Here is a 288358-nt window from a genome sequence, read left to right on the forward strand (position 1 = left end):
ACCATGATGTATCCCCTATGACCCTTTCACTTGATTACCCTTCCTGGGGTGCCAAAGTTGACTTTCACGAAACTGTGTTTGGACCCTCTAGCACTCCATCAGGAACCCTCCTCTATCATTTGAGCTGCTTTTAAAACCAGTTGCTCCGATTCACATTTTTACCTATTTCCCAACCATGATGTATCCCCTATGATCCTTTCACGGGATTACCCTTTCTCGGGTGCCAAAGTTGACTTTCACGAAACTGTGTTTTGACCCTCTAGCACTCCATCAGGAACCCTCCTCTATCATTTGAGGTGGTTTACAGAACTGTAGCTCCGATTCACATTTTTACCTATTTCCAAACCATGATGTATCCCCTTTGACTCTTTCAATTGATTACCCTTCCTCGGGTGCCAAAGTTGACTTTCACGAAACTATCTTTTGACCCTCTAGCACTCCATCAGGTACCCTCCTCTATCATTTGAGCTGGTTTTAAAACCTGTAGTTCCGATTCACATTTTCACCTATTTCCAAACCATGATGTATCCCCTATGACCCTTTCACGGGATTACCCTTCCTGGGGTGCCAAAGTTGACTTTCACGAAACTGTGTATTGACCCTCTAGCACTCCATCAGGAACCCTCATCTATCATTTGAGCTGGTATTTAGAACTGTAGCTCCGACTCACATTTTTACCTATTTCCCAACCATGATGTATCCCCTATGACCCTTTCACGGGATTACCCTTCCTCGGTGCCAAAGTTGACTTTCACGAAACTGTGTTTGGACCCTCTAGCACTCCATCAGGAACCCTCCTCTATCATTTGAGCTGGTTTTAATCGCTCTATCTCCGATTCACATTTTCACCTATTTCCAAACCATGATGTATCCACTTTTACCCTTTCACTTGATTACCCCTCTTCGGGTGCCGAAGTTGACCTTCAGAAACTTGTGTTTGTACCCTCTAGCACTCCATCAGGTACCCTCCTCTATTATTTGAGCTGGTTTCAAAACCTGTAGTTCCGAATCGCATTTTCACCTATTTCCAAACCATGATGTATCCCCTATGACCCTTTCACGGGACTACCCTTCCTGGGTTGCAAAAGTTGACTTTCACGAAACTGTGTTTGGACCCTCTAGCACTCCATCAGGAACCATCCTCTATTATTTGAGGTGGTTTTCAGAACTGTAGCTCCGATTCACCTTTTTACCTATTTCCAAACCATGATGTATCCCCTATAAACCTTTCACGGGATTACCCTTTCTCGGGTGCCAAAGTTGACTTTAACAAAAATGTGTGTTGACCCTCTAGCACTCCATCAGGAACCCCAAATCAATCATTTGAGGTGGTTTTAAGAGCTGTACCTCCGATTCACATTTTTACCTATTTCCAAACCATGATGTATCCGCTATGACCCTTTCACGGGATTACCCTTCCTGGGTTGCCAAAGTTGATTTTCACAAAACTGTGTTTGGACAATCCACCACTCCGTCATTAACCCTCATCTATCATTTGAGCTGCTTTCAAGGGCTCTATCTCCGATTCACATTTTTACCTTTTTCCAAACCATGATGTATCCACTTTTCCCCTTTAACGTGATTACCCTTCCTGGGGTGCCAAAGTTGACTTTCACGAAACTGTGTTTGGACCCTCTAGCACTCCATCAGGAACCCTCCTCTATCATTTGAGCTGGTTTAAAACCTGTAGCTCCGATTCACATTTTTGCCTATTTCCAAACCATGATGTATCCCCTATGACCCTTTCACGGGACTACCCTTCCTCGGGTGCCAAAGTTGACTTTCACGAAACTATGTTTTGACCCTCTAGCACTCCATCAGGAACCCTCCTCTATCATTTGAGCTTCTTTTAAAACCTGTAGCTCCGATTCACATTTTTGCCTATTTCCCAACCATGATGTATCCCCTATGACCCTTTCACGGGATTACCCTTCCTCGGGTGCCAAAGTTGACTTTCACGAAACTGTGTTTGGACCCTCTAGCACTCCATCAGGAACCATCCTCTGTTATTTGAGCTGTTTTTTAGAACTGTAGCTCCGACTCACATTTTTACCTATTTCCAAACCATGATGTATCCCATATAAACCTTTCACTTGATTACCCTTCCTGGGGTGCCAAAGTTGACTTTGACAAAAATGTGTGTTGACCCTCTAGCACTCCACACCACTAACCCTAATCGATCATTTGAGGTGGTTTTAAGAGCTGTAACTCCGATTCACATTTTTACCTATTTCCAAACCATGATGTATCCGCTATTATACTTTCACGGGATTACCCTTCCTGGGTTGCCAAAGTTGACTTTCACAAAACTGTGTTTGGACAATCCACCACTCAGTCAGGAACCCTCATCTATCATTTGAGCTGCTTTTAAGGGCTCTATCTCCGACTCACATTTCTAGCTATTTCCAAACCATGATGTATCCACTTTTCCCCTTTAACGTGATTACCCTTCCTCGGGTGCCAAAGTTGACTTTCACGAAACTGTGTATTGACCCTCTAGCACTCCATCAGGAACCCTCCTCTATCATTTGAGCTTCTTATAAAACCTGTAGCTCCGATTCACATTTTTACCTATTTCCAAACCATGATGTATCCCCTATGATCCTTTCACGGGATTACCCTTTCTCGGGTGCCAAAGTTGACTTTCACGAAACTGTGTTTTGACCCTCTAGCACTCCATCAGGAACCCTCCTCTATCATTTGAGGTGGTTTTCAGAACTGTAGCTCCGATTCACATTTTTACCTATTTCCAAACCATGATGTATCCCCTTTGACCCTTTCACTTGATTACCCTTCCTCGGGTGCCAAAGTTGACTTTCACGAAACTATCTTTTGACCCTCTAGCACTCCATCAGGTACCCTCCTCTATCATTTGAGCTGGTTTTAAAACCTGTAGTTCCGATTCACATTTTCACCTATTTCCAAACAATGATGTATCCCCTATGACCCTTTCACTTGATTACCCTTCATGGGGTGCCAAAGTTGACTTTCACGAAACTGTGTTTCGACCCTCTAGCACTCCATCAGGAACCCTCCTCTATCATTTGAGCTGGTTTTAAGGGCTCTATCTCCGATTCACATTTTCACCTATTTCCAAACCATGATGTATCCACTATTATACTTTCACGTGATTACCCTTCGTGGGGTGCCAAAGTTGACTTTCACGAAACTGTGTTTGGACCCTCTAGCACTCCATCAGGAACCCTCCTCTATCATTTGAGCTGGTTTTGAGGGCTGTAGTTCCGATTCACATTTTTACCTATTTCCAAACCATGATGTATCCACTTTTCCCCTTTAACGTGATTACCCTTCCTCGGGTGCCAAAGTTCACTTTCACGAAACTGTGTTTGGACCCTCTTGCACTCCATCAGGAACCCTCCTCTATCACTTGAGCTTCTTATAAAACCAGTTGCTCCGATTCACATTTTTACCTATTTCCCAAACCATGATGTATCCCCTATGATCCTTTCACGGGATTACCCTTTCTCGGGTGCCAAAGTTGACTTTCACGAAACTGTGTTTTGACCCTCTAGCACTCCATCAGGAACCCTCCTCTATCATTTGAGGTGGTTTTTAGAACTGTAGCTCCGATTCACATTTTTACCTATTTCCCAACCATGATGTATCCCCTTTGACCCTTTCAATTGATTACCCTTCCTCGGGTGCCAAAGTTGACTTTCACGAAACTATCTTTTGACCCTCTAGCACTCCATCAGGTACCCTCCTCTATCATTTGAGCTGGTTTTAAAACCTGTAGTTCCGATTCACATTTTCACCTATAACCAAACCATGATGTATCCCCTATGACCCTTTCACGGGATTACCCTTCCTGGGGTGCCAAAGTTGACTTTCACGAAACTGTGTATTGACCCTCTAGCACTCCATCAGGAACCCTCATCTATCATTTGAGCTGGTATTTAGAACTGTAGCTCCGATTCACATTTTTACCTATTTCCCAACCATGATGTATCCCCTATGACCCTTTCACGGGATTACCCTTCCTCGGGTGCCAAAGTTGACTTTCACGAAACTGTGTTTGGACCCTCTAGCACTCCATCAGAAACCCTCCTCTATCATTTGAGCTGGTTTTAATCGCTCTATCTCCGATTCACATTTTCACCTATTTCCAAACCATGATGTATCCACTTTCAAACTTTCACTTGATTACCCCTCTTCGGGTGCCGAAGTTGACCTTCAGAAAACCGTGTTTGTACCCTCTAGCACTCCATCAGGTACCCTCCTCTATCATTTGAGCTGGTTTTAAAACCTGTAGTTCCGAATCGCATTTTCACCTATTTCCAAACCATGATGTATCCACTATTAACCTTTCACTTGATTACCCTTCCTGGGTTTGCCAAACTTGACCTTCAGAAACTTGTGTTTGTACCCTCTAGCACTCCATCAGGTACCCTCCTCTATCATTTGAGCTGGTTTTAAAACCTGTAGTTCCGAATCGCATTTTCACCTATTTCCAAACCATGATGTATCCCCTATGACCCTTTCACGGGATTACCCTTCCTGGGTTGCCAAAGTTGACTTTCACGAAACTGTGTTTCGACCCTCTAGCACTCCATCAGGAACCATCCTCTATTATTTGAGGTGGTTTTCAGAACTGTAGCTCCGATTCACCTTTTTACCTATTTCCAAACCATGATGTATCCCCTATAAACCTTTCACGGGATTACCCTTTCTCGGGTGCCAAAGTTAACTTTAACAAAAATGTGTGTTGACCCTCTAGCACTCCATCAGGAACCCTCATCAATCATTTGAGGTGGTTTTAAGAGCTGTACCTCCGATTCACATTTTTACCTATTTCCAAACCATGATGTATCCGCTATGACCCTTTCACGGGATTACCCTTCCTGGGGTGCCAAAGTTGACTTTCACGAAACTGTGTTTGGACCCTCTAGCACTCCATCAGGAACCCTCCTCTATCATTTGAGCTGGTTTAAAACCTGTAGCTCCGATTCACATTTTTGCCTATTTCCAAACCATGATGTATCCCCTATGACCCTTTCACGGGATTACCCTTCCTCGGGTGCCAAAGTTGACTTTCACGAAACTATGTTTTGACCCTCTAGCACTCCATCAGGAACCCTCCTCTATCATTTGAGCTTCTTTTAAAACCTGTAGCTCCGATTCACATTTTTACCTATTTCCCAACCATGATGTATCCCCTATGACCCTTTCACGGGATTACCCTTCCTCGGGTGCCAAAGTTGACTTTCACGAAACTGTGTTTGGACCCTCTAGCACTCCATCAGGTACCCTCCTCTATCATTTGAGCTGGTTTTAAAACCTGTAGTTCCGATTCACATTTTCACCTATTTCCAAACAATGATGTATCCCCTATGACCCTTTCACTTGATTACCCTTCATGGGGTGCCAAAGTTGACTTTCACGAAACTGTGTTTCGACCCTCTAGCACTCCATCAGGAACCCTCCTCTATCATTTGAGCTGGTTTTAAGGGCTCTATCTCCGATTCACATTTTCACCTATTTCCAAACCATGATGTATCCACTATTATACTTTCACGTGATTACCCTTCGTGGGGTGCCAAAGTTGACTTTCACGAAACTGTGTTTGGACCCTCTAGCACTCCATCAGGAACCCTCCTCTATCATTTGAGCTGGTTTTGAGGGCTGTAGTTCCGATTCACATTTTTACCTATTTCCAAACCATGATGTATCCACTTTTCCCCTTTAACGTGATTACCCTTCCTCGGGTGCCAAAGTTCACTTTCACGAAACTGTGTTTGGACCCTCTAGCACTCCATCAGGAACCCTCCTCTATCATTTGAGCTTCTTATAAAACCAGTTGCTCCGATTCACATTTTTACCTATTTCCCAAACCATGATGTATCCCCTATGATCCTTTCACGGGATTACCCTTTCTCGGGTGCCAAAGTTGACTTTCACGAAACTGTGTTTTGACCCTCTAGCACTCCATCAGGAACCCTCCTCTATCATTTGAGGTGGTTTTTAGAACTGTAGCTCCGATTCACATTTTTACCTATTTCCCAACCATGATGTATCCCCTTTGACCCTTTCAATTGATTACCCTTCCTCGGGTGCCAAAGTTGACTTTCACGAAACTATCTTTTGACCCTCTAGCACTCCATCAGGTACCCTCCTCTATCATTTGAGCTGGTTTTAAAACCTGTAGTTCCGATTCACATTTTCACCTATTTCCAAACCATGATGTATCCCCTATGACCCTTTCACGGGATTACCCTTCCTGGGGTGCCAAAGTTGACTTTCACGAAACTGTGTATTGACCCTCTAGCACTCCATCAGGAACCCTCATCTATCATTTGAGCTGGTATTTAGAACTGTAGCTCCGATTCACATTTTTACCTATTTCCCAACCATGATGTATCCCCTATGACCCTTTCACGGGATTACCCTTCCTCGGGTGCCAAAGTTGACTTTCACGAAACTGTGTTTGGACCCTCTAGCACTCCATCAGAAACCCTCCTCTATCATTTGAGCTGGTTTTAATCGCTCTATCTCCGATTCACATTTTCACCTATTTCCAAACCATGATGTATCCACTTTCAAACTTTCACTTGATTACCCCTCTTCGGGTGCCGAAGTTGACCTTCAGAAAACCGTGTTTGTACCCTCTAGCACTCCATCAGGTACCCTCCTCTATCATTTGAGCTGGTTTTAAAACCTGTAGTTCCGAATCGCATTTTCACCTATTTCCAAACCATGATGTATCCACTATTAACCTTTCACTTGATTACCCTTCCTGGGTTTGCCAAACTTGACCTTCAGAAACTTGTGTTTGTACCCTCTAGCACTCCATCAGGTACCCTCCTCTATCATTTGAGCTGGTTTTAAAACCTGTAGTTCCGAATCGCATTTTCACCTATTTCCAAACCATGATGTATCCCCTATGACCCTTTCACGGGATTACCCTTCCTGGGTTGCCAAAGTTGACTTTCACGAAACTGTGTTTCGACCCTCTAGCACTCCATCAGGAACCATCCTCTATTATTTGAGGTGGTTTTCAGAACTGTAGCTCCGATTCACCTTTTTACCTATTTCCAAACCATGATGTATCCCCTATAAACCTTTCACGGGATTACCCTTTCTCGGGTGCCAAAGTTAACTTTAACAAAAATGTGTGTTGACCCTCTAGCACTCCATCAGGAACCCTCATCAATCATTTGAGGTGGTTTTAAGAGCTGTACCTCCGATTCACATTTTTACCTATTTCCAAACCATGATGTATCCGCTATGACCCTTTCACGGGATTACCCTTCCTGGGTTGCCAAAGTTGATTTTCACAAAACTGTGCTTGGACAATCCACCACTCCGTCAGGAACCCTCATCTATCATTTGAGCTGCTTTTAAGGGCTCTATCTCCGATTCACATTTTTACCTATTTCCAAACCATGATGTATCCACTTTTCCCCTTTAACGTGATTACCCTTCCTGGGGTGCCAAAGTTGACTTTCACGAAACTGTGTTTGGACCCTCTAGCACTCCATCAGGAACCCTCCTCTATCATTTGAGCTGGTTTAAAACCTGTAGCTCCGATTCACATTTTTGCCTATTTCCAAACCATGATGTATCCCCTATGACCCTTTCACGGGATTACCCTTCCTCGGGTGCCAAAGTTGACTTTCACGAAACTATGTTTTGACCCTCTAGCACTCCATCAGGAACCCTCCTCTATCATTTGAGCTTCTTTTAAAACCTGTAGCTCCGATTCACATTTTTACCTATTTCCCAACCATGATGTATCCCCTATGACCCTTTCACGGGATTACCCTTCCTCGGGTGCCAAAGTTGACTTTCACGAAACTGTGTTTGGACCCTCTAGCACTCCATCAGGAACCCTCCTCTATCATTTGAGCTGGTTTTAAGGGCTCTATCTCCGATTCACATTTTTACCTATTTCCCAACCATGATGTATCCCCTTTGACCCTTTCACTTGATTACCCTTCCTCGGGTGCCAAAGTTGACTTTCACGAAACTATCTTTTGACCCTCTAGCACTCCATCAGGTACCCTCCTCTATCATTTGAGCTGGTTTTAAAACCTGTAGTTCCGATTCACATTTTCACCTATTTCCAAAGAATAATGTATCCCCTATGACACTTTGACGGGACTACCCTTCCTGGGGTGCCAAAGTTGACTTTCACGAAACTGTGTATTGACCCTCTAGCACTCCATCAGGAACCCTCATCTATCATTTGAGCTGGTTTTAATCGTTCTATCTCCGATTCACATTTTCAACTATTTCCAAACCATGATGTATCCACTTTTACCCTTTCACTTGACTACCCTTCTTGGGGTGCCGAAGTTGACCTTCAGAAAACCGTGTTTGTACCCTCTAGCACTCCTTTAGGTACCCTCCTCTATCATTTGAGGTGGTTTTCAGAACTGTAGCTCCAATTCACATTTTTACCTATTTCCCAACCATGATGTATCCCCTATGACCCTTTCACTTGATTACCCTTCCTCGGGTGCCAAAGTTGACTTTCACGAAACTATCTTTGGACCCTCTAGCACTCCATCAGGAACCCTCCTCTATCATTTAAACTGGTTTTAAGGGCTCCATCTCCGATTCACATTTTCACCTATTTCCAAACCATGATGTATCCCCTATGACCCTTTCACTTGATTACCCTTCCTGGGGTGCCAAAGTTGACTTTCACGAAACTGTGTTTCGACCCTCTAGCACTCCATCAGGAACCCTCCTCTATCATTTGAGCTGGTTTTAAGGGTTCTATCTCCGATTCACATTTTCACCTATTTCCCAACCATGATGTATCCACTATTATACTTTCACATGATTACCCTTCGTCGGGTGCCAAAGTTGACTTTCACGAAACTGTGTTTGGACCCTCTAGCACTCCATCAGGAACCCTCCTCTATCATTTGAGCTGGTTTTGAGGGCTGTAGTTCCGATTCACATTTTTACCTATTTCCAAACCATGATGTATCCCCTATGACCCTTTCACGGGATCACCCTTCCTGGGGTGCCAAAGTTGACTTTCACGAAACTGTGTTTTGACCCTCTAGCACTCCATCAGGAACCCTCCTTTATCATTTGAGCTGCTTTTAAAACCAGTTGCTCCGATTCACATTTTCACCTATTTCCCAACCATGATGTATCCCCTATGATCCTTTCACGGGATTACCCTTTCTCGGGTGCCAAAGTTGACTTTCACGAAACTGTGTTTTGACCCTCTAGCACTCCATCAGGAACCCTCCTCTATCATTTGAGGTGGTTTTCAGAACTGTAGCTCCGATTCACATTTTTAAATATTTCCAAACCATGATGTATCCCCTTTGACCCTTTCAATTGATTACCCTTCCTGGGGTGCCAAAGTTGACTTTCACGAAACTATCTTTTGACCCTCTAGCATTCCATCAGGTACCCTCCTCTATCATTTGAGCTGGTTTTAAAACCTGTAGTTCCGATTCACATTTTCACCTATTTCCAAACCATGATGTATCCCCTATGTCCCTTTCACGGGATTACCCTTCCTGGGGTGCCAAAGTTGACTTTCACGAAACTGTGTATTGACCCTCTAGCACTCCATCAGGAACCCTCATCTATCATTTGAGCTGGTATTTAGAACTGTAGCTCCGATTCACATTTTTACCTATTTCCCAACCATGATGTATCCCCTATGACCCTTTCACGGGATTACCCTTCCTGGGGTGCCAAAGTTGACTTTCACGAAACTGTGTTTGGACCCTCTAGCACTCCATCAGAAACCCTCCTCTATCATTTGAGCTGGTTTTAATCGCTCTATCTCCGATTCACATTTTCACCTATTTCCAAACCATGATGTATCCACTTTTACCCTTTCACTTGATTACCCCTCTTCGGGTGCCAAAGTTGACCTTCAGAAAACCGTGTTTGTACCCTCTAGCACTCCATCAGGTACCCTCCTCTATCATTTGAGCTGGTTTTAAAACCTGTAGTTCCGAATCGCATTTTCACCTATTTCCAAACCATGATGTATCCACTATTAACCTTTCACTTGATTACCCTTCCTGGGTTTGCCAAACTTGACCTTCAGAAACTTGTGTTTGTACCCTCTAGCACTCCATCAGGTACCCTCCTCTATCATTTGAGCTGGTTTTAAAACCTGTAGTTCCGAATCGCATTTTCACCTATTTCCAAACCATGATGTATCCCCTATAAACCTTTCACGGGATTACCCTTTCTCGGGTGCCAAAGTTGACTTTCACGAAACTGTGTTTGGACCCTCTAGCACTCCATCAGGAACCCTCCTCTATCATTTGAGCTGGTTTTGAGGGCTGTAGTTCCGATTCACATTTTTACCTATTTCCAAACCATGATGTATCCACTTTTCCCCTTTAACGTGATTACCCTTCCTCGGGTGCCAAAGTTCACTTTCACGAAACTGTGTTTGGACCCTCTAGCACTCCATCAGGAACCCTCCTCTATCATTTGAGCTTCTTATAAAACCAGTTGCTCCGATTCACATTTTTACCTATTTCCCAAACCATGATGTATCCCCTATGATCCTTTCACGGGATTACCCTTTCTCGGGTGCCAAAGTTGACTTTCACGAAACTGTGTTTTGACCCTCTAGCACTCCATCAGGAACCCTCCTCTATCATTTGAGGTGGTTTTTAGAACTGTAGCTCCGATTCACATTTTTACCTATTTCCCAACCATGATGTATCCCCTTTGACCCTTTCAATTGATTACCCTTCCTCGGGTGCCAAAGTTGACTTTCACGAAACTATCTTTTGACCCTCTAGCACTCCATCAGGTACCCTCCTCTATCATTTGAGCTGGTTTTAAAACCTGTAGTTCCGATTCACATTTTCACCTATTTCCAAACCATGATGTATCCCCTATGACCCTTTCACGGGATTACCCTTCCTGGGGTGCCAAAGTTGACTTTCACGAAACTGTGTATTGACCCTCTAGCACTCCATCAGGAACCCTCATCTATCATTTGAGCTGGTATTTAGAACTGTAGCTCCGATTCACATTTTTACCTATTTCCCAACCATGATGTATCCCCTATGACCCTTTCACGGGATTACCCTTCCTCGGGTGCCAAAGTTGACTTTCACGAAACTGTGTTTGGACCCTCTAGCACTCCATCAGAAACCCTCCTCTATCATTTGAGCTGGTTTTAATCGCTCTATCTCCGATTCACATTTTCACCTATTTCCAAACCATGATGTATCCACTTTCAAACTTTCACTTGATTACCCCTCTTCGGGTGCCGAAGTTGACCTTCAGAAAACCGTGTTTGTACCCTCTAGCACTCCATCAGGTACCCTCCTCTATCATTTGAGCTGGTTTTAAAACCTGTAGTTCCGAATCGCATTTTCACCTATTTCCAAACCATGATGTATCCACTATTAACCTTTCACTTGATTACCCTTCCTGGGTTTGCCAAACTTGACCTTCAGAAACTTGTGTTTGTACCCTCTAGCACTCCATCAGGTACCCTCCTCTATCATTTGAGCTGGTTTTAAAACCTGTAGTTCCGAATCGCATTTTCACCTATTTCCAAACCATGATGTATCCCCTATGACCCTTTCACGGGATTACCCTTCCTGGGTTGCCAAAGTTGACTTTCACGAAACTGTGTTTCGACCCTCTAGCACTCCATCAGGAACCATCCTCTATTATTTGAGGTGGTTTTCAGAACTGTAGCTCCGATTCACCTTTTTACCTATTTCCAAACCATGATGTATCCCCTATAAACCTTTCACGGGATTACCCTTTCTCGGGTGCCAAAGTTAACTTTAACAAAAATGTGTGTTGACCCTCTAGCACTCCATCAGGAACCCTCATCAATCATTTGAGGTGGTTTTAAGAGCTGTACCTCCGATTCACATTTTTACCTATTTCCAAACCATGATGTATCCGCTATGACCCTTTCACGGGATTACCCTTCCTGGGTTGCCAAAGTTGATTTTCACAAAACTGTGCTTGGACAATCCACCACTCCGTCAGGAACCCTCATCTATCATTTGAGCTGCTTTTAAGGGCTCTATCTCCGATTCACATTTTTACCTATTTCCAAACCATGATGTATCCACTTTTCCCCTTTAACGTGATTACCCTTCCTGGGGTGCCAAAGTTGACTTTCACGAAACTGTGTTTGGACCCTCTAGCACTCCATCAGGAACCCTCCTCTATCATTTGAGCTGGTTTAAAACCTGTAGCTCCGATTCACATTTTTGCCTATTTCCAAACCATGATGTATCCCCTATGACCCTTTCACGGGATTACCCTTCCTCGGGTGCCAAAGTTGACTTTCACGAAACTATGTTTTGACCCTCTAGCACTCCATCAGGAACCCTCCTCTATCATTTGAGCTTCTTTTAAAACCTGTAGCTCCGATTCACATTTTTACCTATTTCCCAACCATGATGTATCCCCTATGACCCTTTCACGGGATTACCCTTCCTCGGGTGCCAAAGTTGACTTTCACGAAACTGTGTTTGGACCCTCTAGCACTCCATCAGGAACCCTCCTCTATCATTTGAGCTGGTTTTAAGGGCTCTATCTCCGATTCACATTTTTACCTATTTCCCAACCATGATGTATCCCCTTTGACCCTTTCACTTGATTACCCTTCCTCGGGTGCCAAAGTTGACTTTCACGAAACTATCTTTTGACCCTCTAGCACTCCATCAGGTACCCTCCTCTATCATTTGAGCTGGTTTTAAAACCTGTAGTTCCGATTCACATTTTCACCTATTTCCAAAGAATAATGTATCCCCTATGACACTTTGACGGGACTACCCTTCCTGGGGTGCCAAAGTTGACTTTCACGAAACTGTGTATTGACCCTCTAGCACTCCATCAGGAACCCTCATCTATCATTTGAGCTGGTTTTAATCGTTCTATCTCCGATTCACATTTTCAACTATTTCCAAACCATGATGTATCCACTTTTACCCTTTCACTTGACTACCCTTCTTGGGGTGCCGAAGTTGACCTTCAGAAAACCGTGTTTGTACCCTCTAGCACTCCTTTAGGTACCCTCCTCTATCATTTGAGGTGGTTTTCAGAACTGTAGCTCCAATTCACATTTTTACCTATTTCCCAACCATGATGTATCCCCTATGACCCTTTCACTTGATTACCCTTCCTCGGGTGCCAAAGTTGACTTTCACGAAACTATCTTTGGACCCTCTAGCACTCCATCAGGAACCCTCCTCTATCATTTAAACTGGTTTTAAGGGCTCCATCTCCGATTCACATTTTCACCTATTTCCAAACCATGATGTATCCCCTATGACCCTTTCACTTGATTACCCTTCCTGGGGTGCCAAAGTTGACTTTCACGAAACTGTGTTTCGACCCTCTAGCACTCCATCAGGAACCCTCCTCTATCATTTGAGCTGGTTTTAAGGGTTCTATCTCCGATTCACATTTTCACCTATTTCCCAACCATGATGTATCCACTATTATACTTTCACATGATTACCCTTCGTCGGGTGCCAAAGTTGACTTTCACGAAACTGTGTTTGGACCCTCTAGCACTCCATCAGGAACCCTCCTCTATCATTTGAGCTGGTTTTGAGGGCTGTAGTTCCGATTCACATTTTTACCTATTTCCAAACCATGATGTATCCCCTATGACCCTTTCACGGGATCACCCTTCCTGGGGTGCCAAAGTTGACTTTCACGAAACTGTGTTTTGACCCTCTAGCACTCCATCAGGAACCCTCCTTTATCATTTGAGCTGCTTTTAAAACCAGTTGCTCCGATTCACATTTTCACCTATTTCCCAACCATGATGTATCCCCTATGATCCTTTCACGGGATTACCCTTTCTCGGGTGCCAAAGTTGACTTTCACGAAACTGTGTTTTGACCCTCTAGCACTCCATCAGGAACCCTCCTCTATCATTTGAGGTGGTTTTCAGAACTGTAGCTCCGATTCACATTTTTAAATATTTCCAAACCATGATGTATCCCCTTTGACCCTTTCAATTGATTACCCTTCCTGGGGTGCCAAAGTTGACTTTCACGAAACTATCTTTTGACCCTCTAGCATTCCATCAGGTACCCTCCTCTATCATTTGAGCTGGTTTTAAAACCTGTAGTTCCGATTCACATTTTCACCTATTTCCAAACCATGATGTATCCCCTATGTCCCTTTCACGGGATTACCCTTCCTGGGGTGCCAAAGTTGACTTTCACGAAACTGTGTATTGACCCTCTAGCACTCCATCAGGAACCCTCATCTATCATTTGAGCTGGTATTTAGAACTGTAGCTCCGATTCACATTTTTACCTATTTCCCAACCATGATGTATCCCCTATGACCCTTTCACGGGATTACCCTTCCTGGGGTGCCAAAGTTGACTTTCACGAAACTGTGTTTGGACCCTCTAGCACTCCATCAGAAACCCTCCTCTATCATTTGAGCTGGTTTTAATCGCTCTATCTCCGATTCACATTTTCACCTATTTCCAAACCATGATGTATCCACTTTTACCCTTTCACTTGATTACCCCTCTTCGGGTGCCAAAGTTGACCTTCAGAAAACCGTGTTTGTACCCTCTAGCACTCCATCAGGTACCCTCCTCTATCATTTGAGCTGGTTTTAAAACCTGTAGTTCCGAATCGCATTTTCACCTATTTCCAAACCATGATGTATCCACTATTAACCTTTCACTTGATTACCCTTCCTGGGTTTGCCAAACTTGACCTTCAGAAACTTGTGTTTGTACCCTCTAGCACTCCATCAGGTACCCTCCTCTATCATTTGAGCTGGTTTTAAAACCTGTAGTTCCGAATCGCATTTTCACCTATTTCCAAACCATGATGTATCCCCTATAAACCTTTCACGGGATTACCCTTTCTCGGGTGCCAAAGTTGACTTTCACGAAACTGTGTTTGGACCCTCTAGCACTCCATCAGGAACCCTCCTCTATCATTTGAGCTGGTTTTGAGGGCTGTAGTTCCGATTCACATTTTTACCTATTTCCAAACCATGATGTATCCACTTTTCCCCTTTAACGTGATTACCCTTCCTCGGGTGCCAAAGTTCACTTTCACGAAACTGTGTTTGGACCCTCTAGCACTCCATCAGGAACCCTCCTCTATCATTTGAGCTTCTTATAAAACCAGTTGCTCCGATTCACATTTTTACCTATTTCCCAAACCATGATGTATCCCCTATGATCCTTTCACGGGATTACCCTTTCTCGGGTGCCAAAGTTGACTTTCACGAAACTGTGTTTTGACCCTCTAGCACTCCATCAGGAACCCTCCTCTATCATTTGAGGTGGTTTTTAGAACTGTAGCTCCGATTCACATTTTTACCTATTTCCCAACCATGATGTATCCCCTTTGACCCTTTCAATTGATTACCCTTCCTCGGGTGCCAAAGTTGACTTTCACGAAACTATCTTTTGACCCTCTAGCACTCCATCAGGTACCCTCCTCTATCATTTGAGCTGGTTTTAAAACCTGTAGTTCCGATTCACATTTTCACCTATTTCCAAACCATGATGTATCCCCTATGACCCTTTCACGGGATTACCCTTCCTGGGGTGCCAAAGTTGACTTTCACGAAACTGTGTATTGACCCTCTAGCACTCCATCAGGAACCCTCATCTATCATTTGAGCTGGTATTTAGAACTGTAGCTCCGATTCACATTTTTACCTATTTCCCAACCATGATGTATCCCCTATGACCCTTTCACGGGATTACCCTTCCTCGGGTGCCAAAGTTGACTTTCACGAAACTGTGTTTGGACCCTCTAGCACTCCATCAGAAACCCTCCTCTATCATTTGAGCTGGTTTTAATCGCTCTATCTCCGATTCACATTTTCACCTATTTCCAAACCATGATGTATCCACTTTCAAACTTTCACTTGATTACCCCTCTTCGGGTGCCGAAGTTGACCTTCAGAAAACCGTGTTTGTACCCTCTAGCACTCCATCAGGTACCCTCCTCTATCATTTGAGCTGGTTTTAAAACCTGTAGTTCCGAATCGCATTTTCACCTATTTCCAAACCATGATGTATCCACTATTAACCTTTCACTTGATTACCCTTCCTGGGTTTGCCAAACTTGACCTTCAGAAACTTGTGTTTGTACCCTCTAGCACTCCATCAGGTACCCTCCTCTATCATTTGAGCTGGTTTTAAAACCTGTAGTTCCGAATCGCATTTTCACCTATTTCCAAACCATGATGTATCCCCTATGACCCTTTCACGGGATTACCCTTCCTGGGTTGCCAAAGTTGACTTTCACGAAACTGTGTTTCGACCCTCTAGCACTCCATCAGGAACCATCCTCTATTATTTGAGGTGGTTTTCAGAACTGTAGCTCCGATTCACCTTTTTACCTATTTCCAAACCATGATGTATCCCCTATAAACCTTTCACGGGATTACCCTTTCTCGGGTGCCAAAGTTAACTTTAACAAAAATGTGTGTTGACCCTCTAGCACTCCATCAGGAACCCTCATCAATCATTTGAGGTGGTTTTAAGAGCTGTACCTCCGATTCACATTTTTACCTATTTCCAAACCATGATGTATCCGCTATGACCCTTTCACGGGATTACCCTTCCTGGGTTGCCAAAGTTGATTTTCACAAAACTGTGCTTGGACAATCCACCACTCCGTCAGGAACCCTCATCTATCATTTGAGCTGCTTTTAAGGGCTCTATCTCCGATTCACATTTTTACCTATTTCCAAACCATGATGTATCCACTTTTCCCCTTTAACGTGATTACCCTTCCTGGGGTGCCAAAGTTGACTTTCACGAAACTGTGTTTGGACCCTCTAGCACTCCATCAGGAACCCTCCTCTATCATTTGAGCTGGTTTAAAACCTGTAGCTCCGATTCACATTTTTGCCTATTTCCAAACCATGATGTATCCCCTATGACCCTTTCACGGGATTACCCTTCCTCGGGTGCCAAAGTTGACTTTCACGAAACTATGTTTTGACCCTCTAGCACTCCATCAGGAACCCTCCTCTATCATTTGAGCTTCTTTTAAAACCTGTAGCTCCGATTCACATTTTTACCTATTTCCCAACCATGATGTATCCCCTATGACCCTTTCACGGGATTACCCTTCCTCGGGTGCCAAAGTTGACTTTCACGAAACTGTGTTTGGACCCTCTAGCACTCCATCAGGAACCCTCCTCTATCATTTGAGCTGGTTTTAAGGGCTCTATCTCCGATTCACATTTTTACCTATTTCCCAACCATGATGTATCCCCTTTGACCCTTTCACTTGATTACCCTTCCTCGGGTGCCAAAGTTGACTTTCACGAAACTATCTTTTGACCCTCTAGCACTCCATCAGGTACCCTCCTCTATCATTTGAGCTGGTTTTAAAACCTGTAGTTCCGATTCACATTTTCACCTATTTCCAAAGAATAATGTATCCCCTATGACACTTTGACGGGACTACCCTTCCTGGGGTGCCAAAGTTGACTTTCACGAAACTGTGTATTGACCCTCTAGCACTCCATCAGGAACCCTCATCTATCATTTGAGCTGGTTTTAATCGTTCTATCTCCGATTCACATTTTCAACTATTTCCAAACCATGATGTATCCACTTTTACCCTTTCACTTGACTACCCTTCTTGGGGTGCCGAAGTTGACCTTCAGAAAACCGTGTTTGTACCCTCTAGCACTCCTTTAGGTACCCTCCTCTATCATTTGAGGTGGTTTTCAGAACTGTAGCTCCAATTCACATTTTTACCTATTTCCCAACCATGATGTATCCCCTATGACCCTTTCACTTGATTACCCTTCCTCGGGTGCCAAAGTTGACTTTCACGAAACTATCTTTGGACCCTCTAGCACTCCATCAGGAACCCTCCTCTATCATTTAAACTGGTTTTAAGGGCTCCATCTCCGATTCACATTTTCACCTATTTCCAAACCATGATGTATCCCCTATGACCCTTTCACTTGATTACCCTTCCTGGGGTGCCAAAGTTGACTTTCACGAAACTGTGTTTCGACCCTCTAGCACTCCATCAGGAACCCTCCTCTATCATTTGAGCTGGTTTTAAGGGTTCTATCTCCGATTCACATTTTCACCTATTTCCCAACCATGATGTATCCACTATTATACTTTCACATGATTACCCTTCGTCGGGTGCCAAAGTTGACTTTCACGAAACTGTGTTTGGACCCTCTAGCACTCCATCAGGAACCCTCCTCTATCATTTGAGCTGGTTTTGAGGGCTGTAGTTCCGATTCACATTTTTACCTATTTCCAAACCATGATGTATCCCCTATGACCCTTTCACGGGATCACCCTTCCTGGGGTGCCAAAGTTGACTTTCACGAAACTGTGTTTTGACCCTCTAGCACTCCATCAGGAACCCTCCTTTATCATTTGAGCTGCTTTTAAAACCAGTTGCTCCGATTCACATTTTCACCTATTTCCCAACCATGATGTATCCCCTATGATCCTTTCACGGGATTACCCTTTCTCGGGTGCCAAAGTTGACTTTCACGAAACTGTGTTTTGACCCTCTAGCACTCCATCAGGAACCCTCCTCTATCATTTGAGGTGGTTTTCAGAACTGTAGCTCCGATTCACATTTTTAAATATTTCCAAACCATGATGTATCCCCTTTGACCCTTTCAATTGATTACCCTTCCTGGGGTGCCAAAGTTGACTTTCACGAAACTATCTTTTGACCCTCTAGCATTCCATCAGGTACCCTCCTCTATCATTTGAGCTGGTTTTAAAACCTGTAGTTCCGATTCACATTTTCACCTATTTCCAAACCATGATGTATCCCCTATGTCCCTTTCACGGGATTACCCTTCCTGGGGTGCCAAAGTTGACTTTCACGAAACTGTGTATTGACCCTCTAGCACTCCATCAGGAACCCTCATCTATCATTTGAGCTGGTATTTAGAACTGTAGCTCCGATTCACATTTTTACCTATTTCCCAACCATGATGTATCCCCTATGACCCTTTCACGGGATTACCCTTCCTGGGGTGCCAAAGTTGACTTTCACGAAACTGTGTTTGGACCCTCTAGCACTCCATCAGAAACCCTCCTCTATCATTTGAGCTGGTTTTAATCGCTCTATCTCCGATTCACATTTTCACCTATTTCCAAACCATGATGTATCCACTTTTACCCTTTCACTTGATTACCCCTCTTCGGGTGCCAAAGTTGACCTTCAGAAAACCGTGTTTGTACCCTCTAGCACTCCATCAGGTACCCTCCTCTATCATTTGAGCTGGTTTTAAAACCTGTAGTTCCGAATCGCATTTTCACCTATTTCCAAACCATGATGTATCCACTATTAACCTTTCACTTGATTACCCTTCCTGGGTTTGCCAAACTTGACCTTCAGAAACTTGTGTTTGTACCCTCTAGCACTCCATCAGGTACCCTCCTCTATCATTTGAGCTGGTTTTAAAACCTGTAGTTCCGAATCGCATTTTCACCTATTTCCAAACCATGATGTATCCCCTATAAACCTTTCACGGGATTACCCTTTCTCGGGTGCCAAAGTTGACTTTCACGAAACTGTGTTTGGACCCTCTAGCACTCCATCAGGAACCATCCTCTATTATTTGAGGTGGTTTTCAGAACTGTAGCTCCGATTCACCTTTTTACCTATTTCCAAACCATCATGTATCCCCTATAAACCTTTCACGGGATTACCCTTTCTCGGGTGCCAAAGTTAACTTTAACAAAAATGTGTGTTGACCCTCTAGCACTCCATCAGGAACCCCAATCAATCATTTGAGGTGGTTTTAAGAGCTGTACCTCCGATTCACATTTTTACCTATTTCCAAACCATGATGTATCCGCTATGACCCTTTCACGGGATTACCCTTCCTGGGTTGCCAAAGTTGATTTTCACGAAACTGTGTTTGGACCCTCTAGCACTCCATCAGGAACCATCCTCTATTATTTGAGGTGGTTTTCAGAACTGTAGCTCCGATTCACCTTTTTACCTATTTCCAAACCATGATGTATCCCCTATAAACCTTTCACGGGATTACCCTTTCTCGGGTGCCAAAGTTGACTTTAACAAAAATGTGTGTTGACCCTCTAGCACTCCATCAGGAACCCTAATCAATCATTTGAGGTGGTTTTAAGAGCTGTACCTCCGATTCACATTTTTACCTATTTCCAAACCATGATGTATCCGCTATGACCCTTTCACGGGATTACCCTTCCTGGGTTGCCAAAGTTGATTTTCACAAAACTGTGTTTGGACAATCCACCACTCCGTCAGGAACCCTCATCTATCATTTGAGCTGCTTTTAAGGGCTCTATCTCCGATTCACATTTTTACCTATTTCCAAACCATGATGTATCCACTTTTCCCCTTTAACGTGATTACCCTTCCTGGGGTGCCAAAGTTGACTTTCACGAAACTGTGTTTGGACCCTCTAGCACTCCATCAGGAACCCTCCTCTATCATTTGAGCTGGTTTAAAACCTGTAGCTCCGATTCACATTTTTGCCTATTTCCAAACCATGATGTATCCCCTATGACCCTTTCACGGGATTACCCTTCCTCGGGTGCCAAAGTTGACTTTCACGAAACTATGTTTTGACCCTCTAGCACTCCATCAGGAACCCTCCTCTATCATTTGAGTTTCTTTTAAAACCTGTAGCTCCGATTCACATTTTTACCTATTTCCCAACCATGATGTATCCCCTATGACCCTTTCACGGGATTACCCTTCCTCGGGTGCCAAAGTTGACTTTCACGAAACTGTGTTTGGACCCTCTAGCACTCCATCAGGTACCCTCCTCTATCATTTGAGCTGGTTTTTAGAACTGTAGCTCCAATTCACCTTTTTACCTATTTCCCAACCATGATGTATCCCCTATGGCCCTTTGACGGGATTACCCTTCCTGGGGTGCCAATTTGACCTTCACGAAACTGTGTTTGGACCCTCTAGCACTCCATCAGAAACCCTCCTCTATCATTTGAGCTGGTTTTAAGAGCTGTAACTCCGATTCACATTTTTACATATTTCCAAACCATGATGTATCCACTATTACCCTTTCACGGGATTAACCTTCCTGGGGTGCCAAAGTGGACTCTCACGAAACTGTGTATTGACCCTCTAGCACTCCATCAGGAACCCTCCTCTATCATTTGAGCTTCTTTTAAAACCTGTAGCTCCGATTCACATTTCTACCTATTTCCCAACCATGATGTATCCCCTATGACCCTTTAACGTAACTACCCTTCCTCGGGTGCCAAAGTTGACTTTCACGAAACTGTGTATTGACCCTCTAGCACTCCACCAGGAACCCTCCTCTATCATTTGAGCTGGTTTTGAGAGCTGTAGTTCCGATTCACATTTTCACCTATTTCCAAACCATGATGTATCCACTATTACCCTTTCACGGGATTACCCTTCCTGGGGTGCCAAAGTTGACTTTCACGAATCTATGTTTTGACCCTCTAGCACTCCATCAGGAACCCTCCTCTATCATTTGAGCTTCTTTTAAAACCTGTAGCTCCGATTCACATTTTTACATATTTCCAAACCATGATGTATCCATTATTACCCTTTCACGGGATTAACCTTCCTGGGTTGCCAAAGTGGACTCTCACGAAACTGTGTATTCACCCTCTAGCACTCCATCAGGAACCCTCCTCTATCATTTGAGCTTCTTTTAAAACCTGTAGCTCCGATTCACATTTCTACCTATTTCCCAACCATGATGTATGCCCTATGACCCTTTAACGTGATTACCCTTCCTGGGGTGCCAAAGTTGACTTTCACGAAACTCTGTATTGACCCTCTAGCACTCCATCAGGAACCCTCCTCTATCATTTGAGCTTCTTTTAAAACCTGTAGCTCCGATTCACATTTTTACATATTTCCAAACCATGATGTATCCACTATTACCCTTTCACGGGATTACCCTTCCTGGGGTGCCAAAGTGGACTCTCACGAAACTGTGTCTGGACCCTCTAGCACTCCATCAGGAACCCTCCTCTATCATTTGAGCTTCTTTTAAAACCTGTAGCTCCAAATCACATTTTCACCTATTTCCAAACCATGATGTATCCACTACTACCCTTTCACTTGATTACCCTTCCTGGGGTGCCAAACCTGACCTTCAGAAAATCTTGTTTGTACCCTCTTGCACTCTATCAGGAACCCTCCTCTATTATTTGAGCTGGTTTTTAGAACTGCAGCTCTAATTCACCTTTTTACCTATTTCCAAACAATGATGTATCCCCTATGACCCTTTCACGGGATAACCCTTCCTGGGGTGCCAAAGTTGACTTTTACGAAACTTTGTTTTGACCCTCTAGCACTCCATCAGGAACCCTCCTCTATCATTTGAGGTTTTTTTCAGAACTGTAGCTCCGATTCACATTTTTACCTATTTCCAAACCATGATGTATCCCCTATGACCCTTTGATGGGATTACCCTTCCTGGGGTGCCAAAGTTGACTTTCAAGAAACTATGTTTTGACCCTCTAGCACTCCATCAGGAACCCTCCTCTATCATTTGAGCTTCTTTTAAAACCTGTAGCTCCGATTCACATTTTTACATATTTCCAAACCATGATGTATCCACTATTACCCTTTCACGGGATGAACCTTCCTGGGGTGCCAAAGTGGACTCTCACGAAACTGTGTATTGACCCTCTAGCACTCCATCAGGAACCCTCCTCTATCATTTGAGCTTCTTTTAAAACCTGTAGCTCCGATTCACATTTCTACCTATTTCCCAACCATGATGTATCCCCTATGACCCTTTAACGTGATTACCCTTCCTGGGGTGCCAAAGTTGACTTTCACGAAACTGTGTATTGACCCTCTAGCACTCCATCAGGAACCCTCCTATATCATTTGAGCTTCTTTTAAAACCTGTAGCTCCGATTCACATTTTTACCTATTTCCAAACCATGATGTATCCACTATTACCCTTTCACGGGATTAACCTTCCTGGGGTGCCAAAGTGGACTCTCACGAAACTGTGTCTGGACCCTCTGGCACTCCATCAGGAACCCTCCTCTATCATTTGAGCTTCTTTTAAAACCTGTAGCTCCAAATCACATTTTCACCTATTTCCAAACCATGATGTATCCACTATTACCCTTTCACTTGATTACCCTTCCTGGGGTCCCAAACCTGACCTTCAGAAAATCTTGTTTGTACCCTCTTGCACTCTACCAGGAACCCTCCTCTATTATTTGAGCTGGTTTTTAGAACTGCAGCTCTAATTCACCTTTTTACCTATTTCCAAACAATGATGTATCCCCTATGACCCTTTCACGGGATAACCCTTCCTGGGGTGCCAAAGTTGACTTTTACGAAACTTTGTTTTGACCCTCTAGCACTCCATCAGGAACCCTCATCTATCATTTGAGCTGGTATTTAGAACTGTAGCTCCGATTCACATTTTTACCTATTTCCAAACCATGATGTATCCCCTATGACCCTTTGATGGGATTACCCTTCCTGGGGTGCCAAAGTTGACTTTCAAGAAACTATGTTTTGACCCTCTAGCACTCCATCAGGAACCCTCCTCTATCATTTGAGCTTCTTTTAAAACCTGTAGCTCCGATTCACATTTTTACATATTTCCAAACCATGATGTATCCACTATTACCCTTTCACGGGATGAACCTTCCTGGGGTGCCAAAGTGGACTCTCACGAAACTGTGTATTGACCCTCTAGCACTCCATCAGGAACCCTCCTCTATCATTTGAGCTTCTTTTAAAACCTGTAGCTCCGATTCACATTTCTACCTATTTCCCAACCATGATGTATCCCCTATGACCCTTTAACGTGATTACCCTTCCTGGGGTGCCAAAGTTGACTTTCACGAAACTGTGTATTGACCCTCTAGCACTCCATCAGGAACCCTCCTATATCATTTGAGCTTCTTTTAAAACCTGTAGCTCCGATTCACATTTTTACCTATTTCCAAACCATGATGTATCCACTATTACCCTTTCACGGGATTAACCTTCCTGGGGTGCCAAAGTGGACTCTCACGAAACTGTGTCTGGACCCTCTGGCACTCCATCAGGAACCCTCCTCTATCATTTGAGCTTCTTTTAAAACCTGTAGCTCCAAATCACATTTTCACCTATTTCCAAACCATGATGTATCCACTATTACCCTTTCACTTGATTACCCTTCCTGGGGTCCCAAACCTGACCTTCAGAAAATCTTGTTTGTACCCTCTTGCACTTTACCAGGAACCCTCCTCTATTATTTGAGCTGGTTTTTAGAACTGCAGCTCCAATTCACCTTTTTACCTATTTCCAAACCATGATGTATCCCCTATGACCCTTTCACGGGATTACCCTTCCTGGGGTGCCAAAGTTGACTTTTACGAAACTTTGTTTTGACCCTCTAGCACTCCATCAGGAACTCTCCTCTATCATTTGAGGTTTTTTTCAGAACTGTAGCTCCGATTCACATTTTTACCTATTTCCAAACCATGATGTATCCCCTATGACCCTTTGATGGGATTACCCTTCCTCGGGTGCCTAAGTTGACTTTCACGAAACTGTGTATTGACCCTCTAGCACTCCATCAGGAACCCTCCTCTATCATTTGAGCTTCTTTTAAAACCTGTAGCTCCGATTCACATTTTACATATTTCCAAACCATGATGTATCCACTATTATACTTTCACGTGATTACCCTTCCTGGGGTGCCAAAGTTGACTTTCACGAAACTGTGTTTGGACCCTCTAGCACTCCATCAGGAACCCTCCTATATCATTTGAGCTGGTTTTGAGAGCTGTAGTTCCGATTCACATTTTTACCTATTTCCAAACCATGATGTATCCACTATTACCCTTTCAGGGGATTACCCTTCCTGGGGTGCCAAAGTTGACTTTCACGAAACTATCTTTTGACCCTCTAGCACTCCATCAGGAACCCTCCTCTATCATTTGAGCTTCTTTTAAAACCTGTAGCTCCGATTCACATTTTTACATATTTCCAAACCATGATGTATCCCCTATAAACCTTTCACGGGATTACCCTTCCTGGGGTGCCAAAGTTGACTTTAACAAAAATGTGTGTTGACCCTCTAGCACTCCATCAGGAACCCTCCTATATCATTTGAGCTTCTTGTAAAACCTGTAGTTCCGAATCGCATTTTCACCTATTTCCAAACCATGATGTATCCCCTATGACCCACTAACGTGATTACCCTTCCTGGGGTGCCAAAGTTGACTTTCACGAAACTGTGTATTGACCCTCTAGCACTCCATCAGGAACCCTCCTATATCATTTGAGCTTCTTGTAAAACCTGTAGTTCCGATTCACATTTTTACATATTTCCAAACCATGATGTATCCACTATTACCTTTTCAAGGGATTAACCTTCCTGGGGTGCCAAAGTGGACTCTCACGAAACTGTGTCTGGACCCTCTAGCACTCCATCAGGAACCCTCCTCTATCATTTGAGCTTCTTTTAAAACCTGTAGCTCCAAATCACATTTTCACCTATTTCCAAACCATGATGTATCCACTATTACCCTTTCACTTGATTACCCTTCCTGGGGTGCCAAACCTGACCTTCAGAAAATCTTGTTTGTACCCTCTTGCACTCTATCAGGAACCCTCCTCTATTATTTGAGCTGGTTTTTAGAACTGCAGCTCTAATTCACCTTTTTACCTATTTCCAAACCATGATGTATCCCCTATGACCCTTTGATGGGATTACCCTTCCTCGGGTGCCAAAGTTGACTTTCACGAAACTGTGTATTGACCCTCTAGCACTCCATCAGGAACCCTCCTCTATCATTTGAGCTTCTTTTAAAACCTGTAGCTCCGATTCACATTTTACATATTTCCAAACCATGATGTATCCACTATTATACTTTCACGTGATTACCCTTCCTGGGGTGCCAAAGTTGACTTTCACGAAACTGTGTTTTGACCCTCTAGCACTCCATCAGGAACCCTCCTCTATCATTTGAGCTGGTTTAAAACCTGTAGCTCCGATTCACATTTTTGCCTATTTCCAAACCATGATGTATCCCTATGACCCTTTCACGGGATTACCCTTCCTCGGGTGCCAAAGTTGACTTTCACGAAACTATGTTTTGACCCTCTAGCACTCCATCAGGAACCCTCCTCTATCATTTGAGCTTCTTTTAAAACCTGTAGCTCCGATTCACATTTTACATATTTCCAAACCATGATGTATCCACTATTATACTTTCACGTGATTACCCTTCCTGGGGTGCCAAAGTTGACTTTCACGAAACTGTGTATTGACCCTCTAGCACTCCATCAGGAACCCTCCTCTATCATTTGAGCTTCTTTTAAAACCTGTAGCTCCGATTCACATTTTACATATTTCCAAACCATGATGTATCCACTTTTCCCCTTTAACGTGATTACCCTTCCTGGGGTGCCAAAGTTGACTTTCACGAAACTGTGTTTGGACCCTCTAGCACTCCATCAGGAATCCTCCTCTATCATTTGAGCTGGTTTAAAACCTGTAGCTCCGATTCACATTTTTACCTATTTCCCAACCATGATGTATCCCCTATGACCCTTTCACGGGATTACCCTTCCTCGGGTGCCAAAGTTGACTTTCACGAAACTGTGTTTGGACCCTTTAGCACTCCATCAGGAACCCTCCTCTATCATTTGAGCTGGTTTTAAGGGCTCTATCTCCGATTCACATTTTCACCTATTTCCAAACCATGATGTATCCACTTTTACCCTTTCACTTGATTACCCTTCTTGGGGTGCCGAAGTTGACCTTCAGAAAACCGTGTTTGTACCCTCTAGCACTCCATCAGGTACCCTCCTCTATCATTTGAGCTGGTTTTAAAACCTGTAGTTCCGAATCGCATTTTCACCTATTTCCAAACCATGATGTATCCCCTATGACCCTTTGACGGGATTACCCTTCCTTGGGTGCCAAAGTTGACTTTCACGAAACTGTGTTTGGACCCTCTAGCACTCCATCAGGAACCCTCCTCTATCATTTGAGCTGGTTTTTAGAACTGTAGCTCCAATTCACCTTTTTACCTATTTCCCAACCATGATGTATCCCCTATGGCCCTTTGACGGGATTACCCTTCCTGGGGTGCCAATTTGACCTTCACGAAACTGTGTTTGGACCCTCTAGCACTCCATCAGAAACCCTCCTCTATCATTTGAGCTGGTTTTAAGAGCTGTAACTCCGATTCACATTTTTACATATTTCCAAACCATGATGTATCCACTATTACCCTTTCACGGGATTAACCTTCCTGGGGTGCCAAAGTGGACTCTCACGAAACTGTGTATTGACCCTCTAGCACTCCATCAGGAACCCTCCTCTATCATTTGAGCTTCTTTTAAAACCTGTAGCTCCGATTCACATTTCTACCTATTTCCCAACCATGATGTATCCCCTATGACCCTTTAACGTAACTACCCTTCCTGGGGTGCCAAAGTTGACTTTCACGAAACTGTGTATTGACCCTCTAGCACTCCACCAGGAACCCTCCTCTATCATTTGAGCTGGTTTTGAGAGCTGTAGTTCCGATTCACATTTTCACCTATTTCCAAACCATGATGTATCCACTATTACCCTTTCACGGGATTACCCTTCCTGGGGTGCCAAAGTTGACTTTCACGAATCTATGTTTTGACCCTCTAGCACTCCATCAGGAACCCTCCTCTATCATTTGAGCTTCTTTTAAAACCTGTAGCTCCGATTCACATTTTTACATATTTCCAAACCATGATGTATCCATTATTACCCTTTCACGGGATTACCCTTCCTGGGTTGCCAAAGTGGACTCTCACGAAACTGTGTATTCACCCTCTAGCACTCCATCAGGAACCCTCCTCTATCATTTGAGCTTCTTTTAAAACCTGTAGCTCCGATTCACATTTCTACCTATTTCCCAACCATGATCTATGCCCTATGACCCTTTAACGTGATTACCCTTCCTGGGGTGCCAAAGTTGACTTTCACGAAACTCTGTATTGACCCTCTAGCACTCCATCAGGAACCCTCCTATATCATTTGAGCTTCTTTTAAAACCTGTAGCTCCGATTCACATTTTTACATATTTCCAAACCATGATGTATCCACTATTACCCTTTCACGGGATTACCCTTCCTGGGGTGCCAAAGTGGACTCTCACGAAACTGTGTCTGGACCCTCTAGCACTCCATCAGGAACCCTCCTCTATCATTTGAGCTTCTTTTAAAACCTGTAGCTCCAAATCACATTTTCACCTGTTTCCAAACCATGATGTATCCACTATTACCCTTTCACTTGATTACCCTTCCTGGGGTGCCAAACCTGACCTTCAGAAAATCTTGTTTGTACCCTCTTGCACTCTATCAGGAACCCTCCTCTATTATTTGAGCTGGTTTTTAGAACTGCAGCTCTAATTCACCTTTTTACCTATTTCCAAACCATGATGTATCCCCTATGACCCTTTCACGGGATAACCCTTCCTGGGGTGCCAAAGTTGACTTTTACGAAACTTTGTTTTGACCCTCTAGCACTCCATCAGGAACCCTCCTCTATCATTTGAGGTTTTTATCAGAACTGTAGCTCCGATTCACATTTTTACCTATTTCCAAACCATGATGTATCCCCTATGACCCTTTGATGGGATTACCCTTCCTGGGGTGCCAAAGTTGACTTTCACGAAACTATGTTTTGACCCTCTAGCACTCCATCAGGAACCCTCCTCTATCATTTGAGCTTCTTTTAAAACCTGTAGCTCCGATTCACATTTTTACATATTTCCAAACCATGATGTATCCACTATTACCCTTTCACGGGATGAACCTTCCTGGGGTGCCAAAGTGGACTCTCACGAAACTGTGTATTGACCCTCTAGCACTTCATCAGGAACCCTCCTCTATCATTTGAGCTTCTTTTAAAACCTGTAGCTCCGATTCACATTTCTACCTATTTCCCAACCATGATGTATCCCCTATGACCCTTTAACGTGATTACCCTTCCTGGGGTGCCAAAGTTGACTTTCACGAAACTGTGTATTGACCCTCTAGCACTCCATCAGGAACCCTCCTATATCATTTGAGCTTCTTTTAAAACCTGTACCTCCGATTCACATTTTTACATATTTCCAAACCATGATGTATCCACTATTACCCTTTCACGGGATTAACCTTCCTGGGGTGCCAAAGTGGACTCTCACGAAACTGTGTCTGGACCCTCTGGCACTCCATCAGGAACCCTCCTCTATCATTTGAGCTTCTTTTAAAACCTGTAGCTCCAAATCACATTTTCACCTATTTCCAAACCATGATGTATCCACTATTACCCTTTCACTTGATTACCCTTCCTGGGGTCCCAAACCTGACCTTCAGAAAATCTTGTTTGTACCCTCTTGCACTCTATCAGGAACCCTCCTCTATTATTTGAGCTGGTTTTTAGAACTGCAGCTCCAATTCACCTTTTTACCTATTTCCAAACCATGATGTATCCCCTATGACCCTTTCACGGGATTACCCTTCCTGGGGTGCCAAAGTTGACTTTTACGAAACTTTGTTTTGACCCTCTAGCACTCCATCAGGAACTCTCCTCTATCATTTGAGGTTTTTTTCAGAACTGTAGCTCCGATTCACATTTTTACCTATTTCCAAACCATGATGTATCCCCTATGACCCTTTCACGGGATTACCCTTCCTCGGGTGCCAAAGTTGACTTTCACGAAACTGTGTATTGACCCTCTAGCACTCCATCAGGAACCCTCCTCTATCATTTGAGCTTCTTTTAAAACCTGTAGCTCCGATTCACATTTTACATATTTCCAAACCATGATGTATCCACTATTATACTTTCACGTGATTACCCTTCCTGGGGTGCCAAAGTTGACTTTCACGAAACTGTGTTTGGACCCTCTAGCACTCCATCAGGAACCCTCCTATATCATTTGAGCTGGTTTTGAGAGCTGTAGTTCCGATTCACATTTTTACCTATTTCCAAACCATGATGTATCCACTATTACCCTTTCAGGGGATTACCCTTCCTGGGGTGCCAAAGTTGACTTTCACGAAACTATGTTTTAAGACCCTCTAGCACTCCATCAGGAACCCTCCTCTATCATTTGAGCTTCTTTTAAAACCTGTTGCTCCGATTCACATTTTTACATATTTCCAAACCATGATGTATCCACTATTACAATTTCACGGGATTAACCTTCCTGGGGTGCCAAAGTGGACTCTCACGAAACTGTGTCTGGACCCTCTAGCACTCCATCAGGAACCCTCCTCTATCATTTGAGCTTCCTTTTAAAACCTGTAGCTCCAAATCACATTTTCACCTATTTCCAAACCATGATGTATCCACTATTACCCTTTCACTTGATTACCCTTCCTGGGGTGAAAAAGTTGACCTTCAGAAAATCTTGTTTGTACCCTCTTGCACTCCATCAGGAACCCTCCTCTATTATTTGAGCTGGTTTTTAGAACTGTAGCTCCAATTCACCTTTTTACCTATTTCCAAACCATGATGTATCCCCTATGACCCTTTCACGGGATTACCCTTCCTGGGGTGCCAAAGTTGACTTTTACGAAACTTTGTTTTGACCCTCTAGCACTCCATCAGGAACTCTCCTCTATCATTTGAGGTTTTTTTCAGAACTGTAGCTCCGATTCACATTTTTACCTATTTCCAAACCATGATGTATCCCCTATGACCCTTTCACGGGATTACCCTTCCTCGGGTGCCAAAGTTGACTTTCACGAAACTGTGTATTGACCCTCTAGCACTCCATCAGGAACCCTCCTCTATCATTTGAGCTTCTTTTAAAACCTGTAGCTCCGATTCACATTTTACATATTTCCAAACCATAATGTATCCACTATTATACTTTCACGTGATTACCCTTCCTGGGGTGCCAAAGTTGACTTTCACGAAACTGTGTTTGGACCCTCTAGCACTCCATCAGGAACCCTCCTATATCATTTGAGCTGGTTTTGAGAGCTGTAGTTCCGATTCACATTTTTACCTATTTCCAAACCATGATGTATCCACTACTACCCTTTCAGGGGATTACCCTTCCTGGGGTGCCAAAGTTGACTTTCACGAAACTATGTTTTGACCCTCTAGCACACCATCAGGAACCCTCCTCTATCATTTGAGCTTCCTTTTAAAACCTGTAGCTCCAAATCACATTTTCACCTATTTCCAAACCATGATGTATCCACTATTACCCTTTCACTTGATTACCCTTCCTGGGGTGAAAAAGTTGACCTTCAGAAAATCTTGTTTGTACCCTCTTGCACTCCATCAGGAACCCTCCTCTATTATTTGAGCTGGTTTTTAGAACTGTAGCTCCAATTCACCTTTTTACCTATTTCCAAACCATGATGTATCCCCTATGACCCTTTCACGGGATTACCCTTCCTGGGGTGCCAAAGTTGACTTTTACGAAACATTGTTTTGACCCTCTAGCACTCCATCAGGAACCCTCCTCTATCATTTGAGGTTTTTTTCAGAACTGTAGCTCCGATTCACATTTTTACCTATTTCCAAACCATGATGTATCCCCTATAAACCTTTCACGGGATTACCCTTCCTGGGGTGCCAAAGTTGACTTTAACAAAAATGTGTGTTGACCCTCTAGCACTCCATCAGGAACCCTAATCAATCATTTGAGGTGGTTTTAAGAGCTGTACCTCCGATTCACATTTTTACCTATTTCCAAACCATGATGTATCCGCTATGACCCTTTCACGGGATTACCCTTCCTGGGTTGCCAAAGTTGATTTTCACAAAACTGTGTTTGGACAATCCACCACTCCGTCAGGAACCCTCATCTATCATTTGAGCTGCTTTTAAGGGCTCTATCTCCGATTCACATTTTTACCTATTTCCAAACCATGATGTATCCACTTTTCCCCTTTAACGTGATTACCCTTCCTGGGGTGCCAAAGTTGACTTTCACGAAACTGTGTATTGACCCTCTAGCACTCCATCAGGAACCCTCCTATATCATTTGAGCTTCTTCTAAAACCTGTAGTTCCGAATCGCATTTTCACCTATTTCCAAACCATGATGTATCCCCTATGACCCACTAACGTGATTACCCTTCCTGGGGTGCCAAAGTTGACTTTCACGAAACTGTGTATTGACCCACTAGCGCTCCATCAGGAACCCTCCTATATCATTTGAACTTCTTTTAAAACCTGTAGCTCCGATTCACATTTTTACATATTTCCAAACCATGATGTATCCACTATTACCCTTTCAAGGGATTAACCTTCCTGGGGTGCCAAAGTGGACTCTCACGAAACTGTGTCTCGACCCTCTAGCACTCCATCAGGAACCCTCCTCTATCATTTGAGCTTCTTTTAAAACCTGTAGCTCCAAATCACATTTTCACCTATTTCCAAACCATGATGTATCCACTATTACCCTTTCACTTGATTACCCTTCCTGGGGTGCCAAACCTGACCTTCAGAAAATCTTGTTTGTACCCTCTTGCACTCTATCAGGAACCCTCCTCTATTATTTGAGCTGGTTTTTAGAACTGCAGCTCTAATTCACCTTTTTACCTATTTCCAAACCATGATGTATCCCCTATGACCCTTTCACGGGATAACCCTTCCTGGGGTGCCAAAGTTGACTTTTACGAAACTTTGTTTTGAAGCTCTAGCACTCCATCAGGAACCCTCCTCTATCATTTGAGGTTTTTTTCAGAACTGTAGCTCCGATTCACATTTTTACCTATTTCCAAACCATGATGTATCCCCTATGACCCTTTGATGGGATTACCCTTCCTCGGGTGCCAAAGTTGACTTTCACGAAACTGTGTATTGACCCTCTAGCACTCCATCAGGAACCCTCCTCTATCATTTGAGCTTCTTTTAAAACCTGTAGCTCCGATTCACATTTTACATATTTCCAAACCATGATGTATCCACTATTACCCTTTCACGTGATTACCCTTCCTGGGGTGCCAAAGTTGACTTTCACGAAACTGTGTTTTGACCCTCTAGCACTCCATCAGGAACCCTCCTCTATCATTTGAGCTGGTTTTGAGAGCTGTAGTTCCGATTCACATTTTTACCTATTTCCAAACCATGATGTATCCACTATGACCCTTTCACGGGATTACCCTTCCTGGGGTGCCAAAGTTGACTTTCACGAAACTATGTTTTGACCCTCTAGCACTCCATCAGGAACCCTCCTCTATCATTTGAGCTTCTTTTAAAACCTGTAGCTCCGATTCACATTTTTACATATTTCCAAACCATGATGTATCCACTATTACAATTTCACGGGATTAACCTTCCTGGGGTGCCAAAGTGGACTCTCACGAAACTGTGTCTCGACCCTCTAGCACTCCATCAGGAACCCTCCTCTATCATTTGAGCTTCTTTTAAAACCTGTAGCTCCAAATCACATTTTCACCTATTTCCAAACCATGATGTATCCACTATTACCCTTTCACTTGATTACCCTTCCTGGGGTGCCAAAGTTGACCTTCAGAAAATCTTGTTTGTACCCTCTTGCACTCCATCAGGAACCCTCCTCTATTATTTGAGCTGGTTTTTAGAACTGTAGCTCCAATTCACCTTTTGACCTATTTCCAAACCATGATGTATCAACTATGACCCTTTCACGGGATCACCCTTCCTGGGGTGCCAAAGTTGACTTTTACGAAACATTGTTTTGACCCTCTAGCACTCCATCAGGAACCCTCCTCTATCATTTGAGGTTTTTTTCAGAACTGTAGCTCCGATTCACATTTTTACCTATTTCCAAACCATGATGTATCCCCTATAAACCTTTCACGGGATTACCCTTCCTGGGGTGCCAAAGTTGACTTTAACAAAAATGTGTGTTGACCCTCTAGCACTCCATCAGGAACCCTAATCAATCATTTGAGGTGGTTTTAAGAGCTGTACCTCCGATTCACATTTTTACCTATTTCGAAACCATGATGTATCCGCTATGACCCTTTCACGGGATTACCCTTCCTCGGTTGCCAAAGTTGATTTTCACAAAACTCTGTTTGGACAATCCACCACTCCGTCAGGAACCCTCATCTATTATTTGAGCTGCTTTTAAGGGCTCTATCTCCGATTCACATTTTTACCTATTTCCAAACCATGATGTATCCACTTTTCCCCTTTAACGTGATTACCCTTCCTGGGGTGCCAAAGTTGACTTTCACGAAACTGTGTATTGACCCTCTAGCACTCCATCAGGAACCCTCCTATATCATTTGAGGTGGTTTTAAAACCTGTAGTTCCGAATCGCATTTTCACCTATTTCCAAACCATGATGTATCCCCTATGACCCTTTGACGGGATTACCCTTCCTCGGGTGCCAAAGTTGACTTTCACGAAACTGTGTTTGGACCCTCTAGCACTCCATCAGGAACCATCCTCTATTATTTGAGGTGGTTTTCAGAACTGTAGCTCCGATTCACCTTTTTACCTATTTCCAAACCATGATGTATCCGCTATAAACCTTTCACGTGATTACCCTTCCTGGGGTGCCAAAGTTGACTTTCACGAAACTATGTTTTGACCCTCTAGCACTCCATCAGGAACCCTCCTCTATCATTTGAGCTTCTTTTAAAACCTGTAGCTCCGATTCACATTTTTACCTATTTCCCAAGCATGATGTATCCCCTATGATCCTTTCACGGGATTACCCTTCCTGGGTTGCCAAAGTTGATTTTCACAAAACTGTGTTTGGACAATCCACCACTCCGTCAGGAACCCTCATCTATCATTTGAGCTGCTTTTAAGGGCTCTATCTCCGATTCACATTTTTACCTATTTCCAAACCATGATGTATCCACTTTTCCCCTTTAACGTGATTACCCTTCCTGGGGTGCCAAAGTTGACTTTCACGAAACTGTGTATTGACCCTCTAGCACTCCATCAGGAACCCTCCTATATCATTTGAGCTTCTTCTAAAACCTGTAGTTCCGAATCGCATTTTCACCTATTTCCAAACCATGATGTATCCCCTATGACCCACTAACGTGATTACCCTTCCTGGGGTGCCAAAGTTGACTTTCACGAAACTGTGTATTGACCCACTAGCGCTCCATCAGGAACCCTCCTATATCATTTGAACTTCTTTTAAAACCTGTAGCTCCGATTCACATTTTTACATATTTCCAAACCATGATGTATCCACTATTACCCTTTCAAGGGATTAACCTTCCTGGGGTGCCAAAGTGGACTCTCACGAAACTGTGTCTCGACCCTCTAGCACTCCATCAGGAACCCTCCTCTATCATTTGAGCTTCTTTTAAAACCTGTAGCTCCAAATCACATTTTCACCTATTTCCAAACCATGATGTATCCACTATTACCCTTTCACTTGATTACCCTTCCTGGGGTGCCAAACCTGACCTTCAGAAAATCTTGTTTGTACCCTCTTGCACTCTATCAGGAACCCTCCTCTATTATTTGAGCTGGTTTTTAGAACTGCAGCTCTAATTCACCTTTTTACCTATTTCCAAACCATGATGTATCCCCTATGACCCTTTCACGGGATAACCCTTCCTGGGGTGCCAAAGTTGACTTTTACGAAACTTTGTTTTGAAGCTCTAGCACTCCATCAGGAACCCTCCTCTATCATTTGAGGTTTTTTTCAGAACTGTAGCTCCGATTCACATTTTTACCTATTTCCAAACCATGATGTATCCCCTATGACCCTTTGATGGGATTACCCTTCCTCGGGTGCCAAAGTTGACTTTCACGAAACTGTGTATTGACCCTCTAGCACTCCATCAGGAACCCTCCTCTATCATTTGAGCTTCTTTTAAAACCTGTAGCTCCGATTCACATTTTACATATTTCCAAACCATGATGTATCCACTATTACCCTTTCACGTGATTACCCTTCCTGGGGTGCCAAAGTTGACTTTCACGAAACTGTGTTTTGACCCTCTAGCACTCCATCAGGAACCCTCCTCTATCATTTGAGCTGGTTTTGAGAGCTGTAGTTCCGATTCACATTTTTACCTATTTCCAAACCATGATGTATCCACTATTACCCTTTCACGGGATTACCCTTCCTGGGGTGCCAAAGTTGACTTTCACGAAACTATGTTTTGACCCTCTAGCACTCCATCAGGAACCCTCCTCTATCATTTGAGCTTCTTTTAAAACCTGTAGCTCCGATTCACATTTTTACATATTTCCAAACCATGATGTATCCACTATTACAATTTCACGGGATTAACCTTCCTGGGGTGCCAAAGTGGACTCTCACGAAACTGTGTCTCGACCCTCTAGCACTCCATCAGGAACCCTCCTCTATCATTTGAGCTTCTTTTAAAACCTGTAGCTCCAAATCACATTTTCACCTATTTCCAAACCATGATGTATCCACTATTACCCTTTCACTTGATTACCCTTCCTGGGGTGCCAAAGTTGACCTTCAGAAAATCTTGTTTGTACCCTCTTGCACTCCATCAGGAACCCTCCTCTATTATTTGAGCTGGTTTTTAGAACTGTAGCTCCAATTCACCTTTTGACCTATTTCCAAACCATGATGTATCAACTATGACCCTTTCACGGGATCACCCTTCCTGGGGTGCCAAAGTTGACTTTTACGAAACATTGTTTTGACCCTCTAGCACTCCATCAGGAACCCTCCTCTATCATTTGAGGTTTTTTTCAGAACTGTAGCTCCGATTCACATTTTTACCTATTTCCAAACCATGATGTATCCCCTATAAACCTTTCACGGGATTACCCTTCCTGGGGTGCCAAAGTTGACTTTAACAAAAATGTGTGTTGACCCTCTAGCACTCCATCAGGAACCCTAATCAATCATTTGAGGTGGTTTTAAGAGCTGTACCTCCGATTCACATTTTTACCTATTTCGAAACCATGATGTATCCGCTATGACCCTTTCACGGGATTACCCTTCCTCGGTTGCCAAAGTTGATTTTCACAAAACTCTGTTTGGACAATCCACCACTCCGTCAGGAACCCTCATCTATTATTTGAGCTGCTTTTAAGGGCTCTATCTCCGATTCACATTTTTACCTATTTCCAAACCATGATGTATCCACTTTTCCCCTTTAACGTGATTACCCTTCCTGGGGTGCCAAAGTTGACTTTCACGAAACTGTGTATTGACCCTCTAGCACTCCATCAGGAACCCTCCTATATCATTTGAGGTGGTTTTAAAACCTGTAGTTCCGAATCGCATTTTCACCTATTTCCAAACCATGATGTATCCCCTATGACCCTTTGACGGGATTACCCTTCCTCGGGTGCCAAAGTTGACTTTCACGAAACTGTGTTTGGACCCTCTAGCACTCCATCAGGAACCATCCTCTATTATTTGAGGTGGTTTTCAGAACTGTAGCTCCGATTCACCTTTTTACCTATTTCCAAACCATGATGTATCCGCTATAAACCTTTCACGTGATTACCCTTCCTGGGGTGCCAAAGTTGACTTTCACGAAACTATGTTTTGACCCTCTAGCACTCCATCAGGAACCCTCCTCTATCATTTGAGCTTCTTTTAAAACCTGTAGCTCCGATTCACATTTTTACCTATTTCCCAAGCATGATGTATCCCCTATGATCCTTTCACGGGATTACCCTTCCTCGGGTGCCAAAGTTGACTTTCACGAAACTGTGTTTTGACCCTCTAGCACTCCATCAGGAACCCTCCTCTATCATTTGAGCTGGTTTTTAGAACTGTAGCTCCGATTCACATTTTTACCTATTTCCCAAGCATGATGTATCCCCTATGACCCTTTCACGGGATTACCCTTCCTCGGGTGCCAAAGTTGACTTTCACGAAACTGTGTTTGGACCCTCTAGCACTCCATCAGGAACCCTCCTCTATCATTTGAGCTGGTTTTAAGGGCTCTATCTCCGATTCACATTTTCACCTATTTCCAAACCATGATGTATCCACTTTTACCCTTTAACTTGATTACCCTTCTTGGGGTGCCGAAGTTGACCTTCAGAAAACCGTGTTTGTACCCTCTAGCACTCCATCAGGTACCCTCCTATATCATTTGAGCTTCTTTTAAAACCTGTAGTTCCGAATCGCATTTTCACCTATTTCCAAACCATGATGTATCCCCTATGACCCTTTGACGGGATTACCCTTCCTCGGGTGCCAAAGTTGACTTTCACGAAACTGTGTTTGGACCCTCTAGCACTCCATCAGGAACCATCCTCTATTATTTGAGGTGGTTTTCAGAACTGTAGCTCCGATTCACCTTTTTACCTATTTCCAAACCATGATGTATCCGCTATAAACCTTTCACGTGATTACCCTTCCTGGGGTGCCAAAGTTGACTTTCACGAAACTATGTTTTGACCCTCTAGCACTCCATCAGGAACCCTCCTCTATCATTTGAGCTTCTTTTAAAACCTGTAGCTCCGATTCACATTTTTACCTATTTCCCAAGCATGATGTATCCCCTATGATCCTTTCACGGGATTACCCTTCCTGGGTTGCCAAAGTTGATTTTCACAAAACTGTGTTTGGACAATCCACCACTCCGTCAGGAACCCTCATCTATCATTTGAGCTGCTTTTAAGGGCTCTATCTCCGATTCACATTTTTACCTATTTCCAAACCATGATGTATCCACTTTTCCCCTTTAACGTGATTACCCTTCCTGGGGTGCCAAAGTTGACTTTCACGAAACTGTGTATTGACCCTCTAGCACTCCATCAGGAACCCTCCTATATCATTTGAGCTTCTTCTAAAACCTGTAGTTCCGAATCGCATTTTCACCTATTTCCAAACCATGATGTATCCCCTATGACCCACTAACGTGATTACCCTTCCTGGGGTGCCAAAGTTGACTTTCACGAAACTGTGTATTGACCCACTAGCGCTCCATCAGGAACCCTCCTATATCATTTGAACTTCTTTTAAAACCTGTAGCTCCGATTCACATTTTTACATATTTCCAAACCATGATGTATCCACTATTACCCTTTCAAGGGATTAACCTTCCTGGGGTGCCAAAGTGGACTCTCACGAAACTGTGTCTCGACCCTCTAGCACTCCATCAGGAACCCTCCTCTATCATTTGAGCTTCTTTTAAAACCTGTAGCTCCAAATCACATTTTCACCTATTTCCAAACCATGATGTATCCACTATTACCCTTTCACTTGATTACCCTTCCTGGGGTGCCAAACCTGACCTTCAGAAAATCTTGTTTGTACCCTCTTGCACTCTATCAGGAACCCTCCTCTATTATTTGAGCTGGTTTTTAGAACTGCAGCTCTAATTCACCTTTTTACCTATTTCCAAACCATGATGTATCCCCTATGACCCTTTCACGGGATAACCCTTCCTGGGGTGCCAAAGTTGACTTTTACGAAACTTTGTTTTGAAGCTCTAGCACTCCATCAGGAACCCTCCTCTATCATTTGAGGTTTTTTTCAGAACTGTAGCTCCGATTCACATTTTTACCTATTTCCAAACCATGATGTATCCCCTATGACCCTTTGATGGGATTACCCTTCCTCGGGTGCCAAAGTTGACTTTCACGAAACTGTGTATTGACCCTCTAGCACTCCATCAGGAACCCTCCTCTATCATTTGAGCTTCTTTTAAAACCTGTAGCTCCGATTCACATTTTACATATTTCCAAACCATGATGTATCCACTATTACCCTTTCACGTGATTACCCTTCCTGGGGTGCCAAAGTTGACTTTCACGAAACTGTGTTTTGACCCTCTAGCACTCCATCAGGAACCCTCCTCTATCATTTGAGCTGGTTTTGAGAGCTGTAGTTCCGATTCACATTTTTACCTATTTCCAAACCATGATGTATCCACTATTACCCTTTCACGGGATTACCCTTCCTGGGGTGCCAAAGTTGACTTTCACGAAACTATGTTTTGACCCTCTAGCACTCCATCAGGAACCCTCCTCTATCATTTGAGCTTCTTTTAAAACCTGTAGCTCCGATTCACATTTTTACATATTTCCAAACCATGATGTATCCACTATTACAATTTCACGGGATTAACCTTCCTGGGGTGCCAAAGTGGACTCTCACGAAACTGTGTCTCGACCCTCTAGCACTCCATCAGGAACCCTCCTCTATCATTTGAGCTTCTTTTAAAACCTGTAGCTCCAAATCACATTTTCACCTATTTCCAAACCATGATGTATCCACTATTACCCTTTCACTTGATTACCCTTCCTGGGGTGCCAAAGTTGACCTTCAGAAAATCTTGTTTGTACCCTCTTGCACTCCATCAGGAACCCTCCTCTATTATTTGAGCTGGTTTTTAGAACTGTAGCTCCAATTCACCTTTTGACCTATTTCCAAACCATGATGTATCAACTATGACCCTTTCACGGGATCACCCTTCCTGGGGTGCCAAAGTTGACTTTTACGAAACATTGTTTTGACCCTCTAGCACTCCATCAGGAACCCTCCTCTATCATTTGAGGTTTTTTTCAGAACTGTAGCTCCGATTCACATTTTTACCTATTTCCAAACCATGATGTATCCCCTATAAACCTTTCACGGGATTACCCTTCCTGGGGTGCCAAAGTTGACTTTAACAAAAATGTGTGTTGACCCTCTAGCACTCCATCAGGAACCCTAATCAATCATTTGAGGTGGTTTTAAGAGCTGTACCTCCGATTCACATTTTTACCTATTTCGAAACCATGATGTATCCGCTATGACCCTTTCACGGGATTACCCTTCCTCGGTTGCCAAAGTTGATTTTCACAAAACTCTGTTTGGACAATCCACCACTCCGTCAGGAACCCTCATCTATTATTTGAGCTGCTTTTAAGGGCTCTATCTCCGATTCACATTTTTACCTATTTCCAAACCATGATGTATCCACTTTTCCCCTTTAACGTGATTACCCTTCCTGGGGTGCCAAAGTTGACTTTCACGAAACTGTGTATTGACCCTCTAGCACTCCATCAGGAACCCTCCTATATCATTTGAGGTGGTTTTAAAACCTGTAGTTCCGAATCGCATTTTCACCTATTTCCAAACCATGATGTATCCCCTATGACCCTTTGACGGGATTACCCTTCCTCGGGTGCCAAAGTTGACTTTCACGAAACTGTGTTTGGACCCTCTAGCACTCCATCAGGAACCATCCTCTATTATTTGAGGTGGTTTTCAGAACTGTAGCTCCGATTCACCTTTTTACCTATTTCCAAACCATGATGTATCCGCTATAAACCTTTCACGTGATTACCCTTCCTGGGGTGCCAAAGTTGACTTTCACGAAACTATGTTTTGACCCTCTAGCACTCCATCAGGAACCCTCCTCTATCATTTGAGCTTCTTTTAAAACCTGTAGCTCCGATTCACATTTTTACCTATTTCCCAAGCATGATGTATCCCCTATGATCCTTTCACGGGATTACCCTTCCTCGGGTGCCAAAGTTGACTTTCACGAAACTGTGTTTTGACCCTCTAGCACTCCATCAGGAACCCTCCTCTATCATTTGAGCTGGTTTTTAGAACTGTAGCTCCGATTCACATTTTTACCTATTTCCCAAGCATGATGTATCCCCTATGACCCTTTCACGGGATTACCCTTCCTCGGGTGCCAAAGTTGACTTTCACGAAACTGTGTTTGGACCCTCTAGCACTCCATCAGGAACCCTCCTCTATCATTTGAGCTGGTTTTAAGGGCTCTATCTCCGATTCACATTTTCACCTATTTCCAAACCATGATGTATCCACTTTTACCCTTTAACTTGATTACCCTTCTTGGGGTGCCGAAGTTGACCTTCAGAAAACCGTGTTTGTACCCTCTAGCACTCCATCAGGTACCCTCCTATATCATTTGAGCTTCTTTTAAAACCTGTAGTTCCGAATCGCATTTTCACCTATTTCCAAACCATGATGTATCCCCTATGACCCTTTGACGGGATTACCCTTCCTGGGGTGCCAAAGTTGACTTTCACGAAACTGTGTTTGGACCCTCTAGCACTCCATCAGGAACCCTCCTCTATCATTTGAGCTGGTTTTGAGAGCTGTAGTTCCGATTCACATTTTTACCTATTTCCAAACCATGATGTATCCACTATTACCCTTTCACGGGATTACCCTTCCTGGGGTGCCAAAGTTGACTTTCACGAAACTATGTTTTGACCCTCTAGCACTCCATCAGGAACCCTCCTCTATCATTTGAGCTTCTTTTAAAACCTGTAGCTCCGATTCACATTTTTACATATTTCCAAACCATGATGTATCCACTATTACAGTTTCAAGGGATTAACCTTCCTGGGGTGCCAAAGTGGACTCTCACGAAACTGTGTCTGGACCCTCTAGCACTCCATCAGGAACCCTCCTCTATCATTTGAGCTTCTTTTAAAACCTGTAGCTCCAAATCACATTTTCACCTATTTCCAAACCATGATGTATCCACTATTACCCTTTCACTTGATTACCCTTCCTGGGGTGCCAAAGTTGACCTTCAGAAAATCTTGTTTGTACCCTCTTGCACTCCATCAGGAACCCTCCTCTATTATTTGAGCTGGTTTTTAGAACTGTAGCTCCAATTCACCTTTTTACCTATTTCCAAACCATGATGTATCCCCTATGACCCTTTCACGGGATTACCCTTCCTGGGGTGCCAAAGTTGACTTTTACGAAACATTGTTTTGACCCTCTAGCACTCCATCAGGAACCCTCCTCTATCATTTGAGGTTTTTTTCAGAACTGTAGCTCCGATTCACATTTTTACCTATTTCCAAACCATGATGTATCCCCTATAAACCTTTCACGGGATTACCCTTCCTGGGATGCCAAAGTTGACTTTAACAAAAATGTGTGTTGACCCTCTAGCACTCCATCAGGAACCCTAATCAATCATTTGAGGTGGTTTTAAGAGCTGTACCTCCGATTCACATTTTTACCTATTTCCAAACCATGATGTATCCGCTATGACCCTTTCACGGGATTACCCTTCCTGGGTTGCCAAAGTTGATTTTCACAAAACTGTGTTTGGACAATCCAGCACTCCGTCAGGAACCCTCATCTATTATTTGAGCTGCTTTTAAGGGCTCTATCTCCGATTCACATTTTTACCTATTTCCAAACCATGATGTATCCACTTTTCCCCTTTAACGTGATTACCCTTCCTGGGGTGCCAAAGTTGACTTTCACGAAACTGTGTATTGACCCTCTAGCACTCCACCAGGAACCCTCCTATATCATTTGAGGTGGTTTTAAAACCTGTAGCTCCGATTCACATTTTTGCCTATTTCCAAACCATGATGTATCCCCTATGACCCTTTCACCGGATTACCCTTCCTGGGGTGCCAAAGTTGACTTTCACGAAACTATGTTTTGACCCTCTAGCACTCCATCAGGAACCCTCCTCTATCATTTGAGCTTCTTTTAAAACCTGTAGCTCCGATTCACATTTTTACCTATTTCCCAAGCATGATGTATCCCCTATGATCATTTCACGGGATTACCCTTCCTCGGGTGCCAAAGTTGACTTTCACGAAACTGTGTTTTGACCCTCTAGCACTCCATCAGGAACCCTCCTCTATCATTTGAGCTGGTTTTTAGAACTGTAGCTCCGATTCACATTTTTACCTATTTCCCAACCATGATGTATCCCCTATGACCCTTTCACGGGATTACCCTTCCTCGGGTGCCAAAGTTGACTTTCACGAAACTGTGTTTGGACCCTCTAGCACTCCATCAGGAACCCTCCTCTATCATTTGAGCTGGTTTTAAGGGCTCTATCTCCGACTCACATTTTCACCTATTTCCAAACCATGATGTATCCACTTTTACCCTTTCACTTGATTACCCTTCTTGGGGTGCCGAAGTTGACCTTCAGAAAACCGTGTTTGTACCCTCTAGCACTCCATCAGGTACCCTCCTATATCATTTGAGCTGGTTTTAAAACCTGTAGTTCCGAATCGCATTTTCACCTATTTCCAAACCATGATGTATCCCCTATGACCCTTTGACGGGATTACCCTTCCTGGGGTGCCAAAGTTGACTTTCACGAAACTGTGTTTGGACCCTCTAGCACTCCATCAGGAACCCTCCTCTATCATTTGAGCTGGTTTTGAGAGCTGTAGTTCCGATTCACATTTTTACCTATTTCCAAACCATGATGTATCCACTATTACCCTTTCACGGGATTACCCTTCCTGGGGTGCCAAAGTTGACTTTCACGAAACTATGTTTTGACCCTCTAGCACTCCATCAGGAACCCTCCTCTATCATTTGAGCTTCTTTTAAAACCTGTAGCTCCGATTCACATTTTTACATATTTCCAAACCATGATGTATCCACTATTACAATTTCAAGGGATTAACCTTCCTGGGGTGCCAAAGTGGACTCTCACGAAACTGTGTCTGGACCCTCTAGCACTCCATCAGGAACCCTCCTCTATCATTTGAGCTTCTTTTAAAACCTGTAGCTCCAAATCACATTTTCACCTATTTCCAAACCATGATGTATCCACTATTACCCTTTCACTTGATTACCCTTCCTGGGGTGCCAAAGTTGACCTTCAGAAAATCTTGTTTGTACCCTCTTGCACTCTATCAGGAACCCTCCTCTATTATTTGAGCTGGTTTTTAGAACTGTAGCTCCAATTCACCTTTTTACCTATTTCCAAACCATGATGTATCCCCTATGACCCTTTCACGGGATTACCCTTCCTGGGGTGCCAAAGTTGACTTTTACGAAACATTGTTTTGACCCTCTAGCACTCCATCAGGAACCCTCCTCTATCATTTGAGGTTTTTTTCAGAACTGTAGCTCCGATTCACATTTCTACCTATTTCCAAACCATGATGTATCCCCTATAAACCTTTCACGGGATTACCCTTCCTGGGGTGCCAAAGTTGACTTTAACAAAAATGTGTGTTGACCCTCTAGCACTCCATCAGGAACCCTAATCAATCATTTGAGCTGGTTTTAAGAGCTGTACCTCCGATTCACATTTTTACCTATTTCCAAACCATGATGTATCCGCTATGACCCTTTCACGGGATTACCCTTCCTGGGTTGCCAAAGTTGATTTTCACAAAACTGTGTTTGGACAATCCAGCACTCCGTCAGGAACCCTCATCTATTATTTGAGCTGCTTTTAAGGGCTCTATCTCCGATTCACATTTTTACCTATTTCCAAACCATGATGTATCCACTTTTCCCCTTTAACGTGATTACCCTTCCTGGGGTGCCAAAGTTGACTTTCACGAAACTGTGTATTGACCCTCTAGCACTCCATCAGGAACCCTCCTATATCATTTGAGGTGGTTTTAAAACCTGTAGTTGCGAATCGCATTTTCACCTATTTCCAAACCATGATGTATCCCCTATGACCCTTTCACCGGATTACCCTTCCTCGGGTGCCAAAGTTAACTTTCACGAAACTGTGTTTGGACCCTCTAGCACTCCATCAGGAACCATCCTCTATTATTTGAGGTGGTTTTCAGAACTGTAGCTCCGATTCACCTTTTTACCTATTTCCAAATCATGATGTATCCCCTTTAAACCTTTCACGTGATTACCCTTCCTTGGGTGCCAAAGTTGACTTTAACAAAAATGTGTGTTGACCCTCTAGCACTCCATCAGGAACCCTAATCAATCATTTGAGGTGGTTTTAAGAGCTGTTCCTCCGATTCACATTTTTACCTATTTCCAAACCATGATGTATTCGCTATGACCCTTTCACGGGATTACCCTTCCTGGGTTGCCAAAGTTGATTTTCACAAAACTGTGTTTGGACAATCCAGCACTCCGTCAGGAACCCTCATCTATTATTTGAGCTGCTTTTAAGGGCTCTATCTCCGATTCACATTTTTACCTATTTCCAAACCATGATGTATCCACTTTTCCCCTTTAACGTGATTACCCTTCCTGGGGTGCCAAAGTTGACTTTCACGAAACTGTGTATTGACCCTCTAGCACTCCACCAGGAACCCTCCTCTATCTTTTGAGGTGGTTTTAAAACCTGTAGCTCCGATTCACATTTTTGCCTATTTCCAAACCATGATGTATCCCCTATGACCCTTTCACCGGATTACCCTTCCTGGCGTGCCAAAGTTGACTTTCACGAAACTATGTTTTGACCCTCTACCACTCCATCAGGAACCCTCCTCTATCATTTGAGCTTCTTTTAAAACCTGTAGCTCCGATTCACATTTTTACCTATTTCCCAAGCATGATGTATCCCCTATGATCCTTTCACGGGATTACCCTTCCTCGGGTGCCAAAGTTGACTTTCACGAAACTGTGTTTTGACCCTCTAGCACTCCATCAGGAACCCTCCTCTATCATTTGAGCTGGTTTTTAGAACTGTAGCTCCGATTCACATTTTTACCTATTTCCCAACCATGATGTATCCCCTATGACCCTTTCACGGGATTACCCTTCCTCGGGTGCCAAAGTTGACTTTCACGAAACTGTGTTTGGACCCTCTAGCACTCCATCAGGAACCCTCCTCTATCATTTGAGCTGGTTTTAAGGGCTCTATCTCCGATTCACATTTTCACCTATTTCCAAACCATGATGTATCCACTTTTACCCTTTCACTTGATTACCCTTCTTGGGGTGCCGAAGTTGACCTTCAGAAAACCGTGTTTGTACCCTCTAGCACTCCATCAGGTACCCTCCTCTATCATTTGAGCTGGTTTTAAAACCTGTAGTTCCGAATCGCATTTTCACCTATTTCCAAACCATGATGTATCCCCTATGACCCTTTGACGGGATTACCCTTCCTGGGGTGCCAAAGTTGACTTTCACGAAACTGTGTTTGGACCCTCTAGCACTCCATCAGGAACCCTCCTCTATCATTTGAGCTGGTTTTGAGAGCTGTAGTTCCGATTCACATTTTTACCTATTTCCAAACCATGATGTATCCACTATTACCCTTTCACGGGATTACCCTTCCTGGGGTGCCAAAGTTGACTTTCACAAAACTATGTTTTGACCCTCTAGCACTCCATCAGGAACCCTCCTCTATCATTTGAGCTTCTTTTAAAACCTGTAGCTCCGATTCACATTTTTACCTATTTCCAAACCATGATGTATCCACTATTACAATTTCAAGGGATTAACCTTCCTGGGGTGCCAAAGTGGACTCTCACGAAACTGTGTCTGGACCCTCTAGCACTCCATCAGGAACCCTCCTCTATCATTTGAGCTTCTTTTAAAACCTGTAGCTCCAAATCACATTTTCACCTATTTCCAAACCATGATGTATCCACTATTACCCTTTCACTTGATTACCCTTCCTGGGGTGCCAAAGTTGACCTTCAGAAAATCTTGTTTGTACCCTCTTGCACTCTATCAGGAACCCTCCTCTATTATTTGAGCTGGTTTTTAGAACTGTAGCTCCAATTCACCTTTTTACCTATTTCCAAACCATGATGTATCCCCTATGACCCTTTCACGGGATTACCCTTCCTGGGGTGCCAAAGTTGACTTTTACGAAACATTGTTTTGACCCTCTAGCACTCCATCAGGAACCCTCCTCTATCATTTGAGGTTTTTTTCAGAACTGTAGCTCCGATTCACATTTCTACCTATTTCCAAACCATGATGTATCCCCTATAAACCTTTCACGGGATTACCCTTCCTGGGGTGCCAAAGTTGACTTTAACAAAAATGTGTGTTGACCCTCTAGCACTCCATCAGGAACCCTAATCAATCATTTGAGCTGGTTTTAAGAGCTGTAGCTCCGATTCACATTTTTACCTATTTCCAAACCATGATGTATCCGCTATGACCCTTTCACGGGATTACCCTTCCTGGGTTGCCAAAGTTGATTTTCACAAAACTGTGTTTGGACAATCCAGCACTCCGTCAGGAACCCTCATCTATTATTTGAGCTGCTTTTAAGGGCTCTATCTCCGATTCACATTTTTACCTATTTCCAAACCATGATGTATCCACTTTTCCCCTTTAACGTGATTACCCTTCCTGGGGTGCCAAAGTTGACTTTCACGAAACTGTGTATTGACCCTCTAGCACTCCATCAGGAACCCTCCTATATCATTTGAGGTGGTTTTAAAACCTGTAGTTCCGAATCGCATTTTCACCTATTTCCAAACCATGATGTATCCCCTATGACCCTTTCACCGGATTACCCTTCCTCGGGTGCCAAAGTTAACTTTCACGAAACTGTGTTTGGACCCTCTAGCACTCCATCAGGAACCATCCTCTATTATTTGAGGTGGTTTTCAGAACTGTAGCTCCGATTCACCTTTTTACCTATTTCCAAATCATGATGTATCCCCTTTAAACCTTTCACGTGATTACCCTTCCTTGGGTGCCAAAGTTGACTTTAACAAAAATGTGTGTTGACCCTCTAGCACTCCATCAGGAACCCTAATCAATCATTTGAGGTGGTTTTAAGAGCTGTTCCTCCGATTCACATTTTTACCTATTTCCAAACCATGATGTATTCGCTATGACCCTTTCACGGGATTACCCTTCCTGGGTTGCCAAAGTTGATTTTCACAAAACTGTGTTTGGACAACCCAGCACTCCGTCAGGAACCCTCATCTATTATTTGAGCTGCTTTTAAGGGCTCTATCTCCGATTCACATTTTTACCTATTTCCAAACCATGATGTATCCACTTTTCCCCTTTAACGTGATTACCCTTCCTGGGGTGCCAAAGTTGACTTTCACGAAACTGTGTATTGACCCTCTAGCACTCCACCAGGAACCCTCCTCTATCTTTTGAGGTGGTTTTAAAACCTGTAGCTCCGATTCACACTTTTGCCTATTTCCAAACCATGATGTATCCCCTATGACCCTTTCACCGGATTACCCTTCCTGGGGTGCCAAAGTTGACTTTCACGAAACTATGTTTTGACCCTCTACCACTCCATCAGGAACCCTCCTCTATCATTTGAGCTTCTTTTAAAACCTGTAGCTCCGATTCACATTTTTACCTATTTCCCAAGCATGATGTATCCCCTATGATCCTTTCACGGGATTACCCTTCCTCGGGTGCCAAAGTTGACTTTCACGAAACTGTGTTTTGACCCTCTAGCACTCCATCAGGAACCCTCCTCTATCATTTGAGCTGGTTTTTAGAACTGTAGCTCCGATTCACATTTTTACCTATTTCCCAACCATGATGTATCCCCTATGACCCTTTCACGGGATTACCCTTCCTCGGGTGCCAAAGTTGACTTTCACGAAACTGTGTTTGGACCCTCTAGCACTCCATCAGGAACCCTCCTCTATCATTTGAGCTGGTTTTAAGGGCTCTATCTCCGATTCACATTTTCACCTATTTCAAAACCATGATGTATCCACTTTTACCCTTTCACTTGATTACCCTTCTTGGGGTGCCGAAGTTGACCTTCAGAAAACCGTGTTTGTACCCTCTAGCACTCCATCAGGTACCCTCCTCTATCATTTGAGCTGGTTTTAAAACCTGTAGTTCCGAATCGCATTTTCACCTATTTCCAAACCATGATGTATCCCCTATGACCCTTTGACGGGATTACCCTTCCTGGGGTGCCAAAGTTGACTTTCACGAAACTGTGTTTGGACCCTTTAGCACTCCATCAGGAACCCTCCTCTATCATTTGAGCTGGTTTTGAGAGCTGTAGTTCCGATTCACATTTTTACCTATTTCCAAACCATGATGTATCCACTATTACCCTTTCACGGGATTACCCTTCCTGGGGTGCCAAAGTTGACTTTCACAAAACTATGTTTTGACCCTCTAGCACTCCATCAGGAACCCTCCTCTATCATTTGAGCTTCTTTTAAAACCTGTAGCTCCGATTCACATTTTTACCTATTTCCAAACCATGATGTATCCACTATTACAATTTCAAGGGATTAACCTTCCTGGGGTGCCAAAGTGGACTCTCACGAAACTGTGTCTGGACCCTCTAGCACTCCATCAGGAACCCTCCTCTATCATTTGAGCTTCTTTTAAAACCTGTAGCTCCAAATCACATTTTCACCTATTTCCAAACTATGATGTATCCACTATTACCCTTTCACTTGATTACCCTTCCTGGGGTGCCAAAGTTGACCTTCAGAAAATCTTGTTTGTACCCTCTTGCACTCTATCAGGAACCCTCCTCTATTATTTGAGCTGGTTTTTAGAACTGTAGCTCCAATTCACCTTTTTACCTATTTCCAAACCATGATGTATCCCCTATGACCCTTTCACGGGATTACCCTTCCTGGGGTGCCAAAGTTGACTTTTACGAAACATTGTTTTGACCCTCTAGCACTCCATCAGGAACCCTCCTCTATCATTTGAGGTTTTTTTCAGAACTGTAGCTCCGATTCACATTTCTACCTATTTCCAAACCATGATGTATCCCCTATAAACCTTTCACGGGATTACCCTTCCTGGGGTGGCAAAGTTGACTTTAACAAAAGTGTGTGTTGACCCTCTAGCACTCCATCAGGAACCCTAATCAATCATTTGAGCTGGTTTTAAGAGCTGTACCTCCGATTCACATTTTTACCTATTTCCAAACCATGATGTATCCGCTATGACCCTTTCACGGGATTACCCTTCCTGGGTTGCCAAAGTTGATTTTCACAAAACTGTGTTTGGACAATCCACCACTCCGTCAGGAACCCTCATCTATTATTTGAGCTGCTTTTAAGGGCTCTATCTCCGATTCACATTTTTACCTATTTCCAAACCATGATGTATCCACTTTTCCCCTTTAACGTGATTACCCTTCCTGGGGTGCCAAAGTTGACTTTCACGAAACTGTGTATTGACCCTCTAGCACTCCATCAGGAACCCTCCTATATCATTTGAGGTGGTTTTAAAACCTGTAGTTCCGAATCGCATTTTCACCTATTTCCAAACCATGATGTATCCCCTATGACCCTTTGACGGGATTACCCTTCCTCGGGTGCCAAAGTTGACTTTCACGAAACTGTGTTTGGACCCTCTAGCACTCCATCAGGAACCATCCTCTATTATTTGAGGTGGTTTTCAGAACTGTAGCTCCGATTCATCTTTTTACCTATTTCCAAACCATGATGTATCCCCTATAAACCTTTCACGTGATTACCCTTCCTGGGGTGCCAAAGTTGACTTTAACAAAAATGTGTGTTGACCCTCTAGCACTCCATCAGGAACCCTAATCAATCATTTGAGGTGGTTTTAAGAGCTGTTCCTCCGATTCACATTTTTACCTATTTCCAAACCATGATGTATCCGCTATGACCCTTTCACGGGATTACCCTTCCTGGGTTGCCAAAGTTGATTTTCACAAAACTGTGTTTGGACAATCCACTACTCCGTCAGGAACCCTCATCCATCATTTGAGCTGCTTTTAAGGGCTCCATCTCCGATTCACATTTTTACCTATTTCCAAACCATGATGTATCCACTTTTCCCCTTTAACGTGATTACCCTTCCTGGGGTGCCAAAGTTGACTTTCACGAAACTGTGTATTGACCCTCTAGCACTCCACCAGGAACCCTCCTATATCATTTGAGGTGGTTTTAAAACCTGTAGCTCCGATTCACATTTTTACCTATTTCCAAACCATGATGTATCCCCTATGACCCTTTCACGGGATTACCCTTCCTGGGGTGCCAAAGTTGACTTTCACGAAACTATGTTTTGACCCTCTAGCACTCCATCAGGAACCCTCCTCTATCATTTGAGCTTCTTTTAAAACCTGTAGCTCCGATTCACATTTTTACCTATTTCCCAAGCATGATGTATCCCCTATGATCCTTTCACGGGATTACCCTTCCTCGGGTGCCAAAGTTGACTTTCACGAAACTGTGTTTTGACCCTCTAGCACTCCATCAGGAACCCTCCTCTATCATTTGAGCTGGTTTTAAGGGCTCTATCTCCGATTCACATTTTCACCTATTTCCAAACCATGATGTATCCACTTTTACCCTTTCACTTGATTACCCTTCTTGGGGTGCCGAAGTTGACCTTCAGAAAACCGTGTTTGTACCCTCTAGCACTCCATCAGGTACCCTCCTCTATCATTTGAGCTGGTTTTAAAACCTGTAGTTCCGAATCGCATTTTCACCTATTTCCAAACCATGATGTATCCCCTATGACCCTTTGACGGGATTACCCTTCCTGGGGTGCCAAAGTTGACTTTCACGAAACTGTGTTTGGACCCTCTAGCACTCCATCAGGAACCCTCCTCTATCATTTGAGCTGGTTTTGAGAGCTGTAGTTCCGATTCACATTTTTACCTATTTCCAAACCATGATGTATCCACTATTACCCTTTCACGGGATTACCCTTCCTGGGGTGCCAAAGTTGACTTTCACAAAACTATGTTTTGACCCTCTAGCACTCCATCAGGAACCCTCCTCTATCATTTGAGCTTCTTTTAAAACCTGTAGCTCCGATTCACATTTTTACCTATTTCCAAACCATGATGTATCCACTATTACAATTTCAAGGGATTAACCTTCCTGGGGTGCCAAAGTGGACTCTCACGAAACTGTGTCTGGACCCTCTAGCACTCCATCAGGAACCCTCCTCTATCATTTGAGCTTCTTTTAAAACCTGTAGCTCCAAATCACATTTTCACCTATTTCCAAACCATGATGTATCCACTATTACCCTTTCACTTGATTACCCTTCCTGGGGTGCCAAAGTTGACCTTCAGAAAATCTTGTTTGTACCCTCTTGCACTCTATCAGGAACCCTCCTCTATTATTTGAGCTGGTTTTTAGAACTGTAGCTCCAATTCACCTTTTTACCTATTTCCAAACCATGATGTATCCCCTATGACCCTTTCACGGGATTACCCTTCCTGGGGTGCCAAAGTTGACTTTTACGAAACATTGTTTTGACCCTCTAGCACTCCATCAGGAACCCTCCTCTATCATTTGAGGTTTTTTTCAGAACTGTAGCTCCGATTCACATTTCTACCTATTTCCAAACCATGATGTATCCCCTATAAACCTTTCACGGGATTACCCTTCCTGGGGTGCCAAAGTTGACTTTAACAAAAATGTGTGTTGACCCTCTAGCACTCCATCAGGAACCCTAATCAATCATTTGAGCTGGTTTTAAGAGCTGTAGCTCCGATTCACATTTTTACCTATTTCCAAACCATGATGTATCCGCTATGACCCTTTCACGGGATTACCCTTCCTGGGTTGCCAAAGTTGATTTTCACAAAACTGTGTTTGGACAATCCAGCACTCCGTCAGGAACCCTCATCTATTATTTGAGCTGCTTTTAAGGGCTCTATCTCCGATTCACATTTTTACCTATTTCCAAACCATGATGTATCCACTTTTCCCCTTTAACGTGATTACCCTTCCTGGGGTGCCAAAGTTGACTTTCACGAAACTGTGTATTGACCCTCTAGCACTCCATCAGGAACCCTCCTATATCATTTGAGGTGGTTTTAAAACCTGTAGTTCCGAATCGCATTTTCACCTATTTCCAAACCATGATGTATCCCCTATGACCCTTTCACCGGATTACCCTTCCTCGGGTGCCAAAGTTAACTTTCACGAAACTGTGTTTGGACCCTCTAGCACTCCATCAGGAACCATCCTCTATTATTTGAGGTGGTTTTCAGAACTGTAGCTCCGATTCACCTTTTTACCTATTTCCAAATCATGATGTATCCCCTTTAAACCTTTCACGTGATTACCCTTCCTTGGGTGCCAAAGTTGACTTTAACAAAAATGTGTGTTGACCCTCTAGCACTCCATCAGGAACCCTAATCAATCATTTGAGGTGGTTTTAAGAGCTGTTCCTCCGATTCACATTTTTACCTATTTCCAAACCATGATGTATTCGCTATGACCCTTTCACGGGATTACCCTTCCTGGGTTGCCAAAGTTGATTTTCACAAAACTGTGTTTGGACAACCCAGCACTCCGTCAGGAACCCTCATCTATTATTTGAGCTGCTTTTAAGGGCTCTATCTCCGATTCACATTTTTACCTATTTCCAAACCATGATGTATCCACTTTTCCCCTTTAACGTGATTACCCTTCCTGGGGTGCCAAAGTTGACTTTCACGAAACTGTGTATTGACCCTCTAGCACTCCACCAGGAACCCTCCTCTATCTTTTGAGGTGGTTTTAAAACCTGTAGCTCCGATTCACACTTTTGCCTATTTCCAAACCATGATGTATCCCCTATGACCCTTTCACCGGATTACCCTTCCTGGGGTGCCAAAGTTGACTTTCACGAAACTATGTTTTGACCCTCTACCACTCCATCAGGAACCCTCCTCTATCATTTGAGCTTCTTTTAAAACCTGTAGCTCCGATTCACATTTTTACCTATTTCCCAAGCATGATGTATCCCCTATGATCCTTTCACGGGATTACCCTTCCTCGGGTGCCAAAGTTGACTTTCACGAAACTGTGTTTTGACCCTCTAGCACTCCATCAGGAACCCTCCTCTATCATTTGAGCTGGTTTTTAGAACTGTAGCTCCGATTCACATTTTTACCTATTTCCCAACCATGATGTATCCCCTATGACCCTTTCACGGGATTACCCTTCCTCGGGTGCCAAAGTTGACTTTCACGAAACTGTGTTTGGACCCTCTAGCACTCCATCAGGAACCCTCCTCTATCATTTGAGCTGGTTTTAAGGGCTCTATCTCCGATTCACATTTTCACCTATTTCAAAACCATGATGTATCCACTTTTACCCTTTCACTTGATTACCCTTCTTGGGGTGCCGAAGTTGACCTTCAGAAAACCGTGTTTGTACCCTCTAGCACTCCATCAGGTACCCTCCTCTATCATTTGAGCTGGTTTTAAAACCTGTAGTTCCGAATCGCATTTTCACCTATTTCCAAACCATGATGTATCCCCTATGACCCTTTGACGGGATTACCCTTCCTGGGGTGCCAAAGTTGACTTTCACGAAACTGTGTTTGGACCCTTTAGCACTCCATCAGGAACCCTCCTCTATCATTTGAGCTGGTTTTGAGAGCTGTAGTTCCGATTCACATTTTTACCTATTTCCAAACCATGATGTATCCACTATTACCCTTTCACGGGATTACCCTTCCTGGGGTGCCAAAGTTGACTTTCACAAAACTATGTTTTGACCCTCTAGCACTCCATCAGGAACCCTCCTCTATCATTTGAGCTTCTTTTAAAACCTGTAGCTCCGATTCACATTTTTACCTATTTCCAAACCATGATGTATCCACTATTACAATTTCAAGGGATTAACCTTCCTGGGGTGCCAAAGTGGACTCTCACGAAACTGTGTCTGGACCCTCTAGCACTCCATCAGGAACCCTCCTCTATCATTTGAGCTTCTTTTAAAACCTGTAGCTCCAAATCACATTTTCACCTATTTCCAAACTATGATGTATCCACTATTACCCTTTCACTTGATTACCCTTCCTGGGGTGCCAAAGTTGACCTTCAGAAAATCTTGTTTGTACCCTCTTGCACTCTATCAGGAACCCTCCTCTATTATTTGAGCTGGTTTTTAGAACTGTAGCTCCAATTCACCTTTTTACCTATTTCCAAACCATGATGTATCCCCTATGACCCTTTCACGGGATTACCCTTCCTGGGGTGCCAAAGTTGACTTTTACGAAACATTGTTTTGACCCTCTAGCACTCCATCAGGAACCCTCCTCTATCATTTGAGGTTTTTTTCAGAACTGTAGCTCCGATTCACATTTCTACCTATTTCCAAACCATGATGTATCCCCTATAAACCTTTCACGGGATTACCCTTCCTGGGGTGGCAAAGTTGACTTTAACAAAAGTGTGTGTTGACCCTCTAGCACTCCATCAGGAACCCTAATCAATCATTTGAGCTGGTTTTAAGAGCTGTACCTCCGATTCACATTTTTACCTATTTCCAAACCATGATGTATCCGCTATGACCCTTTCACGGGATTACCCTTCCTGGGTTGCCAAAGTTGATTTTCACAAAACTGTGTTTGGACAATCCACCACTCCGTCAGGAACCCTCATCTATTATTTGAGCTGCTTTTAAGGGCTCTATCTCCGATTCACATTTTTACCTATTTCCAAACCATGATGTATCCACTTTTCCCCTTTAACGTGATTACCCTTCCTGGGGTGCCAAAGTTGACTTTCACGAAACTGTGTATTGACCCTCTAGCACTCCATCAGGAACCCTCCTATATCATTTGAGGTGGTTTTAAAACCTGTAGTTCCGAATCGCATTTTCACCTATTTCCAAACCATGATGTATCCCCTATGACCCTTTGACGGGATTACCCTTCCTCGGGTGCCAAAGTTGACTTTCACGAAACTGTGTTTGGACCCTCTAGCACTCCATCAGGAACCATCCTCTATTATTTGAGGTGGTTTTCAGAACTGTAGCTCCGATTCATCTTTTTACCTATTTCCAAACCATGATGTATCCCCTATAAACCTTTCACGTGATTACCCTTCCTGGGGTGCCAAAGTTGACTTTAACAAAAATGTGTGTTGACCCTCTAGCACTCCATCAGGAACCCTAATCAATCATTTGAGGTGGTTTTAAGAGCTGTTCCTCCGATTCACATTTTTACCTATTTCCAAACCATGATGTATCCGCTATGACCCTTTCACGGGATTACCCTTCCTGGGTTGCCAAAGTTGATTTTCACAAAACTGTGTTTGGACAATCCACTACTCCGTCAGGAACCCTCATCCATCATTTGAGCTGCTTTTAAGGGCTCCATCTCCGATTCACATTTTTACCTATTTCCAAACCATGATGTATCCACTTTTCCCCTTTAACGTGATTACCCTTCCTGGGGTGCCAAAGTTGACTTTCACGAAACTGTGTATTGACCCTCTAGCACTCCACCAGGAACCCTCCTATATCATTTGAGGTGGTTTTAAAACCTGTAGCTCCGATTCACATTTTTACCTATTTCCAAACCATGATGTATCCCCTATGACCCTTTCACGGGATTACCCTTCCTGGGGTGCCAAAGTTGACTTTCACGAAACTATGTTTTGACCCTCTAGCACTCCATCAGGAACCCTCCTCTATCATTTGAGCTTCTTTTAAAACCTGTAGCTCCGATTCACATTTTTACCTATTTCCCAAGCATGATGTATCCCCTATGATCCTTTCACGGGATTACCCTTCCTCGGGTGCCAAAGTTGACTTTCACGAAACTGTGTTTTGACCCTCTAGCACTCCATCAGGAACCCTCATCTATCATTTGAGCTGGTTATTAGAACTGTAGCTCCGATTCACATTTTTACCTATTTCCCAACCATGATGTATCCCCTATGACCCTTTCACGGGATTACCCTTCCTCGGGTGCCAAAGTTGACGTTCACGAAACTGTGTTTGGACCCTCTAGCACTCCATCAGGAACCCTCCTCTATCATTTGAGCTGGTTTTAAGGGCTCTATCTCCGATTCACATTTTCACCTATTTCCAAACCATGATGTATCCACTTTTCCCCTTTCACTTGATTACCCTTCTTGGGTTGCCGAAGTTGAAATTCAGAAAACCGTGTTTGTACCCTCTAGCACTCCATCAGGTACCCTCCTATATCATTTGAGCTGGTTTTAAAACCTGTAGTTCCGAATCGCATTTTCACCTATTTCCAAACCATGATGTATCCCCTATGACCCTTTGACGGGATTACCCTTCCTGGGGTGCCAAAGTTGACTTTCACGAAACTGTGTTTGGACCCTCTAGCACTCCATCAGGAACCCTCCTCTATCATTTGAGCTGGTTTTTAGAACTGTAGCTCCGATTCACCATTTTACCTATTTCCAAACCATGATGTATCCCCTATGACCCTTTGACGGGATTACCCTTCCTGGGGTGCCAAAGTTGACTTTCACGAAACTGTGTTTGGACCCTCTAGCACTCCGTCAGGAACCCTCATCTATTATTTGAGCTGCTTTTAAGGGCTCTATCTCCGATTCACATTTTTACCTATTTCCAAACCATGATGTATCCACTTTTCCCCTTTAACGTGATTACCCTTCCTGGGGTGCCAAAGTTGACTTTCACGAAACTGTGTATTGACCCTCTAGCACTCCACCAGGAACCCTCCTCTATCTTTTGAGGTGGTTTTAAAACCTGTAGCTCCGATTCACACTTTTGCCTATTTCCAAACCATGATGTATCCCCTATGACCCTTTCACCGGATTACCCTTCCTGGGGTGCCAAAGTTGACTTTCACGAAACTATGTTTTGACCCTCTACCACTCCATCAGGAACCCTCCTCTATCATTTGAGCTTCTTTTAAAACCTGTAGCTCCGATTCACATTTTTACCTATTTCCCAAGCATGATGTATCCCCTATGATCCTTTCACGGGATTACCCTTCCTCGGGTGCCAAAGTTGACTTTCACGAAACTGTGTTTTGACCCTCTAGCACTCCATCAGGAACCCTCCTCTATCATTTGAGCTGGTTTTTAGAACTGTAGCTCCGATTCACATTTTTACCTATTTCCCAACCATGATGTATCCCCTATGACCCTTTCACGGGATTACCCTTCCTCGGGTGCCAAAGTTGACTTTCACGAAACTGTGTTTGGACCCTCTAGCACTCCATCAGGAACCCTCCTCTATCATTTGAGCTGGTTTTAAGGGCTCTATCTCCGATTCACATTTTCACCTATTTCAAAACCATGATGTATCCACTTTTACCCTTTCACTTGATTACCCTTCTTGGGGTGCCGAAGTTGACCTTCAGAAAACCGTGTTTGTACCCTCTAGCACTCCATCAGGTACCCTCCTCTATCATTTGAGCTGGTTTTAAAACCTGTAGTTCCGAATCGCATTTTCACCTATTTCCAAACCATGATGTATCCCCTATGACCCTTTGACGGGATTACCCTTCCTGGGGTGCCAAAGTTGACTTTCACGAAACTGTGTTTGGACCCTTTAGCACTCCATCAGGAACCCTCCTCTATCATTTGAGCTGGTTTTGAGAGCTGTAGTTCCGATTCACATTTTTACCTATTTCCAAACCATGATGTATCCACTATTACCCTTTCACGGGATTACCCTTCCTGGGGTGCCAAAGTTGACTTTCACAAAACTATGTTTTGACCCTCTAGCACTCCATCAGGAACCCTCCTCTATCATTTGAGCTTCTTTTAAAACCTGTAGCTCCGATTCACATTTTTACCTATTTCCAAACCATGATGTATCCACTATTACAATTTCAAGGGATTAACCTTCCTGGGGTGCCAAAGTGGACTCTCACGAAACTGTGTCTGGACCCTCTAGCACTCCATCAGGAACCCTCCTCTATCATTTGAGCTTCTTTTAAAACCTGTAGCTCCAAATCACATTTTCACCTATTTCCAAACTATGATGTATCCACTATTACCCTTTCACTTGATTACCCTTCCTGGGGTGCCAAAGTTGACCTTCAGAAAATCTTGTTTGTACCCTCTTGCACTCTATCAGGAACCCTCCTCTATTATTTGAGCTGGTTTTTAGAACTGTAGCTCCAATTCACCTTTTTACCTATTTCCAAACCATGATGTATCCCCTATGACCCTTTCACGGGATTACCCTTCCTGGGGTGCCAAAGTTGACTTTTACGAAACATTGTTTTGACCCTCTAGCACTCCATCAGGAACCCTCCTCTATCATTTGAGGTTTTTTTCAGAACTGTAGCTCCGATTCACATTTCTACCTATTTCCAAACCATGATGTATCCCCTATAAACCTTTCACGGGATTACCCTTCCTGGGGTGGCAAAGTTGACTTTAACAAAAGTGTGTGTTGACCCTCTAGCACTCCATCAGGAACCCTAATCAATCATTTGAGCTGGTTTTAAGAGCTGTACCTCCGATTCACATTTTTACCTATTTCCAAACCATGATGTATCCGCTATGACCCTTTCACGGGATTACCCTTCCTGGGTTGCCAAAGTTGATTTTCACAAAACTGTGTTTGGACAATCCACCACTCCGTCAGGAACCCTCATCTATTATTTGAGCTGCTTTTAAGGGCTCTATCTCCGATTCACATTTTTACCTATTTCCAAACCATGATGTATCCACTTTTCCCCTTTAACGTGATTACCCTTCCTGGGGTGCCAAAGTTGACTTTCACGAAACTGTGTATTGACCCTCTAGCACTCCATCAGGAACCCTCCTATATCATTTGAGGTGGTTTTAAAACCTGTAGTTCCGAATCGCATTTTCACCTATTTCCAAACCATGATGTATCCCCTATGACCCTTTGACGGGATTACCCTTCCTCGGGTGCCAAAGTTGACTTTCACGAAACTGTGTTTGGACCCTCTAGCACTCCATCAGGAACCATCCTCTATTATTTGAGGTGGTTTTCAGAACTGTAGCTCCGATTCATCTTTTTACCTATTTCCAAACCATGATGTATCCCCTATAAACCTTTCACGTGATTACCCTTCCTGGGGTGCCAAAGTTGACTTTAACAAAAATGTGTGTTGACCCTCTAGCACTCCATCAGGAACCCTAATCAATCATTTGAGGTGGTTTTAAGAGCTGTTCCTCCGATTCACATTTTTACCTATTTCCAAACCATGATGTATCCGCTATGACCCTTTCACGGGATTACCCTTCCTGGGTTGCCAAAGTTGATTTTCACAAAACTGTGTTTGGACAATCCACTACTCCGTCAGGAACCCTCATCCATCATTTGAGCTGCTTTTAAGGGCTCCATCTCCGATTCACATTTTTACCTATTTCCAAACCATGATGTATCCACTTTTCCCCTTTAACGTGATTACCCTTCCTGGGGTGCCAAAGTTGACTTTCACGAAACTGTGTATTGACCCTCTAGCACTCCACCAGGAACCCTCCTATATCATTTGAGGTGGTTTTAAAACCTGTAGCTCCGATTCACATTTTTACCTATTTCCAAACCATGATGTATCCCCTATGACCCTTTCACGGGATTACCCTTCCTGGGGTGCCAAAGTTGACTTTCACGAAACTATGTTTTGACCCTCTAGCACTCCATCAGGAACCCTCCTCTATCATTTGAGCTTCTTTTAAAACCTGTAGCTCCGATTCACATTTTTACCTATTTCCCAAGCATGATGTATCCCCTATGATCCTTTCACGGGATTACCCTTCCTCGGGTGCCAAAGTTGACTTTCACGAAACTGTGTTTTGACCCTCTAGCACTCCATCAGGAACCCTCATCTATCATTTGAGCTGGTTATTAGAACTGTAGCTCCGATTCACATTTTTACCTATTTCCCAACCATGATGTATCCCCTATGACCCTTTCACGGGATTACCCTTCCTCGGGTGCCAAAGTTGACGTTCACGAAACTGTGTTTGGACCCTCTAGCACTCCATCAGGAACCCTCCTCTATCATTTGAGCTGGTTTTAAGGGCTCTATCTCCGATTCACATTTTCACCTATTTCCAAACCATGATGTATCCACTTTTCCCCTTTCACTTGATTACCCTTCTTGGGTTGCCGAAGTTGAAATTCAGAAAACCGTGTTTGTACCCTCTAGCACTCCATCAGGTACCCTCCTATATCATTTGAGCTGGTTTTAAAACCTGTAGTTCCGAATCGCATTTTCACCTATTTCCAAACCATGATGTATCCCCTATGACCCTTTGACGGGATTACCCTTCCTGGGGTGCCAAAGTTGACTTTCACGAAACTGTGTTTGGACCCTCTAGCACTCCATCAGGAACCCTCCTCTATCATTTGAGCTGGTTTTTAGAACTGTAGCTCCGATTCACCATTTTACCTATTTCCCAACCATGATGTATCCCCTATGGCCCTTTGACGGGATTACCCTTCCTGGCATGCCAAAGTTGACCTTCACGAAACTGTGTTTGGACCCTCTAGCACTCCATCAGGAACCCTCCTCTATCATTTGAGCTGGTTTTAAGAGCTGTAACTCCGATTCACATTTTTACATATTTCCAAACCATGATGTATCCACTATTACCCTTTCACGAGATTAACTTTCCTGGGGTGCCAAAGTGGACTCTCACGAAACTGTGTATTGACCCTCTAGCACTCCATCAGGAACCCTCCTCTATCATTTGAGCTTCTTTTAAAACCTGTAGCTCCGATTCACATTTCTACCTATTTCCCAACCATGATGTATCCCCTATGACCCTTTAACGTAATTACCCTTCCTTGGGTGCCAAAGTTGACTTTCACGAAACTGTGTATTGACCCTCTAGCACTCCATCAGGAACCCTCCTATATCATTTGAGGTGGTTTTAAAACCTGTAGCTCGGATTCACATTTTTACCTATTTCCAAACCATGATGTATCCCCTATGACCCTTTCACGGGATTACCCTTCCTCGGGTGCCAAAGTTGACTTTCACGAAACTGTGTTTGGACCCTTTAGCACTCCATCAGGAACCCTCCTCTATCATTTGAGCTGGTTTTGAGAGCTGTAGTTCCGATTCACATTTTTACCTATTTCCAAACCATGATGTATCCACTATTACCCTTTCACGGGATTACCTTTCCTGGGGTGCCAAAGTTGACTTTCACGAAACTATGTTTTGACCCTGTAGCACTCCATCAGGAACCCTCCTCTATCATTTGAGCTTCTTTTAAAACCTGTAGCTCCGATTCACATTTTTACCTATTTCCAAACCATGATGTATCCACTATTACCCTTTCACGGGATTACCTTTCCTGGGGTGCCAAAGTTGACTTTCACGAAACTGTGTCTGGACCCTCTAGCACTCCATCAGGAACCCTCCTCTATCATTTGAGCTTCTTTTAAAACCTGTAGCTCCAAATCACATTTTCACCTATTTCCAAACCATGATGTATCCACTATTACCCTTTCACTTGATTACCCTTCCTGGGGTGCCAAACCTGACCTTCAGAAAATCTTGTTTGTACCCTCTTGCACTCCATCAGGAACCCTCCTCTATTATTTGAGCTGGTTTTTAGAACTGCAGCTCTAATTCACCTTTTTACCTATTTCCAAGCCATGATGTATCCCCTATGACCCTTTCACGGGATTACCCTTCCTGGGGTGCCAAAGCTGACTTTTACGAAACTTTGTTTTGACCCTCTAGCACTCCATCAGGAACCCTCCCCTATCATTTGATCTTCTTTTAAAACCTGTAGCTCCGATTCACATTTTACATTTTTCCAAACCATGATGTATCCACTATTATACTTTCACGTGATTAACCTTCCTGGGGTGCCAAAGTTGACTTTCACGAAACTGTGTTTGGACCCTCTAGCACTCCATCAGGAACCCTTATCTATCATTTGAGCTGGTTTTGAGACCTGTAGTTCCGATTCACATTTTCACCTATTTCCAAACCATGATGTATCCCCTTTGACCCTTTCACTGGGTTACCCTTCCTGGGGTGCCCAAGTTGACTTTCACGAAACTGTGTTTGGACCCTCTAGCACTCCGTCAGGAACCCTCCTCTATCATTTGAGGTTTTTTTCAGAACTGTAACTCCGATTCACATTTTTACCTATTTCCAAACCATGATGTATCCACTATTACCCTTTCACTTGATTACCCTTCCTGGGGTGCCAAACTTGACCTTCAGAAAATTGTGTTTGTACACTCTTGCACTCCATCACGAACCCTCATCTATCATTTGAGCTGGTTTTTAGAACTGTAGCTCCGATTCACATTTTTACCTATTTCCCAACCATGATGTATCCCCTATGACCCTTTCACGGGATTACCCTTCCTCGGGTGCCAAAGTTGACTTTCACGAAGCTGTGTTTGGACCCTCTAGCACTCCATCAGGAACCCTCCTCTATCATTTGAGGTGGTTGTCAGAGCTGTAGCTCCGATTCACAATTTTACCTATTTCCAAACCATGATGTATCCCCTTTGACCCTTACACGGGATTACCCTTTCTGGGGTGCCAAAGTTGACCTGCACAAAACTGTGTTTGTACACTCTAGCACTAAATCAGGAACCCTCCTCTCTTATTAGAGGTTTGTTTTAGAACTGAATTCCGATTCACATTTTTACCTATTTCCAAACCATGATGTATCCACTATGACCCTTTCACTTCATTACCCTTCCTCGGGTGCCAAAGTTGACTTTCACGAAACTATGATTTGACCCTCTAGCACTCCATCAGGAACCCTCCTCTATCATTTGAGCTTCTTTTAAAACCTGTAGCTCCGATTCACATTTTACATATCTCCAAACCATGATGTATCCACTATGATACTTTCACTTGATTACCCTTCGTGGGGTGCCAAAGTTGACTTTCACGAAACTGTGTTTTGACCCTCTAGCACTCCATCAGGAACCCTCCTCTATCATTTGAGCTTCTTTTAAAACCTGTAGCTCCGATTCACATTTTTACATATTTCCAAACCATGATGTATCCACTATTACAATTTCACGGGATTAACCTTCCTGGGGTGCCAAAGTGGACTCTCACGAAACTGTGTCTGGACCCTCTAGCACTCCATCAGGAACCCTCCTCTATCATTTGAGCTTCTTTTAAAACCTGTAGCTCCAAATCACATTTTCACCTATTTCCAAACCATGATGTATCCACTATTACCCTTTCACTTGATTACCCTTAATGGGGTGCCAAAGTTGACCTTCAGAAAATCTTGTTTGTACCCTCTTGCACTCTATCAGGAACCCTCCTCTATCATTTGAGGTTTTTTTCAGAACTGTAGCTCCGATTCACATTTTTACCTATTTCCAAACCATGATCTATCCCCTATGACCCTTTGACGGGATTACCCTTCCTCGGGTGCCAAAGTTGACTTTCACGAAACTGTGTATTGACCCTCTAGCATCCCATCAGGAACCCTCCTCTATCATTTGAGCTGGTTTTTAGAACTGTAGCTCCGATTCACCTTTTTACCTATTTCCCAACCATGATGTATCCCCTATGACCCTTTCACGGGATTACCCTTTCTCGGGTGCCAAACTTGACTTTCACGAAACTGTGTTTGGACCCTCTAGCACTCCATCAGGAACCCTCCTCTATCATTTGAGCTGGTTTTGAGAGCTGTAGTTCCGATTCACATTTTTACCTATTTCCAAACCATGATGGATCCACTATTACCATTTCACGGGATTACCCTTCCTGGGGTGCCAAAGTTGACTTTCACGAAACTATGTTTTGACCCTCTAACACTCCATCAGGAACCCTCCTCCATCATTTGAGCTGCTTTTAAAACCTGTAGCTCCGATTCACATTTTTACATATTTCCAAACCATGATGTATCCACTATTATACTTTCACGGGATTACCCTTCCTGGATTGCCAAAGTTGACTTTCACAAAACTGTGTTTGGACAATCCACCACTCCGTCAGGAACCCTCCTGTATCATTTGAGCTGCTTTTAAGTTCTCTATCTCCGATTCACATTTTTACCTATTTCCAAACCATGATGTATACACTTTTCCCCTTTAACGTGATTACCCTTCATGGGGTGCCAAAGTTGACTTTCACGAAACTGTGTATTGACCCTCTAACACTCCATCAGGAACCCTCCTCTATCATTTCAGGTGGTTTTAAAACCTGTAGCTCGGATTCACATTTTCACCTATTTCCAAACCATGATGTATCCACTATTACCCTTTCACTTGATTACCCTTCCTGGGGTGCCAAAGTTGACCTTCAGAAAATCTTGTTTGTACCCTCTTGCACTCTATCAGGAACCCTCCTCTATTATTTGAGCTGGTTTTTAGAACTGCAGCTCCAATTCACCTTTTTACCTATTTCCAAACCATGATGTATCCCCTATGACCCTCTCACGGGATTACCCTTCCTGGGGTGCCAAAGTTGACTTTCACGAAACTGTGTTTGGACCCTCTAGCACTCCATCAGGAACCCTCCTCTATCATTTGAGCTGGTTTTGAGAGCTGTAGTTCCGATTCACATTTTTACCTATTTCCAAACCATGATGGATCCACTATTACCCTTTCACGGGATTACCCTTCCTGGTGTGCCAAAGTTGACTTTCACGAAACTATGTTTTGACCCTCTAGCACTCCATCAGGAACCCTCCTCTATCATTTGAGCTGCTTTTAAAACCTGTAGCTCCGATTCACATTTTTACATATTTCCAAACCATGATGGATCCACTATTACCATTTCACGGGATTACCCTTCCTGGGGTGCCAAAGTTGACTTTCACGAAACTATGTTTTGACCCTCTAACACTCCATCAGGAACCCTCCTCCATCATTTGAGCTGCTTTTAAAACCTGTAGCTCCGATTCACATTTTTACATATTTCCAAACCATGATGTTTCCACTATTATACTTTCACGGGATTACCCTTCCTGGATTGCCAAAGTTGACTTTCACAAAACTGTGTTTGGACAATCCACCACTCCGTCAGGAACCCTACTGTATCATTTGAGCTGCTTTTAAGTTCTCTATCTCCGATTCACATTTTTACCTATTTCCAAACCATGATGTATACACTTTTCCCCTTTAACGTGATTACCCTTCATGGGGTGCCAAAGTTGACTTTCACGAAACTATGTATTGACCCTCTAACACTCCATCAGGAACCCTCCTCTATCATTTGAGGTGGTTTTAAAACCTGTAGCTCCGATTCACATTTCTACCTATTTCCCAACCATGATGTATCCCCTATGACCCTTTAACGTGATTACCCTTCCTGGGGTGCCAAATTTGACTTTCACGAAACTGTGTATTGATCCTCTAGCACTCCATCAGGAACCCTCCTATATCATTTGAGGTGGTTTTAAAACCTGTAGCTCGGATTCACATTTTTACCTATTTCCAAACCATGATGTATCCCTTATGACCCTTTCACGGGATTACCCTTCCTCGGGTGCCAAAGTTGACTTTCACGAAACTATGTTTTGACCCTCTAGCACTCCATCAGGAACCCACCTCTATCATTTGAGCTTCTTTTAAAACCTGTAGCTCCGATTCACATTTTACATACTTCCAAACCATGATGTATCCACTATGATACTTTCACGTGATTACCCTTCCTGGGGTGCCAAAGTTGACTTTTACGAAACTTTGTTTTGACCCTCTAGCACTCCATCAGGAACCCTCCTCTATTATTTGAGGTTCTTTTCAAAACTGTAGCTCCGATTCACATTTTTACCTATTTCCAAACCATGATGTATCCCCTATGACCCTTTGATGGGATTACCCTTCTTCGGGTGCCAAAGTTGACTTTCACGAAACTGTGTTTTGACCCTCTACCACTCCATCAGGAACCCTCCTCTATCATTTGAGCTGGTTTTTAGAACTGTAGCTCCGATTCACCTTTTTACCTATTTCCCAACCATGATGTATCCCCTATGACCCTTTCACGGGATTACCCTTTCTCGGGTGCCAAAGTTGACCTTCACGAAACTTGTTTGGACCCTCCAGCACTCCATCAGGAACCCTCCTCCATCATTTGAGCTGGTTTTGAGAGCTGTAGTTCCGATTCACATTTTTACCTATTTCCAAACCATGATGTATCCCCTATGACCCTTTGATGGGATTACCCCTCCTCGGGTGCCAAAGTTGACTTTCACGAAACTGTGTATTGATCCTCTAGCACTCCATCAGGAACCCTCCTCTATCATTTGAGCTTCTTTTAAAACCTGTAGCTCCGATTCACATTTTACATATTTCCAAACCATGATGTATCCACTATTATACTTTCACGTGATTATCTCTTCTTGGGTGCCAAAGTTGACTTTCACGAAACTGTGTTTGGACCCTCTAGCACTCCATCAGGAACCCTCCTCTATCATTTGAGCTGGTTTTGAGAGCTGTAGTTCCGATTCACATTTTTACCTATTTCCAAACCATGATGTATCCACTATTACAATTTCACGGGATTACCCTTCCTGGGGTGCCGAAGTTGACTTTCACGAAACTATGTTTTGACCCTCTAGCACTCCATCAGGAACCCTCCTCTATCATTTGAGCTTCTTTTAAAACCTGTAGCTCCGATTCACATTTTTACATATTTCCAAACCATGATGTATCCACTATTACAATTTCACGGGATTAACCTTCCTGGGGTGCCAAAGTGGACTCTCACGAAACTGTGTCTGGACCCTCTAGCACAACATCAGGAACCCTCCTCTATCATTTGAGCTTCTTTTACAACCTGTAGCTCCAAATCACATTTTCACCTATTTCCAAACCATGATGTATCCACTATTACCCTTTCACTTGATTACCCTTCCTGGGGTGCCAAAGTTGACCTTCAGAAAATCTTGTTTGTACCCTCTTGCACTCTATCAGGAACCCTCCTCTATTATTTGAGCTGGTTTTTAGAACTGCAGCTCCAATTCACCTTTTTACCTATTTCCAAACCATGATGTATCCCCTATGACCCTTTCACGGGATTACCCTTCCTGGCGTGCCAAAGTTGACTTTTACGAAACTTTGTTTTGACCCTCTAGCACTCCATCAGGAACCCTCCTCTATCATTTGAGCTGGTTTTTAGAACTGTAGCTCCGATTCACCTTTTTACCTATTTCCCAACCATGATGTATCCCCTATGACCCTTTCACGGGATTACCCTTTCTCGGGTGCCAAAGTTGACTTTCACGAAACTGTGTTTGGACCCTCTAGCACTCCATCAGGAACCCTCCTCTATCATTTGAGCTGGTTTTGAGAGCTGTAGTTCCGATTTACATTTTTACCTATTTCCAAACCATGATGGATCCACTATTACCCTTTCACGGGATTACCCTTCCTGGGGTGCCAAAGTTGACTTTCACGAAACTATGTTTTGACCCTCTAGCACTCCATCAGGAACCCTCCTCTATCATTTGAGCTGCTTTTAAAACCTGTAGCTCCGATTCACATTTTTACATATTTCCAAACCATGATGTATCCACTATTACCCTTTCACGGGATTAACCTTCCTGGGGTGCCAAAGTGGACTCTCACGAAACTGTGTCTGGACCCTCTAGCACTGCATCAGGAACCCTCCTCTATCACTTGAGCTTCTTTTAAAACCTGTAGCTCCAAATCACATTTTCACCTATTTCCAAACCATGATGTATCCACTATTACCCTTTCACTTGATTACCCTTCCTGGGGTGCCAAACCTGACCTTCAGAAAATCTTGTTTGTACCCTCTTGCACTCTATCAGGAACCCTCCTCTATTATTTGAGCTGGTTTTTAGAACTGTAGCTCCAATTCACCTTTTTACCTATTTCCAAACCATGATGTATCCCCTATGACCCTTTAACGGGATTACCTTTCCTGGGGTGCCAAAGTTGACTTTTACGAAACTTTGTTTTCACCCTCTAGCACTCCATCAGGAACCCTCCTCTATTATTTGAGGTTTTTTTCAAAACTGTAGCTCCGATTCACATTTTTACCTATTTCCAAACCATGATGTATCCCCTATGACCCTTTGATGGGATTACCCTTCTTCGGGTGCCAAAGTTGACTTTCACGAAACTGTGTATTGACCCTCTAGCACTCCATCAGGAACCCTCCTCTATCATTTGAGCTGGTTTTTACAACTGTAGCTCCGATTCACCTTTTTACCTATTTCCCAACCATGATGTATCCCCTATGACCCTTTCACGGGATTATCCTTTCTCGGGTGCCAAAGTTGACTTTCACGAAACTTGTTTGGACCCTCTAGCACTCCATCAGGAACCCTCCTCTATCATTTGAGCTGGTTTTGAGAGCTGTAGTTCCGATTCACATTTTTACCTATTTCCAAACCATGATGTATCCCCTATGACCCTTTGATGGGATTACCCTTCCTCGGGTGCCAAAGTTGACTTTCACGAAACTGTGTGTTGATCCTCTAGCACTCCACCAGGAACCCTCCTCTATCATTTGAGCTTCTTTTAAAACCTGTAGCTCCGATTCACATTTTACATATTTCCAAACCATGATGTATCCACTATTATACTTTCACGTGATTATCTCTTCCTGGGGTGCCAAAGTTGACTTTCACTAAACTGTGTTTGGAACCTCTAGCACTCCATCAGGAACCCTCCTCTATCATTTGAGCTGGTTTTGAGAGCTGTAGTTCCGATTCACATTTCTACCTATTTCCAAACCATGATGTATCCACTATTACCCTTTCACGGGATTACCCTTCCTGGGGTGCCAAAGTTGACTTTCACGAAACTGTGTATTGATCCTCTAGCACTCCACCAGGAACCCTCCTATATCATTTGAGGTGGTTTTAAAACCTGTAGCTCGGATTCACATTTTTACCTATTTCCAAACCATGATGTATCCCTTATGACCCTTTCACGGGATTACCCTTCCTCGGGTGCCAAAGTTGACTTTCACGAAACTGTGTATTGACCCTCTAGCACTCCATCAGGAACCCTCCTCTATCATTTGAGCTTGTTTTAGAACCTGTAGCTCCGATTCACATTTTACATATTTCCAAACCATGATGTATCCACTATTATACTTTCACGTGATTATCTCTTCTTGAGTGCCAAAGTTGACTTTCACGAAACTGTGTTTGGACCCTCTAGCACTCCATCAGGAACCCTCCTCTATCATTTGAGCTGGTTTTGAGAGCTGTAGTTCCGATTCACATTTTTACCTATTTCCAAACCATGATGTATCCACTATTACAATTTCACGGGATTATCCTTCCTGGGGTGCCAAAGTTGACTTTCACGAAACTATGTTTTGACCCTCTAGCACTCCATCAGGAACCCTCCTCTATCATTTGAGCTTCTTTTAAAACCTGTAGCTCCGATTCACATTTTTACATATTTCCAAACCATGATGTATCCACTATTACAATTTCACGGGATTAACCTTCCTGGGGTGCCAAAGTGGACTCTCACGAAACTGTGTCTGGACCCTCTAGCACAACATCAGGAACCCTCCTCTATCATTTGAGCTTCTTTTACAACCTGTTGCTCCAAATCACATTTTCACCTATTTCCAAACCATGATGTATCCACTATTACCCTTTCACTTGATTACCCTTCCTGGGGTGTCAAAGTTGACCTTCAGAAAATCTTGTTTGTACCCTCTTGCACTCTATCAGGAACCCTCCTCTATTATTTGAGCTGGTTTTTAGAACTGCAGCTCCAATTCACCTTTTTACCTATTTCCAAACCATGATGTATCCCCTATGACCCTTTCACGGGATTACCCTTCCTGGGGTGCCAAAGTTGACTTTTACGAAACTTTGTTTTGACCCTCTAGCACTCCACCAGGAACCCTCCTATATCATTTGAGGTGGTTTTAAAACCTGTAGCTCGGATTCACATTTTTACCTATTTCCAAACCATGATGTATCCCTTATGACCCTTTCACGGGATTACCCTTCCTCGGGTGCCAAAGTTGACTTTCACGAAACTGTGTATTGACCCTCTAGCACTCCATCAGGAACCCTCCTCTATCATTTGAGCTTGTTTTAGAACCTGTAGCTCCGATTCACATTTTACATATTTCCAAACCATGATGTATCCACTATTATACTTTCACGTGATTATCTCTTCTTGAGTGCCAAAGTTGACTTTCACGAAACTGTGTTTGGACCCTCTAGCACTCCATCAGGAACCCTCCTCTATCATTTGAGCTGGTTTTGAGAGCTGTAGTTCCGATTCACATTTTTACCTATTTCCAAACCATGATGTATCCACTATTACAATTTCACGGGATTATCCTTCCTGGGGTGCCAAAGTTGACTTTCACGAAACTATGTTTTGACCCTCTAGCACTCCATCAGGAACCCTCCTCTATCATTTGAGCTTCTTTTAAAACCTGTAGCTCCGATTCACATTTTTACATATTTCCAAACCATGATGTATCCACTATTACAATTTCACGGGATTAACCTTCCTGGGGTGCCAAAGTGGACTCTCACGAAACTGTGTCTGGACCCTCTAGCACAACATCAGGAACCCTCCTCTATCATTTGAGCTTCTTTTACAACCTGTTGCTCCAAATCACATTTTCACCTATTTCCAAACCATGATGTATCCACTATTACCCTTTCACTTGATTACCCTTCCTGGGGTGTCAAAGTTGACCTTCAGAAAATCTTGTTTGTACCCTCTTGCACTCTATCAGGAACCCTCCTCTATTATTTGAGCTGGTTTTTAGAACTGCAGCTCCAATTCACCTTTTTACCTATTTCCAAACCATGATGTATCCCCTATGACCCTTTCACGGGATTACCCTTCCTGGGGTGCCAAAGTTGACTTTTACGAAACTTTGTTTTGACCCTCTAGCACTCCATCAGGAACCCTCCTCTATCATTTGAGGGTTTTTTCAGAACTGTAGCTCCGATTCACCTTTTCACCTATTTCCAAACCATGATGTATCCCCTATGACCCTTTGACGGGATTACCCTTCCTCGGGTGCCAAAGTTGACTTTCACGAAACTGTGTATTGACCCTCTTGCACTCCATCAGGAACCCTCCTCTATCATTTGAGCTGGTTTTTAGAACTGTAGCTCCGATTCACCTTTTTACCTATTTCCCAACCATGATGTATCCCCTATGACCCTTTCACGGGATTACCCTTTCTCGGGTGCCAAAGTTGACTTTCACGAAACTGTGTTTGGACCCTCTAGCACTCCATCAGGAACCCTCCTCTATCATTTGAGCTGGTTTTGAGAGCTGTAGTTCCGATTCACATTTTCACCTATTTCCAAACCATGATGGATCCACTATTACCCTTTCACGGGATTACCCTTCCTCGGGTGCCAAAGTTGACTTTCACGAAACTATGTTTTGACCCTCTAGCACTCCATCAGGAACCCTCCTCTATCATTTGAGCTGCTTTTAAAACCTGTAGCTCCGATTCACATTTTTACATATTTCCAAACCATGATGTATCCACTATTATACTTTCACGGGATTACCCTTCCTGGGTTGCCAAAGTTGACTTTCACAAAACTGTGTTTGGACAATCCACCACTCCGTCCGGAACCCTCCTGTATCATTTGAGCTGCTTTTAAGTTCTCTATCTCCGATTCACATTTTTACCTATTTCCAAACCATGATGTATCCACATTTCCCCTTTAACGTGATTACCCTTCATGTTGTGCCAAAGTTGACTTTCACGAAACTGTGTATTGACCCTCTAGCACTCCATCAGGAACCCTCCTCTATCATTTGAGGTGGTTTTAAAACCTGTAGCTCCGATTCACATTTCTACCTATTTCCCAACCATGATGTATCCCCTATGACCCTTTCACGGGATTACCCTTCCTCGGGTGCCAAAGTTGACTTTCACGAAACTATGTTTTGACCCTCTAGCACTCCATCAGGAACCCTCCTCTATCATTTGAGCTGCTTTTAAAACCTGTAGCTCCGATTCACATTTTTACATATTTCCAAACCATGATGTATCCACTATTATACTTTCACGGGATTACCCTTCCTGGGTTGCCAAAGTTGACTTTCACAAAACTGTGTTTGGACAATCCACCACTCCGTCCGGAACCCTCCTGTATCATTTGAGCTGCTTTTAAGTTCTCTATCTCCGATTCACATTTTTACCTATTTCCAAACCATGATGTATCCACATTTCCCCTTTAACGTGATTACCCTTCATGTTGTGCCAAAGTTGACTTTCACGAAACTGTGTATTGACCCTCTAGCACTCCATCAGGAACCCTCCTCTATCATTTGAGGTGGTTTTAAAACCTGTAGCTCCGATTCACATTTTTACCTATTTCCAAACCATGATGTATCCCCTATGACCCTTTCACGGGATTACCCTTCCTCGGGTGCCAAAGTTGACTTTCACGAAACTGTGTATTGACCCTCTAGCACTCCATCAGGAACCCTCCTCTATCATTTGAGCTGGTTTTTAGAACTGTAGCTCCGATTCACCTTTTTACCTATTTCCAAACCATGATGTATCCCCTATGACCCTTTCACAGGATTACTCTTTCTCGGGTGCCAAAGTTGACTTTCACGAAACTGTGTTTTGACCCTCTAGCACTCCATCAGGAACCATCCTCTATCATTTGAGGTGGTTTTCAGAACTGTAGCTCCGATTCACATTTTTACCTATTTCCAAACCATGATGTATACACTATGACCCTTTCACGGGATTACCCTTCCTGGGGTGCCAAAGTTGACTTTCACGAAACTGTGTTTTGACCCTCTAGCACTCCATCAGGAACCCTCCTCTATCATTTGAGCTGTTTTTTAGAACTGTAGCTCCGATTCACCTTTTTACCTATTTCCCAACCATGATGTATCCCCCTATGACCCTTTCACGGGACCACCCTTTCTCGGGTGCCAAAGTTCACTTTCACGAAACTGTGTTTTGACCCTCTAGCACTCCATCAGGAACCCTCCTCTATTATTTGAACTGGTTTTTAGAACTGTAGCTCCGATTCACCTTTTTACCTATTTCCAAACCATCATGTATCCCCTATGACCCTTTCACGGGATTACCCTTTGTGCGGTGACAAACTTGACCTTCAGAAAAATGTGTTTGGACCCTCTTGCACTCCATCAGGAACCCTCATCTATTATTTGAGCTGTTTTTCAGAACTGTAGCTCCGATTCACATTTTTACCTATTTCCCAACCATGATGTATCCCCCTATGACCCTTTCACGGGACTACCCTTCCTGGGGTGCCAGAGTTGACTTTCACGAAACTGTGTTTGGACCCTCTAGCACTCCGTCAGGAACCCTCCTCTATCATTTGAGCTGGTTTCAAGGGCTCTATCTACGATTCACATTTTCACCTATTTCCAAACCATGACGTATCCACTTTTACCCTTTCACGGGATTACCATTTTTGGCGTGCCGAAGTTGACCTTCAGCAAACCGTGTTTGTACCCTCTAGCACTCTATCATGTACCCTCCTCTATCATTTGATATGGTTTTAAAACCTGTAGTTCCGAATCGCATTGCCACCTATTTCCAAACCATGATGTATCCCCTATGACCCTTTGACGGGATAACCCTTCCTGGGGTGCCAAAGTTGACTTTCACGAAACTGTGTTTTGACCCTCTAGCACTCCATCAGGAACCCTCCTCTATCATTTGAGCTGGTTTTTAGAACTGTAGCCCCGATTCACCTTTTTACCTATTTCCCAAAAATGATGTATCCACTATTATACTTTCATGGGATTACCCTTCCTGGGGTGCCAAAGTTGACTTTCACGAAACTGTGTATTGACCCTCTAGCACTCCATCAGGAACCCTCCTCAATCATTTCAGGTGGTTTGAAAACCTGTAGCTCCGATTCACATTTTTACCTATTTCCAAACCATGATGTATCCTCTATGACCCTTTCACGGGACTACCCTTTCTCGGGTGCCAAATTTCACTTTCACGAAACTGTGTTTTGACCATCTTGCACTCCATCAGGAACCCTCCTCTATTATTTGAGCTGGTTTTTAGAACTGTAGCTCCGATTCACCTTTTTACCTATTTCCAAACCATGATGTATCTTGTATAACCATTTCACAGGATTACCCTTCCTCGGGTGCCAAAGTTGACTTTCACGAAACTTTGTTTTGACCCTCTAGCACTCCATCAGGAACCCTCCTCTATGATTTGAGGTCTTTTTCAGAAGTGTAGCTCCGATTCACATTTTTACCAATTTCCAAACCATGACGTATCCCCTATCACCCTTTCACGGGATTACCCTTCCTCGGGTGCCAAAGTTGACTTTCACGAAACTTTGTTTTGACCCTCTAGCACTCCATCAGGAACCCTCCTCTATCATTTCAGCTGGTTTTAAGAACTGTAGCTCCGATTCACCTTTTTACCTGTTTCCCAACCATGATGTATCCCCTATGACCCTTTCACGGGATTACCCTTCCTCGGGTACCAAAGTTGACTTTCACGAAACTGTGTTTTGACCCTCTAGCACTCAGGAACCCTCCTCTATCATCTGAGCTGGTTTTTAGAACTGTAGCTCCGATTCACATTTTTACCTATTTCCAAACCATAATGTATACACTATGACCCTTTCACATGATTACCCTTCCTGCGGTGCCAAAGTTGACCTTCACAAAACTGTGTTTGTACACTCTAGCACTCCATCAGGAACCCTCCTCTATTATTGGAGCTGGTTTTTAGAACTGTAGCTCCGATTCACATTTTTACCTATTTCCATACCATGATGTATCCCCTTTGACCCTTTCACGGGATTACCCTTCCTGGGGTGCCCAAGTTGACTTTCACGAAACTGTGTTTGAACCCACTAGCACTCCATCAGGAACCCTCCTCTATCATTTGAGCTGGTTTTAAGAGCTGTAACTCCGATTCACATTTTTACCTATTTCCAAACATGATGTATCCACTATTACAATTTCACGTGATTACCCGTTCTGGGGTGCCAAAGTTAACCTTCACAAAACTGTGTTTGTACACTCTAGCACTCCATCAGGAACCCTCCTCTATTATTTGAGCTGGTTTTTAGAACTGTAGCTCCGATTCACATTTTTACCTATTTCCAAACCATGATGTATCCTGTGTTACCCTTTCATGGGATTACCCTTCCTGGGGTGCCAAAGTTGACTTTCACGAAACTTTGTTTTGACCCTCTAGATATCCATCAGGAACCCTCCTCTATCATTTCAGCTGGTTTTAAGAACTGTAGCTCCGATTCACCTTTTTACCTGTTTCCCAACCATGATGTATCCCCTATGACCCTTTCACGGGATTACCCTTCCTCGGGTGCCAAAGTTGACTTTCACGAAACTGTGTTTGGACCCTCTAGCACTCCATCAGGAACCCTCCTCTATCATTTGAGCTGGTTTTAAGAGCGGCAACTCCGATTCACCTTTTTACCTATTTCCAAACATGATGTATCCACTATTACAATTTCACGTAAATAGCCGTTCTGGGGTGCCAAACTTGACCTTCACAAAACTGTGTTTGTACACTCTAGCACTCCATCACGAACCCTCCTCTATCATTTGAGCTGGTTTTTAGAACTGTAGCTCCGATTCACATTTTTACCTATTTCCAAACCATGATGTATCCCCTTTGACCCTTTCACGGGATTACCCTTCCTGGGGTGCCCAAGTTGACTTTCACGAAACTGTGTTTGGACCCTCTAGCACTCCATCAGGAACCCTCCTCTATCATTTGAGCTGGTTTTAAGAGCTGTAACTCCGATTCACATTTTTACCTATTTCCAAACCATGATGTATCCACTATTACAATTTCACGAGATCACCCGTTCTGGGGTGCCAAAGTTAACCTTCACAAAACTGTGTTTGTACACTCTAGCACTCCATCAGGAACCCTCATCTATTATTTGAGCTGATTTTTAGAACTGTAGCTCCGATTCACATTTTTACCTATTTCCAAACCATGATGTATCCTGTGTAACCCTTTCATGGGACTACCCTTCCTGGGGTGCCAAAGTTGACTTTCACGAAACTTTGTTTTGACCCTCTGGCACTCCATCAGGAACCCTCCTCTATGATTTGAGGTCTTTTTCAGAGCTGTAGCTCCGATTCACATTTTCACATATTTCCAAACCATGATGTATCCCCTATGACCCTTTCACTTGATTACCCTTCCTCGGGTGCCAAAGTTGACTTTCACGAAACTGTGTTTTGACCCTCTAGCACTCCATCAGGAACCCTCCTCTATCATTTCAGCTGGTTTTAAGAAATGTAGCTCCGATTCACCTTTGTACCTATTTCCCAACCATGATGTATCCACTATTACCCTTTCACTTGATTACCCTTCCTGGGGTGCCAAACTTGACCTTCAGAAAATTGTGTTTGTACACTCTAGCACTAAATCAGGAACCCTCCTCTATTATTTGAGCTGTTTTTTAGAACTGTAGCTCCGATTCACCTTTTTACCTATTTCCAAACCATCATGTATTCCCTATGACCCTTTCACGGGATTACCCTTCCTTGGGTGCCAAAGTTGACTTTCACGAAACTGTGTTTCGACCCTCTAGCACCCCATCAGGGACCCTCCTCTATCATTTGAGGTTTTTTTCAGAACTGTAGCTCCGATTCACATTTTTTTCTATTTACAAACCATGATGTACCACTTTTACCCTTTCACTTGATTACCCTTTTTGGGGTGCCGATTTTGACCTTCAGAAAACCGTGTTTGTACCCTCTAGCACTCCATCAGGTACGCTCCTCTATCATTTGAGCTGGTTTTAAAACCTGTAGTTCCTAAATTGCATTTCCAACTATTTCCAAACCATGATGTATTCCCTATGACAATTTGACGGGATTACCCTTCCTGGGGTGCCAAAGTTGACTTTCACGAAACTGTGTATTGACCCTCTACCACTCCATCAGGAACCCTCCTCTATCATTTGAGGTGGTTTTCAGAACTGTAGCTCCGATTCACCTTTTTGCCTATTTCCCAACTATGATGTATCCCCTTTGACCCCTTCACGGGATTACCCTTCCTCGGGTGCCAAAGTTGACTTTCACGAAACTGTGTTTTGACCCTCTAACACTCCATCAGGAACCCTCCTCTATCATTTGAGCTGGTTTTCAGAACTGTAGCTCCTATTCGCATTTTTACCTATTTCCAAACCATGATGTTTACACTATGACCCTTTCACGGGATTACCCTTCCTGGGGTGACAAAGTTGACCTTCAGAAAACTTTGTTTGTACCCTCTAGCACTCCATCAGGAACCCTCCTCTATTATTTGAGCTGTTTTTTAGAACTGTAGCTCCGATTCACATTTTTACCTATTTCCAAACCATGATGTGTCCCCTTTGACCCTTTCACGGGATTACCCTTCCTGGGGTGTCAAACCTGACCTTCAGAAAATTGTGTTTGTACCCTCTTGCACTCCATCAGGAACCCTCCTCTATTATTTGAGCTGGTTTTAAGAACTGTAGCTCCGATTCACCTTTTTACCTATTTCCAAACCATGATGTATACTCTATGACCCTTTCACGGGATTACCCTTCCTGGGGTGCCAGAGTTGACTTTCACGAAACTGTGTTTGGACCCTCTAGCACTCCGTCAGGAACCCTCCTCTATCATTTGAGCTGGTTTCAAGGGCTCTATCTACGATTCACATTTTCACCTATTTCCAAACCATGACGTATCCACTTTTACCCTTTCACGGGATTACCATTTTTGGCGTGCCGAAGTTGACCTTCAGCAAACCGTGTTTGTACCCTCTAGCACTCTATCATGTACCCTCCTCTATCATTTGATATGGTTTTAAAACCTGTAGTTCCGAATCGCATTGCCACCTATTTCCAAACCATGATGTATCCCCTATGACCCTTTGACGGGATAACCCTTCCTGGGGTGCCAAAGTTGACTTTCACGAAACTGTGTTTTGACCCTCTAGCACTCCATCAGGAACCCTCCTCTATCATTTGAGCTGGTTTTTAGAACTGTAGCCCCGATTCACCTTTTTACCTATTTCCCAAAAATGATGTATCCACTATTATACTTTCATGGGATTACCTTTCCTGGGGTGCCAAAGTTGACTTTCACGAAACTGTGTATTGACCCTCTAGCACTCCATCAGGAACCCTCCTCAATCATTTGAGGTGGTTTGAAAACCTGTAGCTCCGATTCACATTTTTACCTATTTCCAAACCATGATCTATCCCCTATGACCCTTTCACGGGACTACCCTTTCTCGGGTGCCAAATTTCACTTTCACGAAACTGTGTTTTGACCATCTTGCACTCCATCAGGAACCCTCCTCTATTATTTGAGCTGGTTTTTAGAACTGTAGCTCCGATTCACCTTTTTACCTATTTCCAAACCATGATGTATCTTGTATAACCATTTCACAGGATTACCCTTCCTCGGGTGCCAAAGTTGACTTTCACGAAACTTTGTTTTGACCCTCTAGCACTCCATCAGGAAGACTCCTATATCATTTGAGGTCTTTTTCAGAAGTGTACCTCCGATTCACATTTTTACCAATTTCCAAACCATGACGTATCCCCTATGACCCTTTCACGGGATTACCCTTCCTCGGGTGCCAAAGTTGACTTTCACGAAACTGTGTTTTGACCCTCTAGCACTCAGGAACCCTCCTCTATCATTTGAGCTGGTTTTTAGAACTGTAGCTCCGATTCACATTTTTACCTATTTCCAAACCATAATGTATACACTATGACCCTTTCACATGATTACCCTTCCTGGGGTGCCAAAGTTGACCTTCACAAAACTGTGTTTGTACACTCTAGCACTCCATCAGGAACCCTCCTCTATTATTGGAGCTGGTTTTTAGAACTGTAGCTCCGATTCACATTTTTACCTATTTCCATACCATGATGTATCCCCTTTGACCCTTTCACGGGATTACCCTTCCTGGGGTGCCCAAGTTGACTTTCACGAAACTGTGTTTGAACCCACTAGCACTCCATCAGGAACCCTCCTCTATCATTTGAGCTGGTTTTAAGAGCTGTAACTCCGATTCACATTTTTACCTATTTCCAAACATGATGTATCCACTATTACAATTTCACGTGATTACCCGTTCTGGGGTGCCAAAGTTAACCTTCACAAAACTGTGTTTGTACACTCTAGCACTCCATTAGGAACCCTCCTCTATTATTTGAGCTGGTTTTTAGAACTGTAGCTCCGATTCACCTTTTTACCTATTTCCAAACCATGATGTATCCTGTGTTACCCTTTCATGGGATTACCCTTCCTGGGGTGCCAAAGTTGAATTTCACGAAACTTTGTTTTGACCCTCTAGATCTCCATCAGGAACCCTCCTCTATCATTTCAGCTGGTTTTAAGAACTGTAGCTCCGATTCACCTTTTTACCTGTTTCCCAACCATGATGTATCCCCTATGACCCTTTCACGGGATTACCCTTCCTCGGGTGCCAAAGTTGACTTTCACGAAACTGTGTTTGGACCCTCTAGCACTCCATCAGGAACCCTCCTCTATCATTTGAGCTGGTTTTAAGAGCGGCAACTCCGATTCACCTTTTTACCTATTTCCAAACATGATTACAATTTCACGTAAATAGCCGTTCTGGGGTGCCAAACTTGACCTTCACAAAACTGTGTTTGTACACTCTAGCACTCCATCACGAACCCTCATCTATTATTTGAGCTGATTTTTAGAACTGTAGCTCCGATTCACATTTTTACCTATTTCCAAACCATGATGTATCCTGTGTAACCCTTTCATGGGACTACCCTTCCTGGGGTGCCAAAGTTGACTTTCACGAAACTTTGTTTTGACCCTCTGGCACTCCATCAGGAACCCTCCTCTATCATTTGAGGTCTTTTTCAGAGCTGTAGCTCCGATTCACATTTTCACATATTTCCAAACCATGATGTATCCCCTATGACCCTTTCACTTGATTACCCTTCCTCGGGTGCCCAAGTTGACTTTCACGAAACTTTGTTTTGACCCTCTAGCGCACCATCAGGAACCCTCCTCTATCATTTGAGCTGGTTTTAAGAAATGTAGCTCCGATTCACCTTTGTACCTATTTCCCAACCATGATGTATCCACTATTACCCTTTCACTTGATTACCCTTCCTGGGGTGCCAAACTTGACCTTCAGAAAATTGTGTTTGTACACTCTAGCACTAAATCAGGAACCCTCCTCTATTATTTGAGCTGTTTTTTAGAACTGTAGCTCCGATTCACCTTTCTACCTATTTCCAAACCATCATGTATTCCCTATGACCCTTTCACGGGATTACCCTTCCTTGGGTGCCAAAGTTGACTTTCACGAAACTGTGTTTTGACCCTCTAGCACCCCATCAGGGACCCTCCTCTATCATTTGAGGTTTTTTTCAGAACTGTAGCTCCGATTCACATTTTTTTCTATTTACAAACCATGATGTACCACTTTTACCCTTTCACTTGATTACCCTTTTTGGGGTGCCGATTTTGACCTTCAGAAAACCGTGTTTGTACCCTCTAGCACTCCATCAGGTACGGTCCTCTATTATTTGAGCTGGTTTTAAAACCTGTAGTTCCTAAATTGCATTTCCAACTATTTCCAAACCATGATGTATTCCCTATGACAATTTGACTTGATTACCCTTCCTGGGGTGCCAAAGTTGACTTTCACGAAACTGTGTATTGACCCTCTACCACTCCATCAGGAACCCTCCTCTATCATTTGAGGTGGTTTTCAGAACTGTAGCTCCGATTCACCTTTTTGCCTATTTCCCAACTATGATGTATCCCCTTTGACCCCTTCACGGGATTACCCTTCCTCGGGTGCCAAAGTTGACTTTCACGAAACTGTGTTTTGACCCTCTAACACTCCATCAGGAACCCTCCTCTATCATTTGAGCTGGTTTTCAGAACTGTAGCTCCGATTCACATTTTTACCTATTTCCAAACCATGATGTTTACACTATGACCCTTTCACGGGATTACCCTTCCTGGGGTGACAAAGTTGACCTTCAGAAAACTTTGTTTGTACACTCTAGCACTCCATCAGGAACCCTCCTCTGTTATTTGAGCTGTTTTTTAGAACTGTAGCTCCGATTCACATTTTTACCTATTTCCAAACCATGATGTGTCCCCTTTGACCCTTTCACGGGATTACCCTTCCTGGGGTGCCAAACCTGACCTTCAGAAAATTGTGTTTGTACCCTCTTGCGCTCCATCAGGAACCCTCCTCTATTATTTGAGCTGGTTTTAAGAACTGTAGCTCCGATTCACCTTTTTACCTATTTCCAAACCATGATGTATCCACTATTACCCTTTCACTTGATTACCCTTCCTGGGGTGCCAAACTTGACCTTCAGAAAATTGTGTTTGTACACTCTAGCACTAAATCAGGAACCCTCCTCTATTATTTGAGCTGTTTTTTGGAACTGTAGCTCCGATTCACCTTTTTACCTATTTCCAAACCATCATGTATTCCCTATGACCCTTTCACGGGATTACCCTTCCTCGGGTGCCAAAGTTGACTTTCACGAAACTGTGTTTTGACCCTCTAGCACCCCATCAGGGACCCTCCTCTATCATTTGAGTTTTTTTTCAGAACTGTAGCTCCGATTCACATTTTTTTCTATTTACAAACCATGATGTACCACTTTTACCCTTTCACTTGATTACCCTTTTTGGGGTGCCGATTTTGACCTTCAGAAAACCGTGTTTGTACCCTCTAGCACTCCATCAGGTACGGTCCTCTATTATTTGAGCTGGTTTTAAAACCTGTAGTTCCTAAATTGCATTTCCAACTATTTCCAAACCATGATGTATTCCCTATGACAGTTTGACTTGATTACCCTTCCTGGGGTGCCAAAGTTGACTTTCACGAAACTGTGTATTGACCCTCTACCACTCCATCAGGAACCCTCCTCTATCATTTGAGGTGGTTTTCAGAACTGTAGCTCCGATTCACCTTTTTGCCTATTTCCCAACTATGATGTATCCCCTTTGACCCCTTCACGGGATTACCCTTCCTCGGGTGCCAAAGTTGACTTTCACGAAACTGTGTTTTGACCCTCTAACACTCCATCAGGAACCCTCCTCTATCATTTGAGCTGGTTTTCAGAACTGTAGCTCCGATTCACATTTTTACCTATTTCCAAACCATGATGTTTACACTATGACCCTTTCACGGGATTACCCTTCCTGGGGTGACAAAGTTGACCTTCAGAAAACTTTGTTTGTACACTCTAGCACTCCATCAGGAACCCTCCTCTATTATTTGAGCTGTTTTTTAGAACTGTAGCTCCGATTCACATTTTTACCTATCTCCAAACCATGATGTGTCCCCTTTGACCCTTTCACGGGATTACCCTTCCTGGGGTGCCAAATCTGACCTTCAGAAAATTGTGTTTGTACCCTCTTGCACTCCATCAGGAACCCTCCTCTATTATTTGAGCTGGTTTTAAGAACTGTAGCTCCGATTCACCTTTTTACCTATTTCCAAACCATGATGTATACTCTATGACACTTTCACGGGATTACCCTTCCTCGGGTGCCAAACTTGACCTTCACAAAAATGTGTTTGTACACTTTAGCACTCCTATAGGAACCCTCCTCTATTATTTGAGCTGTTTTTTAGAACTGTAGCTCCGATTCACATTTTTGCCTATTTCCAAACCATGATGTGTCCTGTATAACCCTTTCACGGGATTACCGTTCCTCGGGTGCCAAAGTTGACTTTCACGAAACTGTGTTTTGACCCTCTAGCACTCCATCAGGAACCCTCCTCTATCATTTGAGGTGGTTTTCAGAACTGTAGCTCCGATTCACATTTTCACCTATTTCCAAACCATGATGTGTCCACTATTACCCTTTCACTTGATTACCCTTTTTGGGGTGCCGAATTTGACCTTTAACAAACCGTGTTTGTTCCCTCTAGCACTCCATCAGGTACCCTCCTCTATCATTTGAGCTGGTTTTTAGAACTGTAGCTCCGATTCACCTTTTTGCCTATTTCCCAACCATGATGTATACTGTATAACCCTTTCACGGGATTACCCTTTCTCGGGTGCCAAAGTTGACTTTCACGAAACTGTGTTTTGAACCTCTAGCACTCTATCAGGAACCCTCCTCTATCATTTGAGGTGGTTTTTCAGAACCGTAGCTCCGATTCACATTTTTGCCTATTTCCAAACCATGATGTATCCTGTATAACCCTTTCACGGGATTGCCCTTCCTCGGGTGCCAAAGTTGACTTTCACGAAACTGTGTTTTGACCCTCTAGCACTCCATCAGGAACCCTCCTCTATCATTTGAAGTGGTTTTCAGAACTGTAGCTCCGATTCACATTTTTACCTATTTCCAAACCATGATGTTTACACTATGACAATTTCACGGGATTACCCTTCCTGGGGTGCCAAAGTTGACCTTCAGAAAATTGTGTTTGTAACCTCTTCCACTCCATCAGGAACCCTCCTCTATTATTTGAGCTGTTTTTTAGAACTGTAGCTCCGATTCACCTTTTTGCCTATTTCCCAACTATGATGTATCCCCTTTGACCCTTTCACGGGATTACCCTTCCTCGGGTGCCAAAGTTGACTTTCACGAAACTGTGTTTTGACCCTCTAGCACTCCATCAGGAACCCTCCTCTATCATTTGAGCTGGTTTAAAGAGCTGTAACTCCGACTCACATTTTTACCTATTTCCAAACCATGATGTATCCACTATTACCCTTTCATTTGATTACCCTTTCTGGGGTGCCAAACTTGACCTTCAGAGAATTGTGTTTGTACCCTCTTGCACTCCATCAGGAACCCTCATCTATTATTTGAGCTTTTTTTTAGAACTGTAGCTTCGATTCACTTTTTTACCTATTTCCCAACCATGATGTATCCCCTATGACCCTTTCACGGGATTACCCTTCCTCGGGTGCCAAAGTTGACTTTCACGAAACTTTGTTTTGACCCTCTAGCACTCAATCAGGAACCCTCCATTATCATTTGAGGTTTTATTCAGAATGTAGCTCCGATTCACATTTTTACCTATTTCCAAAAAATGACGTATCCCCTATGACCCTTTCACGGGATCACCCTTCCTGGTATTGCCAAAGCTGACTTTCACGAAACTGTGTTTGGACCCTCTTACACTCTGTCAGGAACCCTCCGCTATCATTTGAGCTGGTTTTAAGGGCTCTATCTCCGATTCACATTTTCACCTATTTCCAAACCATGATGTATCCACTTTTACCCTTTCACTTGATTACCCTTCTTGGGGTTTGCCGAAGTTGACCTTCAGAAAACCGTGTTTGTACCCTCTAGCACTCCATCAGGTACCCTCCTCTATCATTTGAGCTGGTTTTAAAACCTGTAGTTCCGAATCGCATTTTCACCTATTTCCCAACCATGATGTATCCCCTATGACCCTTTGACGGGATTACCCTTCCTCGGGTGCCAAAGTTGACTTTCACGAAACTTTGTTTTGACCCTCTAGCACTCCATCAGGAACCCTCCTCTATTATTTGAGCTGGTTTTTCAGAACTGTAGCTCCGATTCACATTTTTGCCTGTTTCCAAACCATGATTTATCCTGTATAACCCTTTCACGGGATTGCCCTTCCTCGGGTGCCAAAGTTGACTTTCACGAAACTTTGTTTTGACCCTCTAGCACTCCATCAGGAACCCTCCTCTATCATTTGAGCTGGTTTTAAGGGCTCTATCTCAGATTCACATTTTCACCTATTTCCAAACCATGATGTATCCACTTTTACCCTTTCACTTGATTACCCTTCTTGGGGTGCCGAAGTTGACCTTCAGAAAACCGTGTTTGTACCCTCTTGGACTCCATCAGGTACCCTCCGCTCTCATTTGAGCTGGTTTTGAAACCTGTAGTTCCGAATCGCATTTTCACCTATTTCCAAACCATGATGTATCCCCTATGACCCTTTGACGGGATTACCCTTCCTGGGGTGCCAAAGTTCACTTTCACGAAACTGTGTATTGACCCTCTAGCACTCCATCAGGAACCCTCCTCTATCATTTGAGCTGGTTTTTAGAACTGTAGCTCCGATTCACATTTTTACCTTTTTCCAAACCATGATGTATCCCCTTTGACCGTTTCACGGGATTACCCTTCCTGGGGTGCCCAAGTTGACTTTCACGAAACAGTGTTTGGACCCTCTAGCACTCCATCAGGAACCCTCCTCTATCATTTGAGTTGGTTTTAATAGCTGTACCTCCGATTCACATTTTTACCTATTTCCAAACCATGATGTATCCACTATTACCCTTTCACTTGATTACCCTTCGTGGGGTGCCAAACTTGACCTTCAGAAAATTGTGTTTGTACCCTCTAGCAGTCCATCAGGTACCCTCCTCTATCATTTGAGGTGGTTTTAAAACCTGTAGTTTCGAATCGCATTTCCACCTATTTCCAAACCATGATGTATTCCCTATGACAATTTGACGGGATTACCCTTCCTCGGGTGCCAAAGTTGACTTTCACGAAACTGTGTATTGACCCTCTACCACTCCATCAGGAACCCTCCTCTATCATTAGAGCTGGTTTTTAGAACTGTAGCTCCGATTCACCTTTTTGCCTACTTCCCAACTATGATGTATCCCCTATGACCCTTTCACGGGATTACCCTTCCTCGGGTACCAAAATTGACTTTCACGAATCTGTGTTTTGATCCTCTAGCACTCCATCAGGAACCCTCCTCTATCATTTGAGGTGGTTTTCAGAACTGTAGCTCCGATTCACATTTTTACCTATTTCCAAACCATGATGTTTACACTATGACCATTTCATGGGATTACCCTTCCTGGGGTGCCAAAGTTGACCTTCACAAAACTGTGTTTGTACACTCTAGCACTCCATCAGGAACCCTCCTCTATTATTTGAGCTGTTTCTTAGAACTGTAGCTCCGATTCACATTTCTACCTACTTCCAAACCATGATGTATCCCCTTTGACCCTTTCACGGGATTACCCTTCCTGGGGTGCCAAACCTGACCTTCAGAAAACTGTGTTTGTACCCTCTTGCACTCCATCAGGAACCCTCCTCTATCATTTGAGCTGTTTTTTAGAACTGTAGCTCCGATTCACCTTTTTACCTATTTCCAAACCATGATGTATACACTATGACCCTTTCACGGGATTACCCTTCCTCGGGTGCCAAGCTTGACCTTCACAAAACTGTGTTTGTACACTCTAGCACTCCTTTAGGAACCCTCCTCTCTCATTTGAGCTGTTTTTTAGAACTGTAGCTCCGATTCACATTTTTACCATATTCCAAACCATGATGTATCCCCTTTGACCCTTTCACGGGATTACCCTTCCTGGGGTGCCAAAGTTGACTTTCACGAAACTGTGTTTGGACCCTCTAGCACTCCATCAGGAACCCTCCTCTATTATTTGAGCTGGTTTTAAGAGCTGTAACTCCGATTCACATTTTTACCTATTTCCAAACCATGATGTATCCACTATTACCCTTTAACTTGATTACCCTTTCTGGGGTGCCAAACTTGACCTTCAGAAAATTGTGTTTGTACCCTCTTGCACTCCATCAGGAACCCTCCTCTATCATTTCAGCTGGTTTTAAGTTCTCTATCTCCGATTCACATTTTCACCTATTTCCAAACCATGATGTATCCACGTTTACCCTTTCACTTGAATACCCTTTTTGGGGGTGCCGAAGTTGACCTTCAGAAAACCGTGTTTGTACACTCTAGCACTCCATCAGGTACCCTCCTCTATCATTTGAGCTGGTTTTAAAACCTGTAGTTCCGAATCGCATTTCCACCTATTTCCAAACCATGATGTATTCCCTATGACCCTTTGACGGAATTACCCTTCCTGGGGTGCCAAAGTTGACTTTCACGAAACTGTGTATTGATCCTCTAGCACTCCATCAGGAACCCTCCTCTCTCATTTGAGCTGGTTTTTAGAACTGTAGCTCCGATTCACATTTTTACCTATTTCCAAACCATGATGTATCCCCTTTGACCGTTTCACGGGATTACCCTTCCTCGGGTGCCCAAGTTGACTTTCACGAAACTGTGTTTGGACCCTCTAGCACTCCATCAGGAACCCTCCTCTATCATTTGAGCTGGTTTTAAGAGCTGTAACTCCGATTCACATTTTTACCTATTTCCAAACCATGATGTATCCACTATTACCCTTTCACTTGATTACCCTTCCTGGGGTGCCAAACTTGACCTTCAGAAAACCGTGTTTGGACCCTCTAGCACTCCATCAGGTACCCTCCTCTATCATTTGAGGTGGCTTTAAAACCTGTAGTTCCGAATCGCATTTCCACCTATTTCCAAACCATGATGTATTCCCTATGACAATTTGACGGGATTACCCTTCCTGGGGTGCCAAAGTTGACTTTCACGAAACTGTGTATTGACCCTCTAGCACTCCATCAGGAAACCTCCTCTATCATTAGAGCTGGTTTTTAGAACTGTAGCTCCGATTCACCTTTTTGCCTATTTCCCAACTATAATGTATCCCCTTTGACCGTTTCACGGGATTACCCTTCCTCGGGTGCCAAAGTTGACTTTCACGAAACTGTGTTTGGACCCTTTAGCACTCCATCAGGAACCCTCCTCTATCATTTTAGGTGGTTTTCAGAACTGCAGCTGCGATTCACATTTTTACCTATTTCCAAACCATGATGTATACACTATGACCCTTTCATGGGATTACCCTTCCTGGGGTGCCAAAGTTGACCTTCAGAAAACTGTGTTTGTACACTCTACCACTCCATCAGGAACCCTCCTCTATCATTTGAGCTGTTTTTCAGAACTGTAGCTGCGATTCACATTTTTACCTATTTCCAAACCATGATGTATCCCCTTTGACCCTTTCACGGGATTACCCTTCCTGGGGTGCCAAACCTGACCTTCAAAAAATTGTGTTTGTACCCTCTTGCACTCCATCAGGAACCATCCTCTATTATTTGAGCTGGTTTTTAGAACTGTAGCTCCGATTCACCTTTTTACCTATTTCCAAACCATGATGTATACACCATGACACTTTCACGGGATTACAATTCCTGGGGTGCCCAAGTTGACTTTCACGAAACTTTTTTTGGACCCTCTAGCACTCCATCAGGAACCCTCCTCTATCATTTGAGCTGGTTTTAAGAGCTGTAACTCCGATTCACATTTTCACCTATTTCCAAACCATGATGTATCCACTATTACCCTTTCACTTGATTACCTTTCGTGGGGTGCCAAACTTGACCTTCAGAAAATTGTGTTTGGACCCTCTAGCACTCTGTCAGGAACCGTCCTCTATCATTTCAGCTGGTTTTAAGGGCTCTATCTCCGATTCACATTTTCACCTATTTCCAAACCATGATGTCTCCACTTTTACCATTTCACTTGAATACCCTTTTTAGGGGTGCCGAGGTTGACCTTCAGAAAACCGTGTTTGTACCCTCTAGCACTCCATCAGGTACCCTCCTCCATCATTTGAGCTGATTTTAAAACCTGTAGTTCCGAATCGCATTTCCACCTATTTCCAAACCATGATGTATCCCCTATGACCCTTTGACGGGATTACCCTTCCTGGGGTGCCAAACTTGACCTTCAGAAAACCGTGTTTGGACCCTCTAGCACTCCATCAGGTACCCTCCTCTATCATTTGAGCTGGTTTTAAAACCTGTAGTTCCGAATCGCATTTCCACCTATTTCCAAACCATGATGTATTCCCTATGACAATTTGACGGGATTACCCTTCCTGGGGTGCCAAAGTTGACTTTCACGAAACTGTGTATTGACCCTCTAGCACTCCATCAGGAAACCTCCTCTATCATTAGAGCTGGTTTTTAGAACTGTAGCTCCGATTCACCTTTTTGCCTATTTCCCAACTATGATGTATCCCCTTTGACCGTTTCACGGGATTACCCTTCCTCGGGTGCCAAAGTTGACTTTCACGAAACTGTGTTTGGACCCTTTAGCACTCCATCAGGAACCCTCCTCTATCATTTTAGGTGGTTTTCAGAACTGCAGCTCCGATTCACATTTTTACCTATTTCCAAACCAGGATGTATACACTATGACCCTTTCATGGGATTACCCTTCCTGGGGTGCCAAAGTTGACCTTCAGAAAACTGTGTTTGTACACTCTACCACTCCATCAGGAACCCTCCTCTATCATTTGAGCTGTTTTTTAGAACTGTAGCTGCGATTCACATTTTTACCTATTTCCAAACCATGATGTATCCCCTTTGACCCTTTCACGGGATTACCCTTCCTGGGGTGCCAAACCTGACCTTCAAAAAATTGTGTTTGTACCCTCTTGCACTCCATCAGGAACCATCCTCTATTATTTGAGCTGGTTTTTAGAACTGTAGCTCCGATTCACCTTTTTACCTATTTCCAAACCATGATGTATACACCATGACACTTTCACGGGATTACAATTCCTGGGGTGCCCAAGTTGACTTTCACGAAACTTTTTTTGGACCCTCTAGCACTCCATCAGGAACCCTCCTCTATCATTTGAGCTGGTTTTAAGAGCTGTAACTCCGATTCACATTTTCACCTATTTCCAAACCATGATGTATCCACTATTACCCTTTCACTTGATTACCTTTCGTGGGGTGCCAAACTTGACCTTCAGAAAATTGTGTTTGGACCCTCTAGCAATCTGTCAGGAACCCTCCTCTATCATTTCAGCTGGTTTTAAGGGCTCTATCTCCGATTCACATTTTCACCTATTTCCAAACCATGATGTATCCACTTTTACCCTTTCACTTGAATACCCTTTTTGGGGGTGCCGAAGTTGACCTTCAGAAAACCGTGTTTGTACCCTCTAGCACTCCATCAGGTACCCTCCTCCATCATTTGAGCTGATTTTAAAACCTGTAGTTCCGAATCGCATTTCCACCTATTTCCAAACCATGATGTATCCCCTATGACCCTTTGACGGGATTACCCTTCCTGGGGTGCCAAAGTTGACTTTCACGAAACTGTGTATTGACCCTCTAGCACTCCATCAGGAACCCTCCTCTCTCATTTGAGCTGGTTTTTAGAACTGTAGCTCCGATTCACATTTTTACCTATTTCCAAACCATGATGTATCCCCTTTGACCGTTTCACGGGATTACCCTTCCTGGGGTGCCCAAGTTGACTTTCACGAAACAGTGTTTGGACCCTCTAGCACTCCATCAGGAACCCTCCTCTATCATTTGAGTTGGTTTTAAGAGCTGTAACTCCGATTCTCATTTTTACCTATTTCTAAACCATGATTTATCCACTATTACCCTTTCACTTGATTACCCTTCCTGGGGTGCCAAACTTGACCTTCAGAAAATTGTGTTTGGACCCTCTAGCACTCCATCAGGTACCCTCCTCTATCATTTAAGGTGGTTTTAAAACCTGTAGTTCCGAATCGCATTTCCACCTATTTCCAAACCATGATGTATCCCCTATGACCCTTTGACGGGATTACCCTTCCTGGGGTGCCAAAGTTGACTTTCACGAAACTGTGTATTGACCCTCTAGCACTCCATCAGGAACCCTCCTCTATCATTAGAGCTGGTTTTTAGAACTGTAGCTCCGATTAACCTTTTTGCCTATTTCCCAACCATGATGTATCCCCTATGACCCATTCACGGGATTAGCCTTCCTGGGGTGCCAAAGTTGACTTTCACGAAACTGTGTTTTGACCCTCTAGCACTCCATCAGAAACCCTCCTCTATCATTAGAGCTGTTTTTTTTAACTGTAGCTCCGATTCACCTTTTTGCCTATTTCCCAACCATGATGTATCCCCTATGACCCTATCACGGGATTACCCTTCCTCGGGTGCCAAAGTTGACTTTCACGAAACTGTGTTTTGACCCTCTAGCACTCCATCAGGAACCCTCCTCTATCATTAGAGCTGTTTTTTTTAACTGTAGCTCCGATTCACCTTTTTGCCTATTTCCCAACCATGATGTATCCCCTATGACCCTATCACGGGATTACCCTTCCTCGGGTGCCAAAGATGACTTTCACGAAACTGTGTTTGGACCCTCTAGCACTCCATCAGGAACCCTCCTCTATTATTTGAGCTGGTTTGAAAACCTGTAACTCCGATTCACCTTTCTGCCTATTTGCAAACCTTGATGTATCCGCTATTACCCATTCACGGGATTACCCTTTCTGGGGTGCCAACTTACATCTGACTGCAGAGTGCAATACACCCTGAAAGTTGACGTAAGCACGATGCAATACGTTTATTTTTGTTAAGGCTGTTGCTAATTAATGTGAAACTATGTTTTACGACACTATTTGGAATGTTGGTATTCCACTCTAGCACTCCATCAGGAACCCTCCTCTATTATTTGAGCTGTTTTTTAGAACTGTAGCTCCGATTCACATATTTACCTATTTCCAAACCATGATGTATCCCCTTTGACCGTTTCACGGGATTACCCTTCCTGGGGTGCCAAAGTTGACTTTCACGAAACTGTGTTTGGACCCTCTAGCACTCCATCAGGAACCCTCCTCTATCATTTGAGCTTCCCCGAACGGAAGCGAGGGATGTACAGATATTTAGCCACGAGTGTGCCTATCTATTGCCAAACTCAACTTTCAAACATGGGCTGGTTACCCACAATGGCCTCATTTAGAATGCAACGTTATAGAGGAGACGTGGCGTCCTTGCATTGCTCACGACATCACCTCACCATGCCAAAGTAATATTTTCCCCTAGGTCATCGTATGAAAAATATGAACCCCGATATTTTCGATCTCGTAGTTAATATGGCTCATGGGCCAATCTGGTAGAAATATTAATATTCATTATTCTGCTGGAGTAGATCATCCGGGTATCCTTGGTGCTGTAAGTTGGAGACCCACTTGCTTTTAGCATTGTCCTTGTGATACTCCGTGGTGGGTGGGTGGCTCGGATGATGAACCATATTACACTAACCATGGCTTACACCTATGAAATCCCGCCCAAAAGCCCAAAATGTCCACTTGAAATTGACCCTATTGATACTGATCACAGACCTTCTGCATTGATTGAGTATTGGCCTCTTTTCCTTGTGATCGAGACTCCTGACAAGACACCGTAAAAGGTGAACCCCTTTGCTGTATCCAAGGGTATTGAAGTAGTACAGGAGGAGGCAGCTGAAAAATCTGATGTCGTAGTCTCCCCAGTACTGACTTTGTTTGACACTATCTTCAGTTAGTATGATATCTTTGGCTCATGAAAAGGCCTTTAATACTCAGGTTTTCACAGGCCATTTTATGTGGTGGAGGTCTGTGAGCATTTTCATGACATTTGGTTTGCTGGCCGACAACATCTCAAAGTTAATCATGGATAGTTTAACTAATATCAATCTGATCACTGTCATTGTGACGTTTGTGTATTGCTAAAGGGTGTAAAAATTTTTGACATATATTTGCTTTTGAAAATAATGAAAATGACCGCCATTGACTATTTGATGAAATAGCAGTATCCAAAGTATTAGAAAACTATGCTTCACGATCAATAACTGACTCTAAGCTCTTGTAGTAGCTATTCAAATGGTCTGTCAGATAACTGTTAATCACTTTTGATACATTCAGAAGCTTACAATTTGTTCAGTTTATCTGCTTTGATATAGATCTCTCTCTGATGGCATACTGACCTTATTGCATTTACTCTGTGTCAGTTCAACCATTCCATGGAGAGCAGCATCTCTCGACATCAGAACACCTGAACAGGGATACGCTGACCATCACAAATGCTCTAACCATGGTCAACTGGTAAAGGAATATGATTGGCAAACATGCACTTGGTTGTTTACTTGCGCAATGTAATATTCTAGACTGTTGGATGTTGGTGGGAGCTTTTCATTTAATGTCTTGTCTCATCTGCAGACACCACTGGATTGTTTAGTACATACATTGAACTAAAGGTCTGTGCGATGTGATCTAGTAATGTTGATAGGCTTTTGTATTGTACGTTCTGGTTTGTAGACATTAGAATACCCCCGTGTATTGATCTATTGTTTTAACGTTGGACTTGTTTCGTGATGTGTTTCTGTGTTGGCGGTGTTTAGCAGTGCATGGCAGTGTATGGCTAAAAACAAGCACTCCTACAAGGCGATAAAGTCGTGCACATCCGATTTCAATGGACAAAAACAATTCTTCTCCAGTTCACAAGTTTCACAAACAAAACAGCAAAACAAACAAGTACAATTGGACCAGCTGTGCGGATTATGTTTTATTAATGTCATCATTCCCAACATGGAACAGTACCAAATCCTCGAAGAGAAACACCAAAATTGTTGTCGCAGATTGTGTGTCTAAATTGATCTTGATCAAATTTGAGATTTGAACAAGGTCAAAGGTAACTGAAGCCCGACACGTAAAACCAGAGATAAAAAACATTTTTGAGAAAAAAAACTCTGGAACCGTGTTCCCTCAACGTATGCAACGCTACCTATTCTACTGGAGGGTTTACAGTAGTAGACACGCAGAGTACATTGTCACAAAATGTCCGAACAGTAAAACATCCACATGCTGCTCCAGAAGAGACCTTGATCCACTTCTGTCCACGGAATATCTTCTCGGCAGTCGTCCTGCCTCTGGGGGACTTCAGGGTCCATTTCCGCCCCCAGGACGATGGCATCCACGCTCCTGATAATAAAGGTAAACATATTTTACATCATTTGTACTGTGCGAATAAATGCAAAATATATGATTCCACGAGAACATATCTCAAACACGAAAATCAAGTTGTGACTTGGCAGTAGACGTCATTGTACACAAGGAGGCACTGTGTGTTTTCTTTAAAAGATCGTTTGGAAGAACACAGTGGCTTCTGCTAATAAAGGTAAACAGTATTCTGTATCATAATTTATACTTCCAGCACATATTAAGACTGCATGAGTGTCGTTTTTACACTGCTTTAACCAGCATACCAGCTATATCACGGTGAGAAACAACAAACATCGGCTCCACACACCATTCAGATATTGTAAATCGAAATAGGTTTGTTTGGAGCGTCATGAGCGAACACTTTAACCATTCGGGTATTCGACGATCCCCTTACATTTAAATGCAAAGCAAATATATCGGGACGTGGAAAACAAAATTTCATCTAAGTCTTAAACTGAAATAGTGAATGCTTTACCAGCAGGTGGCCAGTACACCGACTTTCAAAGTGACCATCCGGGACTTGCTTTGCCTCGAACTACCTATTGAAGGACGGAATGGTGGGTTAACACTAAGTTATACTATCTATAGATAGCATCGTACAGGGCATGCACGAAGGGGGCCCTATCTACACTAACCCCTAATCTACCAGTCAAGTGCAGTCAGCATTGGGTCTACTGGGGGTGCTGAAAAGACTGGGGCCACAGAGTGTGCCAACCCTAAACTAGCTGGGTTGCTGTAACAACCATCCTGACTGTACAGTCAGGCCCTAGCACCGAACCTACTCCATGTACGCTCGGCAGGGGGCTACGCGGAGAGCAGACGCACAGTGGAGCCACCATGAGACAAAAGCCCATCCCATCGGACCCTCGGAAAGTCAGTGTACTAAAGTCCAGGTGGAAGGGTTTAGAGTGGCACAACACCAAATCCAGAGTGTGCCAGGGTTCCTGCGTCTGAAAGAAATGAGTCATGCATAAGCATCAGTAATCACATTTCTCTCGGATGTAGATTGTATTAACAACAGCGAGTAAGTGTGGTTTTCTGCCGCTTTGGGCAATTTTCCAACGACGAGTCTCGTACGTGGGCGTGGGGCATAGTATTTAAGTGAGGACTCGAACAATGGTACTGAACATGACGTGCCAACACTTGAACAACTAGGCTACACTACAACTCCGTTTACATGCAGAAACCAGTATCAACCTTTCCCATCTATACCTAAATGGCTGTGACTATGCTGGTCGTAGAGGCGACTAACGGGATCGGGTGGTCAGACTCGCTAACGTCTTGGTTGAAACATGTCATCGGTTCCCCGAGATCGATGCTCGTGTTGTTGATCACTGGATTGTCTTGTCCAGACTCGATTATTTACAGACCGTCACCTTATAGCTGAATATTGCTGAGTGAGGCGTAAAACTAAACTCACTCACTCCTAAATGACTGTATAGTATGAGAGAATTAGTGTGCACTATATATGAAGCAAATATTTTCTTCCAAAATGAGTTGAAAACACCTGCCTGTCTGGTCCTCTGTCACCCTTCCGAAGAATCCATGGTCCACGTCTATCCATGGAATATCTTCTTGGCAGTCGTCCTGCCTCTGGGGGACTTCAGGGTCCATTTCCGCCCCCAGGACGATGGCATCCACGTTCCTAATAGTGACGACAACGAATAGGTTAATGTTTCACATCACTGATACTTACTACATAGGTAATAAATATTAAAAGCATATGCTTTTTGGTCAGGAAAACGCTGTAACCTGAAACACAAGTTGTAACTTGCTCATGACGTCATTGTCAACAAGAATATATAGTATGTTGTCTTCAAACGATAGTTTGGAGAACTTGCCTTCCTGGTAGTCTGGCGGCTTTGTGGTCGTTGTCCTGCCGCCAGAAGAGACCTTGATCCACTTCTGTCCACGGAATATCTTCTCGGCAGTCGTCCTGCCTCTGGGGGACTTCAGGGTCCATTTCCGCCCCCAGGTAGATGGCATCCCTGCTCATAACAGTAAAGAGAATATAGTTTACATCGCTGGCACTTACTGTGTGCATAAATGCAACTTATATGCCTACACGTAAAATCTCAAACATGAAACTCAAGTTGTGATTTTGCAGTAGACGTCATGATAAACAAGGATGCATTGCATGTTATGGTTTATTCAAAAGATTGTTTGAAAGGAACAGTTGCATGCGTAAGCAACGGTTCTACTTAAAAAGGCAAAGAACACTTTACATAATTTATGCTTCTCACACAGATTATGACTGCATGATTTTACTTTTTACACCGCGTTCAGCAATGTACTAGCCATATCACGGTGAGTAACTACAAATAGATGCTTCACACATCATTCAGATATGGGAAATCGAAATAGGTTGTTTGGAACGTCATGAGCGAACGCTTTAACCATTCGGGTATTCGACGATCCCCTTACATTTAAATGCAAAGCAAATATGTCGGGACGTGGAAAACAAAATTTAACTTAAGTTTTAAACTGAAATAGTGAATGCTTTACCAGCAGGTGGCCAGTACACTGACTTTCAAAGTGACCATCCGGGACTTGCTTTGCCTCGAACTACCTATTGAAGGACGGAATGGTGGGTTAACACTAAGTTATACTATCTATAGATAGCATCGTACAGGGCATGCACGAAGGGGGCCCTATCTACACTAACCCCTAATCTACCAGTCAAGTGCAGTCAGCATTGGGTCTACTGGGGGTGCTGAAAAGACTGGGGCCACAGAGTGTGCCAACCCTAAACTAGCTGGGTTGCTGTAACAACCATCCTGACTGTACAGTCAGGCCCTAGCACCGAACCTACTCCATGTACGCTCGGCAGGGGGCTACGCGGAGAGCAGACGCACAATGGAGCCACCATGAGACAAAAGCTCATCCCATCGGACCCTCGGAAAGTCAGTGTACTAAAGTCCAGGTGGAAGGGTTTAGAGTGACACAACACCAAATCCAGAGTGTGCCAGGGTTCCTGCGTCTGAAAGAAATGAGTCATGCATAAGCATCAGTAATCACATTTCTCTCGGATGTAGATTGCATTAACAACAGCGAGTAAGTGTGGTTTTCTGCCGCTTTGGGCAATTTTCCAACGACTTGCCGCATAAGTGGGCGTGGGACATAATATTTAAGTGAGGACTCGAACAATGGTACTGAACATGACGTGTCAACACTTGAACAACTAGGCTACACTACCACTCCGTTTACATGCAGAAACCAGTATCAACCTTTCCCATCTATACCTAAAGGGCTGTGTACTATGAGAGAATGAGTGTGCCCTGTATATTAACAAAAACCATGAAGATGCATATTTTCTTCCAAACAGATATGGAAACACCTACCTGTATGGTCCTCTGTCGCCCTTCCGAAGAATCCATGAAGTCGTCCTACCTCTACAGGATTTCAAGACTTTCTGTCCCCACGACGAGTATTTCACGTCACTATAGGTGGGTCCTCAAACTCCAAGCGGGCTTCAGTCGCTCGCTTCGGGTCGCTCGCTTACGCAACCTAATCCCAGTCGCCGAACCCGAAACAAAGGATTAGAGCTATTGACAGCACCTCAATCACAAGTGTTTGCACGGAGGCATGTTTTCTTATTTAGCGTGAGCCAAGTAAGACCTGGTAATATTCATTATTGAAAGAAAACGAAACAAAATTTTCTTTCATTAATTGCAGATGTATTTATGTAAGACATTATAGCTAAAACATAATCAACGGCTAATACAATACAGATATAACCCATTGTAAATTTAAAATTACAAGTTAAACCCAAAGTGACATAGGGGTATGGAACATTCAATGTAAATGAATTAAAACAAACTGTCGTCCGTGGGTGGGAATGTTGTAAATTGTGATGTGCTTATCACTGCTCATCGCTTTCGTGATTATAGTCCGTTTGCCGTGAAAGCGTACCGATGAATGTCTCTTTAAACAAAAACGTAAATCGAATTAAATGAAATAACGATGGCAAATTTCTTATAATTTTATACCTTGCCAATTGAACATTTAATTCCCAGAAGTTTATTCAACTTAAGATGAAAGTTGTTAAACAAACGATCGTAATTTCAAATCACTTTCTTTGTTTCTATTACAGGGGGTTTGGGGTGCACATTAAATAAAACGTCGAGAAATTGGGTTGGTCTAAGTTAACGCTCATCGCGTACCGCACGTGCACTTGTTTCACTGTTCTAACTGCTGCGCTTACCTCCTTGCAATACAAACCAGTAATCACGATTTGAATCTATAATCGTTTGTTAAACAACTTCTATCCTAAGTTGAATAAAATTCTAAGACTTAAATTTTCAGTTGCAAGATAAAATGACGTGGATTCGAAATATTAATTTCACTAAGTCTGGTTTACGTTTTGTTTAAAGTAAAAAAAATCATCTCAGCATCGTACACCACAATACATGTAAATGAGACACCACCATCACATTCACCAATGCATAACGCACCACCGCCGGCATTACATAAGACACTAAAACATCCACCAATGCATGGCGCACCACCACCGGCATACATGAGTACACCACAACATCCACCAATGCGTGGGGCACCGCCACCAGCATACATGAGTACACCACAACATCCACCAATGCATGGGGCACCGCCAGCCTCATACAAGAGACATAGCCATCACATCCACCAATGAATGGCACACCACCACTGACATACATGAGTACACCACGACATCCACCAATCCATGGCGCACCGCCACTGGTATACATGAGTACACCATAACATCCACCAATGCATGGAGCACCACCAGCCTCATACAAGAGACATAACCATCACATCCACCAATGAATGGCACACCACCACTGACATACACCACTACACCACAACATCCACCAATGCATGGCACACCGCCACTGGTATACATGAGCACACCACAACATCCATCAATGCATGGCGCACCGACACTAGCATACATGAGTACACCATAACATCCATCAATGCATGGAGCACCACCACATGCATACATGAGAGAAAACCATCACATCCACCAATGGATGGCACACCCCCACCGACATGGGGCACCTGCACCAGTATACATGAGTACATCACAACATCCACCAATGAATTTTGCACCGCCACCGACTTACATGAGTACACCACCATCACATCCACCAATGCATGGCGCACCACTAGCCTCATACAAGAGACATAACCATCACATCCACCAATGAATGGCACCCCATCAATGGTATACATGAGCACACCACAACATCCACCAATACAAGCACACCGCCACTGGTATACATGAGTACACCATAACATCCACCAATGCATGGAGCACCACCACATGCATACATGAGAGAAAACCATCACATCCACCAATGGATGGCACACCCCCACCGTCATGGGCACCACCACCGGTATACATGACTACATCACAACATTCACCAATGAATGGTGCACCGCCACCGACATCCATGAGTACACCACGACATCCACCAATGCATGGTGCACCACCACAGGCTTACATGAGACATAACCATCACTTCCACCAATGCATGGCACACCGCCACTGACATACACCACTACACCACAACATCCACCAATGAATGGCACACCGGCACACTGCCAGCCTCATACAAGAGACATAACCATCACATCCACCAATGAATGGCACACCACCGCTGATATACATGACTACACCCCAACATCCACCAATGCATGGTGCACCACCACAGGCTTACATGAGACATAACCATCACTTCCACCAATGCAAGGCACACCGCCACTGACATACACCACTACACCACAACATCCACCAATGAATGGCACACCGCCACCGGCATCCATGAGTACACCACAACATCCACCAATGCATGGCACACCGCCACCGACATACATGAGTACACCACCATCACATCCACCAATGCATGGCGCACCACTAGCCTCATACAAGAGACATAACCATCACATCCACCAATGAATGGCACCCCACCACTGATATACATGACTACACCACAACATCCACCAATGCATGGTGCACCACCACCGGCATACATGAGTACACCACAAAATGCACCAATGCACGGGGCACCACCAACGGCATACATGAGTACATCACAACCTCCACGAATGCATTTTGCACCGCCACCGGCATCCATGAGTACACCACAACATCCACCAATGCATGGCACACCGCCACCGACATACATGAGTACACCACCATCACATCCACCAATGCATGGCGCACCTCTAGCCTCATACATGAGACATAACCATCACATCCACCAATGAATGGCACCCCACCACTGATATACATGACTACACCACAACATCCACCAATGCATGGCACACCGCCACAGGCATACATGAGACATAACCATCACATCCACCAATGCATGGCACACCGGCACTGACATACATGAGTACACCACAACATCCACCAATGCATGGTGCACCGCCACCGGCATACATGAGTACACAACAACATCCACCAATGCATGGTGCACCGCCAGCATCATACAAGAGACATAACCATCACATCCACCAATGAATGGCACACCGCCACCGGCATACATGAGCACACCACAACATCCACCAATACAAGCACACCGCCACTGGTATACATGAGTACACCATAACATCCACCAATGCATGGGGCACCACCACATGCATACATGAGACAAAACCATCACATCCACCAATGGATGGCACACCCCCACCGGCATGGGCACCACCACCGGCATACATGACTACATCACAACATCCACCAATGAATGGTGCACCGCCACCGACATCCATGAGTACACCACAACATCCACCAATGCATGGTGCACCACCACCGGCATACATGAGTACACCACAAAATGCACCAATGCACGGGGCACCACCAACGGCATACATGAGTACATCACAACCTCCACGAATGCATTTTGCACCGCCACCGGCATCCATGAGTACACCACAACATCCACCAATGCATGGCACACCGCCACCGACATACATGAGTACACCACCATCACATCCACCAATGCATGGCGCACCTCTAGCCTCATACATGAGACATAACCATCACATCCACCAATGAATGGCACCCCACCACTGATATACATGACTACACCACAACATCCACCAATGCATGGCACACCGCCACAGGCATACATGAGACATAACCATCACATCCACCAATGCATGGCACACCGGCACTGACATACATGAGTACACCACAACATCCACCAATGCATGGTGCACCGCCACCGGCATACATGAGTACACAACAACATCCACCAATGCATGGTGCACCGCCAGCATCATACAAGAGACATAACCATCACATCCACCAATGAATGGCACACCGCCACCGGCATACATGAGCACACCACAACATCCACCAATACAAGCACACCGCCACTGGTATACATGAGTACACCATAACATCCACCAATGCATGGGGCACCACCACATGCATACATGAGACAAAACCATCACATCCACCAATGGATGGCACACCCCCACCGGCATGGGCACCACCACCGGCATACATGACTACATCACAACATCCACCAATGAATGGTGCACCGCCACCGACATCCATGAGTACACCACAAAATCCACCAATGCATGACACACCGCCAGCCTCATACAAGAGACATAACCATCACATCCACCAATGAATGGCACACCACCGCTGATATACATGACTACACCCCAACATCCACCAATGCATGGTGCACCACCACAGGCTTACATGAGACATAACCATCACTTCCACCAATGCATGGCACACCGGCACTGACATACATGAGCACATCAAGACCTCCAGAGAGAACTGCCCACCCTGGAACATATTACATTATTGATGTGTTGTATTATTTTCATAGGTTATCTCATGGAACGAAACGTTCTAAAAGGTCACACATGAAAAAGGAAAACACAACTTAGCAGATTCTGATACTTTTTGGTATGCAGTTACCGAAACAAATCATAAAAAATGCCAATTCAACCTATAAAGAGAAAAAAAAACGCGAATTCGGAGTTCAATCGATTCACTAAGTTTCCCCAGCGCTGGGGGAAGAAGTTGTTTCAACAGTTGTTCTGCGCTGCGCCCATACCGCATGCGCAGTGAATAGGTTCACGGAGCTTGAAACAGTATGCATGCCCGGAGTATGAGGTCGTGAGCAGTAGTCTAATCTTGGTTGTGTACACAAACAAGTAAATACTCTACTCGTTACATAAAAACATGTTGATTGTAAGAAGAAGCCTCTTTCACAGAGAAAGCTTAATGTCTGGTTTATTGACACCTATATGTATGGCTGCCTGTCTGCTAAAGTCAATATGCAATACACAGCTTCAATCATTGACCACATGCAATTTAAACTTAACACCTATCAGGCTATACGCCATAAACAAAATAAATTGATTGATGACTCATGCATCCGAGTCCTGTCTCAGTCACATTATGTAATAAAGCAGGTGTGATACTTGTACATAGGACATGTTTTTATGTCTGTGGGTTGCAAAGAAACTACATCTGTTTTTCTGGGATGACTGGATCTCACGGAAACTTGTACAAACGCTTGTCAGTTTCAAGTCCTGCTTTGTACTTGGACGAATTACAGTTCCCAGTCGTTCACCATCTCTGCTGAGATGATTTTTTATTGGATCGAACGCAAATTCAGCAATGGGTTTACAAAACCCAACATCTCTACATACATTCTTTATGGATAACAACATAGTGTATATGATTTTGTTTGACAACGGAATATCAATCCATAGTGAAGACGCATCATATACAAAACAAAAAGTTGTTATCCATAAAGAATCTTACTTTTTTGTGACTCGCCATACTTCTAAAATGCCCATCCAACACATCATCGTTCTGAACACACAATGGGCCCCACCTTGTGAGCCCTCGGCGTATGAGCAAATGAAGCAGACAATCGGTAGCCGTCATTACACTTGAGTGCACATCCACCATCTATGACTGGATTTGGTCTCCCGCGGGCTTCGTTACGAGGGACGAAAGTCCAAGTACAACCAGGGATACTCTACAATACTCTGTATAGGCTCCCTGGTACAACATATTGCACTTCTGAATCGCGACTGTATGCTTGTATTTTTTTTATTTTCTTACAAACAGCAGAACTGATATAATGGAATATATGTTACTAATACTTATAGTGGTGGAATATTTGACATGTTGATATTTCATATGTTTTGGAGTTTTTTTTATCTCGTGATCAATTGTGGTAACGCCAAATACTAGTAAGTTCTTATCCACCTTGTGCCTGTAAAAACACAGAATGGCCTTCGTTCGACTTTGTGCATTGTCAGGTTATTATTCACATGGCATAGGAACCATATTTGAGGTGTGGCGAGTCACACTGCTTCCATTTCCCTCGCTACTCTGCTACATCTTTATTGGATAAAAACATTTTGAAATTGTTTCTGAGGAGTTGTAGGCTGGTTTGACATCTTGCAGTGTCATCATCGCGATAATGCGCCGAGGAGTGGGTTGTTTAGGTGGTGAAAGTTGCAATGTGCTGAATTTGGTTTATGACGCGTGAACAAGGAATTTAGCCTATCCTAACATTGAAATAAATTTGATGTTCGTTTGATAGTGCTCCATGGTCAATACTGCACTGTTGATGGAAATGGTATTCTTTAATGCGGAATTTCTTTCACGTTTATAATACTCTCGTCTTTCATGCAAATTAAATTATCCCAAAACATATAGACAGTGTCAGGCTTACACTAGATGTTTATTTACAGATTATAACAAGAGGAAGATTAAATTTCATACAAAAACATTCCATTTACAAATTTACGGAAAATATGTTACACATTATTATCAAATATACAATCCAAAACAATGGGGTAGCATTGTAGCTGTGCATTCGTTAATACTTGCATCCCTTCGACTCGATTTCTGAAGAAAACAGTCAATATGATGTAGTGCATCCTCTTAAAAACTTTTCATCTAATTCTTGATTCCCGAAAGCTATTTAAATTGGTTTTCATGTTTACTTACTGTAGTTTTTCTGGAACTTCTTCTCATGAAATCATTGTGTTTGTTTTGGTTGTCTTTTCTTTCTTGAGACGGTTTCCATTTTTGTCTGCAAACATCTTGTCAAAGCCACTGCAACAAACAAAATACAATACCCTGACAGAAACTTTATGTTTCAATAAAACTGACGTATATTATAGAGTGATTACAGAATTATAGCAAGAAGTCGTCACCAAACACATGCACCCGATTCAAACGGTTGAACAAAATCGCCCATGAACATCACATTTTGTTACATAATTTTACTGTTTGGAGCTCAAGAAATGAGCATTCTTATTTATATGACAGTGGGTTGTGCTCATTGTTTGTTGTGCACTGATGCATATAGGACAGAGCATTAAGCAGAACTGCAATACCTTGAAACTCAGCGTGCGGAATAACACGGAGAGCTGCCTTAGCGTCCTTATTCTGTCCTGTTTCCAGCCTAAAAAAATACAATTCTAAATTTATTGTCAGCACAATGAAGATAAATTCATGTCGAGGTTACTGTAGAAACACCTGAAGTTTTACTTGTTGAATGGTTTAATGCATTGAAACTCTTGCAGTTACTGTATTTAAATCATATTCTAGTATATTCTTACGTCTGTTGTGGATTTAGGGTCATTCCTCCTACAGACTGAGCATTCCGTAGAGCCTGCCTCACAGTTGTCTGTGAAAGTAAATTCATGGGGAAAATGCAATTAGCATTTTGAAAAACCTAACAAAATGACTTGCAGGTATTACAGCTAAAGTCTTAAATAAAGTCGAATTACTGCTAATACAACATCGTATAAGAATATCTTGTCTGAAAGCGTTGCAAACATTTACAAAAGAATAAACAATCAATTTAGTTTTTAAAATATATTTGTGTTTTGAAATTTGATTTTGAAATGCCTTAGCGATTTTGAAAAGGATATATCTATTAAAGTCACTATTCCATCCATATAATGACGTGATATGGGAACCTAAAATACGTATATGCATGAATACTGGGATTAGTCTGTCTTGTTCCGTCATTGTTGTTTTTGATGAAACCTATCTCTTAAACCATACAACAGAACATTTTACATCTGTAAGAATATGTCCAAAATCAGTCTTATACTGATTATACATTATGATTGAAATTACATGCAACAGGTAATCCTTCAGCTCAACCTTAAAAAAACAGCTGGTGTTACCTGGACAATATATTCCACCCCCATAGCCTGATTAAGTCCCAGGAAGGATATTTATGACATGTAATAAACCTTTGATCAGCCAATTAGTCGGGCTGTTGTTCTCATATCGTGATTCAATATACTAAACACTTACTGAATGGCAGGGATACTCTACGACTCTGTATATTGAGCTCCCTGCTAAATGATATGGTAGTCTTGTGTGTAAGATTTCTCAACAACCATGCTGCTGAGGGAACACATGGCATCATCAGGGTTGCCTTACTGATTTTACAAATAATATACTTGCATCATCTGCAATATACTCACCTGAGCTGAATGTGGCCTCTGAAGAAATATCGCTGACAGACATTCTGAACGGCTTTGTAGATGTAAAGTCTCAAATTCACGATGGCAAAAATGTCCGTATGTTGGTGTGCAATGATCAACTGCATTTTCCCATCGGGCGTTGATATATGTATTTAGATCTCAAAAGGTCATCAAATTACTTTGAGTTACTCTTCCTCTCTGTGACTTCTCCAACCAAGAAATACAATGGACAGTGCACGTGCGTGTACACAACGGTTTGTGAAACATGTAAACAAAGGTATGTCACTTTAATATGAATTTTACCAATTGACCATGTTGTTGAAATAGACTATTGTTCATCAAGACTAAGCGTTATCAAAACACTAACTCAAATCGGCCAAATAATCCCACTAGTGGTATCCTCTTTGGACTGAAGTTGTTTATTTTAAGAGTAAGAGAATTATAAGGCATGCTCAACTGGGTTTGGTCGTTTAATTAATCCCACACAGCCATCACCAACAGAGGGAATGATTTACACATCTCATTTTTGTGCTTAATTATTGTGTTTGTTTGTTTTTTGGTAAAAAATGACATGGGATTGTGAACAGCTTTACAGTTTATATCGACACCGGTACCATACAACATGCAATACAAAATTTAAATGCAGCATGTGTTGTCACATATGTATATAAATTTGAGTAACAAACATGGGTAAAGCTTGAAGACAATCTTATATGGAAATAGTGAATTATCTGATCTAATAATCTGTCCATCTTAAGATCTGCCTACCTCTTCGTCACTGCTTCTTTTAGATTTGATACTATATATGATTGAAGAATTAACCTCGTGGTTTCTCATTTGATAATCTTGTATTAGAACTTTGGTTTATTTACCTTTGTAAAGTGCATTCCACACATACAAACTAATTGTATCAATATAGAGCATTTACGAGAATGTTATTGGTAAGATAATTATTTTTGATGTCTTGATGGTAAAATTGTGGATGCTCACCGAAGTAACCATAGACTTAAGACAAAAGACATCTTCAAGCAGAAAGGAAGACCATAACAGAGTATGGAAAAGTTTTTTCCCATCTTCTTGGGTCAGTTGTGTATGAAGTGAACTATCACTGTTGACACTGACGATGTATGATTGTGTAGCACTTTAAGAATTTCTTATATTCACGAAAGTCATCAAATGCAAAGCAGATTGTACAGTTATGTAAGTTATGTTTTATATATGAATCATAAATTAAAAATTTATGTACGCCGAACATAACAAACAAATGATAGACCGGCACTCACCATTTAAATATTCTGTAACATAATTCTTGTAAATGATTATATAAATCTTGTTACACAATGATTTTTATTAATTCACTTGACTACTTGCTCCAATCCCCACGTACTGACATCACAACCAATTATCTATTGACATGTTTATGAGATTTCTTCAATACGCCAATTGCATAACACCGTTAATGAGCACCAACATAAAAGGTCTAGTGACAGGTGTTATTTACAGAATGCATATAGTTCCCATGTAGTAGAGTGGTAAAATCATCGGAATGAGCTTGGGATGATGATCTCGAAGAAAGGCAAGACATCTGTTTTAACAGGCACAAGTATTTCGTATATGGATCAATGCTGGCCGTACACATGAACTTTCATGTTTTCACCCACCAGACGCAGTTGCATTGATATAAAGCACAAATTGACTACACAAAATATGGCTTATTCCTTCAGTTTTCATGAATAAATACGTCACATGCAAGATCCATTATGCATATCAACATTACGAACTCTAACAGAACCAAAGAAATAATAAATTAGTAAGTGTAAAGAGTCATGGGGATTCTTGAGAAATGGCAAAAGTGAAAGAGGTAGCGGTAAAATCCTTCCTAACTTTAAAAACCTTTACAAGCCTTCTAAACATCACCTTTCCACTCGTAAATGTTTCTAAATATGACATTAAATTTTGTGAATGTTTGTAAACCAACATTTTTTTCATGTGGGTAATAGGGGACACATCCTGGATTACAAATAGGCAAAAAGGTGAATGGGAGCTACAGGTTTTAAAACCAGCTCAAATGATAGAGGAGAGTTCCTGACGGAGTACTAGAGGGTCAAACACAGTTTTGTAAAAGTCAACCTTGGCACCCCAGGAAGGGTAATCCCGTCAAAGGATCATAGGGGATACATCATGGTTTGGAAATAGGTAAAAATGTGAATCGGAGCTACAGCTCTCAAAACTAGCTCAAATGATAGAGGAGGGTTCCTGATGGAGTGCTAGAGGGTCCAAACACAGTTTCGTGAAAGTCAACTTTGGCACCTCAGAAAGGGTAATCCCGTGAAAGGGTCATATGGGATACATCATGGTTTGGAAATAGGGAAAAATGTGAATGGGAGCTACAGCTCTTAAAAGCAGCTCAAATGATAGAGGACGGTTTCTGATGGAGTGCTAGAGGGTCAAAACACAGTTTCGTGAAAGTCAACTTTGGCACCCCAGGGAGGGTAATCAGGTCAAAGGGTCATAGGGGATACATCATGGTTTGGAAATAGGTAAAAATGTGAACTGGAGCTACAGCTCTTAAAAGCAGCTCAAATGATAGAGGAGGGTTCCTGATGGAGTGCTAGAGGGTCCAAACACAGTTTCGTGAAAGTCAACTTTGGCACCCCAGAAAGGGTAATCCCGTGAAAGGGTCATATGGGATACATCATGGTTTGGAAATAGGTAAAAATGTGAATCGGAGCTACAGCTCTCAAAACTAGCTCAAATGATAGAGGAGGGTTCCTGATGGAGTGCTAGAGGGTCCAAACACAGTTTCGTGAAAGTCAAATTTAGAACCTCAGGAAGGGTAATCCCGTGAAAGGGTCATAGTGGATACATCATGGTTTCGAAAAAGGTAAAAAGGTTAATCGGAACTACAGGTTTTAAAACCAGCTCAAATGATAGAGGAGGGTTCCTGATGGAGTGCTAGAGATTAAACAAACAGTTTCGTGAAGGTGAACTTTGGCACCCCAGGAAGGGTAATCCCGTGAAAGGGAAAAAGGGGATACATCATGGTTTGGAAATAGGTAAAAATGTGAATCGGAGCTACAGGTTTTAAAACCAGCTCAAATGATACAGGAGGGTTCCTGATGGAGTGCTAGAGGGTCCAAACACAAATTCGTCAAAGTCAACTTTGGCACCCCAGGAAGGGTCATCACGTGAAAGGGTAATAGTCGATACATCATGGTTTGGAAATAGGTAAAAATGTGAATCGGAGCTACAGTGCTCAAAACCAGCTCAAATGATAGAGGAGGGTTCCTGATGGAGTGCTAGAGGGTCAACACACATTTTCCTGAAAGTCAGCATTGACACCCCAGGAAGGGTAATCCCGTCAAAGGGTCATAGGGGATACATCATGGTTTGGAAATAGGTGAACATGTGAATCGGAGCTACAGGTCTCAAAAACACCTCAAATGATAGAGGAGGGTTCCTGATAGAGTGCTAGAGGGTCCAAACACATTTTTGTGAAAGTCAACTTTGGCACCCCAGTAAGGGTAATCCCGTGAAAGGGTCATAGGGGATACATCATGGTTGGGAAATAGGTAAAAATGTGAATCGGAGCTACAGCTCTCAAAACCACTTCAAATGATAGAGGAGGGTTCCTGATGGAGTGCTAGAGGGTCAAAACACATTTTTCTGAAAGTCAGCATTGGCACCCCAAGAAGGGTAATCCCATAGAAATATAATGGTGGATACATCATGGTTTGGAAATAGGGAAAAATGTGAATGGGAGCTACAGCTCTTAAAAGCAGCTCAAATGATAGAGGACGGTTTCTGATGGAGTGCTAGAGGGTCAAAACACAGTTTCGTGAAAGTCAACTTTGGCACCCCAGGGAGCGTAATCAGGTCAAAGGGTCATAGGGGATACATCATGGTTTGGAAATAGGTAAAAATGTGAATCGGAGCTACAGTTCTGAAAAAAACCTCAAATGATAGAGGAGGGTTCCTGATGGAGTGCTAGAGGGTCCAAACACAGTTTCGTGAAAGTCAACTTTGGCACCCCAGAAAGGGTAATCCCGTGAAAGGGTCATATGGGATACATCATGGTTTGGAAATAGGTAAAAATGTGAATCGGAGCTACAGCTCTCAAAACTAGCTCAAGTGATAGAGGAGGGTTCCTGATGGAGTGCTAGAGGGTCCAAACACAGTTTCGTGAAAGTCAAATTTAGAACCTCAGGAAGGGTAATCCCGTGAAAGGGTCATAGTGGATACATCATGGTTTGGAAAAAGGTAAAAAGGTTAATCGGAACTACAGGTTTTAAAACCAGCTCAAATGATAGAGGAGGGTTCCTGATGGAGTGCTAGAGATTAAAGAAACAGTTCCGTGAAGGTGAACTTTGGCACCCCAGGAAGGGTAATCCCGTGAAAGGGAAAAAGGGGATACATCATGGTTTGGAAATAGGCAAAAATTTGAATCGGAGCTACAGGTTTTAAAACCAGCTCAAATGATAGAGGAGGGTTCCTGATGGATTGCTAGAGGGTCCAAACACAAATTCGTCAAAGTCAACTTTGGCACCCCAGGAAGGGTCATCACGTGAAAGGGTAACAGTGGATACATCATGGTTTGGAAATAGGTAAAAATGTGAATCGGAGCTACAGTGCTCAAAACCAGCTGAAATGATAGAGGAGGGTTCCTGATTGAGTGCTAGAGGGTCAACACACATTTTCCTGAAAGTCAGCATTGGCACCCCAGGAAGGGTAATCCCGTCTAAGGGTCATAGGGGATACATCATGGTTTGGAAATAGGTGAACATGTGAATCGGAGCTACAGGTCTCAAAAACACCTCAAATGATAGAGGAGGGTTCCTGATAGAGTGCTGGAGGGTCCAAACACATTTTTGTGAAAGTCAACTTTGGCACCCCAGTAAGGGTAATCCCGTGAAAGGGTCATAGGGGATACATCATGGTTGGGAAATAGGTAAAAATGTGAATCGGAGCTACAGCTCTCAAAACCACTTCAAATGATAGAGGAGGGTTCCTGATGGAGTGCTAGAGGGTCAAAACACATTTTTCTGAAAGTCAGCATTGGCACACCAAGAAGGGTAATCCCATAGAAATATAATGGTGGATACATCATGGTTTGGAAATAGGGAAAAATGTGAATGGGAGCTAGAGCTCTTAAAAGCAGCTCAAATGATAGAGGACGGTTTCTGATGGAGTGCTAGAGGGTCAAAACACAGTTTCGTGAAAGTCAACTTTGGCACCCCAGGGAGGGTAATCAGGTCAAAGGGTCATAGGGGATACATCATGGTTTGGAAATAGGTAAAAATGTGAATCGGAGCTACAGTTCTGAAAAAACACCTCAAATGATAGAGGAGGGTTCCTGATGGAGTGCTAGAGGGTCCAAACACAGTTTCGTGAAAGTCAACTTTGGCACCCCAGAAAGGGTAGTCCCGTGAAAGGGTCATAGGGGATACATCATGGTTTGGAAAAAGGTAAAAAGGTTAATCGGAACTACAGGTTTCAAAACCAGCTCAAATGATAGAGGAGGGTTCCTGATGGAGTGCTAGAGATTAAACAAACAGTTTCGTGAAGGTGAACTTTGGCACCCCAGGAAGGGTAATCCCGTGAAAGGGAAAAAGGGGATACATCATGGTTTGGAGATAGGTAAAAATGTGAATCGGAGCTACAGGTTTTAAAACCAGCTCAAATGATAGAGGAGGGTTCCTGATGGAGTGCTAGAGGGTCCAAACACAAATTCATCAAAGTCAACTTTGGCACACCAGGAAGGGTCATCACGTGAAAGGGTAATAGTGGATACATCATGGTTTGGAAATAGGTAAAAATGTGAATCGGAGCTACAGTTCTCAAAACCAGCTCAAATGATAGAGGAGGGTTCCTGATGGAGTGCTAGAGGGTCAACACACAATTTCCTGAAAGTCAGCATTGGCACCCCAGGAAGGGTAATCCCGTGGAACTATAATGGTGGATACATCATGGTTTGGAAATAGGGAAAAATGTGAATGGGAGCTACAGCTCTTAAAAGCAGCTCAAATGATCGAGGATGGTTTCTGATGGAGTGCTAGAGGGTCAAAACACAGTTTCGTGAAAGTCAACTTTGAAACCAAAGGGAGGGTAATCAGGTGAAAGGGTCATAGGGGATACATCATGGTTTGGAAATAGGTAAAAATGTGAACTGGAGCAAAAGCTCTTAAAAGCAGCTCAAATGATAGAGGAGGGTTCCTGATGGAGTGCTAGAGGGTCAAAACACAGTTTCGTGAAAGTCAACTTTGGCACCCCAGAAAGGGTAATCCCGTGAAAGGGTCATAGGGGATACATCATGGTTTGGAAATAGGTAAAAATGTGAATCGGAGCTACAGTTCTCAAAACCAGCTCAAATGATAGAGGAGGGTTCCTGATGGAGTGCTAGAGGGTCAACACACAATTTCCTGAAAGTCAGCATTGGCACCCCAGGAAGGGTAATCCCGTGGAACTATAATGGTGGATACATCATGGTTTGGAAATAGGGAAAAATGTGAATGGGAGCTACAGCTCTTAAAAGCAGCTCAAATGATCGAGGATGGTTTCTGATGGAGTGCTAGAGGGTCAAAACACAGTTTCGTGAAAGTCAACTTTGGAACCAAAGGGAGGGTAATCAGGTCAAAGGGTCATAGGGGATACATCATGGTTTGGAAATAGGTAAAAATGTGAACTGGAGCAAAAGCTCTTAAAAGCAGCTCAAATGATAGAGGAGGGTTCCTGATGGAGTGCTAGAGGGTCAAAACACAGTTTCGTGAAAGTCAACTTTGGCACCCCAGAAAGGGTAATCCCGTGAAAGGGTCATAGGGGATACATCATGGTTTGGAAATAGGTAAAAATGTGAATCGGAGCTACAGCTCTCAAAACTAGCTCAAATGATAGAGAGGGGTTCCTGATGGAGTGCTAGAGGGTCCAAACACAGTTTCGTGAAAGTCAAATTTAGAACCTCAGGAAGGGTAATCCCGTGAAAGGGTCATAGTGGATACATCATGGTTGGGATATAGGTAAAATGTGAATCGGAGCTACAGGTTTTAAAACCAGCTCAAATGACAGAGGAGGGTTCCTGATGGAGTGCTAGAGGGTCCAAACACAAATTCGTCAAAGTCAACTTGGGCACCCCAGGAAGGGTCATCACGTGAAAGGGTAATAGTCGATACATCATGGTTTGGAAATAGGTAAAAATGTGAATCGGAGCTACAGCTCTCAAAACCAGCTCAAATGATAGAGGAGGGTTCCTGATGGAGTGCTAGATGGTCAACACACATTTTCCTGAAAGTCAGCATTGGCACCCCAGGAAGGGTAATCCAGTGGAAGTATAATGGTGGATACATCATGCTTTGGAAATAGGGAAAAAGGTGAATCGGAGCTACAGGTTTTAAAACCAGCTCAAATGATAGAGGAGGGTTCCTGATGGAGTGCTAGAGGGTCAAAACACATTTTTGTGAAAGTCAACTTTGGCACCCCAGGAAGGGTAATCAGGTCAAAGGGTTATAGTGGATACATCATGGTTTGGAAATAGGTAAAAATGTGAATGGGAGCTACAGCTCTTAAAACCAGCTCAAATGATACAGGAGGGTTCCTGGTGGAGTGCTAGAGGGTCCAAACACAGTTTCGTGAAAGTCAACTTTTTCATCCCACGAAGGGTAATCCCGTGAAAGGGTCATAGGGAATACATCATGGTTGGGAAATAGGTAAAAATGTGAATCGCAGGTACAGTTCTTAAAACCAGCTCAAATAGTAGAGGACGGTTCCTGATGGAGTGCTAGAGTGTACAAACACAGTTTCGTGAAAGTCAACTTTGGCACCCCTTGAAGGGTAGTCCCGTCAAAGGGTAATAGCGGATACATCATGGTTTGGAAATAGGTAAAAAGGTGAATCTGAACTACAGGTTTTAAAACCAGCTCAAATGATAGAGGAGTGTTCCTGTTGGAGTGCTAGAGATTTAACAAACAGTTTCGTGAAAGTCAACTTTGGCACCAAAGGAAGGGTAATCCCGTGAAAAGGAAATAGGGGATACATGATGGTTTGGAAATAAGTAAAAAGGTCAATCGGAGCTACAGATTTAACAAACACTTTCGCAAAAGTCACATTTCTACCTATTTCCAAGCCATGATGTTACACCTATGACCCTTTGACCTGATTACACTCCCTGGGGTGCCAAAGTTGACTTTTACAAAACTGTGTTTTGACCCTCTAGCACTCAATCAGGAACCCTCCTCTGTCATTTGAGCTGGTTTTAAAACCTGTAGCTCGGATTCACCTTTTTCCCTACTTCCAAACCATGATGTATCCACCATTGTACTTCCACGGGATTACCCTTCCTGGGGTGCCAATGCTGACTTTTACAAAACTGTGTTTTGACCCTCTAGCACTCCATCAGGAACACTCCTCTATCATTTGAGGTGGTTTTGAGAGCTGTAGCTCCGATTCACATTTTTCCCTATTTCCAAACCATGATGTATCCACTATTATACTTTAACAGGATTACCCTCCCTGGTGTGCTAAAGTTGACTTTCACGAAACTGTGTTTGGACCCTCTACCACTCCATTAGGTACCCTCCTCTATCATTTGAGGTGGTATTAAAACCTGTAGCTAAGATTCAAAATTTTTCCCTATTTCCAAACCATGATGTATGCACTATGACCCTTTCACGGGATTAACCTTCCTCGGGTGTCAAAGTTGACTTTCACAAATCTGTGTTTGGACCCTCTAGCACTCCATCAGGAACCCAAATCGATCATTTGAGGTGGTTTTCAGAACTGTAGCTCCGATTCACATTTTTACCTATTTTCCAACCATGATGTATCCACTATGACCCTTTGACTGGATTACCCTTCCTTTGGTGCCAAAGTTGACTTTCATGAAACTCTGTTTGGACCCTCTAGCACTCCATCAGGAACCCTCCTCTATCAGTTGAACTGGTTTTGAGAGCTGTAGCTCTGATTCACCTTTTTACCTATTTCCAAACCATGATGTATCCCCTATAAACCTTTCACGGGATTACCCTTCCTGGGTTGCCAAAGTTGACTTTCACAAAACTGTGTTTGGAACCTCTAGCACTCCGTCTGGAACCCTCCTCTATCATTTGAGCTGGTTTTGAGAGCTGCAGCTCCGATTCACATTTTTACCTATTTCCAAACCATTATGTATCCACTATTACCCTTTCACGGGATTACCCTTGCTGGGGTGCCAAAGTTGACTTTCACGAAACTGTGTTTGGACCCTCTAGCACTCCATCAGGAACCCTCTTCTCTCATTTCAGCTTCTTTTAAAACCTGTATCTTCAATTCACATTTCTACCTATTTCCAAACCATGATGTATCCACTATTACCCTTTCACGTGATTACCTTTTCTGGGGTGCCAAAGTTGACTTTCACGAAACTGTGTATTGACCCTCCAGCACCCCATCAGGAACCCTCCTATATCATTTGAGGTGGTTTTAAAACCTGTAGCTCCGATTCACATTTTTACCTATTTCCAAACCATGGTGTATCCCCTATGACCCTTTCACGGGATAAACCTTCCTGGGGTGCCAAAGTTGACTTTCACGAAACTGTGTATTGACCCTCTAGCACTCCATCAGCAAGCCTCCTATATCATTTGAGGTGGTTTAAAAACCTGTAGCTCCGATATACATTTTTACCTATTTCCAAATCATGATGTATCCCCTTTGACCCTTTCACGTGATTACCCTTCCTGGGGTGCCAAACTTGACTTTCACAAAACTGTGTTTGGACCCTCTAGCACTCCATCAGGAACCCTCCTCTATCATTTGAGCTGGTTTTAAGGGCTCTCTCTCCGATTCACTTTTTTACCTGTTTCCAAACCATGATGTATCCACCATCACCCTTTCACGGGATTACCCTTCCAGGGGTTGCCAAAGTTCACATTTACAAAACTGTGTTTGGACCCTCCACCACTACGTCAATAACCCTCCTCTATCATTTGGGCTGGTTTTAAGGGCTATATCTCCGATTCACATTTTTACCTATTTCCAAACCATGATGTATCCCCTATTACCCTTTCACGTGATTACCCTTCCTGGGGTGCCAAAGTTGACTTTCACGAAACTGTGTATTGACCCTCTAGCACTCCATCAGGAACCCTCCTCTATCATTTGAGCTGCTTTTAAAACTTGTAGCTCCGATTTACATTTCTACCTATTTCCAAGCCATGATGCATCCACTATTACCCTTTCACGTGATTACCCTTTTTGGGGTGCCAAAGTTGACTTTCACGAAACTGTTTTTGTACACTCTAGCACTCCATCAGGAACCCTCCTCTATTATTTGAGCTGCTTTTTAGTACTGTAGCTCCGATTCACCTTTTTACCTATTTCCCAACCATGATGTATCCCCTATGACCCTCTCACTTGATTACCCTTAATCGGGTGCCAAAGTTGACTTTAACGAAACTGTGTTTGGACCCTCTAGCACTCCATCAGGAACCCTCCTCTACCATTTCAGGTGGTTTTCAGAACTGTAGCTCCGATTCACATTTCTACCTATTTCCAAACCATGATGTATCCACTATGACCCTTTCACGTGATTACACTTTTTGGGGTGCCAAAGTTGACTTTCACGAAACTGTGTTTGCACCCTCTACCACTCCATCAGGAACCCTCCTCTATCATTTGAGCTGGTTTTGAGAGCTGTAGTTCCGATTCACTTTTTTACCTATTTCAAAACCATGATGTATCTACCATTACCCTTTCACGGGATTACCCTTCCTGGTTTGCCAAAGTTGACATTCACAAAACTGTGTTTGGACTCTCTACCACTCCGTCAGGAACACTCCTCTATCATTTGAGCTGGTTTTAGGGGCTCTATCTCCGATTCACATTTATACCTTTTTCCAAACCATGATGTATCCCCTATGACCCTTTCAAGGGATTACCCTTCCTCGGGTGCCAAAGTTGCCTTTCACAAAACTGTGTTTGGACACTCTAGCACTCAGTCAGGAACCCCCCTCTATCATTTGAGCTGCTTTTAAGGGTTCTCTCTCCGATTCACTTTTTTACCTATTTCAAAACCATGATATAACCACTATTACCCTTCTACGGGATTACCCTTCCTCGGGTGCCAAAGTTGACTTTCACGAAACTGTGTTTTGACTCTCTAGCATTCCATCAGGAGCCCTCCTCTATCATTTGAGCTGGTTGTGTGAGCTGTAGCTCCGATTCACCTTTTTACCTATTTCCAAACCATGATGTATTAACTTTTCCCCTTTCACGTGACTACCCTTCCTGGGGTGCCAAAGTTGACCTTCACAAAACCGTGTTTGTACCCTCTAGCACTCCATCAGGAACCCTCCTCAATCATTTGAACTGGTTTTTAGAACTGTAGCTCCGATTCACCTTTTTACCTATTTCCAAACCATAATGTATCTACTCTGAACCTTCCACGGGATTACCCTTCCTCGGATGCCAAAGTTGACTTTCACGAATCTTTGTTTTGACCCTCTAGCACTCCATCAGGAAGCCTCCTATATCATTTGAGGTGGTTTAAAAACCTGTAGCTCCGATTCACATTTTTACCTATTTCCAAACCATCATGTGTACACTATGACCCTTTCACGGGATTGACCTTCCTGCGGTGTCAAAGTGGACTCTCACGAAACTGTGTCTGGACCCTCTAGCACTCCATGAGGAACCCTCCTCTATCATTTGATCTTCTTTTAAAACCTGTAGCTCCGATTCACATTTTTACAATTTTCCAAACCATGATGTATCCACTATTATACTTTCACGGGATTACCCTTCCAGGGGTGCCAAAGTTGACTTTCACGAAACTGTGTTTGGACATTATTCCACTCCATCAGGAACCCTCCTCTATCATTTGAGCTGTTTTTTAGAGCTGTAGTTCCGATTCACATTTTTACCTATTTCCAAACCATGATGTATCCACTATTACCCTTTCACGGGATTACCCTTCCTGGGTTGCCAAAGTTGACTTTCACGAAACTGTGTTTGGACCCTCTAGCACTCCGTCAGGAACCCTCCTCTATCATTTGAGCTGGTTTTCAGAACTGTAACTCCGATTCACATTTTTACCTATTTCCAAATCATGATGTATCCCCTATGACCCTTTCACTTGATTACCCTTCCTCGGGTGCCAAAGTTGACTTTCACGAAACTGTGTTTGGACCCTCTAGCACTCCATCAGGAACCCTCCTCTATCATTTGAGCTGGTTTCAAGATCTGTACCTCCGATTCACATTTTCACCTATTTCCAAACCATGATGTATCCCCCATGACCCTATCACGGGATTACCCTTCCTGGGGTGCAGAAGTTGACTTTCTCAAAAAATGTGTGTTGACCCTCTAGCACTCCATCAGGAACCCTATTTGATCATTTGAGGTGGTTTTAAGAGCTGTAGCTCCGATTCACATTTGTACCTATTTCCAAACCATGATGTATCCACTATAACCCTTTCACGGGATTATCCTTGCTGGGGTGCCAAAGTTGACTTTCACGAAACTGTGTTTGGACCCTCTAGCACTCCATCAGGAACCCTCCTCTGTCAATTGAGCTTCTTTTAAAAACTGTACCTCCGATTCACATTTCTACCTATTTCCAAACCATGATGTATCCACTATAACCCCTTCACGTGATTACCCTTTCTTTTGTGCCAAAGTTGACTTTCACGAAACTGTGTTTGGACATTATTTCACTCCATCAGGAACCCTCCTCTATCATTTGAGCTACTTTGAGAGCTGTAGTTCCGATTCACACTTTTACCTATTTCCAAACCATGATGTATCCACTATTACCCTTTCACGGGATTACCCTTCCTGGGTTGCCAAAGTTGACATTCACAAAACTGTGTTTGGACCCTCTAGCACTCCATCAGGAACCCTCCTCTATCATTCGAGCTGGTTTTAATCGCTCTATCTCCCATTCACATTTTACCTTTTTCCAAACCATGATGTATCCACTTTTACCATTTCACGTGATTACCCTTCCTCGGGTGCCAAAGTTGACTTTCACGAAACTGTGTTTGGACCCTCTAGCACTCCATCAGGAACCCTCCTCTATCATTTGAGCTGGTTTCAAGAACTGTACCTCCGATTCACATTTTCACCTATTTCCAAATCATGATGTATTCCCTATGACCCTATCACGGGTTTACCCTTCCTGGGGTGCAGAAGTTGACTTTCACAAAAAATGTGTGTTGACCCTCTAGCACTCCATCAGGAACCCTCCTCTATCATTTGAACTGGTTTTTAGAACTGTAGCTCCGATTCACATTTTTAACTATTTCCAAACCCTAATGTATCTACTCTGAACCTTCCACGGGATTACCCTTCCTTCGGTGCTAAACTTGACTTTAACGAAACTGTGTTTTGACCCTCTAGCACTCCATCAGGAACCCTCCTCTATCATTTGAGGTGGTTTTCAGAACTGTAGCTCCGATTCACATTTTTACCTATTTCCAAATCATGATGTATCCCCTATGACCCCTTCACTTGATTACCCTTCCTGGGGTGCCAAAGTTGACTTTCACGAAACTGTGTTTGGACCCTCTAGCACTCCGTCAGGAACCCTCCTCTATCATTTGAGCTGGTTTTCAGAACTGTAACTCCGATTCACATTTTTACCTATTTCCAAATCATGATGTATCCCCTATGACCCTTTCACTTGATTACCCTTCCTCGGGTGCCAAAGTTGACTTTCACGAAACTGTGTTTGGACCCTCTAGCACTCCATCAGGAACCCTCCTCTATCATTTGAGCTGGTTTCAAGATCTGTACCTCCGATTCACATTTTCACCTATTTCCAAACCATGATGTATCCCCCATGACCCTATCACGGGATTACCCTTCCTGGGGTGCAGAAGTTGACTTTCTCAAAAAATGTGTGTTGACCCTCTAGCACTCCATCAGGAACCCTATTTGATCATTTGAGGTGGTTTTAAGAGCTGTAGCTCCGATTCACATTTTTACCTATTTCCAAACCATGATGTATCCACTATAACCCTTTCACGGGATTATCCTTGCTGGGGTGCCAAAGTTGACTTTCACGAAACTGTGTTTGGACCCTCTAGCACTCCATCAGGAACCCTCCTCTATCATTTGAGCTGGTTTCAAGACCTGTACCTCCGATTCACATTTTCACCTATTTCCAAATCATGATGTATCCCCTATGACCCTATCACGGGATTACCCTTTCTGGGGTGCAGAAGTTGACTTTCACAAAAAATGTGTGTTGACCCTCTAGCACTCCATCAGGAACCCTCCTCTATCATTTGAACTGGTTTTTAGAACTGTAGCTCCGATTCACATTTTTAACTATTTCCAAACCCTAATGTATCTACTCTGAACCTTCCACGGGATTGCCCTTCCTCGGGTGCCAAAGTTGACTTTAACGAAACTTTGTTTTGACCCTCTAGCACTCCATCAGGAACCCTCCTCTATCATTTGAGGTGGTTTTCAGAACTGTAGCTCTGATTCACATTTTTACCTATTTCCAAATCATGATGTATCCCCTATGACCCCTTCACTTGATTACCCTTCCTGGGGTGCCAAAGTTGACTTTCACGAAACTGTGTTTGGACCCTCTAGCACTCCATCAGGAACCCTCCTCTATCATTTGAGCTGGTTTCAAGATCTGTACCTCCGATTCACATTTTCACCTATTTCCATACCATGATGTATCCCCCATGACCCTTTCAAGGGATTACCCTTCCTCGGGTGCCAAAGTTGCCTTTCACAAAACTGTGTTTGGACACTCTAGCACTCAGTCAGGAACCCCCCTCTATCATTTGAGCTGCTTTTAAGGGTTCTCTCTCCGATTCACTTTTTTACCTATTTCAAAACCATGATATAACCACTATTACCCTTCTACGGGATTACCCTTCCTCGGGTGCCAAAGTTGACTTTCACGAAACTGTGTTTTGACTCTCTAGCATTCCATCAGGAGCCCTCCTCTATCATTTGAGCTGGTTGTGTGAGCTGTAGCTCCGATTCACCTTTTTACCTATTTCCAAACCATGATGTATTAACTTTTCCCCTTTCACGTGACTACCCTTCCTGGGGTGCCAAAGTTGACCTTCACAAAACCGTGTTTGTACCCTCTAGCACTCCATCAGGAACCCTCCTCAATCATTTGAACTGGTTTTTAGAACTGTAGCTCCGATTCACCTTTTTACCTATTTCCAAACCATAATGTATCTACTCTGAACCTTCCACGGGATTACCCTTCCTCGGATGCCAAAGTTGACTTTCACGAATCTTTGTTTTGACCCTCTAGCACTCCATCAGGAAGCCTCCTATATCATTTGAGGTGGTTTAAAAACCTGTAGCTCCGATTCACATTTTTACCTATTTCCAAACCATGATGTGTACACTATGACCCTTTCACGGGATTGACCTTCCTGCGGTGTCAAAGTGGACTCTCACGAAACTGTGTCTGGACCCTCTAGCACTCCATGAGGAACCCTCCTCTATCATTTGATCTTCTTTTAAAACCTGTAGCTCCGATTCACATTTTTACAATTTTCCAAACCATGATGTATCCACTATTATACTTTCACGGGATTACCCTTCCAGGGGTGCCAAAGTTGACTTTCACGAAACTGTGTTTGGACATTATTCCACTCCATCAGGAACCCTCCTCTATCATTTGAGCTGTTTTTTAGAGCTGTAGTTCCGATTCACATTTTTACCTATTTCCAAACCATGATGTATCCACTATTACCCTTTCACGGGATTACCCTTCCTGGGTTGCCAAAGTTGACTTTCACGAAACTGTGTTTGGACCCTCTAGCACTCCGTCAGGAACCCTCCTCTATCATTTGAGCTGGTTTTCAGAACTGTAACTCCGATTCACATTTTTACCTATTTCCAAATCATGATGTATCCCCTATGACCCTTTCACTTGATTACCCTTCCTCGGGTGCCAAAGTTGACTTTCACGAAACTGTGTTTGGACCCTCTAGCACTCCATCAGGAACCCTCCTCTATCATTTGAGCTGGTTTCAAGATCTGTACCTCCGATTCACATTTTCACCTATTTCCAAACCATGATGTATCCCCCATGACCCTATCACGGGATTACCCTTCCTGGGGTGCAGAAGTTGACTTTCTCAAAAAATGTGTGTTGACCCTCTAGCACTCCATCAGGAACCCTATTTGATCATTTGAGGTGGTTTTAAGAGCTGTAGCTCCGATTCACATTTGTACCTATTTCCAAACCATGATGTATCCACTATAACCCTTTCACGGGATTAACCTTGCTGGGGTGCCAAAGTTGACTTTCACGAAACTGTGTTTGGACCCTCTAGCACTCCATCAGGAACCCTCCTCTGTCAATTGAGCTTCTTTTAAAAACTGTACATCCGAATCACATTTCTACCTATTTCCAAACCATGATGTATCCACTATAACCCCTTCACGTGATTACCCTTTCTGTTGTGCCAAAGTTGACTTTCACGAAACTGTGTTTGGACATTATTTCACTCCATCAGGAACCCTCCTCTATCATTTGAGCTACTTTGAGAGCTGTAGTTCCGATTCACACTTTTACCTATTTCCAAACCATGATGTATCCACTATTACCCTTTCACGGGATTACCCTTCCTGGGTTGCCAAAGTTGACATTCACAAAACTGTGTTTGGACCCTCTAGCACTCCATCAGGAACCCTCCTCTATCATTCGAGCTGGTTTTAATCGCTCTATCTCCCATTCACATTTTACCTTTTTCCAAACCATGATGTATCCACTTTTACCATTTCACGTGATTACCCTTCCTCGGGTGCCAAAGTTGACTTTCACGAAACTGTGTTTGGACCCTCTAGCACTCCATCAGGAACCCTCCTCTATCATTTGAGCTGGTTTCAAGAACTGTACCTCCGATTCACATTTTCACCTATTTCCAAATCATGATGTATTCCCTATGACCCTATCACGGGATTACCCTTCCTGGGGTGCAGAAGTTGACTTTCACAAAAAATGTGTGTTGACCCTCTAGCACTCCATCAGGAACCCTCCTCTATCATTTGAACTGGTTTTTAGAACTGTAGCTCCGATTCACATTTTTAACTATTTCCAAACCCTAATGTATCTACTCTGAACCTTCCACGGGATTACCCTTCCTTCGGTGCTAAACTTGACTTTAACGAAACTGTGTTTTGACCCTCTAGCACTCCATCAGGAACCCTCCTCTATCATTTGAGGTGGTTTTCAGAACTGTAGCTCCGATTCACATTTTTACCTATTTCCAAATCATGATGTATCCCCTATGACCCCTTCACTTGATTACCCTTCCTGGGGTGCCAAAGTTGACTTTCACGAAACTGTGTTTGGACCCTCTAGCACTCCGTCAGGAACCCTCCTCTATCATTTGAGCTGGTTTTCAGAACTGTAACTCCGATTCACATTTTTACCTATTTCCAAATCATGATGTATCCCCTATGACCCTTTCACTTGATTACCCTTCCTCGGGTGCCAAAGTTGACTTTCACGAAACTGTGTTTGGACCCTCTAGCACTCCATCAGGAACCCTCCTCTATCATTTGAGCTGGTTTCAAGATCTGTACCTCCGATTCACATTTTCACCTATTTCCAAACCATGATGTATCCCCCATGACCCTATCACGGGATTACCCTTCCTGGGGTGCAGAAGTTGACTTTCTCAAAAAATGTGTGTTGACCCTCTAGCACTCCATCAGGAACCCTATTTGATCATTTGAGGTGGTTTTAAGAGCTGTAGCTCCGATTCACATTTTTACCTATTTCCAAACCATGATGTATCCACTATAACCCTTTCACGGGATTATCCTTGCTGGGGTGCCAAAGTTGACTTTCACGAAACTGTGTTTGGACCCTCTAGCACTCCATCAGGAACCCTCCTCTATCATTTGAGCTGGTTTCAAGACCTGTACCTCCGATTCACATTTTCACCTATTTCCAAATCATGATGTATCCCCTATGACCCTATCACGGGATTACCCTTTCTGGGGTGCAGAAGTTGACTTTCACAAAAAATGTGTGTTGACCCTCTAGCACTCCATCAGGAACCCTCCTCTATCATTTGAACTGGTTTTTAGAACTGTAGCTCCGATTCACATTTTTAACTATTTCCAAACCCTAATGTATCTACTCTGAACCTTCCACGGGATTGCCCTTCCTCGGGTGCCAAAGTTGACTTTAACGAAACTTTGTTTTGACCCTCTAGCACTCCATCAGGAACCCTCCTCTATCATTTGAGGTGGTTTTCAGAACTGTAGCTCTGATTCACATTTTTACCTATTTCCAAATCATGATGTATCCCCTATGACCCCTTCACTTGATTACCCTTCCTGGGGTGCCAAAGTTGACTTTCACGAAACTGTGTTTGGACCCTCTAGCACTCCATCAGGAACCCTCCTCTATCATTTGAGCTGGTTTCAAGATCTGTACCTCCGATTCACATTTTCACCTATTTCCATACCATGATGTATCCCCCATGACCCTATCACGGGATTACCCTTCCTGGGGTGCAGAAGTTGACTTTCACAAAAAATGTGTGTTGACCCTCTAGCACTTCATCAGGAACCCTATTTGATCATTTGAGGTGGTTTTAAGAGCTGTAGCTCCGATTCACATTTTTACCTATTTCCAAACCATGATGTATCCACTATGACCCTTTCACGGGATTATCCTTGCTGGGGTGCCAAAGTTGACTTTCACGAAACTGTGTTTGGACCCTCTAGCACTCCATCAGGAACCCTCCTCTGTCATTTGAGCTGGTTTTAAAACCTGTAGCTACGATTCACATTTCTACCTATTTCCAAACCATGATGTATCCACTATAACCCTTTGACGAGATTACCCTTTCTGGGGTGCCAAAGTTGACTTTCACGAAACTGTGTTTGGACATTATTCTACTCCATCAGGAACCCTCCTCTATCATTTGAGCTGCTTTGAGAGCTGTAGTTCCGATTCACATTTTTACCTATTTCCAAACCATGATGTATCCACTATTACCCTTTCACGGGATTACCCTTCCTGTGTTGCCAAAGTTGACATTCACAAAACTGTGTTTGGACCCTCTACCACTCCGTCAGGAACCCTTCTCTATCATTCGAGCTGGTTTTAGGGGCTCTATCTCCGATTCACATTTTTACCTATTTCCAAACCATGATGTATCCACTTTTACCATTTCCCGTGATTACCATTCCTGGGGTGCCAAAGTTGACTTTCACGAAACTATGTTTTGAAACTCAAGCACTCCATCAGGAACCCTCCTCTATCATTTGAGGTGGGTTTATGAGCTGTAGCTCCGATTCACATTTTTACCTATTTCAAAACCATGATGTATCCCCTATGTCCCTTTCACGGGATTACCCTTCCTCGGGTGCCAAAGTTGACTTTCACGAAACTGTGTTTTGACTCTCTAGCATTCCATCAGGAACCCTCCTGTATCATTTGAGCTGGTTGTGTGAGCTGTAGCTCCGATTCACCTTTTTACCTATTTCCAAACCATGATGTATTAACTTTTCCCCTTTCACGTGACTACCCTTCCTGGGGTGCCAAAGTTGACCTTCACAAAACCGTGTTTGTACCCTCTAGCACTCCATCAGGAACCCTCCTCTATCATTTGAACTGGTTTTTAGAACTGTAGCTCCGATTCACCTTTTTACCTATTTCCAAACCATAATGTATCTACTCTGAACCTTCCACGGGATTACCCTTCCTCGGATGCCAAAGTTGACTTTCACGAATCTTTGTTTTGACCGTCTAGCACTCCATCAGGAACCCTCCTCTGTCATTTGAGCTTCTTTTAAAATCTTTAGCTCCGATTCACATTTTTACCTATTTCCAAACCATGATGTATCCACTATAACCCTTTCACGTGATTACCCTTTCTGGGGTGCCAAAGTTGACTTTCACGAAACTGTGTTTGGACATTATTCCACTCCATCAGGAACCCTCCTCTATCATTTGAGCTGGTTTTTAGAGCTGTAGTTCCGATTCACATTTTTACCTATTTCCAAACCATGATGTATCCACTATTACCCTTTCACGGGATTACCCTTCCTGGGTTGCCAAAGTTGACATTCACAAAACTGTGTTTGGACCCTCTACCACTCCGTCAGGAACCCTTCTCTATCATTTGAGCTGGTTTTAAGGGCTCTATCTCCGATTCACATTTTTACCTATTTCCAAAAAATATGATGTTTCCACTTTTACCCTTTCACGTGACTACCCTTCCTGGGGTGCCAAAGTTGACTTTCACGAAACTGTGTATTGACCTTCTAGCACTCCATCAGGAAGCCTCCTATATCATTTGAGGTGGTTTAAAAACCTGTAGCTCCGATTCACATTTTTACCTATTTCCAAACCATGATGTGTACACTATGACCCTTTCACGGGATTGACCTTCCTGCGGTGCCAAAGTGCACTCTCACGAAACTGTGTCTGGACCCTCTAGCACTCCATCAGGAACCCTCCTCTATCATTTGAGCTTCTTTTAAAACCTGTAGCTCCGATTCACATTTTTACAATTTTCCAAACCATGATGTATCCACTATTATACTTTCACGGGACTACCCTTCCAGGGGTGCCAAAGTTGACTTTGACAAAACTGTGTTTGGACATTATTCCACTCCATCAGGAACCCTCCTCTATCATTTGAGCTGTTTTTAAGAGCTGTAGTTCCGATTCACATTTTTACCTATTTCCAAACCATGATGTATCCACTATTACCCTTTCACGGGATTACCCTTCCTGGGTTGCCAAAGTTGACATTCACAAAACTGTGTTTGGACCCTTTACCACTCCGTCAGGAACCCTTCTCTATCATTTGAGCTGGTTTTTAGGGCTCTGTCTCCGATTCACATTTTTACCTATTTCCAAACCATGATGTATCCACTATTACCCTTTCACGGGATTACCCTTTCTGGGGTGCCAAAGTTGACTTTCACGAAACCGTGTTTTGACTCTCTACCACTCCATCAGGAACCCTCCTCTATCATTTCAGCTGGTTTTCAGAACTGTAACTCCGAATCACATTTTTACCTATTTCCAAATCATGATGTATCCCCTATGACCCTTTCAAGGGATCACCCTTCCTCGGGTGCCAAAGTTGACTTTCACGAAACTGTGTTTGGACCCTCTAGCACTCCATCAGGAACCCTCCTCTATCATTTGAGCTGGTTTCAAGATCTGTTCCTCCGATTCACATTTTCACCTATTTCCAAATCATGATGTATCCCCCATGACCCTATCACGGGATTACCCTTCCTGGGGTGCAGAAGTTGACTTTCACAAAAAATGTGTGTTGACCCTCTAGCACTCCATCAGGAACCCTATTTGATCATTTGAGGTGGTTTTAAGAGCTGTAGCTCCGATTCACATTTTTACCTATTTCCAAACCATGATGTATCCACTATAACCCTTTCACGGGATTATCCTTGCTGGGGTGCCAAAGTTGACTTTCACGAAACTGTGTTTGGACATTATTTCACTCCATCAGGAACCCTCCTCTATCATTTGAGCTACTTTGAGAGCTGTAGTTCCGATTCACACTTTTACCTATTTCCAAACCATGATGTATCCACTATTACCCTTTCACGGGATTACCCTTCCTGGGTTGCCAAAGTTGACATTCACAAAACTGTGTTTGGACCCTCTAGCACTCCATCAGGAACCCTCCTCTATCATTCGAGCTGGTTTTAATCGCTCTATCTCCCATTCACATTTTACCTTTTTCCAAACCATGATGTATCCACTTTTACCATTTCACGTGATTACCCTTCCTCGGGTGCCAAAGTTGACTTTCACGAAACTGTGTTTGGACCCTCTAGCACTCCATCAGGAACCCTCCTCTATCATTTGAGCTGGTTTCAAGAACTGTACCTCCGATTCACATTTTCACCTATTTCCAAATCATGATGTATTCCCTATGACCCTATCACGGGATTACCCTTCCTGGGGTGCAGAAGTTGACTTTCACAAAAAATGTGTGTTGACCCTCTAGCACTCCATCAGGAACCCTCCTCTATCATTTGAACTGGTTTTTAGAACTGTAGCTCCGATTCACATTTTTAACTATTTCCAAACCCTAATGTATCTACTCTGAACCTTCCACGGGATTACCCTTCCTTCGGTGCTAAACTTGACTTTAACGAAACTGTGTTTTGACCCTCTAGCACTCCATCAGGAACCCTCCTCTATCATTTGAGGTGGTTTTCAGAACTGTAGCTCCGATTCACATTTTTACCTATTTCCAAATCATGATGTATCCCCTATGACCCCTTCACTTGATTACCCTTCCTGGGGTGCCAAAGTTGACTTTCACGAAACTGTGTTTGGACCCTCTAGCACTCCGTCAGGAACCCTCCTCTATCATTTGAGCTGGTTTTCAGAACTGTAACTCCGATTCACATTTTTACCTATTTCCAAATCATGATGTATCCCCTATGACCCTTTCACTTGATTACCCTTCCTCGGGTGCCAAAGTTGACTTTCACGAAACTGTGTTTGGACCCTCTAGCACTCCATCAGGAACCCTCCTCTATCATTTGAGCTGGTTTCAAGATCTGTACCTCCGATTCACATTTTCACCTATTTCCAAACCATGATGTATCCCCCATGACCCTATCACGGGATTACCCTTCCTGGGGTGCAGAAGTTGACTTTCTCAAAAAATGTGTGTTGACCCTCTAGCACTCCATCAGGAACCCTATTTGATCATTTGAGGTGGTTTTAAGAGCTGTAGCTCCGATTCACATTTTTACCTATTTCCAAACCATGATGTATCCACTATAACCCTTTCACGGGATTATCCTTGCTGGGGTGCCAAAGTTGACTTTCACGAAACTGTGTTTGGACCCTCTAGCACTCCATCAGGAACCCTCCTCTATCATTTGAGCTGGTTTCAAGACCTGTACCTCCGATTCACATTTTCACCTATTTCCAAATCATGATGTATCCCCTATGACCCTATCACGGGATTACCCTTTCTGGGGTGCAGAAGTTGACTTTCACAAAAAATGTGTGTTGACCCTCTAGCACTCCATCAGGAACCCTCCTCTATCATTTGAACTGGTTTTTAGAACTGTAGCTCCGATTCACATTTTTAACTATTTCCAAACCCTAATGTATCTACTCTGAACCTTCCACGGGATTGCCCTTCCTCGGGTGCCAAAGTTGACTTTAACGAAACTTTGTTTTGACCCTCTAGCACTCCATCAGGAACCCTCCTCTATCATTTGAGGTGGTTTTCAGAACTGTAGCTCTGATTCACATTTTTACCTATTTCCAAATCATGATGTATCCCCTATGACCCCTTCACTTGATTACCCTTCCTGGGGTGCCAAAGTTGACTTTCACGAAACTGTGTTTGGACCCTCTAGCACTCCATCAGGAACCCTCCTCTATCATTTGAGCTGGTTTCAAGATCTGTACCTCCGATTCACATTTTCACCTATTTCCATACCATGATGTATCCCCCATGACCCTATCACGGGATTACCCTTCCTGGGGTGCAGAAGTTGACTTTCACAAAAAATGTGTGTTGACCCTCTAGCACTTCATCAGGAACCCTATTTGATCATTTGAGGTGGTTTTAAGAGCTGTAGCTCCGATTCACATTTTTACCTATTTCCAAACCATGATGTATCCACTATGACCCTTTCACGGGATTATCCTTGCTGGGGTGCCAAAGTTGACTTTCACGAAACTGTGTTTGGACCCTCTAGCACTCCATCAGGAACCCTCCTCTGTCATTTGAGCTGGTTTTAAAACCTGTAGCTACGATTCACATTTCTACCTATTTCCAAACCATGATGTATCCACTATAACCCTTTGACGAGATTACCCTTTCTGGGGTGCCAAAGTTGACTTTCACGAAACTGTGTTTGGACATTATTCTACTCCATCAGGAACCCTCCTCTATCATTTGAGCTGCTTTGAGAGCTGTAGTTCCGATTCACATTTTTACCTATTTCCAAACCATGATGTATCCACTATTACCCTTTCACGGGATTACCCTTCCTGTGTTGCCAAAGTTGACATTCACAAAACTGTGTTTGGACCCTCTACCACTCCGTCAGGAACCCTTCTCTATCATTCGAGCTGGTTTTAGGGGCTCTATCTCCGATTCACATTTTTACCTATTTCCAAACCATGATGTATCCACTTTTACCATTTCCCGTGATTACCATTCCTGGGGTGCCAAAGTTGACTTTCACGAAACTATGTTTTGAAACTCAAGCACTCCATCAGGAACCCTCCTCTATCATTTGAGGTGGGTTTATGAGCTGTAGCTCCGATTCACATTTTTACCTATTTCAAAACCATGATGTATCCCCTATGTCCCTTTCACGGGATTACCCTTCCTCGGGTGCCAAAGTTGACTTTCACGAAACTGTGTTTTGACTCTCTAGCATTCCATCAGGAACCCTCCTGTATCATTTGAGCTGGTTGTGTGAGCTGTAGCTCCGATTCACCTTTTTACCTATTTCCAAACCATGATGTATTAACTTTTCCCCTTTCACGTGACTACCCTTCCTGGGGTGCCAAAGTTGACCTTCACAAAACCGTGTTTGTACCCTCTAGCACTCCATCAGGAACCCTCCTCTATCATTTGAACTGGTTTTTAGAACTGTAGCTCCGATTCACCTTTTTACCTATTTCCAAACCATAATGTATCTACTCTGAACCTTCCACGGGATTACCCTTCCTCGGATGCCAAAGTTGACTTTCACGAATCTTTGTTTTGACCGTCTAGCACTCCATCAGGAACCCTCCTCTGTCATTTGAGCTTCTTTTAAAATCTTTAGCTCCGATTCACATTTTTACCTATTTCCAAACCATGATGTATCCACTATAACCCTTTCACGTGATTACCCTTTCTGGGGTGCCAAAGTTGACTTTCACGAAACTGTGTTTGGACATTATTCCACTCCATCAGGAACCCTCCTCTATCATTTGAGCTGGTTTTTAGAGCTGTAGTTCCGATTCACATTTTTACCTATTTCCAAACCATGATGTATCCACTATTACCCTTTCACGGGATTACCCTTCCTGGGTTGCCAAAGTTGACATTCACAAAACTGTGTTTGGACCCTCTACCACTCCGTCAGGAACCCTTCTCTATCATTTGAGCTGGTTTTAAGGGCTCTATCTCCGATTCACATTTTTACCTATTTCCAAAAAATATGATGTTTCCACTTTTACCCTTTCACGTGACTACCCTTCCTGGGGTGCCAAAGTTGACTTTCACGAAACTGTGTATTGACCTTCTAGCACTCCATCAGGAAGCCTCCTATATCATTTGAGGTGGTTTAAAAACCTGTAGCTCCGATTCACATTTTTACCTATTTCCAAACCATGATGTGTACACTATGACCCTTTCACGGGATTGACCTTCCTGCGGTGCCAAAGTGCACTCTCACGAAACTGTGTCTGGACCCTCTAGCACTCCATCAGGAACCCTCCTCTATCATTTGAGCTTCTTTTAAAACCTGTAGCTCCGATTCACATTTTTACAATTTTCCAAACCATGATGTATCCACTATTATACTTTCACGGGACTACCCTTCCAGGGGTGCCAAAGTTGACTTTGACAAAACTGTGTTTGGACATTATTCCACTCCATCAGGAACCCTCCTCTATCATTTGAGCTGTTTTTAAGAGCTGTAGTTCCGATTCACATTTTTACCTATTTCCAAACCATGATGTATCCACTATTACCCTTTCACGGGATTACCCTTCCTGGGTTGCCAAAGTTGACATTCACAAAACTGTGTTTGGACCCTTTACCACTCCGTCAGGAACCCTTCTCTATCATTTGAGCTGGTTTTTAGGGCTCTGTCTCCGATTCACATTTTTACCTATTTCCAAACCATGATGTATCCACTATTACCCTTTCACGGGATTACCCTTTCTGGGGTGCCAAAGTTGACTTTCACGAAACCGTGTTTTGACTCTCTACCACTCCATCAGGAACCCTCCTCTATCATTTCAGCTGGTTTTCAGAACTGTAACTCCGAATCACATTTTTACCTATTTCCAAATCATGATGTATCCCCTATGACCCTTTCAAGGGATCACCCTTCCTCGGGTGCCAAAGTTGACTTTCACGAAACTGTGTTTGGACCCTCTAGCACTCCATCAGGAACCCTCCTCTATCATTTGAGCTGGTTTCAAGATCTGTTCCTCCGATTCACATTTTCACCTATTTCCAAATCATGATGTATCCCCCATGACCCTATCACGGGATTACCCTTCCTGGGGTGCAGAAGTTGACTTTCACAAAAAATGTGTGTTGACCCTCTAGCACTCCATCAGGAACCCTATTTGATCATTTGAGGTGGTTTTAAGAGCTGTAGCTCCGATTCACATTTTTACCTATTTCCAAACCATGATGTATCCACTATAACCCTTTCACGGGATTATCCTTGCTGGGGTGCCAAAGTTGACTTTCACGAAACTGTGTTTGGACCCTCTAGCACTCCATCAGGAACCCTCCTCTGTCAATTGAGCTTCTTTTAAAACCTGTAACTCCGATTCACATTTCTACCTATTTCCAAACCATGATGTATCCACTATAACCCTTTCACGTGATTACCCTTTCTGGGGTGCCAAAGTTGACTTTCACGAAACTGTGTTTGGACATTATTTCACTCCATCAGGAACCCTCCTCTATCATTTGAGCTACTTTGAGAGCTGTAGTTCCGATTCACATTTTTACCTATTTCCAAACCATGATGTATCCACTATGACCCTTTCACGGGATTACCCTTCCTGGGGTGCCAAAGTTGACATTCACAAAACTGTGTTTGGACCCTCTACCACTCCGTCAGGAACCCTCCTCTATCATTCGAGCTGGTTTTAATCGCTCTATCTCCCATTCACATTTTTACCTATTTCCAAACCATGATGTATCCACTTTTACCATTTCACGTGATTACCCTTCCTCGGGTGCCAAAGTTGACTTTCACGAAACTGTGTTTGGACCCTCTAGCACTCCATCAGGAACCCTCCTCTATCATTTGAGCTGGTTTCAAGATCTGTTCCTCCGATTCACATTTTCACCTATTTCCAAATCATGATGTATCCCCCATGACCCTATCACGGGATTACCCTTTCTGGGGTGCAGAAGTTGACTTTCACAAAAAATGTGTGTTGACCCTCTAGCACTCCATCAGGAACCCTCCTCTATCATTTGAACTGGTTTTTAGAACTGCAGCTCCGATTCACATTTTTACCTATTTCCAAACCATAATGTATCTACTGTGAACCTTCCACGGGATTGCCCTTCCTGGGGTGCCAAAGTTGACTTTAACGAAACTTTGTTTTGACCCTCTAGCTCTCCATCAGGAACCCTCCTCTATCATTTGAGGTGGTTTTCAGAACTGTAGCACTGATTCACATTTTTACCTATTTCCAAATCATGATGTATCCCCTATGACCCCTTCACTTGATTACCCTTCCTGGGGTGCCAAAGTTGACTTTCACGAAACTGTGTTTTGACTCTCTAGCATTCCATCAGGAACCCTCCTGTATCATTTGAGCTGGTTGTGTGAGCTGTAGCTCCGATTCACCTTTTTACCTATTTCCAAACCATGATGTATTAACTTTTCCCCTTTCACGTGACTACCCTTCCTGGGGTGCCAAAGTTGACCTTCACAAAACCGTGTTTGTACCCTCTAGCACTCCATCAGGAACCCTCCTCTATCATTTGAACTGGTTTTTAGAACTGTAGCTCCGATTCACCTTTTTACCTATTTCCAAACCATAATGTATCTACTCTGAACCTTCCACGGGATTACCCTTCCTCGGATGCCAAAGTTGACTTTCACGAATCTTTGTTTTGACCGTCTAGCACTCCATCAGGAACCCTCCTCTGTCATTTGAGCTTCTTTTAAAATCTTTAGCTCCGATTCACATTTTTACCTATTTCCAAACCATGATGTATCCACTATAACCCTTTCACGTGATTACCCTTTCTGGGGTGCCAAAGTTGACTTTCACGAAACTGTGTTTGGACATTATTCCACTCCATCAGGAACCCTCCTCTATCATTTGAGCTGGTTTTTAGAGCTGTAGTTCCGATTCACATTTTTACCTATTTCCAAACCATGATGTATCCACTATTACCCTTTCACGGGATTACCCTTCCTGGGTTGCCAAAGTTGACATTCACAAAACTGTGTTTGGACCCTCTACCACTCCGTCAGGAACCCTTCTCTATCATTTGAGCTGGTTTTAAGGGCTCTATCTCCGATTCACATTTTTACCTATTTCCAAAAAATATGATGTTTCCACTTTTACCCTTTCACGTGACTACCCTTCCTGGGGTGCCAAAGTTGACTTTCACGAAACTGTGTATTGACCTTCTAGCACTCCATCAGGAAGCCTCCTCTATCATTTGAGCTTCTTTTAAAACCTGTAGCTCCGATTCACATTTTTACCTATTTCCAAACCATGATGTGTACACTTTGACCCTTTCACGGGATTGACCTTCCTGCGGTGCCAAAGTGCACTCTCACGAAACTGTGTCTGGACCCTCTAGCACTCCATCAGGAACCCTCCTCTATCATTTGAGCTTCTTTTAAAACCTGTAGCTCCGATTCACATTTTTACAATTTTCCAAACCATGATGTATCCACTATTATACTTTCACGGGACTACCCTTCCAGGGGTGCCAAAGTTGACTTTGACAAAACTGTGTTTGGACATTATTCCACTCCATCAGGAACCCTCCTCTATCATTTGAGCTGTTTTTAAGAGCTGTAGTTCCGATTCACATTTTTACCTATTTCCAAACCATGATGTATCCACTATTACCCTTTCACGGGATTACCCTTCCTGGGTTGCCAAAGTTGACATTCACAAAACTGTGTTTGGACCCTTTACCACTCCGTCAGGAACCCTTCTCTATCATTTGAGCTGGTTTTTAGGGCTCTGTCTCCGATTCACATTTTTACCTATTTCCAAACCATGATGTATCCACTATTACCCTTTCACGGGATTACCCTTTCTGGGGTGCCAAAGTTGACTTTCACGAAACCGTGTTTTGACTCTCTACCACTCCATCAGGAACCCTCCTCTATCATTTGAGCTGGTTTTCAGAACTGTAACTCCGAATCACATTTTTACCTATTTCCAAATCATGATGTATCCCCTATGACCCTTTCAAGGGATCACCCTTCCTCGGGTGCCAAAGTTGACTTTCACGAAACTGTGTTTGGACCCTCTAGCACTCCATCAGGAACCCTCCTCTATCATTTGAGCTGGTTTCAAGATCTGTTCCTCCGATTCACATTTTCACCTATTTCCAAATCATGATGTATCCCCCATGACCCTATCACGGGATTACCCTTCCTGGGGTGCAGAAGTTGACTTTCACAAAAAATGTGTGTTGACCCTCTAGCACTCCATCAGGAACCCTATTTGATCATTTGAGGTGGTTTTAAGAGCTGTAGCTCCGATTCACATTTTTACCTATTTCCAAACCATGATGTATCCACTATAACCCTTTCACGGGATTATCCTTGCTGGGGTGCCAAAGTTGACTTTCACGAAACTGTGTTTGGACCCTCTAGCACTCCATCAGGAACCCTCCTCTGTCAATTGAGCTTCTTTTAAAACCTGTAACTCCGATTCACATTTCTACCTATTTCCAAACCATGATGTATCCACTATAACCCTTTCACGTGATTACCCTTTCTGGGGTGCCAAAGTTGACTTTCACGAAACTGTGTTTGGACATTATTTCACTCCATCAGGAACCCTCCTCTATCATTTGAGCTACTTTGAGAGCTGTAGTTCCGATTCACATTTTTACCTATTTCCAAACCATGATGTATCCACTATGACCCTTTCACGGGATTACCCTTCCTGGGGTGCCAAAGTTGACATTCACAAAACTGTGTTTGGACCCTCTACCACTCCGTCAGGAACCCTCCTCTATCATTCGAGCTGGTTTTAATCGCTCTATCTCCCATTCACATTTTTACCTATTTCCAAACCATGATGTATCCACTTTTACCATTTCACGTGATTACCCTTCCTCGGGTGCCAAAGTTGACTTTCACGAAACTGTGTTTGGACCCTCTAGCACTCCATCAGGAACCCTCCTCTATCATTTGAGCTGGTTTCAAGATCTGTTCCTCCGATTCACATTTTCACCTATTTCCAAATCATGATGTATCCCCCATGACCCTATCACGGGATTACCCTTTCTGGGGTGCAGAAGTTGACTTTCACAAAAAATGTGTGTTGACCCTCTAGCACTCCATCAGGAACCCTCCTCTATCATTTGAACTGGTTTTTAGAACTGCAGCTCCGATTCACATTTTTACCTATTTCCAAACCATAATGTATCTACTGTGAACCTTCCACGGGATTGCCCTTCCTGGGGTGCCAAAGTTGACTTTAACGAAACTTTGTTTTGACCCTCTAGCTCTCCATCAGGAACCCTCCTCTATCATTTGAGGTGGTTTTCAGAACTGTAGCACTGATTCACATTTTTACCTATTTCCAAATCATGATGTATCCCCTATGACCCCTTCACTTGATTACCCTTCCTGGGGTGCCAAAGTTGACTTTCACGAAACTGTGTTTTGACTCTCTAGCATTCCATCAGGAACCCTCCTGTATCATTTGAGCTGGTTGTGTGAGCTGTAGCTCCGATTCACCTTTTTACCTATTTCCAAACCATGATGTATTAACTTTTCCCCTTTCACGTGACTACCCTTCCTGGGGTGCCAAAGTTGACCTTCACAAAACCGTGTTTGTACCCTCTAGCACTCCATCAGGAACCCTCCTCTATCATTTGAACTGGTTTTTAGAACTGTAGCTCCGATTCACCTTTTTACCTATTTCCAAACCATAATGTATCTACTCTGAACCTTCCACGGGATTACCCTTCCTCGGATGCCAAAGTTGACTTTCACGAATCTTTGTTTTGACCGTCTAGCACTCCATCAGGAACCCTCCTCTGTCATTTGAGCTTCTTTTAAAATCTTTAGCTCCGATTCACATTTTTACCTATTTCCAAACCATGATGTATCCACTATAACCCTTTCACGTGATTACCCTTTCTGGGGTGCCAAAGTTGACTTTCACGAAACTGTGTTTGGACATTATTCCACTCCATCAGGAACCCTCCTCTATCATTTGAGCTGGTTTTTAGAGCTGTAGTTCCGATTCACATTTTTACCTATTTCCAAACCATGATGTATCCACTATTACCCTTTCACGGGATTACCCTTCCTGGGTTGCCAAAGTTGACATTCACAAAACTGTGTTTGGACCCTCTACCACTCCGTCAGGAACCCTTCTCTATCATTTGAGCTGGTTTTAAGGGCTCTATCTCCGATTCACATTTTTACCTATTTCCAAAAAATATGATGTTTCCACTTTTACCCTTTCACGTGACTACCCTTCCTGGGGTGCCAAAGTTGACTTTCACGAAACTGTGTATTGACCTTCTAGCACTCCATCAGGAAGCCTCCTATATCATTTGAGGTGGTTTAAAAACCTGTAGCTCCGATTCACATTTTTACCTATTTCCAAACCATGATGTGTACACTTTGACCCTTTCACGGGATTGACCTTCCTGCGGTGCCAAAGTGGACTCTCACGAAACTGTGTCTGGACCCTCTAGCACTCCATCAGGAACCCTCCTCTATCATTTGAGCTTCTTTTAAAACCTGTAGCTCCGATTCACATTTTTACAATTTTCCAAACCATGATGTATCCACTATTATACTTTCACGGGACTACCCTTCCAGGGGTGCCAAAGTTGACTTTGACAAAACTGTGTTTGGACATTATTCCACTCCATCAGGAACCCTCCTCTATCATTTGAGCTGTTTTTAAGAGCTGTAGTTCCGATTCACATTTTTACCTATTTCCAAACCATGATGTATCCACTATTACCCTTTCACGGGATTACCCTTCCTGGGTTGCCAAAGTTGACATTCACAAAACTGTGTTTGGACCCTTTACCACTCCGTCAGGAACCCTTCTCTATCATTTGAGCTGGTTTTTAGGGCTCTGTCTCCGATTCACATTTTTACCTATTTCCAAACCATGATGTATCCACTATTACCCTTTCACGGGATTACCCTTTCTGGGGTGCCAAAGTTGACTTTCACGAAACCGTGTTTTGACTCTCTACCACTCCATCAGGAACCCTCCTCTATCATTTGAGCTGGTTTTCAGAACTGTAACTCCGAATCACATTTTTACCTATTTCCAAATCATGATGTATCCCCTATGACCCTTTCAAGGGATCACCCTTCCTCGGGTGCCAAAGTTGACTTTCACGAAACTGTGTTTGGACCCTCTAGCACTCCATCAGGAACCCTCCTCTATCATTTGAGCTGGTTTCAAGATCTGTTCCTCCGATTCACATTTTCACCTATTTCCAAATCATGATGTATCCCCCATGACCCTATCACGGGATTACCCTTCCTGGGGTGCAGAAGTTGACTTTCACAAAAAATGTGTGTTGACCCTCTAGCACTCCATCAGGAACCCTATTTGATCATTTGAGGTGGTTTTAAGAGCTGTAGCTCCGATTCACATTTTTACCTATTTCCAAACCATGATGTATCCACTATAACCCTTTCACGGGATTATCCTTGCTGGGGTGCCAAAGTTGACTTTCACGAAACTGTGTTTGGACCCTCTAGCACTCCATCAGGAACCCTCCTCTGTCAATTGAGCTTCTTTTAAAACCTGTAACTCCGATTCACATTTCTACCTATTTCCAAACCATGATGTATCCACTATAACCCTTTCACGTGATTACCCTTTCTGGGGTGCCAAAGTTGACTTTCACGAAACTGTGTTTGGACATTATTTCACTCCATCAGGAACCCTCCTCTATCATTTGAGCTACTTTGAGAGCTGTAGTTCCGATTCACATTTTTACCTATTTCCAAACCATGATGTATCCACTATGACCCTTTCACGGGATTACCCTTCCTGGGGTGCCAAAGTTGACATTCACAAAACTGTGTTTGGACCCTCTACCACTCCGTCAGGAACCCTCCTCTATCATTCGAGCTGGTTTTAATCGCTCTATCTCCCATTCACATTTTTACCTATTTCCAAACCATGATGTATCCACTTTTACCATTTCACGTGATTACCCTTCCTCGGGTGCCAAAGTTGACTTTCACGAAACTGTGTTTGGACCCTCTAGCACTCCATCAGGAACCCTCCTCTATCATTTGAGCTGGTTTCAAGATCTGTTCCTCCGATTCACATTTTCACCTATTTCCAAATCATGATGTATCCCCCATGACCCTATCACGGGATTACCCTTTCTGGGGTGCAGAAGTTGACTTTCACAAAAAATGTGTGTTGACCCTCTAGCACTCCATCAGGAACCCTCCTCTATCATTTGAACTGGTTTTTAGAACTGCAGCTCCGATTCACATTTTTACCTATTTCCAAACCATAATGTATCTACTGTGAACCTTCCACGGGATTGCCCTTCCTGGGGTGCCAAAGTTGACTTTAACGAAACTTTGTTTTGACCCTCTAGCTCTCCATCAGGAACCCTCCTCTATCATTTGAGGTGGTTTTCAGAACTGTAGCACTGATTCACATTTTTACCTATTTCCAAATCATGATGTATCCCCTATGACCCCTTCACTTGATTACCCTTCCTGGGGTGCCAAAGTTGACTTTCACGAAACTGTGTTTTGACTCTCTAGCATTCCATCAGGAACCCTCCTGTATCATTTGAGCTGGTTGTGTGAGCTGTAGCTCCGATTCACCTTTTTACCTATTTCCAAACCATGATGTATTAACTTTTCCCCTTTCACGTGACTACCCTTCCTGGGGTGCCAAAGTTGACCTTCACAAAACCGTGTTTGTACCCTCTAGCACTCCATCAGGAACCCTCCTCTATCATTTGAACTGGTTTTTAGAACTGTAGCTCCGATTCACCTTTTTACCTATTTCCAAACCATAATGTATCTACTCTGAACCTTCCACGGGATTACCCTTCCTCGGATGCCAAAGTTGACTTTCACGAATCTTTGTTTTGACCGTCTAGCACTCCATCAGGAACCCTCCTCTGTCATTTGAGCTTCTTTTAAAATCTTTAGCTCCGATTCACATTTTTACCTATTTCCAAACCATGATGTATCCACTATAACCCTTTCACGTGATTACCCTTTCTGGGGTGCCAAAGTTGACTTTCACGAAACTGTGTTTGGACATTATTCCACTCCATCAGGAACCCTCCTCTATCATTTGAGCTGGTTTTTAGAGCTGTAGTTCCGATTCACATTTTTACCTATTTCCAAACCATGATGTATCCACTATTACCCTTTCACGGGATTACCCTTCCTGGGTTGCCAAAGTTGACATTCACAAAACTGTGTTTGGACCCTCTACCACTCCGTCAGGAACCCTTCTCTATCATTTGAGCTGGTTTTAAGGGCTCTATCTCCGATTCACATTTTTACCTATTTCCAAAAAATATGATGTTTCCACTTTTACCCTTTCACGTGACTACCCTTCCTGGGGTGCCAAAGTTGACTTTCACGAAACTGTGTATTGACCTTCTAGCACTCCATCAGGAAGCCTCCTATATCATTTGAGGTGGTTTAAAAACCTGTAGCTCCGATTCACATTTTTACCTATTTCCAAACCATGATGTGTACACTTTGACCCTTTCACGGGATTGACCTTCCTGCGGTGCCAAAGTGGACTCTCACGAAACTGTGTCTGGACCCTCTAGCACTCCATCAGGAACCCTCCTCTATCATTTGAGCTTCTTTTAAAACCTGTAGCTCCGATTCACATTTTTACAATTTTCCAAACCATGATGTATCCACTATTATACTTTCACGGGACTACCCTTCCAGGGGTGCCAAAGTTGACTTTGACAAAACTGTGTTTGGACATTATTCCACTCCATCAGGAACCCTCCTCTATCATTTGAGCTGTTTTTAAGAGCTGTAGTTCCGATTCACATTTTTACCTATTTCCAAACCATGATGTATCCACTATTACCCTTTCACGGGATTACCCTTCCTGGGTTGCCAAAGTTGACATTCACAAAACTGTGTTTGGACCCTTTACCACTCCGTCAGGAACCCTTCTCTATCATTTGAGCTGGTTTTTAGGGCTCTGTCTCCGATTCACATTTTTACCTATTTCCAAACCATGATGTATCCACTATTACCCTTTCACGGGATTACCCTTTCTGGGGTGCCAAAGTTGACTTTCACGAAACCGTGTTTTGACTCTCTACCACTCCATCAGGAACCCTCCTCTATCATTTGAGCTGGTTTTCAGAACTGTAACTCCGAATCACATTTTTACCTATTTCCAAATCATGATGTATCCCCTATGACCCTTTCAAGGGATCACCCTTCCTCGGGTGCCAAAGTTGACTTTCACGAAACTGTGTTTGGACCCTCTAGCACTCCATCAGGAACCCTCCTCTATCATTTGAGCTGGTTTCAAGATCTGTTCCTCCGATTCACATTTTCACCTATTTCCAAATCATGATGTATCCCCCATGACCCTATCACGGGATTACCCTTCCTGGGGTGCAGAAGTTGACTTTCACAAAAAATGTGTGTTGACCCTCTAGCACTCCATCAGGAACCCTATTTGATCATTTGAGGTGGTTTTAAGAGCTGTAGCTCCGATTCACATTTTTACCTATTTCCAAACCATGATGTATCCACTATAACCCTTTCACGGGATTATCCTTGCTGGGGTGCCAAAGTTGACTTTCACGAAACTGTGTTTGGACCCTCTAGCACTCCATCAGGAACCCTCCTCTGTCAATTGAGCTTCTTTTAAAACCTGTAACTCCGATTCACATTTCTACCTATTTCCAAACCATGATGTATCCACTATAACCCTTTCACGTGATTACCCTTTCTGGGGTGCCAAAGTTGACTTTCACGAAACTGTGTTTGGACATTATTTCACTCCATCAGGAACCCTCCTCTATCATTTGAGCTACTTTGAGAGCTGTAGTTCCGATTCACATTTTTACCTATTTCCAAACCATGATGTATCCACTATGACCCTTTCACGGGATTACCCTTCCTGGGGTGCCAAAGTTGACATTCACAAAACTGTGTTTGGACCCTCTACCACTCCGTCAGGAACCCTCCTCTATCATTCGAGCTGGTTTTAATCGCTCTACCTCCCATTCACATTTTTACCTATTTCCAAACCATGATGTATCCACTTTTACCATTTCACGTGATTACCCTTCCTCGGGTGCCAAAGTTGACTTTCACGAAACTGTGTTTGGACCCTCTAGCACTCCATCAGGAACCCTCCTCTATCATTTGAGCTGGTTTCAAGATCTGTTCCTCCGATTCACATTTTCACCTATTTCCAAATCATGATGTATCCCCTATGACCCTATCACGGGATTACCCTTTCTGGGGTGCCAAAGTTGACTTTCACAAAAAATGTGTGTTGACCCTCTAGCACTCCATCAGGAACCCTCCTCTATCATTTGAACTGGTTTTTAGAACTGCAGCTCCGATTCACATTTTTACCTATTTCCAAAACATAATGTATCTACTGTGAACCTTCCACGGGATTGCCCTTCCTGGGGTGCCAAAGTTGACTTTAACGAAACTTTGTTTTGACCCTCTAGCTCTCCATCAGGAACCCTCCTCTATCATTTGAGGTGGTTTTCAGAACTGTAGCACTGATTCACATTTTTACCTATTTCCAAATCATGATGTATCCCCTATGACCCCTTCACTTGATTACCCTTCCTGGGGTGCCAAAGTTGACTTTCACGAAACTGTGTTTGGACCCTCTAGCACTCCATCAGGAACCCTCCTCTATCATTTGAGCTGGTTTCAAGATCTGTACCTCCGATTCACATTTTCACCTATTTCCAAACCATGATGTATCCCCCATGACCCTATCACGGGATTACCCTTCCTGGGGTGCAGAAGTTGACTTTCTCAAAAAATGTGTGTTGACCCTCTAGCACTCCATCAGGAACCCTATTTGATCATTTGAGGTGGTTTTAAGAGCTGTAGCTCCGATTCACATTTTTACCTATTTCCAAACCATGATGTATCCACTATACCCCTTCCACGAGATTACCCTTTCTGGGGTGCCAAAGTTGACTTTCACGAAACTGTGTTTGGACATTATTCCACTCCATCAGGAACCCTCCTCTATCATTTGAGCTGCTTTGAGAGCTGTAGTTCCGATTCACATTTTTACCTATTTCCAAACCATGATGTATACACTATTACCCTCTCACGGGATTACCTTTCCTGGGGTGCCAAAGTTGACTTTCACGAAACTATGTTTTGACCCTCTAGCACTCCATCAGGAACAATCCTCTATCATTTGAGCTGCTTTTAAAAAATGTAGCTCCGATTCACATTTTTACCTCTTTCCAAACCATAATGTATCCCCTATGACCCTTTCACGGTATTACCCTTCCTGGGGTGCCAAAGTTGCCTTTCACAAAACTGTGTTTGGACCATGTAGCACTCCATCAGGAACCCTCCTCTATCATTTGAGCTGCTCTTAAAACCTGTAGCTCCGATTCACATTTTTACCTATTTCCAAATCATGATGTATCCCCTATGACCCTTTCACTTGATTACCCTTCCTCGGGTGCCAATGTTGACTTTCACAAAGCTGTGTTTGGACCCTCTAGCACTCCATCAGGAACCCTCCTCTATCATTTGAGCTCATTTCAAGATCTGTACCTCCGATTCACATTTTCACCTATTTCCAAACCATGATGTTTCAACCATGACCCTATCATGGGATTACCCTTCCTGGGGTGCAGAAGTTGACTTTCACAAAAAATGTGTGTTGACCCTCTAGCACTCCATCAGGAACCCTAAACGATCATTAGAGGTGGTTTTAAGAGCTGTAGCTCTGATTCACCTCTTTACCTTTTTCCAAACCATGATGTATCCACTTTTCCCCTTTCACGTGATTACCCTTCCTGGGGTGCCAATGTTGACTTTCACAAAGCTGTGTTTGGACCCTCTAGCACTCCATCAGGAACCCTCCTGTATCATTTGAGCTCGTTTCAAGACATGTACCTCCGATTCACATTTTTACATATTTCCAAACCATGATGTATCCACTATGACCCTTTCACGGGATTACCGTTCCTTTGGTGCCAAAGTTGACTTTCACGAAACTGTGTTTGGACCCTCTAGCACTCCATCAGGAACCCTCCTCTATCATTTGAGCTGGTTTTGAGAACTGTAGCTCTGATTCACCTTTTTACCTATTTCCAAACCATGATGTATCCACTTTTCCCCTTTCACGTGATTACCCTTCCTGGGGTGCCAAAGTTGACTTTCACGAAACTATGTTTTGACCCTCTAACACTCCATCAGGAACCCTCCTACATCATTTGAGATGGTTTTAAAACCTGTAGCTCCGATTCACATTTTTACCTATTTCCAAACCATGATGTATCGCCTATGACCCTTTCACCGGATTAACCGTCCTGGGGTGCCAAAGTGGACTCTCACAAAACTGTGTTTGGACCCTCTAGCACTAAATCAGGAACCCTCCTCTATCATTTCAGCTGGTTTTGAGAGCTGTAGCTCTGATTCACCTTTTTACCTATTTCCAAACCATGATGTATCCCCTATAAACCTTTCACGGGATTACCCTTCCTGGGTTGCCAAAGTTGACTTTCACAAAACTGTGTTTGGACCCTCCACGACTCCGTCAGGAACCCTCCTCTATCATTTGAGCTGGTTTTTAGAACTGTAGCTCCGATTCACATTTTTAACTATTTCCAAACCATAATGTGTCTACTCTGACCCTTTCACGGGATTACCCTTCCTCGGGTGCCAAAGTTGACTTTCACGAAACTTTGTTTTGACCCTCTAGCACTCCATCAGGAACCCTTCTCTATCATTTGAGCTGGTTTTCAGAACTGTAGCTCCGATTCACATTTTTACCTATTTCCAAATCATGATGTATCCCCTATGACCCCTTCACTCGATTACCCTTCCTCGGGTGCCAAAGTTGACTTTCACGAAACTGTGTTTGGACCCTCTAGCACTCCGTCAGGAACCCTCCTCTATCATTTGAGCTGGTTTTCAGAACTGTAGCTCCGATTCACATTTTTACCTATTTCCAAATCATGATGTATCCCCTATGACCCTTTCACTTGATTACCCTTCCTCGTGTGCCAAAGTTGACTTTCGCAAAGCTGTGTTTGGACCCTCTAGCACTCCATCAGGAACCCTCCTCTAACATTTAAGCTGGTTTCAAGATCTGTACCTCCGATTCACATTTTCACCTATTTCCAGACCATGATGTATCCCCCATGACCCTATCACGGGATTACCCTTTCTGGAGGGCAGAAGTTGACTTTCACAAAAAATGTCTGTTGACCCTCTAGCACTCCATCAGGAACCCCAATCGATCAATTGAGGTGGTTTTAAGAGCTGTAGCTCCGATTCACATTTTTACCTATTTCCAAACCATGATGTATCCACTTTTCCCCTTTCACGTGATTACCCTTCCTGGGGTACCAAAGTTGACTTTCACAAAACTGTGTTTGGACCCTCCACCACTCCGTCAGGAACCCTCCTCTATCATTTGAGCTGGTTTAAAGGGCTCTTTCGCCGATTCACATTTTCACCTATTTCCAAACCATGATGTATCCACTTTTCCCCTTTCACGTGATTACCCTTCCTGGGGTGCCAAAGTTGACTTTCACGAAACTATGTTTGGACCCTCTAGCACTCCATCAGGAACCCTCCTATATCATTTGAGATAGTTTTAAAACCTGTAGCTCCGATTCACATTTTTACCTATTTCCAAACCATGATGTATCCCCTATGACCCTTTCACTTGATTAACCTTCCTGGGGTGCCAAAGTGGACTCTCACAAAACCGTGTCTGGACCCTCTAGCACTCCATCAGGAACCCTCCTCTATCATTTAAGCTTCTCTTAAAACCTGTAGCTCCGATTCACATTTTTACATATTTCCAAACCATGATGTATCCACTATTATACTTTCACGTGATTACCCTTTCTGGGGTGCCAAAGTTGACTTTCACGAAACTATGATTTGACCCTCTAGCACTCCATCAGGAACCCTCCTGTATCATTTGAGATGGTTTTAAAACCTGTAGCTCCGATTCACATTTTTACCTATTTCCAAACCATGATGTATCCCCTATGACCCTTTCACGGGATTACCCTTGCTGGGGTGCCAAAGTAAACTCTCACAAAACTGTGTATGGACCCACCCAGATTGTATCACCTATTGCAGCACGGCTCCCTTGGGAGCTGCATTCGCCGCCTTACACGCGCATCCTGCACGTCATTGAATAGCGGGACCCTTGCGCGTCACGTAGAATTTTTCCGTTTCTTTTTTGGCAAATTTATAGCCCAGCAATTAAGGTTTCCGTGATTTTAGGCCTTCTGAATTTCTTCCACAGGAGTCTCGGTGGAAGACTTTTCTTCCACCCAGCCTCCGGTGGAAGTCGCTCGCGCCATTGTATTTTGGAAGCCTTTTACTTTGTGATATCTATGCATGTTATACATGGTTGGAAACCCGATCCAACGCTCTCTCCAAAAATGCAAACGTGATTCTAATGGTGCCCCTGGTAACCAGTCCAGATTGAATCTCCGACATGATGGTTTGTGTAATTTTGTTGAACTTCAATTCTTCTATATCACAGTAGTCATCATGCCACCATAGTCCGGTCATGATCTAATGGCAACCACTCTTACGATTCACCTTAGAAAATGCATTTCTATACTGCGTTTGAAAGCCAGTTAAAGCGTGTGTCAGACAGTGTATAAAACGCACACGTTGCGCATTTAGTGGTGGAGCTACATGGGTTTTCATGTGCGAAATGCAACAAATACCGCAGGTGATATAGATTGGCGGAATTTACATAAATCTGTTCACCGGCTATACCGGCGTCGTTAATATTTACAACTACAAAGCATTTGCAAGGTGATTCATGTGGGATTCTGGAAATGTGCAACATGCTGGTGTGCAACATTAGACATTCGCTCTACACAGGAATCAATATACGTGACAGAGCTAAAGTTGCAGCGAACTGGAATAAAGCCATAGAAGCAACGCCTGTGGTCTTAATATATAAACTTTTACGGTGGTGGAAAGCCCTTGAAAGTGCGGTTCTGCCAAGGTGTAATGTGCATTCGAGTCGCGTCTGAGAGTCAAGCAATGCGCGCCATTATGTAAATGCATTTGCGCCAATGGCGGGTAAAGTAGTCGGGGATCCGGCGCTCGTCTCCCGTCAGTGTTACGGCAGCTATAATTTCACGATCCACCATCCAAAATTTAATGTTTAACATGCATCTGAAAGCCCTTGAAAGTGCGGCTCTGCCAAATTATAACGGGCGTTCGAGCAACATGAGATAATCAGGCAATGCGCGTCATTACGTAACTGTTCTTGTGCGACTGGTAGGTAAAAACGGAGATCTGGCGCGTACCTTCCGCCAGCTATTATTTCATTATCCTTCATCCAAAATGAAAGATTTAAAATGCATCGGAAAGCCCTTGAAAGTGCGGTTGTGCCAAGGTGTGACGTATATTCGTGTCACCTCAGACAGTCAAGCCATGCGCGTCATTATGCAACTGCTGATGGCGGTTAAAGTCGGGGGTCTGGCGCACGTCTCCCGTCAGTGTTACGGCACCTATAATTTCACGATCAATCATCCAACATTTAATGTTTCAAACGCACCTGAAAGCCCTTGAAAGTGCGTCTATGCCAGGTTATAATATGCATTCAAGGAACGTCTTTTAATCAAGGAATGCGCGGCATTATGTAACTGTACTTGTGCGTGTGGCTGGTAGAATTGGGGATCTGGCGCGCATCTTTCCTCAGCTGTTACTTCAGCATCAGAAACCAATGGTGTAAAAGGGGTCGGTAATACCTTGACAATGTGGATGTGCCAAGGTATACTGTGCATTCGAATAAACGTTCCCTTATGTAACGACGCGCATCAAACAGACAAGATGGCGCCATGCTCTGACAACTGTAACTTATCACAAAGGCCGCCTCTGTCTGGCCACTTAGTTACTGAGTTGCGTTCGCAACTCCTTATCATCATTATTTTCATAACTTCTTTCAGATCTGTCCGCATGGACTGATTGTATATACTACGAGTACACGTTCTTCTCTACCTTCCTGTAAACTTAATTACTACGTGATTAGCTGCATATCACTCGTCTGTGTTCACATCTTCGTACCCTGGAGATGCTATTTATCAGCAATTGTAATTTCGTCACCTGCCTTGCTCTCTTATGGTTATAATCACTCAGCTTGGGTCACTTCCTTTTGACATGCCGCTACTTTGTGATTTTAAACCTCGTCGCCCCACTGACTTCAACTTTGCGTATAAAATTCCTTTGGCATGTGCAATTCACACCTTTTGGCATGCTCTTGCCCCTCCAAATGGACATCACGCATGGAATGGAGATGGACAATTTCCAGTTTCCTCCTCCCCCGTAGAAACATCCGGCTTGGCCACGTGAACTTCATCTAAACCATCCCATTGGTTGTCTGACCGCGACATGGTAATATAAGGGAATGCATGTCACTGCAATTTCATCATCACAGACCAAGTGTCTTAGTGGATCACTACCAGTCAGCGCTGGCAATCACCATTGGCAAGTGAACTTTACTTTTATTTCTTCTCGTTTGTTCTTAATTTCTGCATTTTTCAGTCATTTACGTTGCTCACTTTATCAAACTGATACTCAACATTACTAGGTTTATTCCCTAAATAGACATATCGTATAAGCAGTTTATTTCTTAATTTGTTCAAGACTGTGACATCCAGACCAATCATTCCCAGAAAGTAAGTGTCCCAGCACTATCATCAAGTATGCCTTCCACAAACATTTCGGTCGTTTGTCAAAAGTGTAAAACATATTACAAAGGCATCGCGCATTTAAAGCAATGTTATCCTGGTAGCTCTACTCCTGGTCTACACGCCATACACGCCCAAAATCGCCGCCGTAGCGAGTCCTATACTGCTACACAGCTGGTGTCAATGTCGGCTCTACTGGCATTTTGTGGCACATACAGTGTCAACAAAAATCAAATCCCTGATTACATCAGGGTACTTAAACACTTTGGCCACACAATTCAAGGAGAGGACGCATCTGCAGCCTCTCCTTCAACTAGTAATCCAATGCCGAGTACCAGTGCTGGTTTAACTGGGTCTACCAGAAGTGGTACTCGGTATAATTACAAACAAAACACAGTCAGGGCTAATCTTACAAACACTGGCTTATACGATAGGTTCCCTGAAAGTGAGCCGACACTTTCAGGGTTTTATCAATATTTAACCAATATTCTTAAAAAAGCAGGGCGTAATGCTGGTGACACGTGTCGCCGCGTTTCTAAGTTTTTCTATTATATCCAAAAACATGTTTTCCCAAATAGTAATATGGCTTGTATCAACTTTGATATATTTGAGCATGTAGATGAAATTCATTATTTTAACACGGTCCTTTCACAAAATGGGGTATCTGCAGGTGGCATTAAAAATTACATGTCAGCTGTCAAATCCTTTCTCAGCTACTGCCAAACGTACGTTCAAATGTCCCCAAGGGTTTTCGATAATTTGCGTAGGTTTACAAGTGCTACGCATTGTTCATATACAGGTGTCTCTAGCCAGTATAAACGCGAAGAGGTCCGTAAATCTGTTACAGAATTCAGAGATGAAACCAAACAACCGCCGCCCATTTCCGTTGTTCAAAAGGGGTACACCGATCCTGCAACCAGACAAGAGGTGAGGGACATCCTGGACCGGGCCAAGGCAGATCAACTTCCATCTGAGGACGATCAGCGCCTGGTGATGCGGTACTTGTCTTGTGGGATAATTCAACTTGGACATGCCCAAAGACCTTCAGTGCCGTCGTGTATGAAGTTGGCAGATTTCAATAAGGCACGGTGTGTTGCCGGGAGGTACCAACTTTCTTTCATGGACCACAAGACGTCCATGAGCTTCCTGGTCACCCTAAGCTTGTCCAAAGAGGATTACGACATGTTCAGGGATTACCGTCAATATGTACGTGGTGACATGCCTGAAGATGCTCTACCGGACAAATCGCCTTTCTTCAGGAGAGTGGACGGCACTGAAGTGGGGAATATGTGTCTCGAGTTGGCCCGCTATCAGAGGACAAGAGGTTTCCTTAAACCCAACTTCGAAAACGAACGGAGGACATTTACGGCCACGGATGTTCGGAAAGCTTTGGAGACTGAAGTGGCAAGGCAGCATCCCGATGATGCTGCAAAACGTAAGATGGCCAGTGACTATCTTGCACATGGCCAAAAGACTGTCAGTAGGTACTACGCTAAGAAGACTCCCTTACAGGCTGCTAGTGAGTGTGCTTTTGTGCAAGATGTTATCCAACAAGCAGCGGGTACATCAAACGCTGAGGAATCTGCATCGGCGTCAGTTCCAACAGATTCCTCCAGCCAGCTCCAGCCCCAGACCCAACCCCTTGAAGGTAGGGGGAAGGGAAAAGGGAAAAGCAAAGGAAAAGGCAAGCTCATAAAGCCCAAAAGGTGAGAAACAAGTAGATGAAAGTGAAAGTAGACCGGAAAGTTGATAAAGCCAAACCCGTAGGATAGAAGTAGTAGGTTATAGCCTGTAATTCCATAACCTTATGTCAGTTTCGACCCATTAGGTTTATACAGCAGTAGTAAAGGGGTTCGCTGTTCGAACTTGCTGTTGTGGGAATGGTGCAGGAAAAGCTACATGACACTAGACCAGAGAGTAGATCAAACCAAAACCGTAGGATAGAAGTAGTAGGTTATAGCCTGTAATTCCATAACCTAATGTCAGTTTCGACCCATTAGGTTTATACAGCAGTAGTAAAGGGGTTCGCTGTTCGAACTTGCTGTTGTGGGAATGGTGCAGGAGAAGAAAAATGGCACTCTTAAATGAGCAACCTCCACGTGGTGAGTGCTGGTTAACACAAATAGCTCATAATGTATTTGGTTCAGTTATACAATTCTTTATGTATCTAATGTGTTATGTCTTTTTCAGATATATTTTTCTATATCCATTCTGCGCTACATAAGTCAAATTTCAAATGCAATGCAATGTTTCGTTCATGTGGTTTCGCAAAAGTCTATTTCATGATATATTTGGTTCAAACATACAATTCTTTATATATCTAACATACTATATCTTTTTCAGCTATATTTTCTTTCTACCAAAGATGCTAGGCATGTCCGTAGGTGATGCCGCTTGTCCGTTCCGTCGCAACGGCGCCGGTAGCGGAAGTAGACTTTCGTTCTAATTTCGTTATCCCTCATTGGATTTCTAATATCTATGATTCATTTGAAAGGTCTCTTCATGGGGTTTCTGGCGATGCATAACATGCACGTCTGCAATGCTGTGCACAGCTGCAACCGTCTGCATATAGTGCCGCTTTTCTATCCGGCTTGACTTCCGCCGCCGACTCATGTCGACCCCACCAATAACCCCTTATAATATCTCTCTCCTTTCGAAGATCGCTATCATGTACAGTGCATGTGAAAGCCCATGCAAATGGGCTTCAAGACGATGTAAGACAAGCCCATGTGCACTGGCATGGCAAGCTACATACGTCTGCGTGTCATGCCGCGTGTCCCGTGCGTCGCCAACACCATCAGTGCGTTATTTCTTGGTTAATCATGTGTACATGTCTGATGCGACTTTCAGTATCTTATATTCATTAGAAAGAGCATTTCAATTCGCTTCTGGTGGTGTATGGCATGTGCATGTGCGACGTTGAGCAAAGATGCTAGGCATGTCCGTAGGTAATGCCGCTTGTCCGTTCCGTCGCAACGGCGCCGGTAGCGGAAGTAGACTTTCGTTCTAATTTCGTTATCCCTCGTTGGATTTCTAATATCTATGATTCATTTGAAAGGTCTCTTCATGGGGTTTCTGGCGATGCATAACATGCACGTCTGCAATGCTGTGCACAGCTGCAACCGTCTGCATATAGTGCCGCTTTTCTATCCGGCTTGACTTCCGCCGCCGACTCATGTCGACCCCACCAATAACCCCTTATAATATCTCTCTCCTTTCGAAGATCGCTATCATCTACAGTGCATGTGAAAGCCCATGCAAATGGGCTTCAAGACGATGTAACACAAGCCCATGTGCACTGGCATGGCAAGCTACATACGTCTGCGTGTCATGCCGCGTGTCCCGTGCGTCGCCAACACCATCAGTGCGTTATTTCTTGGTTAATCATGTGTACATGTCTGATGCGACTTTCAGTATCTTATATTCATTAGAAAGAGCATTTCAATTCGCTTCTGGTGGTGTATGGCATGTGCATGTGCGACGTTGAGCAAAGATGCTAGGCATGTCCGTAGGTAATGCCGCTTGTCCGTTCCGTCGCAACGGCGCCGGTAGCGGAAGTAGACTTTCGTTCTAATTTCGTTATCCCTCATTGGATTTCTAATATCTATGATTCATTTGAAAGGTCTCTTCATGGGGTTTCTGGCGATGCATAACATGCACGTCTGCAATGCTGTGCACAGCTGCAACCGTCTGCATATAGTGCCGCTTTTCTATCCGGCTTGACTTCCGCCGCCGACTCATGTCGACCCCACCAATAACCCCTTATAATATCTCTCTCCTTTCGAAGATCGCTATCATCTACAGTGCATGTGAAAGCCCATGCAAATGGGCTTCAAGACGATGTAAGACAAGCCCATGTGCACTGGCATGGCAAGCTACATACGTCTGCGTGTCATGCCGCGTGTCCCGTGCGTCGCCAACACCATCAGTGCGTTATTTCTTGGTTAATCATGTGTACATGTCTGATGCGACTTTCAGTATCTTATATTCATTAGAAAGAGCATTTCAATTCGCTTCTGGTGGTGTATGGCATGTGCATGTGCGACGTTGAGCAAAGATGCTAGGCATGTCCGTAGGTAATGCAGCTTGTCCGTTCCGTCGCAACGGCGCCGGTAGCGGAAGTAGACTTTCGTTCTAATTTCGTTATCCCTCATTGGATTTCTAATATCTATGATTCATTTGAAAGGTCTCTTCATGGGGTTTCTGGCGATGCATAACATGCAAGTCTGCAATGCTGTGCACAGCTGCAACCGTCTGCATATAGTGCCGCTTTTCTATCCGGCTTGACTTCCGCCGCCGACTCATGTCGACCCCACCAATAACCCCTTATAATATCTCTCTCCTTTCGAAGATCGCTATCATCTACAGTGCATGTGAAAGCCCATGCAAATGGGCTTCAAGACGATGTAAGACAAGCCCATGTGCACTGGCATGGCAAGCTACATACGTCTGCGTGTCATGCCGCGTGTCCCGTGCGTCGCCAACACCATCAGTGCGTTATTTCTTGGTTAATCATGTGTACATGTCTGATGCGACTTTCAGTATCTTATATTCATTAGAAAGAGCATTTCAATTCGCTTCTGGTGGTGTATGGCATGTGCATGTGCGACGTTGAGCAAAGATGCTAGGCATGTCCGTAGGTAATGCCGCTTGTCCGTTCCGTCGCAACGGCGCCGGTAGCGGAAGTAGACTTTCGTTCTAATTTCGTTATCCCTCATTGGATTTCTAATATCTATGATTCATTTGAAAGGTCTCTTCATGGGGTTTCTGGCGATGCATAACATGCAAGTCTGCAATGCTGTGCACAGCTGCAACCGTCTGCATATAGTGCCGCTTTTCTATCCGGCTTGACTTCCGCCGCCGACTCATGTCGACCCCACCAATAACCCCTTATAATATCTCTCTCCTTTCGAAGATCGCTATCATCTACAGTGCATGTGAAAGCCCATGCAAATGGGCTTCAAGACGATGTACGACATGCCCATGTGCACTGGCATGTCAAGCTACATACGTCTGCGTGTCATGCCGAGTGTCCCGTGCGTCGCCAACACCATCAGTGCGTTATTTCTTGGTTAATCATGTGTACATGTCTGATGCGACTTTCAGTATCTTATATTCATTAGAAAGAGCATTTCAATTCGCTTCTGGTGGTGTATGGCATGTGCATGTGCGACGTTGAGCAAAGATGCTAGGCATGTCCGTAGGTAATGCCGCTTGTCCGTTCCGTCGCAACGGCGCCGGTAGCGGAAGTAGACTTTCGTTCTAATTTCGTTATCCCTCACTGGATTTCTAATATCTATGATTCATTTGAAAGGTCTCTTCATGGGGTTTCTGGCGATGCATAACATGCAAGTCTGCAATGCTGTGCACAGCTGCAACCGTCTGCATATAGTGCCGCTTTTCTATCCGGCTTGACTTCCGCCGCCGACTCATGTCGACCCCACCAATAACCCCTTATAATATCTCTCTCCTTTCGAAGATCGCTATCATCTACAGTGCATGTGAAAGCCCATGCAAATGGGCTTCAAGACGATGTAAGACAAGCCCATGTGCACTGGCATGGCAAGCTACATACGTCTGCGTGTCATGCCGCGTGTCCCGTGCGTCGCCAACACCATCAGTGCGTTATTTCTTGGTTAATCATGTGTACATGTCTGATGCGACTTTCAGTATCTTATATTCATTAGAAAGAGCATTTCAATTCGCTTCTGGTGGTGTATGGCATGTGCATGTGCGACGTTGAGCAAAGATGCTAGGCATGTCCGTAGGTAATGCAGCTTGTCCGTTCCGTCGCAACGGCGCCGGTAGCGGAAGTAGACTTTCGTTCTAATTTCGTTATCCCTCATTGGATTTCTAATATCTATGATTCATTTGAAAGGTCTCTTCATGGGGTTTCTGGCGATGCATAACATGCAAGTCTGCAATGCTGTGCACAGCTGCAACCGTCTGCATATAGTGCCGCTTTTCTATCCGGCTTGACTTCCGCCGCCGACTCATGTCGACCCCACCAATAACCCCTTATAATATCTCTCTCCTTTCGAAGATCGCTATCATCTACAGTGCATGTGAAAGCCCATGCAAATGGGCTTCAAGACGATGTAAGACAAGCCCATGTGCACTGGCATGGCAAGCTACATACGTCTGCGTGTCATGCCGCGTGTCCCGTGCGTCGCCAACACCATCAGTGCGTTATTTCTTGGTTAATCATGTGTACATGTCTGATGCGACTTTCAGTATCTTATATTCATTAGAAAGAGCATTTCAATTCGCTTCTGGTGGTGTATGGCATGTGCATGTGCGACGTTGAGCAAAGATGCTAGGCATGTCCGTAGGTAATGCAGCTTGTCCGTTCCGTCGCAACGGCGCCGGTAGCGGAAGTAGACTTTCGTTCTAATTTCGTTATCCCTCGTTGGATTTCTAATATCTATGATTCATTTGAAAGGTCTCTTCATGGGGTTTCTGGCGATGCATAACATGCAAGTCTGCAATGCTGTGCACAGCTGCAACCGTCTGCATATAGTGCCGCTTTTCTATCCGGCTTGACTTCCGCCGCCGACTCATGTCGACCCCACCAATAACCCCTTATAATATCTCTCTCCTTTCGAAGATCGCTATCATCTACAGTGCATGTGAAAGCCCATGCAAATGGGCTTCAAGACGATGTAAGACAAGCCCATGTGCACTGGCATGGCAAGCTACATACGTCTGCGTGTCATGCCGCGTGTCCCGTGCGTCGCCAACACCATCAGTGCGTTATTTCTTGGTTAATCATGTGTACATGTCTGATGCGACTTTCAGTATCTTATATTCATTAGAAAGAGCATTTCAATTCGCTTCTGGTGGTGTATGGCATGTGCATGTGCGACGTTGAGCAAAGATGCTAGGCATGTCCGTAGGTAATGCCGCTTGTCCGTTCCGTCGCAACGGCGCCGGTAGCGGAAGTAGACTTTCGTTCTAATTTCGTTATCCCTCACTGGATTTCTAATATCTATGATTCATTTGAAAGGTCTCTTCATGGGGTTTCTGGCGATGCATAACATGCAAGTCTGCAATGCTGTGCACAGCTGCAACCGTCTGCATATAGTGCCGCTTTTCTATCCGGCTTGACTTCCGCCGCCGACTCATGTCGACCCCACCAATAACCCCTTATAATATCTCTCTCCTTTCGAAGATCGCTATCATCTACAGTGCATGTGAAAGCCCATGCAAATGGGCTTCAAGACGATGTACGACATGCCCATGTGCACTGGCATGGCAAGCTACATACGTCTGCGTGTCATGCCGAGTGTCCCGTGCGTCGCCAACACCATCAGTGCCTTTTTTCTTGGTTAATCATGTGTACATGTCTGATGCGACTTTCAGTATCTTATATTCATTAGAAAGAGCATTTCAATTCGCTTCTGGTGGTGTATGGCATGTGCATGTGCGACGTTGAGCAAAGATGCTAGGCATGTCCGTAGGTAATGCCGCTTGTCCGTTCCGTCGCAACGGCGCCGGTAGCGGAAGTAGACTTTCGTTCTAATTTCGTTATCCCTCACTGGATTTCTAATATCTATGATTCATTTGAAAGGTCTCTTCATGGGGTTTCTGGCGATGCATAACATGCACGTCTGCAATGCTGTGCACAGCTGCAACCGTCTGCATATAGTGCCGCTTTTCTATCCGGCTTGACTTCCGCCGCCGACTCATGTCGACCCCACCAATAACCCCTTATAATATCTCTCTCCTTTCGAAGATCGCTATCATCTACAGTGCATGTGAAAGCCCATGCAAATGGGCTTCAAGACGATGTAAGACAAGCCCATGTGCACTGGCATGGCAAGCTACATACGTCTGCGTGTCATGCCGCGTGTCCCGTGCGTCGCCAACACCATCAGTGCGTTATTTCTTGGTTAATCATGTGTACATGTCTGATGCGACTTTCAGTATCTTATATTCATTAGAAAGAGCATTTCAATTCGCTTCTGGTGGTGTATGGCATGTGCATGTGCGACGTTGAGCAAAGATGCTAGGCATGTCCGTAGGTAATGCCGCTTGTCCGTTCCGTCGCAACGGCGCCGGTAGCGGAAGTAGACTTTCGTTCTAATTTCGTTATCCCTCATTGGATTTCTAATATCTATGATTCATTTGAAAGGTCTCTTCATGGGTTTTCTGGCGATGCATAACATGCACGTCTGCAATGCTGTGCACAGCTGCAACCGTCTGCATATAGTGCCGCTTTTCTATCCGGCTTGACTTCCGCCGCCGACTCATGTCGACCCCACCAATAACCCCTTATAATATCTCTCTCCTTTCGAAGATCGCTATCATCTACAGTGCATGTGAAAGCCCATGCAAATGGGCTTCAAGACGATGTAAGACAAGCCCATGTGCACTGGCATGGCAAGCTACATACGTCTGCGTGTCATGCCGCGTGTCCCGTGCGTCGCCAACACCATCAGTGCGTTATTTCTTGGTTAATCATGTGTACATGTCTGATGCGACTTTCAGTATCTTATATTCATTAGAAAGAGCATTTCAATTCGCTTCTGGTGGTGTATGGCATGTGCATGTGCGACGTTGAGCAAAGATGCTAGGCATGTCCGTAGGTAATGCAGCTTGTCCGTTCCGTCGCAACGGCGCCGGTAGCGGAAGTAGACTTTCGTTCTAATTTCGTTATCCCTCATTGGATTTCTAATATCTATGATTCATTTGAAAGGTCTCTTCATGGGGTTTCTGGCGATGCATAACATGCAAGTCTGCAATGCTGTGCACAGCTGCAACCGTCTGCATATAGTGCCGCTTTTCTATCCGGCTTGACTTCCGCCGCCGACTCATGTCGACCCCACCAATAACCCCTTATAATATCTCTCTCCTTTCGAAGATCGCTATCATCTACAGTGCATGTGAAAGCCCATGCAAATGGGCTTCAAGACGATGTAAGACAAGCCCATGTGCACTGGCATGGCAAGCTACATACGTCTGCGTGTCATGCCGCGTGTCCCGTGCGTCGCCAACACCATCAGTGCGTTATTTCTTGGTTAATCATGTGTACATGTCTGATGCGACTTCCAGTATCTTATATTCATTAGAAAGAGCATTTCAATTCGCTTCTGGTGGTGTATGGCATGTGCATGTGCGACGTTGAGCAAAGATGCTAGGCATGTCCGTAGGTAATGCCGCTTGTCCGTTCCGTCGCAACGGCGCCGGTAGCGGAAGTAGACTTTCGTTCTAATTTCGTTATCCCTCACTGGATTTCTAATATCTATGATTCATTTGAAAGGTCTCTTCATGGGGTTTCTGGCGATGCATAACATGCAAGTCTGCAATGCTGTGCACAGCTGCAACCGTCTGCATATAGTGCCGCTTTTCTATCCGGCTTGACTTCCGCCGCCGACTCATGTCGACCCCACCAATAACCCCTTATAATATCTCTCTCCTTTCGAAGATCGCTATCATCTACAGTGCATGTGAAAGCCCATGCAAATGGGCTTCAAGACGATGTAAGACAAGCCCATGTGCACTGGCATGGCAAGCTACATACGTCTGCGTGTCATGCCGAGTGTCCCGTGCGTCGCCAACACCATCAGTGCGTTATTTCTTGGTTAATCATGTGTACATGTCTGATGCGACTTTCAGTATCTTATATTCATTAGAAAGAGCATTTCAATTCGCTTCTGGTGGTGTATGGCATGTGCATGTGCGACGTTGAGCAAAGATGCTAGGCATGTCCGTAGGTGATGCCGCTTGTCCGTTCCGTCGCAACGGCGCCGGTAGCGGAAGTAGACTTTCGTTCTAATTTCGTTATCCCTCACTGGATTTCTAATATCTATGATTCATTTGAAAGGTCTCTTCATGGGTTTTCTGGCGATGCATAACATGCACGTCTGCAATGCTGTGCACAGCTGCAACCGTCTGCATATAGTGCCGCTTTTCTATCCGGCTTGACTTCCGCCGCCGACTCATGTCGACCCCACCAATAACCCCTTATAATATCTCTCTCCTTTCGAAGATCGCTAACATCTATAGTGCATGTGAAAGCCCATGCAAATGGGCTTCAAGACGATGTACGACATGCCCATGTGCACTGGCATGTCAAGCTACATACGTCTGCGTGTCATGCCGAGTGTCCCGTGCGTCGCCAACACCATCAGTGCCTTTTTTCTTGGTTAATCATGTGTACATGTCTGATGCGACTTTCAGTATCTTATATTCATTAGAAAGAGCATTTCAATTCGCTTCTGGTGGTGTATGGCATGTGCATGTGCGACGTTGAGCAAAGATGCTAGGCATGTCCGTAGGTAATGCCGCTTGTCCGTTCCGTCGCAACGGCGCCGGTAGCGGAAGTAGACTTTCGTTCTAATTTCGTTATCCCTCGTTGGATTTCTAATATCTATGATTCATTTGAAAGGTCTCTTCATGGGGTTTCTGGCGATGCATAACATGCACGTCTGCAATGCTGTGCACAGCTGCAACCGTCTGCATATAGTGCCGCTTTTCTATCCGGCTTGACTTCCGCCGCCGACTCATGTCGACCCCACCAATAACCCCTTATAATATCTCTCTCCTTTCGAAGATCGCTATCATCTACAGTGCATGTGAAAGCCCATGCAAATGGGCTTCAAGACGATGTAAGACAAGCCCATGTGCACTGGCATGGCAAGCTACATACGTCTGCGTGTCATGCCGCGTGTCCCGTGCGTCGCCAACACCATCAGTGCGTTATTTCTTGGTTAATCATGTGTACATGTCTGATGCGACTTTCAGTATCTTATATTCATTAGAAAGAGCATTTCAATTCGCTTCTGGTGGTGTATGGCATGTGCATGTGCGACGTTGAGCAAAGATGCTAGGCATGTCCGTAGGTAATGCCGATTGTCCGTTCCGTCGCAACGGCGCCGGTAGCGGAAGTAGACTTTCGTTCTAATTTCGTTATCCCTCATTGGATTTCTAATATCTATGATTCATTTGAAAGGTCTCTTCATGGGGTTTCTGGCGATGCATAACATGCAAGTCTGCAATGCTGTGCACAGCTGCAACCGTCTGCATATAGTGCCGCTTTTCTATCCGGCTTGACTTCCGCCGCCGACTCATGTCGACCCCACCAATAACCCCTTATAATATCTCTCTCCTTTCGAAGATCGCTATCATCTACAGTGCATGTGAAAGCCCATGCAAATGGGCTTCAAGACGATGTAAGACAAGCCCATGTGCACTGGCATGGCAAGCTACATACGTCTGCGTGTCATGCCGCGTGTCCCGTGCGTCGCCAACACCATCAGTGCGTTATTTCTTGGTTAATCATGTGTACATGTCTGATGCGACTTTCAGTATCTTATATTCATTAGAAAGAGCATTTCAATTCGCTTCTGGTGGTGTATGGCATGTGCATGTGCGACGTTGAGCAAAGATGCTAGGCATGTCCGTAGGTAATGCCGCTTGTCCGTTCCGTCGCAACGGCGCCGGTAGCGGAAGTAGACTTTCGTTCTAATTTCGTTATCCCTCATTGGATTTCTAATATCTATGATTCATTTGAAAGGTCTCTTCATGGGTTTTCTGGCGATGCATAACATGCACGTCTGCAATGCTGTGCACAGCTGCAACCGTCTGCATATAGTGCCGCTTTTCTATCCGGCTTGACTTCCGCCGCCGACTCATGTCGACCCCACCAATAACCCCTTATAATATCTCTCTCCTTTCGAAGATCGCTAACATCTATAGTGCATGTGAAAGCCCATGCAAATGGGCTTCAAGACGATGTACGACATGCCCATGTGCACTGGCATGTCAAGCTACATACGTCTGCGTGTCATGCCGAGTGTCCCGTGCGTCGCCAACACCATCAGTGCGTTATTTCTTGGTTAATCATGTGTACATGTCTGATGCGACTTTCAGTATCTTATATTCATTAGAAAGAGCATTTCAATTCGCTTCTGGTGGTGTATGGCATGTGCATGTGCGACGTTGAGCAAAGATGCTAGGCATGTCCGTAGGTTATGCCGCTTGTCCGTTCCGTCGAAACGGCGCCGGTAGCGGAAGTAGACTTTCGTTCTAATTTCGTTATCCCTCATTGGATTTCTAATATCTATGATTCATTTGAAAGGTCTCTTCATGGGGTTTCTGGCGATGCATAACATGCAAGTCTGCAATGCTGTGCACAGCTGCAACCGTCTGCATATAGTGCCGCTTTTCTATCCGGCTTGACTTCCGCCGCCGACTCATGTCGACCCCACCAATAACCCCTTATAATATCTCTCTCCTTTCGAAGATCGCTATCATCTACAGTGCATGTGAAAGCCCATGCAAATGGGCTTCAAGACGATGTAAGACAAGCCCATGTGCACTGGCATGGCAAGCTACATACGTCTGCGTGTCATGCCGCGTGTCCCGTGCGTCGCCAACACCATCAGTGCGTTATTTCTTGGTTAATCATGTGTACATGTCTGATGCGACTTTCAGTATCTTATATTCATTAGAAAGAGCATTTCAATTCGCTTCTGGTGGTGTATGGCATGTGCATGTGCGACGTTGAGCAAAGATGCTAGGCATGTCCGTAGGTAATGCCGCTTGTCCGTTCCGTCGCAACGGCGCCGGTAGCGGAAGTAGACTTTCGTTCTAATTTCGTTATCCCTCGTTGGATTTCTAATATCTATGATTCATTTGAAAGGTCTCTTCATGGGGTTTCTGGCGATGCATAACATGCACGTCTGCAATGCTGTGCACAGCTGCAACCGTCTGCATATAGTGCCGCTTTTCTATCCGGCTTGACTTCCGCCGCCGACTCATGTCGACCCCACCAATAACCCCTTATAATATCTCTCTCCTTTCGAAGATCGCTAACATCTACAGTGCATGTGAAAGCCCATGCAAATGGGCTTCAAGACGATGTAAGACAAGCCCATGTGCACTGGCATGGCAAGCTACATACGTCTGCGTGTCATGCCGCGTGTCCCGTGCGTCGCCAACACCATCAGTGCGTTATTTCTTGGTTAATCATGTGTACATGTCTGATGCGACTTTCAGTATCTTATATTCATTAGAAAGAGCATTTCAATTCGCTTCTGGTGGTGTATGGCATGTGCATGTGCGACGTTGAGCAAAGATGCTAGGCATGTCCGTAGGTAATGCCGCTTGTCCGTTCCGTCGCAACGGCGCCGGTAGCGGAAGTAGACTTTCGTTCTAATTTCGTTATCCCTCATTGGATTTCTAATATCTATGATTCATTTGAAAGGTCTCTTCATGGGGTTTCTGGCGATGCATAACATGCAAGTCTGCAATGCTGTGCACAGCTGCAACCGTCTGCATATAGTGCCGCTTTTCTATCCGGCTTGACTTCCGCCGCCGACTCATGTCGACCCCACCAATAACCCCTTATAATATCTCTCTCCTTTCGAAGATCGCTATCATCTACAGTGCATGTGAAAGCCCATGCAAATGGGCTTCAAGACGATGTAAGACAAGCCCATGTGCACTGGCATGGCAAGCTACATACGTCTGCGTGTCATGCCGCGTGTCCCGTGCGTCGCCAACACCATCAGTGCGTTATTTCTTGGTTAATCATGTGTACATGTCTGATGCGACTTTCAGTATCTTATATTCATTAGAAAGAGCATTTCAATTCGCTTCTGGTGGTGTATGGCATGTGCATGTGCGACGTTGAGCAAAGATGCTAGGCATGTCCGTAGGTAATGCCGCTTGTCCGTTCCGTCGCAACGGCGCCGGTAGCGGAAGTAGACTTTCGTTCTAATTTCGTTATCCCTCATTGGATTTCTAATATCTATGATTCATTTGAAAGGTCTCTTCATGGGGTTTCTGGCGATGCATAACATGCACGTCTGCAATGCTGTGCACAGCTGCAACCGTCTGCATATAGTGCCGCTTTTCTATCCGGCTTGACTTCCGCCGCCGACTCATGTCGACCCCACCAATAACCCCTTATAATATCTCTCTCCTTTCGAAGATCGCTAACATCTATAGTGCATGTGAAAGCCCATGCAAATGGGCTTCAAGACGATGTACGACATGCCCATGTGCACTGGCATGTCAAGCTACATACGTCTGCGTGTCATGCCGAGTGTCCCGTGCGTCGCCAACACCATCAGTGCGTTATTTCTTGGTTAATCATGTGTACATGTCTGATGCGACTTTCAGTATCTTATATTCATTAGAAAGAGCATTTCAATTCGCTTCTGGTGGTGTATGGCATGTGCATGTGCGACGTTGAGCAAAGATGCTAGGCATGTCCGTAGGTAATGCCGCTTGTCCGTTCCGTCGAAACGGCGCCGGTAGCGGAAGTAGACTTTCGTTCTAATTTCGTTATCCCTCGTTGGATTTCTAATATCTATGATTCATTTGAAAGGTCTCTTCATGGGGTTTCTGGCGATGCATAACATGCCAGTCTGCAATGCTGTGCACAGCTGCAACCGTCTGCATATAGTGCCGCTTTTCTATCCGGCTTGACTTCCGCCGCCGACTCATGTCGACCCCACCAATAACCCCTTATAATATCTCTCTCCTTTCGAAGATCGCTATCATCTACAGTGCATGTGAAAGCCCATGCAAATGGGCTTCAAGACGATGTAAGACAAGCCCATGTGCACTGGCATGGCAAGCTACATACGTCTGCGTGTCATGCCGCGTGTCCCGTGCGTCGCCAACACCATCAGTGCGTTATTTCTTGGTTAATCATGTGTACATGTCTGATGCGACTTTCAGTATCTTATATTCATTAGAAAGAGCATTTCAATTCGCTTCTGGTGGTGTATGGCATGTGCATGTGCGACGTTGAGCAAAGATGCTAGGCATGTCCGTAGGTAATGCCGCTTGTCCGTTCCGTCGCAACGGCGCCGGTAGCGGAAGTAGACTTTCGTTCTAATTTCGTTATCCCTCATTGGATTTCTAATATCTATGATTCATTTGAAAGGTCTCTTCATGGGGTTTCTGGCGATGCATAACATGCAAGTCTGCAATGCTGTGCACAGCTGCAACCGTCTGCATATAGTGCCGCTTTTCTATCCGGCTTGACTTCCGCCGCCGACTCATGTCGACCCCACCAATAACCCCTTATAATATCTCTCTCCTTTCGAAGATCGCTATCATCTACAGTGCATGTGAAAGCCCATGCAAATGGGCTTCAAGACGATGTAAGACAAGCCCATGTGCACTGGCATGGCAAGCTACATACGTCTGCGTGTCATGCCGCGTGTCCCGTGCGTCGCCAACACCATCAGTGCGTTATTTCTTGGTTAATCATGTGTACATGTCTGATGCGACTTTCAGTATCTTATATTCATTAGAAAGAGCATTTCAATTCGCTTCTGGTGGTGTATGGCATGTGCATGTGCGACGTTGAGCAAAGATGCTAGGCATGTCCGTAGGTAATGCCGCTTGTCCGTTCCGTCGCAACGGCGCCGGTAGCGGAAGTAGACTTTCGTTCTAATTTCGTTATCCCTCGTTGGATTTCTAATATCTATGATTCATTTGAAAGGTCTCTTCATGGGGTTTCTGGCGATGCATAACATGCACGTCTGCAATGCTGTGCACAGCTGCAACCGTCTGCATATAGTGCCGCTTTTCTATCCGGCTTGACTTCCGCCGCCGACTCATGTCGACCCCACCAATAACCCCTTATAATATCTCTCTCCTTTCGAAGATCGCTAACATCTATAGTGCATGTGAAAGCCCATGCAAATGGGCTTCAAGACGATGTACGACATGCCCATGTGCACTGGCATGTCAAGCTACATACGTCTGCGTGTCATGCCGAGTGTCCCGTGCGTCGCCAACACCATCAGTGCGTTATTTCTTGGTTAATCATGTGTACATGTCTGATGCGACTTTCAGTATCTTATATTCATTAGAAAGAGCATTTCAATTCGCTTCTGGTGGTGTATGGCATGTGCATGTGCGACGTTGAGCAAAGATGCTAGGCATGTCCGTAGGTAATGCCGCTTGTCCGTTCCGTCGAAACGGCGCCGGTAGCGGAAGTAGACTTTCGTTCTAATTTCGTTATCCCTCATTGGATTTCTAATATCTATGATTCATTTGAAAGGTCTCTTCATGGGGTTTCTGGCGATGCATAACATGCAAGTCTGCAATGCTGTGCACAGCTGCAACCGTCTGCATATAGTGCCGCTTTTCTATCCGGCTTGACTTCCGCCGCCGACTCATGTCGACCCCACCAATAACCCCTTATAATATCTCTCTCCTTTCGAAGATCGCTATCATCTACAGTGCATGTGAAAGCCCATGCAAATGGGCTTCAAGACGATGTAAGACAAGCCCATGTGCACTGGCATGGCAAGCTACATACGTCTGCGTGTCATGCCGCGTGTCCCGTGCGTCGCCAACACCATCAGTGCGTTATTTCTTGGTTAATCATGTGTACATGTCTGATGCGACTTTCAGTATCTTATATTCATTAGAAAGAGCATTTCAATTCGCTTCTGGTGGTGTATGGCATGTGCATGTGCGACGTTGAGCAAAGATGCTAGGCATGTCCGTAGGTAATGCCGCTTGTCCGTTCCGTCGCAACGGCGCCGGTAGCGGAAGTAGACTTTCGTTCTAATTTCGTTATCCCTCGTTGGATTTCTAATATCTATGATTCATTTGAAAGGTCTCTTCATGGGGTTTCTGGCGATGCATAACATGCACGTCTGCAATGCTGTGCACAGCTGCAACCGTCTGCATATAGTGCCGCTTTTCTATCCGGCTTGACTTCCGCCGCCGACTCATGTCGACCCCACCAATAACCCCTTATAATATCTCTCTCCTTTCGAAGATCGCTAACATCTACAGTGCATGTGAAAGCCCATGCAAATGGGCTTCAAGACGATGTAAGACAAGCCCATGTGCACTGGCATGGCAAGCTACATACGTCTGCGTGTCATGCCGCGTGTCCCGTGCGTCGCCAACACCATCAGTGCGTTATTTCTTGGTTAATCATGTGTACATGTCTGATGCGACTTTCAGTATCTTATATTCATTAGAAAGAGCATTTCAATTCGCTTCTGGTGGTGTATGGCATGTGCATGTGCGACGTTGAGCAAAGATGCTAGGCATGTCCGTAGGTAATGCCGCTTGTCCGTTCCGTCGAAACGGCGCCGGTAGCGGAAGTAGACTTTCGTTCTAATTTCGTTATCCCTCATTGGATTTCTAATATCTATGATTCATTTGAAAGGTCTCTTCATGGGGTTTCTGGCGATGCATAACATGCAAGTCTGCAATGCTGTGCACAGCTGCAACCGTCTGCATATAGTGCCGCTTTTCTATCCGGCTTGACTTCCGCCGCCGACTCATGTCGACCCCACCAATAACCCCTTATAATATCTCTCTCCTTTCGAAGATCGCTATCATCTACAGTGCATGTGAAAGCCCATGCAAATGGGCTTCAAGACGATGTAAGACAAGCCCATGTGCACTGGCATGGCAAGCTACATACGTCTGCGTGTCATGCCGCGTGTCCCGTGCGTCGCCAACACCATCAGTGCGTTATTTCTTGGTTAATCATGTGTACATGTCTGATGCGACTTTCAGTATCTTATATTCATTAGAAAGAGCATTTCAATTCGCTTCTGGTGGTGTATGGCATGTGCATGTGCGACGTTGAGCAAAGATGCTAGGCATGTCCGTAGGTAATGCCGCTTGTCCGTTCCGTCGCAACGGCGCCGGTAGCGGAAGTAGACTTTCGTTCTAATTTCGTTATCCCTCGTTGGATTTCTAATATCTATGATTCATTTGAAAGGTCTCTTCATGGGGTTTCTGGCGATGCATAACATGCACGTCTGCAATGCTGTGCACAGCTGCAACCGTCTGCATATAGTGCCGCTTTTCTATCCGGCTTGACTTCCGCCGCCGACTCATGTCGACCCCACCAATAACCCCTTATAATATCTCTCTCCTTTCGAAGATCGCTAACATCTACAGTGCATGTGAAAGCCCATGCAAATGGGCTTCAAGACGATGTAAGACAAGCCCATGTGCACTGGCATGGCAAGCTACATACGTCTGCGTGTCATGCCGCGTGTCCCGTGCGTCGCCAACACCATCAGTGCGTTATTTCTTGGTTAATCATGTGTACATGTCTGATGCGACTTTCAGTATCTTATATTCATTAGAAAGAGCATTTCAATTCGCTTCTGGTGGTGTATGGCATGTGCATGTGCGACGTTGAGCAAAGATGCTAGGCATGTCCGTAGGTAATGCCGCTTGTCCGTTCCGTCGAAACGGCGCCGGTAGCGGAAGTAGACTTTCGTTCTAATTTCGTTATCCCTCATTGGATTTCTAATATCTATGATTCATTTGAAAGGTCTCTTCATGGGGTTTCTGGCGATGCATAACATGCAAGTCTGCAATGCTGTGCACAGCTGCAACCGTCTGCATATAGTGCCGCTTTTCTATCCGGCTTGACTTCCGCCGCCGACTCATGTCGACCCCACCAATAACCCCTTATAATATCTCTCTCCTTTCGAAGATCGCTAACATCTATAGTGCATGTGAAAGCCCAAGCAAATGGGCTTCAAGACGATGTACGACATGCCCATGTGCACTGGCATGTCAAGCTACATACGTCTGCGTGTCATGCCGAGTGTCCCGTGCGTCGCCAACACCATCAGTGCGTTATTTCTTGGTTAATCATGTGTACATGTCTGATGCGACTTTCAGTATCTTATATTCATTAGAAAGAGCATTTCAATTCGCTTCTGGTGGTGTATGGCATGTGCATGTGCGACGTTGAGCAAAGATGCTAGGCATGTCCGTAGGTAATGCCGCTTGTCCGTTCCGTCGAAACGGCGCCGGTAGCGGAAGTAGACTTTCGTTCTAATTTCGTTATCCCTCATTGGATTTCTAATATCTATGATTCATTTGAAAGGTCTCTTCATGGGGTTTCTGGCGATGCATAACATGCCAGTCTGCAATGCTGTGCACAGCTGCAACCGTCTGCATATAGTGCCGCTTTTCTATCCGGCTTGACTTCCGCCGCCGACTCATGTCGACCCCACCAATAACCCCTTATAATATCTCTCTCCTTTCGAAGATCGCTATCATCTACAGTGCATGTGAAAGCCCATGCAAATGGGCTTCAAGACGATGTAAGACAAGCCCATGTGCACTGGCATGGCAAGCTACATACGTCTGCGTGTCATGCCGCGTGTCCCGTGCGTCGCCAACACCATCAGTGCGTTATTTCTTGGTTAATCATGTGTACATGTCTGATGCGACTTTCAGTATCTTATATTCATTAGAAAGAGCATTTCAATTCGCTTCTGGTGGTGTATGGCATGTGCATGTGCGACGTTGAGCAAAGATGCTAGGCATGTCCGTAGGTAATGCCGCTTGTCCGTTCCGTCGCAACGGCGCCGGTAGCGGAAGTAGTCTTTCGTTCTAATTTCGTTATCCCTCGTTGGATTTCTAATATCTATGATTCATTTGAAAGGTCTCTTCATGGGGTTTCTGGCGATGCATAACATGCAAGTCTGCAATGCTGTGCACAGCTGCAACCGTCTGCATATAGTGCCGCTTTTCTATCCGGCTTGACTTCCGCCGCCGACTCATGTCGACCCCACCAATAACCCCTTATAATATCTCTCTCCTTTCGAAGATCGCTATCATCTACAGTGCATGTGAAAGCCCATGCAAATGGGCTTCAAGACGATGTAAGACAAGCCCATGTGCACTGGCATGGCAAGCTACATACGTCTGCGTGTCATGCCGCGTGTCCCGTGCGTCGCCAACACCATCAGTGCGTTATTTCTTGGTTAATCATGTGTACATGTCTGATGCGACTTTCAGTATCTTATATTCATTAGAAAGAGCATTTCAATTCGCTTCTGGTGGTGTATGGCATGTGCATGTGCGACGTTGAGCAAAGATGCTAGGCATGTCCGTAGGTAATGCCGCTTGTCCGTTCCGTCGCAACGGCGCCGGTAGCGGAAGTAGACTTTCGTTCTAATTTCGTTATCCCTCATTGGATTTCTAATATCTATGATTCATTTGAAAGGTCTCTTCATGGGGTTTCTGGCGATGCATAACATGCAAGTCTGCAATGCTGTGCACAGCTGCAACCGTCTGCATATAGTGCCGCTTTTCTATCCGGCTTGACTTCCGCCGCCGACTCATGTCGACCCCACCAATAACCCCTTATAATATCTCTCTCCTTTCGAAGATCGCTATCATCTACAGTGCATGTGAAAGCCCATGCAAATGGGCTTCAAGACGATGTAAGACAAGCCCATGTGCACTGGCATGGCAAGCTACATACGTCTGCGTGTCATGCCGCGTGTCCCGTGCGTCGCCAACACCATCAGTGCGTTATTTCTTGGTTAATCATGTGTACATGTCTGATGCGACTTTCAGTATCTTATATTCATTAGAAAGAGCATTTCAATTCGCTTCTGGTGGTGTATGGCATGTGCATGTGCGACGTTGAGCAAAGATGCTAGGCATGTCCGTAGGTAATGCCGCTTGTCCGTTCCGTCGCAACGGCGCCGGTAGCGGAAGTAGACTTTCGTTCTAATTTCGTTATCCCTCATTGGATTTCTAATATCTATGATTCATTTGAAAGGTCTCTTCATGGGGTTTCTGGCGATGCATAACATGCAAGTCTGCAATGCTGTGCACAGCTGCAACCGTCTGCATATAGTGCCGCTTTTCTATCCGGCTTGACTTCCGCCGCCGACTCATGTCGACCCCACCAATAACCCCTTATAATATCTCTCTCCTTTCGAAGATCGCTATCATCTACAGTGCATGTGAAAGCCCATGCAAATGGGCTTCAAGACGATGTAAGACAAGCCCATGTGCACTGGCATGGCAAGCTACATACGTCTGCGTGTCATGCCGCGTGTCCCGTGCGTCGCCAACACCATCAGTGCGTTATTTCTTGGTTAATCATGTGTACATGTCTGATGCGACTTTCAGTATCTTATATTCATTAGAAAGAGCATTTCAATTCGCTTCTGGTGGTGTATGGCATGTGCATGTGCGACGTTGAGCAAAGATGCTAGGCATGTCCGTAGGTAATGCCGCTTGTCCGTTCCGTCGCAACGGCGCCGGTAGCGGAAGTAGACTTTCGTTCTAATTTCGTTATCCCTCGTTGGATTTCTAATATCTATGATTCATTTGAAAGGTCTCTTCATGGGGTTTCTGGCGATGCATAACATGCACGTCTGCAATGCTGTGCACAGCTGCAACCGTCTGCATATAGTGCCGCTTTTCTATCCGGCTTGACTTCCGCCGCCGACTCATGTCGACCCCACCAATAACCCCTTATAATATCTCTCTCCTTTCGAAGATCGCTAACATCTACAGTGCATGTGAAAGCCCATGCAAATGGGCTTCAAGACGATGTAAGACAAGCCCATGTGCACTGGCATGGCAAGCTACATACGTCTGCGTGTCATGCCGCGTGTCCCGTGCGTCGCCAACACCATCAGTGCGTTATTTCTTGGTTAATCATGTGTACATGTCTGATGCGACTTTCAGTATCTTATATTCATTAGAAAGAGCATTTCAATTCGCTTCTGGTGGTGTATGGCATGTGCATGTGCGACGTTGAGCAAAGATGCTAGGCATGTCCGTAGGTAATGCCGCTTGTCCGTTCCGTCGCAACGGCGCCGGTAGCGGAAGTAGACTTTCGTTCTAATTTCGTTATCCCTCATTGGATTTCTAATATCTATGATTCATTTGAAAGGTCTCTTCATGGGGTTTCTGGCGATGCATAACATGCACGTCTGCAATGCTGTGCACAGCTGCAACCGTCTGCATATAGTGCCGCTTTTCTATCCGGCTTGACTTCCGCCGCCGACTCATGTCGACCCCACCAATAACCCCTTATAATATCTCTCTCCTTTCGAAGATCGCTAACATCTATAGTGCATGTGAAAGCCCATGCAAATGGGCTTCAAGACGATGTACGACATGCCCATGTGCACTGGCATGTCAAGCTACATACGTCTGCGTGTCATGCCGAGTGTCCCGTGCGTCGCCAACACCATCAGTGCGTTATTTCTTGGTTAATCATGTGTACATGTCTGATGCGACTTTCAGTATCTTATATTCATTAGAAAGAGCATTTCAATTCGCTTCTGGTGGTGTATGGCATGTGCATGTGCGACGTTGAGCAAAGATGCTAGGCATGTCCGTAGGTAATGCCGCTTGTCCGTTCCGTCGAAACGGCGCCGGTAGCGGAAGTAGACTTTCGTTCTAATTTCGTTATCCCTCATTGGATTTCTAATATCTATGATTCATTTGAAAGGTCTCTTCATGGGGTTTCTGGCGATGCATAACATGCAAGTCTGCAATGCTGTGCACAGCTGCAACCGTCTGCATATAGTGCCGCTTTTCTATCCGGCTTGACTTCCGCCGCCGACTCATGTCGACCCCACCAATAACCCCTTATAATATCTCTCTCCTTTCGAAGATCGCTATCATCTACAGTGCATGTGAAAGCCCATGCAAATGGGCTTCAAGACGATGTAAGACAAGCCCATGTGCACTGGCATGGCAAGCTACATACGTCTGCGTGTCATGCCGCGTGTCCCGTGCGTCGCCAACACCATCAGTGCGTTATTTCTTGGTTAATCATGTGTACATGTCTGATGCGACTTTCAGTATCTTATATTCATTAGAAAGAGCATTTCAATTCGCTTCTGGTGGTGTATGGCATGTGCATGTGCGACGTTGAGCAAAGATGCTAGGCATGTCCGTAGGTAATGCCGCTTGTCCGTTCCGTCGCAACGGCGCCGGTAGCGGAAGTAGACTTTCGTTCTAATTTCGTTATCCCTCGTTGGATTTCTAATATCTATGATTCATTTGAAAGGTCTCTTCATGGGGTTTCTGGCGATGCATAACACGCACGTCTGCAATGCTGTGCACAGCTGCAACCGTCTGCATATAGTGCCGCTTTTCTATCCGGCTTGACTTCCGCCGCCGACTCATGTCGACCCCACCAATAACCCCTTATAATATCTCTCTCCTTTCGAAGATCGCTATCATCTACAGTGCATGTGAAAGCCCATGCAACTGGGCTTCAAGACGATGTAAGACAAGCCCATGTGCACTGGCATGTCAAGCTACATACGTCTGCGTGTCATGCCGCGTGTCCCGTGCGTCGCCAACACCATCAGTGCGTTATTTCTTGGTTAATCATGTGTACATGTCTGATGCGACTTTCAGTATCTTATATTCATTAGAAAGAGCATTTCAATTCGCTTCTGGTGGTGTATGGCATGTGCATGTGCGACGTTGAGCAAAGATGCTAGGCATGTCCGTAGGTAATGCCGCTTGTCCGTTCCGTCGCAACGGCGCCGGTAGCGGAAGTAGACTTTCGTTCTAATTTCGTTATCCCTCATTGGATTTCTAATATCTATGATTCATTTGAAAGGTCTCTTCATGGGTTTTCTGGCGATGCATAACATGCACGTCTGCAATGCTGTGCACAGCTGCAACCGTCTGCATATAGTGCCGCTTTTCTATCCGGCTTGACTTCCGCCGCCGACTCATGTCGACCCCACCAATAACCCCTTATAATATCTCTCTCCTTTCGAAGATCGCTAACATCTATAGTGCATGTGAAAGCCCATGCAAATGGGCTTCAAGACGATGTACGACATGCCCATGTGCACTGGCATGTCAAGCTACATACGTCTGCGTGTCATGCCGAGTGTCCCGTGCGTCGCCAACACCATCAGTGCGTTATTTCTTGGTTAATCATGTGTACATGTCTGATGCGACTTTCAGTATCTTATATTCATTAGAAAGAGCATTTCAATTCGCTTCTGGTGGTGTATGGCATGTGCATGTGCGACGTTGAGCAAAGATGCTAGGCATGTCCGTAGGTAATGCCGCTTGTCCGTTCCGTCGCAACGGCGCCGGTAGCGGAAGTAGACTTTCGTTCTAATTTCGTTATCCCTCGTTGGATTTCTAATATCTATGATTCATTTGAAAGGTCTCTTCATGGGGTTTCTGGCGATGCATAACATGCACGTCTGCAATGCTGTGCACAGCTGCAACCGTCTGCATATAGTGCCGCTTTTCTATCCGGCTTGACTTCCGCCGCCGACTCATGTCGACCCCACCAATAACCCCTTATAATATCTCTCTCCTTTCGAAGATCCCTAACATCTATAGTGCATGTGAAAGCCCATGCAAATGGGCTTCAAGACGATGTACGACATGCCCATGTGCACTGGCATGGCAAGCTACATACGCCTGCGTGTCATGCCGCGTGTCCCGTGCGTCGCCAACACCATCAGTGCGTTATTTCTTGGTTAATCATGTGTACATGTCTGATGCGACTTTCAGTATCTTATATTCATTAGAAAGAGCATTTCAATTCGCTTCTGGTGGTGTATGGCATGTGCATGTGCGACGTTGAGCAAAGATGCTAGGCATGTCCGTAGGTAATGCCGCTTGTCCGTTCCGTCGAAACGGCGCCGGTAGCGGAAGTAGACTTTTGTTCTAATTTCGTTATCCCTCATTGGATTTCTAATATCTATGATTCATTTGAAAGGTCTCTTCATGGGGTTTCTGGCGATGCATAACATGCACGTCTGCAATGCTGTGCACAGCTGCAACCGTCTGCATATAGTGCCGCTTTTCTATCCGGCTTGACTTCCGCCGCCGACTCATGTCGACCCCACCAATAACCCCTAATATCTCTCTCCTTTCGAAGATCGCTATCATCTACAGTGCATGTGAAAGCCCATGCAAATGGGCTTCAAGACGATGTAAGACAAGCCCATGTGCACTGGCATGGCAAGCTACATACGTCTGCGTGTCATGCCGCGTGTCCCGTGCGTCGCCAACACCATCAGTGCGTTATTTCTTGGTTAATCATGTGTACATGTCTGATGCGACTTTCAGTATCTTATATTCATTAGAAAGAGCATTTCAATTCGCTTCTGGTGGTGTATGGCATGTGCATGTGCGACGTTGAGCAAAGATGCTAGGCATGTCCGTAGGTAATGCCGCTTGTCCGTTCCGTCGCAACGGCGCCGGTAGCGGAAGTAGACTTTCGTTCTAATTTCGTTATCCCTCATTGGATTTCTAATATCTATGATTCATTTGAAAGGTCTCTTCATGGGGTTTCTGGCGATGCATAACATGCACGTCTGCAATGCCGTGCACAGCTGCAACCGTCTGCATATAGTGCCGCTTTTCTATCCGGCTTGACTTCCGCCGCCGACTCATGTCGACCCCACCAATAACCCCTTATAATATCTCTCTCCTTTCCAAGATCGCTAACATCTATAGTGCATGTGAAAGCCCATGCAAATGGGCTTCAAGACGATGTACGACATGCCCATGTGCACTGGCACGTCAAGCTACATACGCCTGCGTGTCATGCCGCGTGTCCCGTGCGTCGCCAACACCATCAGTGCGTTATTTCTTGGTTAATCATGTGTACATGTCTGATGCGACTTTCAGTATCTTATATTCATTAGAAAGAGCATTTCAATTCGCTTCTGGTGGTGTATGGCATGTGCATGTGCGACGTTGAGCAAAGATGCTAGGCATGTCCGTAGGTAATGCCGCTTGTCCGTTCCGTCGCAGCGGCGCCGGTAGCGGAAGTAGACTTTCGTTCTAATTTCGTTATCCCTCATTGGATTTCTAATATCTATGATTCATTTGAAAGGTCTCTTCATGGGGTTTCTGGCGATGCATAACATGCACGTCTGCAATGCTGTGCACAGCTGCAACCGTCTGCATATAGTGCCGCTTTTCTATCCGGCTTGACTTCCGCCGCCGACTCATGTCGACCCCACCAATAACCCCTAATATCTCTCTCCTTTCGAAGATCGCTATCATCTACAGTGCATGTGAAAGCCCATGCAAATGGGCTTCAAGACGATGTAAGACAAGCCCATGTGCACTGGCATGGCAAGCTACATACGTCTGCGTGTCATGCCGCGTGTCCCGTGCGTCGCCAACACCATCAGTGCGTTATTTCTTGGTTAATCATGTGTACATGTCTGATGCGACTTTCAGTATCTTATATTCATTAGAAAGAGCATTTCAATTCGCTTCTGGTGGTGTATGGCATGTGCATGTGCGACGTTGAGCAAAGATGCTAGGCATGTCCGTAGGTAATGCCGCTTGTCCGTTCCGTCGCAACGGCGCCGGTAGCGGAAGTAGACTTTCGTTCTAATTTCGTTATCCCTCGTTGGATTTCTAATATCTATGATTCATTTGAAAGGTCTCTTCATGGGGTTTCTGGCGATGCATAACATGCACGTCTGCAATGCCGTGCACAGCTGCAACCGTCTGCATATAGTGCCGCTTTTCTATCCGGCTTGACTTCCGCCGCCGACTCATGTCGACCCCACCAATAACCCCTTATAATATCTCTCTCCTTTCGAAGATCGCTAACATCTATAGTGCATGTGAAAGCCCATGCAAATGGGCTTCAAGACGATGTACGACATGCCCATGTGCACTGGCACGTCAAGCTACATACGCCTGCGTGTCATGCCGCGTGTCCCGTGCGTCGCCAACACCATCAGTGCGTTATTTCTTGGTTAATCATGTGTACATGTCTGATGCGACTTTCAGTATCTTATATTCATTAGAAAGAGCATTTCAATTCGCTTCTGGTGGTGTATGGCATGTGCATGTGCGACGTTGAGCAAAGATGCTAGGCATGTCCGTAGGTAATGCCGCTTGTCCGTTCCGTCGCAGCGGCGCCGGTAGCGGAAGTAGACTTTCGTTCTAATTTCGTTATCCCTCATTGGATTTCTAATATCTATGATTCATTTGAAAGGTCTCTTCATGGGGTTTCTGGCGATGTATGACATGCACGTCTGCAATGTTGTGTATAGCTGTCCAGATTTGATGCCGCATGTTAGTTCCGTCGCAAAGGCGCCGGTAGCGGAAGTAGACTTTCGTTCTAATTTCGTTATCCCTCATTGGATTTCTTATATCTATGATTCATTTGAAAGGTCTTTCCATGGGGTTTCTAGCGATGTATAACATGTACGTCTGCAATGTTGTGTATAGCTGTCCGTATGTAATGCCGCATGTTAGTTCCGTCCCAACGGCGCCGTTAGCGGAAGTAGGCTTTCGTCCTAATTTCGTTATCCCTCATTGGATTTCTTATATCTATGATTCATTTGAAAGGCCTTTCCATGGGGTTTCTAGCGATGTATAACATGTACGTCTGCAATGTTGTGTATAGCTGTCCAGATTTGATGCCGCATGTTAGTTCCGTCCCAACGGCGCCGGTAGCGGAAGTAGACTTTCGTTCTAATTTCGTTATCCCTCATTGGATTTCTTATGTCTATGATTCATTTGAAAGGTCTTTCCATGGGGTTTCTAGCGATGTATAACATGCACGTCTGCAATGTTGTGTATAGCTGTCCGCATGTACTGCCGCATGCTATTTCCGTGTCAACGGATCGGTAATCGGAAGTTAATTTCGTTGATAATTTTTATATCGTTTTCTCGTTCCTAAATGTCCATAATGCGTATGAATGCCCTTTCAAATCTGCTTCTAACGACGTATCACATGTACATATACAATGGTTTTTGGAGAGGCTACACACGTCCGTATATACCGCCGCTTTTCGCGTCTACGGCCTTTCAATGGCGCATTTGCTCTCGTGTTGCCTTATTGCGTCTTTTTTGCTTCTAACTGCAGCACTCTAGTCTGTAGCATACATTTTTTGGTATCATTAGAAAGCTCTTCTGGTGACGGCAACAATGGTGTAAGCAGATTTCATCTATTCTGAAAATTGTAAAGTATATTGCACAATTTGTTCGAAAAAATAGTCGTTTTTTACTGTACTTTTTAAAAAAATACTATGTAACTTCTTTTCTAAAAGTCAGATGTCAAATTGGATGGTATTGCCAGAAAGCCCATTTAATGGCGGAGGTACATGCAAAATTTCGTTGCTCTATCTTTTCAAATAAAGTAAATCTAAACTTTTTAAAATGTGTACTATCGTCAGGTGAAAGTTTAACTATCCAACGTATTTACGTACTTTTCTACACAAGGGGAACCCGAGCCAGCTTGGCCACTGCTCGGAAAATGCCTACGTTCCCCGGGCACGAACGTAGACGGGACGGGAACGGAACGGCGATGCGGAAATTGCGACGCTGCCCTCTACGTCTGCCCACGGAGGTTGGAAAGTATCAAGGTTGTGCATAGGGGGATAATTCCGACCTCCACCATGATCAAGCACTTGGTTGACGTGGTGGTTAGCGTGAGCAACGGCGCGCGACGTTGTTCATACTATTCATCATTCGTTCTGCCGAAGACGCTCGATCCATAAGCGGCCATGGTGTAGCAAAACGGAAAACTATCGAGTCTTGACAGGGGGCTCAATGGCGAGTTTGCGAGAAGCAGAACGATATGCTGGTGTTGCATAGCAGGCGAGGGGACGATCCCGAGAGGAGAGTCGATGATGGTGAAACGGTAGCTGGCGCAGGCAAACCCGTTCGAGTCTTGATTTGCCCGTGAGCAAGTGTAGACTCTGCTGACTTTTGCCTAGAGATGGGTGATAGTGTCGGAAGCAGATCGACATGCTGGTGTTGCATAGCAGGCGAGGGGACGATCCCGAGAGGAGAGTCGATGATGGTGAAACGGTAGCTGGCGCAGGCAAACCCGTTCGAGTCTTGATTTGCCCGTGAGCAAGTGTAGACTCTGCTGACTTTTGCCTAGAGATGGGTGATAGTGTCGGAAGCAGATCGACATGCTGGTGTTGCATAGCAGGCGAGGGGACGATCCCGAGAGGAGAGTCGATGATGGTGAAACGGTAGCTGGCGCAGGCAAACCCGTTCGAGTCTTGATTTGCCCGTGAGCAAGTGTAGACTCTGCTGACTTTTGCCTAGAGATGGGTGATAGTGTCGGAAGCAGATCGAAAGGCTGGTGTTGCATAGCAGGCGAGGGGACGATCCCGAGAGGAGAGTCGATGATGGTGAAACGGTAGCTGGCGCAGGCAAACCCGTTCGAGTCTTGATTTGCCCGTGAGCAAGTGTAGACTCTGCTGACTTTTGCCTAGAGATGGGTGATAGTGTCGGAAGCAGAGCGACAGGCTGGTGTTGCATAGCAGGCGAGGGGACGATCCCGAGAGGAGAGTCGATGATGGTGAAACGGTAGCTGGCGCAGGCAAACCCGTTCGAGTCTTGATTTGCCCGTGAGCAAGTGTAGACTCTGCTGACTTTTGCCTAGAGATGGGTGATAGTGTCGGAAGCAGAGCGACATACTGGTGTTGCATAGGAGGCGAGGGAATGATCCCGAGAGGATAAGCGATGATGGTGACAGGGTAGCTGGCGCAGCGAACCGGTTCGAGTCTTGATTCGCCCGCAAGCAAGTGCATACGCCGGTGATTTTACCTAGAAGCAGGCGATGTCTCAGCCACGAAGCAGGCAAAACACTGGTGTTGCACAGAGGTTGAGGGGGCGACCTCGAGACGAGAGGCGATGATGGTGAAACGGTAGCTGGCGCAGGCAAACCCGTTCGAGTCTTGATTTGCCCGTGAGCAAGTGTAGACTCTGCTGACTTTTGCCTAGAGATGGGTGATAGTGTCGGAAGCAGATCGACATGCTGGTGTTGCATAGCAGGCGAGGGTCGATCCCGAGAGGAGTTCCGATGATGGTAAAACGGTAGCTGGCGCAGGCAGACCAGTTCGAGTCTTGACAGGAGACTCTAGGTCGATTTGGTGGTAATTGTTCATGATTTGCCGTGTCAAATCTTTGCGATTCCCTAAGGTGTGGCATATGGGAAATGAGCGGTTTATTGCTGTAGTGTCTACAGCTACGTGAGACATCTACTTGATGGGTAGATGCGACGGCATGACATGCCAGACGGACATTGACGTTTTGTTATGCATGTTGATGTAAAGCGTAGTGTGTGTTGTTCACGTGTAGCAGCTCAACTGCCAACAGTACTTGAAGAACCACGACCTCCTTCCTACGTCGACTCAAGTGTGCCTTCACAGCAATCAGACTTTGGAATGAAAGTTGTATCCTTCCAGGTTTCATGATTTGTATGATACATTTGTGTTAACATATTTGAGGTATCTGTCCATTATGTACGGCAATTGTATGGGTATTCAATAATTCGTGAGCTATGGTTATCATGGTGCATGCTAAATTAAAAGAACAACCTAACGCTCTTCCCTTCTAATCCAAACCATTAACCTCCAATCAAAGTAACATAAAATTAAAACGGAAAGTCCACGTCCTTCTCTCTACACCAAATCACTAACCCATTCCGAATTAACCTAAATGACATAACCTTAAAGCTAAAATCATCAATACCGACAATGTTAAAACTAATCCGCTAACCCAAACCTAAATGACATAAATTTAAAGCTAAAACCATGAATACCGCGGTGCGTATAACTGAATAATAAACACTGACAATGACAGAACGTAAAACTGGAGATAAACGCCAAACTAAAAGGACAAAAGTAACACCGCCTAAACCACTTAACCCCAAACCAAAAACATTAAATTAACGTGAAAAAATTACCAAGAGAGAGAGAAGGTGACTACGAAACTCAAACATTACCAACTCAAACCAAAAACACCTAACACCACTAATAAAAAACTAAAAGCGCGAAATAAACAAAGTAGGTGGAAAAGGGTAGATGATGTAACCCTTGACCCAAGTGAAATGGTATACTTGCATCAAGGTCTACAAAGTCAGTCGTTCGGCCGAGGCATTGATAATATGTTACCGGGTGAAGGTGCCATATTTTCAATGCCTACAAACTGGCCCGGAAAAATTGTCTTTAATTCCAGCTGGTGTGATGCTTAATGCCGGGTTTCCATGTTTGCCGATAGTTTGATGTTGCATGGAAATGTAGCCTTGGTATTGTCTTTAGTTCCAGCTGGTGTGATCCGTACTCCCGATAGTTTGATGCTGCATGGAAGTTGTTTGATGTTGTATGGAAATGTAGCCTTGGCATTGTCTTTAATTCCAGCTGGTGTGATGCTTAATGCCGGGTTTCCATGTTTGCCGATAGTTTGATGTTGCATGGAAATGTAGCCTTGGTATTGTCTTTAGTTCCAGCTGGTGTGATCCGTACTCCCGATAGTTTGATGCTGCATGGAAGTTGTTTGATGTTGTATGGAAATGTAGCCTTGGCATTGTCTTTAATTCCAGCTGGTGTGATGCTTAATGCCGGGTTTCCATGTTTGCCGATAGTTTGATGTTGCATGGAAATGTAGCCTTGGTATTGTCTTTAGTTCCAGCTGGTGTGATCCGTACTCCCGATAGTTTGATGCTGCATGGAAGTTGTTTGATGTTGTATGGAAATGTAGCCTTGGCATTGTCTTTAATTCCAGCTGGTGTGATGCTTAATGCCGGGTTTCCATGTTTGCCGATAGTTTGATGTTGCATGGAAATGTAGCCTTGGTATTGTCTTTAGTTCCAGCTGGTGTGATCCGTACTCCCGATAGTTTGATGCTGCATGGAAGTTGTTTGATGTTGTATGGAAATGTAGCCTTGGCATTGTCTTTAATTCCAGCTGGTGTGATGCTTAATGCCGGGTTTCCATGTTTGCCGATAGTTTGATGTTGCATGGAAATGTAGCCTTGGTATTGTCTTTAGTTCCAGCTGGTGTGATCCGTACTCCCGATAGTTTGATGCTGCATGGAAGTTGTTTGATGTTGTATGGAAATGTAGCCTTGGCATTGTCTTTAATTCCAGCTGGTGTGATGCTTAATGCCGGGTTTCCATGTTTGCCGATAGTTTGATGTTGCATGGAAATGTAGCCTTGGTATTGTCTTTAGTTCCAGCTGGTGTGATCCGTACTCCCGATAGTTTGATGCTGCATGGAAGTTGTTTGATGTTGTATGGAAATGTAGCCTTGGCATTGTCTTTAATTCCAGCTGGTGTGATGCTTAATGCCGGGTTTCCATGTTTGCCGATAGTTTGATGTTGCATGGAAATGTAGCCTTGGTATTGTCTTTAGTTCCAGCTGGTGTGATCCGTACTCCCGATAGTTTGATGCTGCATGGAAGTTGTTTGATGTTGTATGGAAATGTAGCCTTGGCATTGTCTTTAATTCCAGCTGGTGTGATGCTTAATGCCGAGTTTCCATGTTTGCCGATAGTTTGATGTTGCATGGAAATGTAGCCTTGGTATTGTCTTTAGTTCCAGCTGGTGTGATCCGTACTCCCGATAGTTTGATGCTGCATGGAAGTTGTTTGATGTTGTATGGAAATGTAGCCTTGGCATTGTCTTTAATTCCAGCTGGTGTGATGCTTAATGCCGGGTTTCCATGTTTGCCGATAGTTTGATGTTGCATGGAAATGTAGCCTTGGTATTGTCTTTAGTTCCAGCTGGTGTGATCCGTACTCCCGATAGTTTGATGCTGCATGGAAGTTGTTTGATGTTGTATGGAAATGTAGCCTTGGCATTGTCTTTAATTCCAGCTGGTGTGATGCTTAATGCCGGGTTTCCATGTTTGCCGATAGTTTGATGTTGCATGGAAATGTAGCCTTGGTATTGTCTTTAGTTCCAGCTGGTGTGATCCGTACTCCCGATAGTTTGATGCTGCATGGAAGTTGTTTGATGTTGTATGGAAATGTAGCCTTGGCATTGTCTTTAATTCCAGCTGGTGTGATGCTTAATGCCGGGTTTCCATGTTTGCCGATAGTTTGATGTTGCATGGAAATGTAGCCTTGGTATTGTCTTTAGTTCCAGCTGGTGTGATCCGTACTCCCGATAGTTTGATGCTGCATGGAAGTTGTTTGATGTTGTATGGAAATGTAGCCTTGGCATTGTCTTTAATTCCAGCTGGTGTGATGCTTAATGCCGGGTTTCCATGTTTGCCGATAGTTTGATGTTGCATGGAAATGTAGCCTTGGTATTGTCTTTAGTTCCAGCTGGTGTGATCCGTACTCCCGATAGTTTGATGTTGCATGGAAGTTGTTTGATGTTGTATGGAAATGTAGCCTTGGCATTGTCTTTAATTCCAGCTGGTGTGATGCTTAGTGCCGGGTTTCCATGTTTGCCGATAGTTTGATGTTGCATGGAAATGTAGCCTTGGTATTGTCTTTAGTTCCAGCTGGTGTGATCCGTACTCCCGATAGTTTGATGTTGTATGGAAGTTGTTTGATGCTGTATGGAAATGTAGCCTTGGTATTGTCTTTAATTCCAGCTGGAGAGAAAGCGAAGACACTGCCTTTGTGATTCTTAGCGTTACTACAGGTCACCCTCACACAAGACAAACACAATCACATCACATCACTACATTGTCTGGAATTGTGCCGTGACTGGTGTCATGTTTGCAGAAGCACTTGTCGGGGTGGGACACACAAGCTTGGCTCTGATGCTTTGATGGTAATGCCTAATCCGTGAGTTTCTGAGTGAGAAGCCAATCAAAGTGGCGGCAATTACGACTGAAAACACCAATCATTGACTCGTTGTTTTATCCCATTACTGAACGAGATGAGTGAGTCGTGTCAGGCTTAAGCTAACAACAGGTCTTAATCCATGAACGATTGATCCCGTGAGTTCAATGCAGAGCTCAGTACAAACACGTATCAATGACCCAGGCTATATATACTTAGCAGTCAGATACGAGCATCACGGCACTTGTGCTGATATTATTTGACACAACTCATTGTCAGAAATCGTTTTTGAAGACTAACTTCATTCAAGTCATGGCCTGCGCACTTTTTGAAGCTCCTGTTTCAAAGCTACTGCACTTTGCCATCCTGGGGCATAGTTTCGTGCGGCGACTTGTTCAAGTCTGTCCCCCTCCACATGGCATCCTCACTACCGTGCGTGGGATCGGAGGGGCGACCGTCGCTCGGATGAAAGCTGAGGTGGATGCCCTTGATGCAGCTTTTCAGGGCATTGTGTTCTTTCAAGTGGGAGAGAACGACGTGTCGGCCTCTACTGATCCTCGGGACCTGGTCGAAGACCTGCTGGATCTTCTGGACTACCTTCGGTGGAAACGGCCAGGCTCCAGGGCGGTGATAGGGAGTCTGTTTCCGAGGGTAAAACCAAGGAACATGACGGTCTCTGCCTACAAGCGGAAGGTGGAGGAGGCGAACCGGCGCTTGAAGAAGATGTTGCGACGCCGTCTGGATGCCACCCTTTGGGAACACAGCCAGCACATGAGGATGGGACCTGCGCTGCTAGCCAAGGACGGCGTACACCTGACACCAAAAGCTAATGGGCAGTTCTGGCTTTCAATTCGTAAGTGTATGTGTAGGTATGTTTAGTCACTCTCACTCACTCACTCACTCACTCACTCACTCACTCACTCACTCACTCACTCACTCACTCACTCACTCACTCACTCACTCACTCACTCACTCACTCACTCACTCACTCACTCACTCACTCACTCACTCACTCACTCACTCACTCACTCACTCACTCACTCACTCACTCACTCACTCACTCACTCACTCACTCACTCACTCACTCACTCACTCACTCACTCACTCACTCACTCGCGTGATATCAAATAAGCTGTTTTGCATCCCGCCGCACGCACAGGCTTTGGCTTTGGGTGGCTTTAAGGGTGGGAAAACATAACGGCAGCCACACGTGTCGCACATGACGCGAAAGTCAAGACACAGGGCTTCCGACCCATGTCGAAGACAAAACCCTGGGGTCGATGTACGAAACATGACAAGTACCTACAGCGTGAAAAAATTGCCATAAATCGGGATAAATCGGGCTTAAAAGCGCCCCGGCGTCGAACCCGGTAAAGATTTGTCACTTCTGATGTTACCACCAGATAGCCCTGGGGACCAGCTTCACGTCGATGTGAAACCTGTCAATAGGATGTGAATATTCAACGTTCGAGTGACGTTTAAAAGATGCTCTCCGAGTAAGGCTTTTGTCTTGGTAAAATTACAGGTCTATAACAGATGGGAAAATGGGCGTGGACGCCCAACCAGGCACCCCATGTCGACCCCGTGATAACCCCAGGTGCTTCATGCACGTGGCCGAATTTTCATGTATGATATGTGTGCAGTATGTCTCTTTCTCCCGGGATGGGACAATTAGTGAACGCAGGATGCATAGATCAAACCCTGGTGATATCAAATCTGAGCTGTTTTGGCCTCCGTTACGCGCACGGGGCTTAGCTTTGGGTGGCTTTAAGGGTGGGAAAACATGACTGCACCCGCATGTGTCGCACATGACGTGAAAGCCAAGACACAGGGCTTCCGATCCAGAGTCAAATCAAAACCCTGGGGTCGATGTACGAAACATGACAAGTACCCGCAGCGTGAAAAGCTGCCAAAAATCGAGTTACATCGGACTTTAAAGCGTCCCGACGTCGAACCTGTCGACGGCAGGTCATTTCTGATGACACCGCCAGATAGCCCTGGAAACCAGCTTTACGTCGATGTGCAACATAGGAATGGGCCGTGCATGGTCAGCGCCCAGGCGGCCGTTAAGTGACGGCACCCTACGTCTCTTGCTCCCTGATATAGGCCTCTAGCACAAAATCAGGAACCCTCCTCTATCATTTGAGCTTCTTTTAAAACCTGTAGCTCCGATTCACATTTTTACATATTGCCAAACCATGATGTATCCACTATAATACTTTCACGTGATTACCCTTCCTGGGGTGCCAAAGTTGACTTTCACGAAACTGTGTTTGGACAGTCTAACACTGCATCAGGAACCCTCCTCTATCATTTCAGCTGGTTTTGAGAGCTGTAGTTCCGATTCACATTTTTACCAATTTCCAAACCATGATGTATCCACTATGACCCTTTCACGGGATTACCTTTGCTGGGGTGCCAAAATTCACATTCACGAAACTATGTTTTGACCCTCTAGCACTCCATCAGGAACCCTCCTCTATCATTTGCGCTGCTTTTAAAACCTGTAGCTCCGATTCACATTTTCACCTATTTCCAAACTATGATGTATCCCCTATGACCTTTTCACAGGATTACCCTTCCTGGGGTGCCAAAGTTGCCTTTCACAAAACTGTGTTTGGACCCTATAGCACTCCATCAGGAAACCTCCTCTATCATTTCAGCTGCTTTTAAAACCTGTAGCTCCGATTCACATTTTTACCTATTTCCAAACCATGATGTATCCACTATTACCCTTTCACGTGATTACCCTTTCTGGGGTGCCAAAGTTGACTTTCACAAAACTGTGTTTGGACCCTACAGCACTCCATCAGGAACCCTCCTCTATCATTTGAGGTGTTTTTGAGACCTGTAGCTCCGATTCACATGTTCACCTATTTCCAAATCATGATGTATCCCCTATGACCCTTTCACTTGATTACCCTTCCTCGGGTGCCAATGTTGACTTTCACAAAGCTGTGTTTGGACCCTCTAGCACTCCATCAGGAACCCTCCTCTATCATTTGAGCTGGTTTCAAGATCTGTACCTCCGGTTCACATTTTCACCTATTTCCAAACTATGATGTATCCCCCATGACCCTATCATGGGATTACCCTTCCTGGGGTGCAGAAGTTGACTTTCACAAAAAATGTGTGTTGACCCTCTAGCACTCCATCAGGAACCCTAAACGATCATTTGAGGTGGTTTTCAGAACTGTAGCTCCGATTCACATTTTTACCTATTTCCAAATCATGATGTATCCCCTATGACCCCTTCACATGATTACCCTTCCTCGGGTGCCAAAGTTGACTTTCACAAAACTGTGTTTGGACCCTCTAGCACTCCGTCAGGAACCCTCCTCTATCATTTGAGCTGATTTCAGAACTGTAGCTCCGATTCACATTTGTACCTATTTCCAAATCGTGATGTATCCCCTATGACCCTTTCACTTGATTACCCTTCCTCGGGTGCCAAAGTTGACTTTCACAAACCTGTGTTTGGACCCTCTAGCACTCCATCAGGAACCCTCCTCTATCATTTGAGCTGGTTTCAAGATCTGTACCTCCGATTCACATTTTCACCTATTTCCAAACCATGATGTATCCCCCATGACCCTATCATGGGATTACCCTTCCTGGGGTGCAGAAGTTGACTTTCACAAAAAATGTGTGTTGACCCTCTAGCACTCCATCAGGAACCCTAAACGATCATTTGAGGTGGTTTTAAGAGCTGTAGCTCCGATTCACATTTTTACCTATTTCCAAACCATGATGTATCCACTATGACCCTTTCACGGGATTACCCTTCCTTTGGTGCCAAAGTTGACTTTCACGAAAGTGTGTTTGGACCCTCTAGCACTCCATCAGGAACCCTCATCTATCATTTGAGCTGGTTTCTAGAACTGTAGCTCTGATTCACCTTTTTACCTATTTCCAAACCATGATGTATCCCCTATAAACCTTTCACGGGATTACCCTTCCTGGGTTGCCCAAGTTGACTTTCACAAAACTGTGTTTGGACCCTCCACCACTCCGTCAGGAACCCTCCTCTATCATTTGAGCTGGTTTAAAGGGCTCTTTCGCCAATTCACATTTTTACCTATTTCCAAACCATGATGTATCCACTTTTCCCCTTTCACGTGATTACCCTTCCTGGGGTGCCAAAGTTGACTTTCACGAAACTATGTTGTAACCCTCTAGCACTCCATCAGGAACCCTCCTATATCATTTGAGATAGTTTTATAACCTGATAATTTCCAAACCATGATGTATCCCCTATGACCCTTTCACGGGATTAACCTTCCTGGGGTGCCAAAGTGGACTCTCACAAAACCGTGTCTGGACCCTCTAGCACTCCATCAGGAACCCTCCTCTATCATTTAAGCTTCTCTTAAAACCTGCAGCTCCGATTCACATTTTTACATATTTCCAAACCATGATGTATCCACTATTATACTTTCACGTGATTACCCTTTCTGGGGTGCCAAAGTTGACTTTCACGAAACTATGATTTGACCCTCTAGCACTCCATCAGGAACCCTCCTGTATCATTTGAGATGGTTTTAAAACCTGTAGCTCCGATTCACATTTTTACCTATTTCCAAACCATGATGTATCCCCTATGACCCTTTCACGGGATTAACCTTCCTCGGGTGCCAAAGTGGACTCTCACAAAACCGTGTCTGGACCCTCTAGCACTAAATCAGGAACCCTCCTCTATCATTTGAGCTTCTTTTAAAACCTGTAGCTCCGATTCACATTTTTACATATTTCCAAACCATGATGTATCCACTATAATACTTTCACGTGATTACCCTTCCTGGGGTGCCAAAGTTGACTTTCACGAAACTGTGTTTGGACCCTCTAACCCTGCATCAGGAACCCTCCTCTATTATTTGAGCTGTTTTTTAGAACTGTAGCTCCGATTCACATTTTTACCTTTTTCCCAACCATGATGTATCCCCTATGACCCTTTCACGGGATTACCCTTCCTCGGGTGCCAAAGTTGTCCTGCACAAAACTGTGTTTGTACACTCTAGCACTAAATCAGGAACCCTCCTCTATTATTTGAGCTGTTTTTTTAAGAACTGTAGCTCCGATTCACATTTTTACCTATTTCCAAACCATGATGTATCCCCTATGACCCTTTCACTTGATTACCCTTCCTCGGGTGCCAAAGTTGACTTTCACGAAACTTTGTTTTGACCCTCTAGCACTCCATCAGGAACCCTCCTCTATCATTTGAGGTTTTTTTCAGAACTGTAGCTCCGATTCACATTTTTACCTATTTCCCAACCATGATGTATCCACTATGCCCCTTTCACTTGATTACCCTTCCTGGGGTGCCAAAGTTGACTTTCACGAAACTGTGTTTGGACCCTCTAGCACTCCGTCAGGAACCCTCCTCTATTATTTAAGCTGTTTTTTAGAACTGTAGCTCCGATTCACATTTTTACTTCTTTGCAAACCATGATGTATCCACTATTACCCTTTCACTTGATTACCCTTCCTGGGGTGCCAAACTTGACCTTCAGAAAATTGTGTTTGTACCCTCTTGCACTCCATCAGGAACCCTCATCTATTACTTGAGCTGGTTTTCAGAACTGTAGCTCCGATTCACCTTTTTACCTATTTCCAAACCATGATGTATCCCCTTTGACCCTTTCACGGCATTACCCTTCCTCGGGTGCCAAAGTTGACTTTCACGAAACTGTGTTTGGACCCCCTAGCATTTCATCAGGAACCCTCCTCTATCATTTGAGGTGGTTTTAAGAGCTGTAGCTCCGATTCACATTTTTACCTATTTCCAAACCATGATGTATCCACTATGACCCTTTCACGGGATTACCCTTCCTTTGGTGCCAAAGTTGACTTTCACGAAAGTGTGTTTGGACCCTCTAGCACTCCATCAGGAACCCTCATCTATCATTTGAGCTGGTTTCTAGAACTGTAGCTCTGATTCACCTTTTTACCTATTTCCAAACCATGATGTATCCCCTATAAACCTTTCACGGGATTACCCTTCCTGGGTTGCCCAAGTTGACTTTCACAAAACTGTGTTTGGACCCTCCACCACTCCGTCAGGAACCCTCCTCTATCATTTGAGCTGGTTTAAAGGGCTCTTTCGCCAATTCACATTTTTACCTATTTCCAAACCATGATGTATCCACTTTTCCCCTTTCACGTGATTACCCTTCCTCGGGTGCCAAAGTTGACTTTCACGAAACTATGTTGTAACCCTCTAGCACTCCATCAGGAACCCTCCTATATCATTTGAGATAGTTTTATAACCTGATAATTTCCAAACCCTCATCTATTACTTGAGCTGGTTTTCAGAACTGTAGCTCCGATTCACCTTTTTACCTATTTCCAAACCATGATGTATCCCCTTTGACCCTTTCACGGGATTACCCTTCCTAAGGTGCCAAAGTTGACCCGCACAAAACTGTGTTTGTACACTCTAGCACTAAATCAGGAACCCTCCTCTATTATTTGAGCTGGTTTTTAGAACTGTAGCTCCGATTCACATTTTTACCTATTTCCAAACCATGATGTATCCCCTTTGACCGTTTCACGGGATTACCCTTCCTGGGGTGCCCAAGTTGACTTTCACGAAACTGTGTTTGGACCCTCTAGCACTCCATCAGGAACCCTCCTCCATCATTTGAGCTGGTTTTAAGAGCTGTAACTCCGATTCACATTTTTACCTATTTCCAAACCATGATGTATCCACTATGACCCTTTCACTTGATTACCCTTCCTGGGGTGCCAAACTTGACCTTCAGAAAATTGTGTTTGTACCCTCTTGCACTCCATCAGGAACCCTCATCTATTATTTGAGCTGGTTTTTAGAACTGTAGCTCCGATTCACCTTTTTACCTATTTCCCAACCATGATGTATCCCCTATGACCCTTTCACGGGATTACCCTTCCTCGGGTGCCAAAGTTGACTTTCACGAAACTGTGTTTTGACCCTCTAGCACTCCATCAGGAACCCTCCTCTATCATTTGAGCTGGTTTTCAGAACTGTAGCTCCGATTCACATTTTTACCTATTTCCAAACCATGATGTATCCCCTTTGACCCTTTCACGGGATTACCCTTCCTGGGGTGCCAAAGTTCACCTGCACAAAACTGTGTTTGTACACTCTAGCACTAAATCAGGAACCCTCCTCTATCATTTGAGCTGGTTTTAAGAGCTGTAGCTCCGATTCACCTTTTTACCTATTTCCAAACCATGATGTATCCCCTTTGACCCTTTCACGGCATTACCCTTCCTCGGGTGCCAAAGTTGACTTTCACGAAACTGTGTTTGGACCCCCTAGCATTTCATCAGGAACCCTCCTCTATCATTTGAGCTCGTTTTAAGAGCTGTAACTCCGATTCACATTTTTACCTATTTCCAAACCATGATGTATCCACTATCACCCTTTCACTTGATTAACCTTTCTCGGGTGCCAAACTTTACCTTCAGAAAATTGTGTTTGTAAACTCTTGCACTCCATCAGGAACCCTCATCTATTATTTCAGCTGGTTTTTAGAACTGTAGCTCCGATTCACATTTTTACCTATTTCCAAACCATGATGTATCCCCTATGACCCTTTCACTTGATTACCCTTCTTCGGGTGCCAAAGTTGACTTTCACGAAACTTTGTTTTGACCCTCTAGCACTAAATCAGGAACCCTCCTCTATCATTTGAGCTGGTTTTTAGAACTGTAGCTCCGATTCACATTTTTACCTATTTCCAAACCATGATGTATCCCCTATGACCCTTTCACTTGAATACCCTTCCTCGGGTGCCAAAGTTGACTTTCACGAAACTGTTTTTGGACCCTCTAGCACTCCGTCAGGAACCCTCCTCTATCATTTGAGCTGGTTTTTGGAACTGTAGCTCCGATTCACCTTTTTACCTATTTCCAAACCATGATGTATCCACTATTACCCTTTCATTTGACTACCCTTCCTGGGGTGCCAAACTTGACCTTCAGAAAATTGTGTTTGTACCCTCTTGCACTCCATCAGGAACCCTCCTCTATCATTTGAGCTGGTTTTTAGAACTGTAGCTCCGATTCACCTTTTTACCTATTTCCCAACCATGATGTATCCCCTATGACCCTTTCACGGGATTACCCTTCCTCGGGTGCCAAAGTTGAGTTTCACGAATCTGTGTTTTGACGCTCTAGCACTCCATCAGGAACCCTCCTCTATCATTTGAGGTGGTTTTCAGAACTGTACCTCCGATTCACATTTTTACCTATTTCCAAACCATGATGTATACACTATGACCCTTTCACGGGATTACCCTTCCTGGGGTGCCAAAGATGACCTGCAGAAAACTGTGTTTGTACACTCTAGCACTAAATCAGGAACCCTCCTCTATTACTTGAGCTGTTTTTTAAAACTGTAGCTCCGATTCACATTTCTACCTATTTCCAAACCATGATGTATCCCCTTTGACCCTTTCACGGGATTACCCTTCCTGGGGTGCCAAAGTTGACTTTCACGAAACTGTGTTTTGACCCTCTAGCATTCCATCAGGAACCCTCCTCTATCATTTGAGCTGGTTTTAAGAGCTGTAACTCCGATTCACATTTTTACCTATTTCCAAACCATGATGTATACACTATGACCCTTTCACGGGATTACCCTTCCTGGGGTGCCAAAGTTGACCTGCACAAAACTGTGTTTGTACACTCTAGCACTAAATCAGGAACCCTCCTCTATTATTTGAGCTGTTTTTTAGAACTGTAGCTCCGATTCACATTTCTACCTATTTCCAAACCATGATGTATCCCCTTTGACCCTTTCACGGGATTACCCTTCCTGGGGTGCCCAAGTTGACTTTCACGAAACTGTGTTTGGACCCTCTAGCACTCCATCAGGAACCCTCCTCTATCATTTGAGCTGGTTTTAAGAGCTGTAACTCCGATTCAAATTTTTACCTATTTCCAAACCATGATGTATCCACTATTACCCTTTCACTTGATTACCCTTCCTGGGGTGCCAAACTTGACCTTCAGAAAATTGTGTTTGTACCCTCTTGCACTCCATCAGGAACCCTCATCTATTATTTGAGCTGGTTTTTACAACTGTAGCTCCGATTCACCTTTTTACCTATTTCCCAACCATGATGTATCCCCTATGACCCTTTCACGGGATTACCCTTCCTCGGGTGCCAAAGTTGACTTTCACGAAACTGTGTTTTGACCCTCTAGCACTCCATCAGGAACCCTCCTCTATCATTTGAGCTGGTTTTCAGAACTGTAGCTCCGATTCACATTTTTACCTATTTCCAAACCATGATGTATCCCCTATGACCCTTTCACGGGATTACCCTTCCTCGGGTGCCAAAGTTGACTTTCACGAAACTATGTTTTGACCCTCTAGCACTCCATCAGGAACCCTCCTCTATCATTTGAGCTGGTTTTCAGAACTGTAGCTCCGATTCACATATTTACCTATTTCCAAACCATGATGTATCCCCTATGACCCTTTCACGGGATTACCCTTCCTCGGGTGCCAAAGTTGACTTTCACGAAACTATGTTTTGACCCTCTAGCACTCCATCAGGAACCCTCCTCTATCATTTGAGCTGGTTTTCAGAACTGTAGCTCCGATTCACCTTTTCACCTATTTCCCAACCATCATGTATCCCCTATGACCCTTTCACGGGAGTGCTCTTCCTGGGGTGCCAAAGTTGACTTTCACGAAACTTTGTTTTGACCCTCTAGCACTCCATCAGGAACCCTCCTCTATCATTTGAGCTGGTTTTCAGAACTATAGCTCCGATTCACATTTTTACCTATTTCCAAACCATGATGTATACACTATGACCCTTTCACAGGTATACCCTTCCTGGGGTGCCAAAGTTGATCTGCACAAAACTGTGTTTGTACACTCTAGCACTCCATCAGGAACCCTCCTCTATCATTTGAGCTGGTTTTTAGAACTGTAGCTCCGATTCACCTTTTTACCTATTTCCCAACCATGATGTATCCCCTATGACCCTTTCACGGGATTACCCTTCCTCGGGTGCCAAAGTTGACTTTCACGAAACTGTGTTTTGACCCTCTAGCACTCCATCAGGAACCCTCCTCTATCATTTGAGGTGGTTTTCAGAACTGTAGCTCCGTTTCACATTTTTACCTATTTCCAAACCATGATGTATACACTATGACCCTTTCACGGGATTACTCTTCCTGGGGTGCCAAAGTTGACCTGCAGAAAACTGTGTTTGTACACTCTAGCACTAAATCAGGAACCCTCCTCTATTATTTGAGCTGGTTTTTAGAACTGTAGCTCCGATTCACATTTTTACCTATTTCCAAACCATGATGTATCCCCTTTGACCGTTTCACGGGATTACCCTTCCTGGGGTGCCCAAGTTGACTTTCACGAAACTGTGTTTGGACCCTCTAGCACTCCATCAGGAACCCTCCTCCATCATTTGAGCTGGTTTTAAGAGCTGTAACTCCGATTCACATTTTTACCTATTTCCAAACCATGATGTATCCACTATGACCCTTTCACTTGATTACCCTTCCTGGGGTGCCAAACTTGACCTTCAGAAAATTGTGTTTGTACCCTCTTGCACTCCATCAGGAACCCTCATCTATTATTTGAGCTGGTTTTTAGAACTGTAGCTCCGATTCACCTTTTTACCTATTTCCCAACCATGATGTATCCCCTATGACCCTTTCACGGGATTACCCTTCCTCGGGTGCCAAAGTTGACTTTCACGAAACTGTGTTTTGACCCTCTAGCACTCCATCAGGAACCCTCCTCTATCATTTGAGCTGGTTTTCAGAACTGTAACTCCGATTCACATTTTTACCTATTTCCAAACCATGATGTATCCACTATTACCCTTTCACTTGATTACCCTTCCTCGGGTGCCAAAGTTGACCTTCAGAAAATTGTGTTTGTACCCTCTTGCACTCCATCAGGAACCCTCATCTATCATTTGAGCTGGTTTTTAGAACTGTAGCTCCGATTCACCTTTTCACCTATTTCCCAACCATGATGTATCCCCTATGACCCTTTCACGGGATTACCCTTCCTCGGGTGCCAAAGTTGACTTTCACGAAACTGTGTTTTGACCCTCTAGCACTCCATCAGGAACCCTCCTCTATCATTTGAGGTGGTTTTCAGAACTGTAGCTCCGATTCACATTTTTACCTATTTCCAAACCATGATGTATACACTATGACCCTTTCACGGGATTACCCTTCCTGGGGTGCCAAAGTTGACCTGCACAAAACTGTGTTTGTACACTCTAGCACTAAATCAGGAACCCTCCTCTATTATTTGAGCTGTTTGTTAGAACTGTAGCTCCGATTCACATTTTTACCTATTTCCAAACCATGATGTATCCCCTTTGACCCTTTCACGGGATTACCCTTCCTGGGGTGCCCAAGTTGACTTTCACGAAACTGTGTTTGGACCCTCTAGCACTCCATCAGGAACCCTCCTCTATCATTTGAGCTGGTTTTAAGAGCTGTAACTCCGATTCAAATTTTTACCTATTTCCAAACCATGATGTATCCACTATTACCCTTTCACTTGATTACCCTTCCTGGGGTGCCAAACTTGACCTTCAGAAAATTGTGTTTGTACCCTCTTGCACGCCATCAGGAACCCTCATCTATTATTTGAGCTGATTTTTAGAACTGTAGCTCCGATTCACCTTTTCACCTATTTCCCAACCATCATGTATCCCCTATGACCCTTTCACGGGATTGCTCTTCCTGGGGTGCCAAAGTTGACTTTCACGAAACTTTGTTTTGACCCTCTAGCACTCCATCAGGAACCCTCCTCTATCATTTGAGGTGGTTTTCAGAACTATAGCTCCGATTCACATTTTTACCTATTTCCAAACCATGATGTATACACTATGACCCTTTCACAGGTATACCCTTCCTGGGGTGCCAAAGTTGATCTGCACAAAACTGTGTTTGTACACTCTAGCACTCCATCAGGAACCCTCCTCTATCATTTGAGCTGGTTTTTAGAACTGTAGCTCCGATTCACCTTTTCACCTATTTCCAAACCATGATGTATCCCCTATGACCCTTTCACGTGATTACCCTTCCTCGGGTGCCAAAGTTGACTTTCACGAAACTGTGTTTGGACCCTCTAGCACTCCGTCAGGAACCCTCCTCTATTATTTAAGCTGTTTTTTAGAACTGTAGCTCCGATTCACATTTTTACTTCTTTGCAAACCATGATGTATCCACTATTACCCTTTCACTTGATTACCCTTCCTGGGGTGCCAAACTTGACCTTCAGAAAATTGTGTTTGTACCCTCTTGCACTCCATCAGGAACCCTCATCTATTACTTGAGCTGGTTTTCAGAACTGTAGCTCCGATTCACCTTTTTACCTATTTCCAAACCATGATGTATCCCCTTTGACCCTTTCACGGCATTACCCTTCCTCGGGTGCCAAAGTTGACTTTCACGAAACTGTGTTTGGACCCCCTAGCATTTCATCAGGAACCCTCCTCTATCATTTGAGGTGGTTTTAAGAGCTGTAGCTCCGATTCACATTTTTACCTATTTCCAAACCATGATGTATCCACTATGACCCTTTCACGGGATTACCCTTCCTTTGGTGCCAAAGTTGACTTTCACGAAAGTGTGTTTGGACCCTCTAGCACTCCATCAGGAACCCTCATCTATCATTTGAGCTGGTTTCTAGAACTGTAGCTCTGATTCACCTTTTTACCTATTTCCAAACCATGATGTATCCCCTATAAACCTTTCACGGGATTACCCTTCCTGGGTTGCCCAAGTTGACTTTCACAAAACTGTGTTTGGACCCTCCACCACTCCGTCAGGAACCCTCCTCTATCATTTGAGCTGGTTTAAAGGGCTCTTTCGCCAATTCACATTTTTACCTATTTCCAAACCATGATGTATCCACTTTTCCCCTTTCACGTGATTACCCTTCCTCGGGTGCCAAAGTTGACTTTCACGAAACTATGTTGTAACCCTCTAGCACTCCATCAGGAACCCTCCTATATCATTTGAGATAGTTTTATAACCTGATAATTTCCAAACCCTCATCTATTACTTGAGCTGGTTTTCAGAACTGTAGCTCCGATTCACCTTTTTACCTATTTCCAAACCATGATGTATCCCCTTTGACCCTTTCACGGCATTACCCTTCCTCGGGTGCCAAAGTTGACTTTCACGAAACTGTGTTTGGACCCCCTAGCATTTCATCAGGAACCCTCCTCTATCATTTGAGCTCGTTTTAAGAGCTGTAACTACGATTCACATTTTTACCTATTTCCAAACCATGATCTATCCACTATCACCCTTTCACTTGATTAACCTTTCTCGGGTGACAAACTTTACCTTCAGAAAATTGTGTTTGTAAACTCTTGCACTCCATCAGGAACCCTCATCTATTATTTCAGCTGGTTTTTAGAACTGTAGCTCCGATTCACATTTTTACCTATTTCCAAACCATGATGTATCCCCTATGACCCTTTCACTTGATTACCCTTCTTCGGGTGCCAAAGTTGACTTTCACGAAACTTTGTTTTGACCCTCTAGCACTAAATCAGGAACCCTCCTCTATCATTTGAGCTGGTTTTTAGAACTGTAGCTCCGATTCACATTTTTACCTATTTCCAAACCATGATGTATCCCCTATGACCCTTTCACTTGAATACCCTTCCTCGGGTGCCAAAGTTGACTTTCACGAAACTGTTTTTGGACCCTCTAGCACTCCGTCAGGAACCCTCCTCTATCATTTGAGCTGGTTTTTGGAACTGTAGCTCCGATTCACCTTTTTACCTATTTCCAAACCATGATGTATCCACTATTACCCTTTCATTTGACTACCCTTCCTGGGGTGCCAAACTTGACCTTCAGAAAATTGTGTTTGTACCCTCTTGCACTCCATCAGGAACCCTCCTCTATCATTTGAGCTGGTTTTTAGAACTGTAGCTCCGATTCACCTTTTTACCTATTTCCCAACCATGATGTATCCCCTATGACCCTTTCACGGGATTACCCTTCCTCGGGTGCCAAAGTTGAGTTTCACGAATCTGTGTTTTGACGCTCTAGCACTCCATCAGGAACCCTCCTCTATCATTTGAGGTGGTTTTCAGAACTGTACCTCCGATTCACATTTTTACCTATTTCCAAACCATGATGTATACACTATGACCCTTTCACGGGATTACCCTTCCTGGGGTGCCAAAGTTGACCTGCACAAAACTGTGTTTGTACACTCTAGCACTAAATCAGGAACCCTCCTCTATTATTTGAGCTGTTTTTTAGAACTGTAGCTCCGATTCACATTTCTACCTATTTCCAAACCATGATGTATCCCCTTTGACCCTTTCACGGGATTACCCTTCCTGGGGTGCCCAAGTTGACTTTCACGAAACTGTGTTTGGACCCTCTAGCACTCCATCAGGAACCCTCCTCTATCATTTGAGCTGGTTTTAAGAGCTGTAACTCCGATTCAAATTTTTACCTATTTCCAAACCATGATGTATCCACTATTACCCTTTCACTTGATTACCCTTCCTGGGGTGCCAAACTTGACCTTCAGAAAATTGTGTTTGTACCCTCTTGCACTCCATCAGGAACCCTCATCTATTATTTGAGCTGGTTTTTACAACTGTAGCTCCGATTCACCTTTTTACCTATTTCCCAACCATGATGTATCCCCTATGACCCTTTCACGGGATTACCCTTCCTCGGGTGCCAAAGTTGACTTTCACGAAACTGTGTTTTGACCCTCTAGCACTCCATCAGGAACCCTCCTCTATCATTTGAGCTGGTTTTCAGAACTGTAGCTCCGATTCACATTTTTACCTATTTCCAAACCATGATGTATCCCCTATGACCCTTTCACGGGATTACCCTTCCTCGGGTGCCAAAGTTGACTTTCACGAAACTATGTTTTGACCCTCTAGCACTCCATCAGGAACCCTCCTCTATCATTTGAGCTGGTTTTCAGAACTGTAGCTCCGATTCACATATTTACCTATTTCCAAACCATGATGTATCCCCTATGACCCTTTCACGGGATTACCCTTCCTCGGGTGCCAAAGTTGACTTTCACGAAACTATGTTTTGACCCTCTAGCACTCCATCAGGAACCCTCCTCTATCATTTGAGCTGGTTTTCAGAACTGTAGCTCCGATTCACCTTTTCACCTATTTCCCAACCATCATGTATCCCCTATGACCCTTTCACGGGAGTGCTCTTCCTGGGGTGCCAAAGTTGACTTTCACGAAACTTTGTTTTGACCCTCTAGCACTCCATCAGGAACCCTCCTCTATCATTTGAGCTGGTTTTCAGAACTATAGCTCCGATTCACATTTTTACCTATTTCCAAACCATGATGTATACACTATGACCCTTTCACAGGTATACCCTTCCTGGGGTGCCAAAGTTGATCTGCACAAAACTGTGTTTGTACACTCTAGCACTCCATCAGGAACCCTCCTCTATCATTTGAGCTGGTTTTTAGAACTGTAGCTCCGATTCACCTTTTTACCTATTTCCCAACCATGATGTATCCCCTATGACCCTTTCACGGGATTACCCTTCCTCGGGTGCCAAAGTTGACTTTCACGAAACTGTGTTTTGACCCTCTAGCACTCCATCAGGAACCCTCCTCTATCATTTGAGGTGGTTTTCAGAACTGTAGCTCCGTTTCACATTTTTACCTATTTCCAAACCATGATGTATACACTATGACCCTTTCACGGGATTACTCTTCCTGGGGTGCCAAAGTTGACCTGCAGAAAACTGTGTTTGTACACTCTAGCACTAAATCAGGAACCCTCCTCTATTATTTGAGCTGGTTTTTAGAACTGTAGCTCCGATTCACATTTTTACCTATTTCCAAACCATGATGTATCCCCTTTGACCGTTTCACGGGATTACCCTTCCTGGGGTGCCCAAGTTGACTTTCACGAAACTGTGTTTGGACCCTCTAGCACTCCATCAGGAACCCTCCTCCATCATTTGAGCTGGTTTTAAGAGCTGTAACTCCGATTCACATTTTTACCTATTTCCAAACCATGATGTATCCACTATGACCCTTTCACTTGATTACCCTTCCTGGGGTGCCAAACTTGACCTTCAGAAAATTGTGTTTGTACCCTCTTGCACTCCATCAGGAACCCTCATCTATTATTTGAGCTGGTTTTTAGAACTGTAGCTCCGATTCACCTTTTTACCTATTTCCCAACCATGATGTATCCCCTATGACCCTTTCACGGGATTACCCTTCCTCGGGTGCCAAAGTTGACTTTCACGAAACTGTGTTTTGACCCTCTAGCACTCCATCAGGAACCCTCCTCTATCATTTGAGCTGGTTTTCAGAACTGTAACTCCGATTCACATTTTTACCTATTTCCAAACCATGATGTATCCACTATTACCCTTTCACTTGATTACCCTTCCTCGGGTGCCAAAGTTGACCTTCAGAAAATTGTGTTTGTACCCTCTTGCACTCCATCAGGAACCCTCATCTATCATTTGAGCTGGTTTTTAGAACTGTAGCTCCGATTCACCTTTTCACCTATTTCCCAACCATGATGTATCCCCTATGACCCTTTCACGGGATTACCCTTCCTCGGGTGCCAAAGTTGACTTTCACGAAACTGTGTTTTGACCCTCTAGCACTCCATCAGGAACCCTCCTCTATCATTTGAGGTGGTTTTCAGAACTGTAGCTCCGATTCACATTTTTACCTATTTCCAAACCATGATGTATACACTATGACCCTTTCACGGGATTACCCTTCCTCGGGTGCCAAAGTTGACCTGCACAAAACTGTGTTTGTACACTCTAGCACTAAATCAGGAACCCTCCTCTATTATTTGAGCTGTTTGTTAGAACTGTAGCTCCGATTCACATTTTTACCTATTTCCAAACCATGATGTATCCCCTTTGACCCTTTCACGGGATTACCCTTCCTGGGGTGCCCAAGTTGACTTTCACGAAACTGTGTTTGGACCCTCTAGCACTCCATCAGGAACCCTCCTCTATCATTTGAGCTGGTTTTAAGAGCTGTAACTCCGATTCAAATTTTTACCTATTTCCAAACCATGATGTATCCACTATTACCCTTTCACTTGATTACCCTTCCTGGGGTGCCAAACTTGACCTTCAGAAAATTGTGTTTGTACCCTCTTGCACGCCATCAGGAACCCTCATCTATTATTTGAGCTGATTTTTAGAACTGTAGCTCCGATTCACCTTTTCACCTATTTCCCAACCATCATGTATCCCCTATGACCCTTTCACGGGATTGCTCTTCCTGGGGTGCCAAAGTTGACTTTCACGAAACTTTGTTTTGACCCTCTAGCACTCCATCAGGAACCCTCCTCTATCATTTGAGGTGGTTTTCAGAACTATAGCTCCGATTCACATTTTTACCTATTTCCAAACCATGATGTATACACTATGACCCTTTCACAGGTATACCCTTCCTGGGGTGCCAAAGTTGATCTGCACAAAACTGTGTTTGTACACTCTAGCACTCCATCAGGAACCCTCCTCTATCATTTGAGCTGGTTTTTAGAACTGTAGCTCCGATTCACCTTTTCACCTATTTCCAAACCATGATGTATCCCCTATGACCCTTTCACGTGATTACCCTTCCTCGGGTGCCAAAGTTGACTTTCACGAAACTGTGTTTTGACCCTCTAGCACTCCATCAGGAACCCTCCTCTATCATTTGAGCTGGTTTTCAGAACTGTAGCTCCGATTCACATTTTTACCTATTTCCAAACCATGATGTATCCACTATTACCCTTTCACTTGATTACCCTTCCTGGGGTGCCAAACTTGACCTTCAGAAAATTGTTTTTGTACCCTCTTGCACTCCATCAGGAACCCTCATCTATTATGTGAGCTTGTTTTTACAACTGTAGCTCCGATTCACCTTTTTACCTATTTCCCAACCATGATGTATCCCCTATGACCCTTTCACGGGATTACCCTTCCTCGGGTGCCAAAGTTGACTTTCACGAAACTGTGTTTTGACCCTCTAGCACTCCATCAGGAACCCTCCTCTATCATTTGAGCTGGTTTTTAGAACTGTAGCTCCGATTCACATTTTTACCTATTTCCAAACCATGATGTATCCCCTATGACCCTTTCACGGGATTACCCTTCCTCGGGTGCCAAAGTTGACTTTCACGAAACTATGTTTTGACCCTCTAGCACTCCATCAGGAACCCTCCTCTATCATTTGAGGTGGTTTTCAGAACTGTAGCTCCGATTCACATTTTTACCTATTTCCAAACCATGATGTATCCCCTTTGACCCTTTCACGGGATTACCCTTCCTAAGGTGCCAAAGTTGACCCGCACAAAACTGTGTTTGTACACTCTAGCACTAAATCAGGAACCCTCCTCTATCATTTGAGCTGGTTTTCAGAACTGTAGCTCCGATTCACCTTTTCACCTATTTCCCAACCATCATGTATCCCCTATGACCCTTTCACGGGAGTGCTCTTCCTGGGGTGCCAAAGTTGACTTTCACGAAACTTTGTTTTGACCCTCTAGCACTCCATCAGGAACCCTCCTCTATCATTTGAGCTGGTTTTCAGAACTATAGCTCCGATTCACATTTTTACCTATTTCCAAACCATGATATATACACTATGACCCTTTCACAGGTATACCCTTCCTGGGGTGCCAAAGTTGATCTGCACAAAACTGTGTTTGTACACTCTAGCACTCCATCAGGAACCCTCATCTATCATTTGAGCTGGTTTTTAGAACTGTAGCTCCGATTCACCTTTTTACCTATTTCCCAACCATGATGTATCCCCTATGACCCTTTCACGGGATTACCCTTCCTCGGGTGCCAAAGTTGACTTTCACGAAACTGTGTTTTGACCCTCTAGCACTCCATCAGGAACCCTCCTCTATCATTTGAGGTGGTTTTCAGAACTGTAGCTCCGATTCACATTTTTACCTATTTCCAAACCATGATGTATACACTATGACCCTTTCACGGGATTACCCTTCCTGGGGTGCCAAAGTTGACCTGCACAAAACTGTGTTTGTACACTCTAGCACTAAATCAGGAACCCTCCTCTATTATTTGAGCTGTTTTTTAGAACTGTAGCTCCGATTCACATTTTTACCTATTTCCAAACCATGATGTATCCCCTTTGACCCTTTCACGGGATTACCCTTCCTGGGGTGCCCAAGTTGACTTTCACGAAACTGTGTTTGGACCCTCTAGCACTCCATCAGGAACCCTCCTCTATCATTTGAGCTGGTTTTAAGAGCTGTAACTCCGATTCAAATTTTTACCTATTTCCAAACCATGATGTATCCACTATTACCCTTTCACTTGATTACCCTTCCTGGGGTGCCAAACTTGACCTTCAGAAAATTGTGTTTGTACCCTCTTGCACGCCATCAGGAACCCTCATCTATTATTTGAGCTGATTTTTAGAACTGTAGCTCCGATTCACCTTTTCACCTATTTCCCAACCATCATGTATCCCCTATGACCCTTTCACGGGATTGCTCTTCCTGGGGTGCCAAAGTTGACTTTCACGAAACTGTGTTTTGACCCTCTAGCACTCCATCAGGAACCCTCCTCTATCATTTGAGGTGGTTTTCAGAACTATAGCTCCGATTCAAATTTTTACCTATTTCCAAACCATGATGTATACACTATGACCCTTTCACAGGTATACCCTTCCTGGGGTGCCAAAGTTGATCTGCACAAAACTGTGTTTGTACACTCTAGCACTCCATCAGGAACCCTCCTCTATCATTTGAGCTGGTTTTTAGAACTGTAGCTCCGATTCACCTTTTCACCTATTTCCAAACCATGATGTATCCCCTATGACCCTTTCACGTGATTACCCTTCCTCGGGTGCCAAAGTTGACTTTCACGAAACTGTGTTTTGACCCTCTAGCACTCCATCAGGAACCCTCCTCTATCATTTGAGCTGGTTTTCAGAACTGTAGCTCCGATTCACATTTTTACCTATTTCCAAACCATGATGTATCCACTATTACCCTTTCACTTGATTACCCTTCCTGGGGTGCCAAACTTGACCTTCAGAAAATTGTTTTTGTACCCTCTTGCACTCCATCAGTAACCCTCATCTATTATGTGAGCTTTTTTTTACAACTGTAGCTCCGATTCACCTTTTTACCTATTTCCCAACCATGATGTATCCCCTATGACCCTTTCACGGGATTACCCTTCCTCGGGTGCCAAAGTTGACTTTCACGAAACTGTGTTTTGACCCTCTAGCACTCCATCAGGAACCCTCCTCTATCATTTGAGCTGGTTTTTAGAACTGTAGCTCCGATTCACATTTTTACCTATTTCCAAACCATGATGTATCCCCTATGACCCTTTCACGGGATTACCCTTCCTCGGGTGCCAAAGTTGACTTTCACGAAACTATGTTTTGACCCTCTAGCACTCCATCAGGAACCCTCCTCTATCATTTGAGGTGGTTTTCAGAACTGTAGCTCCGATTCACATTTTTACCTATTTCCAAACCATGATGTATCCCCTTTGACCCATTCACGGGATTACCCTTCCTAAGGTGCCAAAGTTGACCCGCACAAAACTGTGTTTGTACACTCTAGCACTAAATCAGGAACCCTCCTCTATCATTTGAGCTGGTTTTCAGAACTGTAGCTCCGATTCACCTTTTCACCTATTTCCCAACCATCATGTATCCCCTATGACCCTTTCACGGGAGTGCTCTTCCTGGGGTGCCAAAGTTGACTTTCACGAAACTTTGTTTTGACTCTCTAGCACTCCATCAGGAACCCTCCTCTATCATTTGAGCTGGTTTTCAGAACTATAGCTCCGATTCACATTTTTACCTATTTCCAAACCATGATATATACACTATGACCCTTTCACAGGTATACCCTTCCTGGGGTGCCAAAGTTGATCTGCACAAAACTGTGTTTGTACACTCTAGCACTCCATCAGGAACCCTCATCTATCATTTGAGCTGGTTTTTAGAACTGTAGCTCCGATTCACCTTTTTACCTATTTCCCAACCATGATGTATCCCCTATGACCCTTTCACGGGATTACCCTTCCTCGGGTGCCAAAGTTGACTTTCACGAAACTGTGTTTTGACCCTCTAGCACTCCATCAGGAACCCTCCTCTATCATTTGAGGTGGTTTTCAGAACTGTAGCTCCGATTCACATTTTTACCTATTTCCCAACCATCATGTATCCCCTATGACCCTTTCACGGGAGTGCTCTTCCTGGGGTGCCAAAGTTGACTTTCACGAAACTTTGTTTGGACCCTCTAGCACTCCATCAGGAACCCTCCTCTATCATTTGAGCTGGTTTTCAGAACTATAGCTCCGATTCACATTTTTACCTATTTCCAAACCATGATATATACACTATGTCCCTTTCACAGGTATACCCTTCCTGGGGTGCCAAAGTTGATCTGCACAAAACTGTGTTTGTACACTCTAGCACTCCATCAGGAACCCTCATCTATCATTTGAGCTGGTTTTCAGAACTATAGCTCCGATTCACATTTTTACCTATTTCCAAACCATGATGTATACACTATGACCCTTTCACGGGATTACTCTTCCTGGGGTGCCAAAGTTGACCTGCAGAAAACTGTGTTTGTACACTCTAGCACTAAATCAGGAACCCTCCTCTATTATTTGAGCTGGTTTTTAGAACTGTAGCTCCGATTCACATTTTTACCTATTTCCAAACCAGGATGTATCCCCTTTGACCGTTTCACGGGATTACCCTTCCTGGGGTGCCCAAGTTGACTTTCACGAAACTGTGTTTGGACCCTCTAGCACTCCATCAGGAACCCTCCTCCATCATTTGAGCTGGTTTTAAGAGCTGTAACTCCGATTCACATTTTTACCTATTTCCAAACCATGATGTATCCACTATGACCCTTTCACTTGATTACCCTTCCTGGGGTGCCAAACTTGACCTTCAGAAAATTGTGTTTGTACCCTCTTGCACTCCATCAGGAACCCTCATCTATTATTTGAGCTGGTTTTTAGAACTGTAGCTCCGATTCACCTTTTTACCTATTTCCCAACCATGATGTATCCCCTATGACCCTTTCACGGGATTACCCTTCCTCGGGTGCCAAAGTTGACTTTCACGAAACTGTGTTTTGACCCTCTAGCACTCCATCAGGAACCCTCCTCTATCATTTGAGCTGGTTTTCAGAACTGTAGCTCCGATTCACATTTTTACCTATTTCCAAACCATGATGTATCCCCTTTGACCCTTTCACGGGATTACCCTTCCTGGGGTGCCAAAGTTCACCTGCACAAAACTGTGTTTGTACACTCTAGCACTAAATCAGGAACCCTCCTCTATCATTTGAGCTGGTTTTAAGAGCTGTAGCTCCGATTCACCTTTTTACCTATTTCCCAACCATGATGTATCCCCTATGACCCTTTCACGGGATTACCCTTCCTCGGGTGCCAAAGTTGACTTTCACAAAACTATGTTTTGACCCTCTAGCACTCCATCAGGAACCCTCCTCTATCATTTGAGGTGGTTTTCAGAACTGTAGCTCCGATTCACATTTCTACCTATTTGCAAACCATGATGTATCCCCTTTGACCCTTTCACGGGATTACCCTTCCTAAGGTGCAAAAGTTGACCCGCACAAAACTGTGTTTGTACACTCTAGCACTAAATCAGGAACCCTCCTCTATTATTTGAGCTGGTTTTTAGAACTGTAGCTCCGATTCACATTTTTACCTATTTCCAAACCATGATGTATCCCCTTTGACCGTTTCACGGGATTACCCTTCCTGGGGTGCCCAAGTTGACTTTCACGAAACTGTGTTTGGACCCTCTAGCACTCCATCAGGAACCCTCCTCCATCATTTGAGCTGGTTTTAAGAGCTGTAACTCCGATTCACATTTTTACCTATTTCCAAACCATGATGTATCCACTATGACCCTTTCACTTGATTACCCTTCCTGGGGTGCCAAACTTGACCTTCAGAAAATTGTGTTTGTACCCTCTTGCACTCCATCAGGAACCCTCATCTATTATTTGAGCTGGTTTTTAGAACTGTAGCTCCGATTCACCTTTTTACCTATTTCCCAACCATGATGTATCCCCTATGACCCTTTCACGGGATTACCCTTCCTCGGGTGCCAAAGTTGACTTTCACGAAACTGTGTTTTGACCCTCTAGCACTCCATCAGGAACCCTCCTCTATCATTTGAGCTGGTTTTCAGAACTGTAGCTCCGATTCACATTTTTACCTATTTCCAAACCATGATGTATCCCCTTTGACACTTTCACGGGATTACCCTTCCTGGGGTGCCAAAGTTCACCTGCACAAAACTGTGTTTGTACACTCTAGCACTAAATCAGGAACCCTCCTCTATCATTTGAGCTGGTTTTAAGAGCTGTAGCTCCGATTCACCTTTTTACCTATTTCCCAACCATGATGTATCCCCTATGACCCGTTCACGGGATTACCCTTCCTCGGGTGCCAAAGTTGACTTTCACAAAACTATGTTTTGACCCTCTAGCACTCCATCAGGAACCCTCCTCTATCATTTGAGGTGGTTTTCAGAACTGTAGCTCCGATTCACATTTCTACCTATTTCCAAACCATGATGTATACACTATGACCCTTTCACGGGATTACCCTTCCTGGGGTGCCAAAGTTGACCTGCACAAAACTGTGTTTGTACACTCTAGCACTAAATCAGGAACCCTCCTCTATCATTTGAGCTGGTTTTCAGAACTGTAGCTCCGATTCACCTTTTCACCTATTTCCCAACCATCATGTATCCCCTATGACCCTTTCACGGGAGTGCTCTTCCTGGGGTGCCAAAGTTGACTTTCACGAAACTTTGTTTTGACCCTCTAGCACTCCATCAGGAACCCTCCTCTATCATTTGAGCTGGTTTTCAGAACTATAGCTCCGATTCACATTTTTACCTATTTCCAAACCATGATATATACACTATGTCCCTTTCACAGATATACCCTTCCTGAGGTGCCAAAGTTGATCTGCACAAAACTGTGTTTGTACACTCTAGCACTCCATCACGAACCCTCATCTATCATTTGAGCTGGTTTTTAGAACTGTAGCTCCGATTCACCTTTTTACCTATTTCCCAACCATGATGTATCCCCTATGACCCTTTCACGGGATTACCCTTCCTCGGGTGCCAAAGTTGACTTTCACGAAACTGTGTTTTGACCCTCTAGCACTCCATCAGGAACCCTCCTCTATCATTTGAGGTGGTTTTCAGAACTGTAGCTCCGATTCACATTTTTACCTATTTCCAAACCATGATGTATACACTATGACCCTTTCACGGGATTACCCTTCCTGGGGTGCCAAAGTTGACCTGCAGAAAACTGTGTTTGTACACTCTAGCACTAAATCAGGAACCCTCCTCTATTATTTGAGCTGGTTTTTAGAACTGTAGCTCCGATTCACATTTTTACCTATTTCCAAACCATGATGTATCCCCTTTGACCGTTTCACGGGATTACCCTTCCTGGGGTGCCCAAGTTGACTTTCACGAAACTGTGTTTGGACCCTCTAGCACTCCATCAGGAACCCTCCTCCATCATTTGAGCTGGTTTTAAGAGCTGTAACTCCGATTCACATTTTTACCTATTTCCAAACCATGATGTATCCACTATGACCCTTTCACTTGATTACCCTTCCTGGGGTGCCAAACTTGACCTTCAGAAAATTGTGTTTGTACCCTCTTGCACTCCATCAGGAACCCTCATCTATTATTTGAGCTGGTTTTTAGAACTGTAGCTCCGATTCACCTTTTTACCTATTTCCCAACCATGATGTATCCCCTATGACCCTTTCACGGGATTACCCTTCCTCGGGTGCCAAAGTTGACTTTCACGAAACTGTGTTTTGACCCTCTAGCACTCCATCAGGAACCCTCCTCTATCATTTGAGCTGGTTTTCAGAACTGTAGCTCCGATTCACATTTTTACCTATTTCCAAACCATGATGTATCCCCTTTGACCCTTTCACGGGATTACCCTTCCTGGGGTGCCAAAGTTCACCTGCACAAAACTGTGTTTGTACACTCTAGCACTAAATCAGGAACCCTCCTCTATCATTTGAGCTGGTTTTAAGAGCTGTAGCTCCGATTCACCTTTTTACCTATTTCCCAACCATGATGTATCCCCTATGACCCTTTCACGGGATTACCCTTCCTCGGGTGCCAAAGTTGACTTTCACAAAACTATGTTTTGACCCTCTAGCACTCCATCAGGAACCCTCCTCTATCATTTGAGGTGGTTTTCAGAACTGTAGCTCCGATTCACATTTCTACCTATTTGCAAACCATGATGTATCCCCTTTGACCCTTTCACGGGATTACCCTTCCTAAGGTGCAAAAGTTGACCCGCACAAAACTGTGTTTGTACACTCTAGCACTAAATCAGGAACCCTCCTCTATTATTTGAGCTGGTTTTTAGAACTGTAGCTCCGATTCACATTTTTACCTATTTCCAAACCATGATGTATCCCCTTTGACCGTTTCACGGGATTACCCTTCCTGGGGTGCCCAAGTTGACTTTCACGAAACTGTGTTTGGACCCTCTAGCACTCCATCAGGAACCCTCCTCCATCATTTGAGCTGGTTTTAAGAGCTGTAACTCCGATTCACATTTTTACCTATTTCCAAACCATGATGTATCCACTATGACCCTTTCACTTGATTACCCTTCCTGGGGTGCCAAACTTGACCTTCAGAAAATTGTGTTTGTACCCTCTTGCACTCCATCAGGAACCCTCATCTATTATTTGAGCTGGTTTTTAGAACTGTAGCTCCGTTTCACCTTTTTACCTATTTCCCAACCATGATGTATCCCCTATGACCCTTTCACGGGATTACCCTTCCTCGGGTGCCAAAGTTCACCTGCACAAAACTGTGTTTGTACACTCTAGCACTAAATCAGGAACCCTCCTCTATCATTTGAGCTGGTTTTAAGAGCTGTAGCTCCGATTCACCTTTTTACCTATTTCCCAACCATGATGTATCCCCTATGACCCTTTCACGGGATTACCCTTCCTCGGGTGCCAAAGTTGACTTTCACAAAACTATGTTTTGACCCTCTAGCACTCCATCAGGAACCCTCCTCTATCATTTGAGGTGGTTTTCAGAACTGTAGCTCCGATTCACATTTCTACCTATTTGCAAACCATGATGTATCCCCTTTGACCCTTTCACGGGATTACCCTTCCTAAGGTGCAAAAGTTGACCCGCACAAAACTGTGTTTGTACACTCTAGCACTAAATCAGGAACCCTCCTCTATTATTTGAGCTGGTTTTTAGAACTGTAGCTCCGATTCACATTTTTACCTATTTCCAAACCATGATGTATCCCCTTTGACCGTTTCACGGGATTACCCTTCCTGGGGTGCCCAAGTTGACTTTCACGAAACTGTGTTTGGACCCTCTAGCACTCCATCAGGAACCCTCCTCCATCATTTGAGCTGGTTTTAAGAGCTGTAACTCCGATTCACATTTTTACCTATTTCCAAACCATGATGTATCCACTATGACCCTTTCACTTGATTACCCTTCCTGGGGTGCCAAACTTGACCTTCAGAAAATTGTGTTTGTACCCTCTTGCACTCCATCAGGAACCCTCATCTATTATTTGAGCTGGTTTTTAGAACTGTAGCTCCGATTCACCTTTTTACCTATTTCCCAACCATGATGTATCCCCTATGACCCTTTCACGGGATTACCCTTCCTCGGGTGCCAAAGTTGACTTTCACGAAACTGTGTTTTGACCCTCTAGCACTCCATCAGGAACCCTCCTCTATCATTTGAGCTGGTTTTCAGAACTGTAGCTCCGATTCACATTTTTACCTATTTCCAAACCATGATGTATCCCCTTTGACACTTTCACGGGATTACCCTTCCTCGGGTGCCAAAGTTCACCTGCACAAAACTGTGTTTGTACACTCTAGCACTAAATCAGGAACCCTCCTCTATCATTTGAGCTGGTTTTAAGAGCTGTAGCTCCGATTCACCTTTTTACCTATTTCCCAACCATCATGTATCCCCTATGACCCTTTCACGGGATTACCCTTCCTCGGGTGCCAAAGTTGACTTTCACAAAACTATGTTTTGACCCTCTAGCACTCCATCAGGAACCCTCCTCTATCATTTGAGGTGGTTTTCAGAACTGTAGCTCCGATTCACATTTCTACCTATTTCCAAACCATGATGTATACACTATGACCCTTTCACGGGATTACCCTTCCTGGGGTGCCAAAGTTGACCTGCACAAAACTGTGTTTGTACACTCTAGCACTAAATCAGGAACCCTCCTCTATCATTTGAGCTGGTTTTCAGAACTGTAGCTCCGATTCACCTTTTCACCTATTTCCCAACCATCATGTATCCCCTATGACCCTTTCACGGGAGTGCTCTTCCTGGGGTGCCAAAGTTGACTTTCACGAAACTTTGTTTTGACCCTCTAGCACTCCATCAGGAACCCTCCTCTATCATTTGAGCTGGTTTTCAGAACTATAGCTCCGATTCACATTTTTACCTATTTCCAAACCATGATATATACACTATGTCCCTTTCACAGGTATACCCTTCCTGAGGTGCCAAAGTTGATCTGCACAAAACTGTGTTTGTACACTCTAGCACTCCATCAGGAACCCTCATCTATCATTTGAGCTGGTTTTTAGAACTGTAGCTCCGATTCACATTTTTACCTATTTCCCAACCATGATGTATCCCCTATGACCCTTTCACGGGATTACCCTTCCTCGGGTGCCAAAGTTGACTTTCACGAAACTGTGTTTTGACCCTCTAGCACTCCATCAGGAACCCTCCTCTATCATTTGAGGTGGTTTTCAGAACTGTAGCTCCGATTCACATTTTTACCTATTTCCAAACCATGATGTATACACTATGACCCTTTCACGGGATTACCCTTCCTGGGGTGCCAAAGTTGACCTGCAGAAAACTGTGTTTGTACACTCTAGCACTAAATCAGGAACCCTCCTCTATTATTTGAGCTGGTTTTTAGAACTGTAGCTCCGATTCACATTTTTACCTATTTCCAAACCATGATGTATCCCCTTTGACCGTTTCACGGGATTACCCTTCCTGGGGTGCCCAAGTTGACTTTCACGAAACTGTGTTTGGACCCTCTAGCACTCCATCAGGAACCCTCCTCCATCATTTGAGCTGGTTTTAAGAGCTGTAACTCCGATTCACATTTTTACCTATTTCCAAACCATGATGTATCCACTATGACCCTTTCACTTGATTACCCTTCCTGGGGTGCCAAACTTGACCTTCAGAAAATTGTGTTTGTACCCTCTTGCACTCCATCAGGAACCCTCATCTATTATTTGAGCTGGTTTTTAGAACTGTAGCTCCGATTCACCTTTTTACCTATTTCCCAACCATGATGTATCCCCTATGACCCTTTCACGGGATTACCCTTCCTCGGGTGCCAAAGTTGACTTTCACGAAACTGTGTTTTGACCCTCTAGCACTCCATCAGGAACCCTCCTCTATCATTTGAGCTGGTTTTCAGAACTGTAGCTCCGATTCACATTTTTACCTATTTCCAAACCATGATGTATCCCCTTTGACCCTTTCACGGGATTACCCTTCCTGGGGTGCCAAAGTTCACCTGCACAAAACTGTGTTTGTACACTCTAGCACTAAATCAGGAACCCTCCTCTATCATTTGAGCTGGTTTTAAGAGCTGTAGCTCCGATTCACCTTTTTACCTATTTCCCAACCATGATGTATCCCCTATGACCCTTTCACGGGATTACCCTTCCTCGGGTGCCAAAGTTGACTTTCACAAAACTATGTTTTGACCCTCTAGCACTCCATCAGGAACCCTCCTCTATCATTTGAGGTGGTTTTCAGAACTGTAGCTCCGATTCACATTTCTACCTATTTCCAAACCATGATGTATCCCCTTTGACCCTTTCACGGGATTACCCTTCCTAAGGTGCAAAAGTTGACCCGCACAAAACTGTGTTTGTACACTCTAGCACTAAATCAGGAACCCTCCTCTATTATTTGAGCTGGTTTTTAGAACTGTAGCTCCGATTCACATTTTTACCTATTTCCCAACCATGATGTATCCCCTTTGACCGTTTCACGGGATTACCCTTCCTGGGGTGCCCAAGTTGACTTTCACGAAACTGTGTTTGGACCCTCTAGCACTCCATCAGGAACCCTCCTCCATCATTTGAGCTGGTTTTAAGAGCTGTAACTCCGATTCACATTTTTACCTATTTCCAAACCATGATGTATCCACTATGACCCTTTCACTTGATTACCCTTCCTGGGGTGCCAAACTTGACCTTCAGAAAATTGTGTTTGTACCCTCTTGCACTCCATCAGGAACCCTCATCTATTATTTGAGCTGGTTTTTAGAACTGTAGCTCCGATTCACCTTTTTAAATATTTCCCAACCATGATGTATCCCCTATGACCCTTTCACGGGATTACCCTTCCTCGGGTGCCAAAGTTGACTTTCACGAAACTGTGTTTTGACCCTCTAGCACTCCATCAGGAACCCTCCTCTATCATTTGAGCTGGTTTTCAGAACTGTAGCTCCGATTCACATTTTTACCTATTTCCAAACCATGATGTATCCCCTTTGACCCTTTCACGGGATTACCCTTCCTGGGGTGCCAAAGTTCACCTGCACAAAACTGTGTTTGTACACTCTAGCACTAAATCAGGAACCCTCCTCTATCATTTGAGCTGGTTTTAAGAGCTGTAGCTCCGATTCACCTTTTTACCTATTTCCCAACCATGATGTATCCCCTATGACCCTTTCACGGGATTACCCTTCCTCGGGTGCCAAAGTTGACTTTCACAAAACTATGTTTTGACCCTCTAGCACTCCATCAGGAACCCTCCTCTATCATTTGAGGTGGTTTTCAGAACTGTAGCTCCGATTCACATTTCTACCTATTTCCAAACCATGATGTATCCCCTTTGACCCTTTCACGGGATTACCCTTCCTAAGGTGCCAAAGTTGACCCGCACAAAACTGTGTTTGTACACTCTAGCACTAAATCAGGAACCCTCCTCTATTATTTGAGCTGTTTTTTAGAACTGTAGCTCCGATTCACATTTCTACCTATTTCCAAACCATGATGTATACACTATGACCCTTTCACGGGATTACCCTTCCTGGGGTGCCAAAGTTGACCTGCACAAAACTGTGTTTGTACACTCTAGCACTAAATCAGGAACCCTCCTCTATTATTTGAGCTGTTTTTTAGAACTGTAGCTCCGATTCACATTTCTACCTATTTCCAAACCATGATGTATCCCCTTTGACCCTTTCACGGGATTACCCTTCCTGGGGTGCCCAAGTTGACTTTCACGAAACTGTGCTTGGACCCTCTAGCACTCCATCAGGAACCCTCCTCTATCATTTGAGCTGGTTTTAAGAGCTGTAACTCCGATTCAAATTTCTACCTATTTCCAAACCATGATGTATCCACTATTACCCTTTCACTTGATTACCCTTCCTGGGGTGCCAAACTTGACCTTCAGAAAATTGTGTTTGTACCCTCTTGCACTCCATCAGGAACCCTCATCTATTATGTGAGCTTGTTTTTACAACTGTAGCTCCGATTCACCTTTTTACCTATTTCCCAACCATGATGTATCCCCTATGACCCTTTCACGGGATTACCCTTCCTCGGGTGCCAAAGTTGACTTTCACGAAACTGTGTTTTGACCCTCTAGCACTCCATCAGGAACCCTCCTCTATCATTTGAGCTGGTTTTCAGAACTGTAGCTCCGATTCACATTTTTACCTATTTCCAAACCATGATGTATCCCCTATGACCCTTTCACGGGATTACCCTTCCTCGGGTGCCAAAGTTGACTTTCACGAAACTATGTTTTGACCCTCTAGCACTCCATCAGGAACCCTCCTCTATCATTTGAGGTGGTTTTCAGAACTGTAGCTCCGATTCACATTTTTACCTATTTCCAAACCATGATGTATCCCCTTTGACCCTTTCACGGGATTACCCTTCCTAAGGTGCCAAAGTTGACCCGCACAAAACTGTGTTTGTACACTCTAGCACTAAATCAGGAACCCTCCTCTATCATTTGAGCTGGTTTTCAGAGCTGTAGCTCCGATTCACCTTTTCACCTATTTCCCAACCATCATGTATCCCCTATGACCCTTTCACGGGAGTGCTCTTCCTGGGGTGCCAAAGTTGACTTTCACGAAACTTTGTTTTGACCCTCTAGCACTCCATCAGGAACCCTCCTCTATCATTTGAGCTGGTTTTCAGAACTATAGCTCCGATTCACATTTTTACCTATTTCCAAACCATGATATATACACTATGACCCTTTCACAGGTATACCCTTCCTGGGGTGCCAAAGTTGATCTGCACAAAACTGTGTTTGTACACTCTAGCACTCCATCAGGAACCCTCATCTATCATTTGAGCTGGTTTTTAGAACTGTAGCTCCGATTCACCTTTTTACCTATTTCCCAACCATGATGTATCCCCTATGACCCTTTCACGGGATTACCCTTCCTCGGGTGCCAAAGTTGACTTTCACGAAACTATGTTTTGACCCTCTAGCACTCCATCAGGAACCCTCCTCTATCATTTGAGGTGGTTTTCAGAACTGTAGCTCCGATTCACATTTTTACCTATTTCCAAACCATGATGTATACACTATGACCCTTTCACGGGATTACTCTTCCTGGGGTGCCAAAGTTGACCTGCAGAAAACTGTGTTTGTACACTCTAGCACTAAATCAGGAACCCTCCTCTATTATTTGAGCTGGTTTTTAGAACTGTAGCTCCGATTCACATTTTTACCTATTTCCAAACCATGATGTATCCCCTTTGACCGTTTCACGGGATTACCCTTCCTGGGGTGCCCAAGTTGACTTTCACGAAACTGTGTTTGGACCCTCTAGCACTCCATCAGGAACCCTCCTCCATCATTTGAGCTGGTTTTAAGAGCTGTAACTCCGATTCACATTTTTACCTATTTCCAAACCATGATGTATCCACTATGACCCTTTCACTTGATTACCCTTCCTGGGGTGCCAAACTTGACCTTCAGAAAATTGTGTTTGTACCCTCTTGCACTCCATCAGGAACCCTCATCTATTATTTGAGCTGGTTTTTAGAACTGTAGCTCCGATTCACCTTTTTACCTATTTCCCAACCATGATGTATCCCCTATGACCCTTTCACGGGATTACCCTTCCTCGGGTGCCAAAGTTGACTTTCACGAAACTGTGTTTTGACCCTCTAGCACTCCATCAGGAACCCTCCTCTATCATTTGAGCTGGTTTTCAGAACTGTAGCTCCGATTCACATTTTTACCTATTTCCAAACCATGATGTATCCCCTTTGACCCTTTCACGGGATTACCCTTCCTGGGGTGCCAAAGTTCACCTGCACAAAACTGTGTTTGTACACTCTAGCACTAAATCAGGAACCCTCCTCTATCATTTGAGCTGGTTTTAAGAGCTGTAGCTCCGATTCACCTTTTTACCTATTTCCCAACCATGATGTATCCCCTATGACCCTTTCACGGGATTACCCTTCCTCGGGTGCCAAAGTTGACTTTCACAAAACTATGTTTTGACCCTCTTGCACTCCATCAGGAACCCTCCTCTATCATTTGAGGTGGTTTTCAGAACTGTAGCTCCGATTCACATTTCTACCTATTTCCAAACCATGATGTATCCCCTTTGACCCTTTCACGGGATTACCCTTCCTAAGGTGCCAAAGTTGACCCGCACAAAACTGTGTTTGTACACTCTAGCACTAAATCAGGAACCCTCCTCTATTATTTGAGCTGGTTTTTAGAACTGTAGCTCCGATTCACATTTTTACCTATTTCCAAACCATGATGTATCCCCTTTGACCGTTTCACGGGATTACCCTTCCTGGGGTGCCCAAGTTGACTTTCACGAAACTGTGTTTGGACCCTCTAGCACTCCATCAGGAACCCTCCTCCATCATTTGAGCTGGTTTTAAGAGCTGTAACTCCGATTCACATTTTTACCTATTTCCAAACCATGATGTATCCACTATGACCCTTTCACTTGATTACCCTTCCTGGGGTGCCAAACTTGACCTTCAGAAAATTGTGTTTGTACCCTCTTGCACTCCATCAGGAACCCTCATCTATTATTTGAGCTGGTTTTTAGAACTGTAGCTCCGATTCACCTTTTTACCTATTTCCCAACCATGATGTATCCCCTATGACCCTTTCACGGGATTACCCTTCCTCGGGTGCCAAAGTTGACTTTCACGAAACTGTGTTTTGACCCTCTAGCACTCCATCAGGAACCCTCCTCTATCATTTGAGCTGGTTTTCAGAACTGTAGCTCCGATTCACATTTTTACCTATTTCCAAACCATGATGTATCCCCTTTGACCCTTTCACGGGATTACCCTTCCTGGGGTGCCAAAGTTCACCTGCACAAAACTGTGTTTGTACACTCTAGCACTAAATCAGGAACCCTCCTCTATCATTTGAGCTGGTTTTAAGAGCTGTAGCTCCGATTCACCTTTTTACCTATTTCCCAACCATGATGTATCCCCTATGACCCTTTCACGGGATTACCCTTCCTCGGGTGCCAAAGTTGACTTTCACAAAACTATGTTTTGACCCTCTAGCACTCCATCAGGAACCCTCCTCTATCATTTGAGGTGGTTTTCAGAACTGTAGCTCCGATTCACATTTCTACCTATTTCCAAACCATGATGTATCCCCTTTGACCCTTTCACGGGATTACCCTTCCTAAGGTGCCAAAGTTGACCCGCACAAAACTGTGTTTGTACACTCTAGCACTAAATCAGGAACCCTCCTCTATTATTTGAGCTGTTTTTTAGAACTGTAGCTCCGATTCACATTTCTACCTATTTCCAAACCATGATGTATACACTATGACCCTTTCACGGGATTACCCTTCCTGGGGTGCCAAAGTTGACCTGCACAAAACTGTGTTTGTACACTCTAGCACTAAATCAGGAACCCTCCTCTATTATTTGAGCTGTTTTTTAGAACTGTAGCTCCGATTCACATTTCTACCTATTTCCAAACCATGATGTATCCCCTTTGACCCTTTCACGGGATTACCCTTCCTGGGGTGCCCAAGTTGACTTTCACGAAACTGTGCTTGGACCCTCTAGCACTCCATCAGGAACCCTCCTCTATCATTTGAGCTGGTTTTAAGAGCTGTAACTCCGATTCAAATTTTTACCTATTTCCAAACCATGATGTATCCACTATTACCCTTTCACTTGATTACCCTTCCTGGGGTGCCAAACTTGACCTTCAGAAAATTGTGTTTGTACCCTCTTGCACTCCATCAGGAACCCTCATCTATTATGTGAGCTTGTTTTTACAACTGTAGCTCCGATTCACCTTTTTACCTATTTCCCAACCATGATGTATCCCCTATGACCCTTTCACGGGATTACCCTTCCTCGGGTGCCAAAGTTGACTTTCACGAAACTGTGTTTTGACCCTCTAGCACTCCATCAGGAACCCTCCTCTATCATTTGAGCTGGTTTTCAGAACTGTAGCTCCGATTCACATTTTTACCTATTTCCAAACCATGATGTATCCCCTTTGACCCTTTCACGGGATTACCCTTCCTGGGGTGCCAAAGTTGACCCGCACGAAACTATGTTTTGACCCTCTAGCACTAAATCAGGAACCCTCCTCTATCATTTGAGCTGGTTTTCAGAGCTGTAGCTCCGATTCACCTTTTCACCTATTTCCCAACCATCATGTATCCCCTATGACCCTTTCACGGGAGTGCTCTTCCTGGGGTGCCAAAGTTGACTTTCACGAAACTTTGTTTTGACCCTCTAGCACTCCATCAGGAACCCTCCTCTATCATTTGAGCTGGTTTTCAGAACTATAGCTCCGATTCACATTTTTACCTATTTCCAAACCATGATATATACACTATGACCCTTTCACAGGTATACCCTTCCTGGGGTGCCAAAGTTGATCTGCACAAAACTGTGTTTGTACACTCTAGCACTCCATCAGGAACCCTCATCTATCATTTGAGCTGGTTTTTAGAACTGTAGCTCCGATTCACCTTTTTACCTATTTCCCAACCATGATGTATCCCCTATGACCCTTTCACGGGATTACCCTTCCTCGGGTGCCAAAGTTGACTTTCACGAAACTGTGTTTTGACCCTCTAGCACTCCATCAGGAACCCTCCTCTATCATTTGAGGTGGTTTTCAGAACTGTAGCTCCGATTCACATTTTTACCTATTTCCAAACCATGATGTATACACTATGACCCTTTCACGGGATTACTCTTCCTGGGGTGCCAAAGTTGACCTGCAGAAAACTGTGTTTGTACACTCTAGCACTAAATCAGGAACCCTCCTCTATTATTTGAGCTGGTTTTTAGAACTGTAGCTCCGATTCACATTTTTACCTATTTCCAAACCATGATGTATCCCCTTTGACCGTTTCACGGGATTACCCTTCCTGGGGTGCCCAAGTTGACTTTCACGAAACTGTGTTTGGACCCTCTAGCACTCCATCAGGAACCCTCCTCCATCATTTGAGCTGGTTTTAAGAGCTGTAACTCCGATTCACATTTTTACCTATTTCCAAACCATGATGTATCCACTATGACCCTTTCACTTGATTACCCTTCCTGGGGTGCCAAAGTTGACCTTCAGAAAATTGTGTTTGTACCCTCTTGCACTCCATCAGGAACCCTCATCTATTATTTGAGCTGGTTTTTAGAACTGTAGCTCCGATTCACCTTTTTACCTATTTCCCAACCATGATGTATCCCCTATGACCCTTTCACGGGATTACCCTTCCTCGGGTGCCAAAGTTGACTTTCACGAAACTGTGTTTTGACCCTCTAGCACTCCATCAGGAACCCTCCTCTATCATTTGAGCTGGTTTTCAGAACTGTAGCTCCGATTCACATTTTTACCTATTTCCAAACCATGATGTATCCCCTTTGACCCTTTCACGGGATTACCCTTCCTGGGGTGCCAAAGTTCACCTGCACAAAACTGTGTTTGTACACTCTAGCACTAAATCAGGAACCCTCCTCTATCATTTGAGCTGGTTTTAAGAGCTGTAGCTCCGATTCACCTATTTACCTATTTCCCAACCATGATGTATCCCCTATGACCCTTTCACGGGATTACCCTTCCTCGGGTGCCAAAGTTGACTTTCACAAAACTATGTTTTGACCCTCTAGCACTCCATCAGGAACCCTCCTCTATCATTTGAGGTGGTTTTCAGAACTGTAGCTCCGATTCACATTTCTACCTATTTCCAAACCATGATGTATCCCCTTTGACCCTTTCACGGGATTACCCTTCCTAAGGTGCCAAAGTTGACCCGCACAAAACTGTGTTTGTACACTCTAGCACTAAATCAGGAACCCTCCTCTATCATTTGAGCTGGTTTTCAGAACTGTAGCTCCGATTCACATTTTTACCTATTTCCAAAGCATGATGTATCCCCTATGACCCTTTCACGGGATTACCCTTCCTGGGGTGCCAAAGTTGACTTTCACAAAACTATGTTTTGACCCTCTAGCACTCCATCAGGAACCCTCCTCTATCATTTGAGGTGGTTTTCAGAACTGTAGCTCCGATTCACATTTCTACCTATTTCCAAACCATGATGTATCCCCTTTGACCCTTTCACGGGATTACCCTTCCTAAGGTGCCAAAGTTGACCCGCACAAAACTGTGTTTGTACACTCTAGCACTAAATCAGGAACCCTCCTCTATTATTTGAGCTGGTTTTTAGAACTGTAGCTCCGATTCACATTTTTACCTATTTCCAAACCATGATGTATCCCCTTTGACCGTTTCACGGGATTACCCTTCCTGGGGTGCCCAAGTTGACTTTCACGAAACTGTGTTTGGACCCTCTAGCACTCCATCAGGAACCCTCCTCCATCATTTGAGCTGGTTTTAAGAGCTGTAACTCCGATTCACATTTTTACCTATTTCCAAACCATGATGTATCCACTATGACCCTTTCACTTGATTACCCTTCCTGGGGTGCCAAACTTGACCTTCAGAAAATTGTGTTTGTACCCTCTTGCACTCCATCAGGAACCCTCATCTATTATTTGAGCTGGTTTTTAGAACTGTAGCTCCGATTCACCTTTTTACCTATTTCCCAACCATGATGTATCCCCTATGACCCTTTCACGGGATTACCCTTCCTCGGGTGCCAAAGTTGACTTTCACGAAACTGTGTTTTGACCCTCTAGCACTCCATCAGGAACCCTCCTCTATCATTTGAGCTGGTTTTCAGAACTGTAGCTCCGATTCACATTTTTACCTATTTCCAAACCATGATGTATCCCCTTTGACCCTTTCACGGGATTACCCTTCCTGGGGTGCCAAAGTTCACCTGCACAAAACTGTGTTTGTACACTCTAGCACTAAATCAGGAACCCTCCTCTATCATTTGAGCTGGTTTTAAGAGCTGTAGCTCCGATTCACCTATTTACCTATTTCCCAACCATGATGTATCCCCTATGACCCATTCACGGGATTACCCTTCCTCGGGTGCCAAAGTTGACTTTCACGAAACTATGTTTTGACCCTCTAGCACTCCATCAGGAACCCTCCTCTATCATTTGAGGTGGTTTTCAGAACTGTAGCTCCGATTCACATTTCTACCTATTTCCAAACCATGATGTATCCCCTTTGACCCTTTCACGGGATTACCCTTCCTAAGGTGCCAAAGTTGACCCGCACAAAACTGTGTTTGTACACTCTAGCACTAAATCAGGAACCCTCCTCTATCATTTGAGCTGGTTTTCAGAACTGTAGCTCCGATTCACATTTTTACCTATTTCCAAAGCATGATGTATCCCCTATGACCCTTTCACGGGATTACCCTTCCTGGGGTGCCAAAGTTGACCTGCACAAAACTGTGTTTGTACACTCTAGCAGTAAATCATGAACCCTCCTCTACTATTTAAGCTTTTTTTTAGAACTGTAGCTCCGATTCACATTTTTACCTATTTCCAAACCATGATGTATCCCCTTTGACCCTTTCACTGGGTTACCCTTCCTGGGGTGCCCAAGTTGACTTTCACGAAACTGTGTTTGGACCCTCTAGCACTCCGTCAGGAACCCTCCTCTATCATTTGAGGTTTTTTTCAGAACTGTAACTCCGATTCACATTTTTACGTATTTCCAAACCATGATGTATCCACTATTACCCTTTCACTTGATTACCCTTCCTGGGGTGCCAAACTTGACCTTCAGAAAATTGTGTTTGTACACTCTTGCACTCCATCAGGAACCCTCATCTATTATTTGAGCTGGTTTTTAGAACTGTAGCTCCGATTCACCTTTTTACCTATTTCCCAACCATGATGTATCCCCTATGACCCTTTCACGGGATTACCCTTCCTCGGGTGCCAAAGTTGACTTTCACGAAACTGTGTTTTGACCCTCTAGCACTCCATCAGGAACCCTCCTCTATCATTTGAGCTGGTTTTCAGAACTGTAGCTCCGATTCACATTTTTACCTATTTCCAAACCATGATGTATCCCCTTTGACCCTTTCACGGGATTACCCTTCCTGGGGTGCCAAAGTTCACCTGCACAAAACTGTGTTTGTACACTCTAGCACTAAATCAGGAACCCTCCTCTATCATTTGAGCTGGTTTTAAGAGCTGTAGCTCCGATTCACCTTTTTACCTATTTCCCAACCATGATGTATCCCCTATGACCCTTTCACGGGATTACCCTTCCTCGGGTGCCAAAGTTGACTTTCACAAAACTATGTTTTGACCCTCTAGCACTCCATCAGGAACCCTCCTCTATCATTTGAGGTGGTTTTCAGAACTGTAGCTCCGATTCACATTTCTACCTATTTCCAAACCATGATGTATCCCCTTTGAGCCTTTCACGGGATTACCCTTCCTAAGGTGCCAAAGTTGACCCGCACAAAACTGTGTTTGTACACTCTAGCACTAAATCAGGAACCCTCCTCTATCATTTGAGCTGGTTTTCAGAACTGTAGCTCCGATTCACATTTTTACCTATTTCCAAACCATGATGTATCCCCTTTGACCCTTTCACTGGGTTACCCTTCCTGGGGTGCCCAAGTTGACTTTCACGAAACTGTGTTTGGACCCTCTAGCACTCCGTCAGGAACCCTCCTCTATCATTTGAGGTTTTTTTCAGAACTGTAACTCCGATTCACATTTTTACGTATTTCCAAACCATGATGTATCCACTATTACCCTTTCACTTGATTACCCTTCCTGGGGTGCCAAACTTGACCTTCAGAAAATTGTGTTTGTACACTCTTGCACTCCATCAGGAACCCTCATCTATTATTTGAGCTGGTTTTTAGAACTGTAGCTCCGATTCACCTTTTTACCTATTTCCCAACCATGATGTATCCCCTATGACCCTTTCACGGGATTACCCTTCCTCGGGTGCCAAAGTTGACTTTCACGAAACTGTGTTTTGACCCTCTAGCACTCCATCAGGAACCCTCCTCTATCATTTGAGCTGGTTTTCAGAACTGTAGCTCCGATTCACATTTTTACCTATTTCCAAACCATGATGTATCCCCTTTGACCCTTTCACGGGATTACCCTTCCTGGGGTGCCAAAGTTCACCTGCACAAAACTGTGTTTGTACACTCTAGCACTAAATCAGGAACCCTCCTCTATCATTTGAGCTGGTTTTAAGAGCTGTAGCTCCGATTCACCTTTTTACCTATTTCCCAACCATGATGTATCCCCTATGACCCTTTCACGGGATTACCCTTCCTCGGGTGCCAAAGTTGACTTTCACAAAACTATGTTTTGACCCTCTAGCACTCCATCAGGAACCCTCCTCTATCATTTGAGGTGGTTTTCAGAACTGTAGCTCCGATTCACATTTCTACCTATTTCCAAACCATGATGTATCCCCTTTGACCCTTTCACGGGATTACCCTTCCTAAGGTGCCAAAGTTGACCCGCACAAAACTGTGTTTGTACACTCTAGCACTAAATCAGGAACCCTCCTCTATCATTTGAGCTGGTTTTCAGAACTGTAGCTCCGATTCACATTTTTACCTATTTCCAAACCATGATGTATCCCCTATGACCCTTTCACGGGATTACCCTTCCTGGGGTGCCAAAGTTGACCTGCACAAAACTGTGTTTGTACACTCTAGCACTAAATCATGAACCCTCCTCTATTATTTAAGCTTTTTTTTAGAACTGTAGCTCCGATTCACATTTTTACCTATTTCCAAACCATGATGTATCCCCTTTGACCCTTTCACTGGGTTACCCTTCCTGGGGTGCCCAAGTTGACTTTCACGAAACTGTCTTTGGACCCTCTAGCACTCCGTCAGGAACCCTCCTCTATCATTTGAGGTTTTTTTCAGAACTGTAACTCCGATTCACATTTTTACCTATTTCCAAACCATGATGTATCCACTATTACCCTTTCACTTGATTACCCTTCCTGGGGTGCCAAACTTGACCTTCAGAAAATTGTGTTTGTACACTCTTGCACTCCATCAGGAACCCTCATCTATCATTTGAGCTGGTTTTTAGAACTGTAGCTCCGATTCACCTTTTTACCTATTTCCCAACCATGATGTATCCCCTATGACCCTTTCACGGGATTACCCTTCCTCGGGTGCCAAAGTTGACTTTCACAAAGCTGTGTTTGGACCCTCTAGCACTCCATCAGGAACCCTCCTCTATCATTTGAGGTGGTTGTCAGAGCTGTAGCTCCGATTCACAATTTTACCTATTTCCAAACCATGATGTATCCCCTTTGACCCTTTCACGGGATTACCCTTCCTAAGGTGCCAAAGTTGACCCGCACAAAACTGTGTTTGTACACTCTAGCACTAAATCAGGAACCCTCCTCTATTATTTGAGCTGGTTTTTAGAACTGTAGCTCCGATTCACATTTTTACCTATTTCCAAACCATGATCTATCCCCTTTGACCGTTTCACGGGATTACCCTTCCTGGGGTGCCCAAGTTGACTTTCACGAAACTGTGTTTGGACCCTCTAGCACTCCATCAGGAACCCTCCTCCATCATTTGAGCTGGTTTTAAGAGCTGTAACTCCGATTCACATTTTTACCTATTTCCAAACCATGATGTATCCACTATTACCCTTTCACTTGATTACCCTTCCTGGGGTGCCAAACTTGACCTTCAGAAAATTGTGTTTGTACCTTCTTGCACTCCATCAGGAACCCTCATCTATTATTTGAGCTGGTTTTTAGAACTGTAGCTCCGATTCACCTTTTTACCTATTTCCCAACCATGATGTATCCCCTATGACCCTTTCACGGGATTACCCTTCCTCGGGTGCCAAAGTTGACTTTCACGAAACTGTGTTTTGACCCTCTAGCACTCCATCAGGAACCCTCCTCTATCATTTGAGCTGGTTTTCAGAACTGTAGCTCCGATTCACATTTTTACCTATTTCCAAACCATGATGTATCCCCTTTGACCCTTTCACGGGATTACCCTTCCTGGGGTGCCAAAGTTCACCTGCACAAAACTGTGTTTGTACACTCTAGCACTAAATCAGGAACCCTCCTCTGTCATTTGAGCTGGTTTTAAGAGCTGTAGCTCCGATTCACCTTTTTACCTATTTCCCAACCATGATGTATCCCCTATGACCCTTTCACGGGATTACCCTTCCTCGGGTGCCAAAGTTGACTTTCACAAAACTATGTTTTGACCCTCTAGCACTCCATCAGGAACCCTCCTCTATCATTTGAGGTGGTTTTCAGAACTGTAGCTCCGATTCACATTTCTACCTATTTCCAAACCATGATGTATCCCCTTTGACCCTTTCACGGGATTACCCTTCCTAAGGTGCCAAAGTTGACCCGCACAAAACTGTGTTTGTACACTCTAGCACTAAATCAGGAACCCTCCTCTATCATTTGAGCTGGTTTTCAGAACTGTAGCTCCGATTCACATTTTTACCTATTTCCAAACCATGATGTATCCCCTATGACCCTTTCACGGGATTACCCTTCCTGGGGTGCCAAAGTTGACCTGCACAAAACTGTGTTTGTACACTCTAGCAGTAAATCATGAACCCTCCTCTACTATTTAAGCTTTTTTTTAGAACTGTAGCTCCGATTCACATTTTTACCTATTTCCAAACCATGATGTATCCCCTTTGACCCTTTCACTGGGTTACCCTTCCTGGGGTGCCCAAGTTGACTTTCACGAAACTGTGTTTGGACCCTCTAGCACTCCGTCAGGAACCCTCCTCTATCATTTGAGTTTTTTTTCAGAACTGTAACTCCGATTCACATTTTTACGTATTTCCAAACCATGATGTATCCACTATTACCCTTTCACTTGATTACCCTTCCTGGGGTGCCAAACTTGACCTTCAGAAAATTGTGTTTGTACACTCTTGCACTCCATCAGGAACCCTCATCTATTATTTGAGCTGGTTTTTAGAACTGTAGCTCCGATTCACCTTTTTACCTATTTCCCAACCATGATGTATCCCCTATGACCCTTTCACGGGATTACCCTTCCTCGGGTGCCAAAGTTGACTTTCACGAAACTGTGTTTTGACCCTCTAGCACTCCATCAGGAACCCTCCTCTATCATTTGAGCTGGTTTTCAGAACTGTAGCTCCGATTCACATTTTTACCTATTTCCAAACCATGATGTATCCCCTTTGACCCTTTCACGGGATTACCCTTCCTGGGGTGCCAAAGTTGACCTGCACAAAACTGTGTTTGTACACTCTAGCACTAAATCAGGAACCCTCCTCTATCATTTGAGCTGGTTTTAAGAGCTGTAGCTCCGATTCACCTTTTTACCTATTTCCCAACCATGATGTATCCCCTATGACCCTTTCACGGGATTACCCTTCCTCGGGTGCCAAAGTTGACTTTCACAAAACTATGTTTTGACCCTCTAGCACTCCATCAGGAACCCTCCTCTATCATTTGAGGTGGTTTTCAGAACTGTAGCTCCGATTCACATTTCTACCTATTTCCAAACCATGATGTATCCCCTTTGACCCTTTCACGGGATTACCCTTCCTAAGGTGCCAAAGTTGACCCGCACAAAACTGTGTTTGTACACTCTAGCACTAAATCAGGAACCCTCCTCTATCATTTGAGCTGGTTTTCAGAACTGTAGCTCCGATTCACATTTTTACCTATTTCCAAACCATGATGTATCCCCTATGACCCTTTCACGGGATTACCCTTCCTGGGGTGCCAAAGTTGACCTGCACAAAACTGTGTTTGTACACTCTAGCACTAAATCATGAACCCTCCTCTATTATTTAAGCTTTTTTTTAGAACTGTAGCTCCGATTCACATTTTTATCTATTTCCAAACCATGATGTATCCCCTTTGACCCTTTCACTGGGTTACCCTTCCTGGGGTGCCCAAGTTGACTTTCACGAAACTGTGTTTGGACCCTCTAGCACTCCGTCAGGAACCCTCCTCTATCATTTGAGGTTTTTTTCAGAACTGTAACTCCGATTCACATTTTTACCTATTTCCAAACCATGATGTATCCACTATTACCCTTTCACTTGATTACCCTTCCTGGGGTGCCAAACTTGACCTTCAGAAAATTGTGTTTGTACACTCTTGCACTCCATCAGGAACCCTCATCTATCATTTGAGCTGGTTTTTAGAACTGTAGCTCCGATTCACCTTTTTACCTATTTCCCAACCATGATGTATCCCCTATGACCCTTTCACGGGATTACCCTTCCTCGGGTGCCAAAGTTGACTTTCACAAAGCTGTGTTTGGACCCTCTAGCACTCCATCAGGAACCCTCCTCTATCATTTGAGGTGGTTGTCAGAGCTGTAGCTCCGATTCACAATTTTACCTATTTCCAAACCATGATGTATCCCCTTTGACCCTTACACGGGATTACCCTTTCTGGGGTGCCAAAGTTGACCTGCACAAAACTGTGTTTGTACACTCTAGCACTAAATCAGGAACCCTCCTCTATTATTTGAGCTGTTTTTTAGAACTGTACTTCCGATTCACATTTTTACCTATTTCCAAACCATGATGTATCCCCTATGACCCTTTCACGGGATTACCCTTCCTGGGGTGCCAAAGTTGACCTGCACAAAACTGTGTTTGTACACTCTAGCACTAAATCATGAACCCTCCTCTATTATTTAAGCTTTTTTTTAGAACTGTAGCTCCGATTCACATTTTTACCTATTTCCAAACCATGATGTATCCCCTTTGACCCTTTCACTGGGTTACCCTTCCTGGGGTGCCCAAGTTGACTTTCACGAAACTGTGTTTGGACCCTCTAGCACTCCGTCAGGAACCCTCCTCTATCATTTGAGGTTTTTTTCAGAACTGTAACTCCGATTCACATTTTTACCTATTTCCAAACCATGATGTATCCACTATTACCCTTTCACTTGATTACCCTTCCTGGGGTGCCAAACTTGACCTTCAGAAAATTGTGTTTGTACACTCTTGCACTCCATCAGGAACCCTCATCTATCATTTGAGCTGGTTTTTAGAACTGTAGCTCCGATTCACCTTTTTACCTATTTCCCAACCATGATGTATCCCCTATGACCCTTTCACGGGATTACCCTTCCTCGGGTGCCAAAGTTGACTTTCACAAAGCTGTGTTTGGACCCTCTAGCACTCCATCAGGAACCCTCCTCTATCATTTGAGGTGGTTGTCAGAGCTGTAGCTCCGATTCACAATTTTACCTATTTCCAAACCATGATGTATCCCCTTTGACCCTTACACGGGATTACCCTTTCTGGGGTGCCAAAGTTGACCTGCACAAAACTGTGTTTGTACACTCTAGCACTAAATCAGGAACCCTCCTCTATTATTTGAGCTGTTTTTTAGAACTGTACTTCCGATTCACATTTTTACCTATTTCCAAACCATGATGTATCCCCTATGACCCTTTCACGGGATTACCCTTCCTGGGGTGCCAAAGTTGACCTGCACAAAACTGTGTTTGTACACTCTAGCACTAAATCATGAACCCTCCTCTATTATTTAAGCTTTTTTTTAGAACTGTAGCTCCGATTCACATTTTTACCTATTTCCAAACCATGATGTATCCCCTTTGACCCTTTCACTGGGTTACCCTTCCTGGGGTGCCCAAGTTGACTTTCACGAAACTGTGTTTGGACCCTCTAGCACTCCGTCAGGAACCCTCCTCTATCATTTGAGGTTTTTTTCAGAACTGTAACTCCGATTCACATTTTTACCTATTTCCAAACCATGATGTATCCACTATTACCCTTTCACTTGATTACCCTTCCTGGGGTGCCAAACTTGACCTTCAGAAAATTGTGTTTGTACACTCTTGCACTCCATCAGGAACCCTCATCTATCATTTGAGCTGGTTTTTAGAACTGTAGCTCCGATTCACCTTTTTACCTATTTCCCAACCATGATGTATCCCCTATGACCCTTTCACGGGATTACCCTTCCTCGGGTGCCAAAGTTGACTTTCACGAAGCTGTGTTTGGACCCTCTAGCACTCCATCAGGAACCCTCCTCTATCATTTGAGGTGGTTGTCAGAGCTGTAGCTCCGATTCACAATTTTACCTATTTCCAAACCATGATGTATCCCCTTTGACCCTTTCACGGGATTACCCTTCCTGGGGTGCCAAAGTTGACCTGCACAAAACTGTGTTTGTACACTCTAGCACTAAATCATGAACCCTCCTCTATTATTTAAGCTTTTTTTTAGAACTGTAGCTCCGATTCACATTTTTACCTATTTCCAAACCATGATGTATCCCCTTTGACCCTTTCACTGGGTTACCCTTCCTGGGGTGCCCAAGTTGACTTTCACGAAACTGTGTTTGGACCCTCTAGCACTCCGTCAGGAACCCTCCTCTATCATTTGAGGTTTTTTTCAGAACTGTAACTCCGATTCACATTTTTACCTATTTCCAAACCATGATGTATCCACTATTACCCTTTCACTTGATTACCCTTCCTGGGGTGCCAAACTTGACCTTCAGAAAATTGTGTTTGTACACTCTTGCACTCCATCAGGAACCCTCATCTATCATTTGAGCTGGTTTTTAGAACTGTAGCTCCGATTCACCTTTTTACCTATTTCCCAACCATGATGTATCCCCTATGACCCTTTCACGGGATTACCCTTCCTCGGGTGCCAAAGTTGACTTTCACGAAGCTGTGTTTGGACCCTCTAGCACTCCATCAGGAACCCTCCTCTATCATTTGAGCTGGTTGTCAGAGCTGTAGCTCCGATTCACAATTTTACCTATTTCCAAACCATGATGTATCCCCTTTGACCCTTTCACGGGATTACCCTTTCTGGGGTGCCAAAGTTGACCTGCACAAAACTGTGTTTGTACACTCTAGCACTAAATCAGGAACCCTCCTCTATTATTTGAGGTTTGTTTTAGAACTGAATTCCGATTCACATTTTTACCTATTTCCAAACCATGATGTATCCACTATTACCCTTTCACTTGATTACCCTTCCTGGGGTGCCCAAGTTGACCTCCACAAAACTGTGTTTGTACACTCTAGCACTAAATCAGGAACCCTCCTCTATCATTTGAGCTGGTTTTAAGAGCTGTAGCTCCGATTCACCTTTTTACCTATTTCCCAACCATGATGTATCCCCTATGACCCTTTCACGGGATTACCCTTCCTCGGGTGCCAAAGTTGACTTTCACAAAACTATGTTTTGACCCTCTAGCACTCCATCAGGAACCCTCCTCTATCATTTGAGGTGGTTTTCAGAACTGTAGCTCCGATTCACATTTCTACCTATTTCCAAACCATGATGTATCCCCTTTGACCCTTTCACGGGATTACCCTTTCTGGGGTGCCAAAGTTGACCTGCACAAAACTGTGTTTGTACACTCTAGCACTAAATCAGGAACCCTCCTCTATTATTTGAGCTGTTTTTTAGAACTGTACTTCCGATTCACATTTTTACCTATTTCCAAACCATGATGTATCCCCTATGACCCTTTCACGGGATTACCCTTCCTGGGGTGCCAAAGTTGACCTGCACAAAACTGTGTTTGTACACTCTAGCACTAAATCATGAACCCTCCTCTATTATTTAAGCTTTTTTTTAGAACTGTAGCTCCGATTCACATTTTTACCTATTTCCAAACCATGATGTATCCCCTTTGACCCTTTCACTGGGTTACCCTTCCTGGGGTGCCCAAGTTGACTTTCACGAAACTGTGTTTGGACCCTCTAGCACTCCGTCAGGAACCCTCCTCTATCATTTGAGGTTTTTTTCAGAACTGTAACTCCGATTCACATTTTTACCTATTTCCAAACCATGATGTATCCACTATTACCCTTTCACTTGATTACCCTTCCTGGGGTGCCAAACTTGACCTTCAGAAAATTGTGTTTGTACACTCTTGCACTCCATCAGGAACCCTCATCTATCATTTGAGCTGGTTTTTAGAACTGTAGCTCCGATTCACCTTTTTACCTATTTCCCAACCATGATGTATCCCCTATGACCCTTTCACGGGATTACCCTTCCTCGGGTGCCAAAGTTGACTTTCACAAAGCTGTGTTTGGACCCTCTAGCACTCCATCAGGAACCCTCCTCTATCATTTGAGGTGGTTGTCAGAGCTGTAGCTCCGATTCACAATTTTACCTATTTCCAAACCATGATGTATCCCCTTTGACCCTTACACGGGATTACCCTTTCTGGGGTGCCAAAGTTGACCTGCACAAAACTGTGTTTGTACACTCTAGCACTAAATCAGGAACCCTCCTCTATTATTTGAGCTGTTTTTTAGAACTGTACTTCCGATTCACATTTTTACCTATTTCCAAACCATGATGTATCCCCTATGACCCTTTCACGGGATTACCCTTCCTGGGGTGCCAAAGTTGACCTGCACAAAACTGTGTTTGTACACTCTAGCACTAAATCATGAACCCTCCTCTATTATTTAAGCTTTTTTTTAGAACTGTAGCTCCGATTCACATTTTTACCTATTTCCAAACCATGATGTATCCCCTTTGACCCTTTCACTGGGTTACCCTTCCTGGGGTGCCCAAGTTGACTTTCACGAAACTGTGTTTGGACCCTCTAGCACTCCGTCAGGAACCCTCCTCTATCATTTGAGGTTTTTTTCAGAACTGTAACTCCGATTCACATTTTTACCTATTTCCAAACCATGATGTATCCACTATTACCCTTTCACTTGATTACCCTTCCTGGGGTGCCAAACTTGACCTTCAGAAAATTGTGTTTGTACACTCTTGCACTCCATCAGGAACCCTCATCTATCATTTGAGCTGGTTTTTAGAACTGTAGCTCCGATTCACCTTTTTACCTATTTCCCAACCATGATGTATCCCCTATGACCCTTTCACGGGATTACCCTTCCTCGGGTGCCAAAGTTGACTTTCACGAAGCTGTGTTTGGACCCTCTAGCACTCCATCAGGAACCCTCCTCTATCATTTGAGGTGGTTGTCAGAGCTGTAGCTCCGATTCACAATTTTACCTATTTCCAAACCATGATGTATCCCCTTTGACCCTTTCACGGGATTACCCTTCCTGGGGTGCCAAAGTTGACCTGCACAAAACTGTGTTTGTACACTCTAGCACTAAATCATGAACCCTCCTCTATTATTTAAGCTTTTTTTTAGAACTGTAGCTCCGATTCACATTTTTACCTATTTCCAAACCATGATGTATCCCCTTTGACCCTTTCACTGGGTTACCCTTCCTGGGGTGCCCAAGTTGACTTTCACGAAACTGTGTTTGGACCCTCTAGCACTCCGTCAGGAACCCTCCTCTATCATTTGAGGTTTTTTTCAGAACTGTAACTCCGATTCACATTTTTACCTATTTCCAAACCATGATGTATCCACTATTACCCTTTCACTTGATTACCCTTCCTGGGGTGCCAAACTTGACCTTCAGAAAATTGTGTTTGTACACTCTTGCACTCCATCAGGAACCCTCATCTATCATTTGAGCTGGTTTTTAGAACTGTAGCTCCGATTCACCTTTTTACCTATTTCCCAACCATGATGTATCCCCTATGACCCTTTCACGGGATTACCCTTCCTCGGGTGCCAAAGTTGACTTTCACGAAGCTGTGTTTGGACCCTCTAGCACTCCATCAGGAACCCTCCTCTATCATTTGAGCTGGTTGTCAGAGCTGTAGCTCCGATTCACAATTTTACCTATTTCCAAACCATGATGTATCCCCTTTGACCCTTTCACGGGATTACCCTTTCTGGGGTGCCAAAGTTGACCTGCACAAAACTGTGTTTGTACACTCTAGCACTAAATCAGGAACCCTCCTCTATTATTTGAGGTTTGTTTTAGAACTGAATTCCGATTCACATTTTTACCTATTTCCAAACCATGATGTATCCACTATTACCCTTTCACTTGATTACCCTTCCTGGGGTGCCCAAGTTGACCTCCACAAAACTGTGTTTGTACACTCTAGCACTAAATCAGGAACCCTCCTCTATCATTTGAGCTGGTTTTAAGAGCTGTAGCTCCGATTCACCTTTTTACCTATTTCCCAACCATGATGTATCCCCTATGACCCTTTCACGGGATTACCCTTCCTCGGGTGCCAAAGTTGACTTTCACAAAACTATGTTTTGACCCTCTAGCACTCCATCAGGAACCCTCCTCTATCATTTGAGGTGGTTTTCAGAACTGTAGCTCCGATTCACATTTCTACCTATTTCCAAACCATGATGTATCCCCTTTGACCCTTTCACGGGATTACCCTTCCTAAGGTGCCAAAGTTGACCCGCACAAAACTGTGTTTGTACACTCTAGCACTAAATCAGGAACCCTCCTCTATCATTTGAGCTGGTTTTCAGAACTGTAGCTCCGATTCACATTTCTACCTATTTCCAAACCATGATGTATCCCCTTTGACCCTTACACGGGATTACCCTTTCTGGGGTGCCAAAGTTGACCTGCACAAAACTGTGTTTGTACACTCTAGCACTAAATCAGGAACCCTCCTCTATTATTTGAGCTGTTTTTTAGAACTGTACTTCCGATTCACATTTTTACCTATTTCCAAACCATGATGTATCCCCTATGACCCTTTCACGGGATTACCCTTCCTCAGGTGCCAAAGTTGACTTTCACAAAACTATGTTTTGACCCTCTAGCACTCCATCAGGAACCCTCCTCTATCATTTGAGGTGGTTTTCAGAACTGTAGCTCCGATTCACATTTCTACCTATTTCCAAACCATGATGTATCCCCTTTGACCCTTACACGGGATTACCCTTTCTGGGGTGCCAAAGTTGACCTGCACAAAACTGTGTTTGTACACTCTAGCACTAAATCAGGAACCCTCCTCTATTATTTGAGCTGTTTTTTAGAACTGTACTTCCGATTCACATTTTTACCTATTTCCAAACCATGATGTATCCCCTATGACCCTTTCACGGGATTACCCTTCCTGGGGTGCCAAAGTTGACCTGCACAAAACTGTGTTTGTACACTCTAGCACTAAATCATGAACCCTCCTCTATTATTTAAGCTTTTTTTTAGAACTGTAGCTCCGATTCACATTTTTACCTATTTCCAAACCATGATGTATCCCCTTTGACCCTTTCACTGGGTTACCCTTCCTGGGGTGCCCAAGTTGACTTTCACGAAACTGTGTTTGGACCCTCTAGCACTCCGTCAGGAACCCTCCTCTATCATTTGAGGTTTTTTTCAGAACTGTAACTCCGATTCACATTTTTACCTATTTCCAAACCATGATGTATCCACTATTACCCTTTCACTTGATTACCCTTCCTGGGGTGCCAAACTTGACCTTCAGAAAATTGTGTTTGTACACTCTTGCACTCCATCAGGAACCCTCATCTATCATTTGAGCTGGTTTTTAGAACTGTAGCTCCGATTCACCTTTTTACCTATTTCCCAACCATGATGTATCCCCTATGACCCTTTCACGGGATTACCCTTCCTCGGGTGCCAAAGTTGACTTTCACAAAGCTGTGTTTGGACCCTCTAGCACTCCATCAGGAACCCTCCTCTATCATTTGAGGTGGTTGTCAGAGCTGTAGCTCCGATTCACAATTTTACCTATTTCCAAACCATGATGTATCCCCTTTGACCCTTACACGGGATTACCCTTTCTGGGGTGCCAAAGTTGACCTGCACAAAACTGTGTTTGTACACTCTAGCACTAAATCAGGAACCCTCCTCTATTATTTGAGCTGTTTTTTAGAACTGTACTTCCGATTCACATTTTTACCTATTTCCAAACCATGATGTATCCCCTATGACCCTTTCACGGGATTACCCTTCCTGGGGTGCCAAAGTTGACCTGCACAAAACTGTGTTTGTACACTCTAGCACTAAATCATGAACCCTCCTCTATTATTTAAGCTTTTTTTTAGAACTGTAGCTCCGATTCACATTTTTACCTATTTCCAAACCATGATGTATCCCCTTTGACCCTTTCACTGGGTTACCCTTCCTGGGGTGCCCAAGTTGACTTTCACGAAACTGTGTTTGGACCCTCTAGCACTCCGTCAGGAACCCTCCTCTATCATTTGAGGTTTTTTTCAGAACTGTAACTCCGATTCACATTTTTACCTATTTCCAAACCATGATGTATCCACTATTACCCTTTCACTTGATTACCCTTCCTGGGGTGCCAAACTTGACCTTCAGAAAATTGTGTTTGTACACTCTTGCACTCCATCAGGAACCCTCATCTATCATTTGAGCTGGTTTTTAGAACTGTAGCTCCGATTCACCTTTTTACCTATTTCCCAACCATGATGTATCCCCTATGACCCTTTCACGGGATTACCCTTCCTCGGGTGCCAAAGTTGACTTTCACGAAGCTGTGTTTGGACCCTCTAGCACTCCATCAGGAACCCTCCTCTATCATTTGAGGTGGTTGTCAGAGCTGTAGCTCCGATTCACAATTTTACCTATTTCCAAACCATGATGTATCCCCTTTGACCCTTTCACGGGATTACCCTTCCTGGGGTGCCAAAGTTGACCTGCACAAAACTGTGTTTGTACACTCTAGCACTAAATCATGAACCCTCCTCTATTATTTAAGCTTTTTTTTAGAACTGTAGCTCCGATTCACATTTTTACCTATTTCCAAACCATGATGTATCCCCTTTGACCCTTTCACTGGGTTACCCTTCCTGGGGTGCCCAAGTTGACTTTCACGAAACTGTGTTTGGACCCTCTAGCACTCCGTCAGGAACCCTCCTCTATCATTTGAGGTTTTTTTCAGAACTGTAACTCCGATTCACATTTTTACCTATTTCCAAACCATGATGTATCCACTATTACCCTTTCACTTGATTACCCTTCCTGGGGTGCCAAACTTGACCTTCAGAAAATTGTGTTTGTACACTCTTGCACTCCATCAGGAACCCTCATCTATCATTTGAGCTGGTTTTTAGAACTGTAGCTCCGATTCACCTTTTTACCTATTTCCCAACCATGATGTATCCCCTATGACCCTTTCACGGGATTACCCTTCCTCGGGTGCCAAAGTTGACTTTCACGAAGCTGTGTTTGGACCCTCTAGCACTCCATCAGGAACCCTCCTCTATCATTTGAGCTGGTTGTCAGAGCTGTAGCTCCGATTCACAATTTTACCTATTTCCAAACCATGATGTATCCCCTTTGACCCTTTCACGGGATTACCCTTTCTGGGGTGCCAAAGTTGACCTGCACAAAACTGTGTTTGTACACTCTAGCACTAAATCAGGAACCCTCCTCTATTATTTGAGGTTTGTTTTAGAACTGAATTCCGATTCACATTTTTACCTATTTCCAAACCATGATGTATCCACTATTACCCTTTCACTTGATTACCCTTCCTGGGGTGCCCAAGTTGACCTCCACAAAACTGTGTTTGTACACTCTAGCACTAAATCAGGAACCCTCCTCTATCATTTGAGCTGGTTTTAAGAGCTGTAGCTCCGATTCACCTTTTTACCTATTTCCCAACCATGATGTATCCCCTATGACCCTTTCACGGGATTACCCTTCCTCGGGTGCCAAAGTTGACTTTCACAAAACTATGTTTTGACCCTCTAGCACTCCATCAGGAACCCTCCTCTATCATTTGAGGTGGTTTTCAGAACTGTAGCTCCGATTCACATTTCTACCTATTTCCAAACCATGATGTATCCCCTTTGACCCTTTCACGGGATTACCCTTCCTAAGGTGCCAAAGTTGACCCGCACAAAACTGTGTTTGTACACTCTAGCACTAAATCAGGAACCCTCCTCTATCATTTGAGCTGGTTTTCAGAACTGTAGCTCCGATTCACATTTTTACCTATTTCCAAACCATGATGTATCCCCTATGACCCTTTCACGGGATTACCCTTCCTGGGGTGCCAAAGTTGACCTGCACAAAACTGTGTTTGTACACTCTAGCAGTAAATCATGAACCCTCCTCTATTATTTAAGCTTTTTTTTAGAACTGTAGCTCCGATTCACATTTTTACCTATTTCCAAACCATGATGTATCCCCTTTGACCCTTTCACTGGGTTACCCTTCCTGGGGTGCCCAAGTTGACTTTCACGAAACTGTGTTTGGACCCTCTAGCAATCCCTCAGGAACCCTCCTCTATCATTTGAGGTTTTTTTCAGAACTGTAACTCCGATTCACATTTTTTCGTATTTCCAAACCATGATGTATCCACTATTACCCTTTCACTTGATTACCCTTCCTGGGGTGCCAAACTTGACCTTCAGAAAATTGTGTTTGTACACTCTTGCACTCCATCAGGAACCCTCATCTATTATTTGAGCTGGTTTTTAGAACTGTAGCTCCGATTCACCTTTTTACCTATTTCCCAACCATGATGTATCCCCTATGACCCTTTCACGGGACTACCCTTCCTCGGGTGCCAAAGTTGACTTTCACGATACTGTGTTTTGACCCTCTAGCACTCCATCAGGAACCCTCCTCTATCATTTGAGCTGGTTTTCAGAACTGTAGCTCCGATTCACATTTTTACCTATTTCCAAACCATGATGTATCCCCTTTGACCCTTTCACGGGATTACCCTTCCTGGGGTGCCAAAGTTCACCTGCACAAAACTGTGTTTGTACACTCTAGCACTAAATCAGGAACCCTCCTCTATCATTTGAGCTGGTTTTAAGAGCTGCAGCTCCGATTCACCTTTTTACCTATTTCCCAACCATGATGTATCCCCTATGACCCTTTCACGGGATTACCCTTCCTCGGGTGCCAAAGTTGACTTTCACAAAACTATGTTTTGACCCTCTAGCAATCCATCAGGAACCCTCCTCTATCATTTGAGGTGGTTTTCAGAACTGTAGCTCCGATTCACATTTCTACCTATTTCCAAACCATGATGTATCCCCTTTGACCCTTTCACGGGATTACCCTTCCTAAGGTGCCAAAGTTGACCCGCACAAAACTGTGTTTGTACACTCTAGCACTAAATCAGGAACCCTCCTCTATCATTTGAGCTGGTTTTCAGAACTGTAGCTCCGATTCACATTTTTACCTATTTCCAAACCATGATGTATCCCCTATGACCCTTTCACGGGATTACCCTTCCTGGGGTGCCAAAGTTGACCTGCACAAAACTGTGTTTGTACACTCTAGCACTAAATCATGAACCCTCCTCTATTATTTAAGCTTTTTTTTAGAACTGTAGCTCCGATTCACATTTTTACCTATTTCCAAACCATGATGTATCCCCTTTGACCCTTTCACTGGGTTACCCTTCCTGGGGTGCCCAAGTTGACTTTCACGAAACTGTGTTTGGACCCTCTAGCACTCCGTCAGGAACCCTCCTCTATCATTTGAGGTTTTTTTCAGAACTGTAACTCCGATTCACATTTTTACCTATTTCCAAACCATGATGTATCCACTATTACCCTTTCACTTGATTACCCTTCCTGGGGTGCCAAACTTGACCTTCAGAAAATTGTGTTTGTACACTCTTGCACTCCATCAGGAACCCTCATCTATCATTTGAGCTGGTTTTTAGAACTCTAGCTCCGATTCACCTTTTTACCTATTTCCCAACCATGATGTATCCCCTATGACCCTTTCACGGGATTACCCTTCCTCGGGTGCCAAAGTTGACTTTCACGAAGCTGTGTTTGGACCCTCTAGCACTCCATCAGGAACCCTCCTCTATCATTTGAGGTGGTTGTCAGAGCTGTAGCTCCTATTCACAATTTTACCTATTTCCAAACCATGATGTATCCCCTTTGACCCTTACACGGGATTACCCTTTCTGGGGTGCCAAAGTTGACCTGCACAAAACTGTGTTTGTACACTCTAGCACTAAATCAGGAACCCTCCTCTATTATTTGAGCTGTTTTTTAGAACTGTACTTCCGATTCACATTTTTACCTATTTCCAAACCATGATGTATCCACTATGACCCTTTCACGGGATTACCCTTCCTGGGGTGCCAAAGTTGACCTGCACAAAACTGTGTTTGTACACTCTAGCACTAAATCATGAACCCTCCTCTATTATTTAAGCTTTTTTTTAGAACTGTAGCTCCGATTCACATTTTTACCTATTTCCAAACCATGATGTATCCCCTTTGACCCTTTCACTGGGTTACCCTTCCTGGGGTGCCCAAGTTGACTTTCACGAAACTGTGTTTGGACCCTCTAGCACTCCGTCAGGAACCCTCCTCTATCATTTGAGGTTTTTTTCAGAACTGTAACTCCGATTCACATTTTTACCTGTTTCCAAACCATGATGTATCCACTATTACCCTTTCACTTGATTACCCTTCCTGGGGTGCCAAACTTGACCTTCAGAAAATTGTGTTTGTACACTCTTGCACTCCATCAGGAACCCTCATCTATCATTTGAGCTGGTTTTTAGAACTGTAGCTCCGATTCACCTTTTTACCTATTTCCCAACCATGATGTATCCCCTATGACCCTTTCACGGGATTACCCTTCCTCGGGTGCCAAAGTTGACTTTCACGAAGCTGTGTTTGGACCCTCTAGCACTCCATCAGGAACCCTCCTCTATCATTTGAGGTGGTTGTCAGAGCTGTAGCTCCGATTCACAATTTTACCTATTTCCAAACCATGATGTATCCCCTTTGACCCTTACACGGGGTTACCCTTCCTGGGGTGCCAAAGTTGACCTGCACAAAACTGTGTTTGTACACTCTAGCACTAAATCAGGAACCCTCCTCTATTATTTGAGGTTTGTTTTAGAACTGAATTCCGATTCACATTTTTACCTATTTCCAAACCATGATGTATCCACTATTACCCTTTCACTTGATTACCCTTCCTGGGGTGCCCAAGTTGACCTCCACAAAACTGTGTTTGTACACTCTAGCACTAAATCAGGAACCCTCCTCTATCATTTGAGCTGGTTTTAAGAGCTGTAGCTCCGATTCACCTTTTTACCTATTTCCCAACCATGATGTATCCCCTATGACCCTTTCACGGGATTACCCTTCCTCGGGTGCCAAAGTTGACTTTCACAAAACTATGTTTTGACCCTCTAGCACTCCATCAGGAACCCTCCTCTATCATTTGAGGTGGTTTTCAGAACTGTAGCTCCGATTCACATTTCTACCTATTTCCAAACCATGATGTATCCCCTTTGACCCTTTCACGGGACTACCCTTCCTAAGGTGCCAAAGTTGACCCGCACAAAACTGTGTTTGTACACTCTAGCACTAAATCAGGAACCCTCCTCTATCATTTGAGCTGGTTTTCAGAACTGTAGCTCCGATTCACATTTTTTCCTATTTCCAAACCATGATGTATCCCCTATGACCCTTTCACGGGATTACCCTTCCTGGGGTGCCAAAGTTGACCTGCACAAAACTGTGTTTGTACACTCTAGCAGTAAATCATGAACCCTCCTCTATTATTTAAGCTTTTTTTTAGAACTGTAGCTCCGATTCACATTTTTACCTATTTCCAAACCATGATGTATCCCCTTTGACCCTTTCACTGGGTTACCCTTCCTGGGGTGCCCAAGTTGACTTTCACGAAACTGTGTTTGGACCCTCTAGCACTCCGTCAGGAACCCTCCTCTATCATTTGAGGTTTTTTTCAGAACTGTAACTCCGATTCACATTTTTACGTATTTCCAAACCATGATGTATCCACTATTACCCTTTCACTTGATTACCCTTCCTGGGGTGCCAAACTTGACCTTCAGAAAATTGTGTTTGTACACTCTTGCACTCCATCAGGAACCCTCATCTATTATTTGAGCTGGTTTTTAGAACTGTAGCTCCGATTCACCTTTTTACCTATTTCCCAACCATGATGTATCCCCTATGACCCTTTCACGGGATTACCCTTCCTCGGGTGCCAAAGTTGACTTTCACGAAACTGTGTTTTGACCCTCTAGCACTAAATCAGGAACCCTCCTCTATCATTTGAGCTGGTTTTCAGAACTGTAGCTCCGATTCACATTTTTACCTATTTCCAAACCATGATGTATCCCCTTTGACCCTTTCACGGGATTACCCTTCCTGGGGTGCCAAAGTTCACCTGCACAAAACTGTGTTTGTACACTCTAGCACTAAATCAGGAACCCTCCTCTATCATTTGAGCTGGTTTTAAGAGCTGTAGCTCCGATTCACCTTTTTACCTATTTCCCAACCATGATGTATCCCCTATGACCCTTTCACGGGATTACCCTTCCTCGGGTGCCCAAGTTGACTTTCACAAAACTATGTTTTGACCCTCTAGCACTCCATCAGGAACCCTCCTCTATCATTTGAGGTGGTTTTCAGAACTGTAGCTCCGATTCACATTTCTACCTATTTCCAAACCATGATGTATCCCCTTTGACCCTTTCACGGGATTACCCTTCCTAAGGTGCCAAAGTTGACCCGCACAAAACTGTGTTTGTACACTCTAGCACTAAATCAGGAACCCTCCTCTATCATTTGAGCTGGTTTTCAGAACTGTAGCTCCGATTCACATTTTTACCTATTTCCAAACCATGATGTATCCCCTATGACCCTTTCACGGGATTACCCTTCCTGGGGTGCCAAAGTTGACCTGCACAAAACTGTGTTTGTACACTCTAGCACTAAATCATGAACCCTCCTCTATTATTTAAGCTTTTTTTTAGAACTGTAGCTCCGATTCACATTTTTACCTATTTCCAAACCATGATGTATCCCCTTTGACCCTTTCACTGGGTTACCCTTCCTGGGGTGCCCAAGTTGACTTTCACGAAACTGTGTTTGGACCCTCTAGCACTCCGTCAGGAACCCTCCTCTATCATTTGAGGTTTTTTTCAGAACTGTAACTCCGATTCACATTTTTACCTATTTCCAAACCATGATGTATCCACTATTACCCTTTCACTTGATTACCCTTCCTGGGGTGCCAAACTTGACCTTCAGAAAATTGTGTTTGTACACTCTTGCACTCCATCAGGAACCCTCATCTATTATTTGAGCTGGTTTTTAGAACTGTAGCTCCGATTCACCTTTTTACCTATTTCCCAACCATGATGTATCCCCTATGACCCTTTCACGGGATTACCCTTCCTCGGGTGCCAAAGTTGACTTTCACGAAACTGTGTTTTGACCCTCTAGCACTCCATCAGGAACCCTCCTCTATCATTTGAGCTGGTTTTCAGAACTGTAGCTCCGATTCACATTTTTACCTATTTCCAAACCATGATGTATCCCCTTTGACCCTTTCACGGGATTACCCTTCCTGGGGTGCCAAAGTTCACCTGCACAAAACTGTGTTTGTACACTCTAGCACTAAATCAGGAACCCTCCTCTATCATTTGAGCTGGTTTTAAGAGCTGTAGCTCCGATTCACCTTTTTACCTATTTCCCAACCATGATGTATCCCCTATGACCCTTTCACGGGATTACCCTTCCTCGGGTGCCCAAGTTGACTTTCACAAAACTATGTTTTGACCCTCTAGCACTCCATCAGGAACCCTCCTCTATCATTTGAGGTGGTTTTCAGAACTGTAGCTCCGATTCACATTTCTACCTATTTCCAAACCATGATGTATCCCCTTTGACCCTTTCACGGGATTACCCTTCCTAAGGTGCCAAAGTTGACCCGCACAAAACTGTGTTTGTACACTCTAGCACTAAATCAGGAACCCTCCTCCATCATTTGAGCTGGTTTTCAGAACTGTAGCTCCGATTCACATTTTTACCTATTTCCAAACCATGATGTATCCCCTATGACCCTTTCACGGGATTACCCTTCCTGGGGTGCCAAAGTTGACCTGCACAAAACTGTGTTTGTACACTCTAGCACTAAATCATGAACCCTCCTCTATTATTTAAGCTTTTTTTAGAACTGTAGCTCCGATTCACATTTTTACCTATTTCCAAACCATGATGTATCCCCTTTGACCCTTTCACTGGGTTACCCTTCCTGGGGTGCCCAAGTTGACTTTCACGAAACTGTGTTTGGACCCTCTAGCACTCCGTCAGGAACCCTCCTCTATCATTTGAGGTTTTTTTCAGAACTGTAACTCCGATTCACATTTTTACCTATTTCCAAACCATGATGTATCCACTATTACCCTTTCACTTGATTACCCTTCCTGGGGTGCCAAACTTGACCTTCAGAAAATTGTGTTTGTACACTCTTGCACTCCATCAGGAACCCTCATCTATCATTTGAGCTGGTTTTTAGAACTGTAGCTCCGATTCACCTTTTTACCTATTTCCCAACCATGATGTATCCCCTATGACCCTTTCACGGGATTACCCTTCCTCGGGTGCCAAAGTTGACTTTCACGAAGCTGTGTTTGGACCCTCTAGCACTCCATCAGGAACCCTCCTCTATCATTTGAGGTGGTTGTCAGAGCTGTAGCTCCGATTCACAATTTTACCTATTTCCAAACCATGATGTATCCCCTTTGACCCCTACACGGGATTACCCTTTCTGGGGTGCCAAAGTTGACCTGCACAAAACTGTGTTTGTACACTCTAGCACTAAATCAGGAACCCTCCTCTCTTATTAGAGGTTTGTTTTAGAACTGAATTCCAATTCACATTTTTACCTATTTCCAAACCATGATGTATCCACTATTACCCTTTCACTTGATTACCCTTCCTGGGGTGCCCAAGTTGACCTCCACAAAACTGTGTTTGTACACTCTAGCACTAAATCAGGAACCCTCCTCCATCATTTGAGGTTTTTTTTCAGAACTGTAACTCCGATTCACATTTTTACGTATTTCCAAACCATGATGTATCCACTATTACCCTTTCAATTGATTACCCTTCCTCGGGTGCTAAAGTCGACCTTCAGAAAATTGTGTTTGTACCCTCTTGCACTCCATCAGGAACCCTCATCTATCATTTGAGCTGGTTTTTAGAACTGTAGCTCCGATTCACCTTTTCACCTATTTCCCAACCATGATGTATCCCCTATGACCCTTTCACGGGATTACCCTTCCTCGGGTGCCAAAGTTGACTTTCACGAAACTGTGTTTTGACCCTCTAGCACTCCATCAGGAACCCTCCTCTATCATTTGAGGTGGTTTTCAGAACTGTAGCTCCAATTCACATTTTTACCTATTTCCAAACCATGATGTATACACTATGACCCTCTCACGGGATTACCCTTCCTGGGGTGCCAAAGTTGACCTGCACAAAACTGTGTTTGTACACTCTAGCACTAAATCAGGAACCCTCCTCTATTATTTGAGCTGTTTTTTGGAACTGTAGCTCCGATTCACATTTTTACCTATTTCCAAACCATGATGTATCCCCTTTGACCCTTTCACGGGATTACCCTTCCTGGGGTGCCCAAGTTGACTTTCACGAAACTGTGTTTGGACCCTCTAGCACTCCATCAGGAACCCTCCTCCATCATTTGAGCTGGTTTTAAGAGCTGTAACTCCGATTCACATTTTTACCTATTTCCAAACCATGATGTATCCACTATGACCCTTTCACTTGATTACCCTTCCTGGGGTGCCAAACTTGACCTTCAGAAAATTGTGTTTGTACCCTCTTGCACTCCATCAGGAACCCTCATCTAATATTTGAGCTGGTTTTTAGAACTGTAGCTCCGATTCACCTTTTTGCCTATTTCCCAACCATGATGTATCCCCTATGACCCTTTCACGGGATTACCCTTCCTCGGGTGCCAAAGTTGACTTTCACGAAACTGTGTTTTGACCCTCTAGCACTCCATAAGGAACCCTCCTCTATCATTTGAGCTGGTTTTCAGAACTGTAGCTCCGATTCACATTTTTACCTATTTCCAAACCATGATGTATCCCCTTTGACCCTTTCACGGGATTACCCTTCCTGGGGTGCCAAAGTTCACCTGCACAAAACTGTGTTTGTACACTCTAGCACTAAATCAGGAACCCTCCTCTATCATTAGAGCTGGTTTTAAGAGCTGTAGCTCCGATTCACCTTTTTACCTATTTCCCAACCATGATGTATCCCCTATGACCCTTTCACGGGATTACCCTTCCTAAGGTGCCAAAGTTGACCTGCACAAAACTGTGTTTGTACACTCTAGCACTAAATCAGGAACCCTCCTCTATCATTTGAGCTGGTTTTCAGAACTGTAGCTCCGATTCACATTTCTACCTATTTCCAAACCATGATGTATCCCCTATGACCCTTTCACGGGATTACCCTTCCTGGGGTGCCAAAGTTGATCTGCACAAAACTGTGTTTGGACACTCTAGCACTAAATCATGAACCCTCCTCTATTATTTAAGCTTTTTTTTAGAACTGTAGCTCCGATTCACATTTTTACCTATTTCCAAACCATGATGTATCCACTATTACCCTTTCACTTGATTGCCCTTCCTGGGGTGCCCAAGTTGACCTCCACAAAACTGTGTTTGTACACTCTAGCACTAAATCAGGAACCCTCCTCCATCATTTGAGGTTTTTTTCAGAACTGTATCTCCGATTCACATTTTTACCTATTTCCAAACCATGATGTATCCACTATTACCCTTTCACTTGATTACCCCTCCTGGGGTGCCAAACTTGACCTTCAGAAAATTGTGTTTGTACACTCTTGCACTCCATCAGGAACCCTCATCTATCATTTGAGCTGGTTTTTAGAACTGTAGCTCCGATTCACCTTTTTACCTATTTCCCAACCATGATGTATCCCCTATGACCCTTTCACGGGATTACCCTTCCTCGGGTGCCAAAGTTGACTTTCACGAAGCTGTGTTTGGACCCTCTAGCACTCCATCAGGAACCCTCCTCTATCATTTGAGGTGGTTGTCAGAGCTGTAGCTCCGATTCACATTTTTACCTATTTCCAAACCATGATGTATCCCCTTTGACCCTTACACGGGATTACCCTTTCTGGGGTGCCAAAGTTGACCTGCACAAAACTGTGTTTGTACACTCTAGCACTAAATCAGGAACCCTCCTCTATTATTTGAGCTGTTTTTTAGAACTGTACTTCCGATTCACATTTTTACCTATTTCCAAACCATGATGTATCCACTATTACCCTTTCACTTGATTACCCTTCCTGGGGTGCCCAAGTTGACCTCCACAAAACTGTGTTTGTACACTTTAGCACTAAATCAGGAACCCTCCTCCATCATTTGAGGTTTTTTTTCAGAACTGTAACTCCGATTCACATTTTTACCTATTTCCAAACCATGATGTATCCACTATTACCCTTTCAATTGATTACCCTTCCTCGGGTGCCAAAGTCGACCTTCAGAAAATTGTGTTTGTACCCTCTTGCACTCCATCAGGAACCCTCCTCTATCATTTGAGCTGGTTTTTAGAACTGTAGCTCCGATTCACCTTTTCACCTATTTCCAAACCATGATGTATCCCCTATGACCCTTTCACGGGATTACCCTTCCTCGGGTGCCAAAGTTGACTTTCATGAAACTGTGTTTTGACCCTCTAGCACTCCATCAGGAACCCTCCTCTATCATTTGAGGTGGTTTTCAGAACTGTAGCTCCAATTCACATTTTTACCTATTTCCAAACCATGATGTATACACTATGACCCTTTCACGGGATTACCCTTCCTGGGGTGCCAAAGTTGACCTGCACAAAACTGTGTTTGTACACTCTAGCACTAAATCAGGAACCCTCCTCTATTATTTGAGCTGCTTTTTGGAACTGTAGCTCCGATTCACATTTTTACCTATTTCCAAACCATGATGTATCCCCTTTGACCCTTTCACGGGATTACCCTTCCTGGGGTGCCCAAGTTGACTTTCACGAAACTGTGTTTTGACCCTCTAGCACTCCATCAGGAACCCTCCTCTATCATTTGAGCTGGATTTAAGAGCTGTAACTCCGATTCACATTTTTACCTATTTCCAAACCATGATGTATCCACTATTACCCTTTCACTTGATTACCCTTCCTGGGGTGCCAAACTTGACCTTCAGAGAATTGTGTTTGTACCCTCTTGCACTCCATCAGGAACCCTCATCTATTATTTGAGCTGGTTTTCAGAACTGTAGCTCCGATTCACCTTTTTACCTATTTCCCAACCATGATGTATCCCCTAGGACCCTTTCACGGGATTACCCTTCCTGGGGTGCCAAAGTTGACTTTCACGAAACTTTGTTTTGACCCTCTAGCACTCCATCAGGAACCCTCCTCTATCATTTGAGGTGGTTTTCAGAACTGTAACTCCGATTCACATTTTTACCTATTTCCAAACCATGATGTATACACTATGACCCTTTCACAGGTTTACCCTTCCTGGGGTGCCAAAGTTGACCTTCACAAAACTGTGTTTGTACACTCTAGCACTCCATCAGGATCCCTCATCTATCATTTGAGCTGGTTTTTAGAACTGTAGCTCCGATTCACCTTTTTACCTATTTCCCAACCATGATGTATCCCCTTTGACCCTTTCACGGGATTACCCTTCCTGGGGTGCCAAAGTTGATCTGCACAAAACTGTGTTTGTACACTCTAGCACTAAATCATGAACCCTCCTCTATTATTTAAGCTGTTTTTTAGAACTGTAGCTCCGATTCACATTTTTACCTATTTCCAAACCATGATGTATCCTCTTTGACCCTTTCACTTGGTTACCCTTCCTGGGGTGCCCAAGTTGACTTTCACGAAACTGTGTTTGGACCCTCTAGCACTCCGTCAGGAACCCTCCTCTATCATTTGAGGTTTTTTTCAGAACTGTAACTTCGATTCACATTTTTACCTATTTCCAAACCATGATGTATCCACTATTACCCTTTCACTTGATTACCCTTCCTGGGGTGCCAAACTTGACCTTCAGAAAATTGTGTTTGTACACTCTTGCACTCCATCAGGAACCCTCATCTATCATTTGAGCTGGTTTTTAGAACTGTAGCTCCGATTCACCTTTTTACCTATTTCCCAACCATGATGTATCCCCTATGACCCTTTCACGGGATTACCCTTCCTCGGGTGCCAAAGTTGACTTTCACGAAGCTGTGTTTGGACCCTCTAGCACTCCATCAGGAACCCTCCTCTATCATTTGAGGTGGTTTTCAGAGCTTTAGCTCCGATTCACATTTTTACCTATTTCCAAACCATGATGTATCCCCTTTGACCCTTACACGGGATTACCCTTCCTGGGGTGCCAAAGTTGACCTGCACAAAACTGTGTTTGTACACTCTAGCACTAAATCAGGAACCCTCCTCTATTGTTTGAGCTGTTTTTTAGAACTGTACTTCCGATTCACATTTTTACCTGTTTCCAAACCATGATGTATCCCCTATGACCCTTTCACTTGATTACCCTTCCTGGGGTGCCCAAGTTGACCTTCACAAAACTGTGTTTGTACATTCTAGCACTAAATCAGGAACCCTCCTCCATCATTTGAGGTTTTTTTTCAGAACTGTAACTCCGATTCACATTTTTACCTATTTCCAAACCATGATGTATCCACTATTACCCTTTCAATTGATTACCCTTCCTGGGGTGCCAAACTTGACCTTCAGAAAATTGTGTTTGTACACTCTTGCACTCCATCAGGAACCCTCCTCTATCATTTGAGCTGGTTTTTAGAACTGTAGCTCCGATTCACCTTTTCACCTATTTCCCAACCATGATGTATCCCCTATGACCCTTTCACGGGATTACCCTTCCTAAGGTGCCAAAGTTGACCTGCACAAAACTGTGTTTGTACACTCTAGCACTAAATCAGGAACCCTCCTCTATCATTTGAGCTGGTTTTCAGAACTGTAGCTCCGATTCACATTTCTACCTATTTCCAAACCATGATGTATCCCCTATGACCCTTTCACGGGATTACCCTTCCTGGGGTGCCAAAGTTGATCTGCACAAAACTGTGTTTGGACACTCTAGCACTAAATCATGAACCCTCCTCTATTATTTAAGCTTTTTTTTAGAACTGTAGCTCCGATTCACATTTTTACCTATTTCCAAACCATGATGTATCCACTATTACCCTTTCACTTGATTACCCTTCCTGGGGTGCCCAAGTTGACCTCCACAAAACTGTGTTTGTACACTCTAGCACTAAATCAGGAACCCTCCTCCATCATTTGAGGTTTTTTTCAGAACTGTATCTCCGATTCACATTTTTACCTATTTCCAAACCATGATGTATCCACTATTACCCTTTCACTTGATTACCCCTCCTGGGGTGCCAAACTTGACCTTCAGAAAATTGTGTTTGTACACTCTTGCACTCCATCAGGAACCCTCATCTATCATTTGAGCTGGTTTTTAGAACTGTAGCTCCGATTCACCTTTTTACCTATTTCCCAACCATGATGTATCCCCTATGACCCTTTCACGGGATTACCCTTCCTCGGGTGCCAAAGTTGACTTTCACGAAGCTGTGTTTGGACCCTCTAGCACTCCATCAGGAACCCTCCTCTATCATTTGAGGTGGTTGTCAGAGCTGTAGCTCCGATTCACATTTTTACCTATTTCCAAACCATGATGTATCCCCTTTGACCCTTACACGGGATTACCCTTTCTGGGGTGCCAAAGTTGACCTGCACAAAACTGTGTTTGTACACTCTAGCACTAAATCAGGAACCCTCCTCTATTATTTGAGCTGTTTTTTAGAACTGTACTTCCGATTCACATTTTTACCTATTTCCAAACCATGATGTATCCACTATTACCCTTTCACTTGATTACCCTTCCTGGGGTGCCCAAGTTGACCTCCACAAAACTGTGTTTGTACACTCTAGCACTAAATCAGGAACCCTCCTCCATCATTTGAGGTTTTTTTTCAGAACTGTAACTCCGATTCACATTTTTACCTATTTCCAAACCATGATGTATCCACTATTACCCTTTCAATTGATTACCCTTCCTCGGGTGCCAAAGTCGACCTTCAGAAAATTGTGTTTGTACCCTCTTGCACTCCATCAGGAACCCTCCTCTATCATTTGAGCTGGTTTTTAGAACTGTAGCTCCGATTCACCTTTTCACCTATTTCCAAACCATGATGTATCCCCTATGACCCTTTCACGGGATTACCCTTCCTCGGGTGCCAAAGTTGACTTTCATGAAACTGTGTTTTGACCCTCTAGCACTCCATCAGGAACCCTCCTCTATCATTTGAGGTGGTTTTCAGAACTGTAGCTCCAATTCACATTTTTACCTATTTCCAAACCATGATGTATACACTATGACCCTTTCACGGGATTACCCTTCCTGGGGTGCCAAAGTTGACCTGCACAAAACTGTGTTTGTACACTCTAGCACTAAATCAGGAACCCTCCTCTATTATTTGAGCTGCTTTTTGGAACTGTAGCTCCGATTCACATTTTTACCTATTTCCAAACCATGATGTATCCCCTTTGACCCTTTCACGGGATTACCCTTCCTGGGGTGCCCAAGTTGACTTTCACGAAACTGTGTTTTGACCCTCTAGCACTCCATCAGGAACCCTCCTCTATCATTTGAGCTGGATTTAAGAGCTGTAACTCCGATTCACATTTTTACCTATTTCCAAACCATGATGTATCCACTATTACCCTTTCACTTGATTACCCTTCCTGGGGTGCCAAACTTGACCTTCAGAGAATTGTGTTTGTACCCTCTTGCACTCCATCAGGAACCCTCATCTATTATTTGAGCTGGTTTTCAGAACTGTAGCTCCGATTCACCTTTTTACCTATTTCCCAACCATGATGTATCCCCTAGGACCCTTTCACGGGATTACCCTTCCTGGGGTGCCAAAGTTGACTTTCACGAAACTTTGTTTTGACCCTCTAGCACTCCATCAGGAACCCTCCTCTATCATTTGAGGTGGTTTTCAGAACTGTAACTCCGATTCACATTTTTACCTATTTCCAAACCATGATGTATACACTATGACCCTTTCACAGGTTTACCCTTCCTGGGGTGCCAAAGTTGACCTTCACAAAACTGTGTTTGTACACTCTAGCACTCCATCAGGATCCCTCATCTATCATTTGAGCTGGTTTTTAGAACTGTAGCTCCGATTCACCTTTTTACCTATTTCCCAACCATGATGTATCCCCTTTGACCCTTTCACGGGATTACCCTTCCTGGGGTGCCAAAGTTGATCTGCACAAAACTGTGTTTGTACACTCTAGCACTAAATCATGAACCCTCCTCTATTATTTAAGCTGTTTTTTAGAACTGTAGCTCCGATTCACATTTTTACCTATTTCCAAACCATGATGTATCCTCTTTGACCCTTTCACTTGGTTACCCTTCCTGGGGTGCCCAAGTTGACTTTCACGAAACTGTGTTTGGACCCTCTAGCACTCCGTCAGGAACCCTCCTCTATCATTTGAGGTTTTTTTCAGAACTGTAACTTCGATTCACATTTTTACCTATTTCCAAACCATGATGTATCCACTATTACCCTTTCACTTGATTACCCTTCCTGGGGTGCCAAACTTGACCTTCAGAAAATTGTGTTTGTACACTCTTGCACTCCATCAGGAACCCTCATCTATCATTTGAGCTGGTTTTTAGAACTGTAGCTCCGATTCACCTTTTTACCTATTTCCCAACCATGATGTATCCCCTATGACCCTTTCACGGGATTACCCTTCCTCGGGTGCCAAAGTTGACTTTCACGAAGCTGTGTTTGGACCCTCTAGCACTCCATCAGGAACCCTCCTCTATCATTTGAGGTGGTTTTCAGAGCTTTAGCTCCGATTCACATTTTTACCTATTTCCAAACCATGATGTATCCCCTTTGACCCTTACACGGGATTACCCTTCCTGGGGTGCCAAAGTTGACCTGCACAAAACTGTGTTTGTACACTCTAGCACTAAATCAGGAACCCTCCTCTATTGTTTGAGCTGTTTTTTAGAACTGTACTTCCGATTCACATTTTTACCTGTTTCCAAACCATGATGTATCCCCTATGACCCTTTCACTTGATTACCCTTCCTGGGGTGCCCAAGTTGACCTTCACAAAACTGTGTTTGTACATTCTAGCACTAAATCAGGAACCCTCCTCCATCATTTGAGGTTTTTTTTCAGAACTGTAACTCCGATTCACATTTTTACCTATTTCCAAACCATGATGTATCCACTATTACCCTTTCAATTGATTACCCTTCCTGGGGTGCCAAACTTGACCTTCAGAAAATTGTGTTTGTACACTCTTGCACTCCATCAGGAACCCTCCTCTATCATTTGAGCTGGTTTTTAGAACTGTAGCTCCGATTCACCTTTTCACCTATTTCCCAACCATGATGTATCCCCTATGACCCTTTCACGGGATTACCCTTCCTAAGGTGCCAAAGTTGACCTGCACAAAACTGTGTTTGTACACTCTAGCACTAAATCAGGAACCCTCCTCTATCATTTGAGCTGGTTTTCAGAACTGTAGCTCCGATTCACATTTCTACCTATTTCCAAACCATGATGTATCCCCTATGACCCTTTCACGGGATTACCCTTCCTGGGGTGCCAAAGTTGATCTGCACAAAACTGTGTTTGGACACTCTAGCACTAAATCATGAACCCTCCTCTATTATTTAAGCTTTTTTTTAGAACTGTAGCTCCGATTCACATTTTTACCTATTTCCAAACCATGATGTATCCACTATTACCCTTTCACTTGATTACCCTTCCTGGGGTGCCCAAGTTGACCTCCACAAAACTGTGTTTGTACACTCTAGCACTAAATCAGGAACCCTCCTCCATCATTTGAGGTTTTTTTCAGAACTGTATCTCCGATTCACATTTTTACCTATTTCCAAACCATGATGTATCCACTATTACCCTTTCACTTGATTACCCCTCCTGGGGTGCCAAACTTGACCTTCAGAAAATTGTGTTTGTACACTCTTGCACTCCATCAGGAACCCTCATCTATCATTTGAGCTGGTTTTTAGAACTGTAGCTCCGATTCACCTTTTTACCTATTTCCCAACCATGATGTATCCCCTATGACCCTTTCACGGGATTACCCTTCCTCGGGTGCCAAAGTTGACTTTCACGAAGCTGTGTTTGGACCCTCTAGCACTCCATCAGGAACCCTCCTCTATCATTTGAGGTGGTTGTCAGAGCTGTAGCTCCGATTCACATTTTTACCTATTTCCAAACCATGATGTATCCCCTTTGACCCTTACACGGGATTACCCTTTCTGGGGTGCCAAAGTTGACCTGCACAAAACTGTGTTTGTACACTCTAGCACTAAATCAGGAACCCTCCTCTATTATTTGAGCTGTTTTTTAGAACTGTACTTCCGATTCACATTTTTACCTATTTCCAAACCATGATGTATCCACTATTACCCTTTCACTTGATTACCCTTCCTGGGGTGCCCAAGTTGACCTCCACAAAACTGTGTTTGTACACTCTAGCACTAAATCAGGAACCCTCCTCCATCATTTGAGGTTTTTTTTCAGAACTGTAACTCCGATTCACATTTTTACCTATTTCCAAACCATGATGTATCCACTATTACCCTTTCAATTGATTACCCTTCCTCGGGTGCCAAAGTCGACCTTCAGAAAATTGTGTTTGTACCCTCTTGCACTCCATCAGGAACCCTCCTCTATCATTTGAGCTGGTTTTTAGAACTGTAGCTCCGATTCACCTTTTCACCTATTTCCAAACCATGATGTATCCCCTATGACCCTTTCACGGGATTACCCTTCCTCGGGTGCCAAAGTTGACTTTCATGAAACTGTGTTTTGACCCTCTAGCACTCCATCAGGAACCCTCCTCTATCATTTGAGGTGGTTTTCAGAACTGTAGCTCCAATTCACATTTTTACCTATTTCCAAACCATGATGTATACACTATGACCCTTTCACGGGATTACCCTTCCTGGGGTGCCAAAGTTGACCTGCACAAAACTGTGTTTGTACACTCTAGCACTAAATCAGGAACCCTCCTCTATTATTTGAGCTGCTTTTTGGAACTGTAGCTCCGATTCACATTTTTACCTATTTCCAAACCATGATGTATCCCCTTTGACCCTTTCACGGGATTACCCTTCCTGGGGTGCCCAAGTTGACTTTCACGAAACTGTGTTTTGACCCTCTAGCACTCCATCAGGAACCCTCCTCTATCATTTGAGCTGGATTTAAGAGCTGTAACTCCGATTCACATTTTTACCTATTTCCAAACCATGATGTATCCACTATTACCCTTTCACTTGATTACCCTTCCTGGGGTGCCAAACTTGACCTTCAGAGAATTGTGTTTGTACCCTCTTGCACTCCATCAGGAACCCTCATCTATTATTTGAGCTGGTTTTCAGAACTGTAGCTCCGATTCACCTTTTTACCTATTTCCCAACCATGATGTATCCCCTAGGACCCTTTCACGGGATTACCCTTCCTGGGGTGCCAAAGTTGACTTTCACGAAACTTTGTTTTGACCCTCTAGCACTCCATCAGGAACCCTCCTCTATCATTTGAGGTGGTATTCAGAACTGTAACTCCGATTCACATTTTTACCTATTTCCAAACCATGATGTATACACTATGACCCTTTCACAGGTTTACCCTTCCTGGGGTGCCAAAGTTGACCTTCACAAAACTGTGTTTGTACACTCTAGCACTCCATCAGGATCCCTCATCTATCATTTGAGCTGGTTTTTAGAACTGTAGCTCCGATTCACCTTTTTACCTATTTCCCAACCATGATGTATCCCCTTTGACCCTTTCACGGGATTACCCTTCCTGGGGTGCCAAAGTTGATCTGCACAAAACTGTGTTTGTACACTCTAGCACTAAATCATGAACCCTCCTCTATTATTTAAGCTGTTTTTTAGAACTGTAGCTCCGATTCACATTTTTACCTATTTCCAAACCATGATGTATCCTCTATGACCCTTTCACTTGGTTACCCTTCCTGGGGTGCCCAAGTTGACTTTCACGAAACTGTGTTTGGACCCTCTAGCACTCCGTCAGGAACCCTCCTCTATCATTTGAGGTTTTTTTCAGAACTGTAACTTCGATTCACATTTTTACCTATTTCCAAACCATGATGTATCCACTATTACCCTTTCACTTGATTACCCTTCCTGGGGTGCCAAACTTGACCTTCAGAAAATTGTGTTTGTACACTCTTGCACTCCATCAGGAACCCTCATCTATCATTTGAGCTGGTTTTTAGAACTGTAGCTCCGATTCACCTTTTTACCTATTTCCCAACCATGATGTATCCCCTATGACCCTTTCACGGGATTACCCTTCCTCGGGTGCCAAAGTTGACTTTCACGAAGCTGTGTTTGGACCCTCTAGCACTCCATCAGGAACCCTCCTCTATCATTTGAGGTGGTTTTCAGAGCTTTAGCTCCGATTCACATTTTTACCTATTTCCAAACCATGATGTATCCCCTTTGACCCTTACACGGGATTACCCTTCCTGGGGTGCCAAAGTTGACCTGCACAAAACTGTGTTTGTACACTCTAGCACTAAATCAGGAACCCTCCTCTATTGTTTGAGCTGTTTTTTAGAACTGTACTTCCGATTCACATTTTTACCTGTTTCCAAACCATGATGTATCCCCTATGACCCTTTCACTTGATTACCCTTCCTGGGGTGCCCAAGTTGACCTTCACAAAACTGTGTTTGTACATTCTAGCACTAAATCAGGAACCCTCCTCCATCATTTGAGGTTTTTTTTCAGAACTGTAACTCCGATTCACATTTTTACCTATTTCCAAACCATGATGTATCCACTATTACCCTTTCAATTGATTACCCTTCCTGGGGTGCCAAACTTGACCTTCAGAAAATTGTGTTTGTACACTCTTGCACTCCATCAGGAACCCTCCTCTATCATTTGAGCTGGTTTTTAGAACTGTAGCTCCGATTCACCTTTTTACCTATTTCCCAACCATGATGTATCCCCTATGACCCTTTCACGGGATTACCCTTCCTCGGGTGCCAAAGTTGACTTTCACGAAACTGTGTTTGGACCCTCTAGCACTCCATCAGGAACCCTCCTCTATCATTTGAGGTGGTTTTCAGAGCTGTAGCTCCGATTCACATTTTTACCTATTTCCAAACCATGATGTATCCCCTTTGACCCTTACACGGGATTACCCTTCCTGGGGTGCCAAAGTTGACCTGCACAAAACTGTGTTTGTACACTCTAGCACTAAATCAGGAACCCTCCTCTATTATTTGAGCTGTTTTTTAGAACTGTACTTCCGATTCACATTTTTACCTGTTTCCAAACCATGATGTATCCCCTATGACCCTTTCACTTGATTACCCTTCCTGGGGTGCCCAAGTTGACCTTCACAAAACTGTGTTTGTACACTCTAGCACTAAATCAGGAACCCTCCTCTATTATTTGAGCTGTTTTTTAGAACTGTACTTCCGATTCACATTTTTACCTGTTTCCAAACCATGATGTATCCCCTATGACCCTTTCACTGGGTTACCCTTCCTGGGGTGCCCAAGTTGACTTTCACGAAACTGTGTTTGGACCCTCTAGCACTCCGTCAGGAACCCTCCTCTATCATTTGAGGTTTTTTTCAGAACTGTATCTCCGATTCACATTTTTACCTATTTCCAAACCATGATGTATCCACTATTACCCTTTCACTTGATTACCCCTCCTGGGGTGCCAAACTTGACCTTCAGAAAATTGTGTTTGTACACTCTTGCACTCCATCAGGAACCCTCATCTATCATTTGAGCTGGTTTTTAGAACTGTAGCTCCGATTCACCTTTTTACCTATTTCCCAACCATGATGTATCCCCTTCGACCCTTTCACGGGATTACCCTTCCTGGGGTGCCAAAGTTGACCTGCACAAAACTGTGTTTGTACACTCTAGCACTAAATCAGGAACCCTCCTCTATTATTTGAGCTGTTTTTTAGAACTGTAGCTCCGATTCACATTTCTACCTATTTCCAAACCATGATGTATCCCCTTTGACCCTTTCACGGGATTACCCTTCCTGGGGTGCCCAAGTTGACTTTCACGAAACTGTGCTTGGACCCTCTAGCACTCCATCAGGAACCCTCCTCTATCATTTGAGCTGGTTTTATGAGCTGTAACTCCGATTCAAATTTTTACCTATTTCCAAACCATGATGTATCCACTATTACCCTTTCACTTGATTACCCTTCCTGGGGTGCCAAACTTGACCTTCAGAAAATTGTGTTTGTACCCTCTTGCACTCCATCAGGAACCCTCATCTATTATGTGAGCTTGTTTTTACAACTGTAGCTCCAATTCACCTTTTTACCTATTTCCCAACCATGATGTATCCCCTATGACCCTTTCACGGGATTACCCTTCCTCGGGTGCCAAAGTTGACTTTCACGAAACTGTGTTTTGACCCTCTAGCACTCCATCAGGAACCCTCCTCTATCATTTGAGCTGGTTTTCAGAACTGTAGCTCCGATTCACATTTTTACCTATTTCCAAACCATGATGTATCCCCTTTGACCCTTTCACGGGATTACCCTTCCTGGGGTGCCAAAGTTGACCCGCACGAAACTATGTTTTGACCCTCTAGCACTAAATCAGGAACCCTCCTCTATCATTTGAGCTGGTTTTCAGAGCTGTAGCTCCGATTCACCTTTTCACCTATTTCCCAACCATCATGTATCCCCTATGACCCTTTCACGGGAGTGCTCTTCCTGGGGTGCCAAAGTTGACTTTCACGAAACTTTGTTTTGACCCTCTAGCACTCCATCAGGAACCCTCCTCTATCATTTGAGCTGGTTTTCAGAACTATACCTCCGATTCACATTTTTACCTATTTCCAAACCATGATATATACACTATGACCCTTTCACAGGTATACCCTTCCTGGGGTGCCAAAGTTGATCTGCACAAAACTGTGTTTGTACACTCTAGCACTCCATCAGGAACCCTCATCTATCATTTGAGCTGGTTTTTAGAACTGTAGCTCCGATTCACCTTTTTACCTATTTCCCAACCATGATGTATCCCCTATGACCCTTTCACGGGATTACCCTTCCTCGGGTGCCAAAGTTGACTTTCACGAAACTGTGTTTTGACCCTCTAGCACTCCATCAGGAACCCTCCTCTATCATTTGAGGTGGTTTTCAGAACTGTAGCTCCGATTCACATTTTTACCTATTTCCAAACCATGATGTATACACTATGACCCTTTCACGGGATTACTCTTCCTGGGGTGCCAAAGTTGACCTGCAGAAAACTGTGTTTGTACACGCTAGCACTAAATCAGGAACCCTCCTCTATTATTTGAGCTGGTTTTTAGAACTGTAGCTCCGATTCACATTTTTACCTATTTCCAAACCATGATGTATCCCCTTTGACCGTTTCACGGGATTACCCTTCCTGGGGTGCCCAAGTTGACTTTCACGAAACTGTGTTTGGACCTTCTAGCACTCCATCAGGAACCCTCCTCCATCATTTGAGCTGGTTTTAAGAGCTGTAACTCCGATTCACATTTTTACCTATTTCCAAACCATGATGTATCCACTATGACCCTTTCACTTGATTACCCTTCCTGGGGTGCCAAAGTTGACCTTCAGAAAATTGTGTTTGTACCCTCTTGCACTCCATCAGGAACCCTCATCTATTATTTGAGCTGGTTTTTAGAACTGTAGCTCCGATTCACCTTTTTACCTATTTCCCAACCATGATGTATCCCCTATGACCCTTTCACGGGATTACCCTTCCTCGGGTGCCAAAGTTGACTTTCACGAAACTGTGTTTTGACCCTCTAGCACTCCATCAGGAACCCTCCTCTATCATTTGAGCTGGTTTTCAGAACTGTAGCTCCGATTCACATTTTTACCTATTTCCAAACCATGATGTATCCCCTTTGACCCTTTCACGGGATTACCCTTCCTGGGGTGCCAAAGTTGACCCGCACGAAACTATGTTTTGACCCTCTAGCACTAAATCAGGAACCCTCCTCTATCATTTGAGCTGGTTTTCAGAGCTGTAGCTCCGATTCACCTTTTCACCTATTTCCCAACCATCATGTATCCCCTATGACCCTTTCACGGGAGTGCTCTTCCTGGGGTGCCAAAGTTGACTTTCACGAAACTTTGTTTTGACCCTCTAGCACTCCATCAGGAACCCTCCTCTATCATTTGAGCTGGTTTTCAGAACTATAGCTCCGATTCACATTTTTACCTATTTCCAAACCATGATATATACACTATGACCCTTTCACAGGTATACCCTTCCTGGGGTGCCAAAGTTGATCTGCACAAAACTGTGTTTGTACACTCTAGCACTCCATCAGGAACCCTCATCTATCATTTGAGCTGGTTTTTAGAACTGTAGCTCCGATTCACCTTTTTACCTATTTCCCAACCATGATGTATCCCCTATGACCCTTTCACGGGATTACCCTTCCTCGGGTGCCAAAGTTGACTTTCACGAAACTGTGTTTTGACCCTCTAGCACTCCATCAGGAACCCTCCTCTATCATTTGAGGTGGTTTTCAGAACTGTAGCTCCGATTCACATTTTTACCTATTTCCAAACCATGATGTATACACTATGACCCTTTCACGGGATTACTCTTCCTGGGGTGCCAAAGTTGACCTGCACAAAACTGTGTTTGTACACTCTAGCACTAAATCAGGAACCCTCCTCTATTATTTGAGCTGGTTTTTAGAACTGTAGCTCCGATTCACATTTTTACCTATTTCCAAACCATGATGTATCCCCTTTGACCGTTTCACGGGATTACCCTTCCTGGGGTGCCCAAGTTGACTTTCACGAAACTGTGTTTGGACCCTCTAGCACTCCATCAGGAACCCTCCTCCATCATTTGAGCTGGTTTTAAGAGCTGTAACTCCGATTCACATTTTTACCTATTTCCAAACCATGATGTATCCACTATGACCCTTTCACTTGATTACCCTTCCTGGGGTGCCAAAGTTGACCTTCAGAAAATTGTGTTTGTACCCTCTTGCACTCCATCAGGAACCCTCATCTATTATTTGAGCTGGTTTTTAGAACTGTAGCTCCGATTCACCTTTTTACCTATTTCCCAACCATGATGTATCCCCTATGACCCTTTCACGGGATTACCCTTCCTCGGGTGCCAAAGTTGACTTTCACGAAACTGTGTTTTGACCCTCTAGCACTCCATCAGGAACCCTCCTCTATCATTTGAGCTGGTTTTCAGAACTGTAGCTCCGATTCACATTTTTACCTATTTCCAAACCATGATGTATCCCCTTTGACCGTTTCACGGGATTACCCTTCCTGGGGTGCCCAAGTTGACTTTCACGAAACTGTGTTTGGACCTTCTAGCACTCCATCAGGAACCCTCCTCCATCATTTGAGCTGGTTTTAAGAGCTGTAACTCCGATTCACATTTTTACCTATTTCCAAACCATGATGTATCCACTATGACCCTTTCACTTGATTACCCTTCCTGGGGTGCCAAAGTTGACCTTCAGAAAATTGTGTTTGTACCCTCTTGCACTCCATCAGGAACCCTCATCTATTATTTGAGCTGGTTTTTAGAACTGTAGCTCCGATTCACCTTTTTACCTATTTCCCAACCATGATGTATCCCCTATGACCCTTTCACGGGATTACCCTTCCTCGGGTGCCAAAGTTGACTTTCACGAAACTGTGTTTTGACCCTCTAGCACTCCATCAGGAACCCTCCTCTATCATTTGAGCTGGTTTTCAGAACTGTAGCTCCGATTCACATTTTTACCTATTTCCAAACCATGATGTATCCCCTTTGACCCTTTCACGGGATTACCCTTCCTGGGGTGCCAAAGTTGACCCGCACGAAACTATGTTTTGACCCTCTAGCACTAAATCAGGAACCCTCCTCTATCATTTGAGCTGGTTTTCAGAGCTGTAGCTCCGATTCACCTTTTCACCTATTTCCCAACCATCATGTATCCCCTATGACCCTTTCACGGGAGTGCTCTTCCTGGGGTGCCAAAGTTGACTTTCACGAAACTTTGTTTTGACCCTCTAGCACTCCATCAGGAACCCTCCTCTATCATTTGAGCTGGTTTTCAGAACTATAGCTCCGATTCACATTTTTACCTATTTCCAAACCATGATATATACACTATGACCCTTTCACAGGTATACCCTTCCTGGGGTGCCAAAGTTGATCTGCACAAAACTGTGTTTGTACACTCTAGCACTCCATCAGGAACCCTCATCTATCATTTGAGCTGGTTTTTAGAACTGTAGCTCCGATTCACCTTTTTACCTATTTCCCAACCATGATGTATCCCCTATGACCCTTTCACGGGATTACCCTTCCTCGGGTGCCAAAGTTGACTTTCACGAAACTGTGTTTTGACCCTCTAGCACTCCATCAGGAACCCTCCTCTATCATTTGAGGTGGTTTTCAGAACTGTAGCTCCGATTCACATTTTTACCTATTTCCAAACCATGATGTATACACTATGACCCTTTCACGGGATTACTCTTCCTGGGGTGCCAAAGTTGACCTGCACAAAACTGTGTTTGTACACTCTAGCACTAAATCAGGAACCCTCCTCTATTATTTGAGCTGGTTTTTAGAACTGTAGCTCCGATTCACATTTTTACCTATTTCCAAACCATGATGTATCCCCTTTGACCGTTTCACGGGATTACCCTTCCTGGGGTGCCCAAGTTGACTTTCACGAAACTGTGTTTGGACCCTCTAGCACTCCATCAGGAACCCTCCTCCATCATTTGAGCTGGTTTTAAGAGCTGTAACTCCGATTCACATTTTTACCTATTTCCAAACCATGATGTATCCACTATGACCCTTTCACTTGATTACCCTTCCTGGGGTGCCAAAGTTGACCTTCAGAAAATTGTGTTTGTACCCTCTTGCACTCCATCAGGAACCCTCATCTATTATTTGAGCTGGTTTTTAGAACTGTAGCTCCGATTCACCTTTTTACCTATTTCCCAACCATGATGTATCCCCTATGACCCTTTCACGGGATTACCCTTCCTCGGGTGCCAAAGTTGACTTTCACGAAACTGTGTTTTGACCCTCTAGCACTCCATCAGGAACCCTCCTCTATCATTTGAGCTGGTTTTCAGAACTGTAGCTCCGATTCACATTTTTACCTATTTCCAAACCATGATGTATCCCCTTTGACCCTTTCACGGGATTACCCTTCCTGGGGTGCCAAAGTTCACCTGCATAAAACTGTGTTTGTACACTCTAGCACTAAATCAGGAACCCTCCTCTATCATTTGAGCTGGTTTTAAGAGCTGTAGCTCCGATTCACCTTTTTACCTATTTCCCAACCATGATGTATCCCCTATGACCCTTTCACGGGATTACCCTTCCTCGGGTGCCAAAGTTGACTTTCACAAAACTATGTTTTGACCCTCTAGCACTCCATCAGGAACCCTCCTCTATCATTTGAGGTGGTTTTCAGAACTGTAGCTCCGATTCACATTTCTACCTATTTCCAAACCATGATGTATCCCCTTTGACCCTTTCACGGGATTACCCTTCCTAAGGTGCCAAAGTTGACCCGCACAAAACTGTGTTTGTACACTCTAGCACTAAATCAGGAACCCTCCTCTATTATTTGAGCTGGTTTTTAGAACTGTAGCTCCGATTCACATTTTTACCTATTTCCAAACCATGATGTATCCCCTTTGACCGTTTCACGGGATTACCCTTCCTGGGGTGCCCAAGTTGACTTTCACGAAACTGTGTTTGGACCCTCTAGCACTCCATCAGGAACCCTCCTCCATCATTTGAGCTGGTTTTAAGAGCTGTAACTCCGATTCACATTTTTACCTATTTCCAAACCATGATGTATCCACTATGACCCTTTCACTTGATTACCCTTCCTGGGGTGCCAAAGTTGACCTTCAGAAAATTGTGTTTGTACCCTCTTGCACTCCATCAGGAACCCTCATCTATTATTTGAGCTGGTTTTTAGAACTGTAGCTCCGATTCACCTTTTTACCTATTTCCCAACCATGATGTATCCCCTATGACCCTTTCACGGGATTACCCTTCCTCGGGTGCCAAAGTTGACTTTCACGAAACTGTGTTTTGACCCTCTAGCACTCCATCAGGAACCCTCCTCTATCATTTGAGCTGGTTTTCAGAACTGTAGCTCCGATTCACCTTTTTACCTATTTCCCAACCATGATGTATCCCCTATGACCCTTTCACGGGATTACCCTTCCTCGGGTGCCAAAGTTGACTTTCACGAAGCTGTGTTTGGACCCTCTAGCACTCCATCAGGAACCCTCCTCTATCATTTGAGGTGGTTGTCAGAGCTGTAGCTCCGATTCACATTTTTACCTATTTCCAAACCATGATGTATCCCCTTTGACCCTTTCACGGGATTACCCTTTCTGGGGTGCCAAAGTTGACCTGCACAAAACTGTGTTTGTACACTCTAGCACTAAATCAGGAACCCTCCTCTATTATTTGAGCTGTTTTTTAGAACTGTACTTCCGATTCACATTTTTACCTATTTCCAAACCATGATGTATCCACTATTACCCTTTCACTTGATTACCCTTCCTGGGGTGCCCAAGTTGACCTCCACAAAACTGTGTTTGTACACTCTAGCACTAAATCAGGAACCCTCCTCCATCATTTGAGGTTTTTTTTCAGAACTGTAACTCCGATTCACATTTTTACCTATTTCCAAACCATGATGTATCCACTATTACCCTTTCAATTGATTACCCTTCCTCGGGTGCCAAAGTCGACCTTCAGAAAATTGTGTTTGTACCCTCTTGCACTCCATCAGGAACCCTCCTCTATCATTTGAGCTGGTTTTTAGAACTGTAGCTCCGATTCACCTTTTCACCTATTTCCAAACCATGATGTATCCCCTATGACCCTTTCACGGGATTACCCTTCCTCGGGTGCCAAAGTTGACTTTCACGAAACTGTGTTTTGACCCTCTAGCACTCCATCAGGAACCCTCCTCTATCATTTGAGGTGGTTTTCAGAACTGTAGCTCCAATTCACATTTTTACCTATTTCCAAACCATGATGTATACACTATGACCCTTTCACGGGATTACCCTTCCTGGGGTGCCAAAGTTGACCTGCACAAAACTGTGTTTGTACACTCTAGCACTAAATCAGGAACCCTCCTCTATTATTTGAGCTGCTTTTTGGAACTGTAGCTCCGATTCACATTTTTACCTATTTCACAACCATGATGTATCCCCTTTGACCCTTTCACGGGATTACCCTTCCTGGGGTGCCAAAGTTGACTTTCACGAAACTGTGTTTTGACCCTCTAGCACTCCATCAGGAACCCTCCTCTATCATTTGAGCTGGATTTAAGAGCTGTAACTCCGATTCACATTTTTACCTATTTCCAAACCATGATGTATCCACTATTACCCTTTCACTTGATTACCCTTCCTGGGGTGCCAAACTTGACCTTCAGAGAATTGTGTTTGTACCCTCTTGCACTCCATCAGGAACCCTCATCTATTATTTGAGCTGGTTTTTAGAACTGTAGCTCCGATTCACCTTTTTACCTATTTCCCAACCATGATGTATCCCCTAGGACCCTTTCACGGGATTACCCTTCCTGGGGTGCCAAAGTTGACTTTCACGAAACTTTGTTTTGACCCTCTAGCACTCCATCAGGAACCCTCCTCTATCATTTGAGCTGGTTTTCAGAACTGTAACTCCGATTCACATTTTTACCTATTTCCAAACCATGATGTATACACTATGACCCTTTCACAGGTTTACCCTTCCTGGGGTGCCAAAGTTGACCTTCACAAAACTGTGTTTGTACACTCTAGCACTCCATCAGGATCCCTCATCTATCATTTGAGCTGGTTTTTAGAACTGTAGCTCCGATTCACCTTTTTACCTATTTCCCAACCATGATGTATCCCCTTTGACCCTTTCACGGGATTACCCTTCCTGGGGTGCCAAAGTTGATCTGCACAAAACTGTGTTTGTACACTCTAGCACTAAATCATGAACCCTCCTCTATTATTTAAGCTGTTTTTTAGAACTGTAGCTCCGATTCACATTTTTACCTATTTCCAAACCATGATGTATCCTCTTTGACCCTTTCACTTGGTTACCCTTCCTGGGGTGCCCAAGTTGACTTTCACGAAACTGTGTTTGGACCCTCTAGCACTCCGTCAGGAACCCTCCTCTATCATTTGAGGTTTTTTTCAGAACTGTAACTTCGATTCACATTTTTACCTATTTCCAAACCATGATGTATCCACTATTACCCTTTCACTTGATTACCCTTCCTGGGGTGCCAAACTTGACCTTCAGAAAATTGTGTTTGTACACTCTTGCACTCCATCGGGAACCCTCATCTATCATTTGAGCTGGTTTTCAGAACTGTAGCTCCGATTCACCTTTTTACCTATTTCCCAACCATGATGTATCCCCTATGACCCTTTCACGGGATTACCCTTCCTCGGGTGCCAAAGTTGACTTTCACGAAGCTGTGTTTGGACCCTCTAGCACTCCATCAGGAACCCTCCTCTATCATTTGAGGTGGTTTTCAGAGCTTTAGCTCCGATTCACATTTTTACCTATTTCCAAACCATGATGTATCCCCTTTGACCCTTACACGGTATTACCCTTCCTGGGGTGCCAAAGTTGACCTGCACAAAACTGTGTTTGTACACTCTAGCACTAAATCAGGAACCCTCCTCTATTGTTTGAGCTGTTTTTTAGAACTGTACTTCCGATTCACATTTTTACCTGTTTCCAAACCATGATGTATCCCCTATGACCCTTTCACTTGATTACCCTTCCTGGGGTGCCCAAGTTGACCTTCACAAAACTGTGTTTGTACATTCTAGCACTAAATCAGGAACCCTCCTCCATCATTTGAGGTTTTTTTTCAGAACTGTAACTCCGATTCACATTTTTACCTATTTCCAAACCATGATGTATCCACTATTACCCTTTCAATTGATTACCCTTCCTGGGGTGCCAAACTTGACCTTCAGAAAATTGTGTTTGTACACTCTTGCACTCCATCAGGAACCCTCATCTATCATTTGAGCTGGTTTTTAGAACTGTAGCTCCGATTCACCTTTTTACCTATTTCCCAACCATGATGTATCCCCTATGACCCTTTCACGGGATTACCCTTCCTCGGGTGCCAAAGTTGACTTTCACGAAGCTGTGTTTGGACCCTCTAGCACTCCATCAGGAACCCTCCTCTATCATTTGAGGTGGTTTTCAGAGCTGTAGCTCCGATTCACATTTTTACCTATTTCCAAACCATGATGTATCCCCTTTGACCCTTACACGGGATTACCCTTCCTGGGGTGCCAAAGTTGACCTGCACAAAACTGTGTTTGTACACTCTAGCACTAAATCAGGAACCCTCCTCTATTATTTGAGCTGTTTTTTAGAACTGTAGCTCCGATTCACATTTTTACCTGTTTCCAAACCATGATGTATCCCCTTTGACCCTTACACGGGATTACCCTTCCTGGGGTGCCCAAGTTGACCTTCACAAAACTGTGTTTGTACACTCTAGCACTAAATCAGGAACCCTCCTCCATCATTTGAGGTTTTTTTTCAGAACTGTAGCTCCGATTCACATTTTTACCTATTTCCAAACCATGATGTATCCACTATTACCCTTTCAATTGATTACCCTTCCTCGGGTGCCAAACTTGACCTTCAGAAAATTGTGTTTGTACCCTCTTGCACTCCATCAGGAACCCTCATCTATCATTTGAGCTGGTTTTTAGAACTGTAGCTCCGATTCACATTTTTACCTATTTCCAAACCATGATGTATCCCCTTTGACCCTTACACGGGATTACCCTTCCTGGGGTGCCAAAGTTGACCTGCACAAAACTGTGTTTGTACACTCTAGCACTAAATCAGGAACCCTCCTCTATTATTTGAGCTGTTTTTTAGAACTGTAGCTCCGATTCACATTTTTACCTATTTCCAAACCATGATGTATCCCCTTTGACCCTTACACGGGATTACACTTCCTGGGGTGCCAAAGTTGACCTGCACAAAACTGTGTTTGTACACTCTAGCACTAAATCAGGAACCCTCCTCCATCATTTGAGGTTTTTTTTCAGAACTGTAGCTCCGATTCACATTTTTACCTATTTCCAAACCATGATGTATCCACTATTACCCTTTCAATTGATTACCCTTCCTCGGGTGCCAAACTTGACCTTCAGAAAATTGTGTTTGTACCCTCTTGCACTCCATCAGGAACCCTCATCTATCATTTGAGCTGGTTTTTAGAACTGTAGCTCCGATTCACCTTTTTACCTATTTCCCAACCATGATGTATCCCCTATGACCCTTTCACGGGATTACCCTTCCTCGGGTTCCAAAGTTGACTTTCACGAAACTGTGTTTTGACCCTCTAGCACTCCATCAGGAACCCTCCTCTATCATTTGAGCTGGTTTTCAGAGCTGTAGCTCCGATTCACATTTTTACCTATTTCCAAACCATGATGTATCCCCTTTGACCCTTACACGGGATTACCCTTCCTGGGGTGCCAAAGTTGACCTGCACAAAACTGTGTTTGTACACTCTAGCACTAAATCAGGAACCCTCCTCTATTATTTGAGCTGTTTTTTAGAACTGTACTTCCGATTCACATTTTTACCTATTTCCAAACCATGATCTATCCCCTATGACCCTTTCACTTGATTACCCTTCCTGGGGTGCCCAAGTTGACCTTCACAAAACTGTGTTTGTACACTCTTGCACTCCATCAGGAACCCTCATCTATCATTTGAGCTGGTTTTTAGAACTGTAGCTCCGATTCACCTTTTTACCTATTTCCCAACCATGATGTATCCCCTATGACCCTTTCACGGGATTACCCTTCCTCGGGTGCCAAAGTTGACTTTCACGAAGCTGTGTTTGGACCCTCTAGCACTCCATCAGGAACCCTCCTCTATCATTTGAGGTGGTTTTCAGAGCTGTAGCTCCGATTCACATTTTTACCTATTTCCAAACCATGATGTATCCCCTTTGACCCTTACACGGGATTACCCTTCCTGGGGTGCCAAAGTTGACCTGCACAAAACTGTGTTTGTACACTCTAGCACTAAATCAGGAACCCTCCTCTATTATTTGAGCTGTTTTTTAGAACTGAACTTCCGATTCACATTTTTACCTGTTTCCAAACCATGATGTATCCCCTATGACCCTTTCACTTGATTACCCTTCCTGGGGTGCCCAAGTTGACCTTCACAAAACTGTGTTTGTACACTCTAGCACTAAATCAGGAACCCTCCTCCATCATTTGAGGTTTTTTTTCAGAACTGTAACTCCGATTCACATTTTTACCTATTTCCAAACCATGATGTATCCACTATTACCCTTTCAATTGATTACCCTTCCTGGGGTGCCAAACTTGACCTTCAGAAAATTGTGTTTGTACCCTCTTGCACTCCATCAGGAACCCTCATCTATCATTTGAGCTGGTTTTTAGAACTGTAGCTCCGATTCACCTTTTTACCTATTTCACAACCATGATGTATCCCCTATGACCCTTTCACGGGATTACCCTTCCTCGGGTTCCAAAGTTGACTTTCACGAAACTGTGTTTTGACCCTCTAGCACTCCATCAGGAACCCTCCTCTATCATTTGAGCTGGTTTTCAGAGCTGTAGCTCCGATTCACATTTTTACCTATTTCCAAACCATGATGTATCCCCTTTGACCCTTACACGGGATTACCCTTCCTGGGGTGCCAAAGTTGACCTGCACAAAACTGTGTTTGTACACTCTAGCACTAAATCAGGAACCCTCCTCTATTATTTGAGCTGTTTTTTAGAACTGTACTTCCGATTCACATTTTTACCTATTTCCAAACCATGATGTATCCCCTATGACCCTTTCACTTGATTACCCTTCCTGGGGTGCCCAAGTTGACCTTCACAAAACTGTGTTTGTACACTCTTGCACTCCGTCAGGAACCCTCATCTATCATTTGAGCTGGTTTTTAGAACTGTAGCTCCGATTCACCTTTTTACCTATTTCCCAACCATGATGTATCCCCTATGACCCTTTCACGGGATTACCCTTCCTCGGGTGCCAAAGTTGACTTTCACGAAGCTGTGTTTGGACCCTCTAGCACTCCATCAGGAACCCTCCTCTATCATTTGAGGTGGTTTTCAGAGCTGTAGCTCCGATTCACATTTTTACCTATTTCCAAACCATGATGTATCCCCTTTGACCCTTACACGGGATTACCCTTCCTGGGGTGCCAAAGTTGACCTGCACAAAACTGTGTTTGTACACTCTAGCACTAAATCAGGAACCCTCCTCTAATATTTGAGCTGTTTTTTAGAACTGTACTTCCGATTCACATTTTTACCTGTTTCCAAACCATGATGTATCCCCTATGACCCTTTCACTTGATTACCCTTCCTGGGGTGCCCAAGTTGACCTCCACAAAACTGTGTTTGTACACTCTAGCACTAAATCAGGAACCCTCCTCCATCATTTGAGGTTTTTTTTCAGAACTGTAACTCCGATTCACATTTTTACCTATTTCCAAACCATGATGTATCCACTATTACCCTTTCAATTGATTACCCTTCCTGGGGTGCCAAACTTGACCTTCAGAAAATTGTGTTTGTACACTCTTGCACTCCATCAGGAACCCTCCTCTATCATTTGAGCTGGTTTTTAGAACTGTAGCTCCGATTCACCTTTTTACCTATTTCCCAACCATGATGTATCCCCTATGACCCTTTCACGGGATTACCCTTCCTCGGGTGCCAAAGTTGACTTTCACGAAGCTGTGTTTGGACCCTCTAGCACTCCATCAGGAACCCTCCTCTATCATTTGAGCTGGTTTTCAGAGCTGTAGCTCCGATTCACATTTTTACCTATTTCCAAACCATGATGTATCCCCTTTGACCCTTACACGGGATTACCCTTCCTGGGGTGCCAAAGTTGACCTGCACAAAACTGTGTTTGTACACTCTAGCACTAAATCAGGAACCCTCCTCTATTATTTGAGCTGTTTTTTAGAACTGTACTTCCGATTCACATTTTTACCTGTTTCCAAACCATGATGTATCCCCTTTGACCCTTACACGGGATTACCCTTCCTGGGGTGCCCAAGTTGACCTTCACAAAACTGTGTTTGTACACTCTTGCACTCCATCAGGAACCCTCATCTATCATTTGAGCTGGTTTTTAGAACTGTAGCTCCGATTCACCTTTTTACCTATTTCCCAACCATGATGTATCCCCTATGACCCTTTCACGGGATTACCCTTCCTCGGGTGCCAAAGTTGACTTTCACGAAGCTGTGTTTGGACCCTCTAGCACTCCATCAGGAACCCTCCTCTATCATTTGAGGTGGTTTTCAGAACTGTAACTCCGATTCACATTTTTACCTATTTCCAAACCATGATGTATCCCCTATGACCCTTTCACGGGATTACCCTTCCTGGGGTGCCAAATTTGACCTGCACAAAACTGTGTTTGTACACTCTAGCACTAAATCAGGAACCCTGCTCTATTATTTGAGCTGTTTTTTAGAACTGTACCTCCGATTCACATTTTTACATATTTCCAAACCATGATGTATCCCCTTTGACCCTTTCACGGGATTACCCTTCCTGGGGTACCCAAATTGACTTTCACGAAACTGTGTTTGGACCCTCTAGTATTTCATCAGGAACCCTCCTCTATCATTCGAGCTGGTTTTAAGAGCTGTAACTCCGATTCACCTTTTTACCTATTTCCAAACCATGATGTATCCCCTATGACCCTTTCACGGGATTACGCTTCCTCGGGTGCCAAAGTTGACTTTAACGAAACTGTGTTTGGACCCTCTAGCATCCATCAGGAACCCTCCTCTATTATTTTAGCTGTTTTTTAGAACTGTAGCTCCGATTCACATTTTTACCTATTTCCAAACCATGATGTATCCCCTTTGACCCTTTCACGGGGTTACCCTTCCTCGGGTTCCCAAGTTGACTTTCACGAAACTGTGTTTGGACCCTCTAGCATTTCATCAGGAACCCTCCTCTATCATTTGAGCTGGTTTTAACAGCTGTAACTCCGATTCACATTTTTACCTATTTCCAAACCATGATGTATCCACTGTTACCCTTTCACTTGATTACCCCTCCTGGGGTGCCAAACTTGTCCTTCAGAAAATTGTGTTTGTACACTCTTGCACTCCATCAGGAACCCTCATCTATTATTTGAGCTGGTTTTTAGAACTGTAGCTCCGATTCACCTTTTTACCTATTTCCCAACCATGATGTATCCCCTATGACCCTTTCACGGGATTACCCTTCCTCGGGGGCAAAATTTGACTTTCACGAAACTGTGTTTGGACCCTCTAGCATCCATCAGGAACCCTCCTCTATCATTTGAGGTGGTTTTCAGAACTGTAGCTCCGATTCACATTTTTACCTATTTCCAAACCATGATGTATCCCCTATGACCCTTTCACGGGATTACCCTTCCTGGGGTGCCAAAGTTGATCTGCACAAAACCGTGTTTGTACACTCTAGCACTAAATCAGGAACCCTCCTCTATTATTTCAGCTGTTTTTTAGAACTGTACCTCCGATTCACATTTTTACCTATTTCCAAACCATGATGTATCCCCTTTGACCCTTTCACGGGGTTACCCTTCCTCGGGTTCCCAAGTTGACTTTCACGAAACTGTGTTTGGACCCTCTAGCATTTCATCAGGAACCCTCCTCTATCATTTGAGCTGGTTTTAACAGCTGTAACTCCGATTCACATTTTTACCTATTTCCAAACCATGATGTATCCACTGTTACCCTTTCACTTGATTACCCCTCCTGGGGTGCCAAACTTGTCCTTCAGAAAATTGTGTTTGTACACTCTTGCACTCCATCAGGAACCCTCATCTATTATTTGAGCTGGTTTTTAGAACTGTAGCTCCGATTCACCTTTTTACCTATTTCCCAACCATGATGTATCCCCTATGACCCTTTCACGGGATTACCCTTCCTCGGGGGCAAAATTTGACTTTCACGAAACTGTGTTTGGACCCTCTAGCATCCATCAGGAACCCTCCTCTATCATTTGAGGTGGTTTTCAGAACTGTAGCTCCGATTCACATTTTTACCTATTTCCCAACCATGATGTATCCCCTATGACCCTTTCACGGGATTACCCTTCCTGGGGTGCCAAAGTTGATCTGCACAAAACCGTGTTTGTACACTCTAGCACTAAATCAGGAACCCTCCTCTATTATTTCAGCTGTTTTTTAGAACTGTACCTCCGATTCACATTTTTACCTATTTCCAAACCATGATGTATCCCCTTTGACCCTTTCACTGGGTTACCCTTCCTGGGGTGCCCAAGTTGACTTTCACGAAACTGTGTTTGGACCCTCTAGCATTTCATCAGGAACCCTCCTCTATCATTTGAGCTGGTTTTAACAGCTGTAACTCCGATTCACATTTTTACCTATTTCCAAACCATGATCTATCCCCTATGACCCTTTCACTTGATTACCCTTCCTGGGGTGCCCAAGTTGACCTTCACAAAACTGTGTTTGTACACTCTTGCACTCCATCAGGAACCCTCATCTATCATTTGAGCTGGTTTTTAGAACTGTAGCTCCGATTCACCTTTTTACCTATTTCCCAACCATGATGTATCCCCTATGACCCTTTCACGGGATTACCCTTCCTCGGGTGCCAAAGTTGACTTTCACGAAGCTGTGTTTGGACCCTCTAGCACTCCATCAGGAACCCTCCTCTATCATTTGAGGTGGTTTTCAGAGCTGTAGCTCCGATTCACATTTTTACCTATTTCCAAACCATGATGTATCCCCTTTGACCCTTACACGGGATTACCCTTCCTGGGGTGCCAAAGTTGACCTGCACAAAACTGTGTTTGTACACTCTAGCACTAAATCAGGAACCCTCCTCTATTATTTGAGCTGTTTTTTAGAACTGAACTTCCGATTCACATTTTTACCTGTTTCCAAACCATGATGTATCCCCTATGACCCTTTCACTTGATTACCCTTCCTGGGGTGCCCAAGTTCACCTTCACAAAACTGTGTTTGTACACTCTAGCACTAAATCAGGAACCCTCCTCCATCATTTGAGGTTTTTTTTCAGAACTGTAACTCCGATTCACATTTTTACCTATTTCCAAACCATGATGTATCCACTATTACCCTTTCAATTGATTACCCTTCCTGGGGTGCCAAACTTGACCTTCAGAAAATTGTGTTTGTACCCTCTTGCACTCCATCAGGAACCCTCATCTATCATTTGAGCTGGTTTTTAGAACTGTAGCTCCGATTCACCTTTTTACCTATTTCACAACCATGATGTATCCCCTATGACCCTTTCACGGGATTACCCTTCCTCGGGTTCCAAAGTTGACTTTCACGAAACTGTGTTTTGACCCTCTAGCACTCCATCAGGAACCCTCCTCTATCATTTGAGCTGGTTTTCAGAGCTGTAGCTCCGATTCACATTTTTACCTATTTCCAAACCATGATGTATCCCCTTTGACCCTTACACGGGATTACCCTTCCTGGGGTGCCAAAGTTGACCTGCACAAAACTGTGTTTGTACACTCTAGCACTAAATCAGGAACCCTCCTCTATTATTTGAGCTGTTTTTTAGAACTGTACTTCCGATTCACATTTTTACCTGTTTCCAAACCATGATGTATCCCCTTTGACCCTTACACGGGATTACCCTTCCTGGGGTGCCCAAGTTGACCTTCACAAAACTGTGTTTGTACACTCTTGCACTCCATCAGGAACCCTCATCTATCATTTGAGCTGGTTTTTAGAACTGTAGCTCCGATTCACCTTTTTACCTATTTCCCAACCATGATGTATCCCCTATGACCCTTTCACGGGATTACCCTTCCTCGGGTGCCAAAGTTGACTTTCACGAAGCTGTGTTTGGACCCTCTAGCACTCCATCAGGAACCCTCCTCTATCATTTGAGGTGGTTTTCAGAACTGTAACTCCGATTCACATTTTTACCTATTTCCAAACCATGATGTATCCACTATTACCCTTTCAATTGATTACCCTTCCTGGGGTGCCAAACTTGACCTTCAGAAAATTGTGTTTGTACCCTCTTGCACTCCATCAGGAACCCTCATCTATCATTTGAGCTGGTTTTTAGAACTGTAGCTCCGATTCACCTTTTTACCTATTTCCCAACCATGATGTATCCCCTATGACCCTTTCACGGGATTACCCTTCCTCGGGTTCCAAAGTTGACTTTCACGAAACTGTGTTTTGACCCTCTAGCACTCCATCAGGAACCCTCCTCTATCATTTGAGCTGGTTTTCAGAGCTGTAGCTCCGATTCACATTTTTACCTATTTCCAAACCATGATGTATCCCCTTTGACCCTTACACGGGACTACCCTTCCTGGGGTGCCAAAGTTGACCTGCACAAAACTGTGTTTGTACACTCTAGCACTAAATCAGGAACCCTCCTCTATTATTTGAGCTGTTTTTTAGAACTGTACTTCCGATTCACATTTTTACCTATTTCCAAACCATGATGTATCCCCTATGACCCTTTCACTTGATTACCCTTCCTGGGGTGCCCAAGTTGACCTTCACAAAACTGTGTTTGTACACTCTTGCACTCCATCAGGAACCCTCATCTATCATTTGAGCTGGTTTTTAGAACTGTAGCTCCGATTCACCTTTTTACCTATTTCCCAACCATGATGTATCCCCTATGACCCTTTCACGGGATTACCCTTCCTCGGGTGCCAAAGTTGACTTTCACGAAGCTGTGTTTGGACCCTCTAGCACTCCATCAGGAACCCTCCTCTATCATTTGAGGTGGTTTTCAGAGCTGTAGCTCCGATTCACATTTTTACCTATTTCCAAACCATGATGTATCCCCTTTGACCCTTACACGGGATTACCATTCCTGGGGTGCAAAAGTTGACCTGCACAAAACTGTGTTTGTACACTCTAGCACTAAATCAGGAACCCTCCTCTATTATTTGAGCTGTTTTTTAGAACTGTACTTCCGATTCACATTTTTACCTATTTCCAAACCATGATGTATCCCCTATGACCCTTTCACTTGATTACCCTTCCTGGGGTGCCCAAGTTGACCTTCACAAAACTGTGTTTGTACACTCTAGCACTAAATCAGGAACCCTCCTCCATCATTTGAGGTTTTTTTTCAGAACTGTAACTCCGATTCACATTTTTACCTATTTCCAAACCATGATGTATCCACTATTACCCTTTCAATTGATTACGCTTCCTCGGGTGCCAAAGTTGACTTTAACGAAACTGTGTTTGGACCCTCTAGCATCCATCAGGAACCCTCCTCTATTATTTTAGCTGTTTTTTAGAACTGTAGCTCCGATTCACATTTTTACCTATTTCCAAACCATGATGTATCCCCTTTGACCCTTTCACGGGGTTACCCTTCCTCGGGTTCCCAAGTTGACTTTCACGAAACTGTGTTTGGACCCTCTAGCATTTCATCAGGAACCCTCCTCTATCATTTGAGCTGGTTTTAACAGCTGTAACTCCGATTCACATTTTTACCTATTTCCAAACCATGATGTATCCACTGTTACCCTTTCACTTGATTACCCCTCCTGGGGTGCCAAACTTGTCCTTCAGAAAATTGTGTTTGTACACTCTTGCACTCCATCAGGAACCCTCATCTATTATTTGAGCTGGTTTTTAGAACTGTAGCTCCGATTCACCTTTTTACCTATTTCCCAACCATGATGTATCCCCTATGACCCTTTCACGGGATTACCCTTCCTCGGGGGCAAAATTTGACTTTCACGAAACTGTGTTTGGACCCTCTAGCATCCATCAGGAACCCTCCTCTATCATTTGAGGTGGTTTTCAGAACTGTAGCTCCGATTCACATTTTTACCTATTTCCAAACCATGATGTATCCCCTATGACCCTTTCACGGGATTACCCTTCCTGGGGTGCCAAAGTTGATCTGCACAAAACCGTGTTTGTACACTCTAGCACTAAATCAGGAACCCTCCTCTATTATTTCAGCTGTTTTTTAGAACTGTACCTCCGATTCACATTTTTACCTATTTCCAAACCATGATGTATCCCCTTTGACCCTTTCACGGGGTTACCCTTCCTCGGGTTCCCAAGTTGACTTTCACGAAACTGTGTTTGGACCCTCTAGCATTTCATCAGGAACCCTCCTCTATCATTTGAGCTGGTTTTAACAGCTGTAACTCCGATTCACATTTTTACCTATTTCCAAACCATGATGTATCCACTGTTACCCTTTCACTTGATTACCCCTCCTGGGGTGCCAAACTTGTCCTTCAGAAAATTGTGTTTGTACACTCTTGCACTCCATCAGGAACCCTCATCTATTATTTGAGCTGGTTTTTAGAACTGTAGCTCCGATTCACCTTTTTACCTATTTCCCAACCATGATGTATCCCCTATGACCCTTTCACGGGATTACCCTTCCTCGGGGGCAAAATTTGACTTTCACGAAACTGTGTTTGGACCCTCTAGCATCCATCAGGAACCCTCCTCTATCATTTGAGGTGGTTTTCAGAACTGTAGCTCCGATTCACATTTTTACCTATTTCCCAACCATGATGTATCCCCTATGACCCTTTCACGGGATTACCCTTCCTGGGGTGCCAAAGTTGATCTGCACAAAACCGTGTTTGTACACTCTAGCACTAAATCAGGAACCCTCCTCTATTATTTCAGCTGTTTTTTAGAACTGTACCTCCGATTCACATTTTTACCTATTTCCAAACCATGATGTATCCCCTTTGACCCTTTCACTGGGTTACCCTTCCTGGGGTGCCCAAGTTGACTTTCACGAAACTGTGTTTGGACCCTCTAGCATTTCATCAGGAACCCTCCTCTATCATTTGAGCTGGTTTTAACAGCTGTAACTCCGATTCACATTTTTACCTATTTCCAAACCATGATCTATCCCCTATGACCCTTTCACTTGATTACCCTTCCTGGGGTGCCCAAGTTGACCTTCACAAAACTGTGTTTGTACACTCTTGCACTCCATCAGGAACCCTCATCTATCATTTGAGCTGGTTTTTAGAACTGTAGCTCCGATTCACCTTTTTACCTATTTCCCAACCATGATGTATCCCCTATGACCCTTTCACGGGATTACCCTTCCTCGGGTGCCAAAGTTGACTTTCACGAAGCTGTGTTTGGACCCTCTAGCACTCCATCAGGAACCCTCCTCTATCATTTGAGGTGGTTTTCAGAGCTGTAGCTCCGATTCACATTTTTACCTATTTCCAAACCATGATGTATCCCCTTTGACCCTTACACGGGATTACCCTTCCTGGGGTGCCAAAGTTGACCTGCACAAAACTGTGTTTGTACACTCTAGCACTAAATCAGGAACCCTCCTCTATTATTTGAGCTGTTTTTTAGAACTGAACTTCCGATTCACATTTTTACCTGTTTCCAAACCATGATGTATCCCCTATGACCCTTTCACTTGATTACCCTTCCTGGGGTGCCCAAGTTGACCTTCACAAAACTGTGTTTGTACACTCTAGCACTAAATCAGGAACCCTCCTCCATCATTTGAGGTTTTTTTTCAGAACTGTAACTCCGATTCACATTTTTACCTATTTCCAAACCATGATGTATCCACTATTACCCTTTCAATTGATTACCCTTCCTGGGGTGCCAAACTTGACCTTCAGAAAATTGTGTTTGTACCCTCTTGCACTCCATCAGGAACCCTCATCTATCATTTGAGCTGGTTTTTAGAACTGTAGCTCCGATTCACCTTTTTACCTATTTCACAACCATGATGTATCCCCTATGACCCTTTCACGGGATTACCCTTCCTCGGGTTCCAAAGTTGACTTTCACGAAACTGTGTTTTGACCCTCTAGCACTCCATCAGGAACCCTCCTCTATCATTTGAGCTGGTTTTCAGAGCTGTAGCTCCGATTCACATTTTTACCTATTTCCAAACCATGATGTATCCCCTTTGACCCTTACACGGGATTACCCTTCCTGGGGTGCCAAAGTTGACCTGCACAAAACTGTGTTTGTACACTCTAGCACTAAATCAGGAACCCTCCTCTATTATTTGAGCTGTTTTTTAGAACTGTACTTCCGATTCACATTTTTACCTATTTCCAAACCATGATGTATCCCCTATGACCCTTTCACTTGATTACCCTTCCTGGGGTGCCCAAGTTGACCTTCACAAAACTGTGTTTGTACACTCTTGCACTCCGTCAGGAACCCTCATCTATCATTTGAGCTGGTTTTTAGAACTGTAGCTCCGATTCACCTTTTTACCTATTTCCCAACCATGATGTATCCCCTATGACCCTTTCACGGGATTACCCTTCCTCGGGTGCCAAAGTTGACTTTCACGAAGCTGTGTTTGGACCCTCTAGCACTCCATCAGGAACCCTCCTCTATCATTTGAGGTGGTTTTCAGAGCTGTAGCTCCGATTCACATTTTTACCTATTTCCAAACCATGATGTATCCCCTTTGACCCTTACACGGGATTACCCTTCCTGGGGTGCCAAAGTTGACCTGCACAAAACTGTGTTTGTACACTCTAGCACTAAATCAGGAACCCTCCTCTAATATTTGAGCTGTTTTTTAGAACTGTACTTCCGATTCACATTTTTACCTGTTTCCAAACCATGATGTATCCCCTATGACCCTTTCACTTGATTACCCTTCCTGGGGTGCCCAAGTTGACCTCCACAAAACTGTGTTTGTACACTCTAGCACTAAATCAGGAACCCTCCTCCATCATTTGAGGTTTTTTTTCAGAACTGTAACTCCGATTCACATTTTTACCTATTTCCAAACCATGATGTATCCACTATTACCCTTTCAATTGATTACCCTTCCTGGGGTGCCAAACTTGACCTTCAGAAAATTGTGTTTGTACACTCTTGCACTCCATCAGGAACCCTCCTCTATCATTTGAGCTGGTTTTTAGAACTGTAGCTCCGATTCACCTTTTTACCTATTTCCCAACCATGATGTATCCCCTATGACCCTTTCACGGGATTACCCTTCCTCGGGTGCCAAAGTTGACTTTCACGAAGCTGTGTTTGGACCCTCTAGCACTCCATCAGGAACCCTCCTCTATCATTTGAGCTGGTTTTCAGAGCTGTAGCTCCGATTCACATTTTTACCTATTTCCAAACCATGATGTATCCCCTTTGACCCTTACACGGGATTACCCTTCCTGGGGTGCCAAAGTTGACCTGCACAAAACTGTGTTTGTACACTCTAGCACTAAATCAGGAACCCTCCTCTATTATTTGAGCTGTTTTTTAGAACTGTACTTCCGATTCACATTTTTACCTGTTTCCAAACCATGATGTATCCCCTTTGACCCTTACACGGGATTACCCTTCCTGGGGTGCCCAAGTTGACCTTCACAAAACTGTGTTTGTACACTCTTGCACTCCATCAGGAACCCTCATCTATCATTTGAGCTGGTTTTTAGAACTGTAGCTCCGATTCACCTTTTTACCTATTTCCCAACCATGATGTATCCCCTATGACCCTTTCACGGGATTACCCTTCCTCGGGTGCCAAAGTTGACTTTCACGAAGCTGTGTTTGGACCCTCTAGCACTCCATCAGGAACCCTCCTCTATCATTTGAGGTGGTTTTCAGAACTGTAACTCCGATTCACATTTTTACCTATTTCCAAACCATGATGTATCCACTATTACCCTTTCAATTGATTATCCTTCCTGGGGTGCCAAACTTGACCTTCAGAAAATTGTGTTTGTACCCTCTTGCACTCCATCAGGAACCCTCATCTATCATTTGAGCTGGTTTTTAGAACTGTAGCTCCGATTCACCTTTTTACCTATTTCCCAACCATGATGTATCCCCTATGACCCTTTCACGGGATTACCCTTCCTCGGGTTCCAAAGTTGACTTTCACGAAACTGTGTTTTGACCCTCTAGCACTCCATCAGGAACCCTCCTCTATCATTTGAGCTGGTTTTCAGAGCTGTAGCTCCGATTCACATTTTTACCTATTTCCAAACCATGATGTATCCCCTTTGACCCTTACACGGGACTACCCTTCCTGGGGTGCCAAAGTTGACCTGCACAAAACTGTGTTTGTACACTCTAGCACTAAATCAGGAACCCTCCTCTATTATTTGAGCTGTTTTTTAGAACTGTACTTCCGATTCACATTTTTACCTATTTCCAAACCATGATGTATCCCCTATGACCCTTTCACTTGATTACCCTTCCTGGGGTGCCCAAGTTGACCTTCACAAAACTGTGTTTGTACACTCTTGCACTCCATCAGGAACCCTCATCTATCATTTGAGCTGGTTTTTAGAACTGTAGCTCCGATTCACCTTTTTACCTATTTCCCAACCATGATGTATCCCCTATGACCCTTTCACGGGATTACCCTTCCTCGGGTGCCAAAGTTGACTTTCACGAAGCTGTGTTTGGACCCTCTAGCACTCCATCAGGAACCCTCCTCTATCATTTGAGGTGGTTTTCAGAGCTGTAGCTCCGATTCACATTTTTACCTATTTCCAAACCATGATGTATCCCCTTTGACCCTTACACGGGATTACCATTCCTGGGGTGCAAAAGTTGACCTGCACAAAACTGTGTTTGTACACTCTAGCACTAAATCAGGAACCCTCCTCTATTATTTGAGCTGTTTTTTAGAACTGTACTTCCGATTCACATTTTTACCTATTTCCAAACCATGATGTATCCCCTATGACCCTTTCACTTGATTACCCTTCCTGGGGTGCCCAAGTTGACCTTCACAAAACTGTGTTTGTACACTCTAGCACTAAATCAGGAACCCTCCTCCATCATTTGAGGTTTTTTTTCAGAACTGTAACTCCGATTCACATTTTTACCTATTTCCAAACCATGATGTATCCACTATTACCCTTTCAATTGATTACCCTTCCTCGGGTGCCAAAGTTGACCTTCAGAAAATTGTGTTTGTACCCTCTTGCACTCCATCAGGAACCCTCATCTATCATTTGAGCTGGTTTTTAGAACTGTAGCTCCGATTCACCTTTTTACCTATTTCCCAACCATGATGTATCCCCTATGACCCTTTCACGGGATTACCCTTCCTCGGGTGCCAAAGTTGACTTTCACGAAGCTGTGTTTGGACCCTCTAGCACTCCATCAGGAACCCTCCTCTATCATTTGAGCTGGTTTTCAGAGCTGTAGCTCCGATTCACATTTTTACCTATTTCCAAACCATGATGTATCCCCTTTGACCCTTACACGGGATTACCCTTCCTGGGGTGCCAAAGTTGACCTGCACAAAACTGTGTTTGTACACTCTAGCACTAAATCAGGAACCCTCCTCTATTATTTGAGCTGTTTTTTAGAACTGTACTTCCGATTCACATTTTTACCTGTTTCCAAACCATGATGTATCCCCTTTGACCCTTACACGGGATTACCCTTCCTGGGGTGCCCAAGTTGACCTTCACAAAACTGTGTTTGTACACTCTTGCACTCCATCAGGAACCCTCATCTATCATTTGAGCTGGTTTTTAGAACTGTAGCTCCGATTCACCTTTTTACCTATTTCCCAACCATGATGTATCCCCTATGACCCTTTCACGGGATTACCCTTCCTCGGGTGCCAAAGTTGACTTTCACGAAGCTGTGTTTGGACCCTCTAGCACTCCATCAGGAACCCTCCTCTATCATTTGAGGTGGTTTTCAGAACTGTAACTCCGATTCACATTTTTACCTATTTCCAAACCATGATGTATCCACTATTACCCTTTCAATTGATTATCCTTCCTGGGGTGCCAAACTTGACCTTCAGAAAATTGTGTTTGTACCCTCTTGCACTCCATCAGGAACCCTCATCTATCATTTGAGCTGGTTTTTAGAACTGTAGCTCCGATTCACCTTTTTACCTATTTCCCAACCATGATGTATCCCCTATGACCCTTTCACGGGATTACCCTTCCTCGGGTTCCAAAGTTGACTTTCACGAAACTGTGTTTTGACCCTCTAGCACTCCATCAGGAACCCTCCTCTATCATTTGAGCTGGTTTTCAGAGCTGTAGCTCCGATTCACATTTTTACCTATTTCCAAACCATGATGTATCCCCTTTGACCCTTACACGGGACTACCCTTCCTGGGGTGCCAAAGTTGACCTGCACAAAACTGTGTTTGTACACTCTAGCACTAAATCAGGAACCCTCCTCTATTATTTGAGCTGTTTTTTAGAACTGTACTTCCGATTCACATTTTTACCTATTTCCAAACCATGATGTATCCCCTATGACCCTTTCACTTGATTACCCTTCCTGGGGTGCCCAAGTTGACCTTCACAAAACTGTGTTTGTACACTCTTGCACTCCATCAGGAACCCTCATCTATCATTTGAGCTGGTTTTTAGAACTGTAGCTCCGATTCACCTTTTTACCTATTTCCCAACCATGATGTATCCCCTATGACCCTTTCACGGGATTACCCTTCCTCGGGTGCCAAAGTTGACTTTCACGAAGCTGTGTTTGGACCCTCTAGCACTCCATCAGGAACCCTCCTCTATCATTTGAGGTGGTTTTCAGAGCTGTAGCTCCGATTCACATTTTTACCTATTTCCAAACCATGATGTATCCCCTTTGACCCTTACACGGGATTACCATTCCTGGGGTGCAAAAGTTGACCTGCACAAAACTGTGTTTGTACACTCTAGCACTAAATCAGGAACCCTCCTCTATTATTTGAGCTGTTTTTTAGAACTGTACTTCCGATTCACATTTTTACCTATTTCCAAACCATGATGTATCCCCTATGACCCTTTCACTTGATTACCCTTCCTGGGGTGCCCAAGTTGACCTTCACAAAACTGTGTTTGTACACTCTAGCACTAAATCAGGAACCCTCCTCCATCATTTGAGGTTTTTTTTCAGAACTGTAACTCCGATTCACATTTTTACCTATTTCCAAACCATGATGTATCCACTATTACCCTTTCAATTGATTACCCTTCCTCGGGTGCCAAAGTTGACCTTCAGAAAATTGTGTTTGTACCCTCTTGCACTCCATCAGGAACCCTCATCTATCATTTGAGCTGGTTTTTAGAACTGTAGCTCCGATTCACCTTTTTACCTATTTCCCAACCATGATGTATCCCCTATGACCCTTTCACGGGATTACCCTTCCTCGGGTGCCAAAGTTGACTTTCACGAAACTGTGTTTTGACCCTCTAGCACTCCATCAGGAACCCTCCTCTATCATTTGAGCTGGTTTTCAGAACTGTAGTTCCGATTCACATTTTTACCTATTTCCAAACCATGATGTATCCCCTATGACCCTTTCACTTGATTACCCTTCCTGGGGTGCCCAAGTTGACCTTCACAAAACTGTGTTTGTACACTCTAGCACTAAATCAGGAACCCTCCTCCATCATTTGAGGTTTTTTTTGAGAACTGTAGCTCCGATTCACCTTTTTACCTATTTCCCAACCATGATGTATCCCCTATGACCCTTTCACGGGATTACCCTTCCTCGGGTGCCAAAGTTGACTTTCACGAAACTATGTTTTGACCCTCTAGCACTCCATCAGGAACCCTCCTCTATCATTTGAGGTGGTTTTCAGAACTGTAGCTCCATTTCACATTTTTACCTATTTCCAAACCATGATGTATACACTATGACCCTTTCACGGGATTACCCTTCCTGGGGTGCCAAAGTTGACCTGCACAAAACTGTGTTTGTACACTCTAGCACTAAATCAGGAACCCTCCTCTATAATTTGAGCTGTTTTTTGGAACTGTAGCTCCGATTCACATTTTTACCTATTTCCAAACCATGATGTATCCCCTTTGACCCTTTCACGGGATTACCCTTCCTGGGGTGCCAAAGTTGACTTTCACGAAACTGTGTATTGACCCTCTAGCACTCCATCAGGAACCCTCCTCTATCATTTGAGCTGGATTTAAGAGCTGTAACTCCGATTCACATTTTTACCTATTTCCAAACCATGATGTATACACTATGACCCTTTCACGGGATTACCCTTCCTGGGGTGCCAAAGTTGACCTGCACAAAACTGTGTTTGTACACTCTAGCACTAAATCAGGAACCCTCCTCTATCATTTGAGGTGGTTTTCAGAACTGTAGCTCCATTTCACATTTTTACCTATTTCCAAACCATGATGTATACACTATGACCCTTTCACGGGATTACCCTTCCTGGGGTGCCAAAGTTGACCTGCACAAAACTGTGTTTGTACACTCTAGCACTAAATCAGGAACCCTCCTCTATCATTTGAGGTGGTTTTCAGAACTGTAGCTCCATTTCACATTTTTACCTATTTCCAAACCATGATGTATACACTATGACCCTTTCACGGGATTACCCTTCCTGGGGTGCCAAAGTTGACCTGCACAAAACTGTGTTTGTACACTCTAGCACTAAATCAGGAACCCTCCTCTAATATTTGAGCTGTTTTTTAGAACTGTACTTCCGATTCACATTTTTACCTGTTTCCAAACCATGATGTATCCCCTATGACCCTTTCACTTGATTACCCTTCCTGGGGTGCCCAAGTTGACCTCCACAAAACTGTGTTTGTACACTCTAGCACTAAATCAGGAACCCTCCTCCATCATTTGAGGTTTTTTTTCAGAACTGTAACTCCGATTCACATTTTTACCTATTTCCAAACCATGATGTATCCACTATTACCCTTTCAATTGATTACCCTTCCTGGGGTGCCAAACTTGACCTTCAGAAAATTGTGTTTGTACACTCTTGCACTCCATCAGGAACCCTCCTCTATCATTTGAGCTGGTTTTTAGAACTGTAGCTCCGATTCACCTTTTTACCTATTTCCCAACCATGATGTATCCCCTATGACCCTTTCACGGGATTACCCTTCCTCGGGTGCCAAAGTTGACTTTCACGAAGCTGTGTTTGGACCCTCTAGCACTCCATCAGGAACCCTCCTCTATCATTTGAGCTGGTTTTCAGAGCTGTAGCTCCGATTCACATTTTTACCTATTTCCAAACCATGATGTATCCCCTTTGACCCTTACACGGGATTACCCTTCCTGGGGTGCCAAAGTTGACCTGCACAAAACTGTGTTTGTACACTCTAGCACTAAATCAGGAACCCTCCTCTATTATTTGAGCTGTTTTTTAGAACTGTACTTCCGATTCACATTTTTACCTGTTTCCAAACCATGATGTATCCCCTTTGACCCTTACACGGGATTACCCTTCCTGGGGTGCCCAAGTTGACCTTCACAAAACTGTGTTTGTACACTCTTGCACTCCATCAGGAACCCTCATCTATCATTTGAGCTGGTTTTTAGAACTGTAGCTCCGATTCACCTTTTTACCTATTTCCCAACCATGATGTATCCCCTATGACCCTTTCACGGGATTACCCTTCCTCGGGTGCCAAAGTTGACTTTCACGAAGCTGTGTTTGGACCCTCTAGCACTCCATCAGGAACCCTCCTCTATCATTTGAGGTGGTTTTCAGAACTGTAACTCCGATTCACATTTTTACCTATTTCCAAACCATGATGTATCCACTATTACCCTTTCAATTGATTACCCTTCCTGGGGTGCCAAACTTGACCTTCAGAAAATTGTGTTTGTACCCTCTTGCACTCCATCAGGAACCCTCATCTATCATTTGAGCTGGTTTTTAGAACTGTAGCTCCGATTCACCTTTTTACCTATTTCCCAACCATGATGTATCCCCTATGACCCTTTCACGGGATTACCCTTCCTCGGGTTCCAAAGTTGACTTTCACGAAACTGTGTTTTGACCCTCTAGCACTCCATCAGGAACCCTCCTCTATCATTTGAGCTGGTTTTCAGAGCTGTAGCTCCGATTCACATTTTTACCTATTTCCAAACCATGATGTATCCCCTTTGACCCTTACACGGGACTACCCTTCCTGGGGTGCCAAAGTTGACCTGCACAAAACTGTGTTTGTACACTCTAGCACTAAATCAGGAACCCTCCTCTATTATTTGAGCTGTTTTTTAGAACTGTACTTCCGATTCACATTTTTACCTATTTCCAAACCATGATGTATCCCCTATGACCCTTTCACTTGATTACCCTTCCTGGGGTGCCCAAGTTGACCTTCACAAAACTGTGTTTGTACACTCTTGCACTCCATCAGGAACCCTCATCTATCATTTGAGCTGGTTTTTAGAACTGTAGCTCCGATTCACCTTTTTACCTATTTCCCAACCATGATGTATCCCCTATGACCCTTTCACGGGATTACCCTTCCTCGGGTGCCAAAGTTGACTTTCACGAAGCTGTGTTTGGACCCTCTAGCACTCCATCAGGAACCCTCCTCTATCATTTGAGGTGGTTTTCAGAGCTGTAGCTCCGATTCACATTTTTACCTATTTCCAAACCATGATGTATCCCCTTTGACCCTTACACGGGATTACCATTCCTGGGGTGCAAAAGTTGACCTGCACAAAACTGTGTTTGTACACTCTAGCACTAAATCAGGAACCCTCCTCTATTATTTGAGCTGTTTTTTAGAACTGTACTTCCGATTCACATTTTTACCTATTTCCAAACCATGATGTATCCCCTATGACCCTTTCACTTGATTACCCTTCCTGGGGTGCCCAAGTTGACCTTCACAAAACTGTGTTTGTACACTCTAGCACTAAATCAGGAACCCTCCTCCATCATTTGAGGTTTTTTTTCAGAACTGTAACTCCGATTCACATTTTTACCTATTTCCAAACCATGATGTATCCACTATTACCCTTTCAATTGATTACCCTTCCTCGGGTGCCAAAGTTGACCTTCAGAAAATTGTGTTTGTACCCTCTTGCACTCCATCAGGAACCCTCATCTATCATTTGAGCTGGTTTTTAGAACTGTAGCTCCGATTCACCTTTTTACCTATTTCCCAACCATGATGTATCCCCTATGACCCTTTCACGGGATTACCCTTCCTCGGGTGCCAAAGTTGACTTTCACGAAACTGTGTTTTGACCCTCTAGCACTCCATCAGGAACCCTCCTCTATCATTTGAGCTGGTTTTCAGAACTGTAGTTCCGATTCACATTTTTACCTATTTCCAAACCATGATGTATCCCCTATGACCCTTTCACTTGATTACCCTTCCTGGGGTGCCCAAGTTGACCTTCACAAAACTGTGTTTGTACACTCTAGCACTAAATCAGGAACCCTCCTCCATCATTTGAGGTTTTTTTTGAGAACTGTAGCTCCGATTCACCTTTTTACCTATTTCCCAACCATGATGTATCCCCTATGACCCTTTCACGGGATTACCCTTCCTCGGGTGCCAAAGTTGACTTTCACGAAACTATGTTTTGACCCTCTAGCACTCCATCAGGAACCCTCCTCTATCATTTGAGGTGGTTTTCAGAACTGTAGCTCCATTTCACATTTTTACCTATTTCCAAACCATGATGTATACACTATGACCCTTTCACGGGATTACCCTTCCTGGGGTGCCAAAGTTGACCTGCACAAAACTGTGTTTGTACACTCTAGCACTAAATCAGGAACCCTCCTCTATAATTTGAGCTGTTTTTTGGAACTGTAGCTCCGATTCACATTTTTACCTATTTCCAAACCATGATGTATCCCCTTTGACCCTTTCACGGGATTACCCTTCCTGGGGTGCCAAAGTTGACTTTCACGAAACTGTGTATTGACCCTCTAGCACTCCATCAGGAACCCTCCTCTATCATTTGAGCTGGATTTAAGAGCTGTAACTCCGATTCACATTTTTACCTATTTCCAAACCATGATGTATCCACTATTACCCTTTCACGGGATTACCCTTCCTGGGGTACCAAACTTGACCTTCAGAGAATTGTGTTTGTACCCTCTTGCACTCCATCAGGAACCCTCATCTATTATTTGAGCTGGTTTTTAGAACTGTAGCTCCGATTCACCTTTTTACCTATTTCCCAACCATGATGTATCCCCTTTGACCCTTACACGGGATTACCATTCCTGGGGTGCAAAAGTTGACCTGCACAAAACTGTGTTTGTACACTCTAGCACTAAATCAGGAACCCTCCTCTTTTATTTGAGCTGTTTTTTAGAACTGTACTTCCGATTCACATTTTTACCTATTTCCAAACCATGATGTATCCCCTATGACCCTTTCACTTGATTACCCTTCCTGGGGTGCCCAAGTTGACCTTCACAAAACTGTGTTTGTACACTCTAGCACTAAATCAGGAACCCTCCTCCATCATTTGAGGTTTTTTTTCAGAACTGTAACTCCGATTCACATTTTTACCTATTTCCAAACCATGATGTATCCACTATTACCCTTTCAATTGATTACCCTTCCTCGGGTGCCAAAGTTGACCTTCAGAAAATTGTGTTTGTACCCTCTTGCACTCCATCAGGAACCCTCCTCCATCATTTGAGGTTTTTTTTCAGAACTGTAGCTCCGATTCACCTTTTTACCTATTTCCCAACCATGATGTATCCCCTATGACACTTTCACGGGATTACCCTTCCTCGGGTGCCAAAGTTGACTTTCACGAAACTATGTTTTGACCCTCTAGCACTCCATCAGGAACCCTCCTCTATCATTTGAGGTGATTTTCAGAACTGTAGCTCCGATTCACATTTTTACCTATTTCCAAACCATGATGTATCCCCTTTGACCCTTTCACGGGATTACCCTTCCTAAGGTGCCAAAGTTGACCCGCACAAAACTGTGTTTGTACACTCTAGCACTAAATCAGGAACCCTCCTCTATCATTTGAGCTGGTTTTCAGAACTGTAGCTCCGATTCACATTTTTACCTATTTCCAAACCATGATGTATCCCCTATGACCCTTTCACGGGATTACCCTTCCTGGGGTGCCAAAGTTGATCTGCACAAAACTGTGTTTGTACACTCTAGCACTAAATCATGAACCCTCCTCTATTATTTAAGCTTTTTTTTAGAACTGTAGCTCCGATTCACATTTTTACCTATTTCCAAACCATGATGTATCCTCTTTGACCCTTTCACTTAGTTTCCCTTCCTGGGGTGCCAAAGTTGACTTTCACGAAACTGTGTTTGGACCCTCTAGCACTCCGTCAGGAACCCTCCTCTATCATTTGAGGTTTTTTTCAGAACTGTAACTCCGATTCACATTTTTACCTATTTCCAAACCATGATGTATCCACTATTACCCTTTCACTTGATTACCCCTCCTGGGGTGCCAAACTTGACCTTCAGAAAATTGTGTTTGTACACTCTTGCACTCCATCAGGAACCCTCATCTATCATTAGAGCTGGTTTTTAGAACTGTAGCTCCGATTCACCTTTTTACCTATTTCCCAACCATGATGTATCCCCTATGACCCTTTCACGGGATTACCCTTCCTCGGGTGCCAAAGTTGACTTTCACGAAGCTGTGTTTGGACCCTCTAGCACTCCATCAGGAACCCTCCTCTATCATTTGAGGTGGTTGTCAGAGCTGTAGCTCCGATTCACATTTTTACCTATTTCCCAACCATGATGTATCCCCTTTGACCCTTACACGGGATTACCCTTTCTGGGGTGCCAAAGTTGACCTGCACAAAACTGTGTTTGTACACTCTAGCACTAAATCAGGAACCCTCCTCTATTATTTGAGCTATTTTTTAGAACTGTACTTCCGATTCACATTTTTACCTATTTCCAAACCATGATGTATCCCCTTTGACCCTTAGACGGGATTACCCTTCCTGGGGTGCCCAAGTTGACCTTC

The sequence above is a fragment of the Haliotis asinina genome, chromosome 3 (assembly GCF_037392515.1).
Source record: "Haliotis asinina isolate JCU_RB_2024 chromosome 3, JCU_Hal_asi_v2, whole genome shotgun sequence".
Classification (NCBI taxonomy): domain Eukaryota; kingdom Metazoa; phylum Mollusca; class Gastropoda; order Lepetellida; family Haliotidae; genus Haliotis; species Haliotis asinina.